Genomic DNA, 288,358 nt, shown 5'->3' on the forward strand with positions numbered 1-288,358 from the left:
GTGGTATTATTTGTATGTAGAGCATATGGTGGTATTATTTATGTGTACAATATACGGTGGTATTTATGTGTACAGTATATTGGGGTATTTGTGGATACTGTATATGGTGGTATTATTTGTATGTAGAGTATATGGTGGTATTATTTTTGTGTACAGTATACGGTGGTATTTACGTGTACAGTATATTGGGGCATTTGTGGATACTGTATATGGTGGTATTTGTATGTAGAGCATATGGTGGTATTATTTTTGTGTACAGTATACGGTGGTATTTACGTGTACAGTATATTGGGGTATTTGTGTATACTGTATATGGTGGTATTTGTATGTAGAGCATATGGTGGTATTATTTATGTGTACAATATACGGTGGTATTTATGTGTACAGTATATTGGGGTATTTGTGGATACTGTATATGGTGGTATTATTTGTATGTAGAGTATATGGTGGTATTATTTTTGTGTACAGTATACGGTGGTATTTACGTGTACAGTATATTGGGGTATTTGTGGATACTGTATATGGTGGTATTATTTGTATGTAGAGCATATGGTGGTATTATTTATGTGTACAATATACGGTGGTATTTATGTGTACAGTATATTGGGGTATTTGTGGATACTGTATATGGTGGTATTATTTGTATGTAGAGTATATGGTGGTATTATTTTTGTGTACAGTATACGGTGGTATTTACGTGTACAGTATATTGGGGTATTTGTGTATCAAAACAGGAGAAATCCAGCAAACTTTCAACAAATATGTTTACATAATTGCAATCATGTAGCGACATCTGCTGGTGGTTATATGTAATGCACCATTAATTATCGGGTAGCAGCAGTGACCTCTGGTGGTGACTAGCAGTATCGGCAGGAGGCGGTAACCTGTTTTGGTATGGGCGGGGCGTTGTTGCCTGACGTCACCAGGGAAAGCGCGCCAGATTCGGAATGAGCAGCTGCCGGCCGGTGCGCAGATCCTGAGAGCGGCCGCCATGTCCTCCGAGAAGTTACCCGGCTACTCCCCCAGCTTCAAGAAGCCCTCGGAGGTCCTGCGGCTGAGCCGGCGCAGGAGCCGCAGTGAGGCTGGGGTCCGGACAGGGCTGTTTTCTCCCGGGGAGGTGACCAAGCGAGTTCCAGGAGTCCGGCCGTTCTCTCCGGGGCCACAAAGAAGCGGGAGCGGGACACTGAAGCGCAGGAACCCGTTCGCCAGTTTGGAAAACACGGTAGCAGCAAAGAAGAGAGCGGAAAGTGTGGCGGAGTGCTGCCCGCAGGAGAGCTGGGCGCTGCCGGCAAAGGAGCAGGAGAACCTGCAGGTGAGCGCGGAGGAGGAGCGCCCTCTACCGGCGGCGCACTTATACGCACTGCGGAGTGCTGATCCATTACTAAAGCAGGATTAGAACGGAGCCAATCAGAAACCGCCACGTCACTCTCCTTCACTGCTATTGGCTTGTAGGTGGTCATGTGGCTGCACCACTCAGTCCTCTCTCAGGTCCGCCTTGTTTTGAAATTGATTTTTTTGCCCCAGAACAATCTCTTGCCACATTTCAAATATAACTTAGTATTTGTCTATAAGGCTTATTCCCACCTGTGCAGATGGATATTGTCAGATATTACGTTTTGCAACTTACTGCTTGTTAAAATTTGTAGCCATTTTTGAGAGATTCACTTTTCTTTTGTGCGTTTCCTAGGAGACCGACCACTGTTTCTATTTAGTTTGTTAGCACTGCGCTGGTGGAGATAAGGAGCTAACAGATCCTGCTCAGCTTGAAAACCTCAATAGGAAAAAAAAAATTGTAAGCACTGATTGTGTTTTTCCTGTGTAGCAGTGGTGGTCGGTCTCCAAGGCAACGAGCTGTAAACAAGTTTTAATATCGCAAGAACGGCTGACATTTAATTGGAAAATTGTTTATTTCTGAACACTGTCTAGCAATACTCATTTATGAAGATGGGAATAACCCTTTCAGTACGTCCCCCCTCTGCTGGGGACACTTGCTGTGAGCGGTGATTACTAGTTCCTGTTATCGGCTGTTACCTGTCAGTGTAATCCTGCCTCTGATGATACTGAAACTGCTGAAAACGCTTCAAAAAATAATATTGTCTCAAAAAGCCTCAGTGGCCAGTGTAAAAATTGCAACATTACTGTTTCCTTTTTAATAAAGATTGTGATGTGAAAACACTGCCATTTTTTAATACATGCAACACAATCTAATTTAAAGTTTAGTTTTTTTTTAGTTTTTTTTTAATGACTGCTTCCATTAAATATTGTTCTCTGCCCAATATATTTCCTCTATCCACAGGATACTGTATAAATGTTGGATTATTGGACGTTCGGCTGCTGAGACAACTTCCACTAATCCTGACAGTAGAGCCGTAGTGAGCACGTGCGACCACCACCTCTATGCCACAGCGGTCGCACATGCTCAGTAGTGCTCCAGTCATACTGGGCTGTTTAGGACCCCTCAAGTTCCCGCGTGTTCTGGGCAGGGCGGGGGACGCATCTATGGAGATCTCTGTGTTATAATCTGACTTCTGTCTTGCAGCATCATTCAGTTGATGATGTGATTTGGGAGGAAAGTCTTCACTCTGAACCTGCGGCAACTACGAAACCTCAGGTAACTGCGGAACGAGATGTAGTTATTTCCTGTGCGGCTTATGGGGGTCTTCTTGTATCTAATACCGAGGTGTCTCCTTGTTCCCGTAGACTCCGGAGAAACCTATTCCGACACCTGAGTCATGTGAAGCGTCGGTCACGTACCCCGCGGACTGGAGTCTGAAGACGCGCCTGCTGTTCACCTCTTCTCACCCGTTCACCTGGACTGACCACTTAAAAGCCCAAGAAGAAGCTCAGGGCCTCGTCCTCCACTGCCGGGCGTCTCCAGTCAGCCTGCCACACAGTATAGCGGTAATGGAGGACTCCACTACACCCAGATTGATATCAGACACACGTTGGATGCTGTGCGCTCATGCGTCTCCTACACTTGTCTCAAAGCCGACACTTTAATTTTTTTTTAAGTTCCTCAGGGAACTTGAACTTGCTATAATTTGATCACTTACTATATATTTCCATACTACAGTATTGGCGCATATAGTGATGCCGCAGGCTGGGATCATAGACCTAAGATAACAGCAGTGTTCACCCATCAGCTTCCATCGATCGCGATTGACAATTGCCTTTAAATGGTTAAACCGCAGCAATCGGAGTCGGCTCCAGGCGCTGCTGTTGCAGGTAGATGCCGGCTGTGTTATCTCAGCCGGCATCTGCCACGTATTGTGCAGGCTCAGCTCTTAAAGGCCTGTGATGAAAATTTGCATCACATATTGATAAGGGGTTAATTTAATTTAGGTGTACTAAGGCAAATTTTAATTTCTTTTTTCCTATTTTTAACTTTTACAGGAGCCAAAGTTGTCCACCGATCTCCGCTGCGCTTTCCAGCAAGCGCTCGTCTACTGGCTTCACCCCACTTTTCCATGGCTGCAGCTCTTCCCCAGGATTGGTGCCGACCGCAAGATGACAGGGAAAAATAGTCCCTGGGCTCAGGACGAAGCTCTGCAGCAAGTGCTAATGAGCGAGTGGTAAGTGGTTGTGTGGTCGGTCCTGTATACATCTGCAGGGCGCTCACACAGCCGGCGTCCCCGACCGATCCATGTGCGTCCGGTCCCACCGAGCTCTGTGGCCTCAGCTGCTGCGCCCTGCGCTGACTTTCCTTCCACGCTACATGGATGAATCCAGGCCAACTCTGATCCTTCTTTCCGTGCAGGGCTTTTAGTTTCACGTCGTTGTATAACTTGCTGAAGGCCAAGCTGTGTCCGTACTTCTACGTCTGCACGTATCAGTTCACGGTGCTCTTCCGGGCAGCCGGGATCGCTGGGAGTGATGTCATCACGGCCGTCATGTCTCCAACCACACGAGGCATAAGGGAAGCCATGAAAAATGAAGGTAAATCACTGAACCTTATTACACTGACTGTGTACGAGCTCATTACCAAATCCCAGAAGCCATCATATGGCGCCATCATATTCTGCAGCGCTGTACTGCTCCTCATCACACACACGGACTCCCGTCACTGCAGGCTCATTTCCACATCACGATTTTCAGCCCCATTATCCTTCCATTAAAATAAACAACCGATTTACTTCTTGGTTCAGTGATTTGTATAAAGAAAAAACTTTGGTTGTTTTTTTTTTTTTTTTTTTTTTGTTTCCCCTCCTCAAGGAATCGATTTTTCTCTCCCACTTGTGACCAATGACCCGAATAATAAAAAGACTAAAGCCTCAGAATCAACGGGTGAATCTGATGACAAGGCTCAGGAAACCGGGCGCGAATGCGAGGATTATTCACAAGTGGACAATGACGAAGACGAAAGCTTCTCTTGGTTGGAAGAGATGGGAGTCGAGGACAAAATTAAAAAGCCAGATGCAATCTCCATCAAACTGTATCCTTCCCTGGTAACGCCGAGCTCGCCGTCCACCCTGATCTGTGATATTGGGGGTATAGACTATTTTCCAGGCTTAATTATTTTCCTTTTTTTTTTTTTTTTTTTTGCTAAAATCCGAGTTTTCCTATCGCCACGACAGCACCCTACGAGAGAGAGGATCCGCCCACCATCAGGACAGGAACCTACAGGTTAAAAAGGGGCAGTCCCCCTCGCCTCCTTAGTTTGGGTTCCTGTCCTAGATGGGAACAGACAGGTTAAAGTCTTACCCAGGTCCATCAGCCTCTGCGCGGTATCTGCGGGAAAGGCAGAGATGGGGGCACTGGAAGCAGCGTCGGGGGTGTCCTGCTCGCAGACCCCTCCTCGTCTGGGCACATCGATGTCGCGATCCCAGGGGCCGGGGAATGCTGCCCTGGGTCGCGTGAGTGCAGCGCCGGTGATCCCGGCGTCTCATCCCTGAGCGGAAGGCAAAGCGCTCGAGCCCCGAAGTGGATCACAGGTACTTCCGGGGGAGGAGGCGAGTGAGCCGGGGCTGCGGAATAATCCCTTAGAGGCAGACGGCATGGAAAACCTAGTGTTGGCTTAATGTCAGATTCCAGCCCATCTTTACCAGAGCAGGGTGAATGTTCAGGCTCCTCATCATCATCCTCTTCAGAAGAAGAGGGTAGACCATGCATTTCTGTAGATAATATGGACATATTATATAATATATAATATAACATATTATTAGTTAAAGCACTTCTCACGACCATGGGAGTCGCAGATGATAAGGAACCCAGATCAACCCAAGACATCATGTTTGCGGCTCTGTGTCAGAAAAATCGTAGATCATTCCCAGTGGTGGACACAGTTAAAGATTTTATTAAACGTGATTGGGATAAACAGGATAAGGGGTTCTTGCCATCATCAGCAAAAAGGAGATACCCCTTTGATGACAAAGTATTAACTGAATGGGTGAAGGTCCCTAAGGTGGATGCAGTTGAGGCTTCCACATCAAAGTCAGCCACTCTACCCCTGGAAGATGTAGGCCTTCTTAAAGATCCATCCGACAGGAAGGCGGACATGTTCTTGAAGAAGGTTTGGGAGTCGTCGTCTGGAGCGTTTAAACCTGCAGTTGCTAGCACTTGCACTGCCAGATCTGTTATGGTCTGGGTGGGTCAGCTGGAGGAGCAGCTAAAAGCTAAGATCCCTAGAGATAAACTACTTGACTCTCTATCTCAGATCCGTGAAGGTGTAGCGTATTTGGCGGATGCATCTGTAGACTCTTTAAAGCTAGCAGCCAGATCGGCAGGCCTCTCGAATGCTGCCCGGCGGGCACTCTGGTTTAAGACCTGGAAGGGTGATGCTCAAGCTAGGGCAAAATTGTGTACAATTCCATGCAGGGGTGACTACTTATTTGGCCCCGTGCTAGATGATATCCTTGCGAAGGCAGAGGATTGAAAGAAGGGATTTCCTAAAGTGTTTAATCCTTCTTTCAAAAATGCCTTCGGGAGACATATGCCCTTCCGGAAGACTTATTCAGACCGGGATTGGGAACCGGCAGAGCCAAAGAAGAAAGGTGCATACTTCAGTGGCTCTTCATCATCGAGACGTAGACGCAACTACCAATAAAACAGGCCTTCCAGTGGGGGGTAGATTAAATTATTTTTTTAACCAATGGGCCAAGATAACGTCCAATAGTTGGATCTTGGGTATAGTTGCTTCAGGGTTAAAATTGGAGTTTCGGAATGTACCTCCGAGCTACTATGTATGGACAACTCTTAAGTCTCCAGATCAACAGCAGGCCCTAGAAAAGGAAATTCAGCAGTTGAGAGAAAAAGAAGTTATTGAAGTACCAAAGGATCAGGAAAGGGAGGGGTTTTATTCTTTACTAGCTGAAGAGCCCGGCATTGCCTGGGCATAGTAAATATCTGTGGTTAGTTATAGCACCTCACTTCTCTTATTTTCCCATCACGCCTCTCATTTTCCCCCTCACTCCTCTCATTCCCCCCTAACACTTGTCATTTCGACCTCACATCTGTCATTTTCCGATCACTCCACTATTTTCCCTCACTCCTCTCATTTTGCACTCACACCTTTTCATTTTCACCTCACACCTCTCATTTTCACCTCACACCTCTCATTTTCCCCTCAGTATATACATGTTTGTCATCTCCCTTATATATAGTATACACCTGTATGTCATCTCCTGTATATAGTATATACCTGTATGTCATCTCCCCTGTAAATAGTATATACCTGCTGTATGTCATCTCCTGTATATAGTATATACCTGTGTCATCTCCCCTGTAAATAGTATATACCTGCTGTATGTCATCTCCTGTATATAGTATATACCTGTGTCATCTCCCCTGTAAATAGTATATACCTGCTGTATGTCATCTCCTGTATATAGTATATACCTGTGTCATCTCCTCCTATATATAGTATATACCTGTATGTCATCTCCTGTATATAGTATATACCTGTATGTCATCTCCCCTGTATATAGTATATACCTGCTGTATGTCATCTCCTCTATATACCTGTGTCATCTCTTTTATATAGTATATACCTTTGTCATTCCTCCTGTATATAGTATATACCTGCGTGTCATCTCCTCCTGTATATAGTATATACCTGTGTCATCTCCCCTGTATATAGTAACATAGTTAGTAAGGCCAAAAAAAGACATTTGTCCATCCAGTTCAGCCTATATTCCATCATAATAAATCCCCAGATCTACGTCCTTCGACAAGTATAGTATATACCTGCGTGTCATCTCCCCTGTATATAGTGTATACCTGCGGGTCATCTCTCCTGTATATAGTATATATCTGTATGTCATCTCCTCCTGTATTAGACCTCGTTCACACGTTATTTGCTCAGTATTTTTACCTCAGTATTTGTAAGCTAAATTGGCAGCCTGATAAATCCCCAGCCTACAGGAAGCCTTCCCCCCTGGCAGTATATATTAGCTCACACATACACATAATAGACAGGTCATGTGACTGACAGCTGCCGTATTTCCTATATGGTACATTTGTTGCTCTTGTAGTTTGTCTGCTTATTAATCAGATTTTTATTTTTGAAGGATAATACCAGACTTGTGTGTGTTTTAGGGCGAGTTTCGTGTGTCAAGTTGTGTGTGTTGAGTTTTGTGTGGCGACATGCGTGTAGAAACTTTGTGTCATGTAGTAAGTTGTGTGCAGCAAGTTTTGCGCGTGGCGAGTTTTATGTGTGGTGCGTATTGAGTATGTGCAAGTTTTGTGTGAGGCAAATTTTGCATGTGTGGCAATTTTTCTGCGTGTTGCGAGTTTTCCATGAGGTGAGTTTTGCACGTGTGGCGAGTTTTGCGTGAGCCTAGTTTTGCACATGGCGAGTTTTGCGCGTGGCGAGTTTTGAGCGGCGACTTTTGTGTTTTGACTTTTATGTGGCGAGGTTGGTGTATGTGTGGTGAAATGTGTGCTGAGGGTGGTATATGTGTTCAAGCACGTGGTAGTGTGTGGCGCATTTTGTGTGTGTGTTCATATCCTCGTGTGTGGTGAGTATCCCATGTCGGGGCCCCACCTTGGCAACTGTACGGTATATAATCTTGTCGCCATCGCTCTCATTCTTTAAGTCCCCCTTGTTCACATCTGGCAGCTGTCAATTTGCCTCCAGCACTTTTCCTTTCACTTTTTCCCCATTATGTAGATAGGGGCAAAATTGTTTGGTGGATTGGAACGCGCGGGGTTAACATTTCGCCTCACAATATAGCCTATGAGGCTCTCGGGGTCCAGACATGTGACTGTGCCAAATTTTGTGGCTGTAGCTGCGACGGTGCAGATGCCAATCCCGGACACACACACACACACACACACACACACACACACACACACACACACACACACACACACACACACACACACACACACACACACACACACACACACATTCAGCTTTATATATTAGATTTCTAATTTCTAAGCCTGATAGATCCTTTACGATCATCATAAACTTGAGGAAATTAAAGGGACTCTGTCACCTGAATTTGGAGGGAACAATCTTCAGCCATAGGGGTGGGGTTTTTGGGTGTTTGATTCACCCTTTCCTTACCCGCTGGCTGCAATATTGGATTGAAGTTCATTCTCTGTCCTTCATAGTACATGCCTGCACAGTGCAATCTTGCCTTGCTCAGGCGTGTACTATGGAGGATAGAGAATGAACTTCAATCCAATATTGCAGCCAGCGGGTAAGGAAAGGGTGAATCGAAAACCCCGCCCCTATGGCTGAAGATTGTTCCCTCCAAATTCAGGTGACAGGTTCCCTTTAAATACATTTCTACAATATCATGCCTCTAAGATGGAGTCCATTAGGTCGGCAACTAAACTTCTATTTCCCAGGTGTTACATGACCGTGCTGGATCTAAAAGATGCGTACTACCATCTACCCATTTACAAGGATCGGTGCGGCTAGACGATCAGGTCAGACACTTTCAGTTTACGGCAATGCCATTTGGGCGGTCTATGGCCCCAAGAGTATTTACTAAAATAATTGCAGAGGTAATGGCCTATATCAGGGAACGGGATACCCTGGTTATACCCTACTTGGACGATTTCCTGATAGTAGGAAATTCGGTTATCCAATGTAAAGCCCCCCTAAACTGTGTAATATCATCCCTGCAGAACCTTGGTTGGTTGATCAATCTGAAGAAATCAATGCTAGAACCCTCAACGCGTTAGATTTTCCTTGGCATTCTTCTAAACTTAGAAGTTCAATCATGTTTTCTACCAGAAGACAATAAAACTAAAGATTATTCACAAGATCATGGCAGTAAGAAGAAATCCAGATCTAACTTTGAAAGAGGCAATGTCCTTGCTGGGGTCATTGACATCATGCATACCGGCTGTTCGGTGGGCTCAATCCCACACTCGTGTGTTACAATCCGAGATCCTCGAGGCAGACGGGAATCTTCAAGGTCGCCTAAGTGGAAGACTCAGATTATCAACCGCCACTCTCTGCGACCTGAAGTGGTGGCCGGACATTTGCCATTTGTCAAAAGGGGTGCAGTGGGGAATAGAACCGGACAACACCATCACGACCGATGCCAGCCCAGTAGGATGGGGAGCTCACATGGGGGACGTTCTGGCCCAAGGGCGGTGGTCAGTCCTAGAAAACCAAGGTTCTTCAAATTTGAAGGAACTCCCAGCCGTCAAATATGCGCTCCTTCAGTTTCTACCGGCCCTGCGGGGTTCACATGTATGGGTACAGACCGACAACATGACAGTGGTAGCCTACCTCAACCATCAGGGGGGGACAAGATCACAATCTGATGTCCACCACTGCAGACATACTCACCTTAGCCGAGACTCACTTCCTTTATCAGCACCCCTCATAAGAGGGGAACACAATGTGGAAGCAGATTCTCAGCAGTCATTGCCTACGCCAGGGGGAACGGTCTCTGTACCGGCAAATATTCAAACAGATAGTCAGTTTGTGGGGTTTGCCGGTTATAGATCTGTTTGCTGCAAGGAGAAACAGGCAGGTCAGAAAGTTTGCATCACTTCAGGTAGCGGACAGACCATGCATAGTAGACTCCCTTCAAGTTTGTTGGGATTTTCCCCTAGCATATGCGTTTCCCCCAATGTGCCTGATTCCTCTAGATCTCAGGGAGGAAGGGGCGAGGGTAGTTCTAATCACCCCCTTCTGGCCCAAGAGACAATGGTTTTCTCTACTCAGAGCGATGTCAGTGACCGACCATTGGGTGTTGCCTTCGAGTCCGGAGCTCCTTTCTCAAGGTCCATTTCGTCATCCCAATGTGGAGGGCCTTCATCTGACGGCGTGGAATTTGAGAGGGAGTTGCTAAGGCGGAGAGGATTTTCAGAGGCCTTGATATCTACCTTGTTAGGTAGCCGGAAGGAGGTCACTACCAAAATTTATTCTAAGGTCTGGAAGAAATTTCTAGCGTTCCATCAGCATCCCCCTAACAGATCATGTTCCAATTCTGGCAATTTTGGAATTCTTGCAGAAAGGCCGAGAATTGGGGTTGGCAGTTCATACCCTTACAGTTCAAGTGTCAGCTTTAGGAGCCCTATATAACCGCAACGTGGCGGGAAATAGATGGATTTCTAGATTTATTAAGGCTACTGAGCGTAGTAACCCAGTTCATATTGCTAGATTGCCGCCATGGGATTTGAACTTGGTGCTAGTTGCTTTAACACAGCCCCCCTTTGAGCCGTTGGGTTCTGCCTCAATTAAGATTCTGACCCTAAAGACAGTTCTTTTGTTAGCCTTAAGGTGCCGTCACACTGAATAATATCGCTAGCGATATCGTTGAGTTTGACACGCAGCAGCGATCTGGATCCTGCTGTGCCATCGTTGGTCGGAGCAGAAAGTCCAGAACTTTATTTCGTCGCTGGACTCCCACAGACATCGCTGATGTTAACCTGATGTTTACCCTGGTTACCAGCGTAAACGTAAAAAAATAAAACAAACACTACATACTTACATTCCGGTGTCTGTCCCCCGGCGCTCTGCTTCTCTGCACTGTGAGCGCCGGCCGGAAAGCAGATTACAGCGGTGACGTCACCGCTGTGCTTTCCGGCTGGCGCACACAGTCAGTGCAGAGAAGCAGAGCGCCGGGGGACAGACACCGGAATGTAAGTATGTAGTTTTTGGGGGTTTTTTTTACGTTTACGCTGGTAACCAGGGTAAACATCGGATTACTAAGCGCGGCCCTGCGCTTAGTAACCCGATGTTTACCCTGGTTACCTGGGGACCGGCATCGTTGGTCGCTGGAGAGCTGTCACACAAACAGCGACGCTGCAGCGATCGGGATCGTTGTCTAGATCGCTGCAGCGTCGCTAAATGTGACGGTACTTTTAACGTCTGCTAGGCGGGTCAGTGATATTCAGGAGTTATCAGTAGACCCTCCCTATCCAATGGTCTTTCAAGATAAAATTGTTTTGAAGCCAGACCCAAGCATATTTACCAAAGGTAGCTTCTAGGTTCCATAGAAGCCAGGAAATATATTTGCCATCCTTTTTCGATAATCCAGTTACAGCAGAAGTGTTGTACTCTAGACGTTAGAAGAGCAGTTTTAGGCTATGTGCACACGTTCAGGTTTTTTTTCACGGTAAAAACGCTATAAAATCTCATTAGAAACGCATACATTATGCATCTTATCATTTAGAATGCATTCTGCATGTTTTGTGCACATGATGCGTTTTTTTTCCCGCAAAAAAAAACGCATCGCGGTTAAAAAAAAAAAAAAAAGCAGCATGTTCATTAATTTTGCGGATTTTCTGCGTTTTTTTTCTATGCATTTGGGGAAAAAAACGCGTGAAAATTGCAGTAAAAACGCATGCGGATTTCTGGCAGAAATGTCCGGGTTTTTGTCAGGAAAATTTCTGCAAGAAATCCTGACGTATGCACATACCCTTAGAGTATCTAGACAAGACTCAGCTGTAGCGAATTCGAAGGTTAGCACTCGACTATTGAGGACGTGACGGTGCAAGTGAACGGAACCAATAGTCCCAATAAACGTAGTAATGTATAATCACTGCACCCGTACTATGAGATTTGCTTGATGCAGGTGAAAACAGTTTATTGAAATAATTGTTGCAAACGGTAAAATGGTGAAGCGATAGGCATAAACGACGTTTCGGCCAACTCGTGGCCTTGATCACGTTATCGCCTAATAGGAGTTTTCCTTATATACTGTCGTATTACAGTGTTGCAGAGGGTGTCCGCCAAACATAAATGAATTTAAATAATCTTATTAATTGCTGTTTAGTACATGTGTAACGAACCGTTGGTCGTCGTGTAGTGGAGTATGCATCTGGGTATGACAGTATACTGTTCTTATTGCACCCAGTGGGACAGGCCGGTTGCCGTGATATGAGACATGCGTATAGGTTCAACAATTTGATAATAAACTTGTAGTGCACCGGATGTCCCCAATGTACGGAAAATATACGTGGATATTGCTGCCAGTATGCAGGTACACTCCTGGTCTCAATATAGGGGTCCCGGATACCCCACTGTGAGGAAGCAGATTGCGTCTGCTCCTACCATTTGGCCACCAACGCCGGCTCCCCGCACGCTACCAGCTAAGCACAGATCCATATCTCTGTATATCACAGCTTCCTCACAGTGGGGTATCCGGGACCCCTATATTGAGACCAGGAGTGTACCTGCATACTGGCAGCAATATCCACGTATATTTTCCGTACATTGGGGACATCCGGTGCACTACAAGTTTATTATCAAATTGTTGAACCTATACGCATGTCTCATATCACGGCAACCGGCCTGTCCCACTGGGTGCAATAAGAACAGTATACTGTCATACCCAGATGCATACTCCACTACACGACGACCAACGGTTCGTTACACATGTACTAAACAGCAATTAATAAGATTATTTAAATTCATTTATGTTTGGCGGACACCCTCTGCAACACTGTAATACGACAGTATATAAGGAAAACTCCTATTAGGCGATAACGTGATCAAGGCCACGAGTTGGCCGAAACGTCGTTTATGCCTATCGCTTCACCATTTTACCGTTTGAAAAAATTATTTCAATAAACTGTTTTCACCTGCATCAAGCAAATCTCATAGTACGAGTGCAGTGATTATACATTACTAAGACTCAGCTGTAGGCAGAGTAGGGCTCTGTTTGTTTCCAGAATCAAAGGAAAGATTCGAGTGTTACAAAAAGTTCTATCGCCAGATGGATCAGAGATGCGATTTGTCTTGCCTATTCCGCCAAGAGGGAAACGCCACCAGGAGGAATCAAGGCCCACTCCAATCGAGCTATGGCTTCATCCTGGGCGGAGAGAGCGGATGTCTCCATTGACATAATTTGTAAGGCGGCAACGTGGTCATCCTCTTCCACCTTTTATAAGCACTACCGTCTTGACCTATCATCCAATTCCAGCCTAGACTTTGGGCGATCAGTACTTAGTGCTGTGGTCCCTCCCAGGTGAATAGTCTCTGAAAGTCTCTCATAGGGTGCTGTCGTGTCGATAGGAAAACTGGTTGTTACTTACCGGTAATAGGATTTTACAGAGTCTCCACGACAGCACCCGCACATTCACCCCTGTAATTAATCACTGGATTCTTGCACTCTATTGGAAGGTGTGTTTTTTAGATTTCACTCTGTAGGGGTGATGGTACTTAGTATTATTTTAATGGAAATTGTCATGTACTAATCTGACGACGGTATCCCTTGTACTCTGAAACACAAACTGAGGAGGCGAGGGGGACTGCCCCTTTTTAACCTGTAGGTTCCTGTCCGGATGGTGGGTGGATCCCCTCTCTCGTAGGGTGCTGTCGTGGACTCTGTAAAATCCTATTACCGGTAAGTAACAACCGGTTTCTTGCACAAGAATACATGATAATTAAGCATTTATTATTTCAGACCCCAGACCTGAATGCTTTCTCTAGTTTCTTGACCCTGTGATATGATTGCTGCAGTTTCTGGTCCAGGGATGATGTTTCTACCTTAACTATTACTGTAACAGCCGTAAGGAAAAGAATGAAGTGAAGTTGGATCACCGACCGGAATCTGTCGTATTGGTCAAAGGGGCAAATACGTTCACGTTACTCAACTTCTTGATGAACTGTAAGAGCATTGTGGCCGCCGCAGGTCCGCAGGCAGGACTGCCCCCGACGCTGCTGTCACCAGTGGCTTTCAGGGGAGCTACGATGCACACCATGAAGGTACGGGTCCCTAATGTTTCCTCATAAGACTTTCATGTATATCTGCCCTGATGGGGTGTGGAGTTGGTGTCTTTGGAAATTGAGGAGTCTGAGTCAGAGGTTTGACTTACCGACTCCGCAGCCCTTCTAGGTAACAGAGGGGAATCCAAAATGTGGTATCACGGCTATGATGTCCAGCATGGGGAATATGGAAAATAAGGGTTTTTTTTTCTTAAGTTTGAGAATTGAATGTCTAATGCTGTAGGTCACATCGTCTCTCTCTGCAGGCGAGGACAGTCAACGTGAAAACCCAGGTGCGGTCTGGATATAAAGATCAGTTCAGCTTGGAGATTACCGGCCCGGTGATGCCACATACGGTGCATTCTCTGACGCTGCTGCTTAAGGCCGCACAGAAGGGAAGTTTTTCAGCATCTCTTTACACGCACGAACCAACGACCGTCTTCAACACGGCCATCCATCCCCAAAACTGCAAGGTGAGTCGTCTGTAGCAAACCGATCCTCAGGTTTAGTAGGGGCAGTGTTTCCTATCTCAACACATCCAAACCTACATTTACTGCCGGTGGCCACTCGATAAAGATCTCTACTGAGAGATCGAAGGGGTAAAGGTCCGTATAGCGATTTTCCTGGTAACTACTGCTGACCAGATCCATTCAGAACCCTTGCATGGTGGTGGCCATAAGCGTTCCTGCACAGAGTAGATCGCCAGCTGACTCTTCACTTTATTTTGGTGGAAAACTCACTGACTGATCAATGATCCTACGATCTTTCCTTGTTTTCTAGGAGAGTAACGGTGCAGAACTCGCACACTGTGGTCTTCATCCGCTCACGCTAGAACAAGTCACCCAGTTATCTACACTGGGAAAGTCGTCACTGCGTCATTTAGAGCTTAATGACTACAAATATACCTGGAAATGTTGATCGCTTCCTGAGCCGGAGCATGGACGGATTCACGCTGTGTGTCGCCTGCGCTCGCTGCCGGAAAGTGCTCCGTCCTCATCAGAAGAACGTGCGTATGTGATAACCTGGTCCTGCCCAAAGTTTTCTTAGACAAAGCGATGATCTCTGGAGGACAAGAGCTGCTGAAGATGACGTGTGTCCCGCGCCTGCGCTGGAAGTGGGTGCGGAACATCGGTTTTTAGCTTTTTAAGTATGATCTTATCCACACGTTTTGTTCGGGGCTGCACTGCGCCCTGGTCGGAGGCAGAAGTCCCAACCTGCTGAAGGCCATTAGAGGTTGTGAGTTACAACTGGGATTACTGCAAGATCCAGGGTCTCCCGTAGGGCTGCCTAGTTTCGGCACAGCTTCACGGCGCTCACGATTGTTACTGTGGATTTTTAAAATTATGGGGGAAAAAAGAAAATGCTCATGTGATCGCGAAATCATATTTTTAAGTTTTTTTTATAAGTGATGTCACTGCCAGACTGATTTTTAATTGTTTTATATATGATTGACCATGGATATGATATATCTATTAAACTCGTAAAAAACATTTCTACTTTTGTTATACTGGTTCATAGTGTTTGTCTTTACATTAATCAGTTCCCACACTGATTTTCTACAAGATTTTGGAGATTCTGAGTCAGACATTGAAAAAGAGAGGCCGAGCTCACAGTCTCTGGTCTAGTTCTTTGTGCGTCCAATCGCCTGGGGAAAAAAAAAGTTAACCCTACTTCTTCATCAAACTGTACAGGGGACACAATGCAGTCCAGCGGGTTACGGTTTCCTGGAATTCACCAAACCCAGACTCCTTCGCAGAGAGAAGTGTCATCATCCGTCACTGCACAGAACATGTCTCCTCCAGAGTCGAGGGGCGGTGGCTTTACACCACTCCATCTGATACTCGGCATTGTGCTTGGTGATGTACGGCTGCATAAAGCTGCTCAACCATAAAAACCAAAGTCATGAAATGGGTGCAGAAATTGTGCTTAGGTTAATACCAATGGAGATTTGGATTTCGTAAGCACATAAAGCCGCAAAAATTGCATACAAATTGCTGGTATACATAGAATTTCGAGTACATTTATGACAAATTTTTTTGACTATTTGAAAAGTCACAAATGATTGGATGAAAATCACGCTCAGAGGTAAACAAGAAGTGGGCTTGTATAGCGCCGTAGACTCGCCTTACAGAAATCGCTGTCCCCATAGGGGCTCACAACTTATATTCCTTAGTTCTTTGGGGTATGGGAGGAACAATGGAGGAAACCCATGCCAACATGAGGAGAACATACAAACTCCTTGCAGACCTAGGTCCCCAGAGCTGCAAAGCTACAGTGCTAACTCCGGAGTCACCATGCTGCCCTGTAGACTTCAAAAAATGGAAAGGTGGAATTACTGCAAAAAACAAACGAAAATGCAAAACCACCAAACACAGTAGTTAGACAATAAATGGCTTCAATCAACCACTAACCATGAGTGGAGGAAAAGTTTTGGTGTCATCATTCATATTCACTGAAAAAAAGCAAAGAAAGCAACCGGGGTATGCAAACTTTTGAGCACAACTGTGTGTATGTATATGTATGTATATATATGTATGTGTGTATATATATATATATATATATATATATATATATATATATATATATATATATATATAGAAAATCTATCTATATATATCATATACACATACGTCAATATGATTGGAGATGTGTGTATGTCCAATCAGAAATGGAAACACAAGAACCAAAAGGTAGACAGACTGAAAAAAAAAAAAAAGGCCAAATGGTATCAAAATGACAGATCAATCTTTTATTAGACCACAATAGATTAAACTTACATGTAGAAGGGGGGGGAACAATCAGAAAGAGGGCACCAATCAAAGATGTGTACCTATATGTGAATATATGCCAGAAATATTCTATACCAGATAAAAGAATCAATCCAAGGTATCGCAAAGTATGCTCATAAAATAAAGAATAAAACAATGTAAAGTATTTGTATCACCTGAAACATATCAGAAATAAAGTGCTATAGTGCATAAATACCTCAAAAAGGAAAGAGGATCTCCTGGCATGTGAATTCGAACTAAATAAATCCAGTAAAGAAAAGTGTAACTATTTAAATTGGGGAAGCAGTCAGAAACGAGGGGACACATGATGAAGTGACCACCCCGACGCACGTTTCGGTCCAACACCTGCAACTAACCATGATTATATTCAGTATATTGTTACTGTCTATCAACTAATCTAAAAAAAAAAAAAATTCACACCAAATGTACCATCACCAACCAGCGCTCAACGGCTGTAGCATGTACAACTGTGGTGCAAAAAAAGGATTTAAAAAAATCCTAGCCAACAGCAAGCACGGACGCTGAACAGTGGTTTAAAGTAAAGATCAGTGGCTCGGCGGCTGCAGAATGCACGCATTGAGGTAGTGCAAAGAGGGGGGGGGGGGGGAATGAATTGGAACAAAAAGAAAGTCCTGGAAAACAACGAGCACGGGTGCCGATCAGTGATTTGCGTCAGATATTAGTGCTCAGTGGTTGTAGGACGCACAAAAAAAAAAACTTACAAAAATCGAGAGATCAAGTACTGATCAGCACTTGGCGGCAGAAGGGTGGGGGTGGGGAGAGGAGGAAAAGGTGGATAGGATTAGGAAAAATAGGGGATCAGGTAAGTGCCGTATTTTCCGGCGTATAAGACCACCCCCCAACTTTTCCAGTTAAAATATAAAATCTTCTTAAAAGTCGGGGGTCTTCTTATAAGCCATGTGTCGTCTTATGTGTCGGGACGAGGAAATAGGGGGATACTCCACTCACACTTTCCTGTGAGACGCCCCCTCTCTTCGTCATCGGGACCACTTTCCCCCACCCACCATATGCACATCGGTCTGCACCCGGCGTATGATGGTCATTGTGGGGTCAGCCACGTCTTGGCGCTCTGGTGCGATCAACGCCAGTCTAGGATCTGAGCCGTTCTGATTGTTACAATGGATAACTGAAGATCTTCTTTGATCTCCCTGGAGTTGATCATTGGATTCTTTATTCAGTCGCCATGACAGCACAACGAGAGAGGGGATCCGCCCTTCAGGGACAGGAAACCTCAGACATAAAAAGGGCGGCACCTCACTCCCCCGTCAGTTGGTTTCCTGTCCCTGACAGCAGAACCTCTTCAGACAGACCTCAGGAAGAAGGTTGAAGAAAAGAAGAATCCCACTCCTGACAGGCCGATACAGGTAGCGGGGGTCCCCTGCCTCGGTCTGGTCAGGAGGTTGGTAGCACCACACGGCAGGGGGACTGTTGGTGTAGGTGGCAGCAGGAGGAAGCAACCCAAGGGAGGTGGGTTAGCTTCTTAGGTGTCCGCATACCTGGTAAGTAGGCCGTGCACCATGTCTGTGGGGCCTCTGGGGTCTGTCCACCGCTGCCGCTGTGGTCCGCTTTGGCCGGGGAGCGCTGCCGTCCCTGTCGGCGTGTCTGTCCTCAGCGCCGCAGCCGTGACCGGAAGGGGCGTGTCCGGATGACGCGGCGCGGGGTAGTGACGCGGCCGCGCATGCGCGGTAGCGCTTTCTTCCCTGGCTAATGGCGGCGCCCAGGGACGGAGGGAGGATTATGGCCACAGGGGGTCCGGCGGTCAGCATGGGGGCGCGGCTCACAGTGGACGGAGCCTATCGGTGTAATACCGATTAGCGGCACCTGGAGGAAGCCCTGCTGACCCCCATCCGGGGGTAGTACCTAGGGGGATGTATTTAAGAGCTGCACAGACGCCTCTACTTGTTCCTGTCCTCGTTTCCTACATGGAGTCACCGGAGGGAACTCCGCAGCTGTGCGGTGAACAGCAGCAACCATTGGAGCAGCCACAGACAGGAAAATCTCTGAGAAGCTCCCAGCCGCGTTCTAGTGGCAGTAGTCGCGCTGGTGGAGCTAAAGCTGCTCAGAAATCTACCAAATCCTCAGGCCGTAAAGATTCTCCGGCTAGAGAGGACCCCCCGATTACGGTACCATTCGTTGCAGGGATGGGTAAGTGAGCTACGTGAAAGTACGCTTTTTTGATTGCTGTCCCTCCTTGTATTCCCTCTCTCCTTATCCAGGGGAGAAAAAGTACTTCCAAAACCAAGCATAGGGAGTGTGCCGTATGTACAGAGCCACTTCCAGATGGGCATAAAAAGAAGCTGTGCAGACCCTGTATACAGCGCTTAATCGAGGAGGAGGCCCCTGACCTGACATCTACCCTTAGGGACATGGTTAAACAGGAGGTCAGGGATTCCATAAAATCCAGTTCTCACAGGACAAGGTCCCTAAAGAGGAAAGAGATCTCATCCCCAGGTTCAGACGTGGAGTCAGAGGGTGTGAGCTCGGATTCTCATCCTTCATCTTCATCTTCAGAGGACGTAGAATCTAGTCGAGCATGCCTGTCACTAGACAGGATTAATCACCTAGTGAAAGCTGTCAACAACACTATGGGGATTGAAGAGACCCAGTCAGAATGCTCCATCCAGGACATTATGTTTAAGGGCATAGACCGTAAGTCCCGAAGGGTTTTTTCCTGTAGTGGAAAAGATCAAATCACTGATTACGAGAGAATGGAAGAAACCCGAAAGAAAGGGCTCACTGCCACCAGCATTTAAAAGAAGGTATCCGTTCGAGGAGGAGGCTTCAGCTTCTTGGGACAAGGTCCCGAAGTTAGATGCAGCGGTGGCCAAGGCGTGCAAAAAGTCTTCTCTTCCATTTGAGGATCTAGGTAGCCTAAAGGACCCGCTTGATAGAAAAGCTGATGTCTTCCTTAAAGGGGCTTGGGAGACTTCTGCGGGATCCTTGAGACCGGCAATTGCGGCCACTTGCACGGCTCGGTCCTTGATGGTGTGGCTAGGCCACCTGGAAGACCAACTCAAGGATAAAGTTCCTAGAAGTGAAATCCTATCATCTATGCCCATGATCCAAGACGCTGCAGCCTTCCTTTCAGATGCGTCAGCAGATTCAGTTAGGCTGGCCGCAAGATCCTCAGCCTTGTCCAACGCAGGCCGCAGAGCGCTTTGGATAAAATGCTGGCCAGGTGATTTACAGGCCAGGTCAAAACTATGTGGCATCCCCTGTGAAGGGGTTCATCTGTTTGGTCCGGTACTAGATGAGCTGCTTGAGAAGGCAGGTGATTCTAAGAAGCGGTTCCCTCTATTGAGAAAACCCTTTTATAGGCGTGATTACAGCAGAGGATGGTCTTATCGCCGAAGAGCTGATAGAGAACCAAATAGAGATTCGTCCAGATATTACAGCAGCAGAAGAAGAGGTAGGGGGTACATGTTTAACTCCCCTCGGGACTCTAAGAAAACTCAATGACTGGCGGTCCAGGTGGGCAGTAGGCTTTTGGCCTTCTACCCATCCTGGCTCAGGATCACCAATAGTCCATGGATACTCAGTATCATTAAAGAGGGATTAAAGTTCCAGTTCCATCAGATCCCTCAGGACAAATTTAAACTAACTCCTATCCGTTCTTCTCCTGCAGAACAGTTGGCATTGGAGTCAGAGGTTCAAGATCTCCAACAAAAGGGAGTTCTTATTAGAGTACCCACGGAAGAGCGAGGTATGGGGTTTTATTCCCCTTTATTCCTGGTTAAGAAGCCAGATGGGTCATATCGTACCATCATCAATCTAAAAAGCCTGAATGAATTCTTGCTGATCCCATCCTTTAAAATGGAATCTGTGAAAACAGCAATAAAGCTTCTTTTTCACAATTGCTTCATGGTGGTCTTAGATCTGAAAGACGCCTATTACCATGTCCCGATACATGTAAATCATCAGCGCTTTCTCAGGGTGGCGGTTTCTCTTGCCGGCACAGTAGAGCACTTTCAATATCGGGCACTCCCCTTTGGTGTTGCGGTCGCACCACGGGTTTTCACCAAGATTATGGTAGAGGTTATGGCACACCTTCATGAGCAAAACATACTAGTAATTCCCTACCTGGATGATTTATTGATTGTTGGGCATTCAGAGTCACACTGTAAAGACCAGTTGGAGAAGGTGATGGCAGCATTACATAACTTAGGATGGATTATCAATCTTAAAAAATCGCGTCTTCAGCCCTTAACATCACAGCAGTTCTTGGGTCTTATTGTAGATTCAAGTCAGCAGGAATGTCGCCTGTCGGACTCAAAGGTTGATAGTATTCATCGTCTAGCCTCAAGAGCAATTAATAATCCCGTAATCTCCTTAAGAAGTGCAATGTCACTTTTGGGTTCCCTTACTTCTTGTTTTCCGGCGGTGCTGTGGGCACAGTTTCACTCCAGGTCTCTACAGTGGGATGTTCTGCATAATTTTCGTCGGCTGGGCGCTAACCTTGATAGAAAATTTTCTCTATCTACGGAGACCACTGATTCACTAATTTGGTGGACGCACATTCCGAATCTGCGTAGAGGGGTACCTTGGACAAATCAAATAACACGAGTAATAACTACTGATGCTAGCCCCACGGGTTGGGGGGCACACTGGGAAGATGATTGCATTCAGGGTCTGTGGTCCCAGTCTGAGCGGGACACGTCTTCCAATCTAAAGGAATTGTTGGCGGTAGAACGCGCCTTGAATGCATTCCTTGTACCTCTGCAGGGTAGACATGTTAGACTACTCTCTGACAACCAGGTGACCGTTGCTTATGTGAACCACCAAGGAGGTACACGGTCTAGGTCATTAATGAACGTTACAAATCGTATTTTTCAGATGGCCGAAAATCACCTACTCTCCCTTACGGCCCTTCATATAAAGGGAAAACTAAACACCATGGCCGATTATTTAAGCCGCAACGAGCTCAAACAAGGGGACTGGTCTCTAAAACCGGCTGTCTTCGATCAGATCGTACGTCTATGGGGTTGTCCAGAGATAGATCTGTTTGCCAGTCGAGGAAACAAGAAACTTCATAAATTCTGTTCCCTAAATCCGAAGGACAACCCGTATGCAGTCGACGCTCTTCTAATCTCCTGGAACTTCAGTCTCGCCTATGCCTTTCCCCCTCTAAATCTGATTCCTTTAGTTCTAAGGAAAATTCGGGAAGACAGGGCCCGAGTGATATTAATAGCCCCGTTCTGGCCCAGAAGGTCATGGTTCCCATGGCTAAGAAGCATGTCCATTTCCCAGCCATGGATCCTTCCAGAAATACCAGACCTCCTTTCCCAGGGTCCAGTCCTGCATCCACGAGTAACCAACTTACACCTGACAGCGTGGAATTTGAGAGGTCACTTCTGAAAGGGAAGGGATTCTCTCAAAATCTTGTGAATACTCTGCTTAAAAATAGGAAACCCTCCACGACTAACATTTATGTTAGGGTATGGAGGAAGTTTCTATCAAGTTCAGGGGCACGAATTGATCAAGAACCTGATATTTCTCAAATCTTAGAATTTTTACAGAAGGGCCTAGAGTTAGGCTTAGCTACCAGCACCCTTAGAGTTCAGGTTTCAGCTCTAGGGGCACTATATAATTCTAACTTAGCCAGTAATCACTGGATAACAAGGTTTTTTAAAGCAGTTACCAGATCCAGGCCGGTTATTAAACAAAGAATAGTTCCATGGGACCTAAATCTTGTGCTCTCGGCTCTAACACAAGCTCCGTTCGAGCCTATTGACTCTCTCCCAATCAAGATCCTGTCGGTCAAAACAGCCCTCTTAGTTGCCCTCACATCGGCTAGAAGGGTTAGTGATCTACAGGCATTGTCCAGACAACGTCCATATATGCAATTTACGGAAGATAGAGTGGTGATGAGGCCTGACCCTCTTTATCTTCCAAAGGTTGCGTCAAAATTTCATAGATCTCAGGAGGTGGTCCTGCCTTCATTTTGTCCTAATCCCTCTAACGATAAGGAACAGAGATTTCATTGTTTAGATGTACGTAGGTGCCTTCTCAAATACATTTCAGTAACAGACACCTGGAAGAAAGATCACTCCTTATTTTTATCCTACCAGGGAGTTAGGAAGGGGCTTAGAGTATCAAAGAATACGCTAGCCAGATGGATTAGGGAGGCGATATCTCTTGCTTATACCGCAGGTGGCGTGGAAGTTCCAGAAGGAATAAAGGCTCACTCCACTCGTGCGGTAGCCACATCCTGGGCTGAGAGAGCAGAAGTGTCGATTGAAGACATCTGTAAGGCGGCCACATGGTCTTCTCCATCCACCTTTCTTAGACACTATAGGTTAGATCTAGGTGGCTCCTCCGACCTCACGTTTGGGAGAAGGGTGCTGGAGGCTATTATCCCTCCCTAGTCACTTTTCACTTCTCTGAAAGTCTCTCGTTGTGCTGTCATGGCGACTGAATAAATACGTACGCTACTCACCTGGTAGCAGTGTTTTTTCAGGAGCCATGACAGCACCCTTATATTCCCTACCCTCTTTGCTTTATGGGTTCAACACTTCCTTTAGTTAATTCCTAAGTTTATTCACTGGGTGAATTGTACCATATATTAATATTGTTTATGTGCTAATAACCTAGAAGGTCCTTTCATACTCTGTAAACCAACTGACGGGGGAGTGAGGTGCCGCCCTTTTTATGTCTGAGGTTTCCTGTCCCTGAAGGGCGGATCCCCTCTCTCGTTGTGCTGTCATGGCTCCTGAAAAAACACTGCTACCAGGTGAGTAGCGTACGTATTTTTTTGCCATTCTTGTGATTCTATGATCTATGCGGATGGTGGCATTTCTTTTCCTACCACGTGTTTCGGAATTTGCCTGTTACTTTAAAGCATTGGAAATCTGTTTAGCTGAGCAGCCAATTATTTTCTGCACTTTTTTATGGTTTCCCCTCTCTAATAAACTTCTTGATTAAAGTTCTTTCTCCTTCGGTACAATGTCTGCAACAACCCATTTTACTCAATGACCGAGGGCAAAAAAAGAAGCGGGTACAAGTTTTGCTGTCCTCCTTCTTTAAATAAGGGCCATAATTGACAGCTGTTTTTTCACAGAATAAATGACCTCACTAATTGAAGTCCGCATGGCTATTAATTAGAACACCCCCTTTCATTAAATGAGTTAATTACACCCAATTAACAGTGTACATGTCATGACTAGTGATGAGTGAGTGTACTCGTTGCTCAGGTTTTCTAGAGCACGCTTGGGTGGTCTCCGAGTATTTGTGACTGCTCAGAGATTGTTTTCCTTGCCGCAGCTGGATGATTTACAGCTGCTAGACAGCCTGAGTACATGTGGGGGTTGCCTGGTTGCTAGGGAATCCCCACATGTAATCAAGCTGTCCGGTAGCTGCAAATCATCCAGCTGCCGCGATGAAAACCAAATCTCCGAATAGTCAAATACTCGGAGGACACCCGAGCCACAAGTCCAATTGCTCATCACTACTAGTCATGACTATTGCTTGCCCATTACTCGTCTACACCTAGTCATGGTTTTTTTTCCAATGTTGTATGATCTTTTGTGCCAAAAACAGTAACTAAACACAGTGATGTTAGACTGCTAATATTTTGCACGACCTGTAAATCGGAAGCACCTTCTACAGTGTGTGTTTGGTTATACAACACAATGCACCAAGAATATCCAATAAAATATGTAAATATATATACAAATAAATATTAATAGAACCCTAATGGTGCATTGTGCAGAAAATAGTGACTAAACACTAGAGTTAGAGAACCAACCACAACAATAACCCGGACAGCCAAGAAAGTGTACCCACACAGAGAATACCTTAAAAATAAGCCTTTATTTATGGTGACAATTGGCACAATATTAAAACTAATTAATAGTACGCGAATATTACAGGACGATAAAAAAGTATATTAAAATCAAATAGGATATAAATAGGTGACCTCTGGAAACATTATTAGTGGATATATATATATATATATATATATATATATATATATATATATATATATATATATATCTCATGTGGTAACAGCCAAGAAAAAAAGTTGATATAGAAAAAAATCAAACAAAAAAATATATATAAAAACATATAAAGTGCACTATAAATATAAATACACACGTAAAAAACCAATACAATATTATTGCAAGTAAGTGCAAAAAAATATACAGAATATATGTGTGCTACCGCAAGGAAAAAAAAATATTTTTTTGCGGAATTAATAGCAACGAATTGCAAAAGTGCTGAGCAACTACAAAATAAAGATACCTACAGGGCACAGAATGTGCCACAATCTGGTAATGAGCGATACCACAAAGGTGCAATGTGCAAAAACGCAATCAAAAAGATCCCAAGAGGTAATGTAACTCCACAATATACCTTATTCCGGGGGTCACTGAGTCCCGTTATCGCGCACCCCGACGCGCGTTTCGGAAACTTGTCCTTCGTCAGGGGGCATTCTGTGCCCTGTAGGTATCTTTTTTTTTTTTTTTTATTCAAATAAATTTTTATTAACCCTCCGTCACATACAACTGATCTGACAGGCGCTTCTCTTTTACTTTCATTTCTCCTTCCTCACCAGATTGTGAGGAAACCCCCTCCCTCCAGGTAGTCTCCTGTCTCTTGAAGGTCTGTGAAACCTGATATCACAGTTGGATTTCAGAGCTTCAGGGGAGAGGATATAGCTGCACAGATCTCTCAGGCTCATTGTATGTGAATACGTCACATTCAGTAAGGTTGGTATTTTATGTTTTTATTCATCACAATAGTTTATTTAGCTTGTTTTATGAATGTATAGCACAAAATGTGAGGATATTTCATAGAAATAAGGGAGGTTTTATAAAAGAAAGTGTGCTGCTCAGGCATATACAGTAGTTCCCTAACATATTCCTTCTCTTGCTTCAGATTATCTGCTGAAATGGAGAGGAAAATGTACAATTTATCCAAACAACTTGATGTTGAGGAAGTAACAAACATGCTGTTAGATGATAGAGACCTCACACTGAATGAGGATTTAGGAGAGGAAAGTGAGATTGATTCTCATGATGAGGTGGAAGAATGTATCCTGGATTCTGAAACAGAGCAAGATGGTGACAGTGGTGAGGATGAAGAAGTTGGATCATATTATATTGGAAAAGAACTAGTACTTGGAGAGCTACGCAGGAGAAGCGTGAAAACAATCGGTATCCCCTCTCGCCTTCAAGTTCAGCTCAAAAGTTTCCGCCCAGAAGATGATGGTGAAAAGTCACCATCTGCACCACCTCACAAAAGAAGGAGATGCACCACATGCCAAACGGGAAGCGGAACCAGAAGGCTTTCAAATTATGAATGTCTCAAATGTCATAAAGCAATTTGCCTGACACATGCAAAAATGGTGTGTAATTCTTGCTATTTGCTCTGCAAGTGTGACTTTTCTGGGGAAACCTCAGCATCTACTTCTGATTGAATATGTTTTTAATAGTACTTAAGGTACCTTAAAATTAAGTTTGTGTTCAAAAATTTTCTTTGTACATTTTTTTGAGAGAGTCGAACTGGGGACTATTTGGCGGGAGTTTTGAAAAGTTTGTATTTCATAGTTATTAGTTTTATGTTAAGTAAATGTTTTTTTTTGCAACTGATTATGTGTAGTCTCTTTTATTACATCCCTATGAAGGTCACTGATCACTTTTAGAGCACTGAAATTGCAAACATTAGATATTATAGGTATTTTTCCAGCAGGCGCCTGACAGGCACATTGTATGTGAACTCGTTAGTCCGAATATTGTATGTGACGGAGGGTTAAGAATAACAAGATAAATGGCATGTTACATTCTCATTTTCAATACAAAGCTTTTTTTCTCCCCCTTCAAACATTCCCCTTCAATCCCACCACCCCCCAACCCCACCCAACAAAGCAGCTCACCTTGCTTAGCACTTCCATCATTAGACCAATATACTATCTAATCCCTCGGCCAATAATATAAGCCACATTTAGCATTACCATTAATTAGGAACCTTAATTAACTCTCCCTCTATAATACCCCTATCCCATAGCAATCCACGGAGACCACATTTTATTGAACATTTCGATTTTCCCTCTTTTTTTATAAAACCCCTTTTCCAGTGTCAGGCCCTGCTTCACATACTGGAGGAACTCTCCTCTTGACGGCGATTCTTCCCTAATCCAATTTCGAGCTATTACCTTCCTAGCCATGTATAACAATCTGGCAATAGCTATCTTCAGGTTGTTATCCACTCCAATCTCATCCACACATCCCAACAAACACACAACTGGATCCCTTGGCACCTTACATCCATACGCACCTTCCATATGGCTCAAAACTACCACCCAAAAAGCAGCCAGTCTCGGACACGTCCACATCATATGGAGTATATCAGCATCTGCAGTTTTACACCTCGGACATTCAGAATCATCACGCAAACCAGCCTTATATAGCACCATCGGAGACTTATAAACCCTGTGTATCACATAGAGCTGTGACAGTCTATACGGTTCACTCAGCGACAGTCTTGGGACCCATTCTAGCACCGACTCCCAAGTCTCATTCTCCATTGGACCCAGATCCCTCTCCCACTTAGCTCTCGCCATTATTGGAAACCCCAATAGGAAAGTGTGCAACAGATCTTTATACAAAGTAGATATGACTCCCCCAGTAGTCCCTTCATTACACACATACTCCAGTACTATATCCCTCTGAATTCCAATACCTCCGTTTCTACTCTGAGCTCCAAAAGCATGCCTCATCCGCAAATACTGAAATTCCCCCACAGTCCCAAGACCAAATTCCGCCTGTAATTGGGAAAATGATTTCAATTCACCTCGCTCAATTATTTGATACACGTATTGAATGCCTTTGACTTGCCATTCTGTCAGTACCCCCAGTGCCTCAAACTCCTGTAAGTTGCTGTTATGCCATAGCGGTGATAATCTAGTCAAATCCGTGACCCCCCGTATATGTCTCAGCCTACCCCACAGCCTGCGTATCAACAACACAGTCGGGTATAATTTCCCCAGAGCCCCCAGGGATCCATCCTCCAAACATTGTACCACTGGCCTTCTTTTTGTCACCACTTCCATCAGCCGCTGTACCGCCCCAGATGACCCTTCATGCGCCCAGCCTTTTAAATGCTGACTCTGGGCTGCAAGAAAATATATTTCAGGGTTAGGCAATGCCAGTCCCCCATCTTCCTTGGGTCGCTGAAGTGTCTCCAGTTTGATACGCGGATGCTGTCTCCCCCATATCAAATTCCTGAACAGAGAGTTAATCTGTCTAAATCTCCCACGTGGTATCCAAACTGGCGCATTATGAAGAATATACAGTATTTTTGGCATCAAAATCATTTTAATAAGATTCACCCTACCTACCACAGATAAATGCAGTTTAAGCCATGCATCCGCTTTCGCTTTAAGAACACCTAATATTGGAGTCAGATTTCTATGTATATAGTCAGTAACAGGCATAGATACCCATATTCCAAAGTACTTAAATTGGCTAGTCACCTCCAGTCGCCCATCCTCCAGTGGCTCCCCACCATCATCATCCACCTTAAACAAGATAGACTTACTCCAGTTTATCCTAAGTCCCGACACCGATCCGAAACGCTCAATAATCCCAATGGCTCCCTCCAAGGACATACCCGGGTCAGCCAGAAATAGCAGAATGTCATCCGCATACAACGCCACCCTTTCTTCAATCATCCCATATTTAAACCCAGTCACCTCATCAGACCGTCGAAGCTTAGCAGCCAGTGGTTCCACAGCCAGAGCAAACAAACCCTGTAGGTATCTTTATTTTGTAGTTGCTCAGCACTTTTGCACTTCGTTGCTATTAATTCCGCAAAAAAATATTTTTTTTTCCTTGCGGTAGCACACATATATTCTGTATATTTTTTTGCACTTACTTGCAATAATATTGTATTGATTTTTTACGTGTGTATTTATATTTATAGTGCACTTTATATGTTTTTATATATATTTTTTTTGTTTGATTTTTTTCTATATCAACTTTTTTTCTTGGCTGTTACCACATGAGATATATATATATATCCACTAATAATGTTTCCAGAGGTCACCTATTTATATCCTATTTGATTTTAATATACTTTTTTATCGTCCTGTAATATTCACGTACTATTAATTAGTTTTAATATTGTGCCAATTGTCACCATAAATAAAGGCTTATTTTTAAGGAATTCTCTGTGTGGGTACACTTTCTTGGCTGTCCGGGTTATTGTTGTGGTTGGTTCTCAGTGTGTGTTTGGGTGTATATATATATATGTTACATATATAATTGTCTAAGGGTCACTTCCGTCTGTCCTTCTGTCACGGTTATTCATTCGCTGATTGGTCTCGCCAGCTGCCTGTCATGGCTGCCGCGACCAATCAGCGACGGGCACAGTCCGGAAGAAAATGGCCGCTCCTTCTCCCCGCAGTCAGTGCTTGTCGCCTGCATACTCCCCTCCGGTCACCGCTAACAGGGTTAATGCCGGCGGTAACGGACCGCGTTATGCCGTGGGTAACGCACTCCGTTACCACCGCTATTAACCCTGTGTGTCCCTGTATGGTCATGTGACCGCGACATCATCACAGGTCCTGCGCTCTGATACCAACCCTGGGACCGCAAGCTGCCGTGGACTACAAGGGGCTTTTGGAAAGGTGAGTATATGTTTATTTTTTCACCTGTGACAAACCTGGCTGGGCAATACACTACGTGACTGGCCAATATACTACGTGGGCTGTGCAATATACTATGTCACTGGCCAATATACTACGTGGCTGTGCAATATACTATGTCACTGGGCAATATACTACGTGGCTGCGCAATATACTACGTGACTGGGCAATATACTACGTGGGCTGTGCAATATACTACGTGGCTGGGCAATATACTACGTGGCTGGGCAATATACTACGTGACTGGGCAATATACTACATGGCTGCACAATATACTACGTGACTGGGCAATATACTACGTGGGCTGTGCAATATACTACGTGGCTGGGCAATATACTACGTGGCTGGGCAATATACTACGTGGCTGCACAATATACTACGTGACTGGGCAATATACTATGTGACTGGGCAATATACTACGTGGGCTGGGCAATATACTACGTGGCTGGGCAATATACGTCACTAGGCAATATACTACGTAACTGGGCAATATACTACGTCACTAGGCAATATACTACGTAACTGGGCAATATACTACGTCACTAGGCAATATACTACGTCGCTGTGCAATATACTACGTGGCTGTGCAATATACTACATTACTGGCCAATATACTACGTGGCTGGGCAATATACTACGTGACTGGGCAATATACTACGTGGCTGGGCAATATAATAATAATAATAATTTTTATTTATATAGCGCCAACATATTCCGCAGCGCTTTACAAATTATAGAGGGGACTTGTACAGACAATAGACATTACAGCATAACAGAAATACAGTTCAAAACAGATACCAAGAGTGAGGGCCCTGCTCGCAAGCTTACAAACTATGGGGAAAAGGGGAGACACGAGAGGTGGATGGTAACAATTGCTTTAGTTATTCGGACCGGCCATAGTGTAAGGCTCGGGTGTTCATGTAAAGCTGCATGAACCAGTATGTAGCAGTACAGACACAGAGGGCTAATACTGCATAAAGTGTATGAGAACATGATGCGAGGAACCCTTTTTTTTTTATTATAAATAGGCCACACAGGGATCGTTAGGTTAATGCATTGAGGCGGTAGGCCAGTCTGAACAAATGAGTTTTTAGGGTACGCTTAAAACTGTGGGGATTGGGGATTAATCGTATTAACCTAGGTAGTGCATTCCAAAGAATCGGCGCAGCACGTGTAAAGTCTTGGAGACGGGAGTGGGAGGTTCTGATTATTGAGGATGCTAACCTGAGGTTATTAGCGGAGCGGAGGGCACGGGAAGGGTGGTAGACTGATACCAGGGAGGAGATGTAGGGTGGTGCTGAGCCATGGAGTGCTTTGTGGATGAGGGTAGTAGTTTTGTACTGGATTCTGGAGTGGATGGGTAACCAGTGTAATGACTGGCACAGGGTAGAGGCATCGGTGTAACGGTTGGTGAGGAATATGATCCTGGCTGCAGCATTCAGGACAGATTGGAGCGGGGAGAGTTTTGCAAGAGGGAGGCCGATTAGTAGAGAGTTACAATAGTCCAGACGAGAATGAATAAGTGAAACAGTAAGAGTTTTTGCAGAGTCGAAAGTAAGAAAAGGGCGAATTCTAGAAATGTTTTTGAGATGCAGGTAAGAAGAGCGAGCCAGTGATCGGATGTGGTGGGTGAATGAAAGGTCAGAATCAAGTATGACCCCAAGGCAGCGGGCATGTTGCTTTGGAGTAATGGTGGAACCGCACACGGAGATGGCAATGTCAGGCAAAGGTAGGTTAGTAGAGGGAAAGAACACGAGGAGTTCAGTTTTTGACAGGTTTAGTTTCAGATAGAGGGAGGACATGATGTTAGACAGCGGTAAGACAATCACTGGTGTTTTCTAAAAAGGTCGGTGTGATATCAGGAGCAGAAGTGTATAATTGAGTGTCATCAGCATAGAGATGGTACTGGAAACCAAATCTACTGATTGTTTGTCCAATAGGGGCAGTATACAACGAGAAGAGGAGGGGGCCTAGGACTGATCCTTGAGGAACCCCAACAGTAAGGGGAAGGTGAGAGGAGGAGGACCAGCAAAACATACAGTGAAGGATCGGTCAGAGAGATAGGAGGAGAACCAGGAGAGAACGGTGTCCTTGAGGCCGATGGAGCGGAGCATAGTGAGGAGGAGCTGATGATCCATAGTATCGAATGCTGCAGAGAGATCCAAGAGAATTAGCATGGAGTAGTGACCATTAGATTTAGCTGTTAGTAGGTAATTAGAGACTTTAGTGAGGGCAGTTTCAGTAGAGTGTAAAGAGCGGAAGCCAGATTGAAGAGGGTCGAGGAGAGAGTTATCTGAGAGATAGTGGGTAAGACGGGAGTGGACCAGGCGTTCGAGGAGTTTAGAGATGAAGGGAAGATTAGAGACAGGTCTATAATTAGCGACACAGTTTTGATCGAGGGATGGTTTTTTAAGTAATGGATGTATGATGGCATGCTTAAATGAGGAGGGAAAAATACCGGAAGTGAGGGAAAGGTTGAATATTTTTGTTAGGTGAGAGGTGACAGCCGGGGAAAGGGACTGGAGGAGATGTGATGGAATGGGGTCACTGGTGCAAGTGGTCGGGCGAGAAGATGCAAGGAGCCTGCTTACTTCTTCTTCTGTAACTGCTTCAAAGTCAGAGAGTGAACTAGATGCAGTGGGGGAGGGAGGACAGTGCATGGTATGAAGAGATTGGGAGATGATTTCCTGTCGAATGTGGTCAATTTTTTCTTTGAAGAAATTGGCCAGATCGTCAGCGCGGAGATCCGTGGTTGGGGCCTGCTCTCTTGGGTTGAGTAGGGACTGGAACGTGTCAGAGACGTTTAGGGTTATTGGACAGGGAGGTGATGAGGGTGTTGAAGTAGGTTTGTTTGGAGAGGTGAAGGGCAGAATTGTATGTCATTAGCATGAACTTATAATGGATGAAATCTTCGGGTAGATTAGATTTTCTCCACAGACATTCTGCGCACCTTGAGCACCGCTGCAGGAAACGTGTTTGCAGTGTGTGCCACGGTTGTTGCCGTCTGTGCCGAGTTGTTTTATGTATAGGAGGAGCAGCTTCATCCAGAGCACTTTGCAGGGTTTCATTGTAATGCTTCAATGCAGAATCAGGACATGAGATGGAGGAGATAGGGGCCAATGAGGACTGCAAGTTCTTCATAAGTTTCTGGGTGGTAATGGCCTGTATGTTTCTATAAGTGTGGAAAGTGGGGGTGACCTGAGCGGGATGGCAGTTCTTGATAGAGAATGAAAGAAGGTTGTGGTCAGAGAGCGGGAGAGGGGAGTTTGTGAAATCATCCACTGAGCAAAGTCGGGAGAAGACCAAGTCAAGGGAGTTTCCATTCCAATATACTACGTGGCTGGGCAATATACGTGGCTGGGCAATATACTACGTGGCTGGGCAATATACTACGTGGACATGCATATTCTAGAATACCCGATGCGTTAGAATCGGGCCACCATCTAGTGTATATATATATATATATATATATATATATATATATATATATATATACACACACACACACACTAGATGGTGGCCCGATTCTAAAGCATTGGGTATTCTAGAATATGCATGTCCACGTAGTATATTGGCCAGCCACGTAGTATATTGCCCAGCGTAGTATACAGCACAGAGTCACGTAGTATATTGCACTGCGACGTAGTATACAGCAGAGCCACGTAGTATACTGCCCAGTCACGTATGCAACAGGTTAAAAAAGACATAAAATAAAAAATAAACATATACTCACCTTCCGAGGACCCCTTGTAGTCCTGTCGCCTGCGTGCGGTGCACGCGGCAGCTTCCGGTCCCAGGGTTGGTATGGGCGCAGGACCTGTGATGACGTCGCGGTCACATGACCGTGACATCATGGAAGGTCCTTGTCGCATGGCACCCTTGGCACCGGAACCTGCCGCTTGCATGGAGCGGTCACCGGAGCATCCCGAGGAGCGGGGAAAGGCGGCGGAGGGTGAGTATATGATGATTTTTTATTTATTTTTAACATTAGATCTTTTTACTATTGGGTTATTTTTTCCGTTTTGTTTTTCTTACGGGTATCAGTGGTGTTTGGGGGGCGCCTACCTCCACTGCCAGGAAGAATTCATTGTAGTATGACATAGGGTCACATAGGTACATTTAATACTTTCTTACCTCTTTTAAATATTTGGATAAATATAGTCTTTTTAATTCACTTTAATAAAAGTTATATTTTAGGGATCTTTGTTCTTTTGTCTTGGGTTTATATGTAATCCATCACAACTTATTTCAGTATGCAGCCTCGATGTCTGTTGATCGCTGGGATTTTTCTTACAAGTCAGTTGAGATTATTGAGACCTCTGCCATTGCTTGAAGACTCAAGTCCCTCCTTGACGGTTGCTATAAGCCACAGTGGCCAGATTGTGAGACCCGCTAGTTGATTTTGCGAGTGCAAGACAATTTCCTCTGAGTTCTAAGATGTTAATGGGAAGGACTTCATGACTCCTTCACGAACCTTGAAATGTTAACTTCCGGACAACTGCTCCCTAACAGACAAGCTTGGCACCTGTCAATACAAACTGCTAGTGGAAACAACTTTGAAGAATGAGTGGAGAGTCCCTCCACCATATCTGAGGCTGTCTGTGTGAGGATGGGGTGGTCCAGACACAGCACAGATTTGTCCAAATATGAAAGCCGAGCCCTGGTGTTATTGTGATCTTGAGAAAATGGGATTGCCTCTATGGCCTCCACCATCTTGCCTAGGACGCTCACGCAGAAGTGGAGAAGGAGAGGAGAAAGGCGTCTCCAAGATTAGATGCTGGTTTGTTGGGCCAACATCTGTTTTCTGGAAAGAAAACTTTCGCTTGGACTTTGCTGAACAGCATTCCCAGGAACATGATGTGCTGAGATGACCGATTGAATGACTATCAATCCGAAGTGAGACGTGTCCATCGCGATCAGCAGACTCTGAATGTTCTAGGATTAAGAGGAAGTCTTGACAAGGATGTCATCCTGGTATGGAATGACAACTATCCCTCTATCATGTTCTAAGTTCTGGACATCATGTTCTAATGTTCTTCATGGGCTGTGCTGACCATTTATTATGCTGAACTATCCCTCTATGTGGTTACACCAGCACAGCTTTGACCTATTATGTGGTGGGGGTTTTGCTTTATGCACTCTGCAGCTTGCTGAGTGCTTATAGCTACAAGACCGGATATGGGTCTGACTAACAACCCCTCTGTGTTGTGGCTCTCTATCTGGCCATACTTCATTAGTCATAGGCTCGTTTAATGCAGTTGGGGGGCCCGCCCTGGGCACTCCGATATTGCTGAGTGCTTCTAGGCATCGGGTTGATGTGCATATGCTCCCCGTTCCCGTTTCTCTTGTTGGGTACTATGCTGCTTTGATCGTGTGCAGACGCTTGCGCACTGGGCAAGCGCTTGCTTACTGCTCTGGCTATCTGGTCTGCTTGACCGCGCGTGCGCATTGATATTCAGCGTCTCATCTGTTCCTAAGAGACGGGTTTGTGCCTCATCTGCTATGAGCGCCTGCGCATTGGGTCTGGCGCTGCACTTCCGCTTTCACTTGATTCCTGCTCACCTGCTCTGCATCAGGTCAGTTATACCTGCGTTATATCAACAGGGTTACATGCCCAGACTGTATCTTCCCCTGACGAAGCCCTTTGTGGAGGGCGATACGCGTGGGGCCGTGTCGTTTGGTCCGTAGTTCTGCACACGGGGACGGTATTTTTTCCTCTCTTCCCTCATGTGAGTTATTCCTAGGTATCCCGGCCGTATTATGGGCCTTATGTCTGGTATTTGTTTTTACTAGGCTTTGTATCTTGGTGGTATTGCCTCTTTTGACATCACGCTGCTTTTCATTAGTGTGGTCAGTGGTCTCTCTCATGGCTACAGGTGCCTGTCTTTTCTGACCACGGCAGCGTCTTTCATTCCTTTTTTTCGGCCAATATACGATTGGTGTGTCGGATAGGGGTCTTTATTTACCAGGGGTATCTTCAGTCCCATGAGCCAGAGGGTTGGTCTATTACTATTAATAGGAGTGTGCAGGTTTAAACTATATGTATGTATATATTGTATATTTTGTATGTACACGGACCAGGCTCCTCATGTATTATTGTTTTTAATTATGTTTTATGTTTCTTTTGGAGTTATTGTCTGGTAATAAATATTCCTGTTGTTCTATTTTTTGATTATTGTTTCTTTATTTATGTGTGGTGTGCATTTGCATAAAGTGGCCCCTTTTCTCTTAATTTAGCTTCAGTGTTTTGGTCGCTTTTTTTGCACCCCGAGTTTAGTTATTTTTTCATATTGGTAGTGCGCTCTTTTTTCTATGTTTGCCTGAACTATCCCTCTAAGACACAGAAAAGAGCCATGATTGCAGAATGCTCCGGAAGCCGTACCAGTCCAATTAAATTTTTATGGAAAAAGAAAATTACTAGAGGCTGTGCACCAGTATCTTCACGATGAAAGGATGCAATGAATCAGACAAGATGTGATAGTTTATTAAGATTTATTTACAATTAAGCAATGTTTAATCTTGCAGACCACATTTCTGGCCAGGAGAAATTTGGCTCCACCGACGAAGCCATAAAGATCCGATTCATGTATAAAATCACAAATGAAATACATGCACGAAACAAAAACTGGAAGGGTGAAGAGCTGTGCCAGTCACAACCATCAGAGTGGTGGGGAATGTGTAGGGTGGTGGTCTCAAAGCTGTAACGATACTACAACTTCCAGCATGGCTGTCACGACATGCTGAGAATTGTAGTTACAGCACTGCCGGTTTTACACTAAAATCTATGATACTATCCCCACGCCTCAAGATTACAGAGCCCACCTATGTGTCACCATCATGGCATCCTGTTACATAGGTATTATGCCTGGCACCCTCTCCTGCACCCAGCGGGAGAGACTGATGGTAACATAGCAATATGAACAAAGTTGTTCCACCAGTGATAGAAAAAGCTGTAAACTAGGATTAGACATAAAATAAACTATAGAGCCATTATAATCCAAACAAGCCATAAACTACAAAAGCAACAGACTTGGTCTTGGATACAAAACACATCAATGTCATGCAGATATAAAAAGATTACGACTGCTTGGATTTCACGTAGAGATAGGTAGAGTTCCCTCGTCTGCACATTAGTACTGTATTATGATGTAAGGACCTACAGTGTAGTGGACGAGGCACTGCAGAAGTTGGTTGTTGAGGTCATGTTTTCCTTCGGTAATGCACCCAGGGCCTGGAGAGCGGCGGCAGCGGCGGTAGCCTTGGCGAGCTTCTTGGTAAGACTGGGCTGACTCGGTTGACATAACACTCCGTTTACGGTTACCTGTCAGGGCGGAGGAGAATGTAAACTTATTATCCAGGTATTTAATGTTCTTGTGCACAGAAAGAAAAGCTAAGGGAAAAAAACAATATATTGTATTATATCTAGCGGAGGGGATGGATCACGACACATAGGAAATGAATACAAGTATCGTGCACCGTCCCCTCAACCTAGGAAAGGGTGTGAAGGGGCACAGGAATTCAGAGCAAGGAGTATCAGATCCAGCCCTACACGAGGCCGTGAATAGTAGAAGTTGTGCCTGGATTACTCCCTTGCGTAATATAGAACTGCCCCTATAAAAGCGTCAGCTGCAGCGTGCAAGCCCACAATAAAAGGCTCCTACACACTCCGCCATGGTGTGTGTGGGGGGATTTCAGGCGCTGCATCATACAGGGGGGCGAATGGCCGGGCGGCGCTCCACCGTATGGGGAGCATCGTTCCGCTCACAGAAATCTAATTTTTATGACATCTTTAGTGCAGGGTCTGATTATCCACCAACTTACTCTGACTGCACCCTTGTCACCCAGTATGTAAAACAGTAAAACCATTTTAGAGAAAAACAGTATATATCGTATTAAAAAGTCAGCTAAGCTGAGAGGTCCTTGCAATTCATGAGCTGCGGACGTGGTCCTGTGTTCCCAAAGCTACTAATGGGAAACGTTGATAGGAATAACAGAATGCCTATACTCTTGTTGGTCTGACATATGCTTCATGTCACTGATACGACAAGCTCAAGGTTCCTGCATAATTACCCACGTAACCTGTTCCCGGGATGCCATTGCACTCCTCTTTATCTACTTAGTGGCCCTGACATCACACACTTGACCAAACCCCGTCTACCTCCAGATGACACGTCCAGCCCTGAGAGCCTAGAGAACGTCTCTTACCCTAAAAAGAAAACGCTTGCGGTGCTCCGGTCCGGTGTCGTCCACGAGCTCAAATTCAGGAGGAGACAATTTCTTCTTGTTGCAGAGCTCCATCAGCGCAGAGATGGGATGTTTTCCTGCAAAATATACATAAAGTTCTTGAACAAACAAACGAAAGAAAACTAAACTAAATGTGATAAATTTCTGATCGCTGGGACCACTGCTGCTCAGGGGAAAGAGGGTCCGGTGTGAATAACAGGATTTTTGGTTGCTTACCGTAAAATCTGTTTCTCGGAGCCTTCATTGGGGGACACAGGAACCATGGGTGTATGCTGCTGCCACTAGGAGGCTGACACTATGCAAATAAAAAAGTTAGCTCCTCCTCTGCAGTGTACACCCCACCGACAGGAAGTAGGATATTCAGTTAGTGAGAAAGCAGTAGGAGAAGCAACATGTAAAAGAGAAAGAATAATATAATAATAATGAACTTTATATAGCGCCAACAAATTCCACGGCGCTCCATAGATTAACAGTTTCAAACACTCAAAGAGTGTTCAAAGAACTCAAACGTATACAGTAAACAGAGCTGTTAACTTGGGAGGGTGCTGTGTCCCCCAATGAAGGCTCCGAGAAACAGATTTAACGGTAACCAACCAAAAATCCTGTTTTCTCTATCGCCTTTCATTGGGGGACACAGGAACCATGGGACGTCCCAAAGCAGTCCCTGGGGTGGGAAAAACAGACTTCCATCAGGTCCGAGGACTCACCACTGCTGCCTGCAGGATCCTCTGCCCAGGCTGGAGTCCGCCGTAGTTCGGCGAAACGTGTGGATGGAAGACCAGGTTGCCGCTTTGCAAAGCCGTCGGCAAAAGCCCCGTGACGTACCGCACTGGAAGCGCCGACTGCCCGGGTAGAGTGAGCTTTATCTCAGGAGGAGGCTTGTTCTTGACCCGGTAAGCTTCGAAAGTTGCCGTTCTGATAGAGTGAGCAATAGTCGCCTTGGAAACCGGCAGGCCTCTACGCACGCCATCAGGGATGGCGAAAAGAGAATCCATCTTTCGGAAAGCGGCTGTGCTAGCCAGGGAGATCCTCACTGCCCTGACGAGGCCCAGCCTGTTCAACGATCACTCCAGAGGATGAGTCGGAGCTGGACAAAGGAAAGGTAGAACGATGTCCTCGTTGAGGTGGAAAGATGAAAACCACCTCGAGAAAGGAAGGAAGGAAGGAAAGAAGGCGGAGGCCTGGGACCACCCTGTCCTGGTGGAGAATCAAGAAAGGAGGTCGGCAAGAAATGGCCGCCACCTCGAAAACACGGCGGATCGAACAGATGCACCTGAGAAAGGCCACCTTCCGAGATAGAACTGACAGGGAAAACTCCCTGAGAGGCTCAAAGGGGGAACCCCTAAGAACAACCAACACAACCTTTAAATCCCATGAATCCACAGAGGCCCTGTACGGAGGGACAGTGTGGGCTACTCCTTGAAGGAAGGTCGTAACCTGTGGCTGAGAAGATAACGCCTTCTTAAAAGGGAAGAAGAGCGCAGAAACCTGGCCCTTTAGGGAACTGAGAGCGAAGCCCGAATCCAGTCCTGCCTGAGGGAAAACCAAATGGAAGGCAGGGAAAAAGGACATAGGAGAAAAGCGGTTGGACTCGCATCAACGAAAGTATGCCCTCCAGGTAGGATAGTAAATCCTGCAAGAAGACGAAGGCTTCCCAGCCTGAATTATAGAGTGGCTCATCTGGGCCGAAAGGCCGGACGCTCTTAGAGCTGTGGAGTCCACAGCCACACCGTTAAACTGAGCGACCGATAATTCGGGTGGCAGATCGGACCCTGAGACAGCATATCGGGTCCGTTTGGAAGGCACCAGGGGTGTCCGCGAGAAGATTGACGATGTCTGCAGACCAAGACCTCCTGTGCCAATCCAGAACGATCAGAATGACCGGCACCCATCCCGCCTTGATCTTTTTCGACAGCTTGGAAAAGCAAGGGAAGGCGTGGGAACCAATAGGGGAGCACGAACTGCGACCAAGGAATGGCCAGAGTGACAACACCACTGTGAGAGGATCACGGGACCCTGGGCCGACCCGAGGGGCCTTCCTGTTCAATCAGGACGCCATGAGGTCCACCTCTGGAGTCCCCCATTGAAGGGCAATCCGATAGGAAACCTCCTGAAGAACCCTTCCCCCGCCGCGAGGCCCTCGCGGCCGAGGAAGTCGGCGGCCTAAAAGTCCATGCCGGGGACATGCACTACGGAGCTCACCAGGACCGTTGCCTCTGTCCAAAGGAGGATCCTGGAATCTCGGCCGAGGCCAGGGATCGCCGAGTCCACCCCTGGTGGTAGACATATGCCACTGCTGTGTCATTGTCTGTCTGGATTCGAATTGGCAGGCTGCTGAGAATCCTTACCCAGTGAAGGAAAGACAGAAAGATGATCCGGAACTCGAGGACATTGATCGGCCAAGAGGACTCCTGCGCCGACCAACAACCCTGAAAGAACAGGAAACAAAGCCCCGCGCCTCCGCCGAGCGGCCTGGCGTCCGTCGTCACCACCTGCCAGGGAACTGGAAGGAAGGCTGTGAAGGATCTACTCTGGGATAAGAGAAGTGACCTCGGCCACCAGTCGAGGAACAGTTTGACCCGGGAGAAAGCCGGATCGGACGATGCAGAGAAAAGACAGACCTGTCCCCTGTGATAGAATAGCCTGCCGAAGAATTCTTGAATGAAACGGGCGAAGGGAAAATTGCTTCCGATGTTGCAACCAACCTCCTTAGGGCCTTCAAGGCCCGTCGGAAAGGAGGGGAGCCGAAAACCCTGGAGCAAGCGAACTTCCTGACAAAGGAGGGATATCCTGTCTTCGGGAAGGAAGACTCTGGTCCGACAAGTATCGGAGAACATGCCCGGAGATACGAGGTGCTGAACAAGATGGAACTTCTTCCTGTTGACGAGCCACCCGCAACGGCTAGAATGTTGGGAAAGATGGATAGACTTTCGGGAGCCTGAAACCGAAATTCCTGAGCCTCCATGGAAGCGATTACTGAACGAGGGAATATCATCCTGAAGTGTCTCCGACGAAACTTCCTGTTCAGCAGATTGAGATCCGGACTGGGACGAACCTTGTCGTCCTCTGTCAGTACAAAAGGATTCGAAGAGATGCCTGTGAACCGTTGAACCGTTCCAGTTCTGGGACGGGAACGATTACCCCGGATTTAAGGAGGGAAACAATGGCAGTAAAGAAACCCGGGACTAGAGCGGGGTCTCCTGGAGGTTGGGATTTGAAGAAAACGATCCCAGGACCGTGAAATGAAGATTTTGTCTCTAGAGGGAACAAGTGCCCTGGCCCATGCGTCCTCTACTGAGGAGACCCAGACGTCCCTGAGGAACAGGAGATGGTTGCCCAGCCTGAGAAACGGGCTGGGGTCTAGTCGTGGGTCATGCCTAGGTGGAACTTCCAGTCCTGGACCTGGATAATCCGCCTTAGGAGTAGCGGGCACGCCAGGAAAGAGTGAGACGAAGAATACCTTCTTCTCTTAACGTGCCTGTGGCCTCTGCTGTTGCGAAGAGGAATCTGATGCCGCGAAACTACGAAAAAGGTCGAAAAGACCGAAGTAGCCGCCTAAGGGGAAGTGGGCGAGGTCTGGAGAAGGGGACTGGTGCCGCCAGTGGCGTCCTAATAATTTGGTCCAGCTTGGAACCGAAAGGACGTGAACCTTGAAAAGACAGGCTCGTAAGGGACTTCTTTGATGACTCTTGAGCCAAACAGTGCGACGGCTGGCAACAACATCACTGGGCGCCTGTGCGGCAGAAGACGCGACGTCCAGGGAACCAATTATTCCCCTGCGTGAGTAATCTGGGTGGCAAGTTCCGCCAGCCGGCCTGATGGAGCTCCAGCTTGAATGCCCCAACGGAGTTGTTTAGCCCCTCAGATACAGACTCTGAAACCCAAGTGGAAGCCAAAGTCGGGCATTGGGATGATGCGGCAAGTTTCGAAAGCCGACTTCACGAAGGATTCCATGATCCAATCGATGGAATCTTTCAGAGCCGCCCCACCGGACAGCATAAGGACTGTGTTGGTGGCAAGTCTAGCAGCCGACGGATCCACAGGGGGAGAGGTCGTTCTCTAACGCCTCTCAATCCGGTTGGCAATGAGATCCGGAGGAAAGAGATTATGAGACTCCAAGACGCTTGTCTCATTGAGAACGTCTGGTCGAATTCGCTCTTTCTCTGGCCAGAAGCTCCTCGAATTCAAGATGAGGAGCCAATACCTTGGGAGGTAGTTTAGACCGTCTAAACGAAACCGCCTGATCTGCGGGTTTCGTAGAGGAATCTTTGATGCCACAGGTCTGATTGGTCGCTCCAATGAGGCTTTGAACCATATCCCTCATGTTAGCGATTTGGTTCGAACCCGGCCCCAAATTATCCTCCGAAGGCGCATCAGAGAAAACCTCGCCTGACTCCGGGGGGAAAGGCCAGGGGGAAGTCGACCACAGAGAAGGACCGTGGGGCGAAGTGGACCGAGAAGAGAACTCAGACCAGCGTTCCTGTCTGGATCTTTCGCGGCCTGTATTAGAAGTCTCGGACGGAGCTTCTTGCGACCCGCTGGCTACTACGGAAGTCTGCAGGGGCAACCGATCTAGCACGGACACAAGGGTCTGGGACACCCGTGTGAGATCCGCTACTGACAGAGTGGCGCGGGGGGAGGGGGGTCCTGGGCGGTGAGCATAATGTGGATGGAAAAATTCAGAAGGGAAGAGTATCAGTCTGCGGTGCAGAGCTACTCACGGCAGACGCTGCGGTGGGCATAAGGCGAACACGCAAAGTGTTAGACTAAGGCAGAAGAGGGAGAACAAAAGCGATTTCCCTTAAGATTAGACATGGCGATGAAGAAGCCAGAAGGTTAGTACTCACGACAGGTGATGGATGGAAAGCTGCACCTCATGATGTGGATGGTCCTTAACGCAGGGGTGCAGGCAGACAGAGCAGACTTCTGGGACACGCTTCTGTCCAGGACCGGCTGCAATGCTGAGCCGCAAGGGATGAGGACGCCAGGCTATGCGCTTTGAGGAGCCAGCGCAAAGCGGTCCTGGTGCCGAAAAACCACTTCAGGGGCGCAGGAGAAAGTGGGCGGGGCTAACCGCCAGGATGGCGCTGGTGGGCGGAGCTCACCGACTTGAACCAGTCGGGCGGGAGAAAAGCCCGCCTGATGTAAGGAGGAAGTGGCGGAGTCGCGGCCGGAAGTAGGCCCCGGGGGAAGCCGGGGCCTAAATTAGAGGCCGCCGTCCACCTGTGCAAGACCGCGGCGCCGCGGGTATGAAGCGGCGGGGCAGCCTGGGACAAAGGCATCGCGGCCGCAGAGAGCGGCCGGAGAAGCGTGGCTGCAGGGGCCCGAAGCGGCGAGGCGGCCTGCAAATGCCGCCGCGCTGGCAAAGATGGCAGGGGAGCCGCCACGCTGGCACAGATGGCGCTAAGGGCGGCCGGAATCGTACGGTCGCAGGGGGCCAGAAGCGGCGCGGCGGCCTGCAAACGCCGCCGCGCTGGCACAGATGGCAGGGGAGCCGCCGCGCTGGCACAGATGGCGCTAAGGGCGGCCGGAATCGTACGGTCGCAGGGGCCAGAACAGGAGGCAGAACGGCCGCAGCTATGGAAGCGGCGCGGCAGACAGAAAAACACGGCCGCCGTGCGGTAAAGGGATCTCGGCCCGTGCGCGCGGATAAAACGGCCCCTGCAACTGCGTGCAGCTGCCCGTGCAAACGGGCGACGACCAGTGGGATCCCCCCTTTAGAAGATCTGTATGGGGTGGGATGGAATGGGGAAAATACTCACCTTAAATATCCCACGTCGTTACTAACCTGAAGAGGAATGAGACGTCCAGGGAGCTGATGGACGTCCTCGTCTCCGCAACCGACAGGCTCTGGTGGGCGAGTGGGTGGGGGACGGAGCCAGGACCGGACTTCTAAGCACGCTTGTGTGCTAGGATCTTGGTCCTGGTGAGGGATCTATGAGGATACGGGGTGGCAGTACACGCCGTACTCATAGTCCGCACTGTGGGACTACAGGTGTGACTGTTCACCCTGTATCCCTCCGGAAAAACCTGAAAAGAAACGACGCACATTGAGGTAGATAAGGGTCTAATGAAAGACCCGTGTCCACCTCCTACTGACACTAAGCTAAACTGAATATCCTACTTCCTGTCGGTAGGGTGTACACTGCAGAGGAGGAGCTAACTTTTTTATTTGCATAGTGTCAGCAGCATACACCCATGGTTCCTGTGTCCCCCAATGAAAGGCGATAGAGAAAAAGCAATACTATGCATGCTTGACCACCCCCCTTTAACATTTGCTGTCTCTGTCAATGATCCCCAAAACGCAGGTCTCCAGCCGTTGCAAATCTACCATTCTCGTGACAGTCCGCATGATGGGAGTTGTAGTCTTGTGCAGAGCCGTACGATGGGAAGACACAGGTCTATGGGAACAGTTGTCAGACAGGCAGGCACGCATTACAGCTCATTTCACATGGGGGCCCTGTTCTCAGGATCACTGGAGGGGGGTGGGGGTTGGACCCTTGTGCCATCATCACAAATTTTGTGCTCAGGCCATAAAATTGTAGTCTCCAAAAACACACCTTTAAATCTGTCTTTGCAAAGGATTTGGAACTCTGTACCAGAAAAAAAAAAAAAAACTCTCTCGCTCCTATATTAAGAATATTGGAGCTAAAATGCAATATGGATGAATAGATATAAAGATCAACTCACCAGACAGATCCTTCATCGCGGGCACAACCGCTTTGTTTGAAGCTTTTTCACCATCCGCTACCAAACCTAGAGAGCAAAAAAAAAAAATGACTAGTGAAAACAGTAACTTATTGCTCGATTTATAAAATACACAAAGAAAATGAGATCAGTCGCCAATATGAGAGCTATAAAGGAACATAATCTCTGAATCTCATCTCTGGCCGTGAGGCAACTGGCTGCAGCAGCAGCTCCTTTCCTCGCCTATGTCTGCAGGAGGAGAACAGGGAGGAACTCGCTGCTGGAAAATGGAGATCAGGAAACCGGTAACTATGGATCTCTGCAGTATTTTTATTAGACCATTTACAGGCTGCAAAAATTCCTAAAGACTGAAACAATAACGGCAAATGTATCTCCTGTTTATGTGCTCCTTTAAATATCTGTCAATTTTCCCGGCATGAGTGATGAGCCACTGCAAAAGTCCCTGGCAGGGGGGAAAGGCAGGGAACTGGGTCAGGAACTGAAGGGGAGGATGACACGTGCAGGGAAATTTAACCTCCTGTATCTACCTAAAGCTTAGAAGGATTCAGCTAGTCAGTTTTTAATCATGTGATGTCATAGAACTAATGGAAGAGAGAAGAATTGGCTGGGTAGAAAGGCAAAATGAGCAATTGTAAAAGTACACAGTGCTATAGAATATGATGACTGCAAAATAAATAACAATACTTTGATGCGTATCTTACTGCTGCAATTATTCTTTATGAAACTATAATACAGTTTTCTAAAGAGTGGTTTTCAGGTTTAAACTTGTATTTATTCTTGGGTTGGAGCTGGCATTGACCCTCCACCGAGGTACAGCGCTTTCGCTCTGCTGGTCTTTATTGAGTACAGCAGTGACATCACGTTTATAGGGCATGTAACCGCTGCAGTCAGTCATTGGATTCAGTAGCTTGAGTCATCTACCTCGGCAGAGCACAGTGATTGGCTGCAGCAATCACGTGCGCAGTATATCATAGCCCCTCCTCCCCCCCCCCCCCCCAAAAAAAAAAAAAATTAAAAACTTTACAGGCTAATTACCTTTACGGTCAGTCTTAAAATCGAGAAGAATAGGGTCGACGTTTCCTTTGTTATTTCTTCCGAGTCCTTCTCCTTCCCTCCAGCCCATTTTTCTCATGAGCAGAGCCCCCCGTCCTCCACTGACGGGTGCAGCCTTCAGAAACTGATCCTAGGAAAAAGACAGGAGAGAAAGAAAATAGCCGAGCAGAGTATTAGCGCAACGACGGCAGGAAAAAGGTCTCAAGTGCAGATTGCCAAACCCAATGAAGGCGGTCACTATACAGATACGGCTAATACAACGACAGTACAGACTTCCTACGGTAACCATCCTGACTAGTCAGTCCTCTGATCATACAATTATAGAAGCCCACAGACCGTTTGTACGAAGTAAATGAAATGTAAAGACTCTTGAAATGCTTACGTACCTATGCCTCTGTGGCCGCAGCGCTGTGATAGGAGAGCAGGCAGAGACCATGGACACGAGGCACATACAAGGATCTGACCCTGCAACAAGTTTCCATACAGAGCGGTGAAAGTTCACAGGTGACTGTGAACTATCCCCTCTCTTGTAACCCATTGCTTACCCACGCAGAAAGCGGTCTTCCTGAAAACTCAATACTGGGCAAGTCTAGCCTCAATACTTCATCCTGGACTGTGGCAAAAAACAGGCTTCTGAACAGTAACACATGGTCCCCCACCCCACCCCCGACCAACGTTAGTGGGATACAGAGCAGACCTCGACATGATACAGTAAGAAAACAAAAAGGTTAAGTGTACTCAATCACCAAAATGTAGATCGCTTCGAAAAGCCTCTGACCTGTCATGTCCAGATATGTTGGACTGAACCAGATCATGCAGAAGAACCTCCCTCCATGCTGGATTCTCCTCGCTTTTCAACACCCAAGGGTTTACTTACTTATGAGTTCCATTCGCCCTTCTCAATGCCAGGAACATTTTCATAAAAGAAGGGCTGGGAGTGACCTAGACCCCAGCCATAGTCACACCGGGGTCCGATTCCTCTTTAGAACCTGCTTTGTAATGATAGAATTTTCAACATCAAGGTCTGTTTCACTGTGCCGCTCCCGCCATGCAATACAACAAAGTGCGCCTCCGCTCCGTCCGGGAGCCCTGGGTGTATTACGTTCACATGTTAACACGCAGAAATTTCCAAAATCAGAAACCGCTTCATTTGATTGCAAAATCCCTGAATGGAGTCCAATAAGTATATGAAGCAACATCTGATATGCAGAGGGGAGAGTCGGGAAAGCCATAGCGCCGCTGAGGTCCTGCAGAAACTTCGAGATGGTCGAGTAATCCAAGGACAGTCCTGTGCTTTCTCTTCCACAAGGTGGTCAATGTAGATGGTCTTCTCCTGGCTTGTCCTCTCCCTTTCGGCACAGTGACATCTCCACTTCTCTGCATACCATCAGTTGTTGCTCTAAAGTGAGACTTTTGGCACAAGCACAAGGGATTTCAATGAAGCGATCGAGAAAATGGGTATTCGTAGGACATTATTCTGTTTCTTATCATGTGAACGACCAACACGGATAAAGGAACAGTGAAACAGACCACTTTTGGGAAACACAAGAATTCATGATTTCACCAAAAAAAAAAAAAAAATAGGGGGGGAAAAAAAAAGTAATATTTCTAAAACGGGCAATGTAAAAAAAAAACTGCCGAAAATGAAACGGAATGGAGGCAACTGGCAAAAAGTACTTTCGTTTCATTTCATGGCGGTTTGTGACACATTGTAATGACAAGCTTATATGTACTAATAGTCTAAGGGAAGCAAGCGCTGGCCGTGTCCTCAGCATCTGCACAGCTCAGGCCAAAACCTCCGCTTGCTTGACATATACCTTTCTAAGCCAGGCTTGAGGGCCGCTGATGCTGATCTCTTCTGGGGACAGGATCTGTGCTCCGGTGGTCCCAGTGAACAGTCCAGGAATCGATGTAGATTGAGCCCAGGCGTCGATCTGTAGAAGATATTATACAAATATAAGAGGAGATATTATGGGGGAACTTCTTCTAGACACGGGCTTAATGAAAAGCAGCAAGTTGTGTAAAAGTAGAATAAAAAGTTGAAAAACTGACTATTAGGAGGCAGAAACATTGATGTCAATGTGTCTGTGGGTTTATGGGTCCATGAAAAAAAATTAGACAACACTTGGATGTCATCTGTTTGAGGTTCATTTTTCACGGACTGTTAGGAAAAGCTTGAGAAAACTTCAAGTGATACGAGAAAAACGGGTTAAACTCCGAAGGCAAAAAGTGAGTGAGCAAACGCCAACAGACTTTTTTTTTTTTTGCGGATGAGAAATATCACTGACGTGTGAATGAGCTCTTAGTAAAAGTAATCATTTCTGTCCCAGTGGATGTTGCCAACAGGGCTATAACGTTGGTAAGCCAAACTTCTAACTCCTTCATTAACAGCTTGTGTATAATTTTTCAGCAATTCTTCATATATATAGCGTAGAATATTTTTTTTTATTTTGAAGCTGGAGTTGGCACATTTTTACTGACTCAGACTTCACAGTCCTGACTGCCAAAGGCAAAAATATAACCCCTTGATTTTGAGGGCCTATACATACTCAACTTCTAGATTCCCAATTTGTGCCGTAAGTTATAACCTTTGGCATATTTGTATCGTCCTTTCCATTAACGACAAGTGTTGTTAGACTAAGTAAGATTCCTGTGGATCTCCTGATCCAGCATTTACAGCTGGTGAAATAAGTACTGAACAAGTCACCAGTTTTCTTTATAAATATATTTCTAAAGGTGCTATCATGACATGAAATTGTTCACCAGGTGTCAGTAACAACCCATTCAACCCACACAGGCAAATAAATAATCCATAGAGGTCCATACGCTTTATGTAATAATGAGAAATGACACAGGGGAAAAGTATTCATCACGATTGCTAAAATGTATTCATTAATTTGTATAAAAGTCTTTGTTGGTGATGACAGCTTCAAGACATCTCCTATAGGGGGAAACTAGTTGCAGGCATTGCTCAGGTATGATTTTGGCCAAGTCTTCCACACAAACACTTCACATCTTGAAGTTTCCATGGGCTCCTTCTATGAGCTCTGAGCTTTAGGTTCCTTCCATACATTTTCTCTTGGGCTCAGGTCAGGTAATTTCTCGGCCATTCTAGCATCTTTATTTTCTCTCTGAAACCAATTGAGCATTTCCTTAGCTGTGTGTTTGGGATCATTGTCTTGCTGAAATATCTACTCTCGTTTTATCTTCATCATCCTGGTGGACGGCAACAGATTTTTATCAAGAAGGTCTCGGTACATTTGTCCATTTATCCTGCCTTTAATCATATGAAGTTTGCCAGTGCAGTATGCTGAAAAACAGTCTCACACCATGATGTTCTTAATTGCACACTTCACTGTTTGTATGGTGTTTTTAGGGCAATATCCAGTGCCCTTTGGCCTCGAAATGTGCTGCATATTACAGCATCCAAAGAGTTCAATTTTAGCCTCATCTGACCAGACTAAAAGGTTGATAAAACTGTAAATGCGCTAGAACATGCTTTTTGTTCAGGAATGGAGTCTTGAATAGTGAGCGTACATATAGGCTATGGAGGTTCCATGGCGAGAATGCATACAGGACGTAGAGATTTGAGTTGTTAACTGTTTTCTTTGAAACAATTCTACCTGCTGATTGCAGATTTTTTTTCTGTCATTCGCCACAAATGGTTCTTAGCTTTAGGACGACCCTTCTGGTAATTCTTTTCACTCCTTTGTCTGAAATCTTGCAAGGAGCACCTGGTTGTGGCTGGTTTACTGTGAAATGAAGCCATTTCCGTTTCCGGATGATGGCCCCAACAGTGCTCACTGGAACCTTCAGTAGCTTAAATATTATTCTGTTACCAAAGCCATGTTTTGCAATAATAAGGTTGCAGAGGTCTTGAGACAGCTCATCATGAGATTATATTTGTGTGGAACTTTGGCAATGAGATACCTTTTTTAAAGGCCATCAGTTGAACCAGCTATTATTTTTTACTAAGTGGCAGGATTCCTTACTAGTTCCTAATAGATTTCAGCTGGTGTCAGGACATCCATGGCATTTTGCACTTCCCTTTCTTCATTTGTCCCATAGTTTTTCACTTTGTCATTTTTTTTTCATTATTACACAATTTATGGATATCTATGGTTTGATTTCTTTGCCTGTAGGGATTAGATGGGTTGTCACCGACATCTGGCGAGAATTGCATGTCAATAGCGCCTCTAGAAATTTATTTACTTAGAAAGTTGGTGATTTATTACTAGTTTAACAGGTTGTACGAGGCTGCAAACTTTGGGTCAAGAGATCTCTGTACAGGACGTGATACATGAATGTCTGAATGAGGTCTTCTGGCTAATCTGATCTTGATGATAGGATATCCATATCATAAGGATGGACAACAAGTTTAAAATATAATATGAGCTACAAATTAACACCAAAATAATAAAAATTTGCATAACTAACCTGCTCTTGTGCACGACTTAGCATATACACGGCTTCAATGTCAAATGGATTTCCTGTGAGCCGGGTCTGGGCGACTGCACGTTCATTCATTGCAGAGCTGATGTCCACTGGCTGCAAGAGAGGAAAAAAATAGCGCGGCTTAACACACATATACATGCAGAATTTATATTTATTTATGTGCAATATACAGTGATGTGCCATTGAGAGTAAATTGCATGTGGACGTGATACAAGTGCAACAGCAAAACATGGCCATTTCCACAGTAACATCTCTGAAAAACGAGAAATTATATTTATTTAAGGTTTTTTTGTTTGGTTTGGGGGTTTTTTTTTTGCCTTTTTTTTTTTAAACAGGTTTTATCTGATCCCGTATAAAATCACAGATCGATCCTCCATTGCACATCCGGCTGTTGTTGTACATAGGGAGTGAAGGCATAAATTTCCAATAAAATGGCCAAAACGTATTCTTATATAACGACCACTCCAATGAATGGAGGACCATGTAATTTATGTGCCAGCCTGGTACACAGAGAAGGGTGAAAGTCTGTACACACACCCCAGTACAGTATTTTTGGATATTGGCAGGGAGAAAGTAAATGTCTGCAGTAAATCCAAGAACAGGACAACAATAGTAAGTGTGCAAGCTAAAAAAAAAAAAAAAAATTTAAAAAGGCAATAAATGGACACTCATTTATCAATTACACATTTAAAGGGCTTGTCCACTGCTTTTTATCACTTATAAAATGGGTCCATTGTGGCCAAAGTTAACAGTCACCTACTATCCCCCCCCCCCAAAAAAAGTTCCGAAATACTGCTTCTAATGTCCCCTTGCTTTCTCTTTGGGCTCAGACAGCACATGACCATTGCAGCCAGGTCATGTGATGTCCGCCCGCCAGAAGAGGGAGAAAGCGGATACGGGCGTTAAGTACCAGGGAATAACAGAGTCATTAAATGGCTTTGGTTATTTATTTTAATATCTCCGTGTGTCCATTTTGAAGACAAAAATTAGTAGACGACCATGGTAAGTGCATATTAAAATCTGTGCGCTTCAATATTATTCAGCAAACATTGTCATTCAGAAGTTATAGGATGATACATATGGACACGTGCAGGTACTATCTACTCACTCCTAATACACACTCTCAATGGTATACAATGGGGACGAGACAACAGTGACAGTGTGAAAAATACCTATTTATGACAGTACTGGTGATAGATTTCATCATTGGTCACATATCTCCGTCATCTTTGTACACAGTCTAAACCAGGGGTTCCCAACTCCAGGCCTCGAGGGCCGCCAACAGTGCAGGTTTTCAGGAATTCTTCAGTATTGCATCGGTGGTAATGTGATCATCTGCACAGGTGATGATTCCAACCCCTGTGCAATACTAAGGAAATCCTGAAAACCTGCACTGTTGGCGGCCCTCGAGGCCTGGAGTTGGGGACCCCTGGTCTAAACTCTCGCAGGTTTCTGTCCCTGCTGGAGATCCCTTCCTAAACTTCTGTATCTCAAACTTGGAAAACACACTTTAAAAGCATAAAAACTTTCTTGCCCTTACAAGCCTGACTTATTATATAAGGTGCTAACTCCAGAGCCGTCTTGTCCGCTCCGACTCAGCCAAGTGTGTGGCTCATTGGGAGGTTACAAGCTTAAACACGGGCCTCATTATACAGGGGTTCTGCCTCGTTTAACAGCTTAGTCTCGGATTCAAGTTAATGAAGGTGAACTACATTAGGGTGGCGTTCGTTCTTGGAATTAAATATACATCTATAGGAATCGTGTGACTGTTGGAGATGTTGTGCAAGTTATCACTACTCTTTATAATAGTTATCAAGTCTATATGGGGGTTTTCCTTTCCTAAACCCCTTAGTGACTGAGCCAATGTTGACCTTAATGACCAAGCCACATCTTAGAATTCTGACCACTGTCACTTTATATGAGAACTCTGCAATGTTTGAACGGATCCCGCTGATTCCGAGTCAAAGTCCCCCAAGGCGACACCATTCTAAAAACTTCACCCCTCAAGGTACTCAAAACCCCACATTCGAGAAATATATTGACCCTTTCGGTGCTTCATGAGAATTGAAGCAATGTGTAAGCTAAAAATGAACATTTATCTTTGTGCACAAAAATTTACTTTAGACCCAAACTTTATCTTCATAAGGGTAACAAAAGAAAATGGACCACAAAATTGGTTGTGCAATTTCTCCTGAGAACGTCGATACCCTATATGTGGGGGAAATCTACTGTTTGGGCGCACGGCAGTGCTCAGAAGGGAAGGAGCACGGTGGCGCAGTGGTTAGCACTGCAGCCTTGCAGCGCTGGGGTCCTGGGTTCTAATCCCACCCAGGACATCTGCAAAGAGTTTGTATGTTCTCTCCGTGTTTGCGTGGGTTTCCTCCGGGCACTCCGGTTTCCTCCCACATTCCAAAGACATACTGATAGGGATTCTAGATTGTGAGCCCCATCGGGGACAGTGATGATAATGCGTGCAAAACTGTAAAGCGCTGCGGAATATGTTAGCGCTATATAAAAAATAAAGATTATTATTATAAGGAGCACCGTTTGACTTTTTGAACACAAAAATTGGCTGGAATCGAGAATGGACGCCATGTCACATTTGGAGACCCCCCGATGTGCCTAAACAGTGGAAACCCCCCCACAAGTGACACCATTTTGACACCATAATGAGCGTTTTGAACCCACAGGTACGATACAGAATTTGATAACATTAGGTTGCCATATTGAATATGTCATCATTAGTGTTAAGCGCAAGTGCTCAATACTCCAATTTGCATCGGGTGCTCTGGCATGCTCTAAGTATCACGGGTGCTGTTAAAACACACAAAAAAACAGGGATCCGCGATACTCCGTGCATACCAGAGCACCCCATGCAAACTAGTAGCGAACACTTGTGCTTTTTTTAGCCTTTTTTTTTCTTTAGAAAAATGTAACTAAGGGGCGACAAAAGGGGATTTGATTTACTTTTTTTTTTTTGTTATTTTGATTACTGTGATCAAAATGAACTAATAGGAAAAATTTCAGATTGTTTCCGGGCACCGGCCGTAAGATTTCGTCAGGAGCATGCGCCCGCCATTTTTTTCTCCAGGAAAATGATGTAGAGGGCCAGGGGACTGAACAGAAGGGCATGGTGATGGCGGAGGTGTTGGGATTCTCTGGGAACCCAATTTCTCTCTTCTCTGATATGTTGTTAGATAATATGAAAGGAGAGAAATTAAATTTAAAATCAGACTTTTTTTATGATCACCGTTATAAGATGAATAATAATCCCGTGACAGGGGACCGTTAAAACCAGCCATGATCATGTGTTCCAAGCTCTCCGCTACCGGTAGACCCTTATTTCTCAGTGGCGTTAAAAATGGTGATGAGGAATAAGTACCCTTAACTGCCGCTATTAGCAGTCGTTAAGGGGTTAAAACTTTAACCCCTTTCTGACCTCAGACGGGATAGTACGTCCGAGGTCAGAAGCCCCGCTTTGATGCGGGCTCCGGCGGTGAGCCAGCATCAAAGCCGGGACATGTCAGCTGTTTTGAATCGCGATCTGCCCGCGCCTATTAACTAGTTAAATGCCGCTGTCTAACACAGACAGCGGCATTTAACTACCGCTTCCGGCCAGAAATGATTGCATCGCCGACCCCCGTCACATGATCTGAGGTCGGCGATACTTCTGAATAGTAACCATAGAGGTCCTTGAGACCTCTATGGTTACTGATCGCCGGTAGCTGTGAGCACCACTCTGTGGTCGGCGCTCATAGCTCACCTGCATTTCTGATACATAGCAACGAACATCAGATCGCTGCTATGTAGCAGAGGAGATCGAGTTGTGCCTGCTTCTAGCCTCCCATGGAGGCTATTGGAGCATGGCAAAAGTAAAAAAAATATAATATATATATATATATATATATATATATATATATATTCGAAAAATCGAACCTACACGTATTTGGTATCGCCGCGTTCAGAATCGCCCGATCAATAAAAAAAAAAGTATTAACCTGATCACTAAACGGCGTAGCGAGAAAAAAATTCAAATCGCCAAAATTACATTTCTTTGGTCGCCGCAACATTGAATTAAAATACAATAACGGGCGATCAAAAGAACGTATCTGCACCAAAATGCTATTAAAAACGCCAGCTCGGCACGCAAAAAATAAGCCCTCACCCGACCCCAGATCACGAAAAATGGAGACGCTACGAGTATCGGAAAATGGCACAATTTTTTTTTTTTTTAGCAAAGTTTGGAATTTTTTTTCACCACCTAGATAAAAAATAACCTAGTCATGTTAGGTGTCTATGAACTCGTAATGACCTGGAGAATCATAATGGCAGGTCAGTTTTAGCATTTAGTGAACCTAGCAAAAAAAGCCAAGCAAAAAACAAGTGTGGGATTGCATTTTTTTTGCAATTTCACCGCACTTGGAATTTTTTTCCCGTTTTCTAGTACACAACATGGTAAAACCAATGATGTCGTTCAAAAGTACAACTCGTCCCGCAAAAAATAAGCCCTCACATGGCCAAATTAACGGAAAAATAAAAAAAAGTTATGGCTCTGGGAAGGAGGGGAGCGAAAAACGAACACGGAAAAACAGAAAATCCCAAGGTCATGAAGGGGTTAATATAATTAAGTAATTTTAAGCTAGAATTAAGTTTAGGTCTCAATGGATCGATGTGGCTTTTTTTACCAGAGTAAAATCCTATCTATATACAGTTGAAACCAGAAATTTACATACACTATATAAAGAGACACATCTGCATGTTTTTCTCAATATCTGACACGAAAGCAGAATAAACCTTTCCCGTGTTAGGCCAATTAGGATTACCATAATTAATATTTGCCAAATGCCAGAATAATGAGAGAGAGAATGTTTTAAGACATTTTTATTACTTACTGCAAAGTCAAAACTTTACATACACTAAGATTACTATGCCTTTAAACTATTCTGGACTGCCCATATGATGAGGTCATGTGTTTGTAAGCTTCTGATTTTTGGCAACATCTGAGTGAGACACCTGTGGATGTATTTTAATGCACACCTGAAACACACTGCTTCTTTGTGGTAGCATCATGGGAAAGTCTCAAGAAATCAGCCAAGATATCAGGAAACAAAATTGTCGACTTGCACAAGTCTGGCTCATCCTTGGAAACAATTTCAAGATACCTGAAGGTGCCTCGTAAATCTGTACAAACAATTATATGCATGTACAAACAAGATGGCAATGTCCAGCCATCATACCTATCAGGAAGGAGATGGGTTCTGTGTCCCAGAGATGAACGTACTTTGGTCGGACATGTGCATATCAACCCAAGGACAAAAGCAAAAGACCTTGTGAAGATGATGGTGGAGGCAGGTAAGATTGTGTCCATATCCACAGTGAAACGAGTACTGTATCAACATGGGCTGAAAGGCCACTCTGCCAGGAAGAAGCCATTACTCCAAAAGAAAGAAAGCCAGATTAATGTTTGCAAATGCAAACAGGAACAAAAGGCCTTCATTTTTGGAGACATGTCCTGTGGTCTGATTAAACAAATTGAGCCTTTTGGTCATAATGACCATCGTTACGTTTGGAGGAAAAAGGGTGATGCTTAGAAGCCTAAGAACAGCATCCCAAATGTGAAACACGGGGGTTGCAGCATCATATTGTGGGGTTGTTTTGCTGCAGGAGGGACTGGTGCACTTCAGAAAATAGATGGCATCATGAGAAAATAAGATTATGTGGCAATACTGAAGCAACATCTCAAGACATCAGCCTGGAAGTTAAAAGCTTGGGTGGGAATGGGTCTTCCAAATGTACAATGACCCAAAGCATACTGCCAAAATGGTAAAGTGGCATAAGGATAACAAAGTCAATGTTTTGGAGCAGCCATCACAAAGCCCTATGCTCAATTCTATTAAAAATTTATGGGCAAAGCTGAAAATGCCGGTTAGAGCAAGGCGACCTACAAACTGGGATCAGTTACACCAGTTTTGTCAGGAGGAATGGATCCAAATTCCAACCAACTATTGTGAGAAGCTTGTGGAAGGAGATCCCAAACGTTTCACCCAAGTCATTCAGTTTAAGGGCAATAGTATCAAATACTAATGAAATGTATGGAAACTTTTGACTGCAGTATATGCCTTGAAACATTCCATCTCTCATTATTCTGGCATATGGCAAATAATAATTATGATTATCTTAATTGACCTAAAACAGGAAAGGTTTATTCCGATTTCATGTCAGATATTGAGAAAAACATGCAGAGGTGTCTTTTTATATAATGTATGTAAACTTCTTGTTTCAAATATATATACACAAAAAATATAAAATAAAGACTCCATGCAAAAAATACATGATTTTTTTTATTTTCCATTAACATTCTTCCCAGCACTGTACAAACGCATATAGAGCAGAAGTCAGTCATCTGTGTCCCATGATTCTTCGCAAGGATCTCTGGCTCACTCGAATTGTAACCTTTAATGTTCCCCTTTTTATTCCAGTTCATTCCTTTAGCGAGGCACAAGTAGAAATGTCCAATTTCAACTTCTGAACCCAAAATCCAATTCTTTTTTTCGATTGCGTTCACAGTTGATGACGACCTTGTTCACATTAGTCTTCATCTTGTGCCGATGGCTAAGGTTGAAGGGATGATACAATCTACGCATGTTGGGTGATGGCCGACTTTTCATTAAATACAGACCACAAACATGGAGCCAAAGATTTGAGATGCTTTCCGATGGGTTTTCTTTTATTCACTTTGTCCAAAACTTTTTTTTTTTTTTTTTTACACAAAAATTAAGCCATTATCCAATAATACATCAGATCCTGGCGTATTTACAATCTAAAGCAGGGGTCCCCAACTCCAGTCATCAAGGCCCACCAACATGTCATGTTTTCAGGATTTCCTTAGTCTTGCCCAGGTAATAATTGCATCACCTGTGCAATGCAAAGGAAATCCTGAAAACATGACCTGTTGGTGGGCCTTGAGGACTGGAGTTGGGGACCCCTGATCTAAAGCATCGATTATAGTAATGGTGTTAGACATTCGTACTCCTGGAGGGGAACAGATCCAACAGGTGAAACGTTTTAGAAACTAGTCAAAGTGATTAACTGGGGAACACGTTGCTCCACGTGCTATTCGAAAATGCATCATGGTTAAAGTTTGACATGGACTACAATTCACCAACAATACATCCGTAAGGATGACAAGATGCACTGCTCCCCAGATCAGCGGCACCAGTTTAGCCCAGTAAGTAACTCTGTACAACTGGCCTTGAAGCAGGTCTCACACATCCCGATTAGCAAACACAGAATAAAATTGAAAGAAGTACAATTCCAATTTTACGGTCACTGTGGTCTGTTAGTTTAGTGAAGATAAATAAAAGGGGGTGGTGTGGGGAGACCCGATAAAAGGGGGTGGTGTGGGGAGACCCGATAAAAGGGGGTGGTGTGGGGAGACCCGATAAAAGGGGGTGGTGTGGGGAGACCCGATAAAAGGGGGTGGTGTGGGGAGACCCGATAAAAGGGGGTGGTGTGGGGAGACCCGATAAAAGGGGGTGGTGTGGGGAGACCCGATAAAAGGGGGTGGTGTGGGGAGACCCGATAAAAGGGGGTGGTGTGGGGAGACCCGATAAAAGGGGGTGGTGTGGGGAGACCCGATAAAAGGGGGTGGTGTGGGGAGACCCGATAAAAGGGGGTGGTGTGGGGAGACCTTATAAAAGGGGGTGGTGTGGGGAGACCTAATAAAAGGGGGTGGTGTGGGGAGACCTAATAAAAGGGGGTGGTGTGGGGAGACCTAATAAAAGGGGGTGGTGTGGGGAGACCTAATAAAAGGGGGTGGTGTGGGGAGACCTAATAAAAGGGGGTGGTGTGGGGAGACCTAATAAAAAGGGGTGGTGTTGGGAGACCTAATAAAAGGGGGTGGTGTGGGGAAACCTAATAAAAGGGGGTGGTGTGGGGAAACCTAATAAAAGGGGGTGGTGTGGGGAGACCTAATAAAGGGTGGTGTGGGGAGACTTTTTTTCTAAAATGTAGCAAATGAGTTTAAAAGGCATACTGTTCTGCCTGCAGTGATGACGTCCCATCATAAAGACATGACAGCTGCAGACAATCACTGACTTTACTCCAAATAGCGATTGGCTCCGGCAAAACATAACATCATTGCTGAAGCCGAATACAGAGACTAGTGGGGGACCAGCATCAAAAGGCAAATTCTCAACATGAATTTTTAAGAAAAAAGTGTTGGGGGGGGGGGGGGGGGGGGAGGGGACCTCTAAAGCAGACAACTTTAGGCTATGTGCACACGATGAATAAATGAATGCAGATATTTCTGCACCATTTCAGGGAGGAAATGTTTTTCTGTGGTTTTGCCCTGCGCTTTTGACGGATTTGAATTTAGTCAATGGTGAAAAACTGAGAAAAAAATGCACAGAGAATGGACATGCCACAGATTATTTTCTACACCCAATATGCAAGTCAAATATAATCAATATGTGCATGACACTCAGGTCTCTCATTCACTTTGCTCTTCTGGTTTTTTTTAAAAAAAATCTGCTTGATAAATACGCAACATGTGCACATGGCCTTAAAGGAATAAAGAAAAAACAAAACAGGACAACTCTTGTATAATATGACAACTACCCCCTACAGTATGCTGATTGCTTTGCATTCTGGAAACCATGATTCTGAGGACATTTCCTGCCCTCTGGTATGTCCATCTAACCATATAGGGTTGCAAATGTGTGGACAGCTTGTCTTGACTCAGCAGAATGTCTATCTCTTTCATTGGATAGATCAAATTTGCTTCCAATATGATTAGACATTAAACTTCATATTCCTCAAAATGACACCTACTTGGGCCTATTAGGGTGCCATTAGAGGCTGCAAGAGGAGAAGTATCAGGTGGTGGTAAAGGAACGGGTTACAACAGTAGCGTGCTAGGAGTGGTTTAGGTCATTGTACCATTGGGTTGGGAAATGTGGAGGCCGAGTCTTCTGCCATTACTGCAAACTTTGGGAGGAAGATGCATATGTGATGATATGACCCTTCAGTGCAGGTCATTAATAGAGCTACACCATGGCTGACTATTATTGGACTGTAATGGCAGTTTCACTCATTAGCCCTCACCAGTTATAACGTGCATCAACTAGGAGTCACATATCGTCTCTTACTTGGGTAATATCTTCATTCCATCAAAGGGAACCAGTCAGTAAGATCGACCCCTCTCCCCTCCGCACCAAACCGCATATAAGCATGGAGGTCTTTGAATGCAAAATACGATGACATTTACACTCATGGCCCAAAGTGTTCGCTCCCTTGAAATTGTTCCAGAAAATGAAGTATTTGTGGCAGAAAACTATTGCAATTTCACGCTTTATTATACAAATGCATATTTCCTTTGTGTGTATTGGAACGCCACAAAAAAAAAAAAAAAAAACAGAAAGGGGCAAATTGGACAATTTGACACAGAACCACAAAAATGGGCTGGACAAAATTGTAGGCACCCTCAACTTAATATTTGGTTGCACATCCTTTAGATCGATTCCTATAACCATCAACAAGGCTCTTACACCTCTCAACTGGAATTTTTGACCAATTCTTTTTTGCAAACTGCTCCAGGTCTCACATATTTGAAGGCGCCTTCTCGTCAATTATTAGATCTCTTCACGGGTGTTCAATGGGATTTAGATCAGGGTTCATTGCTACCACTTTAAAACTCTTCATAGCTTTGTTTCCATTTCTGAGTGTTTCTAGAAGTATGGTTGGAGTTATTGTCCTGCTGAAAGACCCATGATCTAGGACGCAAGCCCAGCTTTCTGACACTAGGCACTACATTGCCACCCAAAAACCATTGGTAATCTTCAGATTTCATGATGCCTTGCACAGTCATGGCACTCAGTGCCAGAGGAAGCAAGACAACCCCAAAACATATTTGAACCCCCACCATATTTGACTGTAGGTACTGTGTTCTTTTCTGTGTAAGCCCCAATCCGTTTTCGGTAAACAGAATTATGTGCTTTATCAAAAAGCTCTATCTTGGTCTCATTTGTCCACAAGACACCTTCCCAAAAAGATTTTGGCTTATTCGTGTACTTTTTTTTTGGCAAACTGCAGTCTAGCTTTTTTATGTCTCTGTTTCAGCATTGGGGTCCTCCTGTCATAGCATTTCATTTCATTCAAATGTGGACGGATAATTTGTGCTGACGCACCCTGAGCCTGCAGGACAGCTTACATTTCTTTGGCACTTGATTGGGGCTGCTTATGCACCATACAGACTATCCTGCGTTGCAACCTTTCCTCAATTTTTCTCGATTAGCCATGGGTTGTAAATTTCTTGATTGTGTGGTGCACTGTGGACAAAAGAACATGATCTCTGGAGATGGATTTTTAACCTTGAGATTGTTGATATTTTTCAAAAATTTTGGTACTCAAGTCCTCAGACAGTTCCCTTTCTTTCGGTTCTCAATATTTTGTGTGGCACGCACAGACACAATGCAAAGATGGAGTCAACTCCACTTTATCTGGTTTCGGGTGTGATTTCACATTGCCCACACCTGTTATTTGCCACAAGTGAGTTTGAACGAGCATCACATGCTAGAAAAAGTTGTTGACCCACAATTTTAGAAAGGTGCCAACAATTTTGTCTGTACCATTATTGAGGTATTGTGTGAAGGTTTTCTTTCCTTTTTGTTTGGTTCCAATACACACAAAGAAAATAAACATGTAAAAGAAAGCGTGAAATTGCAATCATTTTCTGGGAGAAACACTTCATTTTCTGGAACAATTTCAAGGGTGCTAACACTTTCGGGCCATGACTGCTTATCTTCTATTTGTTGACACATTCAGGAGAAATAAGCTTTTATTTCATGTGCGAATATGGTGTTAAGTGCTCCTGGCGTGAGGGGGAACTTCCAGAACTTGTTTCCCCCCTCTCAGCACCTTCAGCTTGATTGACAGCCCAGTCTGATTTCCTTGCCTGACATCACACAGTGATCCATCAATCAAGCTGAAGAGGCTGGTGCTGGGCGGGTAAATAACCTCGGTATGCGCAGTCTTGGAAAGTGCTCTGTCATGCCCACATAACTTAATACCTAAATTGCATATGAAATAAAACCCAAATCTCTTGGGAATGCAGCAACAGTTCAAAGATATCAAGGTGAGAATAGATTTAGTTTTCAAAGACTTGCATGAACATATGTACGATTTGGAGGAAGTTTGATCTTTCTGATAGATTCCCTTTAAGGTTTGGCTAATAGGCTGCTACAATGCATTTAGCATTATGTATATCACCAAATGGTATAAAGGATCACGAGGGAATGCTGTTAGTGTGACTGAGGACTAATATTCTCTGTTCAAACAAGTCCCTTGCTTACCTTTTGCACACAAAGTCCAATATCTTGTTATGAGCAGCATTAGTCCTCCCTTTCCCTGCTTCCCCTCAATCTCGATACGAACAGCACTAGAGACAAACAATCTGATCAGAATTTACCAGTCTAAAACTCGTATAAGATGGTGCTGTGCAAACACATTTGTAGAGGCCACACGAGTAAATCTTAGCACTTATTCGCAACCGCTAAAAACAAAAAATTACAAGAGTGGTGGGGATTTTATTAGGAATATAAAAGCACATGGAAAGCTTATGATTAAGTAGGGACATAAACCAGAAAAAAATAAAAACACCTAAATGGCTAATGGATGGTAATGGGCAAAAATTCTAATAAAGCCCACAAAGTCTATAAGAGGATAATCTAAACTAAATAGGGGAATCAGTCCACATCAAACAGCTACTAAATAGATTCATGGAAGTATGCACTGGTGCCCATATGCATGTGCTGTGTACACTGGTGCCCATATACATGTCCTGTATCCACTGGTGCCATTATGCATGTGCTGTGTACACTGGTGCCCATATACATGTCCTGTATCCACTGGTGCCATTATGCATGCGCTGTGTACACTGGTGCCCATATACATGTCCTGTATCCACTGGTGCCATTATGCATGCGCTGTGTACACTGGTGCCCATATACATGTCCTGTATCCACTGGTGCCATTATGCATGTGCTGTGTACACTGGTGCCCATATACATGTCCTGTATCCACTGGTGCCATTATGCATGTGCTGTGTACACTGGTGCCCATATACATGTCCTGTATCCACTGGTGCCATTATGCATGCGCTGTGTACACTGGTGCCCATATACAGGTGCTTCTCACAAAATTGAAATATCAAAAAATGTATTTCAGTTCTTAAAGGGCCTCTGTCACCCCCTCCAGCCGTTACACTAAAAGAGCCACCTTGTGCAGCAGTAATGCTGCATTTTAACAAGGTGGTTCTTTTAGTTTTTGGTGCATTTATTCCCAAAATAAAGCGTTTTATAACTTCTCCAAAATACCTGTCTTTAGCCAGGAAGGCAGGTCTTAACCCCCTGCTGGAAACGCCACACTGCCGTCACTCAAATCTTCAGGGGCGCCGCCCCCTCCGCTCTGTTTTCGCATGAAATCCGGCGCCTGCGCTGTGTCGTACTGTCTGGTGCAGGCGCAGTGAGCTTGCCCAGGAATCCCAGCCTGGGGCTGGAATTCCCAAGGTGGGTGGCCGCACAGGCGCAGTCTGCAAGCCTGGCTGTGACGTCAGACGGCCAGAGCTCACTGCGCCTGCACCAGACAGTACTACACAGCACAGGCGCCGGATTTCATGCGAAAACAGCGCGGAGTGGGCGGCACCCCTGAAGATTTGAGTGATGGCAGTGTGGCGTTTCAAGCAGGGGAGTGAGGACCCGCCTCCATGGACAAAGACATGTATTTTGGATAAATTTCAAAGCGCTTTATTTTGGAAATAAATGCACCAAAAACTAAAAGAGCCACCTTGTTAGAATGCAGCATTACTGCTGCACAAGGTGGCTCTTTTAGTTTATAATGGCTGGAGGGGGTGACAGTGGACCTTTAAACAGAAAAAAGTGAAACATTACAAACGGAGAGATCTATTTCAAGTGTTTATTTCTCTTAATGTTGATTATTGCTTACAGCCAATGGAAACCCAAAAGTCCTTATCTCAGTAAATTCGAATACTTTATACCACCAGCATGAAAAAAGGATTTTAAGATCCGAAATGTTGGCCTACTGAAATGTATGTTCAGTAAATGCACTCAATACTTGGTCTTGGCTCCTTTTGCATCAATTACTGCATCAATGCAGCATGGAATGGAGGCAATCAGCCTGTGGCACTGCTGAGGGGTTATGGAAGCCCAGGTTGCTTTGATAGCAGCCTTCAGCTCGTCTGCATTGTTGGGTCTGTTGTCTCATCTTCCTCCTGACAATACTCCATAGATTCTCTATGGGGTTAAGATCTGGCGAGTTTGCTGCCAATCAAGCACAGTGATACTGTTGTTTGTGAACTAGGTATTTGAACTTTTGGCCGTGTGGACAGATGCCAAGTCCTGCTGGAGAATGAAATTTCCATCTCCAAAAAGCTTGTCGACAGAGGGAAGCATTAAGTGCTCTAAGATTTCCTGGTGGACGGCTGCACTGACTTTGGTCTTAATAAAACACAGTGGACCTACAGCAGCAGATGACATAGCTCCCCAAACCATCACTGATTGTGGAGACTTCACACTAGACCTCAAGCAGCTTGGATTGTGGCCTCTCCACCCTTCCTCCAGACTCTGGACCTTAATTTCCAAATGAAATGCAAAATTTACTTTCATCTGAAAACACCAACTTGGACCACTGAGAACAGTCCAGTTCTTTTTCTCCTTGGCCCAGGTAAGGAGCTTCTGGCGTTGTCTATTGGTCATGAGTGGCTTGACACAAGGAATGTGACACTTGTAGCCCATGTCCTGGATACGACTGTGTGTTGGCTCCTGAAGCAATGACTCCAGCAGCAGTCCACTCCTTTAAAGGCTGCGGTTATCCCGGCTGCTTGTGCACCTTTTTCTACCACACTTTTTCCTTCCACTCAACTCTCCATTAATATGCTTGGATACAGCACTCTGAACAGCCGGCTTCTTTAGCAATGATCTTTTGTGGCTTACGCTCCTTGTGGAGTGTGTCAATGACTGCTTTCTGGACATCTGTCAAGTCAGCAGTCTTCCCCATGATTGTGGAGCTACTGAAACAGACTTAGGGATCTTTATAAACGCTTTGGAAGCCTTTGCAGGAGTTTGTTGTTAATTCTAATTTACTGAGATAATGACTTTTGGGTTTCCACTGGCTGTAAACCATAATCATCAACATTAACATAAATTAACACTTGAAATGGATCACTCTGTTTGTAATGACTATATAATAAAGGAGTTTCACTTTTTGTATTGAAGAACTAAAATAAGTTAACTTTTTGATGATATTTTAATTTTGTGAGAAGCACCTGTACATGTGCTGTGTACACTGGTGCCATTATGTATGTTGTGTGTATACACCGGTGCCCATATGCAAGTTGTGCGTACACTGGCGCCCATATGAATGTGCTGTGTACACTGGTGCCATTATGCATGTGCTGTGTGCACTGGCGCCGTTATGCATGTGTACACTGGCGCCATTATGCATGTGCTGTGTACACTGGTGCCCATATGCATGTGCTGTGTACACAGGTGCCATAATGCATGTGCTGTGTACACTGGTGCCATTATGCATGTGCTGTGTACACCGGTGCCCATAGGTATGTTGTGTATACACCGGTGCCCATATGCATGTTGTGTATACACTGGTGCCATTATGCATGTGCTGTGTACACTGGTGCCATTATGCATGTGCTGTGTACACTGGTGCCATTATGCATGTGCTGTGTACACTGGTGCCATTATGCATGTGCTGTGTACACCGGTGCCCATAGGCATGTTGTGTATACACCGGTGCCCATAGGCATGTTGTGTATACACCGGTGCCCATATGCATGTTGTGTATACACTGGTGCCATTATGCATGTGCTGTGTACACTGGTGCCATTATGCATGTGCGGTGTACACTGGTGCCATTATGCATGTGCGGTGTACACTGGTGCCATTATGCATGTGCTGTGTACACTGGTGCCATTATGCATGTGCTGTGTACACTGGTGCCATTATGCATGTGCTGTGTACACCGGTGCCCATATGCGTGTACTGCAGCTGGCATGTATGTTCTAAGTGGATTATGTGAATTACTGAAAACCCCTAACCTGTACAATGGGTATAGACCATCTACGGCTCTCAGTTTAGGACAAATTCAGCCAATCCTGAAAATCCAGATTTGATTTGCTTTAAAAGCATTTTTTTTCTTTTCTTTTTTTTTTTTTTTTTTTGGGGGGGGGGAAGGAGGGATTGATTTCTTCATAAGGCATAAAAAAGGTACATGGACGTCTGCTATCAATTATAAAACATTATTTAGAGGCCAAAAACCATTGTAAACATATCTCTAAAACGTTATTACTCTTTTCTAGGTCCAGGCATCTCCATGGTAACAGACAAAACTGTAGTCAGAAGTAATCATGATTGCAGGATCTATCTACAGTATATACTCGACCTTGAGAGCTTGAGAAAGGTCCACACTTTGGACTGAAACGTCGCACATGGGCCAATAAAATACTCTTATTTTTTCTACTGGAGTGCTGCCTTCATCTTTCTGGACAATAGCATGAGGTTTGGTATATACCTGGAAGGATTTTTTGCACCCTCTGTCTTCTTTTGGTGCTGCTTTTTGTTTTCTTTTCCTACAGAATATACTCTAGTATAAGCCGAGATTTTCAGCCCAAAAAATACTCCCGACGCGGTCCCCGGATGTCCCATAGTCTTCGGGCGCGGCAGCTTCTTCCCCTGTTCAGCGGTCAATGGCACCGCTCATTAAAGTTATGAATATGGACTCCACTCCCATAGGGGTGGAGCCGCATATTCATTACTGTAATGAGCGGTGCCACATGACCGCTCACTACAGGAAGAAGCTGCGGGCGCAGGAGACGTGGGACATCCAGGGACTGCGCCAGGAGCACCAGGAGCAGGTAAGTATGTCATTCACCTTTCTGCGTTCCACTGACGCTCCGTCTTCCGCGTCCTCTGCAGTGACTGTTCAGGTCAGAGGGCGTGATGACGTATTAGTGTGTGCGCCGCCCTCTGCCTGAACAGTCAGTGCGGAGAGACGGGACGCTTTTTTTTTAGTGCAGCAGCAGCATTAAATGTGGCACAATGCTATATGGAGCGTCTATGGGGCAATAAAGAACTGCATGGAGCATTATATGGGGCATCTATGGGGCCATAAAGAACTGCATGGAGCATTATATGGAGCATCTATGGGGCCATAAAGAACTGCATGGAGCATTATATGGGGCATATTTGTATATGGAGCATCTTATGGGGCCATAATGAACTGTATGGAGCATTATATGGAGCATCTATGGGGCCATAAAGAACTGCATGGAGCATTATATGGAGCATCTATTGGGCCATAAAGAACTGCATGGAGCATTATATGGGGCATCTATGGGGCCATAAAGAACTGAATGGAGCATTATATGGGGCATATTTGTATATGGAGCATCTTATGGGGCCATAATGATCTGTATGGAGCATTATATGGGGCCTATTTTGTATGGAGCATCTTATGGAGCCATAATGAACAGTATGGATCATTATATGGGGCTCCTGATTCAATATGGATATTCACAAACACAACCTACTGATGTCTCAATTAATTTTACTTTTATTGGTATCTATTTTTATTTTTGACATTTACCGGTACCTGCTGCATTTCCCACCCTAGGCTTATACTCGAGTCAATAAGTTTTCCCAGTTTTTTGTTGCAAAATTAAGGGGGTCGACTTATACTCGGATCGGTTTATACTTAAGTATATACGGTATTTGCTCCTTATTGCTTGCGAACATCCCAAATGTACATTGGAAAGGAGGGGACAAATGGAAAGGAGCATGACTACAAGATCAGACTACACTGGAGTTTGTAGTCTGTTACCATGGAGACAATAATTTGAATAGGAGCTGTTTACAGAAGACTAATTGGCAGTTATGCAGAATTTTAGGTGTTTTTTTTTCTTTAAAAAAACAAAACAATTAACAAGAAATGCTCTGCAATTTTCTATTGTAGTTATAGCGTTAATTCTTCCAAGTTTCCATGCTTGTTGTCAGTTACACAGAGGCAGATAATCTGTCCAGATCATGTTCAATCCAAAAAGTACACTGCATGGCTGGTATTAGGGGCAGGTTTTCAGCCTCTGGAGGTAAGTAAGCATTACTTCTATTCACTGACAGCAAAAACAAAAAAGTATATTAAACATCCGCAAAAAAAGTTTATATAATCTAAAAGTAGAAAATCAACCCCACCACTGATGTCATTTAGAATACATGTAACGATAGTTGTTTTTTTTTTCTTGAAAAACTGATATTGGGAAAAATATTGTTTCCTGTCTTTTGGGTATTTCAAGAAGAAAATTCACTAATGACCAATTTTCTTCTACAGAGACAGATAATACATCTCTCCCATGTGAGGATTCTGCCAACAGCATCCCAGATCCTCCTTTTTAGCCCCAATGAACAGGGTAGAAAAAGGGAAAATGGCATTGAAATGTGAATTTTCAAGTATGGCTGGAGTTGTCCACTGAAAACAAAAGCAAACACAGGAAAACGCTTACAAAAATATTGGGTCGAACATTCTTAATATCATGCAGATGAAAAAGTTTAAAAAAAATTAATAATATATGTATATAAAAGGCTTACTTATCTTAATTTTAGGATTTTATTTGTTCCCCTCCTGCCCCAGAGTGACATCAGCACTGGATCAGCATCATCCACCTGTTTAACGGATCCCATCTGGTCAGAACTTCTGAGCGCCAACACAGCCTAACTACACTAAGGAATCAAGCTCTGAAGTTATGACCTGATTGGAGGAAGAAAAATAAAATCCTGAAATAAATGAAAGCCGGAATATTTAACAAGGGAACATATGGCGTAAAAAATATTTAGTAGAATGTAAGGGAGCCACAAATTTACTCCTTGGGTGAGTCTACATCTATAGTCTAGTGTCCCCTCTACGAAAGTCTAATACATGACATACAGTCGAGGCCAAAAGTTTTGAGACTGACAAAAATGTTGGTTTTTAGAGTTTGCTGCTTAATCTTTTTTCACTATTTTAGTCAAATGCTTTACTGGTTACTGAAGTACAATTATCAGCATTTCTTAAGTTTTTAAACTTTTATAGACAAATACATACTCAATATTTCTAGCTTTGAACCTTGGTTTTGAAAGCTTCTGCCCTTCGCCTTGACAGCTGGTTATCAGCTACTGGGATAAATCTTGACCGATGACAACTAATTCTTGAAGTTTCCCATTGTGCTTTTGTTTCTCTACCCGCTTTTTGAGGATTGACCACAAGTTCTCAATGGGATTGAGATCTGGGGAGTTTTCCTTTCATGGACCAAAAATATAAAATATTTGTTCACCAAGTCACCACTTTTGCTCTATGACATGATATCCAACATGCTGGAAAAAAATAATAATAATCATCATCATCATCATCATCATCATCCTCCTCCTCATCAAATTGCTACTGGATCATTGGGAGACGTTGCTTTTGAAGAACATTTAGATGCCATTCATAATTCAAGGCAGTGTTCTTTGGTGAAATTTTAAGTGAACGCACACCATGGATGAAAAGTTCAGATATATGGATGGTCTTGGGGTGTCCAACTGTTGGTATGACATAAGACTCATGATAGCATTCACATTTTTCTTCTCTGGGACATTTGGAAAAATAATTGTCCTAACAGTCTGAAGGGACTACATCAGAGAAAATCCTTTACCCAAGTCCTCTGCTGTACAATTCTTGTACTTCTTGTAAAGTTCTTTTCTCTGACGAAGCTCTTTCACACTCTTCGGAACATCTAAAAGAATGATTGTCCTGAGAAGGAAATGTGAGCGCTACCATGAGTCTTGTGTGATGCCAACACAGTAAGGCATCCTGAAACCATTCATGCGTGGGGTCTTTTCATCCATGGAGGGACTCACACAATTTGGTTAAGAATTGTGACATGGTCTCCAAGTAGCTCAGGGAAACAACACTTTGGACATTTTGAGTCCATCTCCAGATCTCAGTTCCACTGAGAATCAGTTAATTTAAAAAAAAAACAGGAGACAAAGCACAGAAATTGGGATAAACTTCAGGATTTGACCCAGAAGCTGATATCCAGCTGCCATGACGAAGGGCAAAAGTCTTTAAAAATAAGAGTCAAAACTGTAAATATTGAGTCTTAACATAAACTTTATGAATTTGTGAATAAAAAGTTTAAAAACTTATGAAATGCTTAGGCTAGGTTCACATTGCGTTAATAGGTTAAAGCTAACAGACAGCGTTTTTCGGTGAAAATGTCGCAATTAACACCGTGCAACGGGTCCGTTAGCGCACGCATTGACAGCAATGTTATTTCTGCCTGTAGCGCATCGCTAGCGCGTGCCATTTTCGGCACGCGTTAGCGATGTGCCGTTCTTTTGTGACGGACCTCGGACGCAGCTTGCAGCGTCCGAGGCGCGTCCGAGGTCCGGTCCCCAGCTAGCTATGCGCTTAACGGATTGCCCTAACGCAATGTGAACCTAGCCTTATTGTACTTCAGTAACCAAAGACATCAGACTAAAACACCGAAAAACACTGAAGCAGTAAACAAGACCAAAATTTGTGTCCGTATCAAGACTTTTGACCACAACTGTACAGATTATTTATGAAACATCATCAAGACGTCTTAACTTCTAGTTTGTTTGTACAATAGTGAATTTGGACGTTTAAAGGGATTGCACTAAAAAAGTCTGTTATCGTTTATCCACAGGATTGGAGACAAATTACTGATATCTGGGATCCCCACTAATGAGAACGGGGCTCTAAAGTTGCCTGTTTGAATGATACGATGGTCGTGCATGGGCACCACTACCACATTCATTGTGTATAGATCTGTCAGAGATATCAGTCCCACAGACATTGAATGAAGCGGAGGTTTGCATGTAGGACAATCGTCCATATAAATGGGAAACTCCAAACCCCCATTCTCGGGAATGTGGGTGTCCCAGTGATCAGTACATCCCATCCCATGGTTAAGTAATAACTTGCATTCTTGAAACAATCCCTGTACTGTCATAACAGAATTATACCAAGGAATTTAAAGTTCCTCAACAGGATTAGGAAAACATGGCTGCTTTCATTTCCAGAAAGTGTTAAACTTGTCCGCAGGCTGTGTCTGATATTGCAGCTTAGCTCCATGGAAGTAATAGGGTGGGGTAAGTGTTACCGTTGGAAGTTTTTTTCTTAGTGCAGCCTCCTCTGCTCCTAGTATTTTGGGCAGTTTTAGACAATCCATGCATGCGTTAAGGCCGACAAACTGCAGCGAGACATACAGGCAGGGGGACTCAAACATATTCGAAAATGCCAAAGACACTGTCAGCACCCTAGCATACTCGGGTAACACCGTATCCGAACATGTTCACTCATCACTAATTTTGGGTCTTCTTCAATCCACCATGATTGGTGGCATGAGGAGAACAATTGGAAGCCTAAACACCTCTCTCGCGTTTAGTGTGCTGAGGGAAGTAGACGATGGTGACTTGTCCATTCCTGGTAGGCAGTAGTAACAGCCAAACAGTGAAGAGGACACAGTGCCTCAAAGGACATTATTGTGCCGAGAATGAAACAGATCAGCGTGTGTCCATCACTTCGCACAAGAAAGGCGTTTAGACTACTCACCTCACCCCCCATGCCACTTTTGAAGGTCTTCTCATATAGAAGGGGACCAGAAGTCCAGAAGCAGAAAAGTTGAGGCAGTGGGGAAAAAAAGCAGAGGTCAGCAGTAAAAGTGGTTATATATGCAAAATGTAGTACATTTTTAAACGCTAGGTTGAAGGGGTTGCATTTTTTCAGTAACGAGCCTCACTGATACATGGGCTGTGTCTGGTATTGCAAATTAACCCAATTATTAGATGGCCGAACAATTTCTGGAACAAAACAGCCATGTTTTCTTAAAACTTATCAAGATTATTCCAAAGCAACCTTAGGATGCCAATGGCAACGTGAACAATTTGTCTGGCATAGCATCTTTATCAACATCTGCAAATTTTGGCAGAATACATGGCTCATGTTGAGTAGGCCACAGTGATTGATGGAGCTCGTAAACTAGTCCTAATTGAGAGAAATGCTACTGAGGTGGCCAAAGTCTAAATTTATTCAAGAGGGTATTAAAGTAAATAATATTGTTCAGATTTACAGATGACTTTCCACTGGAGGGTAAGTAAAGTAAAGTTGCGTACGGCATTACCTGTCAACTCCATTACAGACAGCTGAAGCCATCTCCCACATCTTTAGGACATCGCTTATTGGGATCGGACGATGGATATAAACGTTGAGCAGCCGTGACATCACTGTCCCTGTACAAATATCTATCGGCCCACAAGGGGTGCATTCTGCTAGCCTAACACAAAAATCACATTTATTTAGAGAATCACATTCCTCATGACGCAACCTACTTCCACAGGTGAAAGCCATCATCCAATATACACACCAGATCTATTATGTTCACTTTTCTCAATATCTGTATAATGCTACCCACTTTGTACTAAATGATGTATTTCCAACTCCAAAATGTTGTACCCTCTGAAAAACCCATCTCTAAATTTCCGTTTGTCTCTTTTCGTCCCCATCGGAATTAGAATCGTTTCCAGTTGTCCTTTGAGGTAAATGGCGAGAATTTCCAACGATGATACGTCCATGTATCATGATGCATCAGGGTGATCGGCGGCAAAAAACCCCAAAGAAATTCTGAAGGGTTTTGCCAACAACTGGGCCCGCAATGGTGGAGAAGTAAAAATTAAAATAAATACATTTAAAAAAAGCCCTAAAAACTGGGCTTTGATGGGATATTGGACAAGGCTCCCATCTTTCGGGGAGAATAAGACTTCCCTGCATTGCACCGATATAAAGGAAGTGAGTGCTGAACTGCAAGTGTATTAGAAAGAAGTCCTCCATATAAAAAATTAGAGCAGATTGTAAACTGTAGGTGGCCTCGACATTTTAGTCATGTCATGTTCCTTATTTTAAGGCTTCATCCAAGAGGATGTCATGTGCACCAAGGTCCACAACTCATATATTCTTATGAAAGGGAACCTATCAGCCGATTCATGTAGCCCAAACCGAACGCAGCATGAGTCAAAGCCTGGCTGCATCATAGCAGGCAGTCATAATTTTTCTCTAAAAATCTTCAGCATTTCAGTGAAAATCTAATTAGATCTGGCCGGGAACAACAAGCAGAGCCTAGCCTGGTGCCGCCCTCGATTGGCTCTTCTCAGTGCTGCACTAGGTGATTGACAGTTCACTCCCATGTGTGTACACAAAGAGACCTCTCAATACAGGCATCAGCAGCACTGGGAAGGTCCAGATGAGGATGGCGCCGGACTAGTCTTGTTTCCTGCTATCCTCTATGATTGCATATTTTAACTATTTTCTCTGAAATGCTGGAGCGTTTCAAAGAAAAATATTCCTAGCTGCAATCATGCTGCCAGACTAATTCTCACTGCTCGAGGCTTGGTCAGCATGAATCAAATTACAGGTTCCCTTTAATGTTGGTTCTACCTTAAGGCCCTCTCATAGACACTAGAATACCGCTCATTTGCGCTCATCTTTCTCAACCACTGATTAGCAGGTATAAGCTTAAGAAGAAACGATAATTTTAGCCACTTGCTCTCATTGTTAGATATGAAGTCGGCTGTTTGATTTTTTTTCTGTGTAAAAGATTTTTTTTCAAAGAAAAAAGGTGAGTCCATAAACAACCTTTTGTCGAAAGACATTCCCAGAAAGATCATTCATTCGTCACCCAGTATCAATTGACATCATGCCAGAATGTGTCGAAATTATGATCGTTCAACCAGCAACATAGGTGACAACTTATTGATTGTGGCAGTCCAACCTCTGGGACCCCAACCGATCGACAGAATGGGGAAATTTTACCCCCGTTACAAAATTCATTCTCTATGGAGCTGTTGGAATAAGTAGGCAGCAGCGCTTGGCAGTCCTCAAAAAGTTAAGTGTCCTGTTCTGCCAATCGGTGCATGTCCAGCATTCCGACACTCATTGATCATTAAGTTATCACCTATGTAGTAAATATGCAATACCATGTTTTCACAAGACAAACCCTTTAAATCTAATTATGTATAGGGTTCTTTAGCCCACCGGAAAAAAAAAATCAAAAAGAAAAATGGGGATTTTTGTGAGTACTCACCGTAAAATCCTTTTCTCCGAGCCAATTATTGGGGTACACAGACCATGGGTGTATGCTGCTGCCACTAGGAGGCTGACACTAAGTGAATACAAAAAAGTTAGCTCCTCTGCAGTATACACCCTCATGCTGGCTCCCAGAGAACCAGTTCAGTGCAAAAGCAGTAGGAGATCATTAACATCATATTAGAGTACAACACATAAAATTAAAGAAAAAACAAGTGCAAGCAAAAAGATTAATAGGGTGGGTGCTGTGTCCCCCAATGATTGGCTCAGAGAAAAATATTTTACGGTGAGAACTCACAAAAATCCCCATTTCTCCTTCACCTCATTGGGGGATACAGACCATGGGATGTCCCAAAGAAGCATGGGTGGGGAACAACATAATATAAATCGATCGACCCCCATGTCCCAACTGACTAAAGTTGTGCCAACGCCGTTTGCAGAATACGTCTGCAAAGGGCTGCATGTGCAGAAGTCTGAGAGCGTAGGCTGTTCCAAGTCGCAGCCTTGAAGACCTGTTCTGTCGACGCCCGATGCCAAATGGCTCAAAAAAGCGTCCACCGACCGAGTGAAGTGTGCGTTAATCCCCGCTGGGATAGGCTTATCTCTGATGCGGTAGGACTTCAGAATAGCCAAGCGAATCCATTTGGTATTGTGGCCCTGATGCGGCTAAACCCTGCCTGGGACATTCAGGAAGCACGGATAGGGCGTCCGACCTACTGAAGGGTGCAGTCTTCGAGACGAACCTTCTGAGCACCCTCACTACATCCAGGGTGTGAAGAGCTCATTCCACCCAATGAACCGATGCTGGACAAAAAAAAGAGAAGGATAATGTCCTCGTTAAAGGTGAGAAAAAAAAACAAAAAAAAAAAACAAGACCACCTTGGTCGACAAAGAACGAAGAGGATTCGATGAACACCTTGTCCTGGTGGAAAATCAGGATAGAAACTCGACAGGACAGAGTGGCTAGCTCTGAGACTTGCCTGATAGACGGCACTGCAACGTCACTGCAACAAGAAAAGACGACCTTCTGAGACAGAACTGGCATCGAGAAATCCTGCAACGGTTCGAAAGGTGTCTGCCGAAGAGCACCCAGGACCAATATAAGGTCCAAGGCCTCGAACGGCATTCTATAGGGGAATACCACATGGGAAGCTGTTTGAATGAAGAACCTCACTTGTTGATTGGAAGCAATCCAGCGCTGGAATAAAACAGATAAGGCCGAGATCTGGCATTAGAGAGCTGAGCGCCAAACTTGATTCCAGACCAAACTAGAGAAAATTGCCAAAATGGAGGGAACAGAGAAGACAAGAGGACGTCCGCAGTACCTGCACCGTTCAAGAGAGGTTATCAAGTGCGGTGATAGATTCTATCAGATGCAGGGTTCCCAACGCTATCATGGAGCGAAACTCCTGTTCAGAACCCAGCTTGAGATAGCTCCCAGGGTTCATTGGCCAGGCCGTTAAACATAGGACCCCTGATTTCTAATGACAAAACGGACATTGGCAGGGAAGATCTGGACAATCTGACAGTCGCCATGCATACCATGCCCAGGAAGGCCATCCTGGGTAACAAGGATTACTGGAGTCTCCTCCGCTTAGATCTTCCTGATGACCCTTGGAAGAAAACGGAAGACGACACTGACGCCACGGAGAGACCAGTACATGCACGTTGATTGTCTTGGGATCCCTGGATGGAGCGCTGAAGTGGAGTACCTTGGCGTTAAAGCTTGAAGCCATCAGATACAAGTCCGGAGTCCTTAAGCGAATACATATCTGTCGAAAGATAAGAAAAAACTGCCACCAAATATTCCACGCCCGGGATATGGACTGCTGAAAATACCGAGCTCATTGGAGAATATGGGCTACCTCGCGCATGGCCGCCCAGCTGAGGGTACCCCTTTGATGATCGATATATGCGACAGCCGTGGCTGTGTCCGATTTAATTCGGATGGGGGACCCGCCAGTAGATAATGGAACTGCTGCAGGGCTTTACTGATTGCTCGGATTTTCCAGACATTGATCGGGAGGCTCGACTCCCGAGTTGACCAGCACCCCTGAACAGTGAGGTGACGAAAGACTACTCCCCAGGTAAGGAGACTGGCAGCGGTAGCAGTGATACGAAAGGCACTTCGTGCAGTCCTGGAAGGACGGACCCCTGATTAGAAGGTCATCTGAGTAGGGCAGAACAATCACGCCCCGAGAGTGCAAGATGTACATGTCGGCCGTCATGACCGAGAGCACTGTGGGAACGGTAGCAAGGCCGTAAAATGAAAATGCTGTTCGGGAATGGCAAAGCACAGGAATGTCCAGAGAAGGGAAAAATGGAATGAGGTAAGTATCCCATTGTGGATGGATGCTACAAACGCCCCTCTTATCGACGAGTTTGCATGATCCGTGGTGGGATCTGACTCAAAATTCCAGCGCTGCAAGGCTGCAGTGCTAACCACTGAATCAACGTGCTGCGTTACAGATGGAGGAATCATCCGAGGCAAGCTAGTGAAGATCCCGACCGATAGAGGAAGGGACTATCACTGTGACCAGTGACGCTATGGGCTGCGACAGTGACGAAACCCACTCGGGGAGGGGGGTATAGTACAGTCTAGATCCCAGTCCCTGCAAAATGAGGCTGTACCATTGAATACCCAATGACAAGCTAATCCCATGCGTCCTTTGCAGGGAAAAGCTATGGGACCTCGGGGTCAGAGCACTTACCCAGGGCTGTTGCCTATGGATGTTGCAAGTCCGATAACCTCCAGTGTGAGATCTTGATCCCAGGACCCCTTGCAGCCAAAGTAATGACCGAACTGCAAACTGATTCGAGTAGAACTTCTTGAGCCCTTCATTTACTGGGACCAGAACAATGATTTTGTCTTAAAGGGAACCTGTCACCCCGTTTTTTGAGATTGAGCTATAAATACTGTTAAATAGGGCCTGCGCTGTGTGTTCCTATAGTGTATGTAGTGTACCCCGATTCCCCATGTATGCTGAGAAATAACTTACCAAAGTCGCCGTTTTCGCCTGTCAATCAGGCTGGTCAGGTCGGGAGGGCGTGGTGACATCGCTGGTTCTTCCTCAGCTTTACGTTGGTGGCGTAGTGGCGAAGACACAGCGCGCGATCTGCGCTGTCATCCCTTTCGTCGGTGGGGGCGGCCATCTTCCTGGGGCCGCGCGTGCGCAGATCGAGTGCTCTGCTGCACGGGGCTTCAGGAAAATGGCCGCGGGATGCCGCGCGTGCGCATTAGAGATCGCGGCGGCCATTTTCCCAAAGCCGAGTTTGCATCTCGGCTTTGGGAAAATGGCCACCGCGATCTCTAATGCGCACGCGCGGCATCCCGCGGCTATTTTCCTGAAGCCCCGTGCAGCAGAGCACTCGATCTGCGCACGCGCGGCCCCAGGAAGATGGCCGCCCCCACCGACGAAAGGGATGACAGCGCAGATCGCGCGCTGTGTCTTCACCACTACGCCACCAACGTAAAGCTGAGGAAGAACCAGCGATGTCACCACGCCCTCCCGACCTGACCAGCCTGATTGACAGGCGAAAACGGCGACTTTGGTAAGTTATTTCTCAGCATACATGGGGAATCGGGGTACACTACATACACTATAGGAACACACAGCGCAGGCCCTATTTAACAGTATTTATAGCTCAATCTCAAAAAACGGGGGTGACAGGTTCCCTTTAATGCAGTGAATCTATGGTGTCCGAAAAACGGACATCTAAGCCTTGCTGCGGAGGAAATTTGCTCTTTCCTCCAGTAGCATCAGAGACAAGCTGAACCAGCTTCACTCTAAATAAACGGTCACTCTGGTAAGGAAGAGATGTCAGACTTTTTTTTTTTTTTTTTCTTAAACACAGAGTCCGTTTTCTATACACTGATCCATAATATCTGTTTGAACGTGATTACGTTTATCTGGGGGCATTTGCCGCTGATAGTGCAGCGTAGCTAACCGCATACAATGTGGCGTCTAGGAGACCATATCTTTAGCTACTCCGCCGCAGGAACAATGGATAGTGCTGAACCCGAGGGTCCGTGGGTTGATGATTACTGATGAGTATACTCTTTGCTTGGGTTTTCCTGAGCACGCTCGGGTGGTCTCCGAGTATTAGTTAGTGTTCGGAGATGTAGTTTTCATCGCCACAGCTGAATGATTTACAGCTACAAGCCAGGCTGAGTACATGTGGGGGTTGCCTGGTTGCTAGGGAATCCCCACATGTAACCAGGCTGGCTAATAGCTGTAAATCATTCAGCTGAGGCGATGAAAACTATATCTCCGAACACTAACAAATACTCGGAGATCACCCGAACGTGCTCGGGAAAACCCGAGCAACAAGTTTATTTGCTCATCACTATTGATGATCCATGCGGCCAGGATAGAAGAGTTCTGGAGCCGAACAAAATACAGGCGGGTCTACAGCAGGAGGATTCAGCTCAATCTTTCCGCAGATCAGCTGAAAAAAAATGAAGGTACCTCGACTCAAGAGGCTTCTGACCTGTGAGGCGTTTGTCAGGTCGCTCTCGATGCCAGTTAAGTATAACCCGAACCTACGTGTGAATTGGCAAACGTATGAGGGCGAATAGTCCTCCTGAAAGACACTGCAAGTTCTGGACGGAATCCTCGTCAATCTTCAGAGTCTGGTTGATGGCCCTGATAAGCGAATCCCCCATTTTCAGGAACTCGAGCAAGAGACAGAGCTCATGGATGCCAAGGCACGTGATTTGCACAGGTAACGTACTAAGGATCCGTTTTCTAGACGCCTGTATGTTTCTAGAATGCTTATGGCCCCTGTTAGCCGACGGCTAGGATCCATCTGAATCAGTCCTGCGAACGCTCCGATCTACAGATGGGTCACGGAGGTATTCAATCTCTTTGGCCAGAGAAGCCATGGATTGCTACAGTGACTAAATCCATTCAGGGGGACTAAGTACACTGGTATCGATGGCGGCAGAGGGCTCCTGAGCGCATTTGGGGTCACGGGCTTTGTGAAAAAGAAGAATGTAATAGTCCCATTGTTACTGGGCCCCTATCTGGTGCCTATAATAGGGATTTCTACCCATACTGCCTTTAATAGGGACATCCTCAACCAGGGAAGGCTGCAGGGGAATACAGCAGAGGGGGAGGGAGCGGGGCCTCCTTACCCAGAACCTGTGATCCCCGGCGTCGCATTGGAAACGCTGTCCTCAGCTCCACATATCGCTGGATCCTGTACAGTCACCGCTTCCGGATGCCAGCTCATGTCCGGAAGCAGCAGGAAGTGAAGATGAACAGCCGCTTCCGGATGCCAGTTCATGTCCGGAAGTGGCAGGAGGATGACAATGGCCGTCGAGATTTGCAGAGGCGCTTCTTGTCCTAGACGAGAAGTGCCCAAAAAGTGGGTGGAGCAGAAAAAAATCTCTCTCTGCTGCTGCTGTTTTGGACGGTGCAGGGAACCCTCGATCCACCCTCCCTTTGTTAGGGAGGCAGAGAGGGATTATCTGCCTCCTTCAATCATCCACTTTAACAGTGGTGATGCAGTGGGGGCTGCAAAAGAAGAGGGGGGACCTCTGTACATCCACGGAGTTCAAGCTCCTGGATGGACAGGGCCAGTTGTCCGGCAATAGGCCTGGCTGCAGAAGAGGATACATGGAGTTGACACTCCATGTGCTCGTCTGTTGAAGGTGTGGGGACATCGGTACCGTTCAAGGGACCAGTCGCCCCTAAAAATCAGCCCGGGCATGGCATCCCACGTTGCAGGAGAGGATATGGGGAGGCGACACTCGCCATGCTCGCCTGTTGATGGTTCGAGGTGATCGGAACCTTAAAAGGATTTGTCGCCCCATTTGTCCATGGAAAAAGTAAAAATCAAAAAGTGTAAAAAGTTAAAATTGAAAAATAAAAACTTTTGGCCTGAATAGCAGACCCGTCCGTGTGCCTCCTACGGACACTAAGCAAGATCTGGCTCTCTGGGAGCCAGCAGGAGGGTGTATACTGCAGGGAAGGAGCAAACTTTTTTTGTATTCACTTAGTGTGAGCCTCCTAGGGGCAGCAGCAGCATACACCCACGGTCTGTGTCCCCCAATAAATGTCTCGGAGAAGGAGAAAAAATGGCCAGTGCAAAGCCAATATGATCAATGACAACACTCATTGCTCCACAATTAAACATTAATTTATGATAGTGGTTGTGTCCCATAATCTTTAACACTTTAGCTTGCTTTTTGTGTCTACACCGCTTTATCTATGAGGGGAAAGCGGGGGACATCATAGATCTTAAGATGAACATAAACCTCTGTGATAAAATATAGTTTGGTTACACAAAGCTCAAGAAAACAAAACGGACTCTCTCCTCAAAGTTTTCAGAAGCCACAGAAGAGAAAACATTTCCAGATCCTCATGATGCTAACATGTTATCCACAACCCAATCTGTCCTTTTTATATCCAGTAAAAATTAAAATATAACAACCTTACACATCAAAACCGATTACTAATGAATAAGAACATTTACGACAAACATTTTGAACCATCTGTTTATTCATTTTCAAAATTACATTTCCAGGAGAAAAAAAAAAGAACGGAAAATTAAACATTTACAAGAACTTGTTATTTGGTATCTGATGTAAATTCGGAATAGTCCACCTGACAGCAGTTTATGACTTTGGCTTACGTTGACTTTAAATATAAAAATCAGACGGACACTTATGAAAAGTGGTTTACCCGTACAAAAAAAAAAATAAATAAAAAGGAGGTGCTTTAATATTTCGAAACCTGGAATTTGCACGGCTGCTTAGGTGACAATCCCTTTTTCTAGTGTCCAATTTCATAAGTGCCAATTTGACGTCCTCTGTCGATACAAAACATAGCTGTCCCCATCTAATAAATTTGGAAAGCTTAAATATAAAGCATTTGTCCCCCAAATGATTTCAATAATTACCGGCTACAGCCAAATGGGATGCGATGAAACGTGGTGATGTCTTATCAAATAGTCAAGCACATTCTCGGACAAAAGTCAACGTAAGCTGCAAAAGTTAGTCATGTCTGCTTCTTTCCAAGGTTACAAAAAAGAAAAAGAAAGAACAGGCTGAAAACGGGGGTAATTGGACGCTACACAAATCTGTTCGAGAAATTCGTGCTTTTAAGAAAGTTGTAAGCAGACAAGACAGAAAAAAAAAGTCAAGAGTGAATTCACACAAGGCTTCACAAACCAAGAATATCAGAAGAAAAAAAAAGAAAAAACATTCTGGTGTAAAACAAAGCACACGACTACTCTGCCCATTTTTCGACTAGTTTCGTACATTTTAAACATACCAATATGTATATACAGCGTTTTGTTTTGTTTTATTTTTCACTTTATAGCAAGTCCATTTACAATAGAAACATATTTACAAGCAGTTTCCACTGCTCTGCTACCAGAAGCGTCCATAGTGCAAGGCACGGCAAGTCTCTGGCAGTGGAGGGATCACATATAGACCGTGTTTTAAAACCAGACAGGTTTTGCGTTTTGTTTTTTTTTTGTTTCTTTGTTGTTTTGCACCGGTAAATTTACAGTCTAAATAGGAATAGTGTGACCTCACTGGAGGATTCTTACTCACAGCAACAACAAAAAAAAAAAAAAAAAAAAGTTGTTTCTTCAAATTTTGAAAGACCAAAAATGACGATAAAGTCACACTGTTTTGCGCAACTTAACACCCATTTTGTATTGATCGCATCCGAACATCAACGGTGTAAAGTTGATAAATATGTGTCAAGTCCATTGAAAAAACGCTCAAGTTCAGATCTTTACACCCTTGAAAAGTGAAGATATAATGGCTGTAAAAACAGAGACGGTGTATCTGATGTAAGCTTCACTCTGCGAGTGGATGGACAGCTGAAAGACTAAAGAGCTAGTCTATTGAAACCTAGTAAATTAATAGGACAGTGTAAAAAAAAAAAAAAGGTTTTTTTATATATATTTTCTTGACAGAAAAAAAAATCAAGTGGGGGTGGGATCAAGCTAAGTGGGGGTGGGATCAAGCTAAGCAGGGGCGGGACAAGCAGAAACAAGAAATACAATAAGTTTATAGCCTTTATTTGTTCTCAGGCTAAAAAGGTCAGATGGTAGAATGGATACATGAGTAAAACTGCTTGCCAATTCCTACAGTAAACACCGGGAACTGAAGACATTAAGGTAAATATCCTCGAACCTTGGTAAAACATTTTCTATATTTTCACTGATTGTGTTAAAGGCTTTAGATGTCATTTTTCTGCTTCAATTTTTATGGTTCAGTTATCAATATTAGTTTGCTAAGGTTTCATGACATCTATGCAATTTATACATTTTTGGACGGGCTGTGAACAGATGACATACGCCCAGTAACTATTTTGACCACTATATGTCAAGAATAAGACGCCAAAGCTTACTTGTACCATAAGACATCAGCCAGCGCGGCCCAGTGTAATACACTAGAAACGTCTTATTCTTCTATTCAACCAGTTATAAAGGTGGATCTAATAATTGATTAATTTTATGTAAATTTTTTTATATTTTTTTTTATTTTTAAAAAAGGTCTAATTTGTAAGTCTATTACGGGCGGGGTGGGGTTGGCGCATAAAACAGCTAAAAAGGTGTTAACTTCAAATATCACTTTTACAAAAGGCCTCAAACAAGATTTATGCAAAGTACACCTCCAAATTACGGCTACGTATGGTATATGAAAACAAGTGCTGTGCAATAGCTGTAGCCATATACAGAGGTCAAACGCCAATTGTTTTGTTTTATTAAAAGTTTAATTTACAAAAAAAAAAGTGAATTATTACAAGTCTACTAAAAGTAATTAACTGGTTACGGACTTTGTTTCATGGTTTTGGATGCTTCATACCATGACAATATTATGTGGACATATGCCAAGAGCATTCACAACTTTGCACAGAAAAGAAAAGGAAAAAAAATAAAATATGTATATATTCGTCCATAGATTTGATGAAGTTTACATAGTTTCTGCGGGGCTGGTTGTCTTTGCATTTTCCTGTAGCTGTTAGGAATCGGTCCTTTAGTGTTCTTTAATGACCAGTTTGCAACCAATCAGAACTCAGGATCTGGAAGCATTTAGGTCCATGTGAGGCCATTAAAGAAGGGAGGGTCTCAGCCCATCAGGACGTTGGTTTGGCAACAGGTATCTAAGTGTGGTTTTTATCCACTTTCCTCAAACAATTCTAGAACTGGAAAACAAGAAAATGCCATATTGCAATATGTATTGATGAAAAGGTATGAAAAACAGAATCACCTACAATAGAAGACACTCTAGTATTATTATATAAGCAGTGGAACGATAAAGGCGGCTGGATTCTGCACCGCACATGCTAGAAGCACGCACTTTATTTTGAGGCTTTTAGCATTATTGGCATCTGACGGATCGCGTTTTTCTGCTACCAGATGATACATAGCATACAAAGAGAAAATGAGAGGAAGCTATGGAGACCACTTTATATTGGTAGAATTTGGAAAGTTTCGAAGATGGTTGCAGTGACACAAAAACAGCGCTGGGCCAATGAGAGTCAAAACTGAAGTTTTTGCATTATTATTACACCCGTCGACCTTCACAAAAACTTAGTCCCACTCAAACTAATCAGATTCTGTCCAAATGCTTAAGATAAGTCAGATAAACCTCAGTACAGGACAGAAAAGGAATAAGCGGACAACTATAAACCTGGAGGATGCAAGGATAAAGTGCTTATACTCTGTGTATACACACAGCAAAGTCTTACCTGAGAGGGGCCTGTGTTCGTGAAGACATCATCCTTGCTTTCTTCTGTATTTTTATCAACTGGAACCCATTCTCCATATACTTTATCCTCCTTTTTCCGATGCTGTGACCCAGAGGACACTGGAAATTCCTTAGTCAAAGTTACCTGGGTTTTGGGAGCTGGTTTCAAGCTGGGATTCTAGATTAAAAAACAAAGCAAATCAATAATACAGTAGATAAATTAAGACTAAACTATAAACTGAACATGGATTGGATATCCCCTTGACAAAGTGCAAAAAGCCCTGATCTAGATGCATCAAAACAAATGTGCTGCACGGAGCTAAACAAGATACGGTAATTAAAACTAATTACTTCTGATCTTTGGAGGCATTATATACAGTGCCTTGCAAAAGTATTCGGCCCCCTGGAACATTTCAACCTTATCCCACATATCACGCTTCAAACATAAAAGATACCAAATGTAAATTTTTGGTGAAGAATCAACAAGTGGAACACAATTGTTTAGTTGAACGAAATTTATTGGTTATTTCAAATTTTTGTGGAAATTCAAAAACTGAAAAGTGGGGCGTGCAATATTATTCGGCCCCTTTACTTTCAGTGCAGCAAACTCACTCCAGAAGTTCATTGTGGATCTCTGAATGATCCATTGTTGTCCTAAATGCCTAATGATAAATTTAATCCACCTGTGTGTAATCAAGTCTCCGTACAAATGCTCCTGCTCTGTGATAGGTTCAGTGTTCTGTTTAAAGCACAGAGAGCATTATGAAGACCAAGGAACACAACAGGCAGGTCCGTGATACTGTTGTGGAAAAGTTTTAAGCCGGATTTGAATACAAAATTATTTCCAAAACTTTAAACATCCCAAGGAGCACTGTGCAAGCAATCATATTGAAATGGAAGGAGTATCATACCACTGCAAATCTACCAAGACCCGTCAGTCCCTCTAAACTTTTATCTCAAACAAGGAGAAGACTTATCAGAGATGCAGCCAAGAGGCCCATGACGACTCTGGATGAACTGCATCGCAGCAAAAGGTGGCGCAACAAAGTATTAAGATAAAGGGGCCGAATAATATTGCACACCCCACTTTTCAGTTTTTGAATTTCCACAAAAATGTAAAATAACCAATACATTTCATTCAACTTCACAATTGTGTTCCACTTGTTGTTGATTCTTCACCAAAAATTTACATTTGGTATCTATATGTTTGAAGCATATGTGGAAAAAGGTTGAAAAGTTCCAGGGGGCCGAATACTTTCGCAAGGCACTGTAATATGTATTTAGATACATGCAGGTACTCTTATGTATTAAGAGTTATGGAAAACTGCATTAAAGAGACCCTGTCAGCAGGATTTTCTAAGTAAACTTGACATTGTAGGTGGGAATCTTATCTTCCTGCTCTAAACCAGAGAAACCAAGGAAAGATCTGCCCACAGGCCGCCCCAAAGCACTGTCTGTCTCTGACAACGAACATGTTTGTGTTTCGGGGCGGTGTGTGGGCAGGTCTTTCCTTAGTTTCTCTGGCTTAGAGCAGGAAGATAAGACTTTGCCTACAGTCCAGCCACTTCTAACACTGATTACACAAGAACCACAAGACTGATTTCTTCACCCTAGTTATCACTAATCAGTACAACAGCAGCAACCTGAAAATGCCTGTAGTTTACTGCCGACAGGCTCACTTTAAGTAATCCTGCCTTGCAACTAAAAAATTCCAGGGAAAGTAATGCCGCTGAAAATCTCCAGCCTCATCAAAACAAAGGTGCTGCACAGACCTGAACAAGGAGATTTTTGTGTACTCACCGTAAAATCCTTTTCTCCGAGCCAATCATTGGGGGACACAGGACCATGGGTGTTACGCTGCTGCCACTAGGAGAACACTAAGTAAACACAGAAAGAATAGCTCCTCCCCTGCAGTATACACCCTCCTGCTGGCTCTCAGTGAACCAGTTCCGTAACAAAGCAGTAGGAGCTTAATATTTAACAAGGATGAACTATGCCAAAACCAAGATAAGTCAAAAAAACCAAAGCCAATAGGCTAACAGGGTGGGTGCTGTGTCCCCCAATGATTGGCTCGGAGAAAAGGATTTTACGGTGAGTACACAAAAATCTCCTTTTCTCCTACGCCTCATTGGGGGAACACAGGACCATGGGACGTCTTAAAGCAGTCCCTGGGTGGGAAACAATTAACTGCAATTGCTGCTTGTACCCACAAGTTACAAATGCGGCACAGCCGCCTGCAAAATTCATCTGCCGACGGTCGCATCTGCCGAGGCCGGAGAGTAAACATGGTAATGTTTTGTAAAGGTATGCAGGCTGGAGCAAGTCGCAGCCTTACAAACTTGTGCTGCCGAAGCTTGGTGCTGCATGGCCCAAGACGCACCCACTGACCGAGTGGAGTGAGCCTTAATCCCTGCTGGGACAGGAAGACCTCTGACTCGGTAGGACTCTTGAATAGCCAAACGAATCCATTTGGCTATTGTCGCCTTGGAAGCGGGAAACCCTTTCCTCGGTCCTTCCAGGAGCACGAATAGGGCATCTGCCCTGCGGAAAGACGCTGTCAGCGAGATATATCTCCTAAGAGCTCTCACTAAATCCAGTGTGTTTAGGGCCTTCTCGATGCCATGGACCGGTGCTGGACAGAGTGACGGTAAGACAATCTCCTCATTGAGATGAAAAGAGGATACAACTTTCGGTAGAAAAGAGGGGGACGTCCTCAAAACCACCTTACCCTGATGAAAATTCAGGAACGGAACTTGAGAGGACAGAGCCGCCAGCTCGGAGATTCGTTTAATAGAGGTGACCGCAATCAGAAAAGCCACTTTCCTGTTGCAAAACTCCGAGGACCAGATTAAGATCCCATGGTTCCAACGGCATCCTATAGGGGGGGCGCCCGATGGGAGACTCCCTGAATAAACATCTTGACCTGTAATCTGTTGGCAAGCCTGCGTTGGATGAGAACAGACAGGGCTGAGATCTGCTCCTTGAGAGAACTAAGGGCGAGACCCAAGTCCAAACCCGTTTGTAAGAACAAGAGAATGGAAGGGATGGAAAAATGTAGAGGAGAACGTCATCGGTCGCTACACCAAGAAAAGAAAGTCTTCCAAGTGCGATGGTCGATATGCATAGACGTAGGCTTTCTAGCACTGATCATGGTAGCTATGACTTTTGGAGAAACCTGCCTGGGTTAGGACCCAGGATTCAACGGCCATGCCATCTAACACAGGGCCTCTGAGTTCTGGTGGTAAAAAGGGCCTTGAGATAGCAGATCTGCGTGAATCAGTAATCGCCAGGGAACGTCGGCAACTAGTTGAACTAGTTCTGCGTACCACGCCCGGCGCGGCCAATCTGGCGCAAATAGGATTACCGGTACCTTCTCCACTGATTTTCTTGATGACTCTCGACAGGAGAGGAAGCGGGGGAAATATGTACGGGAGCCGAAAATGATGCCACGGGAGTACAAGAGCATCTGCCCCGATGGCTGCTAGATCGTGGGACCGAGCCATGAAGTTGGGAACCTTGGAGTTCAGCCGTGAGGCCATCAGATCCACGTCCAGGGATCCCCAGCGACAGCAGATCTGGTGGAAGATCTCCGGATAGGGAGACCACTCCCCGGAGTCGAGGCATTGCCGACTGAGGAAGTCTGCCTCCCAATTGTCCACTCCCGGGATGTGAACCGCAGAGATCATTGAACTGTTTTCTTCGGCCCATCGGAGAATGTGGCCTACCTCTGTCATGGCCGCCCTGCTTCGGGTTCCTCCGTGAAGGTTGATGTATGCCACAGCAGTGGCGTTGTCGGACTGAATCCTGATTGGGCAACTTGCTAGGAAGGGATGGAATTGGAGATGTACCAGCCTGATCGCCCGGATTTCCAAGATGTTGATTGGAAGGCGTGATTCCTGGGGGGACCAGTGGCCCTGAGCAGTGTGATGAAGGAACACCGCACCCCAGCCTAGAAGACTGGCGTCTGTCGTCACAACCAGCCAGTGTAGTTTAAGAAAAGACTTCCCTTGATTCAGGGAGGATTTCAATGTCCACCACCTGAGAGATTGTCTGACTCGCTGGGGAAGGAGGAACCGACGGTCTAGGGAGAACGGGTTCCTGTCTTAAACAGCCAGGAGGGCATGCTGTAGGTGACTGAGGTGTAGTTGGGCAAATGGAACGGCCTCCATAGCTGCAACCATCCTGCCGAGGACTCTCATATTGAAGCGCAGAGAGCGAGAGCGAGGCTGAGAGAGTTTCTGAGCTTCTCGCTGAAAGACTGAGATCTTTTCCGGGGGAAGAAGAACCAACCCCCGGGACGAGTCGAGTATCATTCCTAGAAAGGAAATTCACTGAGCCAGTACTGGTGAAGATTTTATGAAGTTTATCTTCCAACCCAGGCGAGAAAAGGTATCTATTGTGATGGCCATGGCTTCCTTGCAGGAGCGGAATGAGGGGCCTTTGATGAAGATATCGTCTAAGTACGGAAGCGCCACCACACCTCGGGTGTGGAGTATGGCCACGGCAGCCGCCATGACCTTGGTGAATACCCTGGGGGCGGTGGCGAGGCCGAAGGACAGAGCAACGAATTGGAAGTGATCTTCCTGAACTGCGAAGAAACCTTTGGTGAGAAGGTAAAATAGGAATGTGGAGGTATGCGTTCTGGATGTCTACAGATGCCAGGAACTCGCCTTTTTCCATGGAGGCGATGACAGAACGAAGCGATTCCATCTGGAACTGTCGCACCCTGATGAACTTGTTCAGCAGTTTTAGGTCCAGTATGGGCCGTACTGTACCGTCCTTCTTTGGAACAATGAAAAGGTTTGAATAAAAACCTTAAAACCTTTCGTTTTGAAGGACCGGAATAATAACTCCGTCTTTTCTCAGACAGCTTATAGCTTTGAAGAACTCTGATGCTTTTGCCCTGGGAGGAGAAGACAGGAAAAAACGGTTTGGAGTACGAGATAAGAGATCTAGCTTGTATCCGGAGGACATTAGACCACGGACCCACTCGTCGTAAACGACTGAGAGCCACGCGGCACTGAAGGAAAGCAGGCGGCCACCTACTTTGAGGGTGTCTCCCGGATACCGCAGTGAGTCATTGTGTGGAAGGTCTGCCCGTTCTGGCGCCTCTGGATCCCGGCTGTTTTGGCCTGCCTCTCCATGAAGGGGAAGGCTTAAAAGAGGTCTGTGAACCTCTGTCTCCACGTTGTGCCCGGCCGGAACCAGGAGATGTGGAAGTTGAGGACCAGTTTGAGTTGTAACGAAAAAAATAGGGACAGAGCCTGTGGTTGCAGGTTCCGAAAGGGCCGAGAAGGTCTCTGTTGAGGAAGATCTTTACTCTTTCCTCCAGTGGCGTCAGAAATTAACTGGTCGAGCTTTTCGCCAAAAAGGCGACCGCTCTGATATGGGAGAGAAGTCATTGACTTTTTAGAAGCAGAATCCACATGCCAGTCCCTGAGCCATAAGGACCTCCGGATGGTGATGGCATTGGCTGCTGCTTGAGAAGCGCAGTCAGCGGCATCCAGGGACGCGGTCACTACAAAATCTCCAGCTCTGACTATCTGAGTAGCGAGGTCTGCTATCTTGGGGGGAAGATTGGTATCCAGTACTGCTGAAGACAAGACCTTAGCCCAGTGAGTCATAGCCTTAGCCACCCACGTAGCGGAAAAAGATGGAAAGAGTGCGGCTGCTGAGGTTTCAAAAGCTGAACGTGCCATATTGTCGATCTGACGATTGGTTGGATATTTAATAGAGGAGCCCTCCGAGGAGGATAATGGGTATTATACCTACCGATAATTCGGTTTCCAGGAGTCCATCCTGACAGCACATTGGAGGACGTCCTCCTCCTTGCAGGGACAGGAAATACAACACGAGAGGTTAAAAGGTCCCACTCCACCCCCTTTTCCTCAGTGTTTTGACAAGTACCACACCATGGATAGATATACTGTTGAAAACTTTATTAACCAAACATATTACAGCATATGAACTGGCATACATAGGGGGGGGGGGGGGGGGGAAACGGTGCTGTCAGGATGGACTCCTGGAAACCGAATTATCGGTAGGTATAATACCCATTTTCCAGGACGTCCCCCTGACAGCACATTGGAGAATACCAATGAAAAAACCACGTTTAAGGTGGGACAACTGCATGGAGAACTTTTCTCCCATAAGATGTCTGCTGAGCTGCTGCTACGTCTAGTTTATAGTGCTTACAGAACGTGTTTACCCTGGCCCAAGTTGCGGCCTTGCAAATCTGATCTAGGGACGCTCCTGCTCGTTCAGCCCATGATGCTGAAACAGCCCTAGTAGAGTGCTGATGAACCATCCTGATCCTCTTGTTCTGGATCCCTTCTTGGTCTCTTACGAGCCGGGCCCAGACTGTACACTTCCCGTTGAGACATTGAGGCCAAGGAATTCTGGACCTCCTCCCGGATTATACTCCTCATCTCCGATAACATTGATTGTTGTTCATCTCTGACAATCTTCTTAATACAAGAGCTGCAGAGAGCTTTCTTGTATGTTTCTGAAAGCTTCACATTACATATAGAGCACCTCTTACATTTTGTTAACACCTTGCCAAGCTTTTTAGTCTGAGGGAGGGGAGTCTGACTGGCCTCTTTATCCTAAATATAAGAATAAGGACAAGAACGGCTCAGTGTGTGTGCAGGCGTATATATATGTACTCTGCGCACTGCGCACTTACCCCCGTCTCCTCATTCCTGTTCTCCATATCTTCTGTGGAGAAATGCCATTATAAATATGTGATCTCCTAAACACATAATGGATATAGCAGCATCTGCTGCACTCACCCTTAGTCTCCGGCATGTTTGCAGCAGCCTGCTAGCACGGACCCCACGAACTTCTGTGTCCTGCCGCAAAATATTCTCCAGGGATTCACTCCGGTGCTCTCTTACCACCAGAAGCAGCGCTGGATAACAATCTGCGAGTGCCCTGAGCTTTTGCGCTCTTAATAACACTTGCTTCCGCGTTCCACAAGGTGGAACGCACACAGAGATGCCCCCGGATCTGACGTCACCTTACCTGCGCCTGACACCGAAAATACTGCTCTGATCTAATGATCTTACTTCCGCGTTCCACACTGTGGAAGTATCTGCCTGGGGCTTAGTGTTGCGGGGGAAGGTTATTGGCGTTAGCCGCACGATTCCCCGTGCCCTCCAGACTGGTGAGTCTTCACGCTTGTATAGCGCTGCATCCTCTCATGTGTCCCATGCAGGGACAGGAAAACACTGAGGAAAAGGGGGTGGAGTGGGACCTTTTAACCTCTCGTGTTGTATTTCCTGTCCCTGCAAGGAGGAGGAGGACTTCCTCCAATGTGCTGTCAGGGGGACGTCCTGGAAAAAACAGATTTCATAGCCAGGCGCGATACCGGGGGATCTACTGGGGGAGATTGTGACCAATCTTTTCTTAGATCCTGGGCAAAGGGATATTTGGACTCCATGGGCTTCTGCCCTGTGAATCATTTATCTGGACGGATCCTGTGAGATTCAACTATTTGCTTAAACTCAGGATGAGTGGCGAACACTGAGCTCGTTTGGTCCTCTTAAAGGACCCAGCATGATCCGTTTTAGATAAAAGTTCCTCCTCGAGTCTCAAAGCCTTATTCACTGACTCAATTAGAGAGTCGAGAGTCTCCTGATCGTGATGATATTCCTGATCTAGGGACGTATCAGAATCATCCTCTGAAACAGGTTCTCCACTAGCCCCAATGGAAGGGGAGCGAGAAAAGGAGCTCTCAGAACCCGAATCCCAGTGATGGTCTGGGGATATGGCACGAGTCCTTTTCCTAGAAGAGTGAGAACTTCTTGGCAAGGTACGACCCCTGGAGTACAAGGGGTTCTGACCATCGGAAGAGTCGTCCGTATTAGTGCCCTGGTTAGAGGAAGGGTCTCGGAACGAGTCTAACGCTTTTGCCAGGGATGCCATAGACCGGGAAAGGGAGGTAGCCCACTCAGGGGGGACTAGGCTCACTGGGTTCAGTATCAGCAACAGGTGGTTCCTGAGCAGTCACCGGTTCACAGGCTGTGCATAATGCAGTATTGTGACCCCGGGGTAATGATACCTTACAGGAGGTACATGCAGCGAAAACTACAGTGTGGGTTTTCCCAGACTTTTTGTGAGGCTTTGGTTGAGACATAAAGCCTGGAGGAAAGCGCTTACTAGCAGGGGAAGGGTTAAGCTATGCTTCTGGAGCTTACCCAGGTCCTGTGTCTTGAGTCCCCAGGGCAGGTCTGCAGTGTAGGCAGAGAAAAAAACGCTACTCCTGAGGGCTGTGATAGGAAACGCTGGAGCAGTGCTGCAGCATCAGGGCTGTGGGTGTCCCAAGATGGCCGCCGAGACCAGGAAGTGGGAGCTCATCACAGGGAACGAGAAGCGCCAGGAAAAGTGGGTGTGGCTAACTGCCGGTGGGCGTGGCCAAAAACTCCGGCCTGTATTGAGGGAATTTTTTTTTTGTTAACTCCTCTGCGTTGCAGCCTGCAGCAGCCCGTGACCGCTTTTGGCGCCAACATTAGCTGCACTCCTTCGTGGGGTTGCCGCACTACGGACCACCCACGGACACAGGCTTAAGGTGCGGACCTCCCGTACCCCAGGGACCATGAACCCCCAGCGCCTCGGCCCCCGCAGTGTACTCACAGTAGATGCGGTGGGCCGGTGCTCAATCCAACGTCGCCATAGTCCGGGAGGGGGTGGAGAGCTTCTGCCGCCTTGCGTCATCCGCTATATCAGTGGTGATGCAGTGGGGGACTGCACGGACGCCATATATATCATGTTCGGCTATGCACCTGGCTCCAGGGGAGGTAGATGGAGAACTACTCCATGTGGTCGCCTGCTATGGAGGGGGAGATCGAAACACGAAGGAACCGTCGCCCGTAAGGTGAGCTCAGGGCTGGCATCCAACGTTGCAGGAAAGGATACGGGAGGGATGCTCCACGCACTTGCCTGTTGATAGTTCGGGGGAGATCGGAACCTAGAAAGGATCCGTCGCCCCATTTGCTCCGTTAAAGAAAAATAGAATAAAAGGTAAAAAGCTAAAATAAAAACGGTGGGGTCTGAAAGCAGACCCAAGTGCCTCCTACAGACACTAAGCAAGAACTTGCTCACTGAGAGCCAGCAGGAGGGTGTAGACTGCAGGGGAGGATCTATTCTTTCTGTGTTTACTTAGTGTCCTCCTAGTGGCAGCAGCATACCACCCATGGTTTTGTGTCCCCCAATGAGGTGTAGGAGAAAAGATAATAGAAACAAATTGCTTCTGATCTTCGGAGACACATGTAGGTAATTTTCTCTGTTACAAAGAAACGCATCGTGGGAACAAAAACGCAGCATGTTCATTAATTTTGTGGAAAATCTCCTGATTTGCCACTATATAATATAGTAGTGGAAAGCTCCGGAAAAATACGCATAAAAAACGCGAAAAAAAACAAGAGCGGATTTCTTGCAGAAAGTCCGGTTTTGTTCAGGAAAATTCTGCAAAGAATCCTGAAACTGTGCACATAGCCTCACAGTTTAATTTTGTGCATAAGGTTGCACACTAGGCCATGACCCTTTCCTGTCAAGCCACACCCCATTGTCAGAGAAGACATTAAACGTGTCTAAAATGCTTTCTATTTGGAATATTTAGCTTGATAAATCTCTCCAATGTTAAGATTCATACTTTGGATCCCTCATCAAACCACTGTCAACACTTCGATCAATTCAGGCAAAATTACAGAAAACCAAATCAATCATTTCGGATCTTGGAAAAAAGAAAATAAAATGCCTTTAAAGTCACGACACTTCATTAACGCATTACTTAATAGATAGAAATGATATAATTGACAAGTACTTACCAGTAAGCTGAAGGAAATCGGTTTATGTTCACTGACTTTAAACGGGTGATTATAAAAAGGTCGGTCTTCTTCCTCTTCATCAGAATCGTGAGGTTTATTTACAATCACATCATCTTCTTTACTCTGAGCAATTTGTTTGCATTTCTATAAAAAAAATAAAAATAAGGATTTACTATTTGAAAATTAAAAAAACCATGCCAATCATATCTGGTTGAATTTTTTGTGACTTGCCTGTCGATGTAACAGTGACATTAATGAAACCCAACTCGATTTTATTGTGCTGTGTTGTAGCAACTACACACCTAGCAAGCTTTGGCCACTTGACCTGAGTCACGGCCAAAGTCGCAGTGTAGCCCCAGCTTTAAGGTCATGATTTGTTGGAGATTCTCCACCAAGCTCACTCAAAACATCGCCATAGATTTACAAGGAGTCCATGGAAAAAAAACAAAGCCGACCATCAGAGTTTTGCTGCAGATTTCCAATTTAATTTGCCAATAATCGGCATGGTTACTGGACACTGTTTTTAGCAGAATCCGCATCACGTCACTTATTTGTTTTCTCACAACTTCACCCCATAACACACAGACCCCAATTCAATTTAACATGAATACACAAGGTTTTTAGGGCCGATTAATGAAATCAGCAAGACCGATACCCAAGAGTTAACATTCCCTCAAAATTTGCATTGCACCATTCTCACATATTAAAAAAAAATCTCAAATATTCACCTTTTACAACAAAAGAAAGTGGCAGACACACAAGGCATAATAGCTGTAATCGCAAACTTATGTAATAACAAGCAAAATGCCAAAATAATGGCTAAGATTTGGTCATATCTAATGACTCATGTTTTCAACCCTATATCTAAACGTTTTTGTTTTTTTCTGTTTTAGAACCTGGCTTCTACTAACCTCTGTAAGTTCCTGTATGGTTACACCATACGTCCGATGGGTAATATTTTCATCCACGCCTGCAGTTGATGTTGTAATAGGCTTCAAGCTTGGCGGTAAAGGAACACCTGCCTTAACACACATGGCCGCTGCATTAGCTTTGGCAATTTCCAGAAGTTGAGCTTTGTCTGAAAAGGTAAATCGGTATTGTGAAACCCACTCATCTTTTGCAAAGATAAAACATAAGAGACAAAATCAGTCAACCAACAACGATCACCAGATTTCTAGAAGAGGTTTCAAACTAGATCTCTAATTTATTTAGCACTGGACAGATATAGTCCCAAAGAACACTATAAATTGACAATTGGTGGAGATCCAAGGTCACAAACTACCAATATTTAGCTGAACATATAAAATGGAAGATTTCTACCCCTTCAATATCAGTAGTAATTTAGAACATAGTCAGAACTAGATATCAAAGCATATTTACCAAGATCCGTGAGACGTTTAGGGGATCGGGCGGAGTCCATAGACATATCTCTAGATCTTGATCGCTTTCGACGAATGGGAGACCTACTAAAACTCTTCCTTCTAATAGGCGATCTCGAGCGTCTCCTTCTAACTGGAGATTTGCATACACTTGCTCTTCTGACAGGAGACCTTGACTTTTTCCGTCTTGGTGGTGTTCGACTTTTCCGCCTTTGTTTAGCACTGTAGTAATCTTTAGAAGAATCTTTAGAGCTTGACCTTTTTCTTCTCTTTTCAACTGTTTTCTTGTCCCTTGATGAGGACCGTGACCGCGTTTTCCGCTTACGTGAAATATCACTCTGTGAGGGACTCGGAGAACGATCAGACTTTGACTGTTTGCCGGTCGGTGATTTTGATGCAGATTTAGACCTCTTTTTTCTGGGGGAGGAAACAGAACGCGAGCGTTTCCTCTGAGAAGCGGACCGAGACCTTCTCCTGCGGGAGGCAGATGTAGAACGAGATCGTCTTTTTCTTGGTACAGATGGAGAACGGGAGTGCCGATTGTGAGATACAGACAATGATGGGGATCTCTTTCTGCGAAACTCCGGTGATGGCGATCGTCTCCTACGAGAAGTTGCGGGTGAATTAGATCGCCTTCTGCGAGTGGTAAAGGGTGAAGGAGAACGCCTCCTGCGAGGTGCAGATGGTGATCGAGAACGCTTTCTGCGAGTGGAAGAGGGAGATCGTCTCCTACGAGTGACAATAGGGGAAGGAGAGCGTCTCCTGCGAGTGACAATAGAAGGAGAGCGTCTCCTGCGAGTGACAATAGGTGAAGGAGAGCGCCTCCTGCGAGTGACAGAGGGTGAACGTCTCCTCCGAGTGGTAGGTGAAGGGGAGCGTCTGCTACGAGATGCAGTCGGTGAAGGGGAGCGTCTCCTGCGTGAAGCAGAAACTGAACGTCTCCGGCGCATCACGGAAGGTGAAGGAGAGCTTTTTTTGCGAGTTGCAGGAGATGAAGGGGAGCGTCTTCTGCGGGACAATGATTGAGATCGTCTCCTACTGGGGACTGATTGTGAACGAGACCGCCTACGAATCTCGGAGGGCGATCGAGAGTGCCTCCTATTACTCTTGCGACCAACAGAAGATGACTTTGAACGCTTTCTAGGAGAGACTGATACAGAATGAGACCGCCTTCTACTTCCGACAGAAGCTGACCTTGAAGATCTCTTGCGCACCACATGTGTGGATTCCTTCTTTTTTACTACAGGAGATTGTCTATTGCTTTCAGTAGAAGCTGAGCGAGACTTGCTTCTCCTTGATTTCACCAGAGACTTCGCATGTGACTTCTTGGTTACAGATTTAGAGCGAGAACGTTTATTTTTTGGGACAGACTTAGATCTAGATTTTTTTCTGTCTCGGGATCTTGATCGTGAATGTTCTGGTCTGCTTTTCACTTCTGAGATGGGATCTGTATTCCTAGATGCAGGTTGAGACTGTGTATAGTCAGCATCTGTCAGGGTTTTTTGCGGTGTACTCTGCTGGGTAGTATCCAAAGAAATGTCTTCTTGCATCAAAGGCAAAACTCTTGATGTTTCAGATTCGGAAGTGTTCATTAACTTAGAAGTGCACTGTGCCTCAGAAGTGTCAGGAATATTTTTTAATAGAGACATTTGTTCTGTTTTGTCTTCACTCCTGAAAGTTAGATTTTCTGTACTGTCTGAACCTGAATCTAGCTGAACAACTGGCTGCTCATTTTCTACAGACTGATGAATAGAATGGTTTTCATCGGTTGAAGACAAGGAAGAACCTGGATACTCTAGGGTACAATCAGCAACTGGAGAAGGAACTGAATGTTCTTGTCGAGTTTCTGAAGTAGACATGTGCTCTGTCAAAGGAGATTCAGAAGAAACTTCCTTTACAAAATTCGGTTGTGGATCAACGTCTTCATTGCAAGGCTCACATTTTTCTGGTACTTCATGTATAGCTAAGCATGCACTGTTACTTAAGCTTTCCTCAGAGTCCACTGAAGGCAGATCTAAAGCTTTGTTAGGTTCAGGATGGATAGTGGTTGAGTCATGGACCAGTAGTTCTTCGGTATGTTGTGGTTGTTGATTATGCAAGTCAATGGGCTGATCAGAATCGTAGGGCAATAGCTCAGGTGGTGCATGAAAAACTGAAGAACCTTGTTCAGTAGAATAATCTGAAATACTGAGAAAAGAGTTTGCAGGTTGCTCAGAATCATAAGGTAGAAGTTCTGGTGGTGGTTGCGAATTAAATGGGACTGGCTCAGATGATGGTCCAGTACAAGTATCTGTAGGCTGATCAGAATCATAAGGCAATAGGTCAGGTGGAGTAATTGTAAAATGGTGACTCGTAATACATTCCCCATTATCCTCAGGTTTATGCTTTACACATTCGACAGATGAGTCTGTGGCTTGGGTAGAAGTCAAACAAGGTAGTTTATCTTGAATTACACATGTCAAATCTAGTGGAAATGATGAATTTTCAGTAGGTAATGTGTTTTCATCATATTTGTCAGGAGATATTTCTTGTGAATGGATAACATCAGGGCTAGGAGTCTCATCAGTGTGGTCAAGGTTTTGGTTGATTTTGACAGAATATTCAGAGGATATGCTGTGTTCAGAATCAGAATAATGCTCTGAAACAATAATATTGGTGGAATCAGAAAGTTCTTTTGAGGGAGACGAGCAATAGCTTTGTGTTTCATGAAGCAAGACTGCATCTGGGCTGGGAGAAGCTTTGTCCGAGAGTTTATCGACTTCAGTAACAATTAACTTGTCAGGAAAATCACAAACAGAAGCTTTACTTTCTTCAGAGTGAAAAGGCTCAGTGATAGTTTCATGTTCATCTTGGTCTGGTGAAGGTATGATAGCACAAGATGGATCTCCACTATGCAAATTTATAATGGTATCTGACAAGACGGGAACATGTAAATTATCGTCTTTGTTTGTGTCCTCAGCAGAAGGGTTCTCATATTCTGGTATTCGGGCTTGATCATCATTAAGAGATTGATTATTTGTGTGTAGTATAGATGGACTTTGAAAGTTTTCCTGAGGTTGAACTGTTATATTATACAGTTTCTCTTGTTCAGAACTGAAGTGTTTAGGTAATTGTGGAGCTTCATTAATGCAACACAGTTCTTTTGTCTGAAATCTTTCATCGGCGACATGATCACTCAGAAGCTCCTCATTGGTGGTGACACATGATGAATCAAGCTTTGTATTAGGTGAAGTGCATAAATTAAGAGGTTTATGGTCGATGATGGAAAACGATTCCTCTTGGTGAATTGTGTGAGGACTGCAAGGCTGTTTAGTCAAGAGCTGGGCAGGGCTTGTAGGGTGCTCCAAATGAGTTCCTATAGAAGTTTCTTCTGACTGATTTACTGCTGAGGAATATTCTTCTGAAGTGGTCTCCTTGGGACTAAAACGGCTTTCTAATGAATAAGCGGTAATGAGATTTGGGCAAGGAACTTCTTGCAGAGATACACTTGTATGTAATTTACTGGACTGAGGATAATCAGAATCGACCATCTCTTCTTGTGTCTTAGGTACCTCTAATGTGTCTGATGAGTATTCATGCAGTTGAGAAAAATCTTTTTTGCCTTCTAAATCATCAGCGCTGGGTGAGTCCGTATTGATATCTGGCTCATTCAGTAAAACAATGTCACAATTAGTTTGAGGGCATGTCACAATGGGAGATACTAAAGTTTGTTCAGAGGTAGAACACAGATCAGGTTTTACAGTAGGGCTGCCAGCATTTTCAGTTAAGACAGGACTCCTGGAAGGTTCACAAACCGGTGAGTTTTCTGTGTCATGGTAGGGTTCATCTAGCTGTTGATGATCAGGGCTAGCATATGGTTCAACTAGCTGTGGAAATTCGGGACTAGCATAAGGTTCGACAAGCTGAGGGTGTTCTGGACTGGTACTCATTTTCTCAGAAAGGGAGTGCTGCGGGCTGTTGTAAGGTTCCACCAACTCAGGATGTACTGGGCTATTATAGGGTTCCACTAACTGAGGGTGATCAGGGCTAGCAAATGGTTCAACAAGCGGAGTTTGTTCTGGGCTAGCAGCATGTTCAGGTGGGAAAAGGAGGTCCACTTTCTCAGAAAAGTTTGGACTACAAGCTTCAATTTCCTTGAGGTTAGAAATACTGTGAGAATTAATTTCCATTGTGGTATTAGAATTAAGAGAGGATTCATTCTGTAATAAGTTATCAGGGCTTGCAACTGTGAGTACAGTATACGGTTCCTCTGTCAGTGTATGATCCGAAGTATTATACAATTTAATCTGTAAATGGTCAGTCACTGAGTTTGTTAGATCAAGTGGATCCTGGCCACTGTCCTCAAAGGGTTCAACAGATGATTCTTGGTTAGGGCTAGATTGGGATTCAATTGGTTGTGTTTGGCCAGGGCAAGATTGGGATTCAACAGATGTTGTTTGGACAGGGCTAGATTGGGGTTCAACAAAAATATTACTATGGCTATCATGGGGATCACACGGCAACAAATCATCGGAGCCCATTTCTTTTGTAGCATCTGACTCCCCAGATATGGAATGGGTGGTGTCATCAGAACTCTCACAGGAAGCGAAAGGAACATCAGATTCCCTACACGTTTCGCTGCTTAAATGACAGTCCATGGCAGGCTCTAGTTGTGGGAGGTTATTTAGTAAATCTGTTACTGGCTGATTTAAATGTAGGTCATCCTTGTCCCCCAAGCTGGTTTTATCATTTAATTCAGTAGACTGAGATTTCTCAATACAATCGAGTGGCAATTGCTGCTCAGAGGATAAAGTCTCTTCAATTTTTAAGTTCTGTGAAGTATTCATGTTGGACTCAAGTGATGGTTGCTGCTGAAAAGCATTGCATGCATTGGAATCTGTTTGATGTTCGGAAGATGCAACAGGCTTTCCAAAGTGTAAATCCTCAACTGACTGGTCAGGAGACAAAGACATATAGGCCTGTGTAGAAACAAAATCAGACATTTGCTTTTGAGCTTCTGTCGCCACATCTGGCATATGTACTGTAGCAGCAACATCAGGTACAGGCATCTGTGCAGCAGCTGTAACGTCAGGTAAAGGAATTCCAGCTGCAACATCAGGCACAACTGTTGAGCTTGCAACTGGCACCAAGGCTTCAGCAGCTACATCAGGCATCATATTATGCTCTTCAGAAATCAAGTCATGTTCAGGTGGTACTTGAGCTTCAGCTACCATGTCAAATCCAGGCACCTGTGCTTCAGCAGCCAAATCAGAACCAGGGACTTGGGCTTCAGCAGCAAGGTCAGAACCAGGAACTTGTGCTTCAGGTGCAAGATCTGAACCTGGGACTTGAGCTTCTGGTGCCAAATCAGCCCTTTGTATGTGTGCTCCAGCAGTAAGATCAGGCACTGTCCATTGTGCTGTTGCTGCCAAGTCTGGCACAGCCCACTGAGCCCCAGATCTCATATTAGTCATGGCCCACTGAGACCCTGCAGTAAGATCAGGCACAGCCCACTGTGCTCCAGCAGTCAAGTCGGGCACTGCCCATTGTGCTCCAGTGGCTACATCGGGGACACCCCATTGTGTGCCAGCAGCAAGATCAGGCATAGACCACTGAGCTCCAACGGTCATATCATGCATGGGCCAGTGTGAGCCAGCTGTTAGATCCGACATCGGCCATTGGGCACCAGCTCCTAAGTCTCCCATAGACCACTGGGTTCCTGCAGCAATATCAGGTACAGACCATGCTCCAGACATATCATGCATGTGCCATTGGTTTGCAGTTGTCAGGTCAGGAACAGACAACTGTGTTTCAGCAGCTAAGCTGGATACAGAAAGTGGTTCTGCAGGTGGTACACTAGGCATATGAATGTGACTTCCTGCAGACATACTGGGCAGAGGCACCTCAGCCAAATTAGGTATAGACATTTGTCCAACAGTACTCAAATTAGACATAGGAGCCTGTGCTCTAGAAGAAAAAAGTGGTAACGGTGTTCTCCTTGTTATATTAAGTAAAGGTATTTGTTCCTTGGGAAGCTTTCCGGTTGATCCTTGTGACTTGGCTTGGGATAACTGCTTCTGAATAAGAGATTTTAACCCAATACTGTGCTTAAAACCTGCAGGTTTTGACAAGGCAGTTTTTTTCTGTAACAGTGGTGGTGGTGAGGTTGACTTTCGCTTACTTACAGGAGACTTTTCTTTCTGCTTGTTTTGTGATCGAGATCGCCTCCTACGAAGAGGTGATAAGGATTTTCTTTTCTTAGTTGATAGAGAAGAAGAAAGCCTAGATGTTGACCTAGAGCGACGTCTGGAGGTTGAAAGAGAACGGGAACGCCGCCATCTTCCACGAGATCTGGAACGCTGCCACCGCGAACGTGATCTTGAAGAACTTCGTAGAGCTGGAGATCTTGAAAAAGAACGCCTCCTATTTCTTGAACGGGAAAGTCTTCTTGGTGTCACTGATCTTGAACTGGAATGAGAGCGTTTCCTACGTAATGAAGACTTTGAGTGTTTCCAAGGGGCAGACATTGAACGCGAGCGACTTCTTGATGACGATTTAGAATGTGATTTTCTCCTGCTGTTTGGAGTCTTGGAACGAGATCGCTTTGTAGAACTTGTTTTGGAGTGTAAATTTCTCTTTGATTCTGATCTACTACGTGACCTGCCTTTCCTTTCTGGTGACTTAGACAATTTCTTTTTTCGTGTTTTTGACTTGGAACGTGAACTCCTCTGCTTTGCTAAAGATTTAGAACCCTCAGTCCTCTCAGATGATTTTGATGTGGAACGTTTTCTTTTTCCTGACAATTTTGAAGTGGATCGTTTCTTTTTGCCCTTGGACTTTGATTGTGAACGCCTTTTTCGTCCTCTTGACCTGGAGCGGGAGCGTTTCTTTCTATCCGACTTAGAATGTGAACTTTTCTTTCTTGATGATGACTGGGACCGCTTTTTCCGTGATGAAGATTTAGAACCTGAACGTCGTCTTCGAGAAATAGACTTTGATCGTGAACGGGAGGCATGTCCTCTATCTTCAGAAGGTGTTCGACTATCTTTAGCTACAGATCTTGATCGGTACTGCCGCTGCTTAATGTGCGGAAATGTGTGCTTTGTACTAGAACCAGAATCATCTGCAGCTTGGAGGTCATCAACCTGTGAAAGGTCCTTCTCAGAAAGATGCCTAGACTGAAGGTCTGATTGGGAGGGCTCAGTAGATTTATCACACGAGGATTCAACAGTGGAACTAGACTTAGATTTTACACCAACATTTGCCGTATTTTGAGTACTTGATAGCTCCAAAGATGCCTTCGAACTAGACTTTGAAGTATCTGATGTAGATGCATTGGCGCTACGGAGAATACCTGAAGAGATGTTAACTTTAGAAATCTCTACATCCGATGAGTCTTCAGATGCGCTACATAGTTGAGAGATGCCGAGAGTCTTAAAGGTTTTGCTAAATTTGAATTGAACTGGCACAGTACTAACAGATGGCTTCCATGTCTCATGCAAAAAAGGCTTAGGGGACAACTTTGGATCTTCCAAGGACTTAATATTTCTGAAACCACTATAAGCAGGTTTGGCCTTTGAACTTTGATCTAGTGTTTCTAATTCAGCTTGCTTATCTTCTGTTGATGACTGGAATGAACCTTCTTTAACACGATTTTCATGGCTGTGGTCATCAGCAACTGCATTTAGATTTACTACATCATCTGCATGTTTAGTGGAGCATTCACGATCAGGGTGCTTACTGAAAACAGAGTCTGTCAGTTGCGTTAAGTCACCAGAAGAATGTCTTTGAACAGTCTTTGTAACGGAAACACTTTCCTGAGTCCCCAGTTTAGCTTCCTCATTATTCGATTGACGACTATTAGACCATTTTTCATCACGCAAAACAAAGGCACTCTGCTCTCTTGATTTACTACTTGTTTCTTCTAAATGACAGATTACTTCATTACTCTTTTGGCTACTGTCAGAACTCTCAAATTGAGCATTGTCAGGCAAGACCTTGTCCGCATCAAGTTTAGTGCAGCCGTCATTCATACTGTTTAAAGGAGGTTTAGGAACATCTTTCCAATCCAATTCTGTGCTATTAGTGTTAGAAATTGCTTCATGTCTTTGGTCTTCCAATTTTTGTTTTGTGGAATCAGTCAAAGGCCATACACTATTAGTAGCTGGTTGTTTAGACTTTGTAATTTCATGATAATCTAAACTAGGTGAAACTGAACTATCACGAAGAACAATTTCAGAGGTAGACTTTTCTTCCTCAGCGGTGGACACCTTTTCTCCTTTCAATAAGCTGTGAACATTTAGCTCATCTTCAAGCAGTTGAGAAGATTTCACAAGATTCATCCCAAAAGGTGAGGATACTGGCAAGTTTTTAGATTTTTCAACTTGAAAAGCACTACCAAGATCTTCACTAATAGATACAGTGGTTAAAGTCTGCTTTACTTCTACAGTGGTTTTAATAGGGTGTGATAATTTCTCATCACCCGTTCCCTTCAAATTATCATTTAATACGAGTTCCATATCTGTAATACAGCTGGGTGCATTGGCATTTTCGGTTTCATTAGACGTACACATGTCATTTCTGGAATTTTGTTTTGGATAGTGGGAAAAACTATGTTCAGCAGTAAGGCTGCTTTTTATTTGCTCTAACTCTGTTATTTGAGAATCTGCTTTGGACTGACGAGCTTCCACAACCTCCTCTTCTGATTTACTTATCTTTTTTGAATTAGATTCATAATCTATTAATTGCGTTTCAAGCCTTTCTTTCAAGGAACTTTGTTTTATTACATCTTCATCCAAGGTTGGGGATTTTAAATTGGAAGTGCTTTTCTGGTGGGAAAAATCATCGTTTAACATACCTGAATCTTCCACAATTTGTTTGCAAATTTTGGGGGAAATACTACATCTTGAACTAGCAAGTACGGGAACATTTTGGCTTTCATCTGAAATTAAACTATTGATCTTGATACCTTCATCCTTGTATGATAAATCCAATTCCATATTACAAGTAACTGGAGAAAAACATGATTTTGCTTCAGAAGTGATATGGTCACTTGCTGAACAGGTTTTCGAAGAATCAACCCACTTTTCTGCATGCAATTCCGGTATGTCTTCCTTTTCTGTGAGGTTAGGATGGTCAGAATCAGTATGTTTCTGAGACAGGCATTTCATCACTGGTGTATCCATGCTAGCATTTTGCATGTACTTGATGGATTCAGAATCTTGCAGTATCTCTATACAATTTGGCAAAGGATCAGTACTTGACAGTTCTGTGTTTGGAGAGGTGGTGGCTTTGCATGCAAACTCTGAACCGTCATAGGCAAATTCAGGTTCTCCTTCCACATTAGATTTAGTGTGACACACAGAATCGGTTAAGGGAACAACCACGGATCTCTCATCACAAAATTCAGCCTTCTTATATTCAGGTGACTCTACGGTACAAGAGCTTGCCAACAGCGATAGTCCAAATGATTTACACACAATTCCATTTTCTGTATCAATGCCTAAAGTATCTTGTTCTGGCTGTTCATCGGTCCTTAGCTCCACAACCTTTTCATTATCTGTTGCTCTCTCAACCTCAAAGGTGTTAGTTTTTTCAGCTATAAATACAATTTCTGCAGACTGTTCTATGCAATCAATATGTGTGGGTGTTAAAGAGTCTTGCTCGATATCCATGTCGCATTCTATAGAAATGTCTTCATTAAATGCAGTATTAGAAGAAATACCCTGTTCCACTGGACACAACTCCATGTCTATACTATTATCATTGCATGGCATAAGCATAACTACTGGTGAACTGTTTTTTGACTCATATGAACTGTCTTTTGATTGAGTCACTGAAGTCACATCAGGCAATTTCATTTCACTATGGTTTTCTACTGTAGATTCATTTGGACCAAGTAATTCCACAGCTGATTCAGAGATGGGAAGGGTTTTTTCGTCTATTGACATGCTTCCAGGTATCTGTTCTTCAGCAGAAGATTTGGACTGCAATGTAGGTTCACTTTCCACAGATTTTGACTTTAAAATTAAAGACCCAGACTGGACTTTACCAGATATTGACAGCAATGTGGATTTGTCTCCCCTTGAAACTGAAGTAGACCTTGACTTTCTTTTGCTTGCTGAATGAGATGGTGACTTTTGTCTCTGTACACCTGAACCAGACATAGATCTAGGCCTCCTAGTGTTTGAGCCTGTTCTTGATCGGCATCTTCTGGAGGTAGATCTCGACCTGCGTCTTATGGAGGCCGATCTTGATCTGCGCCTTCTGGAGGCCGATCTTGACCTGCGCCTCCTGAATGCTGAGGTAGACCTCGATCTGCGCCTCCTGGAAGCTGATGTGGACCTCGACCTGCGCCTTCTGGAAACCGAGGGAGACCTTGACTTGCGCCTCCTGGAAACCGAGGGGGACCTCGACCTGCGCCTCCTGGAAACCGAGGGGGACCTCGACCGGCGCCTCCTAGAGACAGAGGGGGACCTCAACCGGCGCCTCCTGGAAACAGAGGGAGACCTCGACCGGCGCCTCCTGGAAACAGAGGGAGACCTCGACCGGCGCCTCCTGGAAACAGAGGGAGACCTCGACCGGCGCCTCCTGGAAGCAGAGGGGGACCTCGACCGGCGCCTCCTGGAAGCCGAGGGGGACCTCGACCGGCGCCTTCTGGAAGCCAAGGGGGACTTTGACTTTCGTCTTCGGGAGGTAGACCTTGACCTGCGTCTTCTGGAGGCAGAGCTAGATCTCTGTCTTTTAGAGGTCACAACAGATCTGGACCTGCGTTTTTGTACAGGTGAACGAGATCTAGACCTACGCCTCCTAACAGGGGAGACTGTTTTTGACTTTTGCCTTTTAACGGGAGAGGCAGACTTAGATTTCCGCTTCTTAGAAGGCGAGCTAGACTTTGAAGGAGTCCTTATCACAGATTTCGATTTTCGTTTACTTGCTGATCTTGAGCGCATTTTATGTTTACGGCTAGTCGATCTTGATTTTCTTCTATTTGCTGACCGTGATCTTGATCTTATTCTTTTAGCACTGGACCTTGTCCTTGAATTACGTCTTTTTTCATATGACCTTGATCTAGACCTACGCCTTTTTCCAATGGACCTTGTTCTAGACCTTCGTCTCCTTTCAATTGACACAGACCTTTGCCTGTTTCTTATAGACTTTGACCACCAACTCCTTATTGGGGATTTAGAATATCGCACAGGAGTGCTAGAACGTGATCGTCTTCGCCTAATGGGAGTTTTGGATCTTGATCTCCGTCTTTGGCCAGCTGAGCTGGATCGGGACCTGCGCCTTCGCACAACAGAGCTTGAACGTGATCTTTGTCTAGTAAGAGACTTTGAGCTAGCTTGTTTCTTTGGCAACTTTGTAGAGGACTTAGACCTTGATCGAATTTCTCTTGTTAAGGATTTCGACCTTGATCGTGATTTTGCTATTGATTTTGATAGACTAGTGCTAATTGATTCTGTCTGTGGCGGCAATGGTAACGATGATATATTGTCAGGTTGCTTAAGGAGATCTTTATTTCCTTCAGAATTTAATCTACTTTCCCCCAATTCAACACTTTTTCCTTCTGAATGTACTGTTTCTGGTTTCGGCAAAGATATTTCTTTTTGGAGGGGTTCAGTCGTTTCACAGTTTGTATGCAGTTTTTCATGCTGTTCATCAGTACATTTCACGTTTTCATTATTTTGTTGACAATTAATATCCAGGCTTTTTGAAGGTTCTGCCATTTCTACTTCACAGATAGGGAGATTATTTGAAGAAACTGAAAACTGCATTTCATTTGGACACTTGGGACCAAAAAACCCAGAATCAATATCTAACTGGGGCCCAGTAGGTTGTCCTTTAACAGAATCTACGTTTTCTTGAACTCCCAGTGAAGGCAGAGCATCTACATTCTCCACAGTTTGGGATGACAAAATATTAATTCTGTCTTGCTCTCCTGGAGGTGAAATTACTGGTTTCCAAGAAGACTTTATTTCTGAACTTGCATTCTCTTGGTCTTCAGCACTCGAAGTAGATTTGGACCTCTTCTCATTTCTCTCTTTTTTCTTTTTCTTTTTTTTCTTTTTGCTTTTGTGTTTTTTGTGCTTCTTTGACTTTTTCTTTGATGAATCTTTTTTTACTTCATCATCCGAACTTAAATCTGTTGTTTTTAAGTCTTTTGATTCACTGTCCTTTTCAGGTGCTGGAAAAAAAATGAAAAAAGTATTAAGAAAACCAACTGTTTAAGGACTATCACTTTTATAGTGTCATTGTCTAGAAATATAGAGGTTTTTCTTATTAAACATTGACAACTCCCCTACACTTGCTTTCCCCTCCACTTTACAAAAATTTCATCTAGGAGCAATGTTATGGTGTAAATGCTTACCCCAACTCGAGTAGAGCTGAGCCACTATACAAGATAACAGCTGGACAGGAGCTGCGATTATTTTACGTAAATGACCCACTAGGACCACCACCTGCTCCTTTCTCTTTGGGATTGTTGGGAATCCAACCATTCTAGAAAGCTTTAAGTTTAAAAGGAACTGGTCAGCTTCCTCAGGCCCCTCAAACCACCACGTATTTAAAGAGGCAAGACAGCCAGCCACGAGATTATCAAAACGCAATCGGTAATAGCTGTGTCTTGCTTCACTGCTGCCTTCCTAGGCATGCGAGTGTTTACTCGGTTTATTGCGCATTGTCAGGCAGATATGCAAATAGTTGACAGTGATGCCGCTCTTGCAAATCATGTCACTTTTGCCCGGAGGGGCGTGATAATTAGTCTGGTTAAAGCAGTGCTTCCAAGACAAGGAACTCACTATTAAGCATATTGCAATATCAGTAACAAAACTGATTTTAACCATAATTAAAAAAAAAAAAAAAAAAACAGTAAGCCACGAAATGGGGCATGTTAGGAAGTATATAAAAGGGATCAATAAACACATGGTGGTGGTTTGGGGGCCTGGGGAAGCATACAATTTCCCTATACATATCAGAAAAAGCCCTTCTGCAATACCAAGATATCTAATAAAGATCTAAAGACTTAAAAAAAATACCGTATTTTAAAGGACTATAAGACGCACTTCAAGTTTTGGGGAGGAAAGTACGAAAAAAATGTTAATTAAAATGGTGGTGCGTCTTATAGTCTGATTTTACAGTATGTTACTGCAGAGGGGTGGAGCGAGGTCACAGGAGGCATAGTCACTGCTTCAGGAGGCCAGAGTATCCAAAGATCTCAATATGTGCAAGCGCAGCCTTCGGTCATTTTCTCAAAGCCCACCGCAAAGAAATCAATGGGAAGGGTACTCTGCTTACCACCGACATCTCATCAGAGGCCAGGACCCACAACATCACCCCACTCCTGCCACTGCAGGCCTCCTGTGGCCCTGCTCCACCGCAGCTGCTACTCCCCTACTACCTTCAGATTATAAAAGACGCCCCCCCCCACACACACACACACACACACACACACACACACACACCATTTTCCTCCCAATTTTGGGGGGGAAAAGTGAATCTTATCTGAAAAATTCGGTAAACATTCAGATAAATGGCCTAGGCTATGTGCAGACGTTCAGTGCTGGACACAGCACATATCCGCTGTGTCCAAAGTGCTGCCGTCTAATGAACACAGGTGATTCCGCATGTGTTCATTAAACTGTGCGGAATCACCGCGTCCAATACATTGTACGGGTGATATTTATCTTGCAGATGCTTGTATCTCCACAAGATAAATATACATGCTGCGGTCTGGAAAGACGCGCCACATGTTTGTCTCCACGGGTGATCCACAGGCGTCTCGGCACACATAGTGGACGTGGGATTTCTTAAAATCCCATCCACTATGCTGTAACATCTGGATGCTGCGGGTTTGACGCTGCAGATGTACACAGCGTCCAACACGCAGCGTTTACGGACCGTGGGAACATACTCCTAAAGACAGACTTTAAAGTACTAAAAATAGAAAAATGTCAAAACTGATTAGCGCTAGAGAGAAAAAAAAAGACAAAAAAGAGGAATCATGTAATAGTCCGCACCTCAATAAGTGATATTCCTGCCCCTCAATACACTGCAATTTAAGGACTGATAAGGCCAGGTAAAAGAATGGTGCAAGTATAATGCTACTTAATAGAAAATAAAGCGCATACAAAGTGAACGCGCAGTACATGGAGACAGAGAAAACAATAAATTATGATACAAGAAGAAAAAAGAATCTGCAGGCAAGGAGGGGATCTTAGGGTGCAAACGCTTGGTCAATTTTGGGCTTTTCAATTTTGTTTTTACATGTTTAGTCCTATATGTGATTTGGAATGAAAGATGATCGCTTTTGCATTATTGTTAGCATTTGTGTACTCCGATTTGTTATACCGCTTATACCACACATCCCCCTGCTTTCTTTTTGTAAGGTTTTGCATGTTATTTCAGTTTGTGATATTTCATCTCTAGTGTTTTCATTTTAGTTGCTTACATTTTGCCTGTTAAAAGGGAATTTGTCACCGGGTTTTTGCCATTTCATCTGGCAGACTGATTCCAGTGAGGTTTCACTTGCCGGGCTGTTTTCTGTGCTGCAGATCTAGCAGTTATTCAAAAGCACAGCTGTATACACCACAGATTGGCAGCTCTCGGCTTATGCACAGTGTACACAGAAAGTCTATTGTCTGTACAAATCCCCTCTATAATTTGTAAAGCGCTGCGGAATATGTTGGCGCTATATAAATACAATTATTATTATTATTATTATTATTATTGAGTTGTTCCCCGGTGTCCGGCGAACGCAACATGTTGCATTTTTGAGGCGTCAAATATTGCGCAATTGTCTGCATAAAAAACTGCATTACTATGGGAACGCATTGGTACGTAAGGACATGCATACGCATGCGTACTTTAGACTGCGCATGTCCAAAAAATTATGTCATTACCTCCACCATGCGCATAAACACAAAAGCATGCCAAAACGCATTTAAACGCATGCACAAGATGATGTGCAGATGTAAGCACGCTTTTGCATGTGTTTTGGCACGCAGATGATGAGGTGAACCTAGCCTTAAAGGGAAAAAAAAACAAAAAACTTAAAGTCAGCTGTGGTTATTGCTTTTTTTCCCCAGGGTAATGGTTACTTTAAGTACCTACTGCTTCGCTAGAGGACTTGTTGTTTCCATGCTTTGCCACGCTTGGTCCCCGTCGGCTCCATGCGAGGACATCCACAGGTACAGTGTTTGCTCGCACTGAGTGAGCTGACTCTTCTCCCCTTGCTTAGATAAAAGTTAAAAAGGTGCATACTCCCCTCCCGTGCCGGCACCTTTCCCACGGACTTCTTCATGCTCAATTTGTCAGAATGTGGGGACAGTGATGGCAGCGCTGACTGGGCAACGGGGTCATGAGTCACAACAACCACACGAGAGCTCCAGGATAAGCTTTTTTATTTTATTTTATTGGGCCAGAGTATAACAAGGGGTAGTCCGAGTAGTAAACTTCTTTAATCCCTTCTGCTGTGGCCAATTTTTGTTTCTGAGGTTTGTTTTTTTCCCCCATTACTTTTGTTTTTTTGCAGGAAGTTTCGCGGTTTTGAAAAACACCGTTAATTTTATCATATAACTGAAAAAACTAGAAGAAAAATAAAGTACAGTAGTGAAATGGTCAAGAAAAAAAAAATTGTGACCTGATTCTTCAGGTTAGTACGATTACAGTGATACTATTTTTTTAAAGAAGTGGAAAAAAATGTATAACATACATACTAATTATATATATTGTTGGTACATGTCACTATATTCTGACAACTGGTTTTTTTTTGTTTTGTTTTTTTTTCTTTTTAGTGCCCACCATAAAAGGCTAAAAGATTAAATATTTCAATAGATTGGAATTTTATGGAGGTCGTGATAACAAATAAGTTTATTTTATTTAAAGGGATTTTCCTGTGAATATAAGTTCATTTTAATGAATAGATCTTGGAATAATAATAGTTTCCACAATTGGATGTGATTAATTAAAATGTTCCTGTGCCGAGATAATCTTATACATGTTCCTCTGCTGTGTACTGTGTAATGGCCGTGTCTGACCGTAAAGGAACAGGGTCTGATCATACCACAGCTCCTGGGCAGGGGAGGAAGCAAAAGACTATACAGACAGGACAGCCGGGGCTCACAATGATTTTTTTCTGAGAGGTAAAACATTTCCCTGCCTGTTTTTAGATCAGATCAGCTGTCATGTGCAGGGAAAGATGCAAGCTCAGTGCCGGAGCCCGCATCAAAGGCAGGGACACAACCAAACACATATAGGGGCTAAAAGCTTTATTTTATTTTGTGTTTTTTTTTAACTTTTTATATGTTTGTCCTCCTGCAATGGCAATGAGCATCAGCGTGGACTGCAGCACCAGACCGCTATTTAAGGGGGTAGTTTACTACTCGGACCACCACTTCAATTTCTATACTCTCCGACTTGCCGCTGTTCCAGCGATGTTGGCGCTGGGGTTTGCGTCAGATTGGCTGCAGGACTCACATGACAATCTGCGGCTGCTAATGGGAAGCTTCACAATCACTTTGTCGAGACAAAACTGACATCCGGAGGACGTGAGAGAGCAGCAGGTCTGACTTCTTCTGGATATCAGTTTCGTCTGAAGTAGAGGCTCAGCAGCGGTCACTGACTGGCTGCAGGGATCACGTGACAAAGTCATGCAAGCCCCGGGAGACTCTGCATCGCTGTTGCTGGAGGGCACCCTGGCAACAGAGGCGTCTAGAGGTTGTTTCTATTTTACATGGCGGAATATAGCAATAAAGAAGTGGGTTGTCCGAGTAGTAGACAATTCCTTTTAAATGCTGTTAAGAGATGAAAAGTAGCAATTAAGTGGTTAAACAGAAGATAGAAGCTGCTGTTAGACACAGGTGCTGGCAGTAGAATACAGTCATTATCTGCTGGGTATGATGCGGGCTCAGCTCTTGAGCTTGCTCCATACGTACTGGCACCCAACATACCAATACATTTTATGTCAGGAAGTGGTTAAAGTGTAATTAAGTGTATTTTGATCAAATGTGGCCCCTTAAACGCTTTGAACATTAGTAAGAATTCCTGTCCTGGAAAAAAAAAAATCCACTGCACAAAAGCAAATGGCTACTGCATGAGCAAGCGACACACGTCAGTAGACAGACAAAGACTTTCTGTTAAGGACCTTTCACCGCTGTGCACATTTGTGGGGCTAGAATGTATCATGATACTTTTAAAGGTTTAGTTGCACTTTAAAAAGGCACATTGAAGCCCAACGAGTCAGTATTTCAAATGTAGAAGGATTAAAAAAAAAAAAAATAACCATTTGATAAATACCATCAAAACTGTGCTATATAAACTTGGTACGTTGATAGTTCGAGACACCCATAATAAAAGGCATATAATGACACTATCACGCTAACATTCAGAGCTTCTGACTGGTCCGTTGGAACTTCCAATGGCAAAATTAGCGCAGCTTGTGTTACTAATTTTATTAAAAACTACAGAACCCATTACAGTCAATGCGGTCTATGGGCGATAGTTCCTATTATCGGGATGATGAAGCCATCACATTGGCTTTCTCTATAGAAGGATGCCATGACAGACCGACGTTGATGAAAATATACAGAGGTGTATAATGCTTTCTTTTTTTTTTTTTAATTTAAATAGATTTTTATTAACAATATAAAAAAAAGGAGAACAACAGAATGCCATTTACATTGCATTATATCAGATACACATTTTCTTACTTTAATAAACCCCAACATTACCCCAACTACCCCCCTCCCCCATAAGACAGCTCAGTCTCAATCTCCACCCCACCGAGGCATTATCTGCCTCTTGTAATTTATCCTCTTCCAGGTCTTAGGAAACACGACGCCTATACTCCTCAATCCAAATCAAGCCAAGGAGACCATATTTTATTAAAGAGTTCTATTTTCCCCCTTTTACTGTACACCCCCTTTTCCAATTTTAGACCATGTTGAACATATTGGAGAAATTCCCTTCTCACAGGTGGTTCCGCGTTTATCCAGTTTCGTGCTATTACTTTCCTGGCCATGTAGAGTAGCCTAGCAATTGCAATCTTCCAAGTATTGTCAACTCCAATTTCTTCCACATATCCCAGCACACATACTATCGGGTCTCTAACAACTCTGCACTTATACGCTGCTTCAACTCGGCTCAAAACCACCACCCAAAAGGCAGCCAGTCTCGGACACGTCCACATCATGTGATATATTCCTGCCTTCTCACTCGCACACCTCGGACACCCAGAATTGGAACGCAATCCCGCTTTGTATAACACTTCCGGAGATTTATATACCCTATGCAAAATGTATAGCTGCGAGAGCCTATATGGTTCACTCAAGGATAGTCGCGGAACCCCCTCCATCACCGATTCCCAGGTTTCATTTTCCATCGGCCCCACTTCTCTCTCCCACTTAGCTCTCGCCTTTATAGGGAAATCTAGCAGAAATGTGTGCATAAGGTCCTTATACAGAGTGGAAATAACTCCCCTTGTAGTACCCTCACCACACACATACTCCAACACTATATCATCTTGAACCCTGATATCAGCCTTCTTATTCTGAGCTCTAAAGGCATGTCTCATCTGCGCATACTGATATTCCCCTGTGGATCGCAAACCAAATTCTTCCTGCAATTGGGAAAAGGACTTCAGCTCCTGCTGCTGGATTATCTGGTGAACAAAGCAAATTCCCTTATTCTGCCATTCCATCAATCCTCCCAGGGCCTCAAAATCCTTTAAGTTGTGGTTAGACCATATCGGTGTGAATTTAGTCAACCCTGTAACCCCATGAATCTGCCTTAATCTATTCCATAATTTACGAATCAGGAACAGGGTTGGGTATATTTTCCCCAGCGCGCCCAATGAGCCATCCTCCAAACACCTGGCCATCGGTCGTCGGTCCGTCACCTCTTCCAATAGCTGTTGTACTGCACTGGATGACGCCCCTCGCGCCCAGCCCTTCAAATGCTGGCTCTGGGCCGCAAGGAAGTATATTTCCGGGTTGGGCAAAGCCAAACCACCATCTTCCTTGGGTCGTTGAAGCGTCTCCAAGCTAATACGTGGATATTGTCTACCCCATATCAAACTTCTAAAGAGGGCATTAATCTGCCTGAACTTCCCCCGAGGGATCCAAATTGGTGCGTTATGCAGAACATAAAGAATTTTGGGCATAAGGACCATTTTAATAAGGTTTACCCTACCGACGACCGATAGATGTAGCTTATTCCAGGCGTCTACCTTTGCCTTGAGTACCCCCATAACAGGAGTCAAATTTCTTTGCAGAAACTCCGCCACCGGCACCGAAATCCATATTCCAAGATATTTAAATTGGGAAACCACCTTCAGCCTCTCATCCCCAACATCCTCACTCACATTCTCTCCTACGTCATCCACTCTAAAAAGAACCGTCTTATCCCAATTAATTGTTAGTCCCGACACAGTACCAAATCTCTCAACAATTTCAACGGCCCCTCTTAGTGAATTGTCTGGATCCTCCAGGAACAGCAAAACATCATCCGCATATAACGCTATTTTTTCCTCTACTTTGCCATACCTAAACCCAGGGACCCCATCCGACTGCCGAATCTTAGCAGCAAGAGGTTCTACAGCCAACGCGAACAGGAGGGGTGAAAGCGGGCATCCCTGCCTAGTACCCCTAGCCAGCCCTATAGGACGAGATAGCTCCCCATTTACTCTAATTCTGGCGGATGGTAATGAGTACAACAGCTGTATCCAGGCCACAAACTGCGGGCCAAACCCCATACATTCCAGCACCTGCCAGAGGTACCCCCATTCGACGCTGTCAAACGCCTTGTGTGCATCTAGCGATACAATCACTCTTCGACCACAGTTATCAGACTCTACCTGCAAATTTACATATAACCTCCGCAAATTGATCGCCGTTGATCTATCCGGCATAAAGCCAGATTGGTCCGAATGCACCAGACTCGCAATAACACTAGAGAGGCGGAGAGCCAACACCTTGGCCAGAAGCTTGACATCAATTGTTAGTAAAGAAATTGGGCGGTACGACTCCGGTTTCCCCAAGTCCTTATCCTCCTTTGGAATGACCACTATTATGGCCTCTCTCATAGAGGCTGGCAAGCGCCCACAAGACCTAGCTTCCTCCAATACCATTTTTAATCTAGGAATCAACACTTCTGCCAACCCTTTATAGATCTCAGCGGGTAACCCATCGACCCCAGGCGCCTTCCCATTGGCCATAGACATCAATGCCCGACTCAATTCCTCCTCAGTGATAGGGGCCTCAAGGCTCTCCCTATCTGCCTCACTCAGTCTCGGCAAATCCAGACCTTCCAAGAAAGTCAGTGCATCCTCGACCGATTCACCAACCCGAGAGGAATACAAATCTGCATAGAAGTCCGCAAAGGCTCTCAAAATTTCAGGTGTTTCCGTTATTTTACCTCCACTAGCAGAATCCAAAGAGTGTATATATGAAGAACCTCTCTGAGCAGCAGCCACTACCGACAGCATATGTCCCACTGTTTCTCCCTCCTGATAGAACAATACCCTTTGGAAATCTCGTTTCCTCTCAGCTTTGCCTAGCAGAATTTTTTCCAAATGATTTTGTGCGTTTTTCATTCTTCTCTCTGCCTCAGGGGTTCCCAGTGTGGCCATCCCATCCTCTGCTTCCTTCAACTCCTCAACTGCCGCTTTTTCTACCTCTCTCGTCCTCCGCTTACACCTACTAATGTCCCTAAACAGTAGTCCCCTCAGGTACGCCTTCATTGCATCCCAAATTGTAAGAGCGTCGGCGCTTACATCATTTAAGAGAAAGAATTCCGCCACCTCCCGTCCTATACTTTCCAACTCAATACTCTGTAACCAATTAGGATGAATCTTCCATTCTCTCCCACTTAGCGAGCGAGCCCCCTCCAATCTAACCTCTACTTCAATTGGACTATGGTCCGACAAGGCCCTTGGCAGATATCTCACCTCCCCAACCAATGTGTCCAAAATCCTGTTACCCAGAGCCATATCAATCCTAGAGAGTGTGGCATGTGCCGGTGAATAACATGAGTACCCTCTCTCCCCCACATGTCTAACCCTCCACAGATCAATCAAACCTATCTCCTGTATATAGGTGCCAAATGTTGTTATGTGTCCCTCCGACCTATTCTGAGTATTTTTATTTTTATCCCAATATTCATCACAGATGTTATTTAGATCTCCGATAATTATTAACGGTGTCGGTCCCCATTTTTCCACTCGCTCCATTACTTCTCTAATCTTCCTGCTAGAGTAGGGAGGCGGAATATACATCGCGGCAACACACAGCATCACTCCATACAGTATACACCGTAATAGTACATACTGTCCCTCCACGTCCACATATACCTTCAGCTCCTCATACTGAACTCCCGCTGGAACCAAGATTGAGACTCCTCTTGCATACGTGGAGAAGGTAGAATGATATCCCCTCTGGATCCATCGTCTATTCAAAACATCCACTTTTTCCCTTACCAAATGCGTCTCCAGCAAGCATATCATTGAGGCCCTTTGGTCTCTTGCATATTGCAAACACGCAGCACGTCTAGATTTCTCCCCTAGGCCTCTCACATTCCAGCACAAAATCTTAAAACGGGTCCCCATCACTTGGCTCATCTTCACTATAAGTATCATCAATTTTGAGCTCAGGCTGTCTAACTACCCTCCCCCCCCCCCCCCCTCCCAACTCCCCCTCCCACCCTTCCCCCCTCACATCTAACCATTCCACCTCTTTCCAAGAGTGGGGCATCATCGCCCATAGCGAACACTCCGTTTGGCATTACCTTCCCAACCCTCCTCCCACCACTGTACATAACAGGATTTCAGACATTTTGAAAAATAACGTTCTCAAAACATTTTAACTTAGAATTATTTGCACACACAAGAAGTCTGCATAAACTTAAAATATGTCGCAAACCCTTCCTCCCCCTTTCCCAGCAGCCATTACACCATCCCTTTCCCTTCTTCCCCCCCCATACCCCTTGGCTTGTCAATCACATGACTCTTTTCCAACTGACAGATAAGTAAACAACTTCAGACTCTTCCCACAGTTTCAGTCTCCTTTTCCTTTAAGCTTTTTAGCATTAATATCGATCCACTGGGTAGCGTCCTCCGGCTTCTGGAAAAAATGAATTTTATCAAACGCCACCACCCTCAGTCTTGCTGGGAACATCATGGAATACTGCACACCCAATTCCCTCAGCCGTCTCTTGATACCCGTGAACATCATCCGTTGTTTCTGCACCAGAGTAGAATAGTCTGGGTATATAGCAATCTTTTGACCTTCAACTGTCAGATCCGTCATGTCTCTGGCCTTCCTCAGGATAATGTCTCTGTCTCTATAGTTTAGAATTTTGGCGAGCATGGTACGGGGATTCGCTCCAGGGACAGGTGGTTTCGGCGGGACCCTATGCGCTCTTTCTACCGCGAACACTTTTGTTAGCGCCATATCTCCAAATGTCTCTAACAGCCATTTTTCAATATATTCCGTTGGATTCCTCCCTTCAGCTTTTTCAGGGATGCCCACTATGCGAATATTATTTCTTCTGGACCTGTTCTCAAGTTCCTCATTTTTCGCAGCCAATTCAGCTATTGCTTGAGTGAACTTTTTCTCTGCTTTTTGCAGCTGCACTATATGGTCTTCTGCAGTGCTCACTCTCTCCTCTACCTCCCCCACACGTTTGTCAATCTTCTGCATGGCTGCGTTTATCTGGGCTGTGTCCCCCTTAACCTCCTGTATCTGTATGGTCAGAGATTGTTTACATGAAGAGACTAGCGCAAAAACGTCTCTTAGGGTAGGCTCAGCTTCTGGCGCCATTTCCTCGGGTCCCCCTTCTGCCACCGCCATTTTACTCTCCTTTCTCCCCTGTTGTACCTCATGTTCTCCTGCTGGGCTCTCCTCCTCCTCCTCCTCTTCGGTATCAGCTCCGGCTCCCTCCTCTGCGGCCTCCGCTCTCGCAAACTGCTGGAGCTTTGCCGCTACCTCCATGCGCTTTCTGCATGCGGCGTTCTCCTTGTCTGCCTTTTCCCTCAAGTCGGCGCCATCTTGGATTGCGCCTGCATCCCCGGCTCCCGCGTCCTTCTGCCGTCTCCTGGTCATGTTCGTCGGTTCCAGCGCTACCGAACAGCACCGCCGGCCTCTCCAAGTCTCCCCGCAGCCAGTAAGCCCCCGCAGGGACCAAACAGCAGCGGCTCTGCAGGATTTTACAATATACAGCGGCGGGAGCTCACAGCCGCACGTCCGCTCACATGGACTCTCAGGCCACGCCCCCTGTATAATGCTTTCTTGAAGGCACTTCAGCCCTTGTAAGCCGGTAATTAATGAACACTCATTACCTGGATCCTGAGGTTCCACGATTTCCATGGGTTTAGCCTCTGTGTCTTCAGGTTTAGTAACCGTTTCACTGCTTCCTTCATTCTGAGTAGCACCTGCTGAACATTCAGGAGCATTTTCAGTCTCCGGGGCGGGAAGTTCACCATTATGAGAGCCGTCCATGTTTTCACTAAGGAAACAAGAAAAACAATCATTAAGTCCTTTAAAAATCAGAAATATTTTTTTTCTCGCAATAAGGTTAGTGTTAGATTGCTTGTATAATGCTATGACAAATATTACAGCCTGTGAAACCACTGCCGATGGCAGACCTCGCCCCATTATATCCTTATGACTGCATCACTGTGGGGCGGGTAGCCTCCTTCTGTACTAAACCCCCTAGACAACATGGTCATTATCGACTGCAGCATCTTATGGGTTAAACTTCTGAGACCGGAGACAACTTAAAGCCTGCCTGGTCCAGTATTACGGCTGGCCTTCGATGTGGTAAGGGCAGTGGGCAATATTCAAAAGACCATAGTCCGGAAACGAGCACCTACTCATGAGCATCACGGTATGACCTTAGCACTGGCAGAGCGGTCATGTCATTGATTTCAGTGGGATATGGGATAACTTGCGATAATTTGTGAGTATTCGTACCACAGGGATCTGTATTGATTGTCAGAAATGGGAATTTTTATTCCCATTAGAAAACGGAGCAGCAGGTCAGACGCCGGACCACTGCTCCATTCATTCTCAATGGGGCTTCCGAAAAAAGCCGATCGCAGCACTCGACAGGCCTATGAATGGAGTGATGGTGGAGCGTGCGTACTGCCGAATTCTAACAAAGATATGTTGATTGGACCTTGTCGGTGAGAAACAAATATTACGCTGTGCTCCATTATAGAGAAAATAAATAATAAGTAAGGACGTACACAAAGACCGGCGGGCAGCATCAGAGCTACGGCGGCAGCAGGGGATTCAATGTGCTACTTTATTGCCTACAGTTCATACAAGTCAGAAAATCCAAAAAAATCCAAAACATGGTATGTGTGCAGTGTATTTTTGGGGTGAAAATAGATCTTAAAAAACGCTATTTTCATGATTATCTTGCTGTGTAAACAGGATGGCGATCAACCGGTGAACGAGCAAAATGGCTCTTTGGGTGAAATGATATTTTGCGCCGTGCGCAGCATTTATTTTGGTCTGACTGTAAAACGACATTTGTATGACAGGAGAAGATTCACCGTCCGGTAGTCACATGTCTTTAAAGGGTTTGTCCAGTCTAAATTGATAAATTTGCAATCACTGACTGCGGACTTGTGAATCTGCCCAGCGCATGCATTGTGCGCTGCAGGGATTCGCCGGTTTCTTAGCGGGGAACAGTGGTGATGTATATGTTATACATACTCCCACCCAGAACCTGACTAGAGGGCACGGCCTCGCTCCATACCCTTGTACTGAGCGAGGCTGCACCCACTAGACAGGACCCTGCTGGGAGTAGGTAGAACACAGACGTACCCGCCGGTCCTGACTCAAAAGCCGGTGAATTCTCACAGCACAGTGTGCGCGCAGGGCGGATTCAGAGAGACTGCACACTTAACGAATTAGACTGGACAACCCCTTTAATGTTACCTAACCACAATGAGTTTTTGGTGAGTTTTTTTAAACTGCTTATTTTCCAAAAAATGCAAGTTCTGAAACATCAAAAACTCACCAAACGCTCATCATGGATGGTAGCCTTACTCTTTCTGTAGGGAGTGTATTAATAATCACGGAGGAAAAAAAAAAACAGCTGTGGAGTCAGTTGCCTAAATTTCTGACTCCTCTGTTTTTCCACACTCTTGATACGGACTGGCTCATGAAAAGCTCACGGATACCAATAACTGATTTAAAGCAATTCCACCTTTATATTTTGGCATTTACTATAACAATCATAAACGCAGCACCATTATATATGCACAATGAAAAGAAATATTAACCCCTTTACCCCCAAGGGTGGTTTGCACGTTAATGACCGGGCCAATTTTTACAATTCTGACCACTGTCCCTTTATGAGGTTATAACTCTGGAACGCTTCAATGGATCCTGGTGATTCTGACATTGTTTTCTCGTGACATATTGTACTTCATGACAATGGTAAAAATTATTTGATATAACCTGCGTTTATTTGTGAAAAAAATGGAAATTTGGCGAAAATTATGAAAATTTCGCAATTTTCCAACTTTGAATTTTTATGTAATTAAATCACAGAGATATGTCACACAAAATACTTAATAAGTAACATTTCCCACATGTCTACTTTACATCAGCACAATTTTGGAACCAAAATTTTTTTTTGTTAGGGAGTTATAAGGGTTAAAAGTTGACCAGCAATTTCTCATTTCTACAACACCATTTTATTTTAGGGACCACATCTCATTTGAAGTCATTTTGAGGGGTCTATATGATAGAAAATACCCAAGTGTGACACCATTCTAAAAACTACACCCCTCAAGGTGCTCAAAACCATATTCAAGAAGTTTATTAACCCTTCTGGTGCTTCACAGGAATTTTTTGAATGTTTAAATAAAAATGAACATTTAACTTTTTTTCACAAAAAATGTAATTCAGCTCCAATTTGTTTTATTTTACCAAGGGTAACAGGAGAAAATGGACCCCAAACATTGTTGTACAATTTGTCCTGAGTATGCCAATACCCCACATGTGGGGGTAAACCACTGTTTGGGCGCATGGCAGAGCTCGGAAGCGAAGGAGTGCCATTTGACTTTTCAATGCAAAATTGACTGGAATTGAGATGGGACGCCATGTTTCGTTTGGAGAGCCCCTGATGTGGCTAAACATTGAAACCCCCCACAAGTGACACCATTTTGGAAAGTAGACCCCCTAAGGAACTTATCTAGAGGTGTGGTGAGCACTTTGACCCAACAAGTGCTTCACAGAAGTTTATAATGTAGAACCGTAAAAATAAAAAATCATATTTTTTCACAAAAATTATCTTTTTGCCCCCAATTTTTTATTTTCCCAAGGGTAAGAGAAGAAATTGGACCCCAAAAGTTGTTGTACAATTTGTCCTGAGTACGCTGATAGCCCATATGTGGGGGTAAACCACTGTTTGGGCGGATGGGAGAGCTCGGAAGGGAAGGAGCGCCGTTTGACTTTTCAATGCAAAATTGACAGGAATTGAGATGGGACGTCATGTTGCGTTTGAAGAGCCACTGATGTGCCTAAACATTGAAACCCCCCACAAGTGACACCATTTTGGAAAGTAGACCCCCTAAGGAACTTATCTAGAGGTGTGGTGAGCACTTTGACCCACCAAGTGCTTCACAGAAGTTTATAATGTAGAACCGTAAAAATAAAAAATCATATTTTTTCACAAAAATTATCTTTTTGCCCCCAATTTTTTATTTTCCCAAGGGTAAGAGATGAAATTGGACCCCAAAAGTTGTTGTACAATTTGTCCTGAGTACGCGGATACCCCATATGTGGGGGTAAACCACTGTTTGGGTGGATGGGAGAGCTCGGAAGGGAAGGAGCGCCGTTTGACTTTTCAAAGCAAAATTGACAGGAATTGAGATGGGACGCCATGTTGCGTTTGAAGAGCCACTGATGTGCCTAAACATTGAAACCCCCCACAAATGACACCATTTTGGAAAGTAGACCCCCTAAGGAACTTATCTAGAGGTGTGGTGAGCACTTTGACCCACCAAGTGCTTCACAGAAGTTTATAATGCAGAGCCGTAAAAATAAAACAAAATTTTTTTCCCACAAAAATTATTTTTTTAGCCCCCAGTTTTGTATTTTCCTGAGGGTAACAGGAGAAATTGGACCCCAAAATTTGTTGCCCAATTTGTCCTGAGTGCGATGATACACCATATGTGGGGGGAACCACTGTTTGGGCACATGGGAGGGCTCAGAAGGGAAGGAGTGCCATTTGAATGCAGACTTAGATGGAATGGTCTGCAGGTGTCACATTGCGTTTGCAGAGCCCCTAATGTACCTAAACAGTAGAAACCCCCCACAAGTGACACCATTTTGGAAAGTAGACCCCCTTAGGAACTTATCTAGATGTGTGCTGAGCGCTTTGACCCACCAAGGGCTTCACAGAAGTTTATAATGGAGAGCCGTAAAAATAAAACAAAAATTTTTTCCCACAAAAATTATTTTTTAGCCCCCAGTTTTGTATTTTCCCGAGGGTAAAAGGAGAAATTCGACCCCACAATTTGTTGTCCAATTTGTCCTGAGTGCGCTGATACCCCATATGTGGGGGGGAACCACTGTTTGGGCGCATGGGAGGGCTCGGAAGGGAAGGAGCTCCATTTGGAATGAGGACTTAGATGGAATGGTCTGCAGGTGTCACATTGCATTTGCAGAGCCCCTAATGTACCTAAACAGTAGAAACCTCCCACAAGTGACACCATTTTGGAAACTAGACCCCCTAAGGAACTCATCTAGATGTGTTGTGATAGCTTTGAACCCCCAAGTGTTTCACTACAGTTTGTAACGCAGAGCCGTGAAAATTAAAAAAAAAAAATCTTTCCCCCCAAAATTATTTTTTAGCCCCCAGTTTTGTATTTTCCCGAGGGTAAGAGGAGAAATTCGACCCCAAAAGTTGTTGTCCAATTTGTCCTGAGTGCGCTGATACCCCATATGTGGGGGGGAACCACTGTTTGGGCGCATGGGAGGGCTCGGAAGGGAAGGAGCTCCATTTGGAATGAGGACTTAGATGGAATGGTCTGCAGGTGTCACATTGCATTTGCAGAGCCCCTAATGTACCTAAACAGTAGAAACCTCCCACAAGTGACACCATTTTGGAAACTAGACCCCCTAAGGAACTCATCTAGATGTGTTGTGATAGCTTTGAACCCCCAAGTGTTTCACTACAGTTTGTAACGCAGAGCCGTGAAAATTAAAAAAAAAAATCTTTCCCCCCAAAATTATTTTTTAGCCCCCAGTTTTGTATTTTCCCGAGGGTAAGAGGAGAAATTCGACCCCAAAAGTTGTTGTCCAATTTGTCCTGAGTACGCTGATACCCCGTATGTTGGGGGAAACCAACGTTTGAGCGCATGGCAGAGCTCGGAAGGGAAGGAGCGCCATTTGGAATGCAGACTTAGATGGAATGGTCTGCAGACGTCACATTGCGTTTGCAGAACCCCTAATGTACCTAAACAGTAGAAACCCCCCACAAGTGACCCCATATTGGAAACTAGACCCCCCAGGGAACTAATCTAGATGTGTTGTGAGAACTTTGAACCCCCAAGTGTTTCACTACAGTTTATAACGCAGAGCCGTGAAAATAAAAAATCTTTTTTTTTCCCACAAAAAATATGTTTTAGCCCCGAGTTTTGTATTTTCCCAAGGGTAGCAGGAGAAATTGGACCCCAAAAGTTGTTGTCCTATTTGTCCTGAGTACGCTGATACCCCATATGTTGGGGTAAACCCCTGTTTGGGCACACGGGAGAGCTCGGAAGGGAAGAAGCACTGTTTTACTTTTTCAACGCAGAATTGGCTGGAATTGAGATCGGACGCCATGTCGCGTTTGGAGAGCCCCTGATGTGCCTAAACAGTGGAAACCCCCCAATTATAACTGAAACCCTAATCCAAACACATCCCTAACCCTAATCCCAACAGTAACCCTAACCACACCTCTAACCCTGACACACCCCTAACCCTAATCCCAACCCTATTCCCAACCGTAAATGTAATCTAAACCCTAACTGTAACTTTAGCCCCAACCCAAACTGTAGCCCTAGCCCTAACCCTAGCCCTAACCCTAACCCTAGCCCTAACCCTAGCCCTAACCCTAACCCTAACCCTAACCCTAGCCCTAGCCCTAACCCTAGCCCTAGCCCTAACCCTAGCCCTAACCCTAGCCCTAACCCTAGCCCTAACCCTAGCCCTAATGGGAAAATGGAAATAAATACATTTTTTTAATTTTTCCCTAACTAAGGGGGTGATGAAGGGGGGTTTGATTTACTTTTATAGCGGGTTTTTTAGCGGATTTTTATGATTGGCAGCCGTCACACACTGAAAGACGCTTTTTATTGCAAAAAATATTTTTTGCGTTACCACATTTTGAGAGCTATAATTTTTCTATATTCTGGTCCACAGAGTCATGTGAGGTCTTGGTTTTTGCGGGACGAGTTGATGTTTTTATTGGTAACATTTTCGGGCACGTGACATTTTTTGATCGCTTTTTATTCCGATTTTTGTGAGGCAGAATGACCAAAAACCAGCTATTCATGAATTTCTTTTGGGGGAGGCGTTTATACCGTTCCGCGTTTGGTAAAATTGATGAAGCAGTTTTATTCTTCGGGTCAGTACGATTACAGCGACACCTCATTTATATCATTTTTTTATGTTTTGGCGCTTTTATACGATAAAAACTATTTTATAGAAAAAATAATTATTTTTGCATCGCTTTATTCTCAGGACTATAACTTTTTTATTTTTTTGCTGATGATGCTGTATGGCGGCTCGTTTTTTGCGGGACAAGATGACGTTTTCAGCGGTACCATGGTTAGTTATATCTGTCTTTTTGATCGCGTGTTATTCCACTTTTTGTTCGGCGGTATGATAATAAAGCGTTGTTTTTTGCCTCGTTTTTTTTTTTTTTTTTCTTACGGTGTTTACTGAAGGGGTTAACTAGTGGGCCAGTTTTATAGGTCGGGCCGTTACGGACGCGGCGATACTAAATATGTGTACTTTTATTGTTTTTTTTTTTTATTTAGATAAAGAAATGTATTTATGGGAATAATTTTTTTTTTTTTTTTCATTATTTTGGAATATTTTTTTTTATTTTTTTTTACACATTTGAAATTTTTTTTTTTTACTTTTTTACTTTGTCCCAGGGGGGGACATCACAGATCAGTGATCTGACAGTTTGCACAGCACTCTGTCAGATCACTGATCTGATAGGAGTGCAGGCTGCTTCACAGTGCCTGCTCTGAGCAGGCTCTGTGAAGCCACCTCCCTCCCTGCAGGACCCGGATCCGCGGCCATCTTGGATCCGGGGCTGGAGGGAGCAGGGAGGGAGGTGAGACCCTCGCAGCAACGCGATCACATCGCGTTGCTGCGGGGGGCTCAGGGAAGCCCGCAGGGAGCCCCCTCCCTGCGCGGTGCTTCCCTGTACCGCCGGCACATCGCGATCATCTTTGATCGCGGTGTGCCGGGGGTTAATGTGCCGGGGGCGGTCCGTGACCGCTCCTGGCACATAGTGCCGGATGTCAGCTGCGATAAACAGCTGACACCCGGCCGCGATCGGCGGCGCTCCCCCCGTGAGCGCTGCCGATCGCATATGACGTACTATTGCGTCCTTGGGAAGTAAAGCCCACCCCACATGGACGCAATAGTACGTCTAATGGCAGAAAGGGGTTAAATACAAAAATAAGTCATTTCTGGGCTTCTGCAATCAAGTTTTTATTGGTACCATTTTGAGTCTTAATTTACGGTTGAAATGCTGAAAAATGTAAGGGGTAACGTTTCTCCTTGTGATGAGTAACAAGCCAGGCCTGGCATGTCAGAGTGAGGAGACTTAAAGGCCATGCATGCTCCTCTGGGAAATTAAATGTGCAAATTGACTTTGCAGAGAATGAGAGGACTAAAACTAGTGCCACCTATTGGAAGTAGCAATCCTAAAAGTCGTTATCGACTCTTTAACAAGCCTTGCCATATTACTTAGGGTAAAAGCCAAACCAGAATCTCATTTTGCAGACATATGTTTCAGGATGCTGCCCCTCCTCAGTGCAACGTATGAGATCTGATTACGCTAGGTGAGAGGTATAAGACTGGGATCTAAGGGGTAACGTTTCTCCTTGTGGAGAGTGACAAGCCAGGCCTGACATCTAAGGGGCAACACTTCTCATTGTAGAGAGTGAAAAGCCAGGCCTTAGATTCCAGTCTTAAGCCTCTCACCTAGCCAAATCAGATCTCATAATTTGCACTAAAGAGGGGCAACACCCTGAAACACAGATTCTGGTTTGGCTTTTGTCTAATCTTCTCCTCTGAAAAGGCAATTTGCAGAATGGTCCGCGTGTGTGTAGCGTATGGTGTGTGGTGTCTGTGCGCATCGTGTGCCAGAGGGAGCCTCATCCCTCCAAACACTTTAGGCGCTATGCTCGCTACTGACCTCGACATTATTAAAATGATGTATAGGTATGACACTTAAAAACTTAATTTTTCAATCACTATCACAATATGATAAGGCCGGGTTCACATTGCATTAACCCCTTCCCGACCTTTGACGCATACGCTGCGTCATGAAAGTCGGTGCCATTCCGACCCATGACGCAGCATATGCGTCATGGAAAGATCGCGTCCCTGCAGGCCGGGTGAAAGGGTTAACTCCCATTTCACCCGATCTGCAGGGACAGGGGGAGTGGTAGTTTAGCCCAGGGGGGGTGGCTTCACCCCCTCGTGGCTACGATCGCTCTGATTGGCTGTTGAAAGTGAAACTGCCAATCAGAGCGATTTGTAATATTTCACCTAAAAAACTGGTGAAATACTACAATCCAGCCATGGCCGATGCTGCAATATCATCGGCCATGGCTGGAAACACTTATGTGCACCCACTCCACTCCTCCGATCGCCCCCCCAGCCCCCCGATCTGTGGTCCGCTCCCCTCCGTCCTGTGCTCCGCTCCCCCGTCCTCCTGTCCGCTTCCCCCGTGCACCAATCACACCCCCCGCGCTCCAATCAAACCCCCCCCCGCACTCCGATCCCCCCCCCGCACACAGCGACCCCCCCCCCCCCCCCCCCGTGCTCCGATCCACCCCCCCCGCACAGCGATCCCTCACCCCGTGCTCCAATCCTCCCCCGTGCTCCAATCCTCCCTCCCGTGTTCCGATCCACCCCTCCCCCCATGCTCCGATCCACCCCCCCCCCCCCCCCCGTGCTCCGACGCCCCCCCCCTGTGCCCTGATCTCCCCCCCTTATACTTACCTAGCCGCCCGAGGTCCGTCCGTCTTCTTTCCTGGGCGCCGCCATCTTCCAAAATAGCGGGCGCATGTGCAGTGCGCCCGCCGAATCTGCCGGCTGGCAGATTCGTTCCAGAGTGAATTTTGATCACTGAGATATAACCTATCTCAGTGATCAAAATAAAAAAAATAGTAAATGACCCCCCCCTTTGTCACCCCCATAGATAGGGACAATAAAAAAAAATAAAGAATTTTTTTTTTTTTTTCACTAAGGTTGGGGTAAGAACTAGGGTTAGGGTTAGGGGTAGGGTTAGGGGTAGGGTTAGGGGTAGGGTTAGGGCTAGGGGTAGGGTTAGGGCTAGGGTTAGGGTTAGGGCTTCGGTATGTGCACACGTATTCTGGTCCTATGCGGATTTTTCCGCAGCGGATTTGAAAAATCCACAGTGCTAAACCGCTGCCGATTTATCGTGGATTTACCGCGGTTTTTCTGCGCATTTCACTGCGGTTTTACAACTGCGATTTTCTATTGGAGCAGTTGTAAAACCGCTGCGGAATCCGCAGAAAGAAGTGACATGCTGCGGAATGTAAACCGCTGCGTTTCCGTGCAGTTTTTCCGCAGCATGTGTACAGCGATTTTTGGTTCCCATAGGTTCACATTGAACTGTAAACTCATGGGAAACTGCTGCGGATCCGCAGCATTTTCTGCAGCGTGTGCACATACCTTTAGAATTAGGCTATGTGCCCACACTGCGGATTGGCCGCTGAGGATCCGCAGCAGTGTTCCATCAGGTTTACAGTACCATGTAAACATATGGAAAACCAAATCCGCTGTGCCCATGGTGCAGAAAATACCGCGCGGGAACGCTGCGTTGTATTTTCCGCAGCATGCCAATTCTTTGTGCGGATTCCGCAGCGTTTTACACCTGTTCCTCAATAGGAATCCACAGGTGAAATCCGCACAAAAAACACTGGAAATCCACGGTAAATCCACAGGTAAAACGCAGTGCCTTTTACCCGCGGATTTTTCAAAAATGGTGCTGAAAAATCTCATACGAATCCGCAACGTTGGCACATAGCCTTAGGGTTGGGTTGGAATTAGGGTTGTGGTTAGGGGTGTGTTGGGGTTAGGGTTGTGGTTAGGGGTGTGTTGGGGTTAGGGTTGTGATTAGGGTTACGGCTACAGTTGGGATAAGGGTTAGGGGTGTGTTGGACGTAGAATTGAGGGGTTTCCACTGTTTAGGCACTTCAGGGGGTCTCCAAACGCAACATGGCGCCACCATTGATTCCAGCCAATCTTGTATTCAAAAATTCAAATGGTGCTCCCTCACTTCCAAACCCCGACGTGTGCCCAAACAGTGGTTTACCCCCACATATGGGGTACCAGCATACTCAGGACAAACTGCGCAACAATTACTGGGGTCCAATTTCTCCTGTTACCCTTGAGAAAATAAAAAATTGCTTGCTAAAACATCATTTTTGAGGAAAGAAAAATGATTTTTTATTTTCACGGCTCTGCGTTGTAAACGTCTGTAAAGCACTTGGGGGTTCAAAGTGCTCACCTCACATCTAGATAAGTTCCTTTCGGGGTCTAGTTTCCAAAATGGGGACACTTGTGGGGGGTTTCTACTGTTTAGCCACATCAGGGGCTCTGCAAACGCAACGTGACGCCCACAGAGCATTCCATCAAAGTCTGCATTTCAAAACGTCACTACTTCACTTCCGAGCCCCAGCATGTGCCTAAACAGTGGTTTACCCCCACATATGGGGTATCAGCGTACTCAGGAGAAACTGGACAACAACTTTTGGGGTCAAATTTCTCCTGTTACCCTTGGGAAAATAAAAAATTGCGGGCTAAAATTCATTTTTGAGAAAATAATTTTTTTTTTTTATTTTCATGGCTCTGCGTTATAAACTTCTGTGAAGCACTTGAGGGTTCAAAGTGCTCACTACACATCTAGATTAGTTCCTTTGGGGGTCTAGTTTCCAAAATGGGGTAATTTGTGGGGGATCTCCAATGTTTAGGCACACAGGGGCTCTCCAAACGCGACATGGTGTCCGCTAATGATTGGAGATAATTTTCCATTTAAAAAGCCAAATGGCGTGCCTTCCCTTCTGAGCCCTGCCGTGCGCCCAAACAGTGGTTTACCCCCACATATGGGGTATCTGCGTACTCAGGACAAACTGGACAACAACATTTGTGGTCCAATTTCTCCTATTACCATTGGCAAAATAGGAAATTCCAGGCTAAAAAATCATTTTTGAGAAAAGAAAAATTATTTTTTATTTTCATGGCTCTGCATTATAAACTTCTGTGAAGCACCTGGGGGTTTAAAGTGCTCAGTATGCATCTAGATAAGTTCCTTGGGGGGTCTAGTTTCCAAAATGGGGTCACTTGTGGGGGAGCTCCATTGCATAGGCACACAGGGGCTCTCCAAATGCGACATGGTGTCCGCTAACAATTGGAGCTAATTTTCCATTCAAAAAGTTAAAAGGCGCGCCTTCCCTTCCGAGCCCTGCCGTGTGCCCAAACAGTGGTTTACCCCCACATATGAGGTATCGGCGTACTCGGGAGAAATTGCTCAACAAATTTTAGGATCCATTTTATCCTATTGCCCATGTGAAAATGAAAAAATTGAGGCGAAAATAAATTTTTTGTTAAAAAAAGTACTTTTTCATTTTTACGGATCAATTTGTGAAGCACCTGGGGGTTTAAAGTGCTCACTAGGCATCTAGATAAGTTCCTTGGGGGGTCCAGTTTCCAAAATGGGGTCACTTGTGGGGGAGCTCCAATGTTTAAGCACACAGGGTCTCTCCAAACGCGACATGGTGTCCGCTAACGATGGAGATAATTTTTCATTCAAAAAGTCAAATGGCGCTCCTTCCCTTCCGAGCCTTACCATGTGCCCAAACAGTGGTTTACCCCCACATGTGAAGTATCGGTGTACTCAGGAGAAATTGCCAAACAAATTTTAGGATCCATTTTATCCTGTTGTCCATGTGAAAATGAAAAAATTGAGGCTAAAAGAATTTTTTTGTGAAAAAAAAGTACTTTTTCATTTTTACGGATCAATTTGTGAAGCACCTGGGGGTTTAAAGGGCTCACTATGCATCTAGATAAGTTCCTTGGGGCGTCTAGTTTCCAAAATGGGGTCACTTGTGGGGGAGCTCCAATTTTTAGGCACACGGGGGCTCTCCAAATGTGACATGGTGTCCGCTGAAGAGTGCAGCCAATTTTTCATTCAAAAAGTCAAATGGTGCTCCTTCCCTTCCAAGCCCTGTCGTGCGCCCAAACAGTGGTTTAACCCCACATATGAGGTATCAGCGTACTCAGGACAAATTGGACAACAACTTACGTGGTTCAGTTTCTCCTTTTACCATTGGGAAAATAAAAAAATTGTTGCTGAAAAATCATTTTTGTGACTAAAAAGTTAAATGTTCATTTTTTCCTTCCATGTTGCTTCTGCTGCTGTGAAGCACCTGAAGGGTTAATAAACTTCTTGAATGTGGTTTTGTGCACCTTGAGGGGTGCAGTTTTTAGAATGGTGTCACTTTTGGGTATTTTCAGCCATATAGACCCCTCAAACTGACTTCAAATGTGAGGTGGTCCCTAAAAAAAATGGTTTTGTAAATTTCGTTGTAAAAATGAGAAATCGCTGGTCAAATTTTAACCCTTATAACTTCCTAGCAAAAAAAAATTTTGTTTCCAAAATTGTGCTGATGTAAAGTAGACGTGTGGGAAATGTTATTTATTAACTATTTTGTGTCACATAACTCTCTGGTTTAACAGAATAAAAATTCAAAATGTGAAAATTGCGAAATTTTCAAAATTTTCGCCAAATTTCCATTTTTATCACAAATAAACACAGAATTTATTGACCTAAATTTACCACTAACATGAAGCCCAATATGTCACGAAAAAACAATCTCAGAACCGCTAGGATCCATTGAAGCGTTCCTGAGTTATTACCTCATAAATGGATACTGGTCAGAATTGCAAAAAATGGCCAGGTCATTAAGGTCAAAATAGGCTGGGTCATGAAAGGGTTAAAAGCAGCCCGTTCAACACATACGTTAACGGGCTGCTGTTAACGTAAGTGCCGGTATGGCAGCGCACTAGCGCAGATAGAGCATCTGCTAGCTCTATCTGCGCTAGCGGTGACTGACCCGGAAACGCTGCAGCCCGCGTCTCGGGGTCCGTCACTCAATGACGGCACATCGCTAGCGCACGCCCATTGTGGGCATGCGCTAGCGATGCGTCCGACATTGGATTTAATGGCAGCGTTAACGGACTACATACTGCGTTATGCCGCGGTGTAACGTAGTCCGTCTAACTGACGGGTTTAACGCAATGTGAACCCAGCCTAACCTGTAACATAGGGTAAATAGCATCAGTTCCTAAGTAACTATTTTCAGCGGGCAACCATAGATACATGTTAGGGCATGTTAGGTTAGGCTATGGGTTGTACTAGATGGACTTAAAGTCTTCCTTCAACCTTAATAACTATGTTACATAGTAAGAACCAATATGAAAAGAAAAATGAAAAAAAAAACCATGGAGGCATCTTATAACTCATCCATAAACAGGTACCAATAGTGTCCTTGTTGCCGTAATGGTGGTTTTTCAGGGCACTGCATTAGAAGTATCTGCGCGGACTCAGTCGGCTGTCTGACAACAGCTGGGCTCAAAGGTTTCTTGTCCCGTCACCCCTATCAATACCGCCACAATGTGATGGCAGGGTGCCAGTGGTTCCCTTGGCAGCCAGAGGTCTAACAATAGCCGTCAGGCGTGCCATTAAAAGAAGACTGGTAAAAGTGTAAGGGTATGTTCACACGTTCCTGATTTCCATCCTTTTTTTCTGGACTAAAAACCGCAGCTCTTTGCAGAAAACGCAGGTCCTTTTTTTGGTGCGTTTTTTGATGCTTTTTTTATGCAGTTTTCTATGCAGAGTCTGTGTGTTTTCTAGGAAGTTTTTTAGGGTTAAAATGGCTGAAAATACCCTAACCCTACCCCTACCCCTATTCTAACCTTAGTGGAGAAAAAAAAAAAAAATAATTCTTAATTTTTTTATTGTCCATACCTATGGGGGTGACAAAGGTGGGGGGGTGTCATTTACTATTTTTTTTATTTTGATCACTGAGATATAACCTATCTCAGTGATCAAAACTCACTTTGGAACGAATCTGCCGGCCGGCAGATTCGGCGGGCGCACTGCGCATGCGCCCGCCATTTTGCAAGATGGCGGCGCCCAGGGAGAAGACGGCCGGACGGACACCGGGAGGCCGGGTAAGTATAAGGGGGGGAGATTAGGACACGGGGGGCATCGGAGCCCGGGGGGGGCGGGGGCATCGGAGCACGGGGGGGGGCATCGGAACACGGGGGAGGGGCATCGGAGCATGGGGGTGGGATCGGGGCAGCCACACTCCGCCCACGCACTTCCGCCCGCTTCCCCGCACTTCCTGCTGCAGCGGTTCGGCACCACAAACCGCAATAAAACCCGCAGATATATTTTTGATCTGCGGGTTTTACTGCGGGTTTGACCTCACAATGGAGGTCTATGGGTGCAGAACCGCTGCGGCTCCGAAAAAAAAGTGACATGGTACTTCTTTTTTACCGCGGCTATTCAGCGCGGCTTTTTTTCCCGATTCCCGCATCATGTGCACAGTGGTTCCTGTTTTCCATAGGGTACAGTGTACTGTACCCTGCATGAAAAACAGCTGCGGAGCCGCAGCGGCAAAATCGCGGCGGTTCCGCAGTAAAAAACGCACTGTGTGAACATGGCCTTAAGAGGAGTCGTATTGCATCCTAAAAGATCATTACTTCATTAACATAAAGTCGTCTCATGAGGTGCCGATGGGTGGCGAGAAAAAAAAAAATTCTCACATAGGTCTGTTGTGGAAAGGTTCTTGAAGGAGCAACTTCCAAAAAAAGCTTATACTTTAAAAAAAAAATAAACTGCATCGCAGACTAACAATTATATGGCTCCCAGAGCCTGGAGGAGGGTCTCCTCTCCTCCACCCTGGGTACCAACCGCACATGACCCGCTTACTTCCACCATGGTGGGCATAACCATATGCGGAAAGTAAGTTGATCAATGCATTCCTGTTTTGCACAGCTGACATGTACCCGTAATAGCGGCGGGTGAAATCGCGATCCACCCGCCGCTATTGACTAGTCAAATGCTGACAGCGGCATTTAACTGGTACTTCCAGCCAGAAATGAGCGCATCACCGACCCCAGTCACATGATCGGGGATAAGCGATGCGTCGGAATGACAACCTGAGGTCTCCTTGAGACCTCTATGGTTGTTGATGCCAGATTGCTGTGAGCGCCACCCTGTGGTCGGAACTCATAGCAATGCAGTAAATCTACTACATAGGGGCGATCTGACGATCGCTGCTATGTAGCAGAGCCGATCAGGCTATACCAGCTTCTTGCCTCCCATGCAGGCTATTGAAGCATGGCAAAAGTTAAAAAAAAAATGTTTTAAAAAATAACAAAAAAAAAAAAAGAAAATATAAAAGTTTAAATCACCCCCCTTTCGCCCTATTCAAAATTTAAAAAAATTAAATAAAATAAAAATTCAAACCTACACATTTGGTATCGTTGCGTTCAGAATCGCCCGATCTATTAACAAAAAAAAAAGGATTAACCTGGTCGCTAAACAGCGTAGCGAGAAAAAAATTTGAACCGCCAGAATTTCTTTTTTTTTGGTCGCCATGACATTGCATTAAAATGTAATAACAGGCGATCAAAAGAACGTATCTGCACCAAAAAGGGTATCATTAAAAACGTCAGCTCGGCACGCAAAAAAGCCCTCACCCAACCCCTGATCCGAAAAATGGAAACGCTACGGTTATCGGAAAATGGCGCGATTTTTTTTTTTGTTTTTTTAGCAAAGTTTGGAAAAAAATTTTTACCACTTAGATAAAACATAACCCAGACATGTTTGATGTCTATGAACTCGTAATGACCTGGAGAATCAAAATCGCAGTTCAGTTTTAGCATTTAGTGAATCTAGCAAAAAAGCCAAGCAAAAAACAAGTGTGGGATTGCACTTTTTTTTTTAATTTCATCGCACTTGCAATTTTTTTTCTCGGTTTCTAGTACACGACATGCTAAAACCAATGAGGAAGGAGGGGAGCGAAAAACAAAAACGCAAAAGGGCAAGGTCGTGAAGGGGTTAGGCTACGTTCACATTAGCGTTCTGCCGGACTGCGTCGGGCGCAGCCACGGCGACACATACGCCCCTATATTTAACATGGGGGCGCATGGACATGCGTTTGCATGCGTTTTGCGATGCATGCGGTTTTTTTGCCGCAAGCGTTAGGGCGCAGAGGACGCAGCAAGATGCATTTTTTTCCGTCCAAAATTCGGCAAAAAAGGACGCATGCGTCGCAAAACTATGCGTTTTAGCATGCGTTTTTGTTTGCGTTGTGCGTTGCGTCGCCGACGCAACATCGCACAACGCAAATGTGAACGTAGCCTTAAAGAGATGTGTGTGGCACCTATATGGAGAGGGACTAATAACACTACCAAATTTCATTGCTCTCAGTCCACAGGAAGTGGGAAATATTTAATGAACGCCCCTCGTACAATGTACTAGTTCTTTCACACAAAGCCAGTAGAAAAGCCAGAGACTTTCTGCTATGATCCCCCTACAACAAAAAATTGTTTTTGGTGCACATCCCAGATTAATGTATGCGGGAACATTCCAGATTCAAATGCAGTTTTAATTTGCCATCTACTATTTTTCAGTGGGTGATTTTTTGTCACCAGCATTCTGCCTTTACTATTAGTACAAGACATTCCTTGAATCCCTCACGTCTAAGCATGCGTTACTCGTCATTGTCCAATAGTTTGCCTGCCCTGAACCAAAAGCTGCCCGCAGGCAGGCAAGGGGCCGCCCCCGCTCCCCGCAGGCAGGCAAGGGGCCGCCCCCGCTCCCCGCAGGCAGGCAAGGGGCCGCCCCCGCTCCCCGCAGACAGGCAAGGGGCCGCCCCAGCTCCCCGCAGACAGGCAAGGAAGTGACTCCCAGGAAGAAGGCACAAGCAGCCGAAACGCGCGTTGGGGTCGTGGCACCATGAGACCAGATGTAATGGTAATTATACAAGTTTGATTTTGATTATAATCCACTATGCAGTTTGTTGTACTGACCTATATGTGGGAACTTTGAACGACTATGCCGTTAAGGCGAAAGAGACTATTTATTCGGGGTTAAAGGGAACCTGTCACCCCGAAATTCGCGGGTGAGGTAAGCCCACCGGCATCAGGGGCTTATCTACAGCATTCTGTAATGCTGTAGATAAGCCCCCGATGTTACCTGAAAAAGGAGAAAAAGACGTTATATTATACTCACCCAGGGGCAGTCCCGCTGCTGGTCAGGTCAAACGGGCGTCTCCGGTCCGCTGCGGCGCCTCCCATCTTCATTACAAGATGTCCTCTTCTGATCTTCAGCCACGGCTCCGGCGCAGGCGTACTTTGCTCTGCCCTGTTGAGGGCAGACAAAGTACTGCAGTGCGCAGGCGCCGGGCCTCTGACCTTTCCGGCGCCTGCGCACTGCAGTACTATCCTCTGCCCTCAACAGGGCAGAGCAAAGTACGCCTGCGCCGGAGCCGTGGCTGAAGATCAGAAGAGGACATCTTGTAATGAAGATGGGAGGCGCCGCAGCGGACCGGAGACGCCCGTTTGACCTGACCAGCAGCGGGACTGCCCCTGGGTGAGTATAATATAACGTCTTTTTCTCCTTTTTCAGGTAACATCGGGGGCTTATCTACAGCATTACAGAATGCTGTAGATAAGCCCCTGATGCCGATGGGCTTACCTCACCCGCGATTTTCGGGGTGACAGGTTCCCTTTAATGAATAATGTGGCATTGGAATATATGGCATTGTGATACAATTACCTTTGGTCTGTGGTGTTGTGTTTTCATTTGGTACCATTTCCATCATTATTGTTTATACATTTTATATGTTATTGCCAATAAAATCTATGTAATTTTTGTATGTGAAGTTCTAGTGTGCGCAATTCTTTATAGGTTTATATATAGACAGGCAAGGAGCAGCCCCCACTTCCTACACAGAGACCAAGACCTAGAATTTCCTGAATTATTTGCCCAAAGATTATTCAACCATCAACTTTATATCTGATGTCACCTCAATGCTGTTGTACCACCTATACAAGATTTGCCCTATTGATAATATAGGGAATAGCTTTTCAATTGACAAAGGTTCAATTGTAGGGACCCCACTGAACCTAAGGAAGGTGCTAATGGAGTCCAGCCTTAATGGAGTGAAAGTCAAGCATATGCTCCACTCCACTCATTCTCTTTGTGACTGCCAGAGATTGCAGAGCTTCAAAGGCCTGTTCTCAGGATAAGGATTTAGGAGTCAGATATTTTTAGGATATTTATTCTGATTAATCCGTCAGTATAAATTAGCACACCTACATACAAGTAGTTAGCGGTCTCCAACCTCTGTGCACATTATGGCATCAGTCCTTCAGGCTTTATCACTTGTCATATAAGCAGAATGACAACCGCCGAGTGATAATGTGTCAGTAATACTGACGATAACGTGCCGGTATAAACACAACAGGATCCAAATACACATGTAACGCACAGAAGCTCTCCCACAACATGTCATTATCCTGCCGTCATCCTCATTCTTTTCCATTACAGTCAGGTTCTCTAATGACTTCTTGTAAATGAGGTTTTCTGAGCAGCGCCCAAATGAATGTGGACCAAAGCCTAGGAGCGGGTATCGCCAGATGCTGCCCACTAGAGAGGCTGATGACGTAATGACGTACTACCCCAACACACCCCACCCATCTACATTTCACAGCACAACAGAGGGTAGTGTGGAGGGAGGAGGAACCAGGTGAGACGAGACCCTCACAGGAGAGACATGGGGGGAAATTCAGCTGCAGCTACAGAGTGACTTGCAGATAGGTTCAATGTGATGCTGCCAGTCAGCAGGAACACAGTCACCCAGTATAGTGGCGGGGTTGCCACGTTTTTCGCATTCGCTTCTCAGTTTCTTTAACATTTAACATCCAGGGATGGCAGTGTGGTGCCAGGGCTCCTGTGGAGCTAAGGCTACTTTCACACTAGCGTCGTACGACGCACGTTGCAATGCATCGTTTTGCAGAAAAGACGCATCTTGCAAAGTTGTTTGCAGGATGCGTTTTTTCTCCATAGGCTTGTATTAGCGACGCATTGCCACACGTCGCAACCGTCGTGCGACAGTTGCGTCGTGTTGTGGCGGACCGTCGGCACCAAAAAACGTCGCTTGTAACGTTTTTTGCTGCGTTGTGTCCGCCATTTCCGACCACGCATGTGCGGACGGAACTCTGCCCCCTCCTCCCCGCAAGTCACAATGGGGCAGCAGATGCGTTGTAATAATGCATCCGCTGCCCCCGTTGTACTGCGCTTTCACAGCATGCGTCGGTGCGTCGTACGACGCTAGTGTGAAAGTTGCCTAATACTCATCACTGATTGCCTGGCCACGGCTCCTGTGCGCTGTCATAGAACGACTATTTGCAGACTGACCCACATACCTTGATGTGACTGTACACAGAGTATTACACACTATAACTAGGGCCCAGAGTGATAAATGTACTTGGACTTTGTATTATGCACTTTGCAGAGGCAGCTAGTAAATGTGCACGCGGCCGTCATACTGTATGCGGAAATGTGCAGGTAAATACAATGCAAAACACACAAAGGCGGGAGACTTATTGAGACTGAGGTTCATACAGTTAATAAAATTGGCGCATCTTGGGCTGGTCAAAAAGCCAAACAAAGTTCATGCCATCATTTTTGTTCCTATTATTCTTTACTAACTATTCTGCTTCAAACTTGTTAAACCCGTCTCTGGTAACCTGGCACACAGTTTTAGGAGTGGAGAAAAAGTTATAGCGCAAACGTGGCAGTCCAAATGTGCGACTGTGGTTTGGCAAAATACCTGCAAAAAAAGGTCGATAAACCCTCCCCGGGATTCCATAATAAATACTCCAAGCGTTCCCTATACTTTTACATGTATTCAAAAACCTTTGTGCCTCTAAATAAAATGGGAAGTAGATGGAGACAAAGTGCAGGCCCATACGGTGCCACATTACAGACAGTGCCTTGTGAAAGTATTCGGCCCCCTGGAACTTTTCCACCTTTTCCCACATATCATGCTTCTAACAAAGATACCAAATGTAAATTTTTGGTGAAGGATCAACAACAAGTGGGAAACAAATGTGAAGTTGAACGAAATTTATTGGTTATTTTAAATCTTTGTGGAAATTTATAAACTGAAAAGTGGGGCGTGCAATATTATTCGGCCCCTTTAACTTAATACTTTGTTGCGCCCCCTTTTGCTGTGGTTACAGCTGCCAGTCGCTTGGGGTATGTCTCTATCAGTTTTGTACATCGACCCTGATATTCTTGCCCATTCTTCCTTGGCAAACAGCTCGAGCTCAGTGAGGTTTGATGGAGATCGTTTGTGAACAGCAGTTTCAGCTCTTTCCACAGATTCTCGATTGGATTGAGGTCTGGACTGTGACTTGGCCATTCTAACACCTGGATACATTTATTTGTGAACCATTCCATTGTAGATTTTGCTTTATGTTTGGGATCATTGTCTTGTTGGAAGACAAATCTCCGTCCCAGTCTCAGGTAGTTTGCAGACTCCAACATGCTTTCTTCAAGAATGGTCCTGCATTTGGCTCCATCCACCTTCTCATCAATTTTAACCATCTTCCCTGTCCCTGCTGAAGAAAAGCAGGCCAAAACCATGATGCTGCCACCACCATGTTTGACAGTGGGGATGGTGTGTTCAGGGTGATGAGCTGTGTTGCCTTTACGCCAAACTTATCATTTGGCATTGTTGCCAAAAAGTTCGATTTTGGTTTCATCTGACCAGAGCACATTCTTCCACATGTTTGGTGTCTCTCCCAGGTGGCTTGTTGCAAACTTTAAACGACACTTTTTATGGATATCTTTGAGAAATGGCTTTCTTCTTGCCACTCTTCCATAAAAGGCCAGATTTGTGCAGTGTACGACAGATTGTTGTCCTATGGACAGACTGTCCCACTTCAGCTGTAGATCTCTGCAGTTCATCCAGAGTGATCATGGGCCTCTTGGCTTCATCTCTGATCAGTCTTCTCCTTGTTTGAGATGAAAGTTTAGAGGGACGGCCGGGTCTTGGTAGATTTGCAGTGGTATGATACTCCTTCCATTTCAATATGATCGCTTGCACATTGCTCCTTGGGATGTTTAAAGTTTTGGAAATCATTTTGCATACAAATCCGGCTTTAAATTTCTCCACAACAGTATCACGGACCTGCCTGTTGTGTTCCTTGGTCTTCATGATGCTCTCTGTGCTTCACACAGAACCCTGAAACTATCACAGAGCAGGTGCATTTATACGGAGACTTGATTACACACAGGTGGATTATATTTATCATCATTAGGCATTTAGGACAACATTGGATCATTCAGAGATCCACAATGAACTTCTTGAGTGACTGTGCTGCACTGAAAGTAAAGGGGCCGAATAATATTGCACGCCCCACTTTTCAGTTATTGAATTTCCACAAAAATGTAAAATAACAAAAATTTATTATTTCAATTTCACAATTGTGTTCCACTAGTTGTTGATTCTTCACCAAAAATTTACATTTGGTATCTTTATGTTTGAAGCATAATATCTGGGAAAAGGTTGAAAAGTTCCAGGGGGCCGAATACCTTCGCAAGGCACTGTGATATTGATTATATATACATATATATATATATATATATATATATAGATAGATAGATAGATAGATAGATAGATAGATAGATAGATAGATAGATAGATAGATAGATAGATAGATAGATAGATAGATAGATAGAGAGAGAGATAGATAGAGATATATATAGATAGAGAGAGAGATAGATAGAGATATATATAGATAGAGATATATATAGATAGAGATATATATAGATAGAGATATATATAGATAGAGATATATATAGATAGAGATATATATAGATAGAGATATATATAGATAGAGATATATATAGATAGAGATATATATAGATAGAGATATATATAGATAGAGATATATATAGATAGAGATATATATAGATAGAGATATATATATAGATAGAGATATATATATAGATAGAGATATATATATAGATAGAGATATATATATAGATAGAGATATATATATAGATAGAGATATATATATAGATAGAGATATATATAGATAGAGATATATATAGATAGAGATATATATAGATAGAGATATATATAGATAGAGATATATATAGATAGAGATATATATATAGATAGAGATATATATAGATAGAGATATATATATAGATAGAGATATATATATAGATAGAGATATATATATAGATAGAGATATATATATATATATATAGATAGAGATATATATATAGATAGAGATATATATATAGATAGAGATATATATATATATATATCTCTATCTATATATATATATCTCTATCTATATATATATCTCTATCTATATATATATCTCTATCTATATATATATATATCTATCTCTATCTATAAATATATATATATATATATCTCTATATATCTCTATATATATATATAGAGATATATATATATTTATAGATAGAGATAGATAGAGAGAGAGAGAGAGAGAGAGAGAGAGAGAGAGAGAGAGAGAGAGAGAGAGAGAGAGAGAGAGAGAGAGAGAGAGAGAGAGAGAGAGAGAGAGAGAGAGAGAGAGAGAGATACACACACACAAATCTGGTCCAAAGTGACCAGTCATTCTGTGTGTTCCTGAGTATTCCAATTTCTGTGCTTTTTTTTTAATCCACCATATTGTTCCAGAGGTATGGGGTTTGTTTTTATGGCTTTTCAAGAGGGAGTTACCCTAAGGGTATGTGCACACGTTGCGGATTCTCTGCGGATCCGCAGCGTTTTTTGCAGTGCAGAAACGCTGCAGATCCGCAATTGATTTACAGTACAATGTAAATCAATGAGAAAAACAAAATGCTGTGCACACTTTGCGGAAAATCAGCTGTGGAAACGCTGCGCAGGGGTAAAAACGCAGCAAATACGCAAGAAAACTGCAGCAAAAACGCACAAAAAACGTGACAAATCCGCAGCTGCGTTTTCTGCCAGGAGAGGCAGAATCTGCACCAGAAATTCCTAAGCCTAATCCGCAAAATGTGCACGTAGTCCTAATGTCTCACCTCCAGAGAATCCTGTGACCCCACGCCCTCTTTATAAATACTGGGCCCACTAAATAAAATGGCCCTTCCATCTCTGGATGGATATGACGAATTAAAGGGAACCTGTCACCCCGTTTTTTTCAGTATGAGATAAAAAACAGTAATTAGACCTACTGGTAATTGTATTTCCAGGAATCCATCCTGACAGCACACTGGACGTCCTTCTTATCCTTGATGGGACAGGAACACGAGAGGTTAAGAGGACCCTCCCCCTACCACCCTTCAGTGCTTTTCCAAAGTAACACATCTGGATGGATGCAAAAACACAGGTTTATTCCAACAAAATAATCAATCATACAAATGTTACATCACATGAGTATAAAGATCATACATTAGGGAGGGAACTAATAGTGCTGTCAGGATGGATTCCTGGAAATACAATTACCAGTAGGTCTAATTACTGTTTTCCAGTTCACCACCTGACAGCACACTGGAGAAATACCAAAGGAGAATGGTATTTAGGGTGGGACTACTGCTTGAAGTACCTTCCTACCAAAAGCCAACTGAGGCGATACTACATCTAACTTGTAGTGCTTTGAAAAGGTACTAAGGCTAGACCATGATGCAGCTCTGCAGATCTGATCTGCCGTCACCCCCCCTTTCTCTGCCCATGACGTGGCCATGGCTCTAGATGAATGGGCTTTGATGTTGACCGGGGAATTTTGCCCGCCAGTTCTATAGGCTAAGTTGATCGTGGATTTTATCCACCGTGCGAGTCGCTTTAGACGCTTTCCTACCTTTATTTGGACCCCTGAACTGGACAAACAAATTGTTGTCCTGTCTCCAGGGTCTGGATATTTCAAGGTACCTGAGCACCGAGACCCTTACGTCTAAGTTATGATAAAATCTTTCTTTCTGATTTTTAGGGGATTGGCAAAATGATGGTAAGACAATTTCCTGATTCATATTGGAATCTGACACAACTTTAGGGAGAAACGCCGGATCGAGTCTGAATACTAGTTTATCCTCGAATATCTGCAAGTATGGATTCTGCACCGACAGGGCCTGTAGTTCCCCCAATCTTTTTGCCGACGTGATTGCAACTAAAAATGCGGTTTTGAGAGAGAGTTTATCCACTTCTATATCCCCCGATACATCCCACGCCGGTTTACATAGGAAATTCAGAACCAAGTTCAGATCCCACGGCGGGACAGAACGTCTAATCAGTGGTTTTAGTCTCTGGACGGCTTTAGAGAAACGGCTAATCCAGGGATGAGCAGAAAGGGAAGAGTCAAAGAATACACTTAGGGCCGCTATCTGGACCCTCAATGTGCTTGGTCTAAGACCTTTTTGAAACCCTGACTGCAAAAAAATCAAGAATTTTGGGGATATTTGGGTGGTCAGTATCAACTGTCGTCTCTCCGCAAAACCCACAGAATCTCTTCCATATTTTCAAATAAATAGCCGATGTTACCGGCTTCCTGCTTGCTTGAAGGGTAGAAATGACATCATCCGAGAGTCCTTTCGCTCTCAAGACCTTCCGTTCAGGATCCAGGCCGCCAGCTGAAGTGCTCCTGGATTCTGGTGTAGAACTGGTCCTTGTAGAAGAAGATCCTCTCTCTCCGGCAACAGGAGGGGTTCTTCTACTGATAGTTTTCTCAACAATGGGAACCAACTGCGTTTCGGCCAGTGAGGAGCTATGAGAATGACCTTGGCCTCGTCCTCGCAGATTTTCCTGAGTGTCCTCGGAATCATCGCTAGAGGAGGAAATGCATACAGGAGACCGTGATTCCAAGGTTGTGAGAAAGCATCGATCGCGGCTGGACTCTCCCAAGGGTTTAGGGAGTAGAAGGTCCTGAGCTTTGCGTTTCCCTTTGAAGCGAATAGGTCCACCGTCGGCATTCCCCAATGATGACACAGGTCTTTGAACACCTCGTTGTTCAGTTCCCACTCCGTGGGGAATACGCTTTTCCTGCTGAGGAAATCTGCCAACTGGTTCTTGGAGCCCTCCAGGTGAATTGCCGTGATTGACAGAACCGACCTTTCTGCCCACTTGAATATCCATTCCGCCAGGTCTTGTAATGCCGGATGTCTTGGACCCCCTTGATGCCGCAGGAATGCTACCGTTGTCGTGTTGTCTGAAAAGACCTTCACGTGTTTGTTCTGTAGCAGATGTTGTGCTGCCGTCAGGACCTCCCAAACCGCTTGTAGTTCCCTGTGGTTTGATGACTGGTTGCTGTCTGCCTCTTTCCAGCGACCTTGAAAATATCTTCCCAGTACATGACCTCCCCAACCGAGCTGACTGGCGTCTGTTGTAACTGAAACGCTTGGTGTTTGAAGCCATGGTACCCCCAGTCGGAGGTTCCTGGGAAGAGTCCACCAACCCAGAGATCTTTTGATCTGCGGAGTAAGGTTCAGAGTTCGGTTCAGCGAGTTTTGTCTTCTGTTCCAGCTTCTCAGGACTCCCCTCTGAAGCTGTCGAGAATGAAACTGGCTCCATCTTACACAGGGAATACACGCCATCATCAGACCTAGTATCTTCATCCCGTCTCTGATCGTATTCCGACCTCGGGAAAAGTGACGGATCTTCTGTATTATGCCCTTCAGCCTGTCCTCCGTAAGGAAGGACATTCTTGTTTGTGAATCGAGCATGACTCCCAAGAATTTTATTTTGGGTTTTGGGATTAGGTCTGATTTTTGCCAATTTACAATCCATCCTAGATTCTCTAGAGTTGAGATGAGGGACCGACAGTTGATCCTGAGTTGGACTTCTGAGTCTGCTGCTATTAGGAAGTCGTCCAAATAGGGGACCACCATTATATCCTGATTCCTCAGGAAAGCAACTACTTCTACCATAAGTTTTGTAAAAACTCTGGGAGCGGAGGCCAGGCCGAAGGGGAGACAGCGGAATTGGAAATGGAAGATCTTTCCTTCCAAGACTACCGCGAACCGCAGGAACCTCTGATGGTTTAGATAGATGGGAACATGGTAATATGCACTCTTTAAGTCTAGAGTGCACATGACCATGCCTTTTCCCAACAGGGGGGATGGTGGACCGAATCGACTCCATCTTGAACCTTTTGTAAATGACCCAATTGTTCAGATGTTTTAAATTTATAATGGTTCTCGATTCTCCCGATGGTTTTGTTACCGAGAAGAGATTGGAGTAATGACCCCTGCCCTCTTCCTGAGGGGGTACTGGGACAATGGCCGCCATTTTTAGAAGGTCCTGAATGTCTGACCACATGGGGGATGACAGTTTTAGATGGGAGCTGGATACCAGGAATCTTTCGGGAGGAAGAGATGTGAATTCTATTTTGTATCCCCGGGATACTATCTCTAAGACCCATGGACTTGATATGATCTCCCTCCAACCTTCCAGAAAACCTGTCAGACGACCCCCCACTCTGATGGCGTCATTTTCTGCGGTAACTGGAACCTTGTCCAGAGTAGCTTGTTTCTTTATTTTTAGGCCTGTTATTCCCCCCTTTTTGGTAGCTCCATCTACCCTGCATTCCCTTACCCCTATAATCGGGTTTTTGATTATAGCGGGGCCTCCGAAAGGGCTGGAATTTTTTAGGTTTCTCTTCCGGAAAACCTTTCTTAACATCTGCAGCTTTCTCTAAAATATCGTCGAGGACTGGTCCGAAGACCTTGCCCCCGGAAAAGGGTATAGCACACAATTTATTCTTAGAATGCATGTCCCCTGACCAGCTCTTAAGCCAAATGGCTCTACGGGCTGCATTTGATAGCGACTGGCCCCTAGCTGCAAACCTAACCGATTCTGCAGATGCGTCTGCCAAGAAGGTAGTTGCTAGTTTTAGCAAGGGTAGGGATTTTAGAATATTATCTCTGGATGTTTTAGCTATCAATTGATCTTTAAGATCTAGCCAAAGGTCCATGGAGCGGGCTACAGATGTCGCTGCAATATTAGCCCCAATAATTGCCGAGGAACTTTCCCAGGCCCTTTTTAGAAGGCCATCTGCTTTTCTGTCCATGGGTTCTTTCAAGTTGGACGAATCTTCGAACGGGATCGCCGTCCTTTTGGAGACTTTAGCCAAGGGTATGTCAATTTTTGGTACATCAACCCACTCCTTGACTTCCTCTGGGTTAAACGGCAAGCGAAGTCTGAAGTCCTTAGGGATAGTCAGTCTCTTCTCGGCTTCCTCCCTTTCCTCCAGAATCATAGATCTGATATGGGAGTTAACAGGGAACACCTTGGATGTCTGTGAGCGCAAGCCTCCAAACATTTCGTCCTGAACGGAGCAAGATGGCTGCGGCTCCTCCACCTGCATGGTGTGCCGCACTGCTTCCAACAGTTCTCCAGTGTCCGCAGCAGAGAACAGATATCTTCTCCCTTTCTCCGGGGGATCTCTACTCTCATCTTCCTCCTCTACCTCCGACCCACAGGATGATGAGTCTATGGAAGAGTACTCGACCCTTGGTCTTTTCCTCGGCCTCTCCGAAGGTGAAGGTGAGACTTGAGGGAGTACCAGACTTGAGACTGAAGCCTGAACTTCCTCCCTTATCATGGCTCTCATATTAGACATAAGAGACGCCTGCTCCTCTCCTATGACTTTGCAGGTGCACGCTTCACATAGGGGTTTCTGCCAGGAATCCTTTAGCTTAACCGCACAGATAGGACACTTCTTATTCCTACTGGGTTTCTTTACCGATTTCTCCGATAGGGAGGCTGCCTATGGAGAAATATATTATATATTAAATATATATATATATATATATATATATATATATATATATATATATATATATATATATATAGCAAACAGTAGCATTTTTCTTATTTATTTATTTATTTTTTAGGGTCTCTACTTACTAGTGCTGCTGACTCCTGACCCTCTGCTCTAGCTGCGTCCTCCATGATGCTCTAGAGATCACTACTGCCCCTGCACATACCTTTTTATTCTGTTCCTCACTTCAAAAAAAAAAAAAATGACGCTCCAGCGTTCTCCACCGCTCTTTTCTCTGCACTTCCTGTAGCAGAGACGCCGTCCGTCCCCCTCAGCCGCAAACAGGAAGTGACATGCGACCGGAAAGAGAGGAAGGTGCGGCGTTGAACTGGTTCCCCCAGCGGCCGCATGGAGACGCCGACGCCAGCAGAGGCCGCCGCTGAGCCTGCACACACCAGGGGACGGACGGAGGGATCGAGAGCCCCCGCCAGGAGGAAGCGATCCCCAACCCAGGAGCAGCGCTACACTGGTAGGCTGAGGGACCCTTCGGGCGGGTGTCAGCCAACGGGTGTCTCAGGAGGGAAGGGTGAGGCTGAGCCCCCCCGATCCACATCCCCCCCGCACAGAACGGCAGATCCTCTCGTCCGTTCCTATCCCTGATGGGACAGGAAAAACACTGAAGGGTGGTAGGGGGAGGGTCCTTTTAACCTCTCGTGTTCCTGTCCCATCAAGGATAAGAAGGACGTCCAGTGTGCTTTCAGGTGGTGAACTGGAAATACTGTTAAATAGGGCCTGAGCTGTGCTTTACAATAGGGTATTTCTTGTCCCCTGATTCCCCACCTATGCTGCCGAAATACCTTACTAAAGTCACCGTTTTCGCCTGTCAATCAGGCTGGTCTGGTCCAAAGGGCGTGGTCACAGCACTGTTTCTCCCCCACATCTTGCTTATCTTCCCGTTGGTGGCGCAGTGCTTCTCGCATGCGCAAGTGCCGAATGCACTGCGCAGCTGTAGAAAAAGAGCGCGCTCTCCGCTATTCAGCGGTTTCTCGGTGGGCGCGGCCATCTTCCTGAGGCCGCGCGTGCGCAGATGGAGTGTCCTGCTTCCCGGGGCTTCAGGAAAACGGCCGTGGGATGCCGCGCGTGCGCAGATGGAGATGGCGGCGGCCATTATACTGAAGCCGAGATGCGAACTCTGCTTCAGGAAAATGGCCACCGCCATCTCCATCTGCGCACGCGCGGCATCCCGCGGCCATTTTCCTGAAGCCCTGGGAAGCAGGACACTCCATCTGCGCACGCGCGGCCTCAGGAAGATGGCCGCGCCCACCGAGAAACCGCTGAATAGCGGAGAGCGCACTTTTTCTACAGCTGCGCAGTGCATTCGGCACTTGCACATGCGAGAAGCACTACGCCACCAACTGGAACATAAGCAAGATGTGGGGGAGAAACAGCGCTGTGACCACGCCCTTTGGACCAGACCAGCCTGATTGACAGACGAAAACGGCGACTTTTGTAAGGTATTTCGGCAGCATAGGTGGGGAATCAGGGGACAAAAAATACCCTATTGTAAAGCACAGCTCAGGCCCTATTTAACGGTATTTTTATCTCATACTGAAAAAACGGGGTGATTGGTTCCCTTTAAGAAATATAAATAAATATTCAGGGGAGACGCAGGAATTAAGTAAGAGTAAAAACTGGACACTTAGTTTGTGACAGGTTCTTACAAACCAGATTGCGTTATTGGTACCCGATTTGCGACTGCTTTTGCGTCTATTTTTTATGAAGAGTTTTTAGTATTTTGTGCAATATTCATCTTTCCATTTGCACCTTTTTAAAGTCACTTTGTGTGTTCATCTGTTTTTTTTTTTTGTTTTTTTTTGGGGGGGGGGGGGGTTTTTGGGGGGTGAGGAAGGTTAGTTCGCCAATGTGAGTTAAGTTTAGGACATTCAGATATTTTTGCAACCTTCTGAAAAGTCTCAAAATGTGTTGCGTTTTCACTGCTTTTTTTTCTGTGAAGCAAATGGATTTTTTTAGTACCAGCAAAAGTGAATGCGATTGGAAAAATCTCATGCAGACCAAACTTGATTTTTTTTCCCTGTTATTTTATTTTTAGCCTTTTTTTTTAATCCGCAGCATGTCATTTCTTTCAGCATGTTTCGCCCATTCTAATAACAGGTGGATAAAAGCCAGTAAAACTCTAAAAATAAAAAAAAAAACATTTGGAAAATGTGTGTATTGTAACCTTTTTCCAGCCGGGAAAGGCCTCTTTCACACTTCAGTTGTTTGGCGTCAGTCTAAAACCGCCATTTTCCTCAATTAACGGATCCGTCAATTTTTTTTGATGGATCCTTTATTTTCCCATAGACTTGCATTAGCGACGGATTGTGAAGGATGGTCGTCCGTTCCATCCGCCATGCGACGGATCCGTCGAAATTTGGCGGACGTTTTCTGAAAATAGACGGACATTGAAACGTTTTTTTGTCAACACCGAAATGGGGGATCGCGACGGATCCGTCGCGTCCGCCATTCCATAGAATGGCCGCCTATGGGCGACGGATCCGCCGCAACCGTTTTTTTCGGCGGATCCGTCACCCCAATCCGTTTTTTCAATTGCGCATGCTCCAAAAAGTAGATACTTTTCCCAGACAACCCCCAAGTAACAAATCCGTCAAAAAAACGGATCCGTTAGAACAGTTTTCTCAACAATTGTGACGGATCCGTCAATCCGTCACTATGTCGGTAGTGACTGACACCAAACAACTGAAGTGTGAAAGAGGCCAAACAAAAAAAAAAAAAAATAAAAAACCCTGCTGCAAATATACACAACATACATCTAAAGACAAGGGGAGAAAAAGCATTTATATTTTGGCAAAATTTATGAAGCAGGTGCAACATTTTGAATAATTTGACGCAAAAAAAAATTTTTGGCTAATATACAAGATAATAATAATAAAACAAATTATGAATGGGTATACCACGTACCACTGGATACATGTTTTTTTGGCAGAAAGGTTTTATAAAATATATAAAGTAACCAGATATTTTCGAGCTGTGGCTAATAGTGATGAGCCAACATGCTCGGATAACGTGATATCCTAGTATCCTGCTCGAATAACATTTTCGAGTCCCTGCATGTTTTGCAGCTGTTAGACAATCCCCACGTGTTACGTCTAACAGCTGAAAAACAAGGGGCCACAGAGACAAACATTATTTGAGCACCCCCAAGATACTTGGATAACACAATATCAGAGCACGTTCGCTCATCACTAGTGGATAACCAACAAGGCATTAGACCATCTGTACGATATGTAGGGGGCAGGAGCTACACGACCACAGGTTTCCTGACCAAAAACACTTGTGCACCCTTGTCTACAGCAACATCCAAGACTACAGGGAGAAATCCTGTCCAGTCGCTATGCATCCTTTTTAATTCTCAAAAGCATCTCAAGTCTAACTTCTCTCTTGCTGCAGCCATTTTAAAAGGGTGTTCTCAAGTTAGTAAATTACTTTAATTAGACAGCATGAAAATAATTAAGTTTGCAACCGATTTGCTTTTTCTATCTGCTGTGAGATCTTTTATCTTACATATTGTACAGCTGGTTTCCAGGTAGCTCAGCCACAAGTGCCTGCCCAGACCCCGAGTGTGCACAGTAGTTGCATTCTATGAGAGAAGGTGATTCTTAAAATCCCAACGATTTCTATACAGAGGTTAGATGCTCACCTCCTTCCCCCCTCAGCTCCCAACAAGCGGTTATAAGTCTTGCAAAAATCACCAGCCCAAGGTGGCTCAAACAGCGTGTGCTCATTGAAAGGCAGGGATAGCAGTGTAGTCTCAGAACAATCCACTGATGGCTGAATGTGTTCTAGGAGATCTTTTGCTGAGCTTTATAGTTCTACTAATACTTCTGCTGCTCACTTGAACTGTCACTCAAGTAGGAAAGGCCAGCGTGCCAGGAAGAAAGCAAAGTACAGAACTACTCAAGACAACTCAAAAGTAGCTCTTTAAAAGGTAGCCATACATATCAGAACAAGTCGGCCATGGTTGGCCATACACACAAGATAGCGGGGAGTCAAAAGTACAATCGGCAGACCGCTAACCATCCAGACCTCCCCGTACACATGAGCATTAGCCTCGGTCAACTGTTCATGCACTTTCAACACGGTGAGATGAAAACGAGCTGTCAAGACACCTCTCGCAGCAGTCTATCTCCCCTGCAAACAAAAGGGAACATATAGTATCCAACTGTAGCCTGGGTACTATTCAGCACTGAACACTACAACACCCAGCATACCTGGGCAACCTTACATACAGCAATCCAGTGCACAAACTATTTACAGAGTTGTAGTAAAAAGTGCAAAAAGCAGACAAGTCCTAAACAAGACTTCGCGGGTAATGCTATAGTGACCGGTCACCTACACGGCTGGATTGTACCTCAGTGGAGGAGCTATAGTATGGTTCTGTATATATTTTAGTGATACCCTCCAGAGATATTATCTCCTCCTCTGCACCAAGATCCAGCTGTTATAAGATCATGTCCATACCCTTCAAACTCGCGCAATTTTCCATTTGTTTTTTTGTTTTATCCTTTTCTTCCAAGAGCCATAGCTTTTTTTTTATTTTTCCATCAATATGGCCGTATGAGGGCTTGCTTTTTTGTGGGCCAAATTGTACTTTTGAATTACACCACTGATTTTACCATTAAGTGCACTGAAAAATGGAAAAAAAAAATCCAATGGTGAAATTGCAAATAAAAGTGGAATTCCATACTTTGTTTATATTTACCATGTTACCTATATGGTAAAACGGACCTGATAATGATTCCTTAAGTCAGTATGAGTACACAGATACCAAACATGTAGAGTTTATTTTTTACTTAAATGGTGGAAAAAAAAAAAAAAACGCAAGAAGTTTGTTTGAAAAAAAGTTTTGCTTTTGTCGCCATTTTCAGAGACCGGTAACGACTCATTTTTTTTGTGATCTGCGGCTGATTTTGCTCCCTGACCTGAAGTTTATATTTATACCATTTTGGGTAGATTTTATATTTTGATCACCTGTTATATTGCATTTTATTGTATATCGATTGGATTAATTTAATTTATATTTTTATAAATCAGACATTTCTAAACGCAGCGATAACAAATGTGTATTTTCTTATGGTTTTATTTTTAATGGGGCAAAAGGGGTGATATGAACTTGTGGGGGGGGAGGGGGGGGGTTAAAACTTTTTTTAATAGTCCCATCAGGAGACTTGAAGCAGCGATCGTCTGATCACTTGTGCTACACATAGAGCCTCAGTCCTGCTTTGTTTAGCAGAAATCACAAGCTATGAATGCCGGCCATGGGTCGGCGTTCACAGGAGGATTATGATGACACCCATGGTGGTCTTCTGCAGACCCCAGGCTATCATGACAACCCAGCCATAACGCGACCGGGGCGCTGATGGGCAGGACTTGTGACATGCTTCCGGCCGGCACATGTTAAATGCCGCTGTCAGTGATTGAACTTAACAGCCGCATGTAGAACTCCGATCTTGATGTTTCGTTAAATCCTGTTATGTGTCGGGAAAGATGCAGGCTCAGCATCAAAGGCAGGAATATGGCTGATGATGTAAATAGGTTATTGATTGTGAAGGGGTTAAAGGGCCCTTGTCAGGAACCTGCAGCATATAACATTAGACAGGAGATGGAGAGGGGGAGTGCGGGTCCCCTTAATAGCCCTCACCCAAATTGGGGGTAGCGGGGTGACTGTCAATCAAGGGAAGCCGCCCCACTTGATCCGTCTCTATTAACACTACAGTGGTTCAGAATATAACCGTAATTTGTACAAAGGAAACCGGTCCCAGCTTCATGCCGTGATGGTTCGGGCAGCATGAATTTCGTGACCGGTTTCCTTTACACCCCCCTCCCTCCCCTTGTTGCCCATATAACACTCACAGAGGTCCAGGAAGCAGAGATATGGGGAGCTGTTTGCTGGGGTCCTCGCACTGCGGAGCGGCTGTCCCTGTACCTGCCTGTGATATGGAGAGATCGCTCTTATCACCGGTGATTTTCATTCCCTGACAAACAAAATAGCGGAAAAAAAAAAAACAAAAGATCAGTTTTTTTTACTTGTTAAACCTGCAGAGCAGCTATTTCGTTAGTCAGGGAAACACAAAGTTGACAACATTACGCCTGTCACAGGCAGCAGTGTGGACAGCTCAATCAGCCGCACGGGACCCAAACCACAACGCCTAGACTACTGGAAGACAGAGACCAGCGGGATATTGAGCTGAAAGTCTATTTCAAACGTCCATTTTTTATTTAATAAATGGACGGATTTTACCATCAGTGTTTGGTTAGTGTCAGATTTTACCATCAGTGTTATTAGTAGTTTATCTTGTATGCAAGGAAAAAGACAAAAAAATATATACATTTTTTATATATACACATACACACATTTGCAAAGTTTCTCTTGCACATGGCAGCCAATCTGGAGGCCTGAACTTCGGGGCTCTGCACTATTGGTGCGGTCCTACATTGCAGTAGACTTCTCCTTTTTTTCCAGTTTTGCACATTTAACATCTGACACATTTCATCAGTAAGAACCAAGTTGACTACACTGGTATATTGCTGATAACAAAGTATTCCTTTTATTGTTTATGTGCAATATTTATGGTTTAATTAAAAATATCTGATTTAAAAAAAAAAAAAGAACAAGTTGACAACAAATCATTGAAAAGCTGGTGTCATTTTCCAGATGTCCCAAAGTGTGAATTGATAACAATGCACTGCAATTCCTTTCAAAATCAGCCATCTTTTAACCCCTTAAACCTCAGAGCTTTTTTCGGTTTTACGTTTTCGTTTTTCGCTCCCCTCCTTCCCAGTGCCATAACTTTGTTACCGTATATACTCGAGTATAAGCCGAGATTTTCAGCCCAAAAAATGGGTTTAAAGTGCCCCTCTCAGCTTATACTCGAGTCATGGAAGGCGGGGGGGTCGGCGGGTGAGGGGGAGCAACGCCTGTCAAATACTCACCTGCTCCCAGCGCTTCTGACGCGGTCCCTGCATGTCCCACGGTCTTCGGGCGCCGGAAGCTTCTTCCCCTGTTCAGCGGTCACTGGTACCGCTCATTAAAGTTATGAATATGGACTCCACTCCCTTAGGGGTGGAGCCGCATATTCATTACTGTAATGAGCAGTACCATGTGACCGCTCACTACAGGAAGAAGCTGCCGCTTCCGAAGACCGTGGGACATGCAGGGACCGCATCAGGAGCAGGTAAGTATGTCATATTCACCTTTCCGCGTTACACCACCGCCTCGTGTTCCCGTCCTCTTGCTGTGACTGTTCAGGTCAGAGGGCGCGATGACGTGTTAGTGTGCGCGCCGCCCTCTGCCTGAACAGTCAATGTGAAGAGACAGGACGCTGAGGAGCAGCGACGAGAGGCAAGTATGTCATTTTTTTTTTTTTTTTTTTAGTGCAGCAGCAGCTTTACATATGGCACAATGCATGGCAAGAACTGCATGGAGTATCTATGAGGCATCTATGGGGCCATAACTGCATGGAGCATTATATGGGGCCATAACTGCATGGAGCATTATATGGGGCCATAACTGCATGGAGCATTATATGGGGCCATAACTGCATGGAGCATTATATGGGGCCATAACTGCATGGAGCATTATATGGAACATATTTTGTATGGAGCATCTTATGGGGCCATAATGAACTGTATGGAGCATTATATGGGGCCTATTTTGTATGGAGCATCTTATGGGCTCATCATAAGCAGTATGGAGCATTATATGGGCCTCCTGATTCAATATGGATATTCAAAAACACTTAACCTACTGATGTCTCAATTAATTTTACTTTTATTGGTATCTATTTTTATTTTTAACAGTTACCCGTAGCTGCTGCATTTTCCACCCTAGGCTTATACTCGAGTCAATTAGTTTTCCCAGTTTTTTGTTGCAAAATTAGGGAGGGGTCGGCTTATACTCGGGTCGGCTTATACTCGAGTATATACGGTATTTTTCCATCAATATTGCCATGTGAGGACTTATTTTTTGCGGGACGAGTTGTACTTTTGAACAATACCATTGGTTTTACCATGTCGTGTACTATAAAAATGGGAAAAAAATTCCAAGTGCGGTGAAATTGCAAAAAAAGTGCAATCCCAAACTTGCTTTTTGTTTGGCTTTTTTGCTAGGTTCACTAAATGCTAAAACTGACCTGATATTATGAGTCCTCCAGCTCAATACAAGTTAATAGACAAAATACATACCATGAGATACGGCCTTCCCAAAACCCTGTCTGATGACAAATGCACACTGTGCATGTGCATTTGTCATCAGACAGGGTTTTGGGAAGGCCGTATCTCATGGTATGTATTTTTTCTGAGTTTTTTCTATGTTAGAGTTCATAGACAACAAACATGTATAGGTTATTTTTTATCTAAGGGGTGAAAATAAATTCCAAACTTTGCTAAAATAATTGCGCCATTTTCCGATACCCGTAGCGTCTCCATTTTTCGTGATCTGGGGTCGGGTGAGGGCTTATTGTTTGTGCGCTGAGCTGACGTTTTTAATTACCCGTATTTTCCGGCGTATAAGACGACCCCCAACTTTTCCAGTTAAAATATGAAATCTTCTCAAAAGTCGGGGGTTGTCTTATATGCTGGGTGTCGTCTTATAGGATGGGTGCGGAGCAATCTGCGGTCGACTTATATAGTGGGGGGGAGTGGTCCCGATGACAAGGTGAGGGAGCGCCTCACCAGGAAGGTGTAAGTGAAGCAAACTGTCAGCGTCTGGGATGCAAAAAAAGAGAGAGCGCGGTGCTGTGCCTAGAAAAACACTCCTCTTTCACTAATCTGGCTCGCCCTTGTATCCTATTATCTCCTTCTCTGCCTCTGCTTCACTTACACCTTCCCAGTGAGGTGCCCCCTCACCTCGTCATTAAGATCGCTCCCCCCACAATATGCGGCGACTGCAGATTACTCCGCACCTGCCCTATAAGACGACACCTGGCGTATAAGACGACGCCCGACTTTTGAGAAGATTTTCAGGGGGTAAAAAGTAGTCTTATATGCCAGAAAATACAGTATATCATTTTAGTGCAGATAAATTCATTTAATCGCCTGTTACTGCATTTTAATGCAATGTCACGGCGACAAAAAAAAAAAAAATAATAATAATAATAGTTCTGGCGTTTTGACTCTTTTTAAATCGCTACGCCATGTAGCAATCAGGTTAATCCTTTAATAATCTTTATTTTTATTTTTTATTTTTTTTTTATAATCTTTATTTTTATATAGCGCTAACATATTCCGCAGCGCTTTACACACATTATCATTGCTGTCCCCATTGGGGCTCACAATCTAAATTCCCTGTCAGTATGTCTTTGGAATGTGGGAGGAAACCGGAGTGCCCGGAGGAAACCCACGCAAACACGGAGAGAACATACAAACTCTTTGCAGATGTTGTCCTTAGTGGGGCTTGAACCCAGGACTCCAGCGCTGCAAGGCTGCGTTCAAAACAGCTGACATGTCCCAGCTTTGATGTGATCTCACTGCCGCAGCCCTATCAAAGCGGGGGTCCTGCCATCGGACGTACTATTCCGAAGTTAAATGGGTTGTCCAGGCCTGGGACAAAACTCTGCAGTGACCATGAGATGGCAGAACACCAAATTGTGACACTGAAGTGCACACACCATCATGATTCCACGATGTGCGCGGTCACATGACCATATGTATGAAATTTGCATAAATGTGGTCACATGACACCTAGACTCATCTTTCTTCTATTAATTCACTTCTAATGAGAGAAGCCGAATCAGTCTAGTCGCAGAATTAAAATAAAATAAATTATACAGTTCAACCATTCGCCATTCAGAATAATTGACATGTCACTCTTATTTTGCGGGTCAATACACATATGACTATGCAGAATTTATGTGGTGTTTTTATATTTTACTTCTTTTGCACACAAAAACCTTAAAAAATAAAACACTGTTGGTCACCAGATTCTTAGTCCCATAAGTTTTATATTTTTCTGCAGACAGAGCTGTTTTAAGACTATTTGATCACCATTTATTTCAAGTTTTTATACTAAGGGTAAATGTAAAATATATGTACAGTATTATAAACACATCTGGAATGGGGTTTTTTTTAGTGTTCGCCATGGAACATAATTAACATGTCAACTTTATTCTGCAATTCAATGATAATGATGGTACCCAATTTATTCATAAATTATAAGACGCACCCCAAATTTTGAGGAGAAAAATAGAAAAAAATATATATATCTATATACATAATTGTCTAAGGGGTACTTCCGTCTGTCTGTCCATCTGTCACAGTTATTCGTTCGCTGATTGGTCTCGGCAGCTGCCTGTCATGGCTGCCACGACCAATCAGCGACGGGCACAGTCCGATTAGTCCCTCCCCTACTCCCCCTGCACTCACTGCCCGGCGCCCGCTCCGTAATCCCCTCCACTCACCGCTCACACAGGGTTAATGGCAGTGGTAACGGCCCGTGGTGTAACGCACTCCGTTACCGCTGCTATTAACCCTGTGTGTCCCCAACTATTTACTATTGATGCTGCTTATGCAGCATCAATAGTAAAAATATGTCATGTTAAAAAAAATTTAAAAAAAAAACAAAAAACCTGCTATACTCACCCTCCGCCGCCTTTCTCGCTCCTCGCCACGCTCCCGGACCGCTCCATTGCAAGCGGCAGCTTCCAGTGAGTTCCCGTCCCAGGGCTGGTGTGCGACAAGGACCTGCCGTGACGTCATCATAGGTCCTGCTCACACCAGCCCTGGCACCGGAAGCTGCCGCTTGCAATGGAGCAGTCCCGGGAGTGTGGCGAGGAGCGAGAAAGGCGGCGGATGGTGAGTATAGCAGGACTTCAATGGGCTATAGGTGAGTATATGTTTATTTTTTTTTTAAGTCTCTATACTACGTGGCTCTGTGCTGGGCAATATACTACGTAACTGGGCAATATACCGTACTACGTTGGCTGGGGGCAATATACTACGTGGCTGGGGGCAATATACTACGTGGCTGGGGGCAATATACTACGTGGACATGCATATTCTAGAATACCCGATGCGTTAGAATCGGGCCACCATCTAGTTTTTTAATAAAATGGTGCTGCTTCTTATAATCCATGCGTCTTATTGCTTACTGGGGATGGTGGCAACAGTGGAGCGGTGTCCCATGGTCGCCGCTGGAGGAGGCAAGAGTGGAGCGTTACCGGAGGCTGGGAGGAGGTGGTGCTCGGGTGTGCGGCGCGCCGCTGTGGGGGCTCTGCCGACATTTTGTGAAAGCCCAGAGCCACTGCACTTACATGGCTTACTATGCAGTGGACTCTGGGAAAATGGCTGCCAGGGGCGGCGCATGCACAGATGGAGATCTTGGCGCTGAGATCTCATCTGCCGAGATCTCCATCTGCGCATGCGCAGCCCCCAGCAGCCATTTTCCCGGAGTCCACCGCATAGTAAACCATTTAAGTGCGGGGGCTCTGGGCTTTCACAAAATGTCGACAGAGCCCCGGCACCACCAAACACCCCCTCATCCTAGCCTGCGGTAAACGCTCCACTCTTGCCTCCTCCAGCAGCGATCCTAGGACCCCGCTCCACCGCGGCCAGTAACGTAAATCCGCATTATAAGACGCACCCCCATTTTCCCCAAAAAATTTTGGGGGAAAAGGTGCACCTTATAAATCAGAAAAATACGGTATATAAAAATTAACAATCCTTTCAGGGAGAAGGGTGGTTGGGGGGAGTTGTCATATTCTGAAAGCTGTAACTTTTTTTTTTTTATTACAGTGCAAGTATATCTTTTTTTTTTATGTGTAACGAGCTGTCATTTTATTAAAGAAGCACTCATGTGACAGATTTTATCCTCTTATATATTGCCATAATATATATCACTGTGCACTTACAATTGCTCATTTTGCCTTTCTACCCAGTAAATTCTTCTCTTTTCCCTGCATTATGAAAAAACAAAAACTCTACTGTCCGTCCATTTATCATCCCGCCCTCTAACTCCTGCCACAGCTGCTCCTCTCCCCTTGCCAGAGAATTCTGAAGTGACTCATACAGGGAAAATTGACCTCCTGTTGCTATACAGAGCTTAGAAGGATTCAGCTACTCAGTGTTTTAATGAGATGATATCATAGACCTAAGGGAAAAGAGAAGAATTAACTGGGTGGGAGGATGAAATGAGCAAATGTAAGCACACAGTGCTATATAATATACTGATTGCACTACTGTATATTAAGAGAATAAAAATGTTGACTTTAATATTTTGGGGCGCATACAAGTCTTCGACCACCTTTTACTAGGCTGGACAAATATAGAAAGCAATTCTGGAAGGTTTTGTTATTTCCCCCTCAATATTCAGCATCTGGGAAAAATAATGAACTGGTTTTATAGTATGAACGAAGCGATAGCAAATGTGTGTTTTTAGGGAGTTTGTCTATTCTGAAATAAGCATTTCTTTTTATTATTTACATTTTTACTTTTTTTTTCTTTATTATATTCATTAGACCTTAGACATGGGATCCCTCGATGGCATTGATAACACACTGTACTGCATGTGTAGTGCAGTGCATTATCAAACTTGTCAGCGGTCGACTTGACTCTCGATCTTGCTCCATCCCTGGTAGGATGAAATAGACTGCTGTGTGTAAGTCACTGGCTGCCCTATTGGCACCTCATGACCCCCATGGCTACTTAGGGGGTACAGATTAGTTGATAAGATGGAGAGTTTTCCTTTACATGGCATCTAAACAGTTAAATAGCCAGGATCTGATGCAGCTCTGATCCTGGCTGTCATAGTGAGAGCCAATCTGTATGCACAATTCAGATACCCGCTCCATCCTTGCGCTGCACATGTCCTGTGTAGCGTGGTAAAAAAAAAAAAAACTCACCCACAATGTACATGTATGGAAAGTTGCATAATTGAGGTAGAGCAAGCATATCCGATTAATACATACGTTGCACTTGTTTAAAATAAAATATATATTATTTATATAGCACCATTAATTCCATGGTGCTGTACACGAGAAAGGGTTACATACAGGGTTATAGATATCATCTACAGTACACAAATTTATGATGACAGAGGGGAGAGGACCTTGTTTCTAATATATATACACACAGTGTGTGTGTGTGTGTGTGTGTGTGTGTGTGTGTGTGTGTGTGTGTGTGTATATATATATATATATATATATATATATATATATATACACACACCGTATATAATCAAGTATAAGCCGACCCGAGTATAAGCCGACCCCACTAATTTTGCCACAAAAAAAAACTGGGAAAACTTAATGACTCGAGTATAGGCCTGGGGGGGGGGGGGGGAATGCAGCAGCTACTGGTAAATGTCAAAAATAAAAATAGATACCAATAAAAGTAAAATGAATTGAGACATCAGTAGGTTAAGTGTTTTTGGATATCCATATTGAATCAGGAGCCCCATATAATGCTCCATATAGTTCATGATGGGCCACATATAATGCTCCATACAAAATACGCCCCATATAATGCTCCATACAGTTTATGATGGGCCCCATAAGATGCTCCATATTAAAATATGCCCCATATAATGCTGCCCAAATGCTGATTATGGCCCCATAAGATGCTCCATAGACACATGTGCCCCATAAAATGCTGCCCAAATGCCGATTATGGCCCCATAAGATGCTCCATATAACGCTGCACATGGCCCCATAAGATGCTCCATAGAGATATTTGCCCCATATAATGCTGCACATGGCCCCTTAAGATGCTCCACACAGATATTTGCCCCATATGCTGTTGCTGTGATAAAAAAAAAAAATATCACATACTCGCCTCTCAGGCCCCCGGCACTTGCTATATTCACCTGTCCTCCGTTCCACCGTCGGCGCCGCTGTCTTCAGCGTCCTCTGCACTGACTGTTAAGGCAGAGGGCGGCATGCACACTAATCGTGTCATCGGGCCCTCTGACCTGAGCGTCAGTGCAGAGGATGCAGAAGACGGAGCGGCGCCGACGGTGGAACGGAGAACAGGTGAATACCGCGCACTGCCCCCGTTATACTCACCTGCTCCTGGCACGGTCCCTGGTTCTCCGGGCATTAACAGCTTCTTTCTGTGTTGAGCGGTCACATGGTACCGCTCATTACAGCAATGAATATGCGGCTCCACCCCTGTGGGAGTGGAGTGGGGTCCATATTCATTACTGTAATGAGCGGTACCATGTGTCAACACAGGAAGAAGCTGCTGGTGCCAAGAGAACCAGGGACCGCGCCAGGAGCAGGTATTATTAGACAGCCGCAGCTCCCCCTCCGACCCCCCGGGAATGACTGGAGTATAAGCCGAGAGGGGAAATTTTAGCCAAAAAATGGGCTGAAATTCTCAGCTTATACTCGAGTATATAAGATAGATAGATAGATAGATATATATATATATATATATATATATATATATATATATACACACACAATTTTATTTTTTTTTTAACAGAGCCAGGAAATTATCCTACTGGTTTCAATGGGTAAAAATTAGAACATAAAAAGGATTTTTTTTAAATTGAATGGAAATACATGCAAGGAAGGGATGCAACGTGAACGTGAAAAAAGTGAATATATATCACTTTTTGCTTTTTATTTACTTAGTTACAGCAGGGTTTGTGCTCACTTTTATTCTTGTAGGTGTTATATGTTTTGTGGCCAATGTGAACATGTGTTTCAGTTCTGCATGTCTACCAACTGAAGGCTCAATTTTGGATAGATATATATATACACACACATCTAATATAATATATATATATATATATATATATATATATATATATATATATATATATAATTTTTTATTTCTTTTTAAAGCACAAAAGAGATCTCATTGATGCAAAAAAAGTTGTTTTTTTTGTAAAACAACAAATACTTTGCTTTCCTAACCATTTGTGGTCGGTCCATGATCCGATAGTACACATAGCCATGGGAGTACACGGTCAGATGACCGGACGTCACCGCACCACGCCGGGTATATACAGAAATACTCTGCAGTTCCATGCTGGGAGTAGTAGTCTCACAAGTGACATGTAGAGGTCTGCAGCTGTACAGCAATCCAGTGCTAGACACTACAACTCCCAGCATCTCCCCGCTGACTACGTTACCTGCACACCCAGCAAAACAAAAAAAAAAAAACACTGCATGACCTGAAAAATAAATGAGCAGTAAAACCCCCTGCATCCCTCGTGCAGGATGGGCATGCTGGGAGCTGTAGTCCCGTCCCTCGCTAGGCCCGGATGGCGCACATTTCCCGGCCGCTGCCGCCTCACACACAGCGCCATGTAGGCCCGGGCCAGGCCGCGGCGCTCACAGCGGCGGCCTCAGCGTCTAGCCCGGGCCGCAGACGTGGAAGGTCGGCCGCTCGTTTACCTGTTCCGGTTTTCCTCCTGAATCTCCTTGAATTTATTCACCACGAAGGAACGGAATATTTGTTCAATGTTGGTCGCCATGGCGCTCCGGACCTACTCCGCCTCCTTCTCCCGACGGTCCAGGCACTTTCTGACGCGCCGACGCGCGCGGTCACGAGGCGCCGGCGGGAGCGTGCGCGCGCACGCCGCAGTTTCCTTTACTCAGCTTACAGCTGTGGGTGGTGCCTTCCCGCGTTCTGACCAATCGGCGAGTGAGTTCAGAGAGTGACGTCCCAATTGGGCGGGGCGAGTCAACGAATGTCAAAGCCTCGGGCGCGAGGGGATGGGAGCGGAGCGTGCGCGGGAATGCGCGTCTCCGTGTAAAAAAAAAAAAAAAAAATATCGGTGGCGGCGGGCACGGCGGGGTCAGAGCTCCTGCCTCTCTGGAGCTCGGGCCTTCTTCCTTATGGTTGGCTTTTCCGTGATGTATAAATAAAGTTTAGCAGATTGAAAAGTGAAATAAAGCAAACAAAATACACTTTCGCCATGGCGTGTTCCTTTTTTTTTTTTTTTTTTACCCCTTCATTACCAGCTCTTTTTCCACACGCATGGCTTGTTTTTTTTTTTTGTGTGGGACGAGTTGTCTTTTTGCTCTGAAACATGCTGAAAAATGGGGAAAAAAAATTCTGGGTTAAAGAATGAAAAAAAAAACCCCTATAATAAAATAGTTTTTTTTTTTCTTTATTATGATTCTCCAACTCAGTACGATTACGGCGATACCAAACTTGTAGAGTGGTTTTTTTTATACGTTATACTGATTACAAATATTTTTTTTTTAATTAAAATATTAAAAAAATTGAGAGAAGAACTGAAAGGATACTATTGTAGGTGTTTACTATAGGCCACCTGTCACAATTCAGCAGTCCGGAGACCCAGGACCCAGCTCCTTCCCTGTCCCTAACACTAGGGGGCGCCCTATTCCCCAGGATACTTCTGAAGGTGAAGATGCCAGGGCCACCACCCTTGCCTTATCTCCTGAATCAGCCCTAAATCTGCTCTCTTCCTCCACCCAGGGAAGATGGGAGCTACCATGCACTGCAGGACATCAACCTGACGAACAAGGCAACAGTGGAATAGTTACAACTAGCACACTCCAATGTGATGCAAGAATGGGGGGTATTTAATATACACACAGTAACCACAAACGTTTCGGTCTGCAATGGACCTTCATCAGTGTGCTAGATGTAGCATGAATGGTATATAGTGGAACCCCGGTAAGAAATAACTGATTCGCATCAAATTGTAAGTTTTACTGGAAAAATTGCACTAAAAGCAGTTTTGAATGGTAGGTCAGTCCGGCTAGCAGGACAGGAAAAGACATGAGAACCACGCGGTATCCGCCGCAAGTGACTCCACTTATGGTTCACTGCATTACCGCTGTAGTAAATCAATGACACCATTAGGCTCATGCCATCCCCCTCACCATCACCATGGAGGCCAATGATTGTGAAACGGCCGCCAGGGCCGTGGGGTACTCAGTACCGTGTCTGGTACTTAAAGGGATGTGTCACGGCGGCGGCGACCCGGTCCGTGGCCCTGAGCGCCCATGTTAAAGGGACAGTCTTTAAAGGGGTTAGTTGAATAATAAAAGTTTGTGACGCCACCTGTGGTATTCGGTCAGGGGTGACCGACGCTGCTTAAAGGGGTCCGCTGGGGTGATCTTATGGCAGCAGGGATGTTTTGACTTCCCACAGATGAAGCTGGGTCCCCAGGGTTCCCGGTGTAGTAGGGACAGGTGGTAGATGGTGTAGAAAGAAACGGAGGACACAGGGATGCAGTCTCTTTGCCTTTTTTACTGTATGATTCAGGCAGCCACAGCCCGGGGTATCGAATCACTGATGCTGGTGGTGGTCCGGCTGGCTTGGAAGCGTCTCAGGAATCCCCCTAACCAGGTGGAGTTGGAAGCCTTCCTTTTAGCGCTGTGTTGTTGCAGTCCCTTGCTGCCTTGGTCCTCACACAAGGTCCTCACGTTCTCTCTGTCCCCCTTTAGGTAGGACACTAACCCGTACGAGAGGTAACTCGAGACTTTTTACAGGATCTCTATCACGACCCGGGCTCTACCTGTTACTCTGTCCTCGGGTGTTAATGGTGGACAGGTAGCTTGAAATCTAGCTGTCCGCCGGCTTCTGCCGTGGGGCATGAATTTACCCCCACAACCTCGGCCTTCCGGCTATTGGTATATGCGCTCAGCGTGGAGGAAGTTCAGTCACAACTTCTCTCTCCAGCTCTTCACTTCGCCTTTGCTCCTTCCTCCTTTCAGTCTCTTTACAAGTTGCTCTGCTCGCTTTTTCCTTCCCAGGAGCTGCAGAATCACTCGTCTGCACGGCCCCAGCTTTCCTTCCTCACTCCTCGCTCTCCTCTCACCAACTGACCAACTCTCCCCAACTGCCTAGCAACTGAATCCTCCTCCTGACCAGAGAAAGCAGCTCTCTTGAAGTTGGGTGTAGAGCTCCCCTTTCTGGCCTGGAGTCAGAACAGTGTTGTATGTGCTGAATACTTGTTAAAGGGATCATCCCTCGCTTCCAAGCATGACACCACTCTCCCCGTGAGGAAAGCAATGCCACCGTAACAACCGGTTACCTGGGGTGTTACAATTGTCTTCAGTGGTCTTAAAGGGGTTTTCCCATCACCAAGATCCTATCCCAATATGTAGTAGGTGTAATAATAAAAAAAAAAATAGCAAAGACCTCTAATTAGAAATGTAGTATAGTTCTTCTGATTCGCTATGTCTCTTTCTTCTTGTGCAGTTATAAGCAGGTTGCGGGATGCAGTGACAGACAGAAGGCAGAGCAAGGAAATTTAATAGTTTTAATTCAACAGGGGGTTAAATCCTCACAGGGAGATGAAGGGTTAAACAGGGGAATAGCAGTCCAATTGCGGGGAATATGCAGGTAAATAAACAAAGTGACAGTAGTTCTGTTGTGCACTTTTCATGTCAAAAGTTCTTCAGAATACAGGTACCACTTTTGGTTTGGTAGCGCCGTGAACAGTCGGCACGGTGCTTGTCCAAGGAGATTCAGCTGGTAATAACAGTCCGCCTTCTGGCGGCAGCGGTCGGTGTCCAGTACCTTCCGCTGAGCCCCTAGTCCATGAACATATGCGGCCGGAGAAAACAAGGCCACAGCACGATCAGAGCCCCCAGTGGGTGGGAAGATATATGGTAGTAAGGTGGGCCGCAAACGTCTGTCCAGTAACCGCTTCTCTCTCTGCGGCACGTGCGCTGTACTCACGGCACGAAGCGCACGACACCTCGCTTACTGCCAGTTACTGGGCACGCTGCACTTCTCTCTCTGCAATCCCCGCTGGTCACGGCGGGAGCACACAGAAGCGGGCCAGCGCAGCCCCGGTGCTCAAGGGCCAGATCACTTCTCTCTTTGTGCTGCTTGTTCCCGCCAAGGCTGACTGCTTCCGCACGCTCTGTGGCTGTTGCCACCTAGCCACACTCTCTCTATTTCTGAGTGCAAAGGTCTGTCCGGTCACTTACTCCTTCCCCTGGACAACAGAGGAGACAACCCCGACAGTACCGGACCCGGCATAGGACAGGTACCCGCGGCCCGGTTCTCCACCTTACACTTCCCCTCTCCTTTAGCTTGCCATTCCAAGAGCGAGAGGTCCTGCAGCAAACGTTGACACTCTTCCATTTCTGGAATGATCCGCTGCCAAATAAACTGGTCTTCTTGATAACGACTGGGTGGTATTCCATTTGTTCGTTCTGTGTGGCGTAAATCAGGTTGAGTAGTAGAGTCAGGTTGGGTAGTGGAGTCAGGTTGAATGGGTGAGGGCAGGGACGCTCCCAGATTCAGTGGAGTAGCCACCTCGGGAGTTTCAGGCTCCTGAGCCTCTCCTGGGTCGATAGGTGACGGGCCGGAAAATTCTTATTCCTTACAGTCAACAAGTGTAGAAGGGAATGTTTCAGGAACGTTTCACGTTATCTCCAAGTGATCTGGGTCTCGTGACAAGCAAGGACGTAGCATGTTCCTATGGACAAGTGGGGGCATATTCTTCCCCTTCGGGTTGAATTTCATAGACAGGACCATCAAATCCAATCCGGCATTTCACCCGATATGGGGATTTCTCCCACCGATACTCCAACATGCCCCGAGGCCGCTTGTCTCGAACCAGTACTCGGTCTCCGGCCCTGAGAGGTGTCCCTCGCAGAGGCATCGTCTCATGATGTTCAAGCTCCCGAAACTTGGTCTGCACCAACCGATGCAGAGTCTGTAAATGATGTCAATGTTCACGGACCCAGGTAGACACCCCTGTCCACGAGTAGTCCTCCTCGGGGTCCAACTCGGTTTTCTTTCGTCCTTTTTGGCCGAACAGCACTGTGTATGGCATGTACCCAGTTGTGCTGTGCACCCAGTTGTTGTACACCCAAACTAATTCGGCCCCATACTCAAGCCAATAGACTTGACTGTCGTCCTTTAGCGTCCTCAGCATCTGAATCAGTGTCCGGTTGAAACGCTCACATGCTCCATTTTCCTGTGGATGATAGAATGATGCAGTCATTCCATCGGTTGTCTTCGGACAACCGTATACTCGGATGAAGTCTCTGAAAATGGCAGTAAAAAAAGTAAACAGAGGCCTCTGTTTAGAAAAGTATTGTGTGGTACATATTGTTGTTACATAACACTACTGAAAAGCTTTGAAAATCTTTTCTGTGTTAAATTACTCATCCGTAGTATATTACGTGCCCTGTGGTATATTTCAGTGCCATATAACTCTTCCAAAAAGAATTGCCATCTTTTTCTGGATTCAATTACTCACCCATACAGTATTACATTTGCAGTACATTTAGATGTTATATAACACTCCAAGAAAGCGGTGAAACATTTTTATGGATTCAATTACTCATCCATACAGTATAATGTGCTTTGCGATACATTTTTGTGTTATTTAATATTCCCAAAAAAAGAGCTGAAACATTTTTTTTATTCAATTACTCATTCATAGAGTAGTAGGTGCATTCTGTTACATTTCAGTGGTACATAAAACTACAAAAAAGCATTACCACATATTTCTGGATTTAATTAGTCATTTATAGAGTATTGCCTGCTTTCTGTTACATTTCAGTGGTGTATAACACTTCAAAAAAGTGTTGAAAAATATTTGTGGATTCAATTATTCCACCATAGAGTATTAGTTTCTTTGTGGTACATTTCTTTGTTATATAACAATCCAAAAAAGTGTGAACATTTTTAATTAGATTCAATTACACACCCATAGAGTATTACATGCTTTGTAGTACATTTGGTGTTTTATAGCCCTACAAAAAAGCATTGAAATAATTTTCTGGATTAAATTACTCAACCGCAGAGTATTACGTGCTTTGCGGTACATTCTGATGTTATATAAAACTCAAAAAGATGTTGCAAAATTTTTATGGATTCAATTATTCATCCATAGAGTATTAGTTGCTTTCTGTTTCATCTCGGTGTTCTATAGCACTCCAAAAAAGTGCTGAAAATATCTCTGGATTAAATTAGTCATCCATGGAGGATTAGGTTCTTTCTGGTACATTTTGGTGGTATATAACAGTGCAAAAAATGTTGAAAAATATTTCTGGATTCAAAATCTCATTCATAGAGTATTTCATGCTTTCTGTTACATTTCGGTGGAATATAACACTTTAAAAAGCATAGAAAAATATTTCTGGATTCAGTTACTCACCCACAGAGTACTGTCTGCTTTCTGTCACATTTTGTTGTTACATAACACTACAAAAAGCATTGAAAGACATTTCTGGATTACATTACTCAACTACAGAGTATTACATGCTTTGCAGTACAATTAGTTGTTATATAACACTCCAAAAAAGCATTGTAATTTTTTTCTGGGTTCAATTATTCATCCATGTAGTGTTAGGTGCTTTCAATTACATTTCGGTGTTATATACCACTAAAAATGCACTGAATAATGTTTCTGGTTTAAATTAGTCATCCATGGAGTATTAGTTTTTCTAATAAATTTTGGTGGTATATAACACTCCAAAAAAAGCCTTGAAAATTTCTTCCGAATTTAATTAGTCACCCATAGAGTATTAAGTGCTTTGCGGTACATTTTGGTGCAATATAACACTCTCCAACAAAATATCTGGATTCAATTAGTCACCCATAGAGTATTACATGCTTTCTGTAAAGTTTCACTCGTATATATCACTCCAAAAAAAAAAAATGTTAAAAAAATGTTTCTGCATTGAATTTGTCATCCATAAAGTATTATATGCTGTGTTTTACATTTCGGTGGTATATAACACTCCGAAAAAGTGTTCACATTTTTTTTTCCTGGATTCAATTAGTCATCCATATGGTTTAACGCGGTTATTGTAACATTACAATGATATATAAAACTAAATTTAAAAAAGTTTAAAACATTTTCTGGATTCAACTAGTCATCTATACAGTTTAACAAGGTTATTGTTACATTACAGTGGCATATACAACGCCCCCCTCAAAAATTCACATTTTTTGCTGGATTAATTTAGGCACCTATACAGTTTAATGTGGTTATTGTTACATTTCTGTGGTATATAACATTCAAAAAAAGCATTGAAAAATATTTCTGGATTCAGTTAGTCATTTATACAGTTTTATGTGCTTTCTGTTACATTTGGTATATAGTACTAAAAAAAAGCATTGGCATTTTTTTCTGAATTAAATTAGTAATTCATATAATATTACTTGCTTTCTGTTAAATTTCAGTGGTATATAAAACTAAAAAAGAGCGTTCAAAAATTGTTCTGGATTTAATTTGTCATCTATAGAGTATTACGTGCTTTGTTTTACGCTTCGGTTGTATATAAAAAAACAAAAGTTAAATTCTATTAGTCGTCCATACAATTTAACTCGGTTATTGTAACATTGTGATGCTATATAAAATGTAAAAAAAGTAAAAAAAATACTCTGGATTCAATTAGTCATCCATCCAGTTTAACTCGGTTATTGTAACATAATGGTGAATTTCTTTCTGGATTCAACTTTCTGGATTCAATTAGTCATCCATACAGTTTAATGTGGTTATTGTAACATTACGGTGATATGTACAACTTCCAAAAACGTTCCAAATTTCTTTCTGGATTCAATTAGTCATCCATACAGTTTAACAGGCTTATTGTAACATTATGATGGCATATAAAACTCCAAAATAGTTCATTTTTTCTGGTTTCAATTAGTCATGCACATAGTTTAACATGGTTATTGTAACATTACGGTGGTATATAAAACTCCAAAACTAGTTAAACTTTTTCCTAGTTTCAATTAGTCATCCATACAGGATAAAGGGAACCTGTCACCCCAAAAATCGAAGGTGAGCTAAGCCCACCGGCATCAGGGGCTTATCTACAGCATTCTGGAATGCTGTAGATAAGCCCCCGATGTATCCTGAAAGATGAGAAAAACAGGTTAGATTATACTCACCCAGGGGCGTTCCCGCTGCGGTGCGGTCTGATGGGCATTGCAGTCCGCTCCGGGACCTCCCATCTTCTTACGATGACATCCTCTTCTTGTCTTCACGCTGCAGCTCCGGCGCAGGCGTACTTTGTCTGCCCTGTTGAGGGCAGAGCAAAGTACTGCAGTGCACAGGCACCGGGAAAGGTCAGAGAGGCCCAGCGCCTGCGCACTGCAGTACTTTGCTCTGCCCTCAACAGGGCAGACAAAGTACGCCTGCGCCGGAGCTGCAGCCTGAAGACAAGAAGAGGATGTCATCGTAAGAAGATGGGAGGCCCCGTACAGGAACGCGATGCCCATCGGATCGGACCGCCCATCAAGGTGAGTATAATCTAACCTCTTTTTCTCATCTTTCAGTTAACATCGGGGGCTTATCTACAGCATTGCAGAATGCTGTAGATAAGCCCCTGATGCTGGTGGGCTTAGCTCACCTTCGATTTTGGGGGTGACAGGTTCCCTTTAATACAGTTATTGTTACATTATGGTGGTATATAAAACTTCCAATTTTTGTTTTCTGGAATCAATTAGTAATTTATACAGTTTAATGTGGTTATTGTTATATTACGGCAGTATGTTTCATTATAAAACTAAAAAAAAAAAGTCACAATTTTATTCTGGATTCAGTTAGTTATCCATACAGTTTTAAGCGGTAATTGTTAAATTATGGTGATACAGTACAGACCAAAAGTTTGGACACACCTTCTCATTTAAAGATTTTTCTGTATTTTCATGACTATGAAAATTGTACATTCAAACTGAAGGAATCAAAACTATGAATTAACACATGTGGAATAATATACTTAACAAAAAAGTGTGAAACAACTGAAAATATGTCTTATATTCTAGGTTCTTCAAAGTAGCCACCTTTTGCTTTGATGACTGCTTTGCACAGTCTTGGGAGTCTTTTGATGAGCTTCAAGAGGTTCCCTACATATGGAAGGGAGGGGTAAGCACTAGTCATTCCCCACTAAAACTAAAGACAGAGAAGGAAGACGGATGGGGGAAAACACTTAGCTTGAGAAGACAACAGAGATGTCATGTCTGCAATCCTCTAAGGGTCCTCAGGGAAAACACCAACAGACTGCAAGAACTTCCATCAAGACAGAGGAAAATATGAGCTAATACCCGCATCATGCTGCAGCAATTGAATGTATTTTAAGGTTCAGCACAGGTGTGTGATTAGCAGTAGGAGTTGGAGGAAGCTATTGGGTCCTAGAGGGAGAAGGATATCGCTCCATAACAGAGATACAAAAACGCAAAGACACACCCGTGACAATTACGTTGATATATAACACTCAAAAAAAGTTTACAAATTTTTCCTGGATTCTGTTAGTTGTTCATACAGTTTAACACGGTTATTGTAATATTACAGTGATATATGAAACTACAACAAAAAGTTAAAAAAATGTTCTGGAATTAATTAGTCATCCATATAGTTTAACACGATTATTGTTACATTACAATAGTGTATAAAACAAATACATAAGTTCAAGAACACTCCAAAAAAGAGTTTAAGTTTTTTTCTTAATTCTGTTAATCATCCATAGAGTATTACATGCTTTGTTTTACATTTCGGTGGAATATAACACTTAAAAAAATATGTATTTTTTTTTCCTGGATTCAATTAGACATCCATAAAGTTTTGCATAGTTTTTGTAACATTGCAGAACTACCTATCTAAAACAAACAAAAACAATTAAAAAATGTTTCCTGGATTCAATTAGACCTCCATACAGTTTAACGAAGTTATTGTAACATTATGGTAGTTTAACCCCTTAACCCCTGGAGCTTTTTTTTGGTTGTGCGTTTTTGTTTTTCACTCCCCTCCTTCCCAGAGCCTAACTTTTTTATTTTTCAGTCAATATGGCCATGTGAGGGCTTATTTTTTGCAGGATGAGTTGTACTTTTGAACGACATCATTGTTTTTACCATTTCATGTACTAGAAAGCGGGAAAAAAATTCCAAGTGTGGTGAAATTGTAAAAAAAAGTGCAACCCCACACTTGTTTTTTTGTTTGGCTTTTTTTGCTAGGTTCACCAAATGCTAAAACTGACCTGTCATTATGATTCTCTGGGTCATTACGAGTTCATAGACACCAAACATGTTAAAGTTCTTTTTCATCTAATTGGTAAAAGAAAATCCAAACTTTGCTAAAAATAAATTTAAAAAAATACCCATAGTGTCTCAATTTTTCGTGATCTGGGGTTGGGTTAGCTCTTATTTTTGCGTGCCGAGCTGACATTTTTAATACCATTTTGGTGCAGATACGATATTTTGATCGCCAGTTGTTGCATTTTAATGCAATGTCGCGGTGACCAAAAAAACGTAATTCTGGCGTTTTGACTTTTTTATCACTGCGCTGTTTAGCGATCAAGTTAATAATTTTTTTGTTGATAAATTGGCCGATTCTGAACACGGCGATACCAAATATGTGTAGGTTTTAAAAAAAATTTAATCGTTTAATTTTGAATGGGGCGAAAGGGAGGTGATTTTAACTTTTATATATATTTTTTTTTTTTCATATTTTTAAAAATATTTTCAAAACAGTTGATATGTCCCGACTTTGACCCCAAGAGCCCACATCAAAGCAGGAGATACTGCCATCGAACGTACTAGTCCGTCCAATGGCAGTAAGGGGATAAACATTAAAAAAGTCCACATTTTTTTCTGGATTTAATTAGTCATCACTACAGTTTAACACATGTATTGTTAAATTATGCTCATAAAAAAAAGCTCCCAAAAAAGTTAACAAAATTTTTCGGGATTCAATTAGTCATCCATACAGTTTAACGTGGTTATTGTTAAATTACGGTGGTATATGAAGCTAAAAAAAAGCTCAACATTTTATTCCAGATTCAATTAGTCATCCATTCAGTTTAAATCAGTTATTGCAACATTATGGTGGCATATAAAACTTCAAAGCAGAGTGCAGCCCCTCTCTGATGGCAAAAGACTCAAGATGCACATGAAACTGGCATAAACAATAAGTTAAAACCAGCTCTACAGGTGATCACGTTGGCGCAGAAATTAGAATTTCTCTGTTACTTAAAGCCTCAAAGTTCCTTGTACCTGCATGTATGTGGCATTTCTGGAAAGAAACGCGTTGAATAAACCACACTCTAGTTTGTGAACAACTCTGGACCCTCAAGTTACTCGGTGGTGCAGATCAAATCCACGTTTTTCCCATTCATCTCTATAGTTCTGTCACCTAGTGACTGGTGGATCTGCTGCAGCAGATAACCCTATATGCTATAATATCAGCTTCGTCTGGTGAGTACAATCTAATTGTATTAACCCCAATTATCTTGGATAAGACCCTATTCTGCGCTATTTTCTCCAACAGCAATTATTAAGTTTGGCAAGCTCACACATGTACCATGCTTGGCCCACCTGCTCATGTTGGTAGTTCAGTGGTTTCTGAAAACCTACCCAGATTTGCCATAGCTTCTGGACAAGGTACACCACGTGAGCGTCCATTTACGCAAGTCAGCTGCAGCTGCCGCCACTCTGGCAGTGCTGCAGCAGCGCATGCAAGTGCCAGCTCGCCGACTGGTGTGCTATGTCACCACGCACTGGAACTCCACACTGTACATGCTGACAAGGCTTTGTGAGCAGCAGAGGCCAGTTGTGGAATGCCAACTGCAACATAACCGTCGGTATTCTGGTCAGCCTCCTAACAACTCAAGAGTGGGCATGGATGTCTGACATTTGTGCAGTCCTCCAAGACTTTGAGAACTCCACAAAGATGGTGAGCAGGTAGACTGCCACAATCAGTGCAACGATCCTGCTTCTGTGTCTAATTAAACAGTCACTGCCGACAATAAAACATAAAGCTGTGCATGTGGACCAGGTAGAGATGGAGGAAGACATAAGTCAGGGATATACCACACAGCCTTATCTCATCTGCTCAGTGTGGATTGGGTAACAATGAGGATGTGGAGCTACTATTGCGCAGGCATCAGCGGCGCCATCTTGCTAGAGAAGGAAAAAAAAATTCCTCCTCCAAGATGGCGCTGCTGAGCCTGCGCAGAAGTGCATGCAGACTGTTCATCCTTTTAGTATACCAAGATGAGAACACCTGTGTACATTTATTTACAGCCCTTGGGAGTGATATAAAGAGAACTTGTCAGGAGGTCAAACGTGGTCAGTTTTTGCTCTTATTCTCTTTCTGCTCTTCCTCTAAATATTTTTGGATTTTTTTTTTTAAATCCATCATACACATCCAGAGGTATGGTCCTTTTTATTTAGTGCTCACTTTTATAGTCTTTACTAAGTGGATGTGACTCACGGATCCTCTGAGGCATGTCTTTAGACTGCTTTGCACAATTACCCTGTGATCCACACCCCCTTGATAAAGATCATAAAAATTAGCACTAAATAAAAAAGGTTCATATCACTAGAATCATATAGCTGATTAAAAAAACCTGGAAATCTCAGGAAAGCAGAGGAAATAAAAGAAGAGCAGAAACTGTCCGCATTTGCTCTGATGACAAGTCCTCTTTAATCTGACAATATGACCCTCGAACCAGAAAAATATGTGCTGCCCTATTCCGCAGGAAGTAACCCATACATTGACGTTGGAGCAAACCCGATGAGACACTCTGCTCTTTGGCACTATCTATGTTTAATTAAGTAATAATGACATTGATGGAAGCAAATAATTAACTAGAATAAAAATAGCCGCTCGTTACAAAATATTTGTGCGTGATGGTACTGGTTCTCCCTACTGCAGGAGATCTGCTACAAGGCAATATTAGGAATAGTAGAAAACTAACATAAAAAAAACATACAAATGAAAAACATCAAAGCAAAAGGTCCTAACTGGAAAGCCAAAAACATTTACCAGTATTTCTAGTTCGGAACAATAGCTAAAAAGGGCGACCCTGGTTCCCTGATCCCTGTTGCTGAACGGCTGTGGCTAAATCAACTTGCCTATCGTTCATGTGGTGTTTTTTTTTAAGGGAGTGTCCAAGATTTTTCTTTTAACCCGTATAGTATTGCTTTAGATAAAAAAAAAAAAAAATCAGCATTAATCACCCCCTACTGGTCAGATGTTTTCTTTCCACCACTACATCGACCTTTGTTGACATGGCAGTGTAAGGAAGTGAACAAGAGAGACGAGTTCAGTTGAATATTATACCTAGCTTAGGCTTCTTTCACACTTGCGTCGTTTGGCCTCCATCACAATGCGTCGCTTTGGGAAAAAAACGCATCCTGCAAATGTGCCCGCAAGATGTGTTTTTTTCCCATAGACTTGTATTGCCGACGGATCGCGACGTATGGCCATACGTCGCGTCTGTCGTGCACTGGATGCGTCGTGTTTTGGCGGACCGTATTTACGAAAAAATGTTCAAGGGAACGTTTTTTTCATACGTCGGATCCTGCATTTCCTACCGCGCATGCACGGCCGGAACTCCGCCCCCTCCTCCTCCCCGGGACTTTAGAATCGGCAATGGATGCGTTGAAAAACTGCATCCGCTGCCCACGTTGTGCCGAATTTTCACAACGTCCGTCGGTACGTCGTGCCAACGCTTAGCGACAGCCGCGTACCGACGCAAGTGTGAAAGAAGCCTAATTGCAAGCGAGCACCACCATCGACTGGTGAAAGTGAAAGAAAGATTTACAGCAGTAGGAACTTGATAGTGGGAACCTATGTTCACACAGAAAGAGTTTAAAGAAAACACCAGGTCAGGCGACACTTGTATCGCAGTTACTAATTATGAAAGGCCTGGCCGGGTAGAGAAGAGGGAATTGGAGCCAGAACTTGTACCAGGGTAGGTCGTGTGGCTGTTAGGTGGGCTTACAGCCAACATCGTCACAGTGGGGTCAAAGACCTGTCAGATGCCCAAGGAAGGCCTGAGCTGTGAGGAAGATCCATGCCTTGTGCCTGTAGAATTACATAACCAGTGCCAGTAGATGTCTGTGCCCAGAGCCAGACCAAGTCAGTGACCAGCACCAGTAGAAGTATGTGATCAGTGGCAGTAGATCTCCATGGCCAGTGACAGTAGAAGTCTGTAACCAGCACCAGCAGATCTGTAAGCAGCGCCAGTAGAAGTCTGTAAGTAGCAGCAGAAGTCCGTGACTAGATCCAAACCAGGCTCGGGAGACGATCCACCTGTAGCAGAGGACCATTCCTGTGGGCCGTTACTTCCAGCGCAGATGTACGGTACATGAAGTGGGTTGGGGCCATGCTTTAGGGAATGGTGATGGCCAATGCGAAGGTCACACTGTATATCCAGTGACTCGCATATCTAGGACTTGCAGCCTAGTGGGAAATACCAGTGACCCCCCACTAGGGCCAGTGTAACGATCAGAGGTGTTTACAGAGACTATGATATGTGTAAAAACTGTCTGCTTTTGATCTAGTGACAGGTCCACTTTAACATTAAATGATAAATAATAAAAAACGACAAGTAAACATGCAGTAGTCTAAATGCGCATGCCTTTATTATGTGTTTTATATTATAGGGGGATTTATGAAGACTTAAATTTCATACGTCTGTCATGAAGGGAACCATATAGTGAATTTAAATAAAACAAAAAGTGGAATAATCAGGAGAGCAGTGGAAATAAAATAAAAGCAAAAGCTGGCTACAAATCATCTGGTGACAGCTCCTCCTTAACCCCTTAACAACCAGAGTTTTTTTAGTTTTGCGTTTTCATTTTTTGCTCTCTTCTTCCCAGAGCCATAACTTTTTTTATTTTTCCATCAATATGGCCATGTGAGGGCTTGTTCTTTGTGGGATGAGTTGTACTTTTAGTTTTACCATATCATGTACTAGAAAACGGGAAAAAAAATTCCATTTGTGGTGAAATTGCCAAAAAAGTGCAAACCCTCACTTGTTTTTTTGTTTGGCTTTTTTACTAGGTTCTGTAAATGCTAAAACTGACCTTCCATTATGATTCTCCAGGTCATTACGAGTTGATAGACACCAAACATGTCTAGTTTTTTTTATCTAAGTGGTGAAAAAAAAATCCAAACATTGTAAAAAAAATTGCGCCATTTTCCGATACCTGTAGCGTCTCCATTTTTCGTGATCTCCGTTGGGTGCCGAGCTGACATTTTTAATAATACAATTTTGATGCAGATATGATATTTTGTTCACCCGTTATTGTATTTTAATGCAATTTCGCGGCTACCAAAAAAAGTAATTCTGGAGCTTTTACTTTTTTCCTTGCTACGCCATTTAGCAATCAGGTTAATGCTTTTTTTATTGGTAGATCGGGTGATTCTGAATGCAGCGATACCAAATATGTTTATGTTTTTGATTTTTTGATTGTTTTATTTTCAATGGGGCGAAATGGGTTGATTTGAACTTTTAGGGTATGTGCACACGTTGCGGATTCTCTGCGGATCCGCAGCGTTTTTAGAGGTGCAGAAATGCTGCAGATCCGCAATTCATTTACAGTACAATGTAAATCAATAAGAAAAAAAAATGCTGAAAATCCGCTGCGGAAACACTGCGGTTTAAAAGAAGTAGCATGTCACTTCTTTTTTGTGAATCTGCAGCGTTTTTGTACCCATTCCATTATAGAAATCCGCAGGGGTAAAAAACGCAGCAAATGCGCAAGAAAATCGCAGCAAAAACGCACAAAAAACGCTGCGGAACCGCACAACTTACGCGACAAATCCGCAGGTGCGTTTTCTGCCAGGAGAGGCAGAATCCACACCAGAAATTTCTAAGCCTAATCCGCAACGTGTGCACATAGCCTTACATCTTTTTATTTTTTAACATTTAAAAAAAAAAACATTTTTTTTTACTTTTGGCATGCTTCAATAGTCTCCATGGGAGACTAGAAACTGCCACAACCCGATCGCCTCTGCTACACACAAGCGATCAGATGTAACAGAATTACTCACTTGCTATGAGCGCCGACCACCTGGCTTAATGTCGCCTTACAATAACAAGGTGACATTAACCCCTTATTACCCCATATGCCAATGCTACAGGGCAAGAGAGAGGCTAAGTGCCAGAATTGGTGCATCTTGTAGATGCGTCTTTTCTGGGGTGGCTGGGGACAGGTGTTTTTAGCCAGGGGGGGGGAGGCAATAACCATGGTTCCTTTCTAGGCTATTAATATCTGCCCTCAGTCACTGGCTTTCCTACTCTGGTGGAGAAAATTGTGCGGGAGCCCACGCCAGTTTTTTTCGTGAATTAATCCTTTAATTTAACACCTACAGCTCCAAAATTTTACACACCTATACTACTAACATTATTATGGAGGGATATATAGAAATATAACTGATATGCAATGGTTTACTGTATGTAAACCGTGTCTCATATCCTGTCGGGTTCGGTAATGATTTTACAGATTCCGACAATTGAATTAGCAGTTATTCTGCTACCTATCTCTCTATGAAATATTAAGAGAGATATATATATATATATATATGTGTGTGTCTCACTGACTATATATATATGTTTTAAACAATATTTGAGGCCATGGATCCATTATATGTCCATTTTGCAAGCCGGTGAGATTTTCATACGGATGACACAGGGATACTTTTTTGAGAAAAATCGCATCCTCGCATTGCATACGGATGACATACAGATCACTGTTCAGCAACATTTCTGTGTATCTCTGCCATAAAAAATGGACCATATTTTTATACATTATGTGTGACGCCGGCCTAAGATCAAGTATGAGAATCTCTTCTTATGCAAATCTTTATTTTTCTTTTTTTTTTGTTTCAATAATTTTTATTTAAAGGATATCACAAAGGTCTGCCAACATGGCAAATCTTTATTTTTCAATTTTTTTGTATGGGTTCAGTGTCATTACTTGGCAAAATGCTGCCTGCTCCCAGTTGTTTTTTTTTTTTTTTTTAGTAGATTTAGGAGCTAAAATTGAGTGGAAAATCTAGAAATCCTCCTCAAAGTAATAATAATAATAATCTTTATTTTTATATATCGCTAAGTTCCCTAAAACCATGGAGTTTCTGTTCAGTTTCTGCTTTGAAAAAAAAAAGTGCAAAAAAAATACTCCATGTGCATATAGCCGTTTAGTGTCTTCTTTATTACTTTTTTTTTAATTTATTTAAATTTTTTATCAAATTTTAAAAATGATCAGGTGGGAAAAAGCGGTCCGTCGGCAGCAAAAAAAAGTTACATTTAACGTTTTTTGCTCCCGGCGGTCCGCCACAACACGGCGCAACCATCGCACGACGGTTGCGACGTGTGACAATACGTCGCAATGCGTCGGTAATGTTACTCTATGGGGCAAAAACGCATCCTGCAAACAACTTTGCAGGATGCGTTTTTTCCCCTAAACGACGCATTGCGACGTATGGCAAAAACCGCCAGTGTGAAAGTAGCCTCACTTCTATGTGTTGCAGGAATGACTGTTCCTATTAGTCAGCTGGCCCTTTAAATGTGCTTTATAAATGGCCTGACCCCAGTCCCGCACAGCTGACACCCTTTGAGTGCAATATTTAGTGAATGGGTGTGTTTGCTGAGCGGCTTTGTCTGAGGATAGTTTGGAGTGGTAGGTGAGATCTAGTTACCACATAATCCTGATCTGATGTGCTGCACTCTTGGCTTTGTGATTTATATGTGGCGGTATAGTGTGTGTTTTCTAGCTAGATTAGCTTGTGTTCCTACATAATCCTTCTACATAATCTATAAATGCAGGGATACTAGGGGAGAATACCTCCAGTGTGGACTGGGTGCCGCATGTGAAATCGGAGGTGCAGTGTGGCCTGCAGATGCATGCTGTGGCTCCGGGATTATTATATAATCCCAACTGAAAATGTTGGCCATTAAGGTAAATGTTATGTCTGGTGCCCAACACAGCTTATCACCCCCAGAACACCATCCTCACAGTGAAACCTGGTGGTGGCAGCAGCATGTTGTGGGCATGTGTGCTAGGTGTTATACCACCAAAAAAACCCCTAACCTATAACATATTTTTGATGTGGGGGCTTGGGGCCAATAAGGCAGGCCAAGTGAGCGAAAAAAGAGAATTTGAGTATATTGGACTTCACTGAATGGGATGCACATAATATATTTGGACAGTTAACCCTGTTGCCCCTGGATGATTTGTATTTTTTTTTTTTCTCTTTCCAAGAGCTTTTTTATTTTTTATTTTTTCACTATATGGTAATTCTGTCATGTGAATACTATTCCCCAGGTCAGTATGAGTATGCGGATATCAAACGTGTATAAGTTATTGGTGGTGGAGAAAATCCCAAATTTGTATAAAGGTTTTTTGCATTTGTTGCTATTTTACAAGAACCATAGCGTTTCCATTGTTTTGTTTTCTGGGTGATGGCATGATTTTTGCGGCTTGGTCTGATGGCTTTTATACAATTTTGGGGTACATAGTGTTTTAATCGCCTCTTAATGCATGTTATTGCAATGTTGCAGCGACCAAAAAAAGTATGGGGGAAAAAAATCTATATATTTATTTATCTACTATTATCCTTTATTATCCACTATTATCCTTTATTATCCACTATTATCCTTTATTATCCACTATTATCCTTTATTATCCACTATTATCCTTTATTATCCACTATTATCCTTTATTATCCTTTATTATCCACTATTATCCTTTATTATCCACTATTATCCTTTATTATCCACTATTATCCTTTATTATCCACTATTATCCTTTATTATCCACTATTATCCTTTATTATCCACTATTATCCTTTATTATCCACTATTATCCTTTATTATCCACTATTATCCTTTATTATCCACTATTATCCTTTATTATCCACTACTATCCTTTTATTATGATCCTTTAAATCTATTATTCTTATTATTTATTTATGGGGGGGGGTAATCCTCCTGATGTTTTTTTTTTTTATATATACATAGCAGAGCTTCAGCCCTAGTATGTATAGCAGAAATCATTCTCTCCTTTAAATGCTGGCCATGGGTGGTAGTCACAGGACTGTGCTGACGGGTACATAGGTCGTCATCAGATCCCTGGCTGACATGGCAGCTTATCCGCAATCACATACCCGGGGCACTGATGGGTGTGAATTGTGACGTTCTTCCGCTTGTTAAATATTGCTGTCAGTGATAGTCTCGGGTGAGATCGCAGATCTACTTGCGGTTCTTAAATGCACTTGATGTCGGATTAAATCGCCCATCAAGTGTGAGGAAAGATGCGGGCTCGGCGTGCAGCCCACATCTAAGGCAGGGACACGGCCGATACATACAAGTCATCGGTTGTGAAGGGGTTATGGTGCATATGGTGTTGATGACCCCCACATTGAGTGGTTGACACCAGGTGCTACCACTGATCATGTTTTTCCCTGGATACTAAATCTTGCTGATCACAGCTCCTTTTCGAAGTGTAGCTGCCGCTGCTAAGTACTGCAGCACTGCTCCTTGGCTGAAGTCTGTGCTACCGTACACGGCAGTAGATACTACACTTTGTATTGTGCTTAGCACTGTTTATGTCCGGCTGCTGCCAGAGCAAAAACAAGGAAAACAGCTGATCGGAGGTGGTGCCTGTTGTCGGACCCAACGATCCACTATTGTTGAGCTAACCGTTTCATATTCTTTAATGTCGTAGATAGGAATAAGTCCATTGGGTTAAAGCTATAGTCTGACGTGGTGTTCTAGATCAGTGTTCCCCCAACTCCGGTCCTCGAGCCACCAACAGGTCATGTTTTCAGGATTTCCTTAGTATTGCCCAGGTGATAATTGCATCACCTGCACGGGCACGCATTCAATCACCAGTGTGCAATACTAAGGAAATCCTGAAAACATGACCTGTTGGTGGCTCTTGAGGACCGGAGTTGGGGAGCACTGGACTAGAGGAAGACAACCCAGTATGAGACAAATGCTTATAGCCCCATATTGGGGGATAATTGTTTCCCCAACTCGGACTAGTTCCCTGGATCAATGTCCCTTACGTCATCGCATCCCTATGCCCAGATAACAGCTGGGAGACCACAATAATGTAAAAAAGGGAAAAAATCTTCAGCTCACCCAATAATAACCACAATAATGCCAAATATGATGGTGGGATTTTCCCCTCTTAAAGTGAACCTATGATTGTTTGTACTTTATACTGTAAAACTACCGGCCCTCTCCGACCACAGCCGCTGGACTTGTATTCTGGTTATTTTAGAGCATATGCACAGGTGCTAACGTTGCCGCAGAAAGTGCTTCTGTTGGCTGGAAACAGTCATGTAACGTATGTGTTTTTTTTTTTGTTTTTTTTTTAACACATTTAAATGGATGAAAACCACTGAAAGAACTGACAGGCTGCAGGTATGAGGGGAAATCTACAGGGGAGAAAAAAAAAACAAAACATTACTTGAGACTTCAGAAATGTAATTCGCTTTACTGATGCTGTGAAATGCAGATTTTTTGTTCTTCTTTCCCCCCCCCCCATGACAAGAAACGCTGTGTGTGCACATGCCCTAAGGCAGCTGGCACCTGCACTGTCGGGAGGACACGGCCTGTGCTTGATCTGTGGACCCCAGCACATACCCAGGCTTGTTGGGTGCGGGTGTTGGCCATGATGCATGCATCCATAACATGCACGCGCTCCTTTGCTGCCTTGTGGCTGTTATATGCATATGAGTCTCTAGTTTGCGGGTTAATTATATGGAATTGACCCATAGTATAGGTGATAAATGTACATTAGGATTCTTGGGGCGCTATACTACTGGGCCACTGATCACTAGAACCCTTTTTTAATGTGATTTAAAGGTGCAGATTCTGACCTGCGTTTTCTGCCAAGAATTGCAGAATGTGCACAGAAAATTCCACAGTCAAATCTGCAACGTGTGCACATAGCCTTAAGGCTATGTTCACACGTTCCTGATTTCCCTCCTTTTATTTCAGGACTAAAAACCGCATCTCTTGGCAGAAAACGCAGGTCCTTTTTTTTGGTGCGTTTTTTGGTGCAGTTTTCTATGCAGAGTCTGTGTGTTTTCTAGGAAGTTTTTTAGGGTTAAAATGGCTGAAAATACCCCTACCCCTACCCCTACCCCTATTCTAACCTTAGTGGGAAAAAAAAAAAAATTCTTAATTTTTTTATTGTCCCTACCTATGGGGGTGACAAAGGGGGGGGGGGGGGGTCATTTACTATTTTTTTTATTTTGATCACTGAGATAGGTTATATCTCAGTGATCAAAATGCACTTTGGAACGAATCGGCCGGCCGGCAGATTCGGCGGGCGCACTGCGCATGCGCCCGCCATTTTGCAAGATGGCGGCGCCCAGGGAGATGCCGGACGGACACCGGGAGGCCGGGTAAGTATAAGGGGGGGAGATGAGGGCATGTGGGGGGCGTCGGAGCACGGGGGGGTGGCATCGGAGCATGGGGGGGTGGGATTGGGGCACGGGGGGCAGCCACACTGCAGCGGTTCTGCACCACAAACCGCAGTAAAACCCGCAGATATATTTTTCATCTGTGGGTTTTACTGCGGGTTTGACCTCACAATGGAGGTCAATGGGTGCAGAACCGCTGCAGTTCAGCAAAAAGTGACATGGTACTTCTTTTTTACCGCGGCTATTCAGCGCGGCTTTTTCCGCGATTTTCCGCATTGTGGGCACAGCAGTTCCTGTTTTCCATAGGGTACATTGTAATGTACCCTGCATGGAAAACAGCTGCGGACACGCAGCGGGAAAATCGTGGCGATTCCGCATGAAAAAAAGGATGGTGTGAACATGGCCTAAAGGGATCAGTGGTCACTACTATCTATTCAGTGACCATGGGACTAGCGGCAGCACGGCATGTCGGATTACTGAGGGGCCTAGTTCCTATACACTTGTTTGGGAACTCGTACATGCCTCACAACTCTTGACCAGAAAGCATCAAATTTTGGTAACACCCCAAACCACGCCCATTTGCCAAAGCTAGGACTGTCTGCTGTCTGGGGTAGTTGTTCCTAGAGATGAGCAGGTCGATTCACAGGATTCTGGTCAGCGGTACCTCGTGGCTAGACGGAGACTGCAATTTTCTTACCTTCCTGTGCAGATTTTGACTAGCCAGGGCTGGCGCGACGTCATCTGTGCATCCTGCTCATCTCTAGTTGGCACCTGTGGACTTATTTTTTTGTTCCTTCATTCCCAATTGGAGCCGTGAGAACTCTCATCGTTATGTACCTTCGCTATATGACATCTGGTGTCTGTAACAAGTACACTACCAACCTTCTCAGGTTATTGTATCTTTGCTGCTTTTTTTTTTTTTTTTCTTTACTTTTCCTCCTGATTTGATGCCTTTCTGGTGCAAATGTGAAGCTGTGTTTTTAACCCCTTCATGACCTTGGCATTTTTCGTTTTTCCGTGTTCGTTTTTCACTCCCCTCCTTCCCAGAGCCATAACTTTTTTATTTTTCCGTCAATTTGGCCATGTGAGGGCTTATTTTTTGTGGGACGAGTTGTACTTTTGAACGACATCATTGGTTTTAGCATGTCGTGTACTAGAAAACGGGGAAAAAAATTCCAAGTGCGGTGAAATTGTAAAAAAAGTGCAAACCCACACTTGTGTTTTGTTTGGCTTTTTTGCTAGGTTCACTAAATTTTTCGTGATCTGGGGTCGGTTGAGGGCTTATTTTTTGCGTGCCGAGATGACGTTTTTAATGATAGCATTTTGGTGCAGATACGTTCTTTTGATCGCCCGTTATTGCATTTTAATGCAATGTCGCGGCGACCTAAACGTAATTCTGGCGTTTCGAATTTTTTTCTCGCTACGCCGTTTAGCGATCGGGTTAATGCTTTTTTTAAATTGATCAGGCGATTCTGAGCGCGGCGATACCAAATATGTGTAGATTTGATTTTTTTTTTTATTGATTTATTTTGATTGGGGCGAAAGGGGGGTGATTTAAACTTGTATATTTTTTTTTATTTTTTTCACTTTTGCCATGCTTTAATAGCCTCCATGGGAGGCTAGAAGCAGGCACAACTCGATCACCTCTGCTACATAGCAGCGATCTGCTGATCGCTGCTATGTAGCAGAAATGGAGGTGTGCTGTGAGCGCCGACCACAGGGTGGCGCTCACAGCCACCGGAGATCAGTAACCATAGAGGTCTCTAAAACCTCTATGGTTACCATCCTGACGCATCGCCGACCCCGATCATGTGATGGGGGTCGGCGATGACGTCATTTCTGGCCGCCCGGCCGGAAGCGGTAGTTAAATGCCGCTGTCTGCTTCTGTTTGACAGCGGCATTTAACTAGTTAATAGGCGCGGGCAGATCGCGATTCTGCCTGCGCCTATTATGGGCACATGTCAGCTGTTCAAAACAGCTGACATGTCCCGGCTTTGATGCGGGCTCACCGCCGGAGCCCTGCATCAAAGCAGGTGAGCTGATCCCGGACGTACTATCCCGTCCGAGGTCAGAAAGGGGTTAATGTGTTTGTAATGGTATGTAAGTTTTGATGCTGCACTTTACAGATTAACTGCAGTTTATTATGGGTTTTTTATGCTCCACATAAAAGAGAAAAAATGCACCAAAACAGCACAGTTCAGCCGCATCTTTAGACCAAAGGGGGCACAGTTTTCACGTAGTCACATCTACTTTACTTGGACAGTTAAACACGGCAGAATTTCTGTGCAGAAAATATACAGCATTTATGCTACTTGTGAACACTGTCTAAATGTCCAAGCAAAGTGGATGCGACTTCATGAAATATCCGCCTTCTGTAAAGACTATGCTGAACTCTGTGGTTTTCGTGCATTTTTTTTTTTCTTCTAAAAAGCTGTTGTATTCTTCTCATAATCAAAGCGTTACAAACTCTGATTCATATCTGCATCAAATAAGGGGAAATTAACGCAGCATTTAAACTGCATGTGAACACTGACTAAATATTACATTTTTGACTTTTCAAGCCCTTCACCCCCAGAGCTTTTTTCGGCTTTGGTTTGCTCCCCTTCTTCCCAGAGCCATAACTTTTTACTTTTTTTTTTTTTTTTCCCGTCAATATGGCCACGTGAGGGCTTATTTTGTGTGGGATGAGTTGTACTTTTGAACGCCACTATTGGTTTTACCATGTCGTGTACTAGAAAATGGGGGGGGGGGGGGGGGGAGGGGAGGAGAAATTCAGTGTGCGGAGAAATTGCAAATAAAAGTGCAATCACGCACTGGTTTTTTGTTTGGCTTTTTTTGCCAGGTTAGCTAAATACTACAACTGACCTGCCATTATGATTCTCCAGGTCATTACGAGTTCATAGACACCAAACATGTCTAGGTTTTATTTTTTATTTTTTTTATCTAAGTAATGAAAAAAATTCCTAACTTTGTTTAAAAAAAAAAAAAAAAAGTGCTCCATTTTCTGATACCTGGAGCGTCTCCATTTTTCGTGAACTTGGGGTGGTTGAGGGCTTATCTTCTGCATGCCGAGCTGATTTTAGTTATACCCTTTTGGTGCAGATACAATCTTTTGATCGCCCGCTATTGCATTTTAATGTATTGTAGCGACTACCAAAACAGTGATTTTGGCGTTTTTAATTTTTTTCTCACTACACGTTAAGCAATCATGTTAATCCTTTTTTTTTTTTTTCTTTGATGGGTCGTGGGATTCTAAATATGCGCATATTTGATTTTTATTTTACTGTTTTATTTTGAATGGGGTGAAAGGGGGGTGGTGTGACCTTTTAGTTTTTTTTATAAAAATTTTTTTTTTACACTTTTGGCATGTTTCAATAGTCTTCATAGGAGACTAGAAGCTGTCACAATCCGATCGGCTCTGCTACATAGAGGCGATCTGAACATATATAGCAGATTTACTCACTTGCTATAAGCGCCAACCACTGGGTGGCGCTCACAGCAAGCCGGCACTGACTTGCACTTGACTGGGTGTCTTTGTTAGATTTTTGGGCTGTAGGTTATATTAGGTTGGGACCCAGGTCTATCTCGGTCACTACATCTTTGTTAACCTTTTAGCATTCATGTACGGTTTACCATTACCTGCTGAGCTAAATCGTGCTATTTGTGGGCTACTCTCTAGCTAATACTCTTACACTCTACTCTCTTGCAGAACTCAGTCCATTAAAGAGAGGGTTGTTCAGTTATGCTCTGTATGTTTACATTTTTCTTGTGGTGCATCAAAGTGTGGTGTGCAGACCACCAGGTGTCATGACAACTTATTGGTGCCCGGTAATCACTTGACAGGGCCGCCGACGGGCAGGATCAATGGCGCGTGGCCAGCAAGTGATAAATGGTGCCGTCCGTGATTCACAGCGGCATTTAACTGGTTAACAGCCAAGGCTGGATCTCTGATCCACCCATGGCTGTTGGAAGCACTTGATGGCTGATTAAATCAATCAAGTGTGGGGAAAGATGCGGGCTCAGCGCAAGCGTGCATCAAAGGCAGAGACATGGGCAATTATGTAAATATGTCTAGGGAGGGCTTCACACTGTTGTTAAAATAGTCATTGTTGCCCATAACAACCAATTTTACTGTAAGAAATCTCTGATTGGGCTTTAATACTGTACAAACCACACAAGGGAAAGGGGGCTATTATAGGGTCCTATCCTATACTTTTGGGTATGTAATATATTGCTTTTTTTCCAGAATGCGTTTCCAATGTGGAAAAAAACACCGCATGTGCACAAAAAATGCGGAATGCATTAAATATGATGGGATGATTATGTAAGCTTTTTTATAGCTCTTTTTTTCCATGGAAAACTGCTGAAAAAAATGCGAAAAACGCTAAAAATCCTTAACGTGTGCACATAGCCTTAAAGCGCTGGTTTAAAACTAAAATTTATTTTAATGTAGTTTTCCAGGACGTCCCTCCTGACAGCACCACCAGGAGGTTGTCCTTCTTATCCTTGATAGGGACAGGAAACACAGAAGAGGTTAAATAGCCCCTCCCCACCTCCACCCCTCAGTGTTTTTCCTGTCCCTATCAGGGACAGACGCAGAGGAGAGTGGCACGGCTTACCGTGCTGAAGAATCCAGGACCGGTCGAGCAGTGCTCCCGGAGCGGCCTCATCCCTCATACCGAGGGCTCTGAGAGGGCAGAGCAGGTCTCTGCATGGCGGCGTTGATACTGCTGGAGGTCCCTCAACGCCGGGTGAGCTGTGCTCCCGACTCCGGTGCATCCCTCTTCAGAGGGCTCTGCACCTTCTTGCTGCACCGGCGGTGATCCCCCTACTCGCGCCGGGTCGGGCCTGCGGTGTCATGGCGGAGCTCAGGGGCGCCGCGTTGTCATGGCGTGCCGCGTTGTCATGGCGTGCCGCGTCATCAGGGCGCGTCGCGTCGTCGGCGCGCCGTGTCATCGGGGCAGACATCAGTTATCCTAATAGCCCCTTACTGGCCCAAAAGGAGCTGGTTTTCCCTACTAAAGAAGATGTCCTGGGAAGATCCAATCCATCTACCAGTCGTGCCGGACCTTTTGTCTCAAGGGCCCCTAGTCCATCAAAACCCTGGCCTATTACAGTTGGCAGCATGGATCCTGAAAAAGAGATCCTAAGAGCAAAAGGTCTCTCAGAGCCAGTCATTGCCACCATTCAGAACAGTAGAAAACCTGTAACTTCTGCAATATACAGGAAGATATGGAAAAAATTCTGCTCTCAAAGTCCAGTTCCGGTATCGGTCTCTCACGGTCTGGATATCCCTAAAATTCTGGATTTTCTCCAGTCGGGGTTTGATAAAGGATCGAGGCCTAGTACTCTGAAGGTACAGATCTCAGCCCTCAGTTCCTTCTATGACGTCCAGCTAGCCTCTCATCCATGGATAGTAAGGTTCGTTAAGGCCATTCAGAGACTTAGGCCTACAATTCGCAGTACAGTGCCTCCCTGGGACCTAAACCTGGTCTTGAATGAGCTCTGTAAAGAACCATATGAGCCACTAGCTCAAGCAAACCTGAGAGCCGTAACCCTTAAAGCTATCTTCTTGGTGGCAATAACGTCAACACGACGCATCGGTGAGATCCAATCTTTCTCTATTAAACATCCATACTTAAAGGTCCTGGATGACTGTATCATCCTTAAGTTAGATCCCGGGTTCCTTCCTAAGGTGGTTTCGGACTTCCACAGAAGTCAAGAAATTATTTTGCCTACTTTCTGCCAGAACTTTTCTAACGAAAAACAACGTTCTCTTCACGCTTTGGACGTAAAAAGAACAATTCTACACTACCTAGAGATCACGGATAGTTGGAGAATCGACTCTTAACCTCTTCGTTCAGATGACCGGGAAGAACAAAGGGAAGAAAGCATCCAAAGCTACCCTAGCAAGATGGATTAAAACTACCATCACGGCAGCTTACATCTCGGCAGGAAGAACTCCTCCAGAAGGCCTCAAGGCGCATTCACTGAGGGCAATTTCTGCCTCATGGGCAGAGAGTGCTGGGGCTTCTATGGACCAAATATGCAAAGCTGCAACATGGTCGAGGTCAAATACCTTTTGTAGACATTATAAGTTAGATGTAACTGTGAATCAACAGACTACATTCGGGAGGAAAGTCCTCCAGGCTGTAATCCCGCCCTAAAGAATTTAAGGAGTTATTTGGTATTCCTCCTGGTGGTGCTGTCAGGAGGGACGTCCTGGAAAGTAGGAATTAGTCCTACCGGTAAGTATGTTTCCAGGCGTCCATCATGACAGCACCCCTTATATACCCTCCCTTGAGTTCCTGTCTGATATGTGATATAAACATGTGTAGAAGGAATTTCAATAAAATAGAGTTGCATCCATCCTGGTGTGGTACTTGAAAAATCACTGAGGGGTGGAGGTGGGGAGGGGCTATTTAACCTCTTCTGTGTTTCCTGTCCCTATCAAGGATAAGAAGGACAACCTCCTGGTGGTGCTGTCATGATGGACGCCTGGAAACATACTTACCGGTAGGACTAATTCCTACTATTTAATCTTTTTTTCTAAAATACTACTGCAGCGCCCCCAGAGTCCTGGTCATTGCAGTAATGTTATTCTTCCACCAGGGAGAGTGATGTTACGTCTGAAGGCAATGAAGGAGATCTTCTGTCCAGGTATCACAACCACCAAAACACACTTCACACTCCAGTCCGCCAGGGGGAGCAATGCTTCTATCTATTAGGGCACTCCTCACACTTGGGTAAAACTGGTGGGTTGGTTAGGAAGTTAAGCAGAAGCTGACTGGAGGGAGTAGGGAATAGTCAGTGAGTCCTGACCGAGTTTGGCAGAGGCTGGTTGGAGTGGGTTCCAGCCAGCTCCAGACTGTGGCCTGTGGAAGAGGAAGGTACACGGAGCTGCGCCTGCATCCCATGTGGCAGCATCCTAGGAAAGGACACGAAAGGAATTGTGTTGCAGTGAGTGAGCAACGAAGTCATAGCAAAAGGAGAGGAACATCAGAGGGAGACCAGCTAGAAGCAGGCTGCCTCCTTCTGAAGCGCAGTATCTGTAGCCAGAACACTGAGGGAGTAAGGATCTCTATGCTGTTACTTCAGAGACTGGCAGGACAGTTGATTCCATGTTGGCTGCCCGACCATATACCCAGGAGGCAGGGTGGCAACTTGTGGGGGCCGGGGCGTCTCTAGGGTCCCTTTAAAAAGCCTCAGGCCACCAGTCATACAGGTTTTGTCCTATCCGTCAGGGGGACAGCGAGAAAGAGATTTAACACCTACAATAGTTGTGAGGACCTTACAGAGTTGCTCAGCAGGAAGGTACTACAACGCCCAGGCACTAGAGGAAGGCTATTGAATTCCACCTGGATAAGGGGACTCTGGATTTGCCTTCAGACCAGCCGGACTCTGCCTACCCTGTGATCCCTATCCTGGACTGTGGATGCTGAAGCCTTTAGTAAAGGTTAAGAGACTGCAACCTTGTGTACTCGTTATTCACTGCGCCTTACATCATCCACCATTCATCATCTACATTCGGGAAAGCCCTGGGGACATACTTCATCTGTGGGAAGGTATACCATCTAGCTGCCATAACATCACCCCAGCGGACCCCTAAGCAGCGTCGGTCACCCCGACCGAATACCACAGGTGGCGTCATGAACATTATCCCTTTTAAAGACCTTCCCCTCACAACTTCAACGGACCTCCCGAGGGCAACGGACCGGGTCAGCCACCGTGACATCCCCACTGAGAACTGAAGGGCCCGGCTCCGAGTACTCCATGGGGGCGCTCCACTACACTGTGTGCAGAATTATTAGGAGAGTTGTATTTTAGAGGATTATTTTTATTATTGATCAACAACTGTTCTTAATCAACCCAAAAGATTCATAAATATCAAAGCTTAATATTTTTGGAAGTTGGAGTGGATTTTTTTTTTCTAGATTTGGCTATCTTAGGAGGATATGTTTGTGCAGGTATCTATTACTGTGCAGAATTATTAGGCAACCTAATAAAAACCAAATATATTCCCATCTCACTTGTTTATTTTCACCAGGTAAACCAATATAACCGCACAAAATTTAGAAATAAACATTTCTGACATACAAAAACAAAACCCCAAAAAGTTAGTGACCAATATAGCCCCCTTTCTTTATGATGACACTCGGCAGCCTCCATCCATAGATTCTGTCAGTGGCTTGATCTGTTACGACCAACATTGGTGCAGCAGCCACCACAGCCTCCCAGACACTGTTCCGAGAGGTGGACTGTTTTCCCTCCCTGTAGATCTCACATTTTATGAGGGACCACAGGTTCTCTATGGGGTTCAGATCAGGGAAACAAGGGGGCCATGTCATTATTTTTTCTTCTTTGAGACCTTTACTGGCCAGCCACGCTGTGGAGTAGTTTGAGGCATGTGATAGAGCATTGTCCTGCATGAAAATCATGTTTTTCTTGAACGATACCGACTTCTTCCTGTACCACTGCTTGAAGAAGTTGTCTTCCAGAAACTGGCAGTAGGTCTGGGAGTTGAGCTTCACTCCATCCTCAACCCAAAAAGGTCCCACAAGTTCATCTTTGCTGATCCCAGCCCACACCAGTACCCCACCTCCACCTTGCTGGTGCCTGAGTCGGAGTGGAGCTCTCTGCCCTTTACTGATCCAACCTCTGGCCCATCAAGAGTCACTCACTTCATCAGTCCATAAAACCTTTGAAAAGTCAGTCTTAAGATATTTCTTGGCCCAGTCTTGACGTTTTATCTTATGTTTCTTGTTCAGAGGTGGTCGTTTTTCAGCCTTCCTTCCCTTGGCCATGTCCCTGAGTATCGCACACGTTGTGCTTTTTGATACTCCAGTAATGTTGCAGCTCTGAAATATGGCAAAGCTGGTGGCAAATGGCATCTTGGCAGCTTCACGCTTGATTTTCCTCAATTCATGGGCAGTTATTTTGCACCTTTATTCAGTCGCCATGACAGCACAACGAGAGAGGGGATCCGCCCTTCAGGGACAGGAAACCTACAGACATAAAAAGGGCGGCACCTCTCTCCCACGTCAGTTTGGTTTCCTGTCCCTGACAGCGGAACCTCTTGCAGACAGGCCCTGACAAGAGGGTCGAAGTAAGACTCCCCACTCCTGGCGGCCCGGTACAGGTAGCGGGGGTCCCCTACCTCGGCCCGTCCAGGGGGCAGGAAGCACCACACGGCAGGGGCACTGCGCGGTGTAGGTGACAGCAGGAGGAAGCAGCCTCTGGTAGGCTAGCTTCTCAGGCAACCGCACATACCTATGGAGGTGCTTGGCTACTCAGGGTCCCGGGAGTCATGGCTGGTCCGGGCGGGGACGCGGCATTGGTCCGGGGGGTTTGCTGGCGTCCTGGTCTGCGTGTCGGCTTGGCGCCGCCGCCGCGTCCTGAAGGGGGCGTGTCCGGATGACGCGGCGGGCGGCGCGGCCGGATGACGCGGCTGGGCATGCGCAGTAGCGTCATCTCCGGCTAATGGCGGCGCCCAGCTGCGGGATCAGTCTGGGCTTCAGGGAGGGGTAGCGCAGCACAGCGGCAGACGGTTTAATGGCCACCTGGGATTCCCTGCTGGCCCCCATCCGGGGGCGGTACCTTGGGGGTATTTAATGCGGCAAGCTGGGATAATCAGAGTTCCTCACCCATTCCATAATGGAGTCGCCAGAAGGAACTACCAGCCAGCAGCAGCAGGAGCCGCAGCAGCTGTCAGATAAGCCTCGTAGAAGCTCCCAGCGTCGGTCTAGTGGCAGTAGCCGCGCTGGTGGAGCTAAGGAGGCACGGATCTCTATACCAAAATCCTCAGCCCGTAAAGATTTGCCGGCTTCGAAGGATCCCCCATCTACGGTACCACTCATTACTGGACGGGGTAAGTGAGCTTCGTGAAAGTCCACTTAGTGATGGTTGTGTTCCCCTTGTCTTTTTTCCTCTATCAGGGGAGGAAAAGTTTGTCCAAAGCCAAACATAGGCAGTGTGCCGAATGTGCAGAGCCGCTTCCAGATGGACATTTGAGGAAGTTATGTAAAATATGTATTCAACGTTTACTGGAGGAGGAGGCGCCTGATCTAACCTCTACAATAAGAGAGATGGTGAGACAGGAAATTAAAGGTGCCGAGAGATCCAAATCTCGGGGGGCAGAAGCTAAAAGGTCATCCCCTTTATCTGAGGTAGATTCGGATTCGGGTGAGCTGAGCTCAGGGTCTCTTCCGTCCACTTCCTCCTCTGAGGATCAGGAGTCTGCTCGAGCCTGTTTGTCCCTAGAAAGGGTTAACCATCTGGTCAAAGCAGTTAACAGCACAATGGGGATAGAAGATACCCAATCGGAATGTTCCATTCAGGATGTTATGTTCAGGGGTATTGAGCGAAAATCCCGAAGAGCCTTTCCAGTGATTGACAAGATCAAATCGTTAATCTCAAAAGAATGGAAGAAACCAGAAAGGAAGGGGTCGCTTCCGCCAGCCTTTAAAAGACGGTATCCCTTTGAAGAAGCGGCTTCGTCCTCATGGGATAAAGTCCCGAAGTTGGATGCGGCAGTCGCTAAGGCATGCAAAAAGTCGTCTCTCCCCTTCGACGACTTGGGAAATTTGAAAGACCCGTTAGATAGGAAAGCCGACATCTTCCTTAAGGGAGCTTGGGAGACTTCAGCAGGGTCTCTGAGGCCAGCCATTGCAGCCACTTGTACCGCTCGATCCTTGATGGTTTGGTTGGGTCACCTCGAAGATCAGCTCAGAGATAAAGTCCCTAGGTCGGAAATATTGTCCTCTATGTCCACAATCCAGGATGCCGCAGCCTTCCTCTCAGATGCTTCAGCAGATTCGGTCAGGTTGGCCGCCAGGTCCTCGGCATTATCCAATGCAGCCAGGAGAGCACTATGGATAAAATGCTGGCCAGGGGACTTACAAGCTAGAACAAAATTATGTAGCATTCCTTGTGAAGGGGCTCACTTGTTCGGACCAGTCCTAGACGAGCTATTGGAAAAAGCAGGGGATAGTAAAAAAACGCTTTCCCTTCCTAGGAAGACCCTTCTACAGACGGGACTATAATAGAGGATGGTCCAACCGCAGAAGACCATATAGAGACTCCAACAGAGAATCTACTAGATATGACAACAGCAGAAGAAGGGGTAGAGGATTTATGTTTAATCCTTCACGAGAGGTTAAGAAACCACAATGACTAGCGGACCAGGTGGGGGGTAGGCTTTCGGCCTTCTACCCAGCCTGGGTGCAGATTACAAACAATCCATGGATTCTAGGCATTGTGGAGAAAGGCCTAACCTTAGACTTCCACCATACTCCTCGGGACAAATTTATGTTAACACCTGTTCGTTCCTCCTCTACAGAGCAGTTGGCACTAGAGTCTGAGGTCCGGGAGCTCCAACAGAAGAATGTTCTAGTCAGAGTCCCTGCAGGCGAGGAAGGTAGGGGGTTTTATTCCCCTCTGTTCCTGGTCAAAAAACCTGATGGTTCATATCGCACCATTATTAATTTAAAAGGCCTGAATAATTTTCTGTTCATACCCTCCTTCAAAATGGAGTCGGTCAAGACAGCAATAAAATTACTCTTTCACCACTGTTTTATGGTTGTCTTAGATCTCAAAGACGCCTATTACCATGTACCAATTCATATTGATCATCAGAGATTTCTTAGGGTGGCGGTCTCACTAGCTGGCACAGTAGAACACTTTCAATATCAGGCACTTCCGTTCGGAGTCGCAGTTGCACCCAGGGTGTTCACAAAAATCATGGTGGAGGTTATGGCGCACTTGCATGAACAGGATATATTAATAGTCCCGTACCTGGATGATTTGCTAATTGTGGGTCATTCTGAGTCGCATTGCTCAGACCAACTACAGAAAGTTATGGATGCGTTACACAAATTGGGCTGGATGATCAATATAAAAAAATCGCGCCTTCAGCCCCTAAAAGTACAAGAATTCCTGGGATATGTTATAGACTCTAGTCAGCAGGAATGTCGCCTGCCGGACACAAAAGTTGCGAAGATTAAGCATTTGGTCACCAGGGCAATAAATAATCCCTTAGTATCAGTCAGGGGTGCGATGTCAATCTTGGGCTCTTACGTCCTGCATCCCGGCAGTTCTCTGGGCACAGTTCCACACGAGGGCTTTACAGTGGGACGTGTTACACAATTCCCGTCGCCTAAATGCTCACCTCGACAGTAAATTCACACTTTCTGCGGAGACTGTACATTCGCTTGGTTGGTGGACTCACACTTCGAATTTACACAGGGGGGTCCCTTGGACAAATCACATATCTAGGGTGCTGACTACGGACGCTAGCCCCAAAGGGTGGGGGGCTCACTTAGGGGAGGATTGGGTTCAGGGACTATGGTCTCTGTCTGAACAGGACTCTTCCTCCAACTTGAAAGAACTGTTGGCAGTAAAACATGCCTTAAATAGATTCCTTGTACCCCTACAGGGTCGACACGTCAGGCTTTTGTCAGACAATCGGGTAACTGTGGCCTACATTAATCGTCAAGGTGGCACGCGATCCAGTACATTGATGGAGGTCGCAAATCATATCTTTCAGGTGGCCGAAGTACATCTTCTCTCCCTGACGGCGCTTCATATAAAAGGAAGTATCAACACCAAAGCCGACTATCTAAGCCGCAACATGCTCAGACAGGGGGAGTGGTCGTTAAATCCAGCCATTTTCAGTCAGATCATCCAGTTATGGGGTTGTCCGGAGATAGACCTTTTTGCCAACAGAGGGAACAAAAAATTACATCAATTCTGCTCCCTAAATCCAAAAGACAACCCATACGCTGTGGACGCTCTGCTGATATCTTGGCACTTCAGGCTCGCGTATGCTTTTCCCCCTCTAAATCTAATTCCCCTAGTCCTGAGGAAGATTCGGGAGGACAAGGCCCGGGTAATCTTGGTAGCTCCATTTTGGCCCAAGAGGGCTTGGTTTCCTTGGCTGAGAAAGATGTCTGTCTGCCAACCATGGATTCTTCCAGAGCTACCAGATCTGCTCTCCCAGGGACCAATCCTCCATCCTCAAGTAGCCAACTTACACCTAGTGGCATGGAACTTGAGAGGTCCTTACTGACGGGGAAAGGATTCTCTCAGAATCTGGTTAATACTCTCCTTAAAAGTAGAAAACCATCTACAACGGGCATTTATGTGAGAGTATGGAGAAAATTTTTATCTTTTTCAGGGGCTCAAATTGACCAAGAACCATGTATTAACCAGGTTCTTGAATTTTTACAAAAAGGCCTGGAAATGGGCTTGGCCACAAGTACTCTTAGAGTTCAGGTGTCAGCGCTGGGAGCGTTATATAATCTTAATTTAGCCAGTAATCACTGGATTGCTAGATTCTTTAAAGCAGTCACCAGGTCTAGACCAATTATTAAACAAAGGTTGGTCCCATGGGACCTGAATTTGGTACTCTCAGCCCTGACGCAAGCCCCATTCGAGCCCATTGATACTATTCCTGTGAAGATCCTGTCAATCAAAACAGCCCTGTTAGTTGCTCTCACATCTGCTAGGAGGGTTAGTGATCTGCAGGCACTCTCCAGACATCCACCATACATGCAAGTTAGGGAGGATAGGGTCATATTAAAACCCGATCCCCTATATCTGCCTAAAGTTGCGTCTAAATTTCACAGGGTTCAGGAGGTAGTCCTTCCCTCCTTTTGCTCCAATCCTACTAACGATAAAGAACGTAAATTCCATTGCTTAGATGTGAGGAGATGCCTCCTTAGATATATTACAGTTTCAGATTCCTGGAAAAAAAGATAACTCTTTATTTGTAGCCTATCAAGGGGTAAGGAAAGGTCTTAGAGTATCTAAAAACACTCTAGCCAGATGGATTAGGGAGGCAATCTCTCTCGCTTATACCGCAGGTGGCAACGAAGTTCCAGATGGTATAAAGGCACACTCCACGCGGGCCATGGCAGCTTCCTGGGCGGAGAGGTCAGAAGTGTCAATCGAAGACATATGTAAGGCGGCCACATGGTCTTCCCCTTCTACCTTTCTTAGACATTACAGATTAGATCTGGGTAGTTCCTCAGACCTTACGTTTGGGAGAAGAGTGCTAGAAGCTATTATCCCCCCCTAAATCTTTCGTCTCTGAAAGTCTCTCGTTGTGCTGTCATGGCGACTGAATAAATACGTACGCTACTCACCTGGTAGCAGTGTTTTTTCAGGAGCCATGACAGCACCCTTAGATTCCCTACCCTATATTTTTGGAGGATGCAACACCCTGTTAATCTTGAGTTAAAGTTTATGTTCACTTGCATAATAAAAAGTATTCATGTATATACTGCATCTGTGTTATTAACCAAGGTGGTCCTCTCATGCTCTGGAAACAACTGACGTGGGAGAGAGGTGCCGCCCTTTTTATGTCTGTAGGTTTCCTGTCCCTGAAGGGCGGATCCCCTCTCTCGTTGTGCTGTCATGGCTCCTGAAAAAACACTGCTACCAGGTGAGTAGCGTACGTATTTTTTGCCCAGCACGCTTCTTGCGACCCGTGTTGGCTATTTGCCATGAAACGCTTGATTGTTCGGTGATCACGCTTCTAAAGTTTGGCAATTTCAAGCCTGCTGCATCCCTCTGCAAGACTTCTCACAATTTTGGACTTTTCAGAGCCCGTCAGATCTCTCTTCTGACCCATTTTGCCAAAGGAAAGGAAGTTGCCTAATAATTGAGCACACCTTATATAGTGTTGATGTCATTAGACAACACCCCTCCTCATTAGAGATGCACATCACCTGATTTACATAATTGGTAGTTGGCTCTCAGGCCTGAACAGCTTGGAGTAGGACAACATGTATAAAAAGTATCATGGGATCAAAATACAACTTGCCTAATAATTCTGCACACAGAGTATAAGTAAAAAGTCTATATTGTTGGATTACTGCTTATTCAGTTTTTTTTTTTTTTTTTTGTGGGTTAGTTTCTAAAGCTTCCTCCTTGCTGTTGCATTGTTTGTGCATGCTGGGAAACTCAAGCGAGCCATCAGGGGGCAGAGGCTGCAGTAACTGCACCAGTTTCTGCCCTTCCACTGATGCATCCCTGATATGACTGTTTCAGGGGCTCGTCTAGTCTCTGCTCTTGGCGTACATCTGTTGTTAATTCCAATGTGCTTTGTAGATTTTTATCCTGTGCAATATGCACAGTAAGGGCTCTTTTCCATTTGCATCCGTGTCTCGCATGTGAAAACCAAGCTCTGGTGCCGGCATATGGGAGTGGAGCGTGCAGCCGCATAGCAATACATGGAGCTTCACGCTCCGCTCCCAAGTGCCGGCCCCAGAGCTTGGTTTTCACATGCGAGACACGGACGTGTTTCTCGCAAATGGAAAAGAGCTCTAAGGCTGCTGTCACACTAGCAGTAGTTGCATGTAGAAAAGCTGCGGAGACACCATCACGTGTTAACGCAAGCAATAAGTAGCCAGGTCTTTCACCGGGAAGGAACAACCACGGGAAGGGCAGCATCCAAAAAAAAGCACCTATGCCAAAACATGGTATCCATCCACAGACAGCTGTTTCGGTGTATTTGCCCCTCAGTGTGGAGTAGGAGTCTGGCTATTAGGAGCAGTGCCGTGCAGTGTTGGGTGTTTTGATCTCCCCGAGGTCATTCATCCTTATGTTTATAGTCCTTTTACTAGGCACCGCTCCTAATAGCCAGTTTCCTACTCCACACTGATGAGGGGCAAATACCCCGAAACAGCTGTCTGTGGATGGATACCATGTTTTGGCATAGGTGGTTTTCCTTTTTGGATGCTGCCCTTCCCGTGATTGTTCCTCCCCGGTGAAAGACCTGGCTATTTATTGCTTGCATTGAGAAACACGTGATGGTGTCTCCGTGGCTTTTCTACATGCATTTGCAAATTTCCCAAAAGGGATGGGGGCAGTGTTCTGGATCACTGCATTGAGAAACACGTGATGGTGTCTCCGCGGTGTTGGATGTTTTGATCTCCCCGAGGTCATTCATCCTTATGTTTATAGTCCTTTTACTAGCAGTAGTTGGTCAGTATTTTACATCAGTATTTGTAAGCCAAAACCAGGAGTGGGTGATAAATACAGAAGTGGTGCATATGTATCTATTGTACTTTTCCTCTTTGTTCCACTCCTGGTTTTTGCTTACAAATACTGATGTAAAATACTGACCAAATACTGCTGTTGTGACGGCAGCCTGACAGTGCGCTCGCTCTGACTCAGATCAGAAGTGATGAGCTGGCAAGAGTGCACTGTCAATGCACATGGTAAGAATACCTGGCATGCAGGAAAATCAGAGACCAGCACCACCCCTGTGACGTCAGGACAGGTGTATTTGAACATGTGCTGTGAAGCCTTCTCTGCAGACTCGTATTTTTTGTCATTCAGAAAGACATGTGAACAGCGCTGTAAGCGGCCTCTTCTTGCTTAAACACTCTTGATATCTCCAGTATTTTATCCGACAGGGTGGACAGTAATGTGAGCAGCCTCAAGGTTACTAGTTGGTGGACATTTAATTCTATACTTTCCTTTCTAGACAAAACTATTGATTGCATTGATGATAACTTTTCCTGTAGTTATGTGTTCCCCAGGAAAAATAAAATAAGTGAGCAATTGTATTTCAGCCTACCGGTGTTACGGAAGTTTATACATTTACTAATATTTTTATTATACTTGGATCAAATTTGTGAATAGTGTTTGTCCAAAGACCAGCAACTTAACTTCATTATTTTTTTTTTTCCTCCCCTAACAGGTTATAACTTAAACCGTTCATGTTGTACTGACACTTGTTAACATGGATCTCAACTCGGAACAGATTGTAAGTGATTTCAATGACAAAATTATTGTGGTCCAAATGGGAGTATCTCTACTAAACACTAAAAAGGATTCTGTGCGGTTTTTAATGAGCAGAAAATGACAATGTAGAAACTCTGAGGGACGCTCGCATGTGCTTAAGTGCAATCACTAGTTTCTCCCTTCTCATAACATTTACACTGTCACAATTTTGCCAAAAAAACGATGATTTAACATAAGTGGGGATAAAAAATGTGATTAATGATAAGCGGGCAAATCATAACGTGCAAGATAAAATAATGCCCCAAAGGTGCCACATTTCCTTTTAAGCCTAAGCCATATTGTCTTCATATTGAGCTCCAAAAATTGAGATCTGATCTTCTCGCATGAATCATGTTTCATCTTGATGGGAACTGATCTTGGGTGGAACCATAATGGTTCCACCTAAGATTCTAGGCTGAGGGCTTACCGATCGGTGTGCAAAGTCCATGGTGCTTGAGGTGGCTCAGTACAACAACACCTTTAATGTAGGTTTGGGTCCTGCTATAGATTCAGTATTAAGTGGAGAAACCAGGTTACAACTCTGGGCCAACACTGGAGGGGTGCCTATGACTTCATGTTAATGGCAGTAGAAGGTCCTCCTCACCTACTGGCTGGTGGACGATCGTAACACTGGTGATTGAATTAATCTTCGTTATCGTAGAACCTTACCTTATCCACAATAAATTGTCTCCTCTTTGTAGCTGCCAGAGGATTTTTATCTGGCTGAAGAAGATTCCTTGCTGGAAGAAATGGCTGAAGAAGATGAAGACATAGACTTGTACAATGAGGAGACTTTTGGATTAGGTAGGACTTTGCCTGTAAAGCAGAATAATGTGGGAACCTGCAAATGAAATATTACTGGTGCAGAACTTTGCATCTTTGCTTGCAATGAGTGGATACCTAGATTTCTTTTTTCACTGCATGGTTCATACAGTTGTCAATATGGGTTAACAGGTTTTGGACATATTTAAAAACTCAAGGGCATCAAGAAGCATGACTAATGTCCACTATAGTCCCATCACCCTGGTTGGACCAACTTGTCCTTCATTCTGATGATGGCATTGTTGAACTGGCCAGTCTATGGGACTGTTACTAACCTACAAGTGGACATTGCACCCTAGATGGCTGTTGGCGAAACATACTGTAAGTTGGCCAACAACCCTTATTGTCCACCGTGCATCTCTAAAAAGAAAAAGGCAGCTTTTGCTGCAGCTGATCTGAGAAAGATTGGACATGTGGAAATCCAACATGAGCAACCCTTCTTTTTCTGAATCGCCCCTATACAAACTTTATTGTCAAACTGGACCATAAATAGTGCATTGGCAAATGTTTAATTATTATACACTTTCAATTTGTTGACCACTTGTGTAATGAATCTTTCAATTTTTGTTTTAAGTTTCTATTCTATTTTTCTATTTTTCAAAGATCATGAATCTGAAGAGGAAACTCCAAAGGAAAAGAATCCTTCAGGCCAACAACCTGAAATGGTTAAAGATGTAGAAGATAAAAACGGAAAGGAAATGCCGCTTGTGGAGATACCGGATGTAGAGGACACTCAAGATGTGAACGCTGCGGTGGACTCCATGAAAGTCGTCACCCTATCTGAGGAAATGGAGGGTCATGTTGACTACTCAAACTCAAAAAACACTGACTTGGGAGATCCAGCAGTGATGAAGGCTATTCATGGGCAGCCAACTTTGGAGGTAATGTTCAAGGAAAGTGTAAGGCTACCTCCAATAGACCCTAGCTCGTGACTAAGAATTTTGTTTAAATCTAAGCCTATTGAATTTAGCTTATAAAGAATGCAATATTTCTTGGTGGCGTGACTTTCACATACCAAGTATACTGGCGGACAAGTGATTGTTTTGACAAGCCGTCTAGAAAGTCAGGTTGGCAACCTTGCTGGTCAACAAAGTAGCACAATTTTTTTTCTTTTTTGGTTGTCTCCACCTTTGCTTAAGTTTCCTCTTATTAAACTCTGTATATTACTGCCTACTTGTTGTTGCACTCCAATAATCAAATGGTGCCCTTTATAAAAATTGTCATATATTCAAATAACTGATAACAAATGGCCTCTATTATCCCACCACAAGCGTTGGCCTGTGTGGCACGAACGTCACAGTTCTTCATTTTTGGGGTATTCTGATCTCTAAGATCTTATCCCACTGCAATACCTTGGGTATCCATGGTTACAAACAATAATAGTTAAATGTTACTACGTGTGGTCGGAACCATGGCTACCGAAGCTCCAATGCCCTGCACATGGGGTAAGCAACATGGTGAACCGGGAGAACTATACTTAATTTCTAATTGGAGGCATTTGCAAATATTACGCCTACTACATATCTGGATAGGATCTTGGAGATGGGAATACTCCTTTTTGAAGTGAATCTGTCAAGTCACTTCTTTGTAGCCTACAAATAGTATCGTTATATGGAGCTTGGGCAGCTTTTTTAGGTTGTGTAACTTTATTTTTTAATTTACCAGGATGTCCCTCATGACATGACACAAGGCAGCCCTTTTCATCCTCTAGGGACAGGAAACACAGGAGGTAAAAATTCCCTGCCCTCCTCCAACTCTCCCTCAGTGTTTTTCCTGTCTCTAGCAGGAGAGACGCAAGAGTGAAGTGCACATTGGCGCAAAGATCACCTGGAAGCTTAGAGGAATCAATCTCGTCCCTTCCCCTGTTTAGATGCTCATGTCTTGCTCGGTAGGGGTCCCTCAGCCAGGTCAGTAGAGGGGATGTTGCTCCTGACTCTGCAGCTTCCCTCTGGAGGGCTCTCTGCACCAAGCTGCAGCTGAACCTCCGGTGACGCGCATGGCATGCGTTCCAGCGCTTCTGGTCGGAACGCTTGTATGTTCTGCCATGAGATAGAGATGGAGGAAGCATATTCTTACTACTCCAAGCAGGACCTAGAGGGAGTAGAAGATATCCCTCAGAGGGAAAGAAGTAATTCTTCTCGTCTGAAAACACAAACAATTTATTGAGAGCAGAAAGGAGTACCATGAAAATCAAGGATACTAGGGTGGCACAATCTGTACAAGACAGAATGTTCGGAGGACTGAACATAGAGAAAGTGTTCCCAGTCAACAAACATTTTAAAGCAATAATCAAGGAGGAATGGGAAATAGACTAGACATCCCTTGACTGCCGTTTGACCTGGATGAAGTTAAGGTTTGGGAAGAGGTCCCAAAGACTGACATTCCCTATGGCTAGAGTAGCAAAACATCAATACCTTTTGAGGCTTCGGCATGGATAGAAAGGCAGAGGGGTTACTTAGAAGAAGCTGGGAGCCAGTAACTGCTATAAGGACCAACATAGCCGCCGCCTCTGTAGCAAGGTCCATGTGCCATTTGGATAGATAACATCCCAGTTAAAGTCCAACACTCCCAGTGAAGTCATTCTAGAATCCTTCCCCATGTTAAAAACAAGGACCCCATTCATAGCAGATGCTACAACGGAATGTGAGGTTTGTGGCCAGGACTAACAACTTAATTCCGCAAAATGTGCCATCTGGCTAAAGTAGTCACTCAAGTATCATTTATTTTGCTGATACCATCCATCCCAGACACAGGATTTATGGGAATGGGTAAAACTGGAAGGAGGAGTTACCCCCAAAGGGGGCAAGGGTAGAACCACTCAGTTTTCTTCAGGCCCACCAGGGAGACATGACGCCAGATAAGTTGCAGTAAAGCTTCAATTATTTCTGGTGGATTGGCAGGCCATCACAAAATAATCAGTGGATTCTGTGGACCAAAGGGGAGGGTTACAAAATTGATTAACCCCCTTCCCCCTTAACAATAACACTAAACCAATCCTCAATCCCCTTCTTCCTCAAAGCCTTTGGGGAGGTATCAAAGTATCATGTTCTCTCTTCCCACTACAAAAAGGAAAGGGATCAGGAGCAGAATTCAATCCTTCCAGAGAAAAAGTCGCGATCAGGTATGCTAGGACGATCCTGTGTACGGTGGAGTCAAGCCCACTCCAGAGACCTTCAAAGAGAAATTGTCAGCCTGAAACAGACATCTGTCTGGGCTAGACAAAAAATAAACGTATCTGCAGACCTAAAATCTTCCCTGGCATGGTGGACGTCCCCAAGGAAGTGGATCGCCCCCAGACGCAGGGCCGCGGGTTACTCTGTACCGGTCCTCTGCTGGCTCAGTTCTGGGGATGTCACGGTGGCTGGGCCCGGTCTGTGACCCTAAGGGGCGTCCAATAAGGGGGTGATGGTGCGCAGTGCGAGGAATAACGAGGACACAGGGTTCAGTTTCTTTACCTTTTACTGAAGGTTTCAGGATCCTCAATCCAGGGCACTGTAAACGGGGCTGTCTGAGACCGGCCGGTCCGAAGGCACATCCGGAGTTCCCTTTGCAGGTGGAAATCAGTCTCTACCCACTAGCACCTGTGTTGTAGTGCTTCCCTGCTGGGCATTCAGGATAGTCCTCACAACTTCTGTTCTCGTTCTCTCTAGATCTTTCCTTTCTCTGTCCCCCAGGTATGTTATGGCTAAGATGCACCTTTATGACAGGTAGGCCTGGAGTTATTCTGGATTCCTAGTGTCGCCCCTCTCCCACTGTTGCCTCCTATGTCCTTCTTAGGTGTTGTATGGTAGACAGCCAACCTGTAATTAACTGTCCTGCCGCTGTTTGAAGTAATGCATGGAGACTGTTAATTCTTCGGTGCTCCGGCCACTGGCTACGCGCCTCAGTAGAATGTTGCCGTTCTCGGGGCACGACTCCAACTGGATCTCCTTTGTGCTGATCTCGTTTCTCACTGTTCCACAATATCCTTCGCTTCGTGTCTTTCTTAGGATACCGCCGCAAGGTAGTGCAGGCGCGGTTCCGTAACGTTCTGTTCTGTTCGCTAGGTACCTGCCAGATTTCCCAGTCCTGACAGGTCCTCCCTGGAGCTCTCCCAGGCTTCTTCTCCCTAACTTCCTGTCCAACCCCTAGTTTTACCAATGTGAGGAGTGGCCCAATAAATAAAGCCTTTTACTCCCCCTAGTGGCTGGAGTGTGAAGTGTAATGTGTGCTGGTGATACCTGGTCAAAGAACTCCTTTAGTGCAGTCAGACGTACCATCACTCCCCTTAGTGGCAGAGCGACGTTACTGCAACGACCAGATCTCTGGGGCGCTGCAGAAGCCCAGGAAGTAGTACCATGGATCCTATCCCTATTAGTTCAGGTTAGCACCGATACAAGCCAAATAGGCTGGGGAGCAGAAGTAGTGACAATACCTTCAGGGTACATGGTCCTCAGGGGAGCGCAGGAGATCATCTTATTACAAGCAGTATGGGAAACACTCCAGAAGTGCCAGAATGCTTTGAGGTCACAATGTGATGATCTTAGGCAACATCACAACCGTCTCCTTTTCTATGACACGGGGAAGTCCGAAGGGTCAGTTTTTGCGGGCTCTAGTGGGATGAATAGATCAATGAGCAGAGAAGACAATGCTTTCAATTTCTGCGGTGCACCTAAAGGGCTGCAAAAACAAAGTGGCTGCTTTTCTCAGCAGGAGGCCAGTTTGGTCTTCCGAAAGAACTAATCTCGAAAGTGTTCATTCAACTAACTCGGTGATGGGGTACCCCACTCATAGATCTCTCCGTAACCTGGCTTTTAACCTTTTGCTTCCTGTCCCTAGAGGACGGGAAGGACTACCTCCTGTCATGCTGCCATGATGGACTCCTGGAAATGTTAATTGGTCCTACCGGTAATTTGATTTGTTTTTGTTTTTTTCTTTAAGTTGCCTTTGAATGTAGTTGCGATGGTTAGTCAAGCATATGTTAATACCAAATGAATATTCATCCCTTTCCCCACTCATAATCCTATCCAACCTCTCTGCCGGGATCAGTTATTCAGTCAGACTGCCGCATGCCTGAGGATCGCATCGCAGTCCTCAAACTGGCCGTCTGCGCTCCTGAGGGTTACATCTGCATAGAAATACATGCTGCCTTGCATGGGTAAGGAGAGCAGACTGCCAGTCCGAGGATTGCGGTGCGATCCTTGGGTGAGTAATATGGAAGGGTATGGGGTAAAATCCAGTCCTGTAGCAGGACGGATGTGCGGCACAGTGAGCTGACTTTTATAGCAGTTATGAGGCCAGATCTGTGCCAAGCAAAGGCCAGAGATGAGACCTAATCCAAGTGAGAAGAGCCAGAGCTGAGAAGAAAATCCAGCCACGTCGGAAGGATGTTTGTGTGTCGTTACTTTCAGCACAGACATATGGTACAGAGTCGGAATGGAGGTCGTGGTTCGGGTAGCTGGCCAGTGTGACTAGCATACCGTATATCAAGTAACTTACCTATCTTGGACTTGCGACCTGGCGGGTAGTATTGTTGACCCCCGTTAGCGTCTCCGTGATGATTTGAGCCATCTAGAGGAAAGACAACAATGACAGGCCCAGTAGTGAGAGTTACACCCGTTAAATTGGAGCTTTAGGACTAGAAAAGACTGGTGATAAGTGTCAACTGTAAACATAAAGAACTTTGTGTATAATTTCATAAGATATCTTATTTAATTGTATTACTGTGTTCTGATTGAGCCCTATTTTACTGTACTGTCATTGTGGAAATGCCCTGTCTGCCACCACCTAAAACCTGGCCCTGTGTACATTGTAAGAGGCTACATAATCAAGTGAGATGGCAACTTTACCACTTTCTTTGCAATCTGTAAATTTTATTTGTGTAAATGTAAAAAAAAATACCAGACCTAACTATCTTATTTTCCAGAGTGTTGACAGTGCTGTTGTTGACAGTGGGATTGGAACCAGCTGGGGGGACTTTGATTCAAGTTACAACGTGGTAAGTCCCATACACAGACCCCACTCCACTCCATAGGCCTCCTCAGCTGAGACTTTGTTCTCTTTGCAGAGTGGCATGGACTCGGGACTGTGGGTAGGTTCTCCGAAAGGAACAGCTGCAATAGCTGGCCAGATACTGGAGGTATGTCATGGGATAACGACCTATGTTCATTGATTTTTGGAGCCCATCGAGAATAGAGAAGTGGTCGCACATGTCTGTTCACTTGTATGATTGTTCAAAAACTTTCTGTACTTGTGCTCGGCAATTCTTGAAATACTCATACAAATAATTGGAGAGGGCTACACATTTGTGGCCATTTCACAATTTGTATAGGTGCACGGCTCTGTTTTAAGAAAAATGTCTCACCATTAGGATATTCCAAAGCAAGGTAGGAATAACCCTTTAACGATTGTCTAAAATCTTTAACCTTGCCTTTTATAGGATAAAGCAATTTTGCGAGTTATGGATAGAGCTCCCTACATCCCACCCACCAACCTGGAATTCTTAGGTTCTCCCATGCAAAGAGGATATATGTGTGCACAAAGACTCAAAGGCCCGGAAATGGGTATGATGTCCCCTAAACCATACAGACAGCGCTTCATTAGGCAGGTAAACCACCATAAAGACACTTCTCAGTAAGATGAGGTGGATCACAAAAAAAACAGAACGGATTCCTTTGTTTAATTTGTACTGGATAACGGACGAATGATTAATCTACCCATTACAGGAGATGCTGGTAATGATTCACATGTTCTTCGAAGAATACTGGACCCATAGCCATGCACCACACACATTACTGGTTAATGGAGTGGATGTTGGTGACTCACGTGAAATTTCCATGTGCCAGTAGCTATTGACACTTTCCATTGGAAATTATGTATAGTTCGGTGTCCACACGGTCCTCTGCAATCATATCCTGTAATATTGATTAAAGAAAATGCATCTGTCTAGCCCTGCCTTTTTAAAGAGAGTTTTCACTTAAAGTGGACCCCGAACTGCAGCTATGTAGAATTAAATATAAGTAAATTAATAATTATAATCTGCTGGTACTTTCAGGTCCAACACCGACTGTCTGCTGCTGTTCTCATCTGTGTTTTCACTGCATCAGTAATGTTCTGTCGACAGCTCGCATAACTTCTGTGGCTTATGCTGTCTAAATCAGCAGAGACGCTAAGCTGAGTGATTGGTTGCAGCGGTGATGAGAGGTCGACATGACTTTTAAAACAGATTGGAACAGTGGTGTAGTGCCAGATCCAGGGAGAGTCGACTAACATCTGATTTTTGTCAATTTTTGAAACTATAGTCACTTAGGGTACAGTTATTTATTTTTTTAAATTGTGATAGAATTCTAGCACCGCTGTCACTCAGTGACTTCAGTTCACAGTGACTTGTGTATTAAAGGACTTGACATAAAGCTTTTCTTTTATTAAGCAATCTCCACTGATGCCTCGCACGATGCGTCCTTCTTTCCCATTTACACCGCCAAGGAGACCTCCACCACATTTTACTACAAATCAGGTAACTTGCATTTTTTTTTTCACTATTTCACATACGGTAAGTTTATCTTGTTGACCATTCCCTGTTTGGCCATTGTGCCTTCATGCCTTTTTGTGTATGTATGTATGTATGTTTTTTTTTTGTTTTTTTTTAGTCTCCAGGTTTCATGTCCCCAACTCCCTTCAGGCCCATGTCCCCTAACATCAGCACCCCTGTAAGACCAATGACCCCAAAGATGGTCAGGATGCACTTTGGTCCTATGTCTCCGAGTCCTAGTATCTCGCCTTTCTTTAGCCCAATGGCTAACACTCTGCAGAGGTTTAAGTAAGTATAGGTTTAAAGACTGTTTGTATTTCTGATTTTTAAATGGTAATGGCTACTATTCTATTATAGATGAGCGGTATTAGTCAGTTTTATGTAGCTAATATTGTAAGAAGTTGACCTGTGTGCAAAATCTCAAGTACATCTCACTTCGGCCTGACATCTCTGCCTCCTGCTTGTAAGTTGACTGGGAGAAACCTATTGCTAACAGACAGTAAAACTGAATTTAAAAAGGCTCTGTTGGCATATGACTGTTAAAACAAAGTACAGGCACTTTGTGCACCAAGGATGTGTCCAAATATTTTAAGCGCACCTTCCCACCTCCTAGTTTTCCATCTATGGCTCTATGAAGCCACAGCTGTCCAATCAAAGAAATGGTGAGGGTGGCGATGGAAAAAACAAGTAGTTGGGAAGTTGCACTTAAATGTTTGAGGAGCCAGGCCCAGCAGTTACATTCCCAGCTATCACATGGCAGACTTCGAACAATCCCTCTAAGCATGTGTATTCTGCTTACTTTGCAGAGTCCCAGGACATGTAACGCAGCTCCATCCTCAACACCGCCGCATACTTAGCCAGAGACAACGTCCACAGAGGTAATGCTGAACTTCGACTTTATAGTCCAAAAAACAACAAATGTCGTCAGAGATTTCTACCAGGACATCGTCTACACTTTGTCCACAAGAGTGTGCAAGCAAACTCTGAAACTCATTAAGGCATTACCTCGTTCAACCTCTCATGGTGTGAGCATCACAATAAAATTATAAAGGGTCTTGTCCTCCTGAAAGATTTGTTTGTTTTTGTTTTTTTTTAATTGCTTATACAGCGCTTTTTAACTAGACAGTGCTCCACAGACTGAACAGCTGTCCCCATTGGGGCTCACAATCTAAATTCCCTATCAGTATGTCTTTGGAGAGTGGGAGGAACCCGGAGAAAACCCACGCAAATATGAGGAGAACATACACAAATTTTGAAGATGTTGTTTTTGGTGAAAATTGGAGTCAAGCTTGTCTGTATGGCTCTTTCCGCCAATCTGTCTTTTTAGCGTCCATTCAGATAGTGATTTCTTGTATGCAAAAAAAAAACCTGTGTTTTAGAAGATTTTCATCAGTTGTTAGTTTTCACCATCGGTATGTCATCAGTCTTTTTCTTTGCATGGGGGGAAAAAAATGGTTTCTTAAGCTTCTATCAGTCAGTGGAAAAACTGACAGCTTCTGGATGATTTCCGATTATTATTTTTATTTTTTTTCCTGTGCGGACCACTTGGTCTACAACAATAAAAACTTGTCAACAAACCCGTAGACTATAACTGATAAAAATCCTATCCATGAAATAAGACTTCTAATTGTCTCCGGAGGCGCAACTCTTATCATTTGCCAGACTTGCCCAACTCTTCCTGGAGCTGCCTCTACAATTACTGTTGGCTCTTTTTTATTTTTTTTATTTATTTTTTTTTGCTCAGTCCGTGTCTGTTCTGGACACTTGGGCACAAATGGCATGCCAGGTAAGGCCAACACCTTCAATCAGCATCTGCCACACCTGCCCTTGTCACAGAATGTTGGCTAAAAGCAAAATGGACAAAAATCTAACTTTTTTCCTTAACTTTTTAACATTTCATGCTCTAGGGTGGTTTTACATGTGGAGTTACTGTCACAAATCTGTTGTAAATTGTCCCAAATGCTCACATAAAATTAACCTCAACGACAAATCTGCTTGCGAGCCATGCACACTTCGTACCAGTTTGACCTGTGCACAACTGAGTAGTTGCGTGAAAAACTTTTATTCTTTGTCAACAAGTGGGTACAACTTATTTCTGATCTTATTTTTCAAAAACTAAATTTTTTTTTTTCATTGTCACCTAGTGCATCCCGCAAGCAGTGGGTCAGTCCCGATCCATATGCGAGCCTCCTGTCTCAGAAGGAAAAGGAATGGGTCATCAAGCTGCAGATGATCCAACTGCAAAGTGAAAACCCTCACCTGGATGATTACTACTATCAAGTATGGGTTTTTAGAGCTGGTACTATTTTCTAAATTTCTGTACAACTTTCAAAACTTTTTTTTTTTTTTCCCTTTACTATATAAGACCTATTATGAAAAGCTGGAGAGACGACTGGCAGAGGAAGAACTTCTAGGAGATCGCAAGAAGAAAGAGCCACCCAAACTGGTCACTCCTTACATTCAGAAAGCTGAAACCTATGAATCTGGTATGTATTTTACGTGAATTTTGGAAAGATCTAGAGCAGTGTGTAAACTCAAGGGTTTGGTGTGATATGCAATTGGTCTTTAGTTTGCGTTCTACCCCTTGACCACAAAAGATGTTTGGGGCTTTGCATCGTTGTCCATGGTTTCAGCGATGATCTGGCTGAACGAAGTACCATGAATAAATTAAACCACCTGCCTTAACACTTGCATCAGACAAATTCTGGTGTGATGGAAGTTGGGGGGTGAATTGTACAATAGTTATTATGTTAGCGGTTGGAAATCCCACCCCTCACCTGTGACGCGACTAGGACACCCCAATTGTGACGCCAAATGTGTGTATTTTTGTGCTTACAAATCTACTTTCCCTTCCTCAACTTCAGTGGTACATATTGAAGGCTCATTGGGACAAGTTGCAGTTTCCACCTGTTACAGCCCCAGAAGAGCAATTGATGCCATCTCCCATGTCATGCCGGATGAAGTAAGTTAATGCTAGTCTTAAAGTTAGATTTTTTTTTTTTTTTGTTACTATGTGCGCGAGATCTTTTTCTTGAAATCTTGTAAATTAGTTTAAAACGCAAAATGCTGTAAATGATGATGGAGAAAAAAAAAACCTTGCACGGCGGTCCCTGAAGATCATAAGTGGTTGGTTACGGAATTTTAGAAAATGTAATACAGGAAAAATTCCCTTAATATGAATTGACTAAAACGGGGCAATAATATAGGATGGTCATTGGCAACTTCAGTTATATCTTCTACTTCGTAAATGCTAAAAGCAAAAAAATAAACCAGTAATTCCTCTTAAACTACTTTCCTCAAACTGTTTCCTAATACAATCAAAACTAAAATATAAAAAGAAACCTGTTTTCAAACACTCCGTTTTGCCCCTAAACATACCCCCCTGTAAGATAATGGACTGCAGCAGGAGCCTCCCCCCTCTGCCTTCTCTGCAGTAGGACAAATGATTGCTAAGCCTTGTCCCTTTGAATAAGTTCCATCAAGTTTATAAAATACATGTAATAAATTAATTAAACCCCAGATGTGCTCTTTACGGTGCTCCTCATTCAAGGGGGAAAAGGGGCTGTTTATCTATTTTTGTAAACTCGTACCATACCTTCAGTGCGCAAGTGCGGCTCCCCGCTCGATACGGCGCAAGCGCGGGATCTGAGTAGATTTGATGGAGGTTGGCACAACCCCGGGAACATCATTCAAATTGCGTTGGCGGCAACAACCGCGACTTAACTAAATGAAACGCACCATATGACCAAATGAGCAGGTACGATCTGGTACAATCTAACTGTGTAAATTGCTTTTTGCACAAGATAACTCCATTTTTAATTAAAAGCGTAACTGATGCACATTGCATCACTAACAATGGTGACCGTTTAGAGTCTAAAAATGACAGGTTCCAGTAAACAATTTTTTTTTTCTTTAGTTTTCTTAAATGTTTTTAAGGATCAAATTTAAAAATGTAGGGTTTACTAATTATTTTCCCATCACTAACAGAATATGAAAGCTCTTGGATACCAGCGCTTGAGAGTCCTCAGACACATTGAAAAGGTTGGCAAGTATTGTGTTCTTCATATTGCATGTAGTATTTAGTTGTTTGGCAATTATTTTTTTAAATTTTTTGTTAATGCAAAATTTCACTGCACAAAAACGAAAGGTCTGGCACTGCTCCTACGCACATCCTGTGCAATTCAGTGATAATGGTTTTCAGTACCAAAATTTAGGAGCTATAAAAACTATGCAACGGTTCTCACCATGAAAGTCCAGTAATGACAGTAATCCATGTGGCACTCACCGCTTTGCATTGATGTTACTTGATTGCAGTTCTATGGACAGATTGTCAGACAGAACATTTTCCGCAAGTTGTGCTTCCTCTGAGCCACAAAAGGAAGTGTGATTCTTACAAAACTGCTGTCAGCTATAATGGTCTCTGCAATCATGGTCTGTGGAACCACAATAAAATAATATTTTAATGCAAAGAGGAGTGCTGTGCCACATTTCTTTGTAAAACAAAACAAAAAAAAATTCAGCACTAGACAGCCCCATAGGGAATGAATGGAGCAGCGATCGAACATGCACATGCGGCGCCCCAGGGTCCTGGTCGTCGCAGTGGTATTGCTTTTCTCTCGGCGAGAGTGATAATACATTTGGAGGCAATGAAGGAGAACTCTGTCAGGTAACACAATGCATGCAATATGTTAACACTCCAGACCAGAAGGGGGAGCACTAAGCCTGTTTAAGGTGAACTCCCCTATAAGAACATCCTGATCTGGAGGGAAAGGGTTCAGTTCCTGTCAGGGAGACAGAGGGAAAGGAAGCAGAGGAGCCGTGTAGCCTAAAGTGCTTCAGCTCCTAGGAAAGAGACGGATAGAAAACAGAACATATTGCAGCAAGCATAAAGGAAGTCAGAGCAAAGGAGAGGATATCAGAGGGAGACTAGCCAGGAGCAGGCTGCCTCCTTCTGAGGCACAGAAATCCAGTGGCCGGAACACAGAGGGAGTAAGGAACTCTACGCTTTACTTCAGAGACCGACAGGACAGCTAATTGCAGGTTCTGTCTGCACCTACACCCAGGAGGCACGGTGGCAACTCTGAGGCTGGGGCATGCTAGAGTCCCTATAAACCGCCTCAAGCCACCAGTCATACGGGTTTGTCCTACCTATCCAATCTGGGGGACATAGAGAGACTTCACACCGATACCATCTACAACAGTTGTGAGGACCTTATGAGAAGCTTAGCAGTAAGGGACTACAACACTGCAGCGCTAGAGGAAGGCTACTGATTTCTGCCTGGACAATGGAACTCTGGACTTGCCTCCAAACCGGCCGGACTCTGCCTACCCTGTGATCTGGTGCTCTGGACTGTGGATTCTGAAGTCTTCAGTAAAGGTAAAGAGACTGCACCCTTGTGTCCTCGTGCATAGGCAGCATAAATAGTAAAAAGTTTGAGGACACACAGGGTTAATAGGCAGTGGTAACAGTGCGGTACCCGCAGTTTGTTACCGCTGGCATTAACCCTGTGTGAGCGGTGACTGGAGGGGATTATGGAGCGGGCGCCGGGCACTGACTGCAGGGGAGTAGGGGACTGTAACTGGAGGTGATTATGGAGCGGGCGCAGGGCACTGATTGCAGGGGAGTAGGGGACTGTAACTGGAGGTGATTATGGAGCGGGCGCAGGGCACTGATTGCAGGGGAGTAGGGGACTGTAACTGGAGGTGATTATGGAGCGGGCGCCGGGCACTGACTGCAGGGGAGTAGGGGACTGTAACTGGAGGTGATTATGGAGCGGGCGCAGGGCACTGATTGCAGGGGAGTAGGGGACTGTAACTGGAGGTGATTACGGAGCGGGTGCTGGGCACTGACAGCAGTGGAGTAGGGGAGGGACTAATCGGACTGTGCCCGTCGCTGATTGGTCACGGCAGCCATGACAGGCAGCTGGTGAGACCAATCAGCGACGCGTGATTTCCGTTACGGAAATTGCCGAAAGACAGAAGTGTATATATATCTATCCACAGCAGCACATGTACATGAATCGGCCATGTGAAAACACAGACAAATATAAATTTCACAAATATTTTTTCTTAGCGCATAAATTGGCCAATTCATGTGTGCCCATCAACCATGGCAAGGTGATCTCCCCCTGATGGGTCCTACTCTACTGTACATGCCACTCAAGAAAAAATATTTTTGTGAAATGTATTTTTGTCTGTGTTTTCACATGGCCGATTCATGTACATGTGCTGCTGTGGTCTTTTTTTAATCTGTGTTGCAGTTTGCACGTGTTCACATTGGGAGTGCTGATTTGTTGAGGTGTGTATATATATATATATATATAATTTTTTTTTTTTTTATTCACTGTTTCTGGTCACCGCCCTGCAAAATGTCTACCAGGGGGGTCAATACACAGCGATCGCTGTGATTGGCTATCACTACCACAGGTCAATAAAAAAAGTATTACATTCAGTGATGGTGCTGTCACACAGCAAATCAGGCATCAAAATAGGTGGGGTGATTGCAGTGTCACCTCACCTGATTAACCCCTTTGCTGATTGACAGAATAGTTTCTGGCCAATCTGCACCAAAGAGGTTAATCTAAAATGATTCCCACTATGCAAGCCATCTTTTACCTGAGCGTTGGCATGCAGCGCAGTTGAGACCTCCCTGTGTACCTGGAATAAAGGTTCATTGGTGGCCAGTGCGACCACCTTTGGCTTCTGCATCCTCCTGTGCTGAGATCCTCCTGCGATCTGTGCTGGCTGCTGTGACCATCTGTGATCAGCAGCAGCAACTGGTGGATAAGGGCTATCATCTTTTAGGTAGATAACTTTTACACCAGCATTCTGCTCTTCAAGACCCTCTGTCAGAGGTACAATAGCATGAGGCACCATGCGAAGAAATCAGTCCTCCCGAATCCATTAATTGGGCCTTTGCTGAGAAAGCGGAGCTCAATGCAGCGACAACATGCTGGTGGTCAAGTATAAGGACAAAAAGGATGTCTTTGTCTTGACCACCATTCACCATGACCACCTTTGTCAATTTCTGAGGTACCACAACACAAGTCCCTAAGCCAGATTATATCTTTAATTACAATAAGTACATGGGGGGAGAGGGGGGGATAAATGTGTGGATCTCTCAGATCAGGTCCTCAAACCTTACAGTGCAATGCGAAAAGCTAAAGTATGGTACCAAAAATTGGCTGTGCAGATGGACAAATGCGACATGGTGTCCGATCTCAATTCCAGCCAATTTTACGCTCAAAAAGTCAAATGGTGCTCGAGCCCTGCCGTGCACCCATACAGTGGCTTTCCCCCACATATGGGCTATGGACATATTAGGAGAAATTGCACAACAACCTTTGAGGTTCATTTTTTGCTTTTACCCTTGTGAAGAAAAAAATAAAAAAAATAAAAAAATTGCGGCTAAAATCATCATGTTTGTGACTAACAAGTTAAATGTTCATTTATTTTCTTTCCATGTTGCTTCAGATCCTGTGAAGCACATAAAGGGTTTATAAACTTCTTGAACGTGGTTTTGAGCACCTTCAAGGGTGCAGTTTTTTTCTGTCCTAAAGGCTCCTCAGTCACTTCAAAAAAATTGTAAAAATTAGAAATCGCTGGTCATGTTTTAACCTTTATAACTTCCTAACAAAAATTGTTTCCAAAATTGTACTGATGTAAAGTAGATGTGTGAAATGGTATTCGTCAACTATTTTTTGTTACACAACTGATTTTAAGGCTATAAGAATTCAAAGTTGGAGAATTGCAAAACTTTCCAATTTTTCACAATTTCCACGTCTTTTTCAAAAGTCATATCAAAGAAATGTTACTGGATCACCCCCACCTAAGGGCAATGGGGTACTCGGTACCGGGTTCTTCAGTTCCCTCGGCTGGGATATCACGGTGGCCTGACCCGGACCATGGCCCTATGAGGGGCACCCAATAAAAGGGGCTAGAGTTGTAGATAACGGTAGTGTTCGTGACGCCACCTGTGGTATTCGTGACGCCACCTGTGGTATTCGGTCAGGATGACCAACGCTGCTTAGGGGTCCGCTGGGGTGATGGAATGGCAGCTAGATGGTATACCTTCCCACAGGTGAAGTATATCCCCAGGGCTTCCCAGAAGTGTAGATGGTGATGGTGGATGGTGCAAGGCGCGGTGAATAACGAGGACACAATGGGTGCAGTCTCTTTACCTTTACTGAAGGCTTCAGCATCCACAGTCCAGGGTGCCGGATGACAGGGTAGGCAGAGTCCGGCCGGTCTGATGTCAATTCCAGAGTCCCCCTATCCAGGAGGAAATCAGTAGCCTTCCCCTTGCGCACAGTAACGTAGGTCCCTACGTGCATTAGCTCCCATAGGGTCCTCACTCTTGTTACTCTTCTCTCTGTCCCCAGATGGATAGGACAAACCTGTATGACGGTGGTGGCCTGAGGCTATTTTATAGGGACCCTAGCGTCACCCCTCCTCCGCGTTGCCAACTTGTCTGCTTAGGTGTTTAGGTCGGGCAGCCAACTTGGAATCGACTGTCCTGCCGGTCTCTGAAGTAAAGCATAGTCTATTACTCCCTCGGTGTTCCGGCTACCAGATCTGCGCTCAGTGGGAGGCAGCCTGCCTCTAGCTGGTCTCCCACTGGTGGTTTACTCCTGTTGCTACGACTTCTGTGCTCACTCACTACGGCACACTTCCTTTCTTGTCCTTTCTTAGGAGGCTGCCGCATGGGTTGCAGGCACAGCTCCATGTCCTTCTTTCCTTCCTGGGCCGAGCCCAGTCTGCTCCTCTCCTCTCCTCCTCCTGGCTCCTTCTCCTACTGCCCTCTGACTGCAACTGTCTGACTTCCTAACCAAACCACCAGTTTTACCCAAGTGTGAGGAGTGGCCTAATAGATAGAACCTTTTGCTCCCCCTGGTGGCCGGCATGTGAAGTGTGTGTGTGGCTGTGATACCTGGCAGGGTGAACACCTTTGGTGCCATCAGACAGAACATCGCTCCCCCTGGTGGAAGAACGACATTACTGCAACGATCAGGACTCTGGGGCACTGCATTACCACTATCATGAAGTACAATAGGTCACGAGAAAACTATCTCGGAATCCCTAGGATCCGTTGAAACGTTTGAGTTATAACCTCAAAGTGACACTGAGAACTGAAAAAAAATGGCTTGGTCAGGATGGTGAAAACATGCTTTGGGGAGAAAAGGGAACCTCCCACCCCGCCTCTTTCCTCCAGCCTGATAAGACTTGTCTGCACTGCAGCGTCGGTGATCACAAGCTGCGGACGAGTCGTATAACCAGGGCCGGCGTCAGCACCTGGGCAAATGCCGGGGCCCTGGGGAGAGAGGGGGGCCCACTCACTGTCATAGATACAGCTGGGAGAGCAGAGCAGGAGATAACATGCTCTCTCCGCCCACAAAGTCACTGCTGGATGCGTTCTCTTAACCCCTATGTGCCAGCTCTGACACAAGCATCTTCTCACTCAGTCAGTGCAACCAGGCAGGCACACATAGGGGTTAAGAGAAGGCAGCCAGTGTGACATTGTTTGTGGGCGGAGAGAGCACGTTCTCTGCTCTGATCTCCGCCCCTGGCTGGCTGCCATGCTGCTGAAGTTATGAGGCAGGTTCCAGAGGAGCTCCTAGTCCTACCAGTGCCTGAGTGAGTGGCGCTGCTATATACTACGTGGGCTGCGCTGCTATATACTACGTGGGCTGCGCTGCTATATACTACGTGGGCTGCGCTGCTATATACTACGTGGGCTGCGCTGCTATATACTACGTGGGCTGCGCTGCTATATACTACGTGGGCTGCGCTGCTATATACTACGTGGGCTGCGCTGCTATATACTACGTGGGCTGCGCTGCTATATACTACGTGGGCTGCGCTGCTATATACTACGTGGGCTGCGCTGCTATATACTACGTGGGCTGCGCTGCTATATACTACGTGGGCTGCGCTGCTATATACTACGTGGGCTGCGCTGCTATATACTACGTGGGCTGCGCTGCTATATACTACGTGGGCTGCGCTGCTATATACTACGTGGGCTGCGCTGCTATATACTACGTGGGCTGCGCTGCTATATACTACGTGGGCTGCGCTGCTATATACTACGTGGGCTGCGCTGCTATATACTATGTGGGCTGCGCTGCTATATACTACGTGGGCTGCGCTGCTATATACTACATGGGCAGTGTTATATACTACATGGCTGTGTTTATGTGCGATCATGAATCGGGGTATGTGTTAAAGGGGGGGCCCACTGAGACTTTCGCCCGGGGCCCTCAAAAACCTGGAGCCGGCCCTGCGTATAACGCTGGAGGAAAGAGGTGGAGGAGATGGGGACAGCTGCAGATAATACCTGCGCATGCGCCAGATTACCAGCCTCACAGTGGGAATACATCATAACACACTGCGGGGTGGGATCACTAGATCAGCTGATGGGACTTGCAGGGTAGTGTGCACGGCACATGACAGAAAAATGAGAGCACAGCGTAGGCGCCGGGTATGTGCATACAAACAGAGGAGGCGGTGCCCGGCGCACTGAGGGGCCGGGAGGCCGTTGAGTCCTGGGGAATAAATGTGCTCCCCAGACCGAATACAGGTATGGCGCCAAAATTATATAACTTAATATTGCGGTGTTAGTAGGGAGCAAAAAATGAAGAGCCACCTTCACAGAATGCAGCCATAGTGCTGTAGAAGGTGGCTCTTTTACTTAAAAACGCCCGGGGGGAGTGACTGGTTCCCTTCAAACTTCTTTTGTGTTTAAGTCTTAAATTTGGCCCATGGTAGAAAACTGTAGGAGACTGCCTGTAGAGTTGGGTTATCCTTTGACCATAAATGATTCAAGGTATGTTACTATTTTTTTACTGGTCTTTCAGCTTTTTGTGCAGTTGCTGGAGGTTGAGGAGATGGAGAGAAAAATGCCTCATATTCCTGAAGACCAACATATGAGATTTCAGCAGAAGCAAAGCTATAAAGTGCAGAAGATCTATGAGGCATTGAAGATCGGAGCCTGCTGCTGTGAGGAGTATGTGAGACCTTACACTTGTAGAATTGATATTTGAGGCGTCCACGAGAACATAAGAAATACAGTCCCTCCCTAAAAAACGGGGGTGTCGTAAAGTTGTGGCTTTTTTTTTCCCCCTAACCACTCTGGCCTCTCTAGTAGTGGGGGAAAAAAGTGCAGTTTTCATATTCCCCCGGCAGCATATGTAATAATGCAGCACAACATACATCCACAGCCGCTCCAAACAAATACAAAAATTTAGAGGAATTGTGCTCTTTCCCAGCCCTTCAACACTGCCACCAGCATCCTTACCCCACAGCAGGCAGCAGAGATTGAATTGTGCTTATTTTTGAAAAAAAGTGGTGATGCAGGGGTAGGGAGTTTATTTTCTTTTTTTTTTGTGCTGCCAAGGGCCATATGGATATTGTATACCATCCTTCAGGGGCCATATAAGTTGCGTGCCAATGCCACCCACAAGGTAGTCCTGGCACTGGTGTTGAGATGTAATCTTTCATTGCGCACGTGCTCACAGATGAAGAAAATGGGCAGGAAAAAATAAGCTGCTGTCCGAAGAACTACAGTCCCTACAAATCTTCCCAGTGGCCAGATAAAAGGTCGAGGGCTGTAAATGACCCTTGGGCTTGAGTTTCCCCACCCCTGATGTAAGGAGATCTCTTAACAAGTCTGCAGTCTCCAGACTCCTGCTAAACCACGTCTCTGGGTGTGTAGCTGCACTGTTACTGCAGGACTGGCATTATTTGTTCAGTTTATTCTTTTATAATGCTTGGGACTGGTACCTCACCAGCCTTTGCACAAGAACAAATACTTTTAAAATGTAAAAGTCCACCTAATGTGTCTAGTGCCTACCTCGAGGAGAGGCCTCTACTGGTGCCGTCCTCGAGGGGAGGCCTCTACTGGTGCCGTCCTCGAGGGGAGGCCTCTACTGGTGCCGTCCTCGAGGGGAGGCCTCTACTGGTGCCGTCCTCGAGGAGAGGCCTCTACTGGTGCCGTCCTCGAGGAGAGGCCTCTACTGGTGCCGTCCTCGAGGGGAGGCCTCTACTGGTGCCGTCCTCGAGGGGAGGCCTCTACTGGTGCCGTCCTCGAGGGGAGGCCTCTACTGGTGCCGTCCTCTTACAGGCTGGATGTAGGTTATCAGGAATGACCATGGCACCTGTGTAAAAGCGGATACAAAGGAACACACATCACGGAGTGTAACAACCAGCACTGGATAAATGAGGTAGATGTTGTGAAAGGAAAAAAACACAAAATTGTGGGTACATATCGCCTTTACATATTTTGGTTCTTGCTTTTATCATTCCAGCCAAAAAAGTCTCTGGCTTGCCTGATCTAACACAAATGGATACGTGTGAAACAGATTAAAATGCTATGAACCCCTTTTGATATGAGAATTTCTTGCGCATGGTAATGGTTACCTTGCCCTGTTTGTCAGTAATCTTCACATCTTTGCTCATATCCAAACCCTCCTGCACCACTCCAATATGCAGTTCGTAGCCTAATCCACATTTTGGATTATCGAGACTGTCCCACCCTGTAATACATGCTGGATGTGAGGTCTGTGCATACTGGATGTTGCTGTCTTCATTAGTTCATATATCGGCACAGCTTCTATCCCGCACTTTTTTTTTTAATTTTGTAAAACAAGACTTAAATAGAAGTGATGCTGTTTGGTGAAATGAAGGCTGATTGATCTATTTATTTTTCTTTAAGGGAGTCTGAAGATGAGTTTTTGCAGCTCCTGTCGGTTGGGAAGGGTAAGAAGTTAACAACTCGGCTCCTTCCTTTTCTGCACAGCGAACAGGCGGTGGAGATACTACTGACGGTGGTTCAGCACTTATCGTTCCTTATTAAAAATGATGCCACAGAAAAGGTAAGTGATATCACAGCTCTCATGTTCTTCATACAAATTGATTGGGGTTTGAAAACCATGGCTGCTTTATATAAAATGCAGCACCATGCCTGTTCATTGGTTGTCTGGTCTTTCCGCTGCATAGTGGTGAAATATTACACACTTATAAAGAGGTAAGGGCAAACTGCCATATTTATCTAATCCTAAACATCACTTTTAATTTTGTCCTCTTAGTCGCTTTCAGTTCTTTATGGACCACTTACCTCCATAATTAAGGGGCTTCCATTTACCGAGCTTATCCGAGTAATTCAAGAGCTCACCAGGACCTTGCCGGAGAGCCCGGACTTACCGCTCACTCTGGCGTTTCGGAACCAGGTATTCGTTCATATACCGATCATAGACTTGGCTTCAGTTACCATCTTTTATATAGACCGATGGGGAAACTATAAAAAAAATCCTTTTATGCCCCTAGTTCAGAATACTACTATTCCAAGACAGGCACAGAGATGAGGGTGTATGTTTAAAGGAGAAGTTGGGGATTAACTAGCACAATCTCCTGCCATAATTTTTGGGTTAATTTATATACTATAACCATAGAGAGTTGACCCCCAACACTGGTTCTTCCATTTATAATATGGGAATGACTGGTCTGGACCCACTCTCATTGACACTAAAGGTTTGTTGTTGTTTTTTTGGCATATTTTTTTCCCTCCATCTATCTTCTTCTCCCTACCAGGCTGGCAGGCTTGTGCTGCCCGTGTAATTTGCGTGAATGCTTGCTCTACAATTGACGTATTGGCTTGTCGCATCTACCCCTAGCAAAGTCGACTGTTTGGGGGTGTCAAAAAGCTAAATCCAAGGAGTAATTACATTACCCCAATGATATGTAATGACTCGAGCTTTCAAACGAAGTACCGTATATGATTTAAAGGGAATATTTCTGTACATAAACAATCAAAAAGCTGCCTATCTAATCAAGACAATAGTGCTGTGATTAAAGTAGAACCGTGATGGGCAAAAAAAGATACAAAAATGTATAAATTAAGGTTATTTAAACGATTATCAAAGGAACCGTATACGTTTTAAATGGCAGAAGGTTGACTTCAATTGGGACCTAGATAAAAAAAAAATTGATCGTGTAAGATTAAACTATGCTATAAAGCAATAGGACCCCCGGGACCCCTAAGGATTATTCCCCCAGTCAATATATACAACAATTCGGTACAATGTTTTGTGTTTTTGCTATATGTCCTTTATGGCCAGCTATTTTCTGTAAGTGCCATAAAATGTATAGAAAATGACCCAAATGTGATAAGTAAAAAATATTTTAAGATGAAAATAAGGCAAAAAAAATAGGTGACGCCATCATAAATAACCCAAACAAAATATATTGCGTTTATGACATGTTTTGCTTGGGATATTTTTTTGCCTTTATTTATCTTGCAATAAGGGTTTTGGTAAAAAAACACATGATGGCCACCACAAAGTGAAGCAAAGAATAAATAACTGCTATATATAACCCATGCATAGTCATAAATGCAATGAGTATTATCGTAAAGAACACTTGAAAGTAGCAACCAAATAGTGCATAAAGGCTATAAGCTGGTCATTGCTGGTAGACCTAGTGAGGCGGGTAGTAATGAACACCGGGGAGCGATATAAGGAGAAGGGCGCACAGGTGCATCGACGCGCGTTTCACCACACTGTCTATAGGTAACGGCTATGTTCTATGGAGGTAGATATTTGTATTAAATCTGTTTATTTAAAATAATAAATTGATGTTCCAAAGTTCATCCAGCCCGACTTGCATATGGCTTTTACACCAAACTGTGTCCGGCATATTATAACCTTTTTTGTGGCAATTGTTATTGGTACACAGCAGTAACAGTACCTTGTGGGGTGGGGGAGCGGACTTAATAAAAACAAAGTTTCTATATTTAGTTGCATGTGTGTTGTATACAGTTTGGGATCTCGCTCTTGTATGCGTTGCTGAGCCATGGGGAGAGCCTGCTGTCATCAGATACCCCGATGGAGCCCTGCATTGGAGACTTTGAAATATGGTAAATATTTTGACTTTATGACCACTTCACAAGAAATTGAGTCTAGACCTACAACAATTATTCCGAGGGTAAAAACTGGCTCAACTGAAACTCTCGGAGAACAGTGAACGAAGCGGCAGACGTCCTCAGCTGAGCACTCATTGGGGGGTCCTTACACCCAAACCACCGTAAATTATAACGTCTCATACATAGTCTTCTGAAAGTTGAGATACTTTAAAATAGCCCTGAATAAGCCCTTAAATTTTGTGTTGACAGCAGACTTCTTGCAGCCAACTTCCCGCAGATTGACCCACCAGCACCCTAATTTCAATTTCTTAGCAACTACCTGCCTGGTTTTAGGTTTTTAGGCACATAGTAAAAAAAAATTCCTGGACAATTCCTCTCATGCTATTAAAAAGAAATAAAATCTGAACATAGAGCAATTTAGGACAACTTTGTCCGAGACCTTACCCCCCAAAAGTGATCATGTAATGGCAAAAATGCTTTGTGCTGGCATTGCCTTTTTATATGGAAAATAGTTGTCCAAGTGGGCCAACCACTAATTGTTCTTATACCAATCTAATAAGATTGTGTTTCTTCCTTTCCAGGACGGACACAGTGTTCCTAGTTGCAAGAGAACTCTCCCATGTCTCCAAATCCTCCATGGTGGAACCTCTCTTCTTGCCTAGTAATCTGCTATCCTTGTTCTGCCGCTACCTGGACAAGCAGACGATCCATAAACTTGAGGACAAAATGGAGTAAGTTGACAAGCCCGGACAAGCTTCAGTTCCATTGAGCACCCCACTTCCTTGGGGAAGGGGGGGAATATAATTCTTAGAGCAGAAATAACAAGGACTCCCACCCCCTCTCCCCCCAAGAAAATACAAAAAGTAATCAAAACATCATGTCTACCCCCAAAAGGTATCTATGAAAAGTCAGCTCTCTAAGTAAAAACAAAGTGCTCCATTGATGAAAGGATGGTAGGAAAGTCTGCGCACCCATCTGAAGGTCTGAGACTTGAGGTGCCGCAAGAAAAAACATACAGGAAAGGGGGTTACGGTGTCGAAATCGTCTATAGTTGGCAAATACAGTGCCAGTTTATAACAGTCGCAACTCCTATACACCAAAATATCTTGTAAACGTGTTTCAGACTATAGTCTTAATGCAATAACCGTAGTCTGAAACTCATTTGCTAGATATAGGATGTATGTTTTTGGTTTTTTTGTTTTCCCACCACTTCATTAACAATTTAAGTTTGGCATCGTATACCGTGTTGCAAAATTACTTTTACTGTACAATGATTATTAAAAAAATACCCCGAAAAACATGGAATTGTGCTCTGTTTGCTCTTTGCATTTGCTTGTTTGTAATTAATCTAAAACTTGTTTTTATTTTTTTAAAGGGGATAAAGCCTCCCATATGACTGAATTAAACAATGTAGTTTTTTTGAATGATTAAAAAAATTAATCTTTTGTAATATATTATATTAAATTATATGTTTTTTCGTACTAGAAACCTAATCTGTCTTGTCCTTTGCAGGTGTCCTACAGCACCCCCCTATACAGCTGTGACTTCATGAAATGCTGAATCTGAAACTAACGGATCGGCACCTGCTTCACTTACCCAAAAAACAAGGATGGGTGGAGCTTCCATTTTGGAAATTTAGATATTTAATCCTGTTTTAAAGGAGGTTTTTTTTTTTGTTGTTGCTTTGTTGGATGTGATTTTCAAACGTCAAGGAGCCGACGGTCAGGAGGACCTGTTCCTTTAATGTTTGAATTAAAGAAGAAAAACATACTGATGCTGTAAAACAAAAGGGGGTATAAATGCTGAATGTTATTTATATTTTTTTGTTTGTGTGCATTTTGCACTGCATTTACTGATGTACAGCACATGCAAAATAAACAGAGAAAGTGTCATGTGTCTACGAGCTTTTGTCACCGGAAAATACTCAATACCACTCCAATGTCTAAATAATAGTGCAGCGCCCCAAAGTCCTGGTCGTTGCAGTAATGTCGTTCTTCCACCAGGGGGAGCGATGTTACGTCTGATGGCACCAAAGGAGTTCACCCTGCCAGGTATCACAGCCACACACTTCACACTCCGGCCACCAGGGGGAGCAAAAGGTTCTATTAGGCCACTCCTCACACTTAGGTAAAACTGGGGGTTTGGTTAGGAAGTGAGGTCAGTTGGAGACGGAGTTGAGTTTAGGAGGAGGAGAGGAGCAGACTGGGCTCGGCCCAGGGAAGGAAAGAAGGACACGGAGATGCGCCTGCACCTGATTGCGGCAGTCTCCAAGGAAAGGACAAGAAAGTAAGTGTGTCGTAGTGAGTGAGCACCGAAGTCGTAGCAACAGGAGTATAACACCAGTGGGAGACCAGCTAGAAGCAGGCTGCCTCCCACTGTGCGCAGTGACGGTGGCCGGAACACCGAGGGAGTAATATACTCTGCTTTACTTCAGAGACTGGCAGGACAGTCGATTCCAAGTTGGCTGCCCGACCTAAGAACCTAAGCAGACAAGGTGGCAACGTGGAGGAGGGGTGACGCTAGGGTCCCTATAAAATAGCCTCAGGCCACCACCATCATATGGGTTGGTCCTATCCATCTGGGGGACCGAGAGAAGAGTAAAGAAAAAGTAAAAAAAAATATTTTCTGAAAAAGTGTGGGATCCCCAACGTTTTAGTAACCAGCAGAGGTAAAGTGGACAGCTGATGGCTGATGTTTATAGCCTGGGAAGGGGGTAAAACCCAAGGAGCTTCCCAGGATATTAATATCAGCTCACAGTTTAATAATTAGCCTTTACTGGCTATTAAAATGGGGAACCAAAAAAAAAAAAAGTAGGGTCCCCATATAATTAATAACCAGCAAAGGCTATGCAGATGGCTGCAGGCTGATGAATAGCCTAAGAAGGATATACTGCCCCCCAGGCTAAAAGCATCAGCTCTCAGCTGCCCGAGAAAAGGCGCAACTCTAAGATGCACCAATTTTGACACTAAGCCTCGCTCTTCCCACTTGCCCTGTAGCGATGGCAAGTGGGGTGATAGTTGGGGGGGGTTGATGTCACCTTTGTATAGTCAGGTGACATCAAGCCCCGAGATTAGTAATGGAGAGGCGTCAATAAGATGCCCGCATTATTACCCCCATAGTCACATTGTATAAAAACACACACACCATGAATGAAGTCCTTTAATTGAAAAAATTACACAGGCTCCTTTAATAATCTTCATTAAACCATACTTGCAACCTCGCCTAATTCCACCAAAGCCCTCATCTCCAGTAATAAACCAAAAATAAAGCAACAATATCCCTCACCTCTCCGTCATTCTGTACCAAGCCATAATACATGTTTGGGGATTAATCGTTTTCAAACTGGATGGTGCCAAGATGCAACCGTCTAGGCTGCGAACCATTGATGACTGAACTGCTGTGAGTGCAGCCTCAGTGACTAGAAAGTCGCATGATGCAGAGGAAAGTTCACCAGAATTTAACTGCGGTGAACTCTCCTCCGCACCATGCAACTTTCTCACGGTGCTAGCGGGGATCTCAGAGGTCACTGCAGTTCAGCCCGGCTGGGAACACAGCCTCAGTGATGTCACCGCTAGTCACTGATGCTGCACTCACAGTTGTTCAGTCATCAGTGGCTCTCAGCCTGGACGGTTGCATCTTGGCACCATCCAGGTTGAAAACTATTTATCCCCCAGACATGGATTACGGCATGGGACAGAACGACGGAGAGGTGAAGGATATTGTTTTATTTTTGGTTTATTACAAGAGATTCAATGGAGTGGATATTAGTTGAGTATAACTGTTAGTTTTCCATTTTTATTTAATCTAACAATGTTTTGCTTTATTTCTAATAAAGGACTTTATTCTTGCTATGTCTTTATTTACTATACCACTATAGGATTAGTAATGGATAGGTGTCTTATAAACTTATCTCCATTACTAAGCTGTGTCACCAGACAATACAAAAGTGACATCAACTACATGAATATGAACCCCAATTGCCACTTCTACAGGGCAAGTAGGAAGAGCTGGGCAAAGCACCAGAATTGGTGCATCTTATAGTTGTGCCTTTTCTGGGCGGCTGCTGGCTGATATATTTAGGCTGGGGGGAGGCAATATCCATGGCCCCTTACCAGCCTGAGAATACTAGCCCCCAGCTGTCTGCTTTAGCAAAGCTAGTCGTCAAAAATGGGGGGGGGGGCTCCCATTTCATTTTCTTAAGTTATTTAAATAATAAAACAAAACAGCGTGGGGACCACTCGATTCTTGATAATTAGCCTTGCTGAAGCTGACAGCTGAGGGTTGCAGCCCCCAGCTGTGAGTTTTGCCTGGCTGGTTATGAAAAATAGGGGGAAGCCACGAAGGTTTTTTAAAAAAATATTTTATTTACAGCCCAGGAGCGGCTGATGAATACCCCCATCTGCCGCTCCTGCTCTCACTGTTATTAGCAGCAGCAGGTATCCGATGTTGGGAGCGGTTGACACCAGTGACTGGAGGTAAACTTAAACCTCTGATAATAGCTGAGCGCTCACGCTGTCTTTTGACAGCATGGGAACCGCGGCTCTCTGACCGGTGGGGATGGTTTCCCTGCCGATAATACGCGGTGTTTGCGGCGCTGTCATGCATATGACAATGTGTCAAACACTGTATTGTTGGATTCCCCATTCAAGTGAATGTGGTTCGGGTCCACTCTGCTGGATGACAGGCTGTATGGACGCATCATGCAACCATGCAGCCTGCCATCTAGATGTAGCAGAGCTGACTGTGAGGTCACATCCTGCTGTCCTTGTTTTTTTTCTGCAGCACATAAGCTGCAAGGGAAGTCAACCTGCTTATTTGCAGCATTTTTTCCCCATCCTTTCAAGACATGGTGAAAGACGCTGAAAAAAGCTGAAAGAAGTGACATACTCTACAAGGCTGCCACTAGGAATTTCTGGGCACCTCTTGAGACTCCACCCATGCTCCGCCCCAGCCCCGCCTAAACCCCTTGAACCATCCACAGTCCCACCGCCTCCTTTAGAAAAACTCCACTTCTGCACCACATCCTCACCAGTCACACATTTACAGTTCCCATCACCACATACATTATCAGCAGCTTTTGTTTTGGCCAAAAGATTTTTTAATCCACCACCAAGACAAGGTAGACCCTTCTGGCCAGACTCTAACTGTAACTTACTAAACATTTGTTAAAATATCCAATACAATTTAGGTATATTTTTATTTATTTTTTAATTTTTAAAATGTCCAATAATATCACAAGCAAGGAACAAATTTCGCCACACCATGGTCAGACACCATATTACTACCACATAGTGACCTATAATACCACATACAAGGAACAAATACTGCCACACCATGTCCAGACCACATATTACCACCACAGTGACCGAATGACATCACATGCAAGGGACAAATACCACCGCACCATGTCCAGACCACATATTACCACCACGTGATGAACAATAATACCACATACAAGGAACAAATACCGCCACACCATGACTAGACACCATATTACCACCATATAGTGATCAAATACCACTTACAAGTAACAAAATCCGACACACCATGACCAGACCACATATTACCACCACAGTGACCGAATAATAACAAACACAAGGAACAAATACCGCCACACCAGGACCAGATCACATATTACCACAACATGGTGACCGAATACTACAATACTGATCATAAATAAAAAAAACACAATACTAATATCACCATATTGCCAGCCATTATACACAGGAGATCTGTACATCGTGTACATTGTTCGTGTACAGGTAATACAGAGCTCACCAGTGACATTATACACAGGCGCTCTGTAGTGTCAGTTTACAGGTAATACAAGGATCACCAGTGACATTATACACAGGATCTCTGTATATAGTGTCAGTGTACAGGTAATACAAGGATCACCAGTGACATTATACACAGGAGCTCTGTAAATAGTGTCAGTGTACAGGTAATACAAGGATCACCAGTGACATTATACACAGGAGTTCTGTATGTAGTGTCAGTGTACAGGTAATACAAGGATCACCAGTGACATTATACACAGGAGTTCTGTATGTAGTGTCCGTACAGGTAATACAGTAATCATCAGTAACATTATACACAGGAGCTGTGTATAGTGTCAGTGTACAGGTAACACACTGACTCACTGGTGACATCTCTAGTTGAAGTCTTTTATCTTCGCTTTTCATCTTCATCCAACGCACACCGCCATCACTTCTTCCAGCCAGGACTCATCTCTGTAGAAAGTAACACAGTTAAGATATCTAGAGCACATTCCCCAATTTTCCCCAACCTCCACACTGCACCAGATGTAGAAAATAAGCGACCGAGTCACCATGCACAGTAACAGGACATCTCCTCCTTAACACTGAAGACACTATACTCAAAAATAGTATTCTTTAATTAGCCCCTACAGTAATACTATATCACATTCTGGACCCCACGTGTCCTCCCATTCTGCTTCATGTCCCTCCATACTTCCCCCCATGTCTCTCCATATTGCCCCCAGTCATCCATAATAGTATAATGTACCCCATAGTCATATATAGCAGTGTTATGCACCCCATATTAGTATAATGTACCCCATTGTCATATATAGTATAATGCACCCCCATAGCAGTATAATGCACCTTATATTAGTATAATGCAACCCCATAATATAATGCACCCATAGAATAATGCAGCAGCCCCATAGTATAATGCACCCATAGTATAATGATTCCCATAGCCCTTTAAAGGGAACCTGTCGTGAGTGAGGTAAGCTCACCGGCATCAGGGGCTTATCTACAGCAGAGGTCCCCAACTCCAGTCCTCAAGGCCCACCAACATGTCATGTTTTCAGGATTTCCTTAGTCTTGCCCAGGTAATAATTGCATCACCTGTGCAATGCAAAGGAAATCCTGAAAACATGACCTGTTGGTGGGCCTTGAGGACTGGAGTTGGGGACCTCTGATCTACAGCATTCTGGAATGCTGTAGATAAGCCCCCGATGTATCCTAAAAGATGAGAAAAAGAGGTTAGATTATACTCACCCAGGGGCGGTCCCGCTGCGGTCTGGTCTGGGGCCTCCCATCTTCATCAGATGACGTCCTCTTCTTGTCTTCCTGCTGCGGCTCCAGAGCAGGTGTACTTTGTCTGTCCTGTTGAGGGCAGAGCAAAGAACTGCAGTGCGCAGGCGCCGGGCCTCTCTGACCTTTCCCGGCGCCTGCGCACTGCAGTATTTTGCTCTGCCCTCAATAGGACAGAGAAGTACACCTGCGCTGGAGCTGCAGCGTGAAGACCAGAAGAGGACGTCATCGTAAGAAGATGGGAGGCGCCGGACCCGGACCAACAGCGGGAACGCCCCTGGGTGAGTATAATCTAACATCTTTTTCTCATCTTTTAGGATACATCCGGGGCTTATCTACAGCATTACAGAATGCATTACAGAATGCTGTAGATAAGCCCCTGATGCCAGTGGGCTTACCTCACCGGCAATTTTGGGGGTGACAGGTTCCCTTTAAAGGGAACCTGTCACCCCGTTTTTTGAGATTGAGATATAAATACTGTTAAATAGGGCCTGTGCTGTGCGTTACTATGGTGTATGTAGTGTACCCTGATTCCCCATGTATGCCGAGAAATACATTACCAAAGTCGGCGTTTTCGCCTGTCAATCAGGCTGGTCTGGTCAGGTGGGCGTGTTCACAGCGTTCTTTTCTTCCCCAGGTTTCCGTTGGTGGCGTAGTGGTGTGCGCATGTCCAAGGTCCGGATTCCCTGTGCCCACGTGAAGACACAGCGCGCGATCTGCGCTGTCATTCCTTTCATCGGTGCGGGCGGCCATCTTCCTGGGGCCGCGCGTGCGCAGATGTAGTGCTCTGCTGCACGGGGCTTCAGGAAAATGGCCGCGGGATGCCGCGCGTGCGCAGAAGAGATCGCGGCGGCCATTTTCCCAAAGCCGAGATGCAAACTCGGCTTTGGGAAAATGGCCGCCGCGATCTCTTCTGCGCACGCGCGGCATCCCGCGGCCATTTTCCTGAAGCCCCGTGCAGCAGAGCACTAGATCTGCGCACGCGCGGCCCCAGGAAGATGGCCGCCCGCACCGATGAAAGGAATGACAGCGCAGATCGCGCGCTGTGTCTTCACGTGGGCACAGGGAATCCGGACCTTGGACATGCGCACACCACTACGCCACCAACGGAAACCTGGGGAAGAAAAGAACGCTGTGAACACGCCCACCTGACCAGACCAGCCTGATTGACAGGCGAAAACGCCGACTTTGGTAATGTATTTCTCGGCATACATGGGGAATCAGGGTACACTACATACACTATAGTAACGCTCAGCGCAGGCCCTATTTAACAGTATTTATATCTCAATCTCAAAAAACGGGGTGACAGGTTCCCTTTAAGAAAGGTAAGCTGGAAGCACTTCAATATGCTATTTACCACACTAATATGAAAATGTGTTATAACAGTAGGAAATGACGAGAATAGAAAAGGAAGTTTGTAAACTAAATTATTTTCATGAATATTAAGTGGAAATGTGGTTGCGGCGATGCAGTGCAGCTAGGAGAGAGCTGTGTCATTTCCAGCGCCCGACGAGCGCCGTTTCGCATCTTAGCTTCTTCCAGAGCTGTATGATATGTCCCTTTAACACTACTGTTTCAGTGCAGGCATTTATGATTTTGCTGATTCCTCCCCACTTATTGGAGGTATTTTCTTTCCCCCTGTCTTTTTAAATATTTTATATACCTCTTAATTAATAAAGAATTTCTTTTTACAAACTTCCTTTTCTCTTCTCGTCACTTCCTACTGTTATGGCATATTTTCATATCAGTGTGGTGAATAGTACCCATAGTATAATGCAGCAGCCCCATAGTATAATGCAGCATCCCCATAGGGATATGATGTACCCCATAGTATAATGCAGCATCCCCATAGGGATATAATGCACCCCATAGTATAATGCAGCATCCCCATAGGGATATGATGTATCCCATAGTATAATGCAGCAGCCCCATAGGGATATGATGTATCCCATAGTATAATGCAGCATCCCCATAGGGATATAATGCACCCCATAGTATAATGCAGCATCCCCATAGGGATATGATGTATCCCATAGTATAATGCAGCAGCCCCATAGGGATATGATGTATCCCATAGTATAATGCAGCATCCCCATAGGGATATGATGTATCCCATAGTATAATGCAGCATCCCCATAGGGATATGATGTATCCCATATTATAATGCAGCATCCCTATAGGGATATAATGCACCCCATAGTATAATGCAGCATCCCCATAGGAATATGATGCACCTCACAGTATAATGCAGCATCCCCATAGGGATATGATGTATCCCATAGTATAATGCAGCATCCCCATAGGGATATGATGTATCCCATAGCATAATGCAGCATCCCCATAGGGATATGATGTATCCCATAGTATAATGCAGCATCCCTATAGGGATATAATGCACCCCATAGTATAATGCAGCATCCCCATAGGAATATGATGCACCTCACAGTATAATGCAGCATCCCCATAGGGATATGATGTATCCCATAGTATAATGCAGCATCCCTATAGGGATATAATGCACCCCATAATATAATGCAGCATCCCCATAGGAATATGATGCACCTCACAGTATAATGCAGCATCCCCATAGGGATATGATGTATCCCATAGTATAATGCAGCATCCCCATAGGGATATGATGTATCCCATAGTATAATGCAGCATCCCCATAGGGATATGAAGTATCCCATAGCATAATGCAGCATCCCCATAGGGATATGATGTATCCCATAGTATAATGCAGCATCCCCATAGGGATATGATGTATCCCATAGCATAATGCAGCATCATCATAGGGATATGATGTATCCCATAGTATAATGCAGCATCCCCATAGGGATATGATGTACCCCATAGTATAATGCAGCATCCCCATAGGGATATGATGCACCTCACAGTATAATGCAGCATCCCCATAGGGATATAATGCACCCCATAGTATAATGCAGCATCCCCATAGGGATATGATGTACCCCATAGTATAATGCAGCATCCCCATAGGGATATGATGCACCTCACAGTATAATGCAGCATCCCCATAGGGATATAATGCACCCCATAGTATAATGCAGCATCCCCATAGGGATATAATGCACCCCATAGTATAATGCAGCATCCCCATAGGGATATGATGTACCCCATAGTATAATGCAGCATCCCCATAGGGATATGATGCACCTCACAGTATAATGCAGCATCCCCATAGGGATATGATGTATCCCATAGTATAATGCAGCATCCCCATAGGGATATGATGCACCTCACAGTATAATGCAGCATCCCCATAGGGATATGATGTATCCCATAGTATAATGCAGCATCCCCATAGGGATATGATGTATCCCATAGTATAATGCAGCATCCCCATAGGGATATGAAGTATCCCATAGCATAATGCAGCATCCCCATAGGGATATGATGTATCCCATAGTATAATGCAGCATCCCCATAGGGATATGATGTATCCCATAGCATAATGCAGCATCCCCATAGGGATATGATGCACCTCACAGTATAATGCAGCATCCCCATAGGGATATAATGCACCCCATAGTATAATGCAGCATCCCCATAGGGATATGATGTACCCCATAGTATAATGCAGCATCCCCATAGGGATATGATGCACCTCACAGTATAATGCAGCATCCCCATAGGGATATAATGCACCCCATAGTATAATGCAGCATCCCCATAGGGATATAATGCACCCCATAGTATAATGCAGCATCCCCATAGGGATATGATGTACCCCATAGTATAATGCAGCATCCCCATAGGGATATGATGCACCTCACAGTATAATGCAGCATCCCCATAGGGATATGATGTATCCCATAGTATAATGCAGCATCCCCATAGGGATATGATGTATCCCATAGTATAATGCAGCATCCCCATAGGGATATGATGTATCCCATAGCATAATGCAGCATCCCCATAGGGATATGATGTATCCCATAGTATAATGCAGCATCCCCATAGGGATATGATGTATCCCATAGCATAATGCAGCATCCCCATAGGGATATGATGCACCTCACAGTATAATGCAGCATCCCCATAGGGATATAATGCACCCCATAGTATAATGCAGCATCCCCATAGGAATATAATGCACCCCACAGTATAATGCATCCCCTTTTCCTTCCCCCCCCCCCCATAATAGTATAGTATGCTCCATACCGTAGCTTTAAAAAAAAAAAAAAAAAGGATTTTACCTACCTGGCCGAACTCCTGCGGTGTGTCCTCGGACCTCCTCTCGGATTCGGCTGTAGCGCGTATCATGGTGATGTCATACGTCGGCGACGTGAGCGCTGCTGACATCAGCTGCTGGCATGTGATTGGCTGGCTGCTGTTAACGGTTACCGTGAGGGAGGAATCTCCTGCACCGTAACAGATTTTAACTGATCATGAGTCGGAGGACGCACGGTCAGATACTGAAGAAGCAGGATCTTTTCGCTCGGGCCTGGTGAGCAGAACATAGGGGGCCTCCTCACCGTGCCCCATATGCCAGTAAGGGCATGGCGGCCCTGATGCCCGATGTGAAAAAAACGCTGCAAAGCACAAAATCCTGTTGACAAACCAATGTGTGTGCATGAGATTTCTGAAACCTCATAGGTTTTGCTGGCACTGTAAAAAGCAGCTGAAATTTTGTATAAAACGTAGCAAGAAACGCTGCAATAACGCCCTGTGTGAAATGACTGCGGCCTAAACTGTCATCACTGAGTCTAGTTTCAAAAACTTTATAAAGGTTCAGTAAAGTCATCCGACCAGCAGGAGGCGCTGGAAACACAGATTTGTTCTGCTTGCTGTAGCTTCCTTCTCCCTGCGCCTACTGTACAGAACACGTGGGTCCGCTCCGCTGTGATACTTCCCAGTAAGTGCTACTAATACCGGGACATAGGTCGCCACATTAACACTGGTAGGAGCCCGGTGAGGAGAAGCGGCAGCGGGCGGCTCTGCTGTAAATCTAGGTGAGCGTGTAGCTGCATAGACTGTGATATACATGTGGCCGGCAGGGGGCAGTGTGGTAGTGGTAATACAGCGTGACCGGTATATGAGCGGCTGTGCGGTCAGTTGGGGGCTCACATACACGTGGGGGCTGCTGTGTCCGGTCACACTGCTGCCTGCTGAGCTGGGGGTGAGCATGTGTCTGTGTGTGTGTGTGTATATATATATATATATATATAACATTATATTTGTATTAATCACATGTATCCACTGTGCTACAAGCTGTATAAGCAATACATGCTGGAAAAATATATATTTCTCTGCATGTATATCTACAGATCATATCTACAGCTCAGTGCATGCATGTGGTGTATAATACCCAAGGCAAGCATAATTATTTATTTATGCTTGCCCTATGTATGTGTGTAATAAATATATATGTGGCCCGATTCTACCGCATCGGGTAGTCTCTAGAATATGCATGTCCACGTAGTGTATTGCCCAGCCACGTAGTGTATTGCCCAGCCACGTAGGTATATAAAACAGCCCACGCAGTATTTAGCAGTGTGGGCCCATATCCCTGTTAAAAAAAAAAAAAAGTAATTAAAATAAAAAAGTTATATACTCACCCCTGGGATCCAGCGAAGCTGTGTGATGCGGCCGCCATCTTCCGTTCCCAAGATGCATTGCTAACCGCTAAGTCTTCTGAGTAAGTTCGCAATGCACCTCTGGGAACGGAAGATGGCGGCCGGCATGAGCGGCTCGGCGGAGTACGGAAGGTGAGAATAGCAGGTTTTTGTTTTTATTATTATTTTTAACATTTCATCATTTTACTATTGATGCTGCCTATGCAGCATCAATAGTAAAAACTTGGTCACATAGGGTTAATAGCAGCGGATACGGAGTGCGTTACCCGCGGCATAACGCGGTCCGTTACCGCTGGCATTAACCTTGTGTGACTGGAGGGGATTATGGAGCGGGCACTGACTGCGGGGAGTATGGAGCGGAGCGCCGGGGACACTGACTGCGGGGAGTATAGAGCGGACCGCCGGAGATGCTGACTGCGGGGAGTATGGAGCGGACGCCGGGGACACTGACTGCGGGGAGTATAGAGCGGACCGCCGGAGATGCTGACTGCGGGGAGTATGGAGCGGACGCCGGGGACACTGACTGCGGGGAGTATGGAGCAGGCGCCGGGGACACTGACTGCGGGGAGTATAGAGCGGAGCGCCGGGGACACTGACTGCGGGGAGTATGGAGTGGGCGGCGGGGACACTGACTGCGGGGAGTATAGAGCGGAGCGCCGGGGACACTGACTGCGGGGAGTATGGAGTGGGCGGCGGGGACACTGACTGCGGGGAGTATAGAGCGGAGCGCCGGGGACACTGACTGCGGGGAGTATGGAGTGGGCGCCGGGGACACTGACTGCGGGGAGTATGGAGTGGGCGGCGGGGACACTGACTGCGGGGAGTATAGAGCGGAGCGCCGGGGACACTGACTGCGGGGAGTATGGAGTGGGCGGCGGGGACACTGACTGCGGGGAGTATGGAGTGGGCGGCAGGGACACTGACTGCGGGGAGTATAGAGCGGAGCGCCGGGGACACTGACTGCATGGAGCGGGCGCCGGGCACTATGACTTTAGGGGAGGGACTAATCAGACTGTGCCCGTTGCTGATTGGTCGCGGCAGCCATGACAGGCAGCTGCCGAGACCAATCAGCGACGCGGGATTTCCGTTACGGAAGTTGAGGACAGAAAGACGGAAGTACCCCTTAGGCTACGTTCACATTTGCGTTCTGCCGGGCTGCGTCGGGCTCAACCGCAGCGACGCATGCGTCATGCGCCCCTATATTTAACATGGGGTCCATGCGCCGTGCTGCGTTTTGCGACGCATGCGTTTTTTTGCTGCAAGCGTGGGGCGCAGAGGACGCAGCAAGTTGCTTTTTTTTTTGCGTCCAAATTTCGGCAAAAAAGGATGCATGCGTCGCAAAACGCTGCGTTTTAGCATGCGTTTTGTTGCGTTTTTGTTTGCGTTGTTTGTTGCGTCTCTGACACAACATCGCACAACGCAATTGTGAACGTAGCCTTAGACAATTTTATATATAGATATAGATTATATATATATATATATATATATATATATATATATATATATATATATATATATATATATATATATATATATATATATATATATATATATATATACATATACATAGATATAGATTTTTTTTTCTATCCCTGACCAGCACCTCCGAGGTGTGAATAGGTGCCAGCTGCGATGGCTCCATTATATAGAAAAAGAAAACACCGCAGCACTCTATAGGAGCCAAGATAAATGCAAACTCTGAAGACAATGAATCTAAACTGTATTGTTATTCAGTAAGAAAGTACTTACAAGAATGGAGGTGTTGGCGCATAGGGTAAATTGGCCACTTCATGAGTGCCCATCAACCACGGCAAGGTGACCTCTCTCTGATGGGTCCCTGTTCTGTTGTACATGCCACTCTTGCCTACAATTAAATGGACAAAAGGTCTCTCTCCCGGGCCATAGCCTGTAATTCAATATATATAATTCTTGTTTCCTTTTAACTTTTTTCTGTAAATGCCTTATATAAAAGTATTTACATTGATTTTTCTTGCTAACACTGTACCACATTTTTTTTTTTTTTGTTTGTTTAGATGACATAGCTGTGCAGTGGCCAGTCTGTGCACTTCTACCTCTTCCGCCATCTCCCTGTTTAGATAGGAGGCAGGCAGCGGAATAGGGAGAGAAGCCGAAGAGCTGTAAGTGCAGCGCCCGCCCACTGCACTTCTAACTCATTAGCATACAATGACATCCCGCGCTTAGTAACCGATGTTTACCCTGGTTACCAGCGTAAATGTAAAAAAAAAACCAAACACTACATACTTACATTCCGATGTCTGTCCCCCGGCGCTGTGCTTCTCTGCACTGGCTGTGAGTGCCGGCTGGCTGTAAAGCACAGCGGTGACGTCACCGCTATGCTTTACGGCCGGCCGGCACTGACAGTGCAGGGAAGCAGAGCGCCGGGGGACAGACACCGGAATGTAAGTATGTAGTGTCTGGTTTTTTTTACATTTACGCTGGTAACCAGGGTAAACATCGGTTACTAAGCGCGGCCCTGCGCTTAGTAACCCGATGTTTACCCTGGTTACCAGGGGACCGGCGTTGTTGGTCGCTGGAGAGCGGTCTGTGTGACAGCTCTCCAGCTACCAAACAGCGACGCTGCAGCGATCGGAATCGTTGTCTAGATCGCTGCAGCATCGCTAAATGTGACGGTACCTTAAGTTCACACAGGGCTTTTTTTTACTGCTTTCTTTAAGCTAATTTTCAGCTGCTTTTTACAGTGCCAGCAAAGCCTTTGAGATTTTAGAAATCTCATGCACACTGATTTTTTTTTTTTTTGTTATCAGGATTTTGTGCTTTGCACCATTTTTTTTTTTTTACATACAGGTCCTTCTCAAAAAATTAGCATATAGTGTAAAATTTCATTATTTACCATAATGTAATGATTACAATTAAACTTTCATATATTATAGATTCATTATCCACCAACTGAAATTTGTCAGGTCTTTTATTGTTTTAATACTGATGATTTTGGCATACAACTCCTGATAACCCAAAAAACCTGTCTCAATAAATTAGCATATTTCACCCATCCAATCAAATAAAACTGTTTTTTAATAACAAACAAAAAAACCATCAAATAATAATGTTCAGTTATGCACTCAATACTTGGTCGGGAATCCTTTGGCAGAAATGACTGCTTCAATGCGGCGTGGCATGGAGGCAATCAGCCTGTGACACTGCTGAGATGTTATGGAGGCCCAGGATGCTTCAATAGCGGCCTTAAGCTCATCCAGAGTGTTGGGTCTTGCGTCTCTCAACTTTCTCTTCACAATATCCCACAGATTCTCTATGGGGTTCAGGTCAGGAGAGTTGGCAGGCCAATTGAGCACAGTAATACCATGGTCAGTAAACCATTTACCAGTGGTTTTGGCACTGTGAGCAGGTGCCAGGTCGTGCTGAAAAATGAAATCTTCATCTCCATAAAGCATTTCAGCCGATGGAAGCATGAAGTGCTCCAAAATCTCCTGATAGCTAGCTGCATTGACCCTGCCCTTGATGAAACACAGTGGACCAACACCAGCAGCTGACATGGCACCCCACACCATCACTGACTGTGGGTACTTGACACTGGACTTCAGGCATTTTGGCATTTCCTTCTCCCCAGTCTTCCTCCAGACTCTGGCACCTTGATTTCCGAATGACATGCAAAATTTGCTTTCATCAGAAAAAAGTACTTGGGACCACTTGGCAACAGTCCAGTGCTGCTTCTCTGTAGCCCAGGTCAGGCGCCTCTGCCGCTGTTTATGGTTCAAAAGTGGCTTTACCTGGGGAATGCGGCACCTGTAGCCCATTTCCTGCACACGCCTGTGCACGGTGGCTCTGGATGTTTCCACACCAGACTCAGTCCACTGCTTCCTCAGGTTCCCCAAGGTCTGGAATCGGTCCTTCTCCACAATCTTCCTCAGGGTCCGGTCTCCTCTTCTCGTTGTACAGCGTTTTCTGCCACATTGTTTCCTTCCAACAGACTTACCATTGAGGTGCCTTGATACAGCACTCTGGGAACAGCCTATTTGTTGAGAAATTTCTTTCTGGGTCTTAGGGTACCGTCACACAGTGAAATTTTGATCGCTACGACGGCACGATTCGTGACGTTCGAGCGATATATCCGTGACGTTCGAGCGATATCGCAATGTCTGACACGCTCCTGCGATCAGGAACCCCGCTGAGAATCGTACGTCGTAGCAGATCGTTTGAAACTTTCTTTTGTCGTCTAGTGTCCCGCTGTGACGGCATGATCGCATGGTGTAACATATATCGTATACGATGTGCGCATAGTAACCAACGGCTTCTACATCGCACATACGTCATGAAATTATCGCTCCAGCGTCGTACATTGCAAAGTGTGACAGCAGTCTACGACGCTGGAGCGATATTGTTACGACGCTGGAGCGTCACGGATCGTACCATTGTAGCGATCAAAATTTCACTGTGTGACGGTACCCTTACCCTCTTGCTTGAGGGTGTCAATGATGGCCTTCTTGACATCTGTCAGGTCGCTAGTCTTACCCATGATGGGGGTTTTGAGTAATGAACCAGGCAGGGAGTTTATAAAAGCCTCAGGTATCTTTTGCATGTGTTTAGAGTTAATTAGTTGATTCAGAAGATTAGGGTAATAGGTCGTTTAGAGAACCTTTTCTTGATATGCTAATTTATTGAGACAGGTTTTTTGGGTTATCAGGAGTTGTATGCCAAAATCATCAGTATTAAAACAATAAAAGACCTGACAAATTTCAGTTGGTGGATAATGATTCTATAATATATGAAAGTTTAATTGTAATCATTACATTATGGGAAATAATGAAATTTAACACTATATGCTAATTTTTTGAGAAGGACCTGTAGAGCATGTCACTACTTTCAGCGTTTTTGCAGCGATTTTCACCCATTGACTTGAATTGATGGTGAAACAACGCTGAAAATATGCAGGTTAACTTTTTTAGCCGGATGTGACCTCACACTCGGCTCTACCTCTGCATGGCAGGCTACACGGTGCGCCCATACTGCCTGTCATCCAGCAGAGCGGACCCGAACGCCGTTCACTTGAATGGGTGTCAAGAAAATATGAATCATTTTCCGTTGTTCAAGTTACACAACCAAAGCTGACTTACTGCCCTTCCCCCCGTGTTTCTGTAAGGACTCAAAATCCTGCTTGGCGGCTTTCTGTGGCCATTAGGGCCATCAGAAACCTGGGAAATGAATTTCTGTCCCCCAGTAACACGTATACATGCCGTGTTTGGTCTCAAAAAGTGGTAAATTCGCAGGGGAAAATATAATGCCCCCATCGTCGCCTTGTGAGCTTCCCAGCCAAAGATATATGGAAAATAGGAGTTTTGATAACTTCCAAAGAGAGGTGTATCTTCCTTGTACACAGCCCACCAGTGAGGTCAGCAAAAGCAGGAGTCTCTAGGTTTGTGGGCAAAGCATGAAACAGAAACGTACCTTTTGGGAGGTGACAGACACTGGACAGACAGCTAAGAACATTGTCCTGTACCTCTGAACCATTTCTTTGGGATCTTTCCTCCCCTTTATCAACACGTCATACCTGTGACTGAGATACAATAAGTTCATTTCTTTTATTTTCTAACTGTTGTACGTATTGTGTTTTGTCTCTTCTTGTAATATATTTTGTATTTTTGTGAACACTGCCGTTTTTGCCGCAGCCTCTTTCCTGCCAAGAAATCGGGTTTTGCTGCAGAAAAAAAAGCCCAGTGTGGACTTACCCTAAGGCTGTGTTCACACTTCTTTTTTTTTTTTTGCCGCTTTTTTAATGCAAATTTTCAGCTGTGTTTCACAGTATCAGCGAGGTATGAGATTTCAGAAATCTCATGCACACAGCATGGTTTTTATTTTCTGACTGTTTTGTCAAAGAGCTTCTTGGTCTTTGCAAAATTCAGCATTTTTCATCCATTGAAAGCAATGGGTAGTGCAAGAACTCTGTTAAAAAAACCCCCTCAGGTATCAGTTTTTTTGCTATATTTTTTCTTTTTTGTGCCAACACGTGATAAAATTGAATCAAACTTTTGCAGTAAAAAAAATGCAGCAAAAACAAAGAAAAACCTTCTATTTGTAAGCAGCTGAAACTTGTCTAAAACAATATAAAAAAAACCTGCAAAAATGCAACATGTGAACGTAGCCCAAAACGGCAAAGCAGGTTTCTATAAGAATGGTAAGGGTTTGGGGGTGTAAAATCCTGATGACTGGTTCTCTTAATTTATTTTATTTTTATTTTTTTTAATCTTCTTTGCAGTTGAGTTTCATGAAAAATGTTTGCACTAGAATTGAAAAAGACTATTTGCAGGGCCCTGGTCCAGCGAGAACATCAGTATTCTGTGGCCACCAGATGAGCAATGCAAACTTCCTACTACATGTTGGCACCCTTCTGATTTAGCCCCCTGAATATCATGTTGTACGTGGTGGGGGGTCTACTAATCAGAGGAGGAGGCATGGGATGTTTGAGTTCTTCTCCAACTGGTGGAGGGGTAAATGGGATCGGGCTGTTGAATATTGACATGCCCAATCATATGTTTTAGGAGAGATTAAGTTAAGGGAGTGTGTGACAGCCACGTACTACACACTTGTGAGTGGGAGGATAAGCTTTCGGGCAACAAGTGTGTGACGACTGATTTGTGTCCTCGGCACAGTGATAGCGTGGCCAAAGCTCCACTCACACGGTGGGCTAACTGCTCCATTATTGTCCATTGAAGCTGGCTGAGCCGAGTTACTCTTGGGCTGTGTTCACATTTCATTTAACCCTGCTGTTGTCTTTGGTCAAAAACGACCGACCTTGAACTTCAATATTCTTTAATATATTCAAGATGCGGCTCTGAAACCCGTGACCGACCGACCCATCCTCATTTAAGTCAATCAACCACAAGTTTCAGAACTGCATCTTGAACACCCCAAAAAATACCAAAGTTCAAAATCAGTCTCCCCAGACCGAAGACAACAGCAGGGTTTTAACCAATCTCCTTTAAAGTTCTTCCCTTTTTTTTTTTTTTTTTCTTCTATGTAGAGATGACCGAAACTGTTCTTGTGATCGGTAGTGGAGCCAGAGAACATGCGTTAGCCTGGAAACTGGCACAATCTTCCCATGTCAAGCAAGTTCTGGTTGCCCCGGGAAATGCCGGCACGGCCAACAAGGGAAAGATCTCAAATTCTGGTAAGTTCGATATTGTATGAGTCCGTGCTTCTCCCCTGCTAAAGTGTTTCCCTCTGACCTGGGGTGAAGGTTCTTGTCTCGGGTAACAAAAGGCCCAGGACCCTTATGGCCATTAACCCTTAAGACTGCATTCGCTTTTCTGTGATTTCCAGACCTTCGGCAGAACTGACCTAAACTCGGCATCTTCATATCTCTAAGTCTGATCTAGACAATATCATTGTGACACATTGCCTATGATGGGGTCTTCAAGAGAACAAGTATCTCCGGAGACTGAGGGGCCTGGGATAGCATTAGCAATGCCAGCACTTACTAATTTTGGGAAACTTTAAAGTTTGAGGTCCTGACCAAGTGCATAATTTGACCCATCCCCCCAAAATATATTTCTGGCTTTAATCTGCAAACCTGTTCAGCATTTCTCTCATAATTTGATTCTGTTCCTTAATTTTTCTTTCACGATGTTGAATCTGTCGTTCTTTGTATATATCGCAGAAGAGAGAAAATAAAGTTGCATAAAATTTTTTTATTAAATTTATTGTAAAAAAACAAAAACAAAACATTAATATGGGACATGAGTAGCAGAGTGCAAACCCGATTACACTACATTGTGCATGTACTGTAATATATTGAAATAAGTGTTAGATTTTATAGTTTTATTCACCATAATCTATTTCTCGATCGCCTCATTGGGGGACACAGGAACCATGGGGGTGTATGCTGCTGCCATTAGGAGGATGACACTATGCACAAAAAGTTAGCTCCTCCTCTGCAGTGTACACCCCACCGACTGGCATTATGAACCTCAGTTTAGCTTAGTGTCAGTAGGAGGTGGACACAGGTCTTTCATTAGACCCATATCTACTTCAATGTGCGTCGTTTTCTTACAGGTTTTCCGGAGGGATACAGGGTGAACAGTCCCAACTGTAATCCCACATACGGACTATAGGCCGTAGGCGTTAATAAGGGGTACCCCGGGAATTTTTATTACTAAAGGGTGCAGGCTACCTTTGGTCCAGTCGTCGCTGTTACCATATGCGGAAGACATTTGCAGGGGACAGGGATCTTAGCTGCAGACAGCTTTTGCAGGCACAGATCCCCTCATCTGTGCGGCGGCCTTTGCAGGCAGCTGCGTCTCTTCTTTTCCCGGCTGCTGCGGCCGCACTGCCTTTTTTCCTTGGCGTGGTTGCCTTTGCAGGCAGCCGCGCTGCTCCCCGTTTTCCGGCGGCCGCGCACTGTCTTCTTTCCGGCGCGGCTGCCTGCAAAGGCCTTCCTTCCTGGCAACCGCACTGACTTATGCCTCAGCGCGGCTGGCTTCGCAGGCAGCCGTGCTGCTCCTTTTTTCTGACGGCCGCACTGTCTTCTATCCGGCGCGGCAGTCTTGCAGGCAGCCGCACCGCTTCTTCTCCCAGCGCCGCGGCTCTCTCCGGCAGCCGCCGGCCTCTAATTTAGGCCCCAGCTTCTGCTCGGGCCTACTCTTCCAGTGCCGACTCTGTCCACTTCCTCTTCTCTTGTGCTGGCTTTTCTCCCGCCCGACTGTCATAGCCCACCCACCGACACTATCTTGGTGCTCCTCTACAAGCGGTTTAGCCTCGCCCACCACTCCTGTGCCCCTTCAGGAAGCCACTATCGCCCCGCCCATTCCAAGAGCGCGAATCCTGTTGTCCCCGGCTACCTTTTAGACACCATCTCCCTGCTGTTGCCCGCACCTAGCTCCGGATTCTGAAGCCGTCTGACTGACTCTCTTGAGGAGCATCTTCCAAGCTGTGCAGTGGACACCGAATCGTCTGCCGTGAGTAGCTCTGCACTGCAGACTGGCACTCTCCTCTGCCCTCCTGTCCCCTAACCTTCTGGCATTACTCAGGGTTTCGTTAGCCATGTCTAATTCTAAGGGAGGTCGCTCTTGCCCTCCTAATTCTTCCTTTGCCTTAGTCAAACACTTTGCGTGTTAGTCTTGTAACTGCAAACTTCCCTCAGGTCAGTCCTCTCCCCTCTGTCAGGCTTGCAGCAACCCCATTATACCCACTGCCCAGGACCCCCCTGCTGTTCAGCCTGAGAGCGAAGCCTCTAGCCCAACCTGGGCTTCCTCTCTGTCACAATCGGTAGCGGACCTAACACAAGTGTCTCAAACTCTTGTGTCCGTGCTTGATAGGTTGCCCCTGCAGACCGCCGCAGTAGCCAGCGGGTCGCAGGAGGCTCCGTCCGAACCTTCCATTGTAGGCTGTAAAAGGTCCAGACAGGAACGCCGGTCTGAGTCCTCTTCCCGTTCCATCTTGCCCCACGGTCCTTCTCTGCGGTCGGCTTCCCCCCGGTCCTCCTCTCCTGAGTCAGGCGAGGCGTTCTCTGATGCGCCTTCAGAGGATATTTCAGAGCTGGATTCAAACCAAATCTCTAGCATGATAGATATGGTTCAGAACCTCATTGGAGCGATAAATCAGACCTGTGGCATCAAAGATTCCTCTACGGAACCCGCAGACCAGGCAGTTTCATTTAGACGGTCTAAACCACCTTCCAAGTTTTTCGCTCCTCACCCTGAATTCGAGGACATCGTGACCAGAGAAAGAGAATCCGATCAGACGTTTTCAGAGGGGAAAGCACCTTGGTGTTTTATATCCCCCTTTCTCCAGAACTTGCCGCCAATTGGACTGTTTCTCCCTCGGTGGATCCTCCCAGTTTCCAGGCTGTCCACCAACACGGTCCTTCCACTGTCCGGCGGAGCATCTCTGAAGGATTCTAACGATAGTCATAGAATCCTTTGCAAAGTCAACCTTTGAAGCGGCTGCAGCTACTCTGTCTGGCCTTTGCTTCCACTAGGGTTTCAAAATCCATATCCAAATGGGCCAAACAACTCCGTCGGGGTATCCTGGACGGCGCTTCACCCGGACAGCTGGCGGAGCTTGCCAACCAAAATTCTCATGCGGGAGAATACCTGGTCTCCGCTTTCCTGGATGCCACGTTTTGTGCGGCTCAGGCGTCCAGCAATGCTGTTACCATCCATCGGACCGTTTGGCTCCAGGCCTGGCAGGCGGACTTGTCTTCTAAAAAGTCCCTTACCAGCCTGCCTTTTCAGGGTTCACGTCTCTTTGGTTCTAAGTTGGACCAAATCATTAAGGACGCCACCGGGGGCACAAGCACTCTTCTTCCCCAGTCCAAACCTCGTCGCCCTCCTCGGCGGCAATTTTGGTCCTTTCGGCCCTTTCGCCGTTTTGCGGCGTCAGATTCCTTTTCCCATCAGCAGAAGCCGCAAGCACGTCAAGAGAAGAAGGTATCATTTAGGCCCACTACTTCCTGGTGCCCTCGCTACTCCCAGGGTAGATCCTCCAGGTCTAGGACTGGAAGATCCACTTCGGCATGACTCACCACAAGATCCCAGCCCTCTTCCCAGGCTGGGCGGCCATCTCCTCTTTTTCAGAGACGTCTGGATCTCCTCAGTAGAGAACGCATGGGTCAGGGAAGTTGTATCTTCGGGATACAAGATAGAATTCGTTTCACAACTCCGGGATTGTTTCTTCAAATCCTGACCTCCAAGGGACCCCGCTCTAGTTCCGGGTTTTGTTTTTTTTTGCAGCCATCGCATCTCTCCTCAAATCCGGGGTATTCTTTCCCGTCCCAGAACAAGAACGGTTCACAGGTTTCTATTCAAATCTTTGAGGTATCGAAAAAAGACGGCAAGGTTCGCCCCATTCTGGATCTCACATTGCTGAACAAGAGTTCTTCTGAGACACTTCAGGATGGAATCCCTTCGTTCAGTAATTGCTTCCATGGAGGCTCAGGAATTTCTGTGCTCCATAGACATTCAGGACGCCTACTTCTACGTCTCGATTATTCCCGGGACGTCACAGATTCCTGCTCTTTGCAGTGCTCCAGGAGCATTTTCATTTAGTCGCCCTGCCGTTCGGTCTCGCAACTGCTTCCAGGGTTTTCACGAAGATCATGGCAGCGCTGATGGCCATCTTGAGGGTCAGGGGCCTGGTACTTTTTTCCATACCTCAACGGCATCCTCATCAAAGCTCTGTCCTTTTCTCAGGCTCACGAGAGCCTTTTTTGGGTGGCTTGTCAACAGGAAGAAATCCTGTCTTGTCCCTTCTCAGTGCCTCGTTTTTCTGGGCATGCTCTTTGACACTCGTCAGACCAAAGTCTTCCTTCCCGAAGACGAGAGCCATCCTTCGTCGGGAAGTTTGCTTGCTCCAGGGTCCTCAGCTTCCCTCCTTCCGAACCACGCTGAAGGTTCTGGGGAGGATGGTTGCAACATTGGAAGCGATTCCATTCGCCCAATTTCACTCACGGCCTCTTCAGCAGGCGATTCTCTCACAGTGGGACAGGTCTGTACTGTACCTAGATCACCCGATTCGGCTTTCGCCCCGGGTCAAAGGGTCCCTCCACTGGTGGCTGACGTCACCTCTCATCTCCCAGGGCAGGTCCTTCCTTCCAGTTCACTGGCAGGTGGTGACGACGGACGCCAGCCTTTTCGGCTGGGGTGCGGTGTTTCGTCACCTGACTGTTCAGGGTCGTTGGTCGGTGCAGAAGTCTTCTCTGCCGATCAATGTCCTCGAGATTTGGGCCATCTTTCTGTCCCTTCGTCACTGGGAAAGGATTCTCAGGGGTCTACCAATCAGAATCCAGACGGACAGTGCCACGGCGGTGGCATATGTCAACCATCAGGGGGGGACTCGAAGCGCCTTGGACGAGGTATTTAAGATCCTCCTCTGGGCAGAGACAACGGTTCCGGTGATATCCGCAGTGCATTTCCCCGGCGTGGACAATTGGGCCGCCGACTTCCTCAGCCGCGATGGCTTTGCGGCAGGCGAATGGTCCTTGCATCAGGAGGTCTTCCACCAGATCTGTCTTCGATGGGGGACTCCGGATGTGGACCTCACGGACGTCCCGACTGAACAGGAAGGTCCCTCGGTTCGTCTCCAGGTCTCGTGACTTTCTCGCAGTGGGCGTCGATGCTCTGGCCATTCCTTGGTCGCAGTTCGTGCTCCCCTATCGGTTTCCACCCCTTCCCTTGCTTCCCAAGCTGTTGAAAAAGATCAAGGCGGAGGGGGTGCCGGTCATTCTGATCGCCCCAGATTGGCCAAGGAGATCTTGGTTTGCGGAGATCGTCAATCTTCTCGCAGACGCCACCTGGCGCCTTCCAGACAGACCCGATCTGCTGTCTCAGGGTCCAATCTGCCACCCAAATTCTCGGTCGCTCAGTTTAACGGTGTGGCTGTTGATACCTCAGTTCTAAGAGCGTCCGGCCTTTCGGATCTGGTGATTCAGACTATGATCCAGGCTAGGAAGCCTTCGTCTTCCAGGATCTACTATCGTACCTGGAAGTCTTATTTTCGTTGGTGCGAGTACAACCCGTTTCATATGTCTTTTTTCCCTTCCCCATGACAGCACCGGTACATGAGAGATGGTCCCGCCCCCAGGAACAGGAAAGCTGCAGAGGAGATAAAAGATGGGGGTGGCACCCCTCTCCTCAGTTTAGTTTTCTGTTCTTGCGGGGAACCTGCGGTGCTGCATGGGGGAGGATCTCCCTCTGCCAGGCCGGTCACTGACCGAGGTCCGCGGTGGGAGCAGTGGCAGCGTGCGCGCGTCACCTACAGACCTGGAGCTGCATGTGCGTCCTTCCTCACTACGGACTCCCCGGTGTCTGCTCCTGGCCGGAGGCTGGGCCGGGGTTGGGGGGGGGGGGAAACGATAGGTGTGCCCATCACGATGCTGGCGCCAAGTGAATGGGAGAACTTCCGGTTTGTAAACCGGAAGTGACGCTACACGCCGGGGAAGTGGTGTGCTGACACTCCCCGGGGGAAAGTAAGTTCAGGGACGCACACACCGCTTCCTGCCCACACATATTTAAACTGTAAGGCGGCAACCAGACGCTGGTAACAGCCTCCTACAAGATGGCAGATCCTGTGGAATCAGCGATCCAAGCAGAAAACCCACAGCCTGTCGTGGTATTGAGGGTCCCGGTGGGTGAGTGCCTTTTGTAAGGCAGATCATATCAGTAACCCTGTGTTTTCTGTATATGTATGCAGGGAAAGAAAGTTTACCTCTAAGCAAAAGAATAAAGTGTGTGCACTCTGTGATAAAAGCCTTCCCAAGACATATGATAAGCGAATATGCCGCTCATGTATAGAGAAAACTGTGACTGAAGTCATCATTTCTCCAGAATATAAAGGCTATTGTTAGAGACGAAGTGCAAAGCACATTAAAGGAGCAATTAAGACATCATGGGTTGCAGAGCTCCGTAAATCCGCCTTCTACTCCTGCCCAAACTTCTGATCTAGAATCTGAGGGTGAACCGGGAGAGCTTCCACCCGAGGAGGACTCGGACCTGGACTCTTCAGATGAAGAGTGTGGTCACCCATATGTGTTGTCAGAAGATGTGGGGAAGTTGCTAAAACTGGTCAGATCCACCTTGGGGATTGAGACACCAAAAGAAAAACAAACGATTCAGGACTCCATGTTCAGTAATTTGGAAGGGAAGAAACGGAAAGTTTTTCAGTTTCACAATAATATATTAAATTTTATCAAAAAGGAATGGAAAAAAACGAATAAGAAGATTTCAGTTCCCCAGGCCCTAAAACGTAAATATCCCTTTGATGAGGAAATTTATGAAAAGTGGGAAAAGGCACCTAAGTTGGACGCAGCTATTGAAAGTACCTCCAGGGGCATAGCGCTTCCTTTCGAGGATATGGGTGCCCTAAAAGATCCCCTAGATAAAAAGGCAGATGCCTTTCTAAAATCAGCCTGGGAAGCTTTGACTTGGGTGTTCAAACCAAGGGTAGCAGCTACTTGCACTGCCCGTGCCATGGTTAGATGGCTAGATGAACTAAGCGACCAAATAAAGGACAAGTGTCTAAGAGACAGACTTCTAGAAGTCATCCCTTCATTACAATATGCAGCGGGGTTCCTGGCAGACGCTGCCATTGATTCAGTACGGTTTGCTGCCCGGGCAAGTGCCCTCTCTAATTCAGGCAGAAGAGCGTTATGGTTGAAAAACTGGAATGCTGATTTCCAGTCAAAAGTGAAGCTCTGTACTGTACCCTGTGAAGGGCAATATTTATTCGGGAAGGCATTAGATGAAATTTTAGAAAAGGCGGAGGATAAGAAAAAACATTTCCCTCCACCCCCCATCTTTAAACGCTGTTGGTATGACAATTGTCGGTCCTTTCGGAGATCAGGTAAATCAGGCCGAGGCCGTTCAACGGATAGGCCCACGCGAGGAGAAACCTGGGGCGAAAGAAGGGAGAGAGGGTTCCTATTCAATAAACCTCCTCCAAAACCTGACCCTAAACAATGACGCCATATTCCAGGTGGGAGGCTACTGTTTTTTGTCCATCAGTGGGTAAGCTTACAACCATCTCAATGGATAATCAACCTCTTATCCGACGGCCTACGATTAAACTTTATCTCCCTGCCTCCTCATCGAATAAAAGTTACTCGTGTGGCCAAAAAGAACCAAATAGTACTAGAAAAAGAAATTAATCTCCTTCTAGACAAAAAAGTCCTGTTAAGAGTACCTCCACAAGAGATGGGAAAGGGATTTTACAGCACCCTATTCCTCACACCAAAACCGGATGGGTCGTTAAGGACAATCTTCAACCTAAAAGAGTTAAACAAGTTCATCCGAGTAGAAAAATTCAAGATGGTAACTCTAAAAACGGCGGTAAAATTACTGTATCCATGATGTTACATGGCAGTAATAGACCTTACAGATGCTTACTATCATGTACCAATCAGCATGGAGCATCAACAGTATCTAAGGTTAGTAGTGCAGCTGGGATAGGTCTACACCCATCTACAATACCAATGTCTCCCCTTCGGGGTATCAGTGGCTCCTCGTATCTTTACAAATATAATCTCAGAAATAGCATCCTTCGTGAGGAGAGAAAATATTCTACTAGTGCCCTATTCAGACGATTTCCTCCTTATAGCAGACAATCAAGAAGACTGCACAAAGGCAGTTATGAAGGTACGAGAGTTACTGACCAGACTGGGGTGGATAATAAACTTAAGGAAATCAAGAATGATTCCGGTCCAGATGCAGGAGTTCCTGGGGATTGAATTTAACTAAATCAGTCAAGACTGTATCCTTCCAGACAGGAAGATCGAGGCCATAAAACAGCGAATAAGACAAATACAGGTGGCCCAATCCGTCTCGGTGAGGGAAGCCATGTACCTCTTAGGTATGTTAATGGCAACCATTCCGGCGGTCCAATGTGCACAAATGCATTCAAGGGACCTACAGTGGCAGATCCTGTCAGAACAAACAAAAAATCCCTACAACTTAAATCGGAAAATCGTATTGTCACAACAAGTACGGGACTCTCTAAACTGGTGGCTAAATTCCGAAAATTTAAAAAAAGGGGTCCCATGGTCAATCCAAAATCTGGTGGTACGGACCACGGATGCGAGCATGTTAGGTGTGCCCCCCAACCTATCGGATCAGATCCTACAAGGTCTATGGGATCCACAGATTCAATCAGCCTCCTCAAACCTGAAGGAATTAACAGCAGTAAGGCTAGCAATTCTTCAAACGGAAGAGGACATCAAAAGAAGACATCTGGTAGTGTTTTCCGGCAACAGCACAACAGTATCGTATATAAATCGACAGGGAGGAACAAGATCGAGTCCCCTGATGGAAGAAGCAAAAAGGTTATTTCGTTGGGCCAAAAACCATCACTTATCTCTTACAAGTACACACTTAAAGGGGTCGAACAACCTTGTCGCAGACTTTCTGAGTCGTCACATGCTACATCAGGGCGAGTGGTCTCTAAATCAAAAAATTTTTTGGAGAAATCTGTGCCATCTGGGGGCTTCAAGTGGATCTTTTTTCCACAAAACAGAATCGAAAGGTACAGTAGAAAGATTCTACTCTCTGAACCCGAAAGAGAACCCGGAAGGCGTAGATGCATTACTACACCAATGGAAATTCCAACTAGCCTACGCGTTTCCCCCAATTCCATTAATTCCTACAGTCCTGAAAAAGATCCGATAAGAGAGAGCACGCATAATCTTAATCGCACCCTTCTGGCCAAAGAGAGCTTGCTTCACTTGGCTCAGACGTATGTCCATCTCGGACCCGTGGATCCTTCCAAATGTTCCAAACCTTCTACACCAGGGTCCAGTAACACATCCTCAAGTACACACTTTACACCTCACTGCTTGGAACTTGAGAGGGGAATTCTGCTAGGAAAGCGATTCTCGGATCCGTTAGTTACTACGCTGTCCAGTAGAAAGAAGATCACAACTGATAAATATCAAAAAGTATGGGGAAAATTTTTAGAATTTTTCAGGTCGATGTATAACAGATACCGTTCAGAAAGTCCCTATATCAGAAATCCTAGAATTTCTCCAAAAGGGTCTGGAGAGCGGATTATCTACCAGCACCCTGAAAGTGCTAGTCTCGGCGCTTAGCGCCCTATTTGACCAAAAATTGGCTGATCACCCCTGGGTGTGTAGGTTCATTCGGGCCTCCTTTACAGCCAGACCATTCAAACTTCGTCCAAAGGTTGCTCTCTGGGATCTAAATTTAGTTTTGAATGCTTTAACCACCTCTCCCTTTGAGCCTCTTTCCTCCATATCGGTAAAAGCGCTAACTTTAAAAACTGTTCTCCTGATTGCCCTTACCTCAGCCAGACGCATTAGTGAACTCCAGGCTATATCTATAGACCCTCCTTACACTACATTTCTGGAGTACAGGGTAATTATAAAATCTGAACCGGCCTTCTCACCAAAGGTCAATTCAAAATTCCACAGGGACCAGGAGATAGTTTTGCCCTCATTTTGTGCTAACCCGAAATCCTAGGGAGAAGAAACCTTCCATTGCTTGGATGTCAGACGTTGCCTACTTCAATATATAGAAGTGACAAATCCATGGTGACAGTCTTCAGCCCTTTTTGTCTCCTTCCAGGGGCAAACAGGGGAAAAAAGGCCACAAAATCAACCATTGCACGGTGGCTCCGTATGGCTATATCACTTTCCTATTCCTCTTCGGGGCAAGTCCCTCCACCTGGTGTTACGGCCCACTCTACTAGGGCTATTTCCACATCATGGGCAGAGAGAGCAAATGCATCTATAGAGCAAATTTGTAATGCAGCAGTATGGTCTTAACCCTCTACTTTCTTCCGTCATTATAGATTAAATCTGGGGCTTTCAAATCTCGCCTTCGGGAGAAAAATGCTATCTGCCGTTATCCCACCCTAGGAGTTCTTTCTATTTCTTCCTCCCATGTACCGGTGCTGTCATGGGGAAGGGAAAAAATGATAATTACTTACGGGTAATTTGATTTTCCAGATCCATGACAGCACCGCTCTAATTCCCGCCCTATCTTGGTGGTGATTGTGTGACTCTCAAAAAAAAGTTACATACATAAGATGGGGTAATAACCACTTAATATAACAATAAATAAATAGTCTTCAGAGATTAATATAATGTATATATGCCTAAAACTGACAAAGCGGTTACGTTGCATTCTCTGTAAACCAATTGATGAGAGGTGCCGCCCCCATCTTTTATCTCCTATTCAGGTTTCCTGTTCCTGGGGGCGGGACCATCTCTCATGTACCGGTGCTGTCATGGATCTGGAAAATCAAATTACCCGTAAGTTAATTATCATTTTTCCCTACCTTCCATTTTGGCTTTCCTTCAGGCAGGACTGGATTCGGGCCTTGCTCTTGGTTCCCTAAAGGGCCAGGTTTCTGCGCTCTCCATCCTTTTTCAGAAGACGCTATCTTCTTGGCCACAGGTCAAGACCTTCCTTCAGGGAGTAGCCCATACTGTCCCTCCATACAGGGCCCCTGTGGATCCATGGGATTTGAACCTTGTGCTGGAGGTTCTGAGGGGTTCCCCCTTTGAGCCTCTCAGGGAGGTTTCCCTGTCAGTTCTATCTTGGAAGGTGTCCCTTCTGGTGGCCATCACGTCTATCCGCCGCTTTTCCGAGTTGGCAGCCCTTTCTTGCCAACCTCCTTTTATGGTTATCCACCAGGACAAGGTGTTCCTTCCTGCTTGCCTGCCTGCTCCGACTCATCCTCTGGAGCGATCGTTGAACAAGCTGGACCTTGTCAGGGCGGTGAGGATCTACCTGGCTAGAATGGCCGTTTTCCGGAAGACTGATTCTCTTTTCGTCGTTCCTGATGGCACGCGTAGAGGCCTGCCGACTTCCAAGGCGACTATTGCTCGCTGGATCAGAACGGCAATTTTGGAGGCTTACCGGGTCAAGAACAGAGTCCCCCCTCCTGGGAAAAAGGCTCACTCTACCCAGGCAGTCGGCGCCTCCTGGGCGGTGCACCACAGGGCTTCCGCCCTACAACTTTGCAAAGCAGCAACCTGGTCTTCCATCCACACGTTCGCAAAATTTTACAAGGTCCATACCTATGCTTCGGCGGACGCCAGCCTAGGCAGAAGGATTTTGCAGGCGGCAGTGGTGAGTCCCCTGACCTAATGGAAGTCTGTTTTCCCCACCCCAGGGACTGCTTTTGGACGTCCCATGGTTCCTGTGTCCCCCCCCCCCCCAATGAGGCGATGGAGAAAACAGGATTTATTCGGACTCCCATGACAGCACACGAGAGAGGGGATCCGCCCTTAAGGAACAGGAAACCTACAGATACAAAAGGGCGGCACCTCTCCCCATGCATCAGTTGGTTTCCTGTTCCTGAAGGGACTGGATGCCTATAGATACTACAGGAGTCCAGGCCGGCCGGACCGATTCTGGTGGCGAGAGGGTCTCCCACTTCGGCCGGTGCGGGTACCTGAAGTAGTCACGGTGGCCCTGGCAGGGCGGCACGGCGGTGACTAGGCAGCGAGGAGCGGTCGCCAGGGGGTGTCCGGTCTCCGGGGCCAGCGTCTGGTAAGTCGCCCTTCCCGTGGGCTGTGGGTCTCTCTGGAGCAGGGGGGAGCGCGGCGGCATCTGGGGGGCGCCGATCGGATCGTAGCTGGCCGGCCTCGGCGTTCCACGAGAGCTGCAGCGCTGACAGGAAGCGCTGTAAGCTGTGGTGACGTCGGGGGGCGGAGCCAGCGACGTCTTCCGGATCGGTGAGCTCCTGCGCATGCGCGGGGGCTCCAAGATGGCGGCGCCCACCGGAGATCATGCCGCAATCCCTCCGGAGCGATGATTGATCCCCACAGCTGCGGGGGGGCGGGAAAATTAAACAAGCAAGCTGGGCAAGGTGCGCTGACCGAAGGAGGGGCCTTATAAGGCGGCTCCAGCAGCATGTTCCCGGGTTCTGGCTCCAATTTACTGAAAATGGATTCAGATCAGGATCAGCAGGTTGTGCTGCTGGAACAAGCATCCCAGAAACCCAAGGAGAAGGAACATGAAAAAAGGAGCGATGGTTCGGGCCGCAGAAGCTCCTCCAGACAGGGGTCTGGAGGGTCAGTCAAAAAGGATCCCCCTCGTGCTTCGGTATTTCTGGGTGTGAGCAGCCACTGGTAAGTGATCTTCGAGAAAGTTCACTTAGTGACTAGTCTCCCCTCATGTGTTTTATGCAGGGAAGGAAAAACGTCAGTAAGGCGAAGCATAGGGAATGTGCCATCTGCGGGGTTCCCTTGCCTGACTCACACCCTAAAAAACTATGTGACCCCTGTATCCAGCAGACGGTGAGGTTCTGGAAGGAGGGGAGGGGGTATAGCATGTAGATTTTACACTCTAGTCTACCTTACTTATCCCCGTAGGTAGCCGAAGAATCCTCCTCTATTACGGCCAGTCTCAAGGAGATGATTAGAATGGAGGTTAAAGAGTCCTTTAAAAACCTTTCACAGTCAGGAGGTTCTAGGCAGAGAACTGAGTGGGCATCTGATTCGTCTGTGGAAAAGGACAAGTCCGAAGAATCAGACAATTCAGCAGCATCATCCTCCTCTTCGGAAGAAGACGCTGCTCGGTTTTGCCTACCCCTAGAAAGGATAGACAAATTGGTAAAGGCGGTCAGAGGCACAATGGGTATATCGGAACCCAAGCCTCAACTATCCAAAGAACAAATGATGTTCAGTGGATTGGAGCAAAAGAAGCGCAGAGTGTTTCCTTTAAATGAGAAAATACAAGATCTTATTAATAGGGAATGGAGGAAACCTGAGAGAAAAGGCTCCTTACCACCTGCGCAAAAACGCCGATACCCTTTTGATGACCCAGCAGTAGGTAACTGGGAGAAAGCACCCAAGCTGGATGCAGCAATTGCCAAGGTAGCTAAACGATCTTCTCTCCCATTTGAAGATATGGGAACACTTAAAGACCCCCTGGATAGGAAAGTGGATACCTTCCTGAAGGGAACCTGGGAGATGGCAGCTGGCTCCTTAAGACCTGCGGTAGCTTCAACCTGCACGGCAAGGTCAATGATGGTCTGGCTGGACCAGTTGGAGACCCAATTAAAACAAGGGGCCTCTAGAGAGTCCATTCTCTCAGCATTACCTGTAATCCAGGAGGGGGCGGCTTTTTTATCAGACGCCTCAATTGACTCCGTAAAGTTGGCAGCTAGAGCAGCAGGACTTTCTAATGCTGCAAGGAGAGCCCTATGGCTGAAATGCTGGCCGGGGGATATGCAGGCAAAAGCGAAGCTCTGCGCTATCCCTTGTAAAGGCGAATATTTATTTGGGCCTACCCTGGATGAACTCCTGGAGAAAGCAGGAGATGATAAGAAAAAGTTTCCCAACCTGTTCAATCCATACCGTCGTCCCTTCAACAAAAGAAGGTTCAACCGGGGAGGAAAGCGAGCTTTTTCACCAGGGAGAGATCGTCCCAGATGGGAGGATAGGCGAAAGCGAGGTACAGGTCTCATGTTTCGCCGTAACCAGACGGAAAATAAAAAACAAGACCAATGACTGGCAATTCCAGTGGGAGGGAGACTATTGCATTTCTCGGCAGAGTGGTCGAAAATCACAAACAGCGTTTGGATAAAAGACACTGTTTCCCATGGTCTCAAGCTGGAATTTGTTCATATTCCACAGGACAAATTTAGGTTAACACCCTGGCGCTCATCTCCCACTGAACAATTCGCCCTAGAAGAGGAAGTGAGGACTCTTTGTTCCAAAAATGTTTTGGTAGAAGTGCCGTATTCTCAGGCAGGGGAAGGGTTTTACTCTCCCCTGTTCCTAATCCAGAAGCCTGATAAATCTTACAGGACCATTATAAATCTTAAGGGTCTCAATAAGTTTTTGGTGAAACATACCTTCAAAATGGAGTCCATCAATTCGGCAATAAAAATGCTTTTCAACAACTGTTTCATGGTAGTAGTGGATTTGAAAGATGCCTACTATCATGTACCCATTCATGCTGATTTCCAACGATACCTGAGGGTAGCGATACTAATGGGGGGTAGGATTCGACATTTTCAATTCAGAGCGCTCCCCTTTGGGATCACCTCGGCACCTAGGGTGTTTACTAAAATAATTGCGGAAGTTATGGCGCATTTAAGAGAGTCAAATATCCTTATAGTCCCCTACTTAGACGATTTCCTCATTGTAGGTAACTCGGTAGATCATTGTCTGTCACAATGGGAGATTGCTAAAACCAAACTAGAACGGTTGGGTTGGATCATAAACTTTGAAAAATCTAAATTACAGCCCCTAAATGTTCAAAAATTCCTGGGGTTAATGTTGAATTCAGTGACACAGCAGTGTCTCCTCCCTATAGAGAAAATGGACCAAATTCAGAGTTTTGTATTAAGAGCAATCAATACACCTTCCATGACACTTAGGCAAGCAATGTCTCTACTTGGGTCACTCACATCTTGCATCCCAGCAGTTAAGTGGGCTCAGTTCCACACCAGGTCCCTACAAAATGAAGTCCTGTTCCATGACAGAGCCTTAGGAGGCGCATTGAATGGAAAATTGACATTGAGGCCGATAACATTGAATTCCCTTAGATGGTGGCTAGATAAACAAAATTTATCAGCAGGGGTTCCCTGGATGATAGATGTCACCCACGTGATAACCACGGATGCCAGCTCTTCAGGGTGGGGAGCCTATATGGGGGACATGGTGGTCCAGGGACAGTGGGAACCCTTCACAACATTTTCATCAAATCAAAGAGAGTTGTTGGCGGTTGAACTGGCTGTTAAAAAATTCCTCGTATATCTGCAGGGCCAGCACGTCAGAATTCTGTCGGACAACAGAGTGGCGGTCGCTTACATAAACCGGCAAGGGGGAACTCGTTCCGAAACTTTAATGCGGATCACGGATCGGTTGTTCCAGGTGGCAGAGCTCAATTTTCTATCTTTGACAGCTCTTCACATCAAAGGAAAAGAAAATGTGGCAGCAGATTTCCTCAGCCGAAATGTGTTAAAACAGGGAGAGTGGTCTCTCAACGAGGACATTTTCAACCTTGTCGTCCGCAGATGGGGTCAACCAGTGGTGGATCTATTCGCCACCAGAAACAACAGAAAAGTAAAACTTTTTTGCTCCCTAAATCCCAGGGAGAATCCCCTGGCGGTAGACGCGTTTCTCATAAAATGGGATTTTCCACTAGCCTATGCTTTCCCACCACTGAACCTGATACCTCTAGTGGTGAGGAAAATCAGGGAGGATCGAGCGAAAGTCATCCTTATCGCCCCCTTTTGGCCCAGAAGAACCTGGTTTGCCTGGCTCAAGACAATGTCTGTAGCGGTCCCCTGGGTACTGCCAGAGATCCCGAACTTGCTTTCGCAGGGACCGATCTCCCATCCACAAGTGACGGGGCTCCATTTGACGGCATGGTGTTTGAACGGTCACTATTAGTGGGAAAAGGCTTCTCTCCAAACTTGGTGGAGACGCTCCTAAAGAGTAGAAAGCAAATAACTACGAAAATCTACTCTAGGACTTGGAGAAAGTTCTTGTCTTGTTCAAAGTTTAATATCCAAGACGGGGTGCCAGTACAACAAATCCTAGAGTTCCTACAGAAGGGGTTCGAGTTGAAACTCTCTCCTAGTACCCTTAGGGTACAGGTCTCAGCTTTAGGTGCCCTGTTTTCCTGTAATATAGCGAATAACTACTGGATAGCGAGGTTTATGAAGGCAGTTAGTAGATCTACACCACTGCATAAAGACAGAACAGTTCCATGGGATTTAAATTTAGTTCTGTCCTCTCTAACTAAACCCCCCTTTGAACCTCTGCAGGAGGCCTCGATCAAAATGTTGACACTTAAGACAGCCTTCCTGATCGCCATAACCTCAGCTCGCAGGATAGGGGATATACAGGCACTTTCCAGAGCTCCTCCATACACTGAAATCTTGTCAGACAGAGTAGTCCTTAGACCAGACCCAGCATATCTGCCAAAGGTGGCGACACGGTTCCATAGATCACAGGAGATAGTTTTACCATCCTTTATTCCTAACCCCTCTAATCCTAAAGAGCAGGAGCTTCATACGTTAGACGTCAGGAGATCTCTTCTTCAGTATATTTCAGCTACTGATAATTGGAAGAAGGATGGGGCACTGCTTCTTTCCTTCCAAGGTCCAAAGAAAGGATTTAGAGTATCGAAATATTTACTGGCTAAATGGATTAGGGAAACTATCTCTCTAGCTTATACAGCAGGTGGGGGGCCAGCTCCGCAGAACCTAAAGGCACATTCCACCCGGGCCATGGCGTCATCCTGGGCAGAAAGATCTGGAGTGTCAGTGGAGCAGATATGTAAGGCGGCCACATGGTCATCCCCTTCCACTTTCTTTAAACACTATCGGTTGGATTTGGGGTCCTCCTCTGATCTTTCCTTTGGGTTAAGGGTGCTACAATCTATAGTCCCTCCCTAAGGTAGCTTACATCTCTGTAAATCTCTCGTGTGCTGTCATGGGAGTCCGAATAAAGCATTAAGCTACTTACTGGTAGCGGCATTTTTCGGAGGCCCATGACAGCACCCTTAGTTCCCTCCCTATTCACGTGGGGGTAGCACTTCCTGATATGTATATAGCGTAATATGTAAATCTCACGTATGGTGTCTTATTACAATAATGGGTTATTTTGTTTCAAATGTATATAATGTATATATTGTATATTTGTGTACCACTAACCGCGGCAGTCCTCTCAGGCTCTGAAATACAACTGATGCATGGGGAGAGGTGCCGCCCTTTTGTATCTGTAGGTTTCCTGTTCCTTAAGGGCGGATCCCCTCTCTCGTGTGCTGTCATGGGCCTCCGAAAAATGCCGCTACCAGTAAGTAGCTTAATGCTTTTTGGTTGCTCACCGTAAAATCTGTTTCTCGGATCCTTCATTGGGGGACACAGCACCCTCCCAGGTTATTCAGTTTCTGTTGTTCTGTGTTCTGAGGCTATGTGCACACATAGAATGGTCCCCTGCAGCAAAATCCACAGCGTGTGAACATAGCCTGACTGTTCTCATGTTTACAGTTCTCATGTTTGTGATTGTTATTTCAGTCTTATTGCTTTCTCCTACTGCTTTCTCACTAACTGAAGTGCATAATACCAGTCGGTGGGGTGTACACTGCAGAGGAGGAGCTAACTTTTTTATTTGCATAGTGGCAGCAGCATACACCCATGGTTCCTGTGTCCCCCAATGAAGGCTCAGTAAGCAACCAAAAATCCTATTTTTTGTTACCCTGTATAAGTGCCAGCAGAGACTGAGAATTTTAGAATATCATGGCGGCTAGTTGTGCACCATCTGTAGTAAAATCAGAAATTCCAGCTGTCACCTGAATATCGGCACCCATGTACATGGACTCCTCAAAGGCTCTTGTGCGGCACAATTAAATTCTGCATCCTCCCTTCATCATGTGTGGATCACATGGAGAATCATCTGATTGTTACGGCTTCCAGGAATCTGTCATGCTGAGTGTAAATCTGCGAAAAACCCTAATCTTCCAACGGTCGTTGTCAATTAGGCCTATAGTTATGGCATAATTGATTTGTGACTCTGACTTTGTCCTTTAAACACCCACCCCCTACCTCCACCCAAAAAAAAGGTTTTGCTGGTGTTTTTTTTTTTTTATTTTTTTTTCTGCTTTTTCTATTTTTCAACTTGGAAACCCATCAGCAATATCCTGCTGCTGATGGCTTTGTTTCCTGTATGCAGATGCCACATGTTGGTCTTATTTGCCCCTCTGCACATTATTGTCTCTCTGCAGCCCACAATGGTCTGTTATGTGTGTGTGTGTTGTGTACGGTATATATGTCGGGCTGAATGTCTCTTTGGCCACGTTCTCATATTCCGCATTTGTAAGCCAAAACCAGGAGCGGGTGATAGAAACACGTCACCACTTCTGTATTTATTATACTTTTTTCCTCTGATTGTTCCTCTCCTCTTTTTGGCTTACAAATACTGATATAAAATACTGACCGTGTGAACGTGCCTCAATCACCAGTCTGCTTATTGACTGGTCCCAGTAAGCAACAGATTTTATTTTTTCTCACTTTGTTTTTGTCTTTTTGGTATTTGATCATATTAAGCGCCAGATCATTCGAAACAATGCATATGATTCATGAATTTTGCTCAAAATCCCTTTTTTTTTTTTTTTTGCTTTGCCACATGTTCCGCTAAAACATTGCAAAATTTGCATAAGAAGTTGAAGCATGCATATAGATCTTATAGATGCGCAAATTAAAAGAAAAATTTGCAAGAGTGAAACTGGCAAAAATCACACAAAAGAAAATACTAGAAAGGTGCAAATGCAATAATGAATCGGGCTCCTTAGTGTTTTTGCTTTACTTTCTAGAATAGACTTTGTGTAGGAACCAGCTCTAAGGGTAAAGGGTAAGCCCAGATTCCCCTTTTTTTTTTTTTTTTTCTAAATCTGTGCCAGTGACCTGATCTTGCCGCTCCCCCCCCCCTTGTTAAAGGGCTGCCCCGCTAAATGAATTGTTATAAAATGATAAGAAAGCAAATCATTACTTTAGTAGATCCCTCTCCTTTCCATGGCTCTTACACTCACCTTCCATGGTCATGCAGTAATGGTGAGTGTTAACTAGTTGATAGCTGGGGGTCCACCCACTGGGGACCCCCAGTGATCCCGAGAACAGGGCTCTATAACTTGAATGGAGCAGGGGTGTCCATTGTTAGTCTGCGCTCCATTTAATGTTTATGGGACTGCCATGTACAGTGGATAGGGGGTACATTTTTTTTTTTTCTTAATTTACTACTTTTGCTATTTCTTTTCTTCTTTCAGACGTCGCAACCAACGATCACAACCGACTTATCGAATTTTGCAAAAGTGGCAACGTATCCCTTGTGGTGGTTGGGCCAGAAGCTCCTCTTGCCGCAGGTAATGGTGCCATCTAGATTTCTTACACCTGTTGAGCTGTAAAACCCACCGGTCTAGTGGCAACGTTGGCTCTTTTTTTTTTTTTTTGGTTAGTCAGCGACCTCACGCCTGCGTTGGGGTCATCGTTCCATATCAGGCCTATTAATCGGAAGAGGTGCGAAGGATGTCGGCAAGTATTAGGTCCGCAGGGCTCTAGTCTGGCAACCAGCGACTACTGACATGGCCACTAGTCCAGGGTCTTGGGCATCATTTTTTATTAACTCTACTATTAAAGAGGTTGTCCGCTACTTTTACATGAAATGCAGCTATTAGTTGTTTTCTTTTAATTGGCATTTTGGCATAAGATGGAAAATCTGACACTATTTCATATGCCGCAACCAATATGGCCTCACATTAGTGTGTTTTTAAAAAATGGGAAAAAAAAAAATCCGTGGCAAACAATTTATGGATAACCGTATCTTTTTAGATAGGGGTGTGCATGTGTAAATTTGTTTTTCTTGCTTAGGCCATGTTCACACAGTGCGTTTTTTACCGCGGAACCGCGGCGGTTTTGCCGCTGCGGTTCCGCAGCTGTTTTCCATGCAGGGTACAGTACACTGTACCCTATGGAAAACAGGACACACTGTGCACATGGTCCGGAAATTGTAAAAAAAAAGACGCGCTGAATAGCTCCCGGAAAAAAGGAGCATGTCAATTCTTCTTCCTGAACCGCAGCGGTTCTGCACCCATAGACCTCCATTGTGAGGTCAAAATCGCAGTAAAACCCGCAGATCAAAAATATATCTGCGGGTTTTACTGCGATTTGATGTGCAGAACCGCTGCAGCAGGAAGTGCGGGGGAGCGGGCGGAAGTGCGTGGGCGGAGTGTGGCTGCCCCCCCGTGCTCCGATCCCGCCCCCCCGTGCTCCGATGCCCCCCCCCCGTGCTCCGATGCCCCCCCCCAGTGCTCCGATGCCCCCCCCGTGCCCTAATCTCCCCCCCTTATACTTACCCGGTGTCCGTCCGGCCGTCTTCTCCCTGGGCGCCGCCATCTTGCAAAATGGCGGGCGCATGCGCAGTGCGCCCGCCGAATCTGCCGGCCGGCAGATTCGCTCCAAAGTGCATTTTGATCACTGAGATATAACCTATCTCAGTGATCAAAATAAAAAAATAGTAAATGACACCCCCCCACTTTGTCACCCCCATTGGTAGGGACAATAAAAAAAATTAAGAATTTTTTTTTTTTTTTTCCACTAGGGTTAGGGTTAGGGGTAGGGTTAGGGTTAGGGTTAGGGGTAGGGTTAGGGTTAGGGGTAGGGTTAGGGGTAGGGGTAGGGTTAGGGGTAGGGTTAGGTATTTTCAGCCATTTTAGCCCTAAAAAGCTTCCTAGGAAACACACAGTAAAAAAAGGATAAAAAAACGCATCAAAAAACGCATCAAAAACGCATCAAAAAAGGACAAAAAAAGGACCTGCGTTTTCTGCCAAGAGCTGCAGTTTTTTAAAAAAACTGTCCTGAAAAAAAAAGGATGGAAATCCTGAACGTGTGAACATACCCTTATTCTTCCGTCCATACTAGGCCTCGCTCATAAAAACGTTAATTAAGGCTTTGTTGCCTATAGCAACCAATCGGAGCTCCACTTTCAAGTTGAAAACCGCACTGGTGAAATGAAAGCTGCACTGTGATTGGTTGCTGTGGATATCCGACCCAGTAATTTCCTCTTTTATTCCAGGTCTTGTTGATGATCTGACCGCGGCCGGAGTGAGATGTTTTGGGCCCACAGCGAAGGCCGCACAGCTGGAATCCAGTAAAAGCTTTTCTAAGGATTTTATGGTCCGCCACGGTATCCCGACAGCCAAGTACAAGTCCTTCACTAATCCAGAGGAGGCCTGTGACTTTATAACTAGGTAGCCCACGCCAGAAACCCTGCTTACCCCCCAAAAGAGGACCTGTCGGCTCCCCTGACATGTCTGTAGCTGCTTGTATTCCCTCTTAACAGCAATTCCATGGCATCTTTTCCTGGAGCCCGGCATTGTGCTGTTCCTGTTACTCCGCTCGGAAATTTATGAATAAAATTGCAACTGGGCAGTGAATAGTGTTAGTCCAGACAATCTGACACCAACAAAGGGTAACGGTTACAAGTTGTTTAGTATATTTACTGGAGGAGCAGCAGAGGGACATTTCCCGAAGTTATTTCTTAAAAATTTCAGAATTATTTTTTTGAATGCAGGCTATAATTTACTTGTCAAAAATGTCCTCTAACGTATTAAAAAATGACATGTCTGGTATTGCCATATGTGAAATAGCCTGAACTAATCAAAATCTAAAATCCCATTTGCTGATGGCTACAATAAAAAAAAAATTGAAATGCCAGAAATCTGGTTTTCAGTCACCACGCTCCCTTTCCCAGCCTTACTTCCACCTTTAACACTATTTATTTATTTTTTTAAGGGTCAAACTTCTTAAAATCAATAAAGTATAGTTTGGTATTGCTATAATTGTGACATTCCCTCCTTCCTGACCAGGCATAATTTCACATTTTATCATTCAATCCTTTTTAATGTAGATCTTTCTTGTTCAGATTTTTTTTTTTTTTTTTATCGCTCCCAATTAAATGTGAATTTCAGCTGACTGGATCTCCTAGGACTCGACAGCTCCTGCTCCCTCCCTATAACCAGCAATCGCATCCTCGCTTGGTTCGGAGGACAATGTGCTGTCAGTGCGTCCTGATCTATATACATATGAGCTGATTCAGCGCTGTCCGGCTGTGTCGCCACCACAATCATGTGAAAGCTGCTTACACTGCATTGATGTTTGTAGAAAAGTACAGAATACCGTATATACTCGAGTATAAGCCGAGATTTTCAGCCATTTTTTTTTTTTTTTTTTTTTTTTAGGCTGAAAGTGCCCCTCTCGGCTTATACTCAAGTCATTGTCCCAGGGGGTTGGTGTGGGAGCGACAGCTTCTTCCTATGTTCAGCGGTCACGTGTTACAGCTCATTAAAGTAATGAATATGGACGTGACTTCACTCTCATAGGGATGGAGCCGCATATTCATTACTTCAATGAGCGGTACGATGTGCCCTCTGAACATAGGAAGAAGCTGTCGGAGACCATCAGAGAAGCAGGGACCATACCGGGAGCAGGTGAGTATGACTGGGGAGGGGAGCCATGGGATATTCAACTGTCCTCTTTCCACCGCCGCTCCATCTTCCGCGTCCTCTGCCTGTGACTTTCAGGTCAGAAGGCGCGATGACGTGTTTAGTGTGCGCGGTGGAGCGAGGATAGGTGAATATCGCAAGTACCAGTGTCCCTGCCTTCTCAGGACAAAAGGTGAGTATGTCATATATATATTTTTTTTTTTTTTTATTGCAGCATATTGGGCAAATGTTTCCATGGAGCATCTCATGGGGCCAAAATCAACCTTAATGCAGCATTATATAGTTATTAAGGTTGAAGGAAGACTATAAGTCCATCTAGTTCAACCCATAGCCTAACCTAACATGTTGATCCAGAGGAAGGCAAAAAAAAACCCCATGTGGCAAATGGTAAGCTCCACATTGGGGAAAAAAATTCCTTCCCGACTCCACATATGGCAGACTAATTCCCTGGATCAACGCCCTATCAAGGAATCTAGTATATATACCCTGTAACATTATACTTTTCCAGAAATATGTCCAGTCCCCTCTTAAATTTAAGTAATGAATCACTCATTACAACATCATATGGCAGAGAGTTCCATAGTCTCACTGCTCTTACAGTAAAGAATCCGCGTCTGTTATTATGCTTAAACCTTTTTTCCTCCAAACGCAGAGGATGCCCCCTTGTCCCCGTTTCAGGTCTAAGATTAAAAAGATCATCAGAAAGGTCTTTGTACTGTCTCCTCATATATTTATACATTAAAATAAGATCACCCCTTAGTCTTCGTTTTTCCAAACTAAATAGCCCCAAGTGTAATAACCTATCTTGGTATTGCAGACCCCCCAGTCCTCTAATAACCTTGGTCGCTCTTCTCTGCACCCGCTCTAGTTCAGCTATGTCTTTCTTATACACCGGAGACCAGAACTGTGCACAGTATTCTAAGTGTGGTCGAACTAGTGACTTGTATAGAGGTAAAATTATGTTCTCCTCATGAGCATCTATGCCTCTTTTAATGCATCCCATTATTTTATTTGCCTTTGTAGCAGCTGCCTGACACTGGCCACTGAATATGAGTTTGTCATCCACCCATACACCCAGGTCTTTTTCATTGACGGTTTTGCCCAGAGTTTTAGAATTAAGCACATAATTATACATCTTATTACTTCTACCCAAGTGCATGACCTTACATTTATCCCCATTAAAGCTCATTTGCCATTTATCAGCCCAAGCTTCTAGTTTACATAAATCCTCCTGTAATATAAAATTGTCCTCCTCTGTATTGATTACCCTGCAGAGTTTTTAGTGTCATCTGCAAATATTGAAATTCTACTCTGTATGCCCCCCCACAAGGTCATTAACAAATGTTAAAAAGAAGAGGGCCCAATACTGACCCCTGTGGTACCCCACTGCTAACCGCTACCCAGTCTGAGTGTGCTCCATTAATAACCACCCTTTGTTTCCTATCCCTGAGCCAGCTCTCAACCCACTTACACATATTTTCCCCTATCCCCATTATTCTCATTTTATGTATCAACCTTTTGTGTGGCACCGTATCAAAAGCTTTTGAAAAGTCCATATACACTACATCCACTGGGTTCCCTTGGTCCAATCCGGAACTTACCTCTTCATAGAAACTGATCAGATTAGTCTGACATGAACGGTCCCTAGTAAACCCGTGCTGATACTGGGTCATGAGGTTATTCCTCTTCAGATACTCCAGTATAGCATCCCTTAGAATGCCCTCCAGGATTTTACCCACAGTAGAGGTTAAGCTTACTGGCCTGTAATTTCCGAGTTCAGTTTTTGTTCCCTTTTTGAATATTGGCACCACATTTGCTATATGCCAGTCCTGTGGTACAGACCCTGTTATTATGGAGTCTTTAAAGATTAAAAATAATGGTCTATCAATGACTGTACTTAATTCCTGCAGTACTCGAGGGTGTATCCCATCCGGGCCCGGAGATTTGTCAATTTTAGTGATTTTTAGACGCCGACGTACTTCCTGCTGGGTTAAGCAGGTGACATTTAATGGGGAATTTTTATCACTAGTCATTTTGTCTGCCATGGGATTTTCTTGTGTAAATACTGATGAAAAAAAGTCATTTAGCATATTGGCTTTTTCCTCATCCTCATCCACCATTTCACCCAGACTATTTTTAAGGGGGCCAACACTATCATTTTTTAGTTTCTTACTATTTATGTAGTTAAAGAATATTTTGGGATTATTTTTACTCTCTCTGGCAATGAGTCTGTCTCAATCTTTGCTGCCTTGATTTGCTTTTTACAGAATTTATTTAATTTTTTGTATTTATTTAATGCCTCCTCACTACCTACTTCCTTTAATTCTCTAAATGCTTTCTTTTTGTCACTTATTGCGCCCCTTACAGCTCTATTTAGCCATATTGGTTTCCTCCTATTTCTAGTATGTTTATTCCCATACGGTATATACTGTGCACAGGTCCTATCCAGGATGCTAATAAACGTCTCCCATTTTCTTTGTGTATTTTTGTGTCTCAGGATATCGTTTCAGTTAATTGCAAGATCATCTCTCATCCGTTGGAAATTTGCCCTCCTGAAGTTTAGTGTCCTTGTAACCCCTCTATTACACATCTTTTTAAAGGATACATGAAAACTTATTATTTTGTGATCGCTATTTCCCAAGTAACCCCCAACCCTTATATTTGCTATGCGGTCTGGCCTGTTGGTTAATATTAGGTCTAGCAGTGCCCCCCTTCTTGTTGGGTCCTGAACCAGTTGTGAAAGGTAATTGTCTCTCACAGTTGTCAAAAACCGATTACCTTTGCTGGAACTGCAGGTTTCTGTTCCCCAATCTATTTCAGGGTAGTTGAAGTCCCCCATAATAATGACTTCTCCTTGAGTCGCAGCTTCATCTATTTGCTTTACGAGGATATTCTCCATTGCTTCCATTATTTTTGGAGACTTATAACAAACCCCTATCAGTAATTTATTATTTTTTCCCCCTTCCCTTATCTCCACCCACAGGGACTCTACATTTTTCATTAGATTCACCTATATTATCACGCAGGATGGGTTTTAAGGATGATTTTACATATAGACACACACCTCCCCCTCGCTTATCTGTACAGTCATTTCTGAACAGGCTATAGCCCTGCAAGTTAACAGCCCAGTCATGGCTCTCATCCAGCCATGTTTCAGATATGGGGCACATTTTCTATGGAGCATCTTATGGGGCCATAATCAACCTTTATGCAGCATTATATGGGGCACATTTTCTATGGAGCATCTTATGGGGCCATAATCAACCTTTGTGCAGCATTATTTGGGGCATAATTTGTATGGAGCATCTTATGAGGCCCATCATGAACTGTATGGAGCATTATATGGGGCTCCTGATTCAATATGGATATTCAAAAACACTTAACCTACTGATGTCTCAATTAATTTTACTTTTATTGGTATCTATTTTTATTTTTGAAATTTACCAGTAGCTGCTGCATTTCCCACCCTAGGCTTATACTCGAGTCACTAAGTTTTCCCAGTTTTTTTTGTTGCAAAATTAGGGGTGTCGGCTTATACTCGAGTATATACGGTAGATTGTGGACCGCATGGACATTTATAGTTTGACTTGTCCAGAAGTAGTTACGGGATTAAATGGGACCTGTCATTCCACCCTTTTTAGAAAATGCTCCTTCTTTTTCCATGGCTGTGCATGGTCAGTCCCATTATGGCTGAGGATTTTCCGCTAGATCCTTAAACCATGTGGCTTTAAGTTTTCATACACTTATCTATACGTAGCAATGCACCATCCACTATTCTCTGTATGCTACACTGTTTTTATATATAATTTGTTCCCTTTTCCTTTTAATATTTTAGTGCGGATTTCCGTGCCCTGGTGGTAAAAGCGAGCGGCCTGGCTGCCGGGAAGGGAGTGATTGTAGCCGGCAGTAAAGAGGAGGCCTGCAAAGCGGTGAAGGAAATCATGCAGGTTTGTTCTGGCGGCAGTTTTAGGGTATGTGTCCACGTTCAGGATTACATCAGGATTTGGTCAGGATTTTTCATCAGTATTCCTCAGCCAAAACCAGGAGTGGGTGATAAATGCAGAAGTGGTGCATATGTTTCTATTATACTTTTCCGCTAATTGTTCCACTCCTGGTTTTGGCTACAAATACTGATGAAAAATCCTGACCAAATCCTGATGCAATCCTGAACGTGGACACATACCCTAAGTCCTTCATTTCTGGCCTACATTGTAATATTTATGCAGATATTTTACCTTTATAAAAGTAAGTTTCGGCTTTTTTTTAAATTTTCTTATTAATCTCTTGTCTGTGGTATTTCTGATGTCCATGGATAATGCACTTTATATGAGTACATGATACGATGCTTTCCGCGTCTCCTTTGCTCGCTGTCACTGCATTAATTCTTATTGTTTCCTTCTTATAGGACAGGACTTTTGGAGAAGCTGGAGATACAGTTGTGGTGGAGGAGCTGCTGGAGGGGGAAGAAGTGTCTGTAAGTATCACATGTACCTGCCGTCAATGGAATAACTGTGCTGTAACAGTCTATATACCTGTATATCAGGTCATCTACTAGAGCGTTCTCATCCTAAATACTTGGGCATTCATCCCTTCCTGCAGCCAACAATTTCCGTTTTTTTTTTCCCTTTCTTTGGAGCCATACTTTTTAAACTTGGATTGTCTACTCGGGACAAATTGTCCTTTTGAATGACACCATTCATTTTATCATGGGATGCCCTGGAAAGTGGTTAAAAAAAATAATTCCAAGTGCTTCAAAATTGCAATAAGTTCAATTCTGTAATAGTTAATTTAACATATTCACTATACTGTAAACCTGAGATGGCAGTATGATTTCACCAGGCCAGTAGGGTTACGCTGATGAGAGATATATATATATATATATATATATATATATATATATATATATATATATATATATATATATATATATATATATATGTGGGGCAAAAAAGTATTTAGTCAGTCAGCAATAGTGCAAGTTCCACCACTTAAAAAGATGAGAGGCGTCTGTAATTTACATCATAGGTAGACCTCAACTATGGGAGACAAACTGAGAAAAAAAAATCCAGAAAATCACATTGTCTGTTTTTTTTAACATTTTATTTGCATATTATGGTGGAAAATAAGTATTTGGTCAGAAACAAAATTTCATCTCAATACTTTGTAATATATCCTTTGTTGGCAATGACAGAGGTCAAACGTTTTCTGTAAGTCTTCACAAGGTTGCCACACACTGTTGTTGGTATGTTGGCCCATTCCTCCATGCAGATCTCCTCTAGAGCAGTGATGTTTTTGGCTTTTCGCTTGGCAACACGGACTTTCAACTCCCTCCAAAGGTTTTCTATAGGGTTGAGATCTGGAGACTGGCTAGGCCACTCCAGGACCTTGAAATGCTTCTTACGAAGCCACTCCTTCGTTGCCCTGGCGGTGTGCTTTGGATCATTGTCATGTTGAAAGACCCAGCCACGTTTCATCTTCAATGCCCTTGCTGATGGAAGGAGGTTTGCACTCAAAATCTCACGATACATGGCCCCATTCACTCTTTCATGTACCCGGATCAGTCGTCCTGGCCCCTTTGCAGAGAAACAGCCCCAAAGCATGATGTTTCCACCACCATGCTTTACAGTAGGTATGGTGTTTGATGGATGCAACTCAGTATTCTTTTTCCTCCAAACACGACAAGTTGTGTTTCTACCAAACAGTTCCAGTTTGGTTTCATCAGACCATAGGACATTCTCCCAAAACTCCTCTGGATCATCCAAATGCTCTCTAGCAAACTTCAGTCGGGCCCGGACATGTACTGGCTTAAGCAGTGGGACACGTCTGGCACTGCAGGATCTGAGTCCATGGTGGCGTAGTGTGTTACTTATGGTAGGCCTTGTTACATTGGTCCCAGCTCTCTGCAGTTCATTCACTAGGTCCCCCCACGTGGTTCTGGGATTTTTGCTCACCGTTCTTGTGATCATTCTGACCCCACGGGGTGGGATTTTGCGTGGAGCCCCAGATGGAGGGAGATTATCAGTGGTCTTGTATGTCTTCCATTTTCTAATTATTGCTCCCACTGTTGATTTCTTCACTCCAAGCTGGTTGGCTATTGCAGATTCAGTCTTCCCAGCCTGGTGCAGGGCTACAATTTTGTTTCTGGTGTCCTTTGACAGCTCTTTGGTCTTCACCATAGTGGAGTTTGGAGTCAGACTGTTTGAGGGTGTGCACAGGTGTCTTTTTATACTGATAACAAGTTTAAACAGGTGCCATTACTACAGGTAATGAGTGGAGGAAAGAGGAGACTCTTAAAGAAGAAGTTACAGGTCTGTGAGAGCCAGAAATCTTGATTGTTTGTTTCTGACCAAATACTTATTTTCCACCATAATATGCAAAAAAAAAATGTTAAAAAAACAGACAATGTGATTTTCTGGATTTTTTTTCTCAGTTTGTCTCCCATAGTTGAGGTCTACCTATGATGTAAATTACAGACGCCTCTCATCTTTTTAAGTGGTGGAACTTGCACTATTGCTGACTGACTAAATACTTTTTTGCCCCACTATATATATATAATTTATATTTTGCACTGCATGCTGTGGCGGCACTGTCGGTCGAAGAGAGGGGAGAGTGGGTGTGGCTTACAGTGGCTGATGGGAGATTTGTATTCCTCTGCCTTTCAGTTGCCATCATGCAGTGGACACGTGAGGAGAGGTCATTTTGTGTTGAAGCGTATTTTTCAAATGCCCACTCGATCATTGCAGTGCAGCGTGCTTTTCGTTTACAATTCGCTGTTCCTCCACGCGGACGTGTTCCTGGACGGCAATCAATTGTAAATTGGGTGAATGCATTCAGAACAGCAGGGAATGTGTCATGTGTACGAAGGGGACCTGAGAGAAGGATTACAACACCACAAAACATCGAGAGAGTTAGAGCAGCAGTACTGCAATCTCCGAAACGCTCTGCTCGGAAGCAATCATTTGCTCTTGGCATTTCAAGACGTTCTCTCCACCGGATTCTTCATGATGAACTGAATTTTCACCCGTATAAAATGTGCGTGGTCCAACATTTGTCAGCATGGGACTATTTGACACGGCGGACCTCTTGTGAAGACATGTTAGCAACGATACCCCGTGACGCAATTGTGTTTTTTTCTGATGAGGCACATTTTCACCTCAGTGGGTGTGTAAACAAACAAAATATGCGTTACTGGAGTGAAACAAACCCCAGAGAAGTTCACGAGAGACCTCTGCATTCGGACCGCGTCACTGTGTGGTGCGCCATATCACGAGTAGGCATCATTGGTCCTTACTTTTTTCAGGATAATGGTCGTGCCATAACTGTGAACTTCGAACGGTACTTGTCTATGATACAGGATTATTTTCAGCCGGCTCTTGAGGCAATGGAACTAGAGGATACATGGTTCCAACAGGATGGTGCCACTGCACACACAGCGAGGGTTACCATGAATTGTTTGAGGCAAATGTTTCCTGGACGGCTTATCTCTTTGAGGGGAGATGTGAACTGGCCAGCACGCTCACCAGATTTAGCCCCATGCGATTTTTTTCCTTTGGGGTTACCTGAAGTCTAAGGTGTATATCAACCGTCCCAACACCTTGGAAGACCTAAGGAACAATATTGAAGCTGAAATTGGCAGAATACCAGTGGACATGCTTGTTAGAGTTCATGAAAACTTCACAAAACATATGCAGCAGTGTGTGGATAGCGAAGGTCGACATTTGCCAGATACACTATTTAAAACCATGTAATTTAAAAATTCCATTACTGTTCAGTATAATTAAAATATAAAATAAATTTTTCTAATGATCATAATTTTTTTATTTCATTCCCAAATCAGCAAATTACCGCGCTCCACCCTGTATATATCTCTATCTATCCTCATAGTGCCACATCGTGAAAATTTTAAGGCTGTGTGCACATTTTGTTTTTTTTCGCTATAAAAATGCATAACAAACGCATACATTATGTATTTCATCATTTAGAATGCATTCCGCAATTTTTGTGCACATGATGCGTCTTTTTCCGCGAAAAAAACGCATCGCGGTAAAAAACGCAGCATGTTCATTAATTTTGCGTTTTTCCTGCTATTTAATGCATTGGGAAGCTCCGGGAAAAAAATGCGTCAAAAACGCATGCGGATTTCTTGCAGAAAAGGTCTGGTTTTGCTCAGGAAGTTCCTGCACGTGTGCACATAGCCTAAATGTTACTGTTCTCTGAAAATGGTGATACAAAAGAAATGTACCGGTATTTATTTTTAAAAATTCCTTTTGTCGCCATTTTCAGAGACCATAATATTTTACTTTTTCAGCATGCGGCGCTGAGGTTTTTTTTTTTTTTTGTTTTAAATCTTAACAGATCTGCCATAATAACTGACTACAAGCTTGGCTCCTCGTTTGCTTCTCCGCAGTGCCTGTGTTTCACGGATGGACTCACTGTTGCCCCAATGCCACCGGCCCAGGATCATAAGAGGCTGATGGATGAAGACCAAGGCCCCAACACAGGAGGAATGGGGGCTTATTGTCCTGTGCCCCAGGTATAACCTAAAGTAGGGCCTAGTGTGTTTCTCCTACAGAGGATCTGTCGCTTCTCCTGTCAGTTGTGGTCATTGCATTCTTCATAAAACAAGACTACAGGGTCAACATTCCCTAGAGCGGAGTCCTTGCGTGGTCGCTCCGTTATTCCTCCTGGAAACCTATGAATTAATTTACATTTGGATGTTACTAGTTATGGGGGATTTGCTACACAGACTGAAATCAGTGCCGCACCATGTGGTAACACCCCGCATACAGAAACTGACAGGAGGGTTAACAGAGGAACGTCATTGGCCTCGTTACAGGAAAGTTGCTCCAGAATTAATAGGAATGTGTCACTTTGAGGTTTTCCTTTTGAAAGTCTGCCAGATATCTGCACAATCCCGCAGTCATGGCGGCTAAACTTCTGTGTTCCTCTCCATATTTTACTTGTACAAATTTGCCACTTATTTAATTTAATCTCATGGCAGGTTTCTAAGGATTTGCTTGATGAGATCCGGGATTCTGTTCTGCAAAGAACCGTGAACGGGATCCGAGAAGAGGGCGCCCCGTACGTTGGTGAGTAGGCGACGTCCACTTGATATAAGCGAACGTTTCGCAGACTTTCTGCCATTATCGATGCTTTATATTTCAGGCGTTCTCTATGCCGGATTAATGCTGACAAAGGACGGCCCTAAGGTGCTGGAATATAACTGCAGATTTGGGGACCCCGAATGTCAGGTGAGTCTTGGAGGCGATTGACGGCTGTCGTGTGATTTTTGTTTTGAAGGGTTTACGTTGGTGAGACCCGCTGGGTATGGGATGGCTGCCTTAGTCATGGTCGTGCCTGGTTACCGCAGTGTCTCTCCATGCCACATCAGGTGGAAAAGAAAGCCCCCGAGTGACCCCACAAAATCAGGTTACATTGTACCTTTATATCTTCACTATGAACTAATCAACTGTTCTATTTTCAAGGTGATTCTGCCGCTGCTTCAGAGCGACCTCTATGAAGTTATCCAGGCCACCATCGACGGTCAACTTGCTGGTTCTATGCCAGTCTGGTTACAGGACCACGCTGCTGTTACTGTGGTCATGGCCAGTGGAGGCTATCCTGGTAGTTATAGCAAGGGCCTGGAAATCACAGGTACAGGAAATTTTGTTTTCAATTTGTTTATTTTTTTTAATTTAATGTAAATTTAGAAATGATCAGTTGTTGATGCTATTAGTCACTCGATTATGCCTTTAGAAATGACACAGAATGTGGAAATTCTCTATTTCCATTCAAGCGATGAGTAAGAAAAAAATCAGATTTCACGGTTTCCATTAGCAGAATAGTGAGTGCAGCTCTGGGGTATAATACAGGATGTAACTCAGGATCAGTAATGTAATGTCTGTACACAGTGACTGCACCAGCAGAATAGTGAGTGCAGCTCTGGGGTATAATACAGGATGTAACTCAGGAACAGTAATGTAATGTCTGTACACAGTGACTGCACCAGCAGAATAGTGAGTGCAGCTCTGGGGTATAATACAGGATGTAACTCAGGAACAGTAATGTAATGTCTGTACACAGTGACTGCACCAGCAGAATAGTGAGTGCAGCTCTGGGGTATAATACAGGATGTAACTCAGGAACAGTAATGTAATGTCTGTACACAGTGACTGCACCAGCAGAATAGTGAGTGCAGCTCTGGGGTATCATACAGGATGTAACTCAGGAACAGTAATGTAATGTCTGTACACAGTGACTGCACCAGCAGAATAGTGAGTGCAGCTCTGGGGTATAATACAGGATGTAACTCAGGAACAGTAATGTAATGTCTGTACACAGTGACTGCACCAGCAGAATAGTGAGTGCAGCTCTGGGGTATCATACAGGATGTAACTCAGGAACAGTGATGTAATGTCTGTACACAGTGACTGCACCAGCAGAATAGTGAGTGCAGCTCTGGAGTATAATACAGGATGTAACTCAGGAACAGTGATGTAATGTCTGTACACAGTGACTGCACCAGCAGAATAGTGAGTGCAGCTCTGGAGTATAATACAGGATGTAACTCAGGAACAGTGATGTAATGTATGTACACAGTGACTGCACCAGCAGAATAGTGAGTGCAGCTCTGGAGTATAATACAGGAGGTAACTCAGGGTCAGTAATGTAATGTATGTACACAGTGACTGCACCAGCAGAATAGTGAGTGCAGCTCTGGAGTATAATACAGGATGTAACTCAGGATCAGTAATGTATGTACACAGTGACTACACCAGCAGAATAGTGAGTGCAGCTCTGGGGTATAATACAGGATATAACTCAGGGTCAGTAATGTAATGTATCTACACAGTGACTGCACCAGCAGAATAGTGAGTGCAGCTCTGGAGTATAATACAGGATGTAACTCAGGATCAGTAATGTAATGTATGTACACAGTGACTGCACAAGCAGAATAGTGAGTGCAGCTCTGGAGTATAATACAGGATGTACCTCAGGGTCAGTAAGGTAATGTATGTACACAGTGACTACACCAGCAGAATAGTGAGTGCAGCTCTGGGGTATAATACAGGATATAACTCAGGGTCAGTAATGTAATGTATGTGCACAGTGACTGCACCAGCAGAATAGTGAGTGCAGCTCTGGAGTATAATACAGGATGTAACTCAGGATCAGTAATGTAATGTATGTACACAGTGACTGCACCAGCAGAATAGTGAGTGCAGCTCTGGAGTATAATACAGGATGTACCTCAGGATCAGTAATGTAATGTATGTACACAGTGACTGCAGCAGCAGAATAGTGAGTGCAGCTCTGGGTAGAATTCAGAATAATGTATGGAGATATCTATTTAAGTAGCTTGTCAAAGGTGAATCTGTGCCTTTTGTAATGCTCGTCAGATTAAGCAAATCCATCGTTACATGAATATCCTCTTTCTGGTGTTTTTAGAGGGGAGTTGTACAGGATCCCCAGGTAATGGCCTGAGCAGAGGATGACTACACAGGGCAGCTCCTCTTCTGTAGGAACGGCCATATTTATGCATTACGTGAAAATCCATTTGCTTTTATTGTGAGCCATGTATTTCCGGGGCAGGTTACCCAGTCAGTGTTTATTACACACCACACTTGGGTACATTTTTTGTTTCTTTCCCAGGGCTAACAAATGCCCAGACCCTTGGTATGGAGGTGTTCCACGCTGGCACAGCACTGAAGGATGGAAAGGTGGTCACCAGCGGAGGGCGAGTTCTGACCGTGACCTCACTTAGGAAGGATTTACCATCTGCACTAGAAGAGGCCAACAAAGGAGCGTCTGCCATAGACTTCCCCGGAGCCGTGTACAGGAAGGACATTGGTTTCCGAGCCATCGCCTATCTCCGGCAGCACAGGTGTGTATAGGAGGATCAGCAGCGAGACTCGTGTCATCGGTGACTGTAACCGGCCATCGACTCTTATTGTGTAGATTTTGATCTGTAACTTTTATTTGGTTGCAATAAAACACTACAAGTTTTGTTAAAAGCCCGTGTCGTCTCCATGTAATTATCACCAAAAAACATCAATATATTTATCATGCGTCCATGAATGTTTTATTTTGGGTTTCCTTCTCTCCTCCCCTATTTGATTTATTTTTATCTCTTGCTATCCTCTTACATCAGTCTTACATTCACATCAAAGCTGCATATTTGATTGCAGAAAATACAATGCATCGGATTCTTGGAAACTTGAGACCTGCAGCATTGATGCTGCAGATGTCGGTGCAAAATTCACCCTTTTAGATGCACTGAATGAAACTTGCATCTCCTGCGTATCACTTACATAACAATATCCAAAGTAGTTAATGCCCTGGACAGAAAATACAGTAAAGGGAGAGATTTTATCATTCCTCTACCCCAGTTTTCAGAGTCAAAGTTGCAATATTTATATATTCTTCTTATTGTTGCCCTTTTTTCTTCTTTTGCTCATTTCTTCTTGCTCGTCATGTTGCTAAAAAGTGGACTGTGCCTTGTGAAATGGGTCTGCATGCGACAGCCCTACTAAAATCCACAAAAGCAAACTTGTCGATTTGTAACTGAAATCCACAGTGGCTCGTAATTCTACACACAGCCTAAATATTTTAAAGGGTAATAATAATTTTGGATACCTTACTAGAGCAAACATTTGGTTCTCGTGACTTATATCTTGAACTCCATATATTGGAAGAGGCTCCATAATAAAGATCTAGAATTATCCTGCGCTCAGGTAGGAAGGAAGGAACAGGTAACAGTCTTATCTTTTGGAGCCATTGGGCACTGAAAAAATAAAAGTAAATAAAATTAAAAAAAAGTGTGTGTAAAATATATTAGATGGTGGCCCGATTCTAACGCATCGGGTATTCTAGAATATGTATTCATGTATGTATATAGCAGCCGCATAGTATATCGCACAGTCCACGTAGTATATAGGAGCTATTATTATTATTATTATTTATTTATTTATATAGCACCATTGATTCCATGGTGCTGTACATGAGAAGGGGTTACATACAAGTTACAAATATCACATACAGTAAACAAACTAACAATGACGGACTGATACAGAGGGGCGAGGACCCTGCCCTTGCGGGCTTACATTCTACAGGATTATGGGGAAGGAGACAGTAGGTTGAGGGTTGCAGGAGCTCCGGTGTTGGTGAGGCGGTAGCTCCGGTGTTGGTGAGGCGGTAGCTCCGGTGTTGGTGAGGCGGTAGCTCCGGTGTTGGTGAGGCGGTAGCTTCGTTGGTGATGAGGCAGCAGCGGTGTCAGTGCAGGCTGTAGGCTTTCCTGAAGAGATGAGTTTTCAGGTTCCATCTGAAGGATCCGACTGTGGTTGATAGTCGGACGTGTTGGGGCAGAGAGTTCCAGAGGATGGGGGATATTCGGGAGAAGTCTTGGAGGCGATTGGATGAGGAGCGAATAAGTGTGGAGGAGAGAAGGAGGTCTTGGGAGGACGGGAGATTAGTTCAGAGATATATGGAGGAGACAGGTTATGGATGGCTTTGTAGGTCAGTATTAGCAATTTGAACTGGATACGCTGAGGGAATGGGAGCCAGTGAAGAGATTTGCAGAGGGGGGAAGCGGAGGAGTAGCGAGGAGAGAGATGGATTAGTCGGGCAGCAGAGTTAATGATGGACTGGAGAGGTGCAAGGGTGTTAGCAGGGGAGGCCACAGAAAAGGATGTTGCAGTAGTCAAGGCGGGAAATGATGAGGGCGTGCACAAGCATTTTAGTAGATTGGGGGTTGAGGAAAGGACGGATCCTGGAGATATTTTTGAGCTGGAGGCGACAGGAGGTGGAAAGAGCTTGGATGTGTGGTTTGAAGGACAGCTATGTAGTATATAGCAGACAAATACTACGTGGCCTGTGCTATATACTATGTGGCTGCTATAGACATACATATTGTAGAATACCCGATGCGTTAATACAGGCCATGCAGTATATAACACAGGCGACGTATCTAACACAGGACACGCAGTATATAACACTGGCCACGTAATATATAGCACAGGCCACGCAGTATATAGCAGCCACGTAGTATATAGCACTTCCCACGCAGTACAGAACACAGCCCACATAGTATATAAAACTGCCCACGCAGTATATAGCAGCCACGTAATATATAGCACAGCCCACATAGTATATAACAGTGCCTATGTAGTATATAGCAGCCACGCGGTATCTAACACAGCCCACGTAGTATACAGCAGTGTGGGCACATATCCCTGTTTAAAAAAAAAAAAATAAAAAATGGTTACATACTCACCCCTTGGGATCCACCGAAGCTCCGGCGATACATGCGCGGCTGCCGCCATCTTCCGTTCCCAGGATGCATTGCAAAATTACCCAGATGTCTCGCGAGACCACTAAGTCTTCTGGGTAATTTCGCAATGCATCGCCGGGAACGGAAGATGGCGGCCGGCGCGAGCAGCTCGGTGGACTACAGAGGGTGAGAATAGCAGGTTTTGTTTTTTTTTATTATTTTTAACATTAGATTTTTTTACTATTGATGCCGCATAGGCAGCATCAATAGTAAAAAGTTGGGGACACACAGGGTTAATAGCAGCGGTTACGGAGTGCGTTACCCGCGGCATAATGCGGTCCGTTACCGCCGGCATTAACCCTGTATTAACGGTGACTGGAGGGGAGTATGCGGGCGCCGGGCAGTGACTGCGGGGAGTAAGGAGCGGCCATTTTCTTCCGGACTGTGCCCGTCGCTGATTGGTCGTGGCTGTTTTGCCACAACCAATCAGCGACTTGGATTTCCATGAGACAGAGGCCGCGACCAATGAATATCCGCGACAGAAAAAAACTGATAAAATTCAATGAGAAAAAATGCTGTTTTGAGATTTAGCCTAATTAGGAGGGAGGGGAGAAAACAAAACGCCATCTCCATACTGCACACAGCATGTTCACCCCTCTCATACACCACAGAGGTGAGAGGAAATATCGCCTGGGTAGATGGTTATGGTGTTCAAACTCCATAAAGCATTTATTAATAAAGAAAAAATAATAATCTCCCCTTACCCTTTAAAAAAAAAAAACAAGAGAATTTTTATAATTAAAAGTTAATTAGCATAATTGTGTAGAGTAAAATATTGATCAGGATCTAGATTCTAACAGAGGGTGACTGAAGACTTCTGCTTCTTACAGACATCTCACCTACAAGGACAGTGGTGTGGATATTGAGGCTGGAAATAACCTGGTGCGGAAAATTAAACCATTTGCGGCAGCTACAGCTAGACCAGGTACAGTTATTCTCATGAACTGCGGTGGTGACCCAGCAGAGCCCAGTGTCACCCGTCCATAGGGAACATACTAATTGTGGATGATAAGCAGGAGAACAAGAGCAGAGACTTTAACTACATATAGGCATAGCCGAGAAGACGAGCTTATAGTTAGAGGCAGGTCACCGGATGGAGCTGGTCAGTGCATGCTGGAAACTCAAGGTAAGGAAGATCCTGCACCTATAGTGCTGGAGGAATGCTGAGGAGGAGCCACCACTCAAAAAGGGGTGAAGGGCAAGTTCGAGAGCATGAGAATCTGGTCAGCTCCTATACATAAAACTGCTATGTGCTAGAAAAGTAGTTTTAACTTGCTGTCGCAGATGTTGGCAGGACTTGTCGTACCTCCTGTACATTGTCGCCATTTGATTTCTTCCCCAGGCTGTAATGCGGAGCTCGGAGGGTTCGCCGGCCTGTTTGACCTTAAAGCTGCAGGATTTATTGACCCCATACTGGTATCTGGTACGGATGGTGTAGGAACGAAGCTAAAGGTAAACTGGAAAACTACAAAAGATTTATAACCAGCAAAGCTTTATACAAGTCTGATGCTATAACCGTCGGTCTCCGGCACGGATACATCGCCCAGCGTGGCCTCAGGCGTCCCCTTCTCTCCACAGATCGCTCAGTCGTGTGACAAGCATGACACCATTGGCCAGGACCTGGTGGCCATGTGCGTCAATGACATCTTGGCACAGGGAGCGGAGCCTCTGTTCTTCCTGGACTACTTTGGCTGCGGGGCCTTGGACGTGTCGGTGGCTGAGTCGGTGGTCTCGGGTATCGCCAAAGCCTGTCAGATGGCCGGATGTGCCCTTCTAGGTAGTGTACTGACTTTTGCTTTATCACTTGGACTTTAATAAAATGCTGTTATTTCAGGCATCTCGATACTTGAGACTCTGGGACTCCACGTTTAATAGTTTAGTGCTAAAAATGACACCCTGGGGCCCGGTCTACCCCCTGGAGTAAAAGAAAAAAATAAATCTTTGATTCTAGAGTCAGTGTATTTTTCCTCCTCTCAATTCCCTGTTTTCTTTCTGCTCTCCCAGTTATTGGAGCAGGTACCGAACTATCCCAGTTACTTTCCATAACATTCCCAGTAGTCACAGCGGTGCCCCCTTCATTAGGTATGGCCAGCTTCTATTTTACAGCCTCACCACACCTAATGTAGTCACAACAGACCTCTCCCATGCTTCCAGTGGTCCTGGCAGCTCCTCAGTGGTCCTGGCAGCTCCTCAGTGGTCCTGGCAGCTCCTCAGTGGTCCTGGCAGCTCCTCAGTGGTCCTGGCAGCTCTTCATTGGTCCTGGCAGCTCTTCATTGGTCCTGGCAGCTCTTCATTGGTCCTGGCAGCTCTTCATTGGTCCTGGCAGCTCTTCAGTGGTCCTGGCAGCTCCTCAGTGGTCCTGGCAGCTCCTCAGTGGTCCTGGCAGCTCCTCAGTGGTCCTGGCAGCTCCTCAGTGGTCCTGGCAGCTCCTCAGTGGTCCTGGCAGCTCCTCAGTGGTCCTGGCAGCTCCTCTTTGGTCCTGGCAGCTCCTCTTTGGTCCTGGCAGCTCTTCATTGGTCCTGGCAGCTCTTCATTGGTCCTGGCAGCTCCTCAGTGGTCCTGGCAGCTCCTCATCACACTAGCCTAGACACAGACCCCCCTGTCCCCTTTCCAATAGTGATGGCCACAACTCCCCCCTCAATTGCTCTGGTTACAACAGGTCCCCTCTCACTATCCCATTAGCTGCAGCAACTCGCCCCCAGTAGTAGTCGCAGCAGCCCTCATACATATAGTTACAACAGCCGCCCCCTTCCTTTATTTCACGTTCTCCTCACCCCCAGTTGTCAAAGCAGCCCCCCCCCCACATTGGACTGGACACTTGCTCAGAAATCACAGCAGACCTCCTGTCATTGGATTTGGCATTGAGTAGAAGTGTCAGATAGTGAATGTTGGAGTCGCCTGTCATACCTTGTTGGTGGCCATGACATTTGTTGTTTTTGTTTTTTTTTCCCCACTCTGCTCTGATCAGTATATTCTACATGCATATCATAATTCCACTAGTCTGGAAACCCTGCCAGGCCGCCAGGGGTGGACTATCGGGATGTCAGGACTATGACTGTTCATCCAAATGTGAACTTTATTTTAAATTTCTGAGATGTTAAATCTAATAGAGATCATTATCTTCTATTTCTTGCCTTCTGTTGTCAGGTGGGGAGACGGCCGAGATGCCAGGAATGTACGCTCCCGGGGAGTATGACCTGGCCGGCTTTGCTGTGGGCGCAGTGGAGCGAGGCTGCATGCTGCCACGTCTGGAGAAGATCGCTGCAGGTGACCTGGTGATCGGCGTCTCTTCCTCTGGGCTTCACAGCAACGGCTTCAGCTTAGTCCGGAAGATTGTCGAGAAGTCGTCTCTGGAACTGTCGTCGCCATCACCGCCCGGATGTGGGACTGGGACGCTGGGTGAGAACGTTTTAACATGAATTATTAATTGAGACCTTGCTAATCCCTAGCTCTACTCGTCCTAGGTCTTCTGCGGAATGGAGCCTTCTCTTTGTCGCAGTGAAATCTTTGTCCTTGAGATGTTCATTCTTTTGTGGTTTTGCTTTTCTTGCAGGAGAAATGTTATTGACTCCTACCAAGATCTACAGCAAAGCCCTCCTGCCCGTCCTGAAGTCCGGCCACGTGAAGGCCTATGCCCACATCACAGGGGGTGGTCTGCTGGAGAATATTCCCAGGGTCCTGCCCGCATCACTTGGAGTAACTTTAGGTGAAATTTTGTGCATGTGAGGAGACCCGAATGGGCCAGAAATTACTCTGAATGTAACGCCAAGTTGTTGTTGGTTGTGTTTTGTGTTTTTTTTTTAATAACTCCATTCATTTTTTATATAGTGGACTGAAAAACGGGCGTACGTTAAGTACATACATGCATACCTCTCTATTTCACGATTTATGATTTTTCAGATGCTCTTTGCTGGCGGATACCGGGTATTTTCTCTTGGCTTCAGAAGGAAGGTGGCCTATCTGAGGAGGAGATGAGCCGGACCTTTAACTGTGGTATCGGCGCTGTGCTTGTCGTGGAGAAGATGTTTGCAGATGTCGTCTTAAAGGAAATCCAAGCTGTTGAAGATGCCTGGCTCATCGGAGAAGTAATCCTGCTCCCGACAGGTCAGACTACCCGCTGTGACCCAGTCTTCTGCATGTTCCCAGCAGAAATGACATGTGGGGAGCCATGGAGCAGAGCTAATGATAAAGGGCAGAGCAATGCCATGAGGGTCTTGGCTCCCACAGTCATAGAAAGCCATTGCTGGTATTGGATACTACAGTGATGTGTTATCTTCCCATAGGCTCCGAAAGCGTGAAAATTGAGAATCTGTCTGCTGCTCTGAACAGCACAGAACCGCCAGCACAAAAGTACACATCAGTCTGTGATGGAGAACATCCGGCTGTCGAGCGGAGAGTGAGAGTAGCTGTTCTCATTTCTGGGACAGGTAAGGACTTATTCTGATTTATAAGAGTAAAATGACATAAAATCTAGTAGACTGCTGATCTGAAGTTACAGCCTGTAATTTAATGCATATAGTCATAGCTTTGCTGATGTTTATAGGAAACAGTCAGCAGGCTGTCATCCGACATGGCCCTAACGTATAGATGAGGTTCTGCAGTGCCGGGGGAGAATGGTTTTTCCTGGTTCAAATTGGTATACGTGAGTGCAGCTCTGGAGAATAATACTGGATGTAACTCCGGATCAGTAATGTAATGTACCGTGGGGGGGCGTGGCCTAGCAGGAGATGTGAGAGGACGCTTGCCGGACCTCTCCCGCTGCCCGAACGGAGATTTAAGTGATTCTGAAGGCGCCGCCGAACGCCAAACACCGGAGGAGCAGCTCCTGAGTGGCCGGGGAGCAGGGAGAGCGAAAAGCGCGCTGCAGGAGCCGGGGGAAAATGACGCGCAAAAGGCAGAAAGAAGCCGGGGTGGCCGGCTGCACGCGCTCCCAAGATGGCGCCGACAGCGCAGCGGAGGAGGCGGCAAAGGCAGGCGCTGCTTACCAGAAGCGGCTAGAAATACTAGCAAAGCTGGAGCAGTTTGCCAGAACAGAGGAGGCAGGACGGATGATGCAAGGAGCTGAAGGAGAGGTGACAGGAGGAGCAGTGGACTCAGTGGAGCAGACGGGTGAGCAGGCTGGGGCACAGAGGGAGGTGGTGGAGAGCGAATCCTGCATAGCACCCACCATAACACCAGCCATAAGCAATGCCCCACTAGATAAGGGGGCTGGGCTGGCCCTGGATTGTGCAGCACAGCTGGGAACTGTATGTATTGATGAGGCTGCGGAGCCGACCCTGAGGGACATTTTCTCTGCTATATTGTCTTGCAAGACTGCTTTAACAACCCTAACTGCTCAGGTGGATGGCCTGAAGGGGGAGGTCTCCTCGTTTCGCTCAGCCATGCACAAAATGGAGGGGAGAGTTGAACTGTTAGAGGAACGTGTAGGGGGAGCGGAGGACCAAATTGCCGAAATGACTAAAAGGGAGAAAAAATACATCCAGCGCATTTCAGAGTTGGAGCTTAAAACTGACGATCTGGAGAACCGCTCACGTAGGAATAACTTGAGAATTGTTGGTGTGCCTGAAAAGGCAGAAGGAAACAACCCCACGGAATTTATTGAAACATGGTTGAAAACTAAGGTGGGAGGAGATAGTCTCACTAAGTTATTCGCGGTTGAAAGAGCGCACAGGGTGCCGTCCAGACCTTTGCCCCCTGGATCCCCTCCAAGGACTTTTCTGGCTAAAATCCTGAATTATAGAGACCGAGATATTCTGATGAGGAAGGCCAGGAATATGGAGGAATTAACCATCGATGGAAATCGAGTATCCATCTATCCTGACTATTCCACAATTGTGCAGAGGCTTAGGATGAAGTTTGGAGAGACTAAAAGACGTCTGCGTGAACTGGGCCTGGCTTATTCTATGATGTATCCGGCAAAACTACGCGTGGTGGCTATGGATAAGGTCCACTTTTTCCAGAGCCCTGAGGAAGTGTCACACTGGTTGGATCTGAACGCGAAGCGTATTGAAGCGAAAGGGAACCGCTGAGGAGGATCAGGAGTGATTTTCTGTCTAAAGTGTTCATCTGACAGAATTAACTGAGCTACGGGTTCACTGTGACAGAATACTGGAGTAACTTGTTTTGAAGGACTAGTGCGCTTTGGTTGTGTTCGGCGGCGCAACTGTTTTTACATTATGTTTCAGATGGGCGGGGGGAGGGGAACGACTGTTGGATAGTGGGAAATTTATTGTGGGTGAGTGTCGGCTTCTAAGTCACTGGTAGGAGTGTTAGTACGTTCCCCTTTTTCTCATATAGAGAGGGAGTAGGAGTTTTGTGAGGGAGGAGGTTATTGAGGGAGGGAGAGGTAAGGTTTAGGTTAATTTGTAATAATGAGGGATGGGGGGGAGGTTTGGGGGGGGAGGGGTCAGTTTAGGGGAGGGGGGAAGAAGATCAAAGGATGGGAGAAGAATATTTTCATTGTTTGGCAATATGATGGGAGATAAAGTTAAAATTTTGAGCTGGAACATTAGAGGTCTATCAAACAATACAAAGCGTACGGCGATTTTGCAATATATCTTGAAACAGAGGCCCTCGCTGATATGCCTTCAGGAAACCCATTTAGTAAAAGAAAAAGTGGATATACTGCATAAAAGATGGGTGAGGAGGGCGTACCATGCGACGTTCTCGAACTATGCTAGAGGGGTGTCGATTCTGGTGCACACGAACGTACCGTTTGAGGAGGTGGAGGTGACGATAGACAGTGATGGACAATATGTATTCCTAGTGTGTAAAGTATTCGCTAAACTGATATGTGTAGTGTCGGTATATATTCCTCCACCGTACTCGGGGAAAAAACTGCAGGAAATTCTTAATATAGCCGGTAGATGGGGAGGAGTTCCTTTGCTTATATTGGGAGATGTCAATAACATTATTAACGATCACTGGGATAAGGGTCAACACGCACAGCTGAGGGCGGAAGGGAATGAGACAGCGTTTGGTAGTTATTTGAAAGAAGTAGCATGGAGGGATCTGTGGAGAGTCCGTAACACTGACACGTACTGCTTTTCCTGCTATTCGGCGACACATGGCTCGTTGTCTCGCATCGATTTGGCCCTGGGCAATGAAGGAATGGACGGGCTAGTGGAGGAGGTGGCGTATATGGCTAGGGTAGTCTCGGACCATAGTCCGCTTGTGGTAACACTGAAAATTGAAAGCCTGGGGGAGATAGCTAAGCGGGGGTGGAAAATTAACCCTTTCTGGTTGCAAATTCTGGATATGGGAAAGATAGGGGAGGGGCTGGAGGAGTTCTTTCTAATTAATAAAGGTAGTGCAGCGAAATATGTGGTGTGGGATACCATGAAGGCATTCTTGAGGGGGATATTATTTAGAGAGATATCTAGGCACAAAACACGAACAAGGGAATCTGATAAAGCGATAATGGAAGAATTGAAGGTAGCGGAGGCTGCATTGAATGATCTGCGCTCACAGGACACCATAAAACGTATGAAGAAGGCTCAGGAGGAGGTGAATAAGTTACACTTACGTAGAGCAGAAAGGACAAGGAATTTCCAAAGAGAGGCATTTTATGCGGAGGGAGAGAAAGTGGGGCATCTGCTGTCGGTGGTGGCATCGGCGCAAAGGGAATCGGCACATGTACATGCCCTAGAATTGGAAAATGGCAGTATTGTTACACAGGGGGCCCAAATTATGGAAGGATTTAAGGGTTTTTACAGCAAACTATATACATCACGATTGGAACAGGGAGAAGAAGAAATTGACAGGTTCTTAGAGGTGGCAGACTTGCCTAGAATAGAGACAGAGGATAGAGACTGGTTGGATAGGCCGTTTACGGTGGAGGAATTGGAGGGGGCCTTGAGGTCCATGGCGGGAGGGAAGGCGCCGGGGGCGGACGGCATTCCTGTCGAAATATACGGCAACTTTGCTGAGGAGCTGATGGCTCAGTTGTTGGAGGTCTTTGAGGAGTCACTGGAGAGGGGTATATTGCCTGATTCCATGAGGGAGGCCATTATTGTGGTCATCCCCAAACCAGACAAGAACCCAAGATTGCCGGAGTCATATAGGCCGATATCACTCCTAACGACAGATGTCAAGATTCTGGCTAAGGCCCTGGCGAACAGGCTGACCCGGGTGATAGAAAAAGTGGTTCATTCGGACCAATCAGGCTTTATGCCTAATAAATCAACTGCCATTAACTTGAGAAGGCTATTTCTTAATATGCAAATACCGGCTGATAATGCTGGCAAGAGAGTGGTGGTTTCCCTCGATGCACACAAGGCCTTTGATAGTATAGAATGGCAATACCTGTGGTCGGTGCTGAGTCGTTGTGGGTTTGGGCCAGTCTTTGTGTCATGGGTGAGACTCCTATACTCCTCTCCGGTGGCCAAAATCAGGGTGAACAATATGATGTCAGACAGCTTTCAGCTTTTTAGAGGTACAAGGCAGGGGTGCCCGTTGTCCCCGCTGCTGTTTGCTTTGGCGGTGGAACCGCTGGCAGCGACTATCAGACGGTCTCAAATGGTGAAAGGGTTTTTATATGGGAAGATGGAGGAAAAAATCGCCTTATATGCAGATGACATACTGCTTTTCCTTGAGAGCTCTGGGGAACCACTAAGAAATGTAATAGCATTAATCGAGAGATTTGGGCAAATTTCAGGGCTAGTTATTAATTGGGACAAATCGAGCGTTATGCAGATAGATAGAGAAGTGGATTGTACAAGGGAGGTGGAAGAAGATACAAAATTAAGGGTGGTCACTCAGTTTAAATATTTGGGGATTCAGGTAGCTCTTCCCTTAACTAGATTTGAGGAACTTAATCTCGAGCCTTTAGTAACTAAGATACGCACTAAGATCTCAGCTTGGAGTAAGCTAAATTTGTCAGTGGTAGGAAGAGTAAATCTCCTTAAGATGGTGGTGATGCCTCAGATCCTGTATGTCCTACATAATTCTCCGGTATGGATCCCGATGAGAACATTCCGTAAGCTGAAATCGATATTTGGAGAGTTGGTGTGGGGAAAGAAGAGCCCGAGGATTAGGCAGGAGACTTTGCAGAGACCCAAAGATGAGGGGGGGCTTGCGTTACCCAACCCATGGTTATACTTTATGGCTGCACAGAGCCAACATCTTAGGGGATGGGGGAAAGGGTTAGTGGAAGAAATGGGTCACAGTAGTCTGGTGCATATTAGCGGGGTATGGCCCTTGAGTTTGGGTCTGGAATCAGGACTATTTAGGAAATTGGGGAATGGCTTTCCCACCATGAATTTAATTCATAGAGTATGGCAGATGCTGAAGCGTATTAGGGGAATTGGGGGCTTCACGGAATTTTCACCTATCTGGGATAACTCATCTCTTCAAGAATTTAACCATATGGAAGGAATGGGAGAATGGAGAGAAAAGGGTATTAGGCTATTAGGACAATTGATTCACAGTGGGAGTCTTAGATCTTATGATGCGCTTCGGCAGGAATTTCAGTTTCCGGGATTAAAATGGTATCAATATAGGAGAGTTCAGCACGCTTTTCAGGCACAGAGGAAGAGGGGGCCCATAGTGGTTCAGAAAGATCTCATGTTAGACTGTATTCTAAATAACAATGGAACAAAGGGGGCTATATCGGAAGTATATGGGGATTTACTACACACATTCTTGGAGGATTACCCGATTAAAGCTAGAGGAAAATGGGAGGCCGAACTGGGGGAAATAGACGATGACAAATGGGGGTCTATTCTGGAATACATACCTAAATTGTCAATGAGTGAGCCTGGGAGACTCTCGCAATTGTATGTGGTTAATAGGGCCTATAGGACACCTGACTTGTTGTTCAAAGCCGGAGTGAGATTGGATTCTGAGTGCCCTAGGTGCACTCAGACTGAGGCGGGTATGCTCCACATGTTGTGGGTGTGCCCCAGGCTCTTTTCATATTGGGTAGCAGTGTTGAACCAAATCGGAGTGCTTTATGAATGTGCGATTCCCAGGGATCCAGTAGTTTGTATACTTGGGTATGTGGAGGAGTTGTCGGCCGATGAAACTGCCAAAATGGCAATAGCTAGATTGCTCTTCGTTGCAAGGAAAGTGATTGCGAGATACTGGATTAGGGAGGAACCTCCAACCAGACGAGAATTTACCGCACAGGTGAATCATATTGTCCAGCTCGAAAAAAGCATTTATACCAAGAGGAATAGGATGGGGTTTTTTCAAAAGCTATGGCAGCCATGGCTAAATGGGAATGATTAAGAGGTTGTGGTAAATAATGTTAATAATACAATTTGTCTGTAATAAAAATGATCTTCTTGGGGAGGAGGGGGGAAAGTTGGGGTTGGTTATCTGAAGGAGGGAGGGGGGAGAAGGGGTATATTTTCTTGTTAAAATGAAAAACACAAATGCACTTTGTTGTATGAATAGATAACATTTATTATGTTCAATAAAAATTTATCTGATAAAAAAAAATGTAATGTACCGT

At 44.8% G+C, this 288,358-nt stretch overlaps 5 protein-coding genes across 12 annotated transcripts in view; 4 read left to right on the forward strand and 1 right to left on the reverse strand.

Moving 5' to 3' along the window:
* The first annotated feature begins 930 nt into the window (after positions 1–930).
* DONSON (DNA replication fork stabilization factor DONSON) lies at positions 931–15,612 on the forward strand. The gene is made up of 9 exons (XM_069760795.1): positions 931–1,312; positions 2,540–2,611; positions 2,701–2,901; positions 3,394–3,572; positions 3,758–3,936; positions 4,213–4,432; positions 13,924–14,122; positions 14,389–14,595; positions 14,903–15,612. Exons 1-9 carry the CDS (start codon positions 992–994, stop codon positions 15,038–15,040), a joined length of 1,716 nt encoding a protein of 571 aa, XP_069616896.1. The 5' UTR covers positions 931–991; the 3' UTR covers positions 15,041–15,612.
* Positions 15,613–36,041: 20,429 nt separating this feature from the next.
* Positions 36,042–160,826, reverse strand: SON (SON DNA and RNA binding protein). Of its 6 annotated transcripts, XR_011319759.1 has the most exons (15): positions 160,676–160,795; positions 151,191–151,312; positions 117,476–117,642; positions 94,166–106,330; positions 93,697–93,863; positions 92,786–92,929; positions 82,960–83,136; positions 50,021–50,131; positions 47,401–47,517; positions 46,129–46,575; positions 45,970–46,048; positions 45,566–45,713; positions 44,513–44,578; positions 37,784–37,899; positions 36,042–36,899 (listed from the first exon to the last, which is right to left on the reverse strand). XR_011319759.1 is itself a non-coding variant. In XM_069760796.1 (13 exons), the coding sequence occupies exons 2-13, from the start codon at positions 151,307–151,309 to the stop codon at positions 36,735–36,737; spliced, it is 13,662 nt and encodes a 4,553-aa protein (XP_069616897.1). In that variant the 5' UTR covers positions 151,310–151,312; positions 160,676–160,795; the 3' UTR covers positions 36,042–36,734. The 6 variants fall into 6 exon arrangements, 4 of the variants coding, with proteins under 4 accessions (XP_069616897.1, XP_069616898.1, XP_069616900.1 ...); XR_011319758.1 differs by having other exon boundaries at positions 45,970–46,575; XM_069760796.1 differs by lacking the exons at positions 45,970–46,048; positions 46,129–46,575.
* A 29,945-nt stretch (positions 160,827–190,771) lies between these two features.
* On the forward strand, positions 190,772–193,470 carry LOC138672638 (lamina-associated polypeptide 2, isoforms alpha/zeta-like). The gene is made up of 2 exons (XM_069760801.1): positions 190,772–191,250; positions 191,340–193,470. Exons 1-2 carry the CDS (start codon positions 191,059–191,061, stop codon positions 192,444–192,446), a joined length of 1,299 nt encoding a protein of 432 aa, XP_069616902.1. The 5' UTR covers positions 190,772–191,058; the 3' UTR covers positions 192,447–193,470.
* A 4,684-nt stretch (positions 193,471–198,154) lies between these two features.
* PATL2 (PAT1 homolog 2) lies at positions 198,155–222,996 on the forward strand. Its single transcript, XM_069759723.1, has 20 exons — positions 198,155–198,178; positions 198,897–198,999; positions 199,621–199,898; positions 203,938–203,961; positions 204,923–204,994; positions 205,064–205,135; positions 205,436–205,603; positions 206,426–206,512; positions 206,646–206,815; positions 207,334–207,405; positions 208,672–208,807; positions 208,893–209,013; positions 209,392–209,489; positions 210,515–210,568; positions 217,384–217,532; positions 219,240–219,399; positions 219,613–219,753; positions 221,341–221,438; positions 222,026–222,175; positions 222,957–222,996. Exons 1-20 carry the CDS (start codon positions 198,155–198,157, stop codon positions 222,994–222,996), a joined length of 2,217 nt encoding a protein of 738 aa, XP_069615824.1.
* Positions 222,997–233,306: 10,310 nt separating this feature from the next.
* The window catches only part of GART (phosphoribosylglycinamide formyltransferase, phosphoribosylglycinamide synthetase, phosphoribosylaminoimidazole synthetase), a 59,632-nt gene continuing 4,580 nt past the window's right edge, over positions 233,307–288,358 (forward strand). The window contains exons 1-18 of one of the 3 annotated variants that reach the window (XM_069760803.1): positions 233,307–233,387; positions 241,124–241,270; positions 260,340–260,435; positions 262,145–262,319; positions 267,409–267,520; positions 267,979–268,047; positions 271,981–272,106; positions 272,575–272,662; positions 272,739–272,824; positions 273,059–273,227; positions 275,226–275,457; positions 278,733–278,827; positions 279,245–279,354; positions 279,481–279,679; positions 281,050–281,301; positions 281,456–281,608; positions 281,803–282,006; positions 282,186–282,329. In XM_069760803.1, coding sequence (XP_069616904.1) covers positions 241,126–241,270; positions 260,340–260,435; positions 262,145–262,319; positions 267,409–267,520; positions 267,979–268,047; positions 271,981–272,106; positions 272,575–272,662; positions 272,739–272,824; positions 273,059–273,227; positions 275,226–275,457; positions 278,733–278,827; positions 279,245–279,354; positions 279,481–279,679; positions 281,050–281,301; positions 281,456–281,608; positions 281,803–282,006; positions 282,186–282,329 — 2,455 coding nt within the window. In that variant the 5' untranslated portion in view covers positions 233,307–233,387; positions 241,124–241,125. Of the gene's footprint in view, positions 233,485–233,584; positions 233,652–241,123; positions 241,271–260,339; positions 260,436–262,144; positions 262,320–267,408; positions 267,521–267,978; positions 268,048–271,980; positions 272,107–272,574; positions 272,663–272,738; positions 272,825–273,058; positions 273,228–275,225; positions 275,458–278,732; positions 278,828–279,244; positions 279,355–279,480; positions 279,680–281,049; positions 281,302–281,455; positions 281,609–281,802; positions 282,007–282,185; positions 282,330–288,358 lie in introns of those variants that run through there. The other 2 variants (XM_069760802.1, XM_069760804.1) reach the window with 2 other exon arrangements.

Source organism: Ranitomeya imitator, chromosome 3 (assembly GCF_032444005.1).
Source record: "Ranitomeya imitator isolate aRanImi1 chromosome 3, aRanImi1.pri, whole genome shotgun sequence".
NCBI classification, from domain to species: Eukaryota; Metazoa; Chordata; class Amphibia; order Anura; family Dendrobatidae; genus Ranitomeya; species Ranitomeya imitator.

Coding starts and splice junctions, on each gene's coding strand:
- SON (XM_069760796.1), bottom strand. CDS start 151,309: ATGAAAATCACCGGTGATAAGAGCGATCTCTCCATATCACAGGCAGGT. Junction 92,930..93,696: donor CCATACAGGAACTTACAGAG/GTTAGTAGAAGC, acceptor TTTTTTTTATAG/AAATGCAAACAAATTGCTCA. Junction 37,900..44,512: donor CGCGATGAAGGATCTGTCTG/GTGAGTTGATCT, acceptor TATATTTTGCAG/GAAAACATCCCATCTCTGCG.
- LOC138672638 (XM_069760801.1), top strand. CDS start 191,059: ATGGAGTCGCCAGAAGGAACTACCAGCCAGCAGCAGCAGGAGCCGCAG. Junction 191,251..191,339: donor CGAAGGATCCCCCATCTACG/GTACCACTCATT, acceptor TTCCTCTATCAG/GGGAGGAAAAGTTTGTCCAA.
- DONSON (XM_069760795.1), top strand. CDS start 992: ATGTCCTCCGAGAAGTTACCCGGCTACTCCCCCAGCTTCAAGAAGCCC. Junction 4,433..13,923: donor GATGCAATCTCCATCAAACT/GTATCCTTCCCT, acceptor TTACTGTAACAG/CCGTAAGGAAAAGAATGAAG. Junction 14,596..14,902: donor TCCATCCCCAAAACTGCAAG/GTGAGTCGTCTG, acceptor CTTGTTTTCTAG/GAGAGTAACGGTGCAGAACT.
- PATL2 (XM_069759723.1), top strand. CDS start 198,155: ATGGATCTCAACTCGGAACAGATT. Junction 205,604..206,425: donor GACAGCGCTTCATTAGGCAG/GTAAACCACCAT, acceptor TCTTTTATTAAG/CAATCTCCACTGATGCCTCG. Junction 209,490..210,514: donor CCCATGTCATGCCGGATGAA/GTAAGTTAATGC, acceptor CATCACTAACAG/AATATGAAAGCTCTTGGATA.